Source organism: Equus przewalskii, chromosome 4 (assembly GCF_037783145.1).
Source record: "Equus przewalskii isolate Varuska chromosome 4, EquPr2, whole genome shotgun sequence".
NCBI lineage: Eukaryota > Metazoa > Chordata > Mammalia > Perissodactyla > Equidae > Equus > Equus przewalskii.
In genome coordinates, this window is record NC_091834.1 from 35,701,161 (window position 1) to 35,931,755 (window position 230,595).

The 230,595-nt window shown below is 36.3% G+C and overlaps 2 protein-coding genes across 23 annotated transcripts; one reads left to right on the forward strand and one right to left on the reverse strand.

Moving 5' to 3' along the window:
* Positions 1-42,934: 42,934 nt before the first annotated feature.
* On the forward strand, positions 42,935-203,092 carry AKAP9 (A-kinase anchoring protein 9). Of its 22 annotated transcripts, XM_070617468.1 has the most exons (53): positions 42,935-43,442; positions 70,956-71,213; positions 73,984-74,028; positions 79,800-79,853; positions 80,178-80,345; positions 81,323-81,478; positions 82,354-82,551; positions 88,477-90,864; positions 94,207-94,420; positions 96,317-96,396; positions 98,644-98,782; positions 99,517-99,602; positions 106,435-106,549; positions 107,010-107,208; positions 112,373-112,469; positions 113,718-113,810; positions 126,187-126,546; positions 128,408-128,632; positions 129,768-129,908; positions 130,398-130,501; positions 131,240-131,335; positions 132,959-133,164; positions 144,931-145,163; positions 159,752-159,914; positions 160,734-160,946; positions 162,157-162,195; positions 163,613-163,845; positions 165,356-165,475; positions 168,326-168,502; positions 169,147-169,251; positions 173,626-173,778; positions 174,142-174,321; positions 174,949-176,022; positions 177,172-177,312; positions 177,823-177,993; positions 178,102-178,320; positions 178,748-178,811; positions 178,901-179,022; positions 179,586-179,777; positions 180,042-180,230; positions 187,849-187,981; positions 188,762-188,981; positions 189,961-190,111; positions 191,225-191,893; positions 192,124-192,332; positions 192,649-192,754; positions 194,869-195,051; positions 196,037-196,234; positions 197,138-197,370; positions 199,315-199,400; positions 200,613-200,742; positions 201,298-201,437; positions 202,549-203,092. In XM_070617468.1, exons 1-53 carry the CDS (start codon positions 43,395-43,397, stop codon positions 202,581-202,583), a joined length of 11,751 nt encoding a protein of 3,916 aa, XP_070473569.1. In that variant the 5' UTR covers positions 42,935-43,394; the 3' UTR covers positions 202,584-203,092. The 22 variants fall into 22 exon arrangements, 9 of the variants coding, with proteins under 9 accessions (XP_070473569.1, XP_070473563.1, XP_070473565.1 ...); XR_011539500.1 differs by having other exon boundaries at positions 177,823-178,320; positions 200,592-200,742; positions 201,298-202,283; XR_011539501.1 differs by having other exon boundaries at positions 177,823-178,320; positions 201,298-202,283.
* A 2,163-nt stretch (positions 203,093-205,255) lies between these two features.
* CYP51A1 (cytochrome P450 family 51 subfamily A member 1) lies at positions 205,256-224,634 on the reverse strand. Its single transcript, XM_008517340.2, has 10 exons — positions 223,086-224,634; positions 221,008-221,106; positions 219,539-219,715; positions 218,213-218,339; positions 216,201-216,375; positions 214,229-214,348; positions 213,621-213,816; positions 211,783-211,878; positions 211,168-211,336; positions 205,256-206,238 (listed from the first exon to the last, which is right to left on the reverse strand). Exons 1-10 carry the CDS (start codon positions 223,257-223,259, stop codon positions 206,060-206,062), a joined length of 1,512 nt encoding a protein of 503 aa, XP_008515562.1. The 5' UTR covers positions 223,260-224,634; the 3' UTR covers positions 205,256-206,059.
* Positions 224,635-230,595: the final 5,961 nt, after the last annotated feature.

The window sequence follows — 230,595 nt, forward strand, 5'->3', positions numbered from 1 at the left end:
TAACTTTGTTTTGTTTCTTGGGATAAAGATTTACCTTTGGGACTTCAAATTACTAATAATCAGTCTATCTGGTAAGTGAAACCACTTACTGTGGTTCCCCCACGTAAAAAATAGTCCTGAAAAATTAGAAATGGTCTCTTTGTGTGATTTCTAAAATCTGTTTCTGCATGGAAGGAGCTCATAAATATATAAATTTACATACATAAACGTGTAAATATTTTATCTATAAACTGCTTTACAATCATAGTGTAAAACAACTGCCCGGCCCCATGGCCGAGTGGTTAAGTTCCTGCTTGGCAGCCCAGGGTTCCCTGGCTTTGGATCTTGGGCGCCGATATGGCACTGCTCATCAGGCCATGCTGAGGTGGCGTCCCATATAGCACAACCAGAGGCACTCACACCTAGAATATACAACTAGATTGGGGGAGCGGGCTGCTTTGGGGAGAAGAAGAAGAAGAAAAAAAAAAGATTGGCAACAGATGTTAGCGCAGGTGCCAATCTTTAAAAAAAAATGTAAAACAATAAAATCTTTTTTGGGAATCATTAAACTTCAGATTTTAAGACGACGTTTGAGATCATGGAGCCCAAATCCTTTCATTTTACAGATGAGACACTGAAACCCTTAGAGTAGGAGCCAGCAAAAGAATGCATGTCTTATACCTCCTTCACCGGTAAATCTTCTGTCATTTGTATCACATGCTTTGTTGTACTGACTAGATATCAAAGGTTATTTCTAACTGACTTGGGCAACATCACCTTCTTCGTGACATCTTGTAGGTAAAGGAGATTGGTTCTTTTGAAAATAAGTTCCATATTTTCTATCCAAAATTTTCTGATTACAAGTATATTTTAAATGCATATTATAAAACACAGAAAAGAATGACAACAAAAATATAATAATGGTTGGGTTAGGATGGTATATTATCAATTAGTTTTTTCCTTCTCATATTTCTGCAAAGAGGTTTAATCTTTGATGATTTGCAAAATGTTGTCATTACCTCCAATAAGACAAATGACTACTGCCTCATTGTCATTGGTGGTGTTACAGTGGAAGATATACATACCTTGCCTGTATTTTATTCATTGATTCAGTGAACATTTATTAAGCACCTATGTATTCCAGGCCCTGTTTTCAGGATGGGGGGATATAGTGGAAAACAACACAAAACCCCTGCCGTCCTGGACCTTATTTCCAGTGGTAGGTCTCACTCTCAGCCTGAATGTCTGCTCCTCTACATGCTTCCCCCTCATCTCCCCTCCCCAAGACCACAGTTGGCTCACACTCTACTAAATTGATGTCATTAAGAGAAAGTGTGGTTTGAAACACTTGGGGGCTGTGAGTGGAAGAAGAGCAGGGAGTAAGTGATGATGAAGGAACAAAGAGGAAAAGGGATGAGATGAAGCAGCTGCATCATGGTGGAGGGGAGATTTTCCTAGAAGCTGTTCTAAAGTTTTCATCTTTCTTGGTTTTTTATAAAGGCTAAAGTAATTCAATATTTAAGTCAAATTTGCATTGTCATATATCTCTTTTACAATTCTCTTTCTTTTCTGAAACCATTGGATGGTATATGTGTTTTTAAATGACCTTATTTAAGAAAAGAAAAAGTTGCAAAATCTGTATTGAAGCATCTCCTCACCCTGTTTTTAATGCAGAAATCTCTTGCAGGGGAGAACAGAGACTCTGGAGCCCTCGCTCTCCCAATTGGACTTAGACACTCAGGGGACAGGCTGAAAGTCAAGTCTGAATACAGTGCTATATTCAGAAGCACCTCTGCCCTCTTATAACTAAGGTTTTCTTACTGTGCCAAAAGTGCCTGCCTGACCCACTCTGCCTAGGAAGTGTCTTTAGTTTTTCATGTAAATGGACTTCTGGCAAACCACAGCCCGTCAGTTGACCTCTCATGTTTGAATCTCAGCAGACCCAATTAAAGTCAGAACGGAAGTGCCCCCCCTCCCCGTTCCCCCACCCTCCACCCAATGCAACAACACCCACAGACTCCTGGACTCAATAGACAAATGCAACTGCCACCCCACATCAACTTCCTAGGCAGACCTCAGCTTCCTACCAGTCTCACCTGAAGGCCCTCAGAGGAACATGAAGTCTCTTCTCCCATTCTCTTGTCTTCAGTCGTTTTGGTTGCAGGTGAAAACAGATGAAAAGGCTACAGATTGCTAAGGCCAAATAAAGGAGTTGATAAAGTTACACCAATAGTTACAGGCTAACATTCTTTTGTTTGCAAACAAACAAACTTTAAAAAGCTAGCTTAATTTCCCCCCTTTTCAAAACAATTGCTTTTTAACAACCTTAGATTTCTAAAGATTTTACTGCTGGCAACTTTCTTTCTCTGAGATGTGCCTAACCCGGATCTAGAGAGACGTCTTGAGTCAGCTTTCCCACTCCCACACTCATTACCACAAGGGTCTGTGGCAAGGAAATGGATACTTAGCCTAGCAAATTTGCTGATTCCAGACCTGATATGATCCTGGATTCCCATAGTAGTTGGATTGCCAGCATCAGCAGGACAGAGTTGGCAGAGAGAAACACAGTAATCATTTGAGACCCCATTCAGCCTCTATCCCATTCTGCCTGGTGGGTTTAAGTACTTTTTGGGTTGTTTGATCCTACAGCACTATGCCTTCAATTACCATGAAGCAATTCTTAATCACTAGTAGAAAACATTACCTTACCACAGAGCAGGGGAGCAAATATTCACAAGATGGAAAAAAATCTTCCTTGTCCCAAACGATCTCCCTTCCTGTTTACACTATGTCTTGAAATTCCACGTTTGCAGATTTATTCCTTGGTATTTGTAGCGTGGTGATTTTAATGGCAAACATATTTAAAAGGGGAAACAACACAACAGTCGGCAAACTTTTTCTATAAGGGGCCAGATAGTAAATATTTTAGGCTTTGTGGGCCACATAATGTCTGTGTTGCACGTTCTTTTTTCTTTCTTTTTTTACCACTCTTTAAAAATGTAAAAGACTGTCCTTAGGTCAAGGGCCACCTGGCCGCTGGCCATAGTCTGCTGACACCTGCGTTAAACTATAATCATATATACCTGTAACTTAGTTTGTTGAGTTAAAGGCATTCAAAGAACAGGAATTTTGAGAGAAAGAACATAGAGGAGAAAACTATTAATATATGACAACATTCATATAACACTATCTGCCAGGTACTATTCTGATCACTTTATCTATAGCAATTCGTTTAAGTCTATGATGGAAATAATATTATCTCCATTTTATAAATGAGAAAACTGAGATAAAGGCTAAGTAACTTGCCCAAGCTCACAGAGTTAATAAGTCATTGGAACCTAGGAAGTGCGGTTTCAGAGTCTATGATCATAATTGCAATGCTGTGCTCACACTCAGAGAGAAACAATATTTTAATTCACTATAGAAACTATAAAAATAGAAATATTTTTCTATATAAAAAGAGGGCAAAAAAATTCATCCATAATTCCATCACCTAGAAATAATCACTATTTGTATTTTATTTATGTCCTTTTGGCTATATCCCAGAATATTCCTATACATAAAATTTTTCCCTTATTCAACCTATGAGGGAGGTATCACAATTTTGCAGATGAGAAAACTGAGGCTTAGACAGATTAAGTGACTTTTTCAAGATCATAAGCTAATATGTGTTTGGAATCAGGATTTCAACCCAGGTTGTTGCTTCCAGAAACTGTGCTCCTCACCCCTGGCCTATACTGTATTTGAGTTTATACTTACTTGTCACACTTAAAAAGTCCTTTTCCATCTCAAGTTTGTAAAGAACAATTACCCATATTTTCTTTGAGTATTTTATTATTTTTCTTGTTTTTCCTTTAAATCTTTGAATCATCTGGATTTTATTTTGGAATAAGAAACAAGGTAGAGACTTGGTTCTATTTCTTTTCCAAATTGCCAGCCAATTGTTCCAATATCATTTAATGAATACTTTCTTTGCCCACTACTTTGGAATGCCACCTTTATCATATACTAAATTATGAAGTAATCTTATCATTTTTGAATGACTACATTCCATTTTTGGAAGATATTTCTTAAAGTTCTGTTGTGATGGTCTAACTTAAGGGTTGATATAAAGAAAGGAAAGTATGTTTCAGCCTGGTATTATGAGAATTTCCCTTTATAGATGATTTTCCCCTTAAAAAATAAAGGCTAAGGATTCAAATGAACATATTTTAGCTCAAATTCTACAGTTTTTATAGAAGTGTGAAAAATTCAAACTGAGCTTGAAAGAATATTAATGATTATCTTGACCAATCCCCTTATTTATAGATAAGGAAACTGAGGCCCCAAATGGTCAAAATTACATATCTAACAAATAATGTTGCTCTTTAGTGACTATATTACACTGAATTCTTTCAGTTGCAAGTGACAGAAACATAATTCAAACTAATTCAAGAAAAAAAATGGGTGGGGGGATTTTTGTCTCTTATAGAAAGGAGATGGGCAGAGACTTCCTCAGGCATGACTAAATCCAGGAATTGAATGAAGTCCACAGCTCTCTCTGCATCTTATCTCAGCTTCTCTCTGTACATGGGCCTCATTCTCTCAGGCTTTTCCATGGCACAAGATATATGGATGCAAGCATCTCTAAGGTTAAGTCCATTTAACTTGAAACTCAAGGGGAAAGAGAGAAATTCTAGCTCTTAGACTTGAACATACAATAGAAAATAAAGACTCCAATTGGCTTTCCTCGAGCCGTGTACTCACCCCCATCATTTCAAGGGAGGGGTGAAGGTGGCAGGCTATAGTGTGATTGGCAGTCCCAGCAAAACCATTTGGAGTTGGGGAGAAGCAGTTACTCAAAGGAAAAGAGATGTTACTATTATTAGAGTGAAGAAAGGGAAGTTGGACAGCCAAAACATCTCTGTCCACTACTACAGTTGGAGAGCCAGAATTAGAGTTGAGATCTTTGATCTTCCATTCCAATCCTCTTCTCATTCCTCCATTTATTCATTTAACACATATGTACTGAGCACTTTATCGGGATTGTGTTTAGCTGCAAGTAACAGAATCCCAATAAATAGTGGTTTATATAGCAAAAGGTCTAGAGACAGGACTTAACTGTTGGCATTTTCTAATACCACATAGTCTCACAAGTTTCAAAGGACGACATTGCACCTCCTTGCCTTTGATCCTTTGCTTGCTCCTCTGCTCTCCATCTCAACTTGTTAGTCACTATCTTAGTCCATTAGGGCTGTTATAATAGAAATACCGTAGGCTGGGTAGTTGAAACAACAAACATTTGTTTCTCACAGTTCTGAAGGCTGTGAAGTTCAAGATCAAGATGCTAGCAGATTCAGCATCTGGTGAAGACCCACTTCTTGGTAGATGGCCATCTTCTCATTGTGTATACACAGAGGAAAGGAGCAAGAGAGCTCTCTGTGGTCTCTTTTATAAAGCCACTAATCCCATTCATGAGAGTCTCACTCTCATAACCTAATCACTCCAAAGGCCCCACTGCCTAATCATTTCATTGGAGGTTAGGATTTCATATGAATTTTGAGGGGACACAAAAAATTCAGTCTACAATAATCACTTAACCCAGGGAGGGTGATGTCAGCTCTTTCTGAAGCCTTTCCAAACTCCCATTCAGAATAAATCTTTCCCACTTCTGTATTTCTGTAGCACTTTACTCAAACACTCTAACACTGAATTCATTCTACCTTGTGTTGAAATGAATTTGGTGCATACATATTGATCTCTGATGTTAGACAGCAATTCCTTGAGGGCACAGACGGAGTCTCATTTATCTTTGTGGAATCCAAGTGCCAACTATTCTTCCATCCTCTGGCTTTGCCAGCTACACATGCTCCCTGCTAGACCCAGAACCCCAGAACTCCAGAACCCAGAACCACTTTGAGTTCTGCTAAAGTAAACCATATTACCTGAAAACATTAGTGAGCAAAGTAGATTCTACTGCAGGTTTTGTCAAGGAGGTTACATACCACACCACACAGAAAAGCAACTTTCAGATCCCTCATTAGACTCACCCGCTCATATTTTCTTCCTTCTAAATGGTCCTTCAAACTCCTCTCCCTGTGATTTTGCCCGAATTCAACTATGCTCCAGCCCCATCTCCACACTGGCACATCCAATGCAGCATGAGGCTCAGTAAAATAAAGTCTCATCTAGGTCACAGGTCCTATTCTTCTTAGTAGTGAGGGATTCAAAATAGCAGTTGATATTAAATTGTGCTTATAATAGTTAACATGTATTGAGTATTTATAATGTGTAAAGTACCATTATCCCTGCAAGGCAGGTTTTATTATTCCCATTTTACAGTTAAGAAAAGGGAGGCATATCAAACAACCCAATCAAAAGATGGGCTGGAGACATGAACAGACATTTCTCCGAAGAAGATATATGGATGGCCAACAGACACATGAAAAGATGCTCATCATCGCTGATCATCAGGGAAATGCAAATCAAAACTACACTAACATATCACCTTATACACCCATTAGAATGACAAAAATATCTAAAACTAAAACTAGCAAATGTTGGAGAGGTTGTGGAGAAAAAGGAACCCTCATACACTGCTGGTGGGAGTGCAAACTGTTGCAGCCACTATAGAAAACAGTATGGAGATTCCTCAAAAAATTAAAAATAGAACTACCATACAACCCAGCTATCCCACTACTGGGTATCTACCCAAAGAGATTGAAGTCAGCAATTCCAAAAGACCTATGCACCCCAATGTTTATTGCAGCATTATTTACAATAACCAAGACATGGAAGCAACTGAAGTGTCCATCAACAGATGATTGGATAAAGAAGATGTAGTATATATATACAATGGAATACTACTCAGCCATAAAACAGAACAAAATCATCCCATTTGCAACAACATGGATGGACCTTGAGGGAATTATGTTAAGTGAAATAAGCCAGTTAGAGAAGGAGAATCTCTGTATGACTCCACTCATATGAGGAACTTAAAAATGTAGACAAAGAGAACAGATTAGTGGCTACCTGGGGAAAGGTGGGGTGGGGATGGGAACAAAGGGTGAAGTGGTGCACCTACAACACAACTGACAAACAATAATGTGCAACTGAAATTTCACAAGATTGTAACCTTTCATTAACTCAATAAAAAATAAATAAATAAATAAATAAATAAATAAATAAATAAATAAAAAAGAAAAAGGAGGCATGAATAGGTTAAATAAGTAGCTCCATATTTTTACTGCCTACAAACATAGGTCCTTTACCCACCACACAAGAGGGGCCAAATAAAAACTGGAACGCCAGGCTTATGGCAAGGAAAGAGTTTTTATTTTGGATGATATAAGCCAGGAGACAAGAGTGAGCCCTCAAATCTGTCTTGTTTCATCTCATCTCCCCAAAAGAGGGGAGGCGAGGGGTTTTAAAAGTTTATGAGAAATGTGGCTGCTTGTAGAGAGGCGGGGGGAGTCAGTGGCCTTGCTGGTCAGAGTTTTCCCACTAGCCTATGTTCAGCCTTGGGACATGGCTTGCAAGGAGGAGGAGGAGATGGTATGGAATCCAGGTGGTTGTCCTTGGCTGTGTCTGTCTCCATGGCAAATAATGGATTCTGGAGCCAGGGAGCCAGGGAGTAAGCAGGGAAAGAATGCTTTGGTTTTAACCCCATATATGCTGGGTTTAATGTAGAGGAACTGATATCAGGGCCAGTATCCATATCGCACAGCTAGGATGTAGGAAACAGAAATCAAACCCAGTCTATTTGAACCCAGAGCCTGGGCCCTTAGTAATTAAACTCCACTAATCTCTACAGCCCCTAATATAATGCCTTTCCTAGTAAATGCATCAAAATATTGTTTGGATTAAATTTATTTGCATTTCCTTTTTTTTTCTTTTTTTTTTTTTCGAGGAAGATTAGCCCTGAACTAACCACTGCCAGTCCTCCTCTTTTTTTGCTGAGGAAGCCTGGCCTTGAGCTAACATCCGTGCCCATCTTCCTCTACTTTATATATGGGACACCTACCACAGCATGGTGTGCCAAGCTGTGCCATGTCCACACCCGGGATCAGAACCGGTGGACCCCGGGCCGCTGAGAAGCAGAACGTGCGCACTTAACCTCTGCGCCACCGGGCTGGCCCCTACTTGCATTTCTGAGATCATCAGAAATACTCTAGCTTCTTATACTTTTCTTTCCAGCTGCAAAAATGTATTTTTTGTGTGAAATACCAAGATATCCATTATAGGAAAACACTACATTATCTTAAAGTAAAAATTATGAGTATATTGCAACTGTTTGCTAGTTTTATTTTTTCATCTTTATTGAAGTATAATTGGCAAATAAGTTATATATATTTAAGGTGTACAATGTGGTGATTTCATACCCCTATACATTGTGAAGTGATTATGACAATCAAGCTAATTAACACATCCATCATCTCACATAGTTACCGTGTGTGTGTGTGTGTGTGTGTGTGTGTGTGTGTGTGTGTGGCAAGAACACTTAAGATCTACTCTTGGCAAATTTCAAGTATACAATACAGTATTATTAACTATTGTCACTGTACTGTATATTCATTCTCATGGATACCTAAAGCTTTCTGTTTTTACTGGTATTAAGTAAATGAAGGAATGAATGAACTAATTTACTGACTGCAACTCAGCTGCTTCATCTGAAAATGCATTCATTCAGTTGTTCATTTAATATGTATGCATCCACCATGTGGGCACCAGAGAAACAATGAAGCACAAGGAACACTCCCCACCTTTGACAAGTCTAGTGGAGGTATTCACAGTCCAAAAGAAAAGTGTTAAATCAGATGATATCGAAGGTCCCTCCCAGCTCTAAAATTCTGTGATTCTGTTGAGTGGGAGGATTGCTCTCCTTGTACCAAGGTAGTAGATTTATGATCACAAGAAGATTGTTCATTCTTCCTCCCATCCTAAGTGCTCAAATCAGTGCAAAAAATGTAGATTCTGATCAATTTTAAATGAATGCTGCCCTTGGCTGGGAATTGAGAAGGAGAGACCAGTGATGCTTGTCAAATAACCACTGAGGAGGGTGTTTGGGGCCGCCCCAAAGCAGAATAACAAAGAGTGAGAAGCCTTGCCTTTCAGGCCTCCAGCCTTCCTCACTGAACTCCGAACTCCAGTATCTGCTAGATAGCTCGCATTTCCCTGCTTCTGTCTGAGTCCCCCAAATCCCACTCTGACACTAGGCAAGCCAGCTGAGCACGAAGTGTCCCCTACTTCAGAACCGCCTGTGGAGCTTCCCTCTGCACCTGCACCCGTGAGCTGAACACTTCACCTTTTCACCTCTGTATCCCTCATGTCCTGTGGCTGTGAATCCTAGCCGCACATCATCACCTGGGGAGATTTCTAAACATACTGAAGCTCAGCGCTGCACCTCCAGGGATTCTGATTTAGTTGGTTTGATATGAGGCCCAGACATTGGTCTGATTTGTTTTTGTTTTTGTAAATCCCCAGATGATTCTAATGTCCAGTCAGGACTGACAACTACTACACCTTTGAAACTGGAGTTGCTTGATTTTCACCTGCTGGTTAAAGTCCCACTCTGGATTCTGGGACCAATTCTGTTCCCAGACAGGAAGAATTCAAGGAGCCTTAGGCTAGCCACTCAGCAGCTCAACACTCAGAGCCTAATCCTACTGTGGCCTGAACTCCCAGTTCCAGTAATTACAGGCTATTGATTTTCTTTGTAATTAAGTTCCTGCCTCAAAGGCACATGGGGAGTAAAAGAAGGGTGACCAGTTGCTAGGCAGGTAAAATAGCAGGTGTTTGCTCTAAAGCCCTCTCACTTACTTCTGCCTCCCATCTTCTATTCAAACCATTGTAACAAAGTTGTCCTGAATAAACAGTGTCACTTGGTGATAGGCAAGGATAGGAAATTATCTGACCTAACATCTCTTTAGCCAGGCCTATGTGTGTCAAGCTGCCAGGTGCTTCTCTTTATTTCACTACATACACCTCTGTTAGTGATACCTTAATAACGTCTTTCCGAGAGACACCTCATCTTTTATCTCCTTCCCTTTCTTCTCCCTCTTTTACCTTGTACTTAATACCAGAATCTTCTACTCTCCCTTGATCCATTTTTACAAACCTCCCCACTATGACTGATCATGCCTAAGCATAAGACTAGTATCAATGGTGTATTTCAACCAGGGAAAAGGGAAGCGATATTTTTTAAAGTGAAATGATGTGAAAATAAAGAACAACCTCTAGAGTCTGCAAAAGTGCTAGTAAACCTCCTCAGAATTTCTTAAATAGTCTATATTCTCTTTATTCTCCTCTAATGAAACCTTTTCTTCAGAAACCGGCATTCAACATAAATGTTACTTTTAATCGTTTTGTTGTTTTCTGCTTTGATAGTTGTTTCACAACAGTTTTGTTTTTTACTATTTTTTCTACCACTATTTTTTACAATACTTCATTTTGTGGATTATTCTCAGACCATTGGCATCATCTATAACATTGTCTTAATTGGAAATTCTACTCTGAGTACCAAAGTTTTGGAATTCAACTCATCTGTAAATTGAGGACTGCTTGAATATATCTAGCACCATGCTGGGCCCTCCTTTAACTAATGCTTTTCCAGTGTCACAGGGGACAGTGCCTAAGGTTTGTCAAAGGAGAGGAATGAATATGAGGGCAGACTTTAATGACATCTGTTTGTGATAAAATTGACGACTTCCCAGCCATCAGTGAGATGGAGGAAGTTATTCTGTTCTTTGGCCCAGGAGAATATATGATTTTCCTAGTGCCAAGGGGAGTCTCAAGACACAGCACTCCTTGTACTCACTTAATTACTACGACAATCTGAAGAAGCAATCTCTGTTATACAATGTCTAGAATTATTCTCAGAAAAGTGCTTTTAAAATTTCAATACTTGTCTAAAGATAAGTGCTCTAAAATATGTTAGTTTTTCCAGACATTAAGAATAAACCTAAGCTTCATTCTGTTCTCTATTTTGACCAGGCGCTGTGATTTTCTGTAAACATTAGCAACAGATAAAAAAAGAGAGAGAGACAATTTTAAAATGTTTTAAAGCACATATAACCATTAACTTTTTCTCTGTTATGTAGTGAAGTATGTGTTCTGTATTGCCCTTGAGAATATCACAGTCATGATTTATGATGTGTATGTATTTTTAGTACATATTTAAATTAGTCATTGTGAATCACATATCCTAAGATCATTTAATTAATTACCTGCATTATCTAAACCACTACTTAAATTTCTTCTCTAGACATCTTACTCCTACAGACTAAATTATTCATCTCGCCGAACTCTCTAAACTGACAAAGCTGCTTGCCTTCTAGCTAAGGTGCTATTGTGAAAGCAAGTCTCAGCTCAACAAATTCTTTCTCTTTTATTAAAAGATAAGGGTAGAGAACCATCATGTCTAAAAATAGATACTTGGAGCTTAAAATCTGTCAGACCATATGTTGTACGACTCCAAGATCCAGGGAACAAAGACATTCTTCTCCTGGGGGTATGTATTATTATAGTTATTCTAGGGAATCAAGTGCCAGCCCCTCTATATGACTGTCCAGTCATTTAAACATCTTTAGCAGAGAAAAGAGATATGAATTCCTGGGGACGGTAAAGGGAAAACATTAATGAATTGGCACTGATCTGATCTGCATGCATTTGTGCCTGTGTTGTGAGAATGCGTATGACAATGTGAATTTTTTTCCAGTGTCCTTGAGATTTCTTATGAGGAAATTACTTTTCTTGTTTTTCATTGACAGTCATTAGAATGACCACAAAACATAGGATTTGGGCAGGCTTCACCTATAAGCCAGATAGCATTTTACAAAACATTTAAGGATCTTTGTAATACTTTTTCTGTACTGAAATTATAACATTTTTTTCTGGTGGATATGTTATGTCATTGTTCTAAAGTTTAAAACCTTCTTTTAAAACTTTGAAATAAGTTTTCAAACCTATTGCCAATAATCTCTAAATACAGTTTACATACATGGTACATATTTTATAGCATTTTACATATTTTATATGGTGCAAACTCAACATCTTCAGAGATTTCATTACAATATTATGCTAGAATATCGTTCTGAGACTGTGTACATAGTACATTGAAGTAATTTGGCAGTTACTTGGTTACAAACAATTCCAAGCCCCAAAGGGGATTCTTTTCTTCCTCTGCAACCATCGAATCTCAACTTCTCTGTAGATTGCAGAGACCAAGCTACACTGGCATATTTACAAAGCCAAACACTTTTAAAATGTCAAGGTTAAGAGGTCCAAGTCTCTAATTACTTGGCAATGATTGTGCAGGCTAGTTGTAAAGGTAGAAATGTCTGTTCTTTGTGAACTAGCAAAAGAACTTCAGTCCTCTTCAGGTGACGGAAGGGGAAGGAGGAAACGAAAAGTAATATCAGACCGTGTATTTCTTCTAGGACATGAGGCTGTATTTCTTTTAATTTAAAAAATTATATATGTGTGTGTACATACATGTGTTTGTATATGTCTGCGTAAGGAAAGGTTACATACACATGATACAAAGATACTAAAGCACATGCAATAAAAAGCCTCTCCTTTTCTTCAGTTACCCAGTTACCCTCTCTGAAAGCAAACACTCTACCCAGTTTCTCGGAGATTCTTCCAATGATAATCCATTCATTTGTCATCATACATGTATAAGTTCCCTCTCTCTCTTTCTCTCCTTTCACACAAAAGGTAGTATACTATTTACTCTGTTCAGTTCTTTGAGTTTTCACTCTTGAAGTTCCAAATCAGTACATATAAAAGTCATCATTCAAGCTACTGTCTGCATAGTAATCCACTGTATGAGTATACTATAATTCATCTAAACAGTCTCTTAATAATGAGCATTTACTAATGGTCCCCATCTGTTACTATTACAAATAGGCTGCAACAAATATTTCATTTGCACATATTTTGTGTTAACACATATACAAGTATCTATAGAATAAAAACCTAGGAGTTGAAATTATTGAGCCAAAGAGTATGAGCATTTTCAATTCTGACAAATAGAACCAAATTGCCCTGCATGAAAGTTGTACCAATTTTCACTCCCAACAGTGATGTATGAGAAGAAAGCAATGTTTTTGACCAGGACTCACTTCATATTTGTACTCCAAAACCATAAAAAATAATATATTCTTTTTACATATTATAAATGTCAGGAAATTGCATTTGAGAGATGGAAAATATGAAGTAAGAGAGAGAAAGCTGACAGTATACAGTAACCATTTCATAGTTTGTTGACAAGCAAGAAAACCATCATCATGTTACAAGAGAGAATTTTGAATTATATTTTTCAAAACCATGGAAACTGTTAAATCTTCCTATTTCTATTGATAATGCTATTATTAAAAGTAATAAAAATTATTGCCAATAATAATGATAACAATAGGGGCAATATTGTATAGGATATATAAAACTTTTATTATACGTAAACCAAGTAAATATATCATTGGACTGTGACTTTTTAAAATCTGTATTACAATAATAGCTATCATAATGTTATAATACTCTAAATTAGCCCCAAAATTTACTAATAGCTATTCTGAAAGTACATCTTAAAATTATTTTAGGAAAACAAGCCCTTGAAGATATATTTAATAGTACTATAAAAATTCTGACCAGAAGAACAGATACTATGTTATTCATAAAATGAAAAAAACTTTATAAACTTGTACAAATGGTACAGAAACATCTAAGCACATAGTTTTGCAGGTAAAAGCCCTAAGGAATATGAATGTAAAATCAGATAGTTCTTCCCTTGGTAAAGTCTCTATGGGTACCAGTTGATTATTCCATAAAAAGGAGAATAAGCTATGCATCGTCACCAGCTCAGATTGTCACTTCTAAACATTTGTGATGTAAATAGATAAAAATGTATTTTTATGAAGAATTGATGAATTCATATCAGTGACCTATAAAATTTCATAATGTGATATAAATTATAATTTTAAAAATTAGAAACAGAAATCAAGTTCCCTTTATTAGGAAAATAATTCTCAACCATCTTTTTGTCATCCAAAATTCATTTTGTCATTCAAAATTCATGCTCAACTGAAAGTCAATACCACTATGTGCATTTTTCTGATCATATTACAAAGATTGGACCAGATAGTTCAATGGGAAAACTCATTATTGAAACTCTTTGATTAGAAGTGGCTGAACAAGCAGTTTTAAAGACAAAGTCCCACACAGCTAATTATCACATTTAAGTTGTGTCTATAAAATACCGAAGAAAACAATGTGGTCAAACAACTACTAGTCAAGTCAGTGAAACACGAAATCAGTCAAACCAGTCTTTCGGCATTATATAAGGGATAAACTGTCACTTCACTGGATTTTTCATATTTCACGCAAATATTTATCATGCTATAATGCTGTTCTCAGATGACAGTGAAAAAGGCAGCACAAACACTTCTTTACAGTAGTCCTTTAAAATCAACCTAGTTGTGTAACTCTGTCACATATTTCATCACCACATATGGCTCAAAAAGGAGGACTACAACATAGGATGCACATCACAAAAATGAAATAGCACTGCTGTCTAATAAAAATGTGCAAGATATGTACTAAAATGATTGAGCTTTGTGTTTAACGCTAACATTAAATCTTCTGTTCTGATTCACTCACAATAATGTGTTCATCATCCTCATTACCATCACCATCACCACTTCTAGCATCAGTATCATATGTGATACCCAAACATCAAATAGTTTGCTTGTTTGTTCGTTTGCTGAGGGAGATTTACCCTGAGTTAACATCTGTTGCCAATCTTCATCTTTTTTTTTTTTTTTGCTTGAGGAAGATTCATCTTGAGCTAACATCTGTGCCAATCTTCCTCTAATTTGTATGTGGGTCGCCACCACAGCATGGCCACCAATGGGTTGTGTAGGTCTGCACCTGGGATCTGAACCTGGGCCACCGAAGTGGAGAGTGCAGAACTTAACCACTAGGCCACGAAGTTGGCCTCATCATTAAATAGTTTTAAGCACAAAGGGTCAATTCTTCATCCTATTCTTTTTGACACTGATTTCATTTCTGCACCTATTTGATATTGGTCATCTTTAAGATGTTCTCGAATTTTATACTCTAGTATCTTCTCTCTCAAGAAAATAACATTTCAGGAGCCAGCCCAGTGGCACAGCGGTTAAGTTCACACATTCCACTTCAGTAGCCTGGGGTTTGCCAGTTAAGATCCTGGATGTGGAGCTATGCACCACTTATCAAATCATGCTGTGGCAGGCATCCCACATATAAAATAGAGAAAGATGGGCACGGATGTTAGCTCAAAAAAAAAAAAAAGAAGATATTTCATACAATTCAGGAATATAAAGAGAATTGATTTGATATCACTCCAGATAAACAAGTCTCTTTGTACAAATGTAGGAGTCAACCTCTGGATTTCTAGAATAATATATTTTACATGTTCCCCAGATGCTGCTACCATGGTGACTAACTGGCAACATTCTGGACTGCTTTATTGTAACAGTTAGTTCCCTTATTTCTTAAAGCAAAACAAGATTTTAAAAAACAAACTGAAATGAAATGTTTCTCAAGTCATTGCCCCCTTTTCTGTGTATCTCTGATGCTGTCTCAGCTGAACACAAGATCTAGACTAAATTAATACCCCACAGACATTTCTCACGCACAGTTTCTGTTGTTTTCTTCGTCATGATGTTAGTCTTTTTAAGGCATTGGATTCATTAACAAACAGGACATTTTGCCACCCTGACAATCAATATCTGCACAATCAACCAAAAACCATCCATACAGCTTGATTGGATTCAGTTATTAAAATATCCAGAAAGAAAACATGGTAAAATATTTCTTTTTAAATAGATTATGTTTAGTTATTTTTGAAGCAAACATTACCAAATGAAGAAGTTAGCCAGACATCTAATTATCTTTCCTTCACACTTTGCAAAAAGATTCTAAGATAAGATCACAATGATTTATTTTCTATAAAAATAGCTATAGGTAATGAGTACTTTATATATATTAGCTCATTTAAGTCTTACAGTAACCCTGGAAATCAGAAATTATTATCCTTGCTTTACAGATGAGGAAATTGTGGCTCAGAAGAGTTAAATAACTTGTCTATAGTTATACAGCTAGTAAGGTTGTGGCAGAGCTGTACTTGCAACCACATCTATCAACTGCAAATACTATGCTCACTTGTTTATGAGTGAAAGCAAAAATGTTTCATAGATACTCATCTCCAGAGAATAGAGCCAGAGGAAATTAATTTGAATCATAATAGAAAGTATTGAAGTTAGCTGTAGAGAATGCTGTTTTAAGCAATGAGGATGGAATGCAGAAAGGAGCACCCAGGGAGTTACTACTATGGTGTTGGTAATGTTCCGGTTCTTAAATTGAGTGGTGGGTTGACTGGCACTCGTTATAACACCCTTTTATCCCTTTATGCATGTGTTACATTTTTACTATGTATTAAAATATTATGTAATAAAAATATTTTAAAAGAAATTTTAAAACAAATGAGTTATTGAGGGTTCTTGTGAAACCTTTGTCTAGGTATCTTAAAAAATAAAAACCAATATTTTCCCCGGGTAACCTCAATGTAATTAATGAGCAGGTTCCATGCAGCCCATCATGGCACACACAGAAGTCTTGACTGTATACTTATCTATCATTACTGTTTCTTTGCTGTTTCTGTGTCAGAACTCAAATGACTCCTCTGGGTATTAGAGAAAATCTGCTCCTAAAATAAGATTAGAGCAAACTCCCAAGAGGATTAATTCTTCCAAGAAGGTCATTTCGATTCAAGCAGACAATTCTGAATTTGAATTTCAGTGTTTGGGTAACTCCTAGTAAGCCAAGAGGCACCTGTCTTCGATTTTAAGGTACTAGATTGAATTTTTAGAATGACGAATCATTGTAACATGGTCACATTAAAGCACAAACATGTCCATTTCCTCAAAATAGTAGTTTCTGTTAGTGTATATATTCTGTCAAAGTGACCTCAATGAAAGCAAGCCAATTCACAATTATTTTTCAGTACTATCCCATTCTCACAGATGTCTGATGGGGCCAACTTGTATTGCGGTTTGGTCTTTTTACAAGTAATCATGCCTATGGTCATAAAAAGTTAGTCTCCAATCCCACTTTTCAGAGGTAACCATTATGTTTAATTCCTTTTATTACTTCTATAACTCAAATGACATTTCTACAATACTATTTCTTCATTTTACATGAACTTCTTAAATTTTAATTTTTACTTTCATCAAAATTGTATTTACATAACCTAAAAAGTCAAATAGTACTACAAAGCTTATAGTGAAGAATACGAGGCTGGGAGGGTCCTGTCTCTCTCAGTCTCTCACGCCCAGTCTCCAGAGCACTTCTTTCAACTCCTTTATCTCTTTCTTTAGCTATTTATATTAATAATACTAAAGAAGATGTTTATGCTATTATTTTTACTGTTCCATTTTAAATATTTTATTTTTTATTTTTCCTTTTTCTTCCCAAAGCCCCCCATACATAGTTGTGTACTTTTAGTTGTGGGTTCTTCTAGTTGTGGCATCTGGGACACTGCCTCAACGTGGCTTGATGAGCGGTGCCGTGTCCACGCCCAGGATCTGAACCAGCAAAACCCTGGGCCACCACAGCAGAGCGCACGAACTTAACCACTCGGCCACGGGGCTGGTCCTTTACTATTCCATTTTAGATGTTCATATAGCAACTTCTTACTACGAAAAATCTGGATTTGGCTCCTGTTCATAACTTCACCACATTCTGTTCTACCCACTTTACAATTTTTGCTCAACTCACTTGACTGTTGTTTTGCATTATTATTACTATGAAAATGTTGTTCACAGGGGCCGGCCGGGTGCGCAGCAGTTAAGTTCCCTCATTCCCGCTTCAGTGGCCCAGGGTTCGCTGGTTCTGATCCCAGGGGTGGACATGGCACCATTTGGCACGCCATGCTGTGGTAGGTGTCCCACATATAAAATAGAGGAAGATGGGCACGGATGTTAGCTGAGGGTCAGTCTTCCTCAAAAAAATATATATATATTGTTCATAACTAAGCCATGTAGTGTTGTTTAGTTTTCTCTTTATCTGTTACTAATTGTGTCATGAACTCTTGAACAGGACTGCAGAAGTCTTTTCCTTATGAATAAACATATGAGGTGAGCTATCAGTCATGGTTTTTTTTCTCAGAGGCATAGTTCCTGGAGTTCAGGTCCTTCTGCTTCTGTCTGGATTGATCAATCTCCAGACCTTCTGCATGGCAACAGTCTAGAATTTTACTAATTATTATCCTAAGTTTTCCCTTTGCCTCTCCATTTATGTTGAGGCTCTTGTTTCCTGAAACCTGTATCTTCCTAGTTCTTGGGGGGTTTCCCCCTCATTTTAGTAGAGTCTATCATCTGATAGCTTCCTAAGAAAGAGTTCATGAGAACAACATTTTTGAAATCTTGCAAATCTTAAAGCATCTTTAATTTACCCTAACAGTTTGCACTGGAATCCAGGAGGCTAGAGATCATTTCCCCTACATTTTTTATGGCATTGGTCTCTTGTCTTCCAGCTTTCAGTGTTGCTGTTGAGAAGCATGGTACCATTCTGATCCCTGAATCAGTTTTTTTCTCTATGGGAGCTTTTATAAAACATACATTCATTCATTCACAAATATTTGTTGAGCAGCCATTACTGTGCCAGATTTTGTTTTAGAGGCTAGGGATTATTTCATATATCCTTGCCTTTGTGGAGCTTACACTTCTAGTGGGGGGCACAAATAATAAGCAAAATAAGTAAAATATGTAGTATATTAGATAGTGATAAGTACTTGAGCAATAAAGGAGAATATGTAGTGTCAGGGGTGGAAATTTAGATAAGAAAAGCCTTACTTAGAAGGGTACTTTGAATGAAGACTTAAAGGAAGTGAGGGAGCAAGCCATGCCAAGATCCAGGGGATGATCGTTCCGGACAGAGAAAACACTAAGTACACAGGGCCTGAGTATCTGTTTTGTTTAAGGAACAATTAGGAAGCCAGCATTGTTGGAGCAAACTGAACAAGGTAAAAAGTATAAGGCAATGAGCTCAGAGAGGTAAGATGGAGACAGATCTTATATTGGCTTTTTATTCTAAAATAGATGAGATGCTACTGGAGAGGTTGTTTTTTTTTTTTTTTTTCAAGATTGGCCCTGAGCTATCTGTTGACAATCTTCCTCTTTTTTGTTTTTTTTCTTCTCCCCAAAGCCGCCAAGTACATAGTTGTGTATTCTAGTTGTAGGTCTTTCTAGTTCTGCTATGCGGGATGCCGTCTCAGCATGGCTTGATGAGTAGTGCTAGGTCCATGCCCAGGATCCCAACTGGTAAAACCCTGACACCACTGAAGCAGAGTGCACAAACTTAACCACTCCACCATGGGGCCAGCCCCAACTGGAGAGTTTTGAGCAGAAACATGGCTGCTCTGACTTTTAGTAGCTGGGTAAAGAATTGCCTGAGGGCAGACGTAGGGCAAGCACTTAGAATGCTACTGCAATAATTCAGGTGAGAAGCAACAAGGGTAGCTTGGACCAGAGTGATGATAGTGGAGATGTGAGAAATGGTCAAATTCTGGACAATCCTGAAGGGTACAGCTAACAGTATTTGCAGACTTACTGGATGTGGAATGCAAGAGAAAGAGAGGAACCAAGCATGGCTCCAAGGTTTTTGACCTGCAAAAATAGAAGAAAGGAGTTGCTCTTAACTGAGGTGGGGAAGCCTGTGGGAAGAACAGGTTGAAGTGTCTATATCAATAGCTCAGTTTTGTTCATACTAAATTTGAAATACCAAGTGGAGATATCAATTAGAGAGTCTACGGAGAGGTCCAAACTGAGATACAAATTTAAGAGCTATCAGAATACAGACGGTATTTGAAGTCACCTGCCTGGATGAGATCACCCACAGAGTGTGAGTAGATACAAAAGTCCGAGGACTGAGCCCTGAGAAACTCCAACAGTTAGAGGTTGAAGAGATGAAAAGGAATCAGTAGGGAAGATAGAAAAGGAGCAGTGAGAAAATTAAGAGGAGTCTAGGTAAATGCCATGTGTCCCTGTGGGTCAAGTAAAGAAGTATCTCAAGGAGGAGAGAGTGATCACCTGTGTCAAATCCTGCTGATAGATCAAGGAAGATGAGGCTTAACAGATGACCATAGATTGGCATCAAGGAGATCATCAGAGACTTTGGGTAGAGCAGTTTCAACAGCTTAATGGGGATGAAAAAATGATTAGAGTGGGTTTAAGAGAGAATGGGCAGAGAGAAACTGGAGATGTCTGGAGTGTTGCTGAAAAGGGAAGGAGAAAAATAGAGCAGTAGCTAGAGAAGCGAAGTTAAGAAAAGGTTGGTTTTATACAGAGAGAGAGAGAGACAACATATTTGCATTGCAGTGAAAAATTATTCTATGCAGAGAGCAAATTCAACGATTCAGGAGAGAAAGGCAAGAATTACTGGAGCAATCACCTTTAATAGACAAGAGGGGATGAAATCTAATGCACAAGTGGAGAAGTTGGCCTTTGTCATGAGAATTCATAAAAAATAACAGAAGGTAGAGCATGGGCCTCATGATGCAGGTGGGAGAATATTGTGGTGGTAGGAGTTTGTGGATGATCTTTTATTGATTCCAAACTTTTCTCAACAAAAGAAAGCAAAATTGTTAAGTGAAAGTGAGGATGCTGGCAGATGGTTGTAGTTTAATGAGAGAGGGGAAGGTATGAAGTAGTCACTAGGAGAGAGAATGGATCATGGAAATATGGCATGAGTAATGCAGCATGAAGGGCCCACTTAGGGTTAGTGTTATTAAAGTGAAACCAGTCAGCATGGTATTTTTGCAGTCTTATTGGTGGGGGTTGGGTACAGACAGAGAGTGAGCTTTGAGTTGGATTTAACCAGAGTTGTGGTTTCTCAAGCAAGGAGAAAGAATGAAGAGGGGCAAAGGAGATGAGGATACAAGATCTCTTTATCTGCAGAGTTCTATAATTTCTCAGTGATGGTTGCCTTGGTGTAGTACTTTCATTAATTATGCTAGGCCATCTGTGGGCTCTTTCAAAGTGGAATGTCTGCTCTTTAGTTCTGGGAAATTCTCTTGTATTATCTCTTTCATATTCATCCCCTCCATTTTCTCTGTTATCACTTTCTAGAACTCCTACAAGTTGGATGTTGGACTTCTTATTTTATCTTTTCTAATTTATTTCCTTCTCTGCCTTGTTTTGTTCTTCATTCTGGGAAATTTCCTGAAAGTTATCTTCCACTGAGTCTTTGATTTTTGTTTTCCAAGAGCTTGTTCTTGGTCACTGAATATTACTCTTTTTATAGCCTCCTGTTTTTGCCTCATGTACGCAATCAATATCCTCTCTTTATCTCTGAAGACATACATTATATGTACTTAAAAACTTTTTTTTCTTCACTCTCTACACTGTCTCTGTTTTCTCTAAGTTCTTTGTTATTTTGGCTCTCATTTTTCATGTTAAAATTTCCCTTCAAGAGTCTGGTCATTCTTGATTATCTGTTGTATTTCTATGTTTATGGGCAGGGCCTGGTGATGAGTGGGGTCCTTTCAGGGTGATTTGGCAGGGCTATTAAGTTAGAGGGCCACCAGTTAAAGACTTTCGCATCTTTTCTTGGATTGATCAATTTCCTCAGAGAGGATTCTAGCAGTATCCCATCTGGAAGGATATATCTAGCCTCCAAAGTTCTGGAAGCCAAGAAGGGAAACGGGGTCAGAGACCCTTACTAAATCCTCCTATATCAGTTTGACATCTCACCCCTGACCTCTGTTGTTACTGGTGTCTACAAGTCTAGAACCTCTCTGATTCAAAATTTCTAGATAGGACTTCTGGTTTCTAGTTCCACATGTAAGGAGCTTGGAAGTCTGTCCTAATAAATAAAAAGCTGGACAGACAGAAAAATCAACTACTCTTCTTGAATCCATAAAAGAGGGGAGGACACAGGGCAAAAGGCTGCCCCCAAGACTGGAGAGACAGGTGAATACAGGAAGTCGTACCTGTATTCACCAGGCTTACCAGAGCAGAGACTCACGAGTGCAAACAGCTGGGGGAACCAGTGCTCAGGTAGGAAACTTGAACAAATTGCTGGAGGCTCAGTGTGGACAAGTATGACACTTAGAAACTTGGATGTTTATATGAGCTACATAATTGAGGTTTACTACCAAACATATATCTATATAAGACTTATATAAGAAATTAAAAATAATTCAATAGAGAAACAGTTCTTTATTCCTGTCTCTTCCCATTTCCCTAACCCTGCAGAAAATGGATAGGAAATTATAAACGCTGTTTCTATTTTCTGAGAATGAAAGAGAATGAAACAGCAAAGCTTCATGACTTGACCAAGGAATATGTTAAAATATTTTTATGGGAATTTTCCAGATGCTTTAGGCAATTGGGTGGGGTAGGGGGAGATGCTAGTCTCTATTTCTATGATTTTACTAAGTGTTTTCTCAAAAAGCCTTTATTTTTTTCTTATTTGGAAGAAGGATTATTTAATCTTTTGAAACCACTTTATCACTGACTAGTTTTAATTAATATTTTTGCAATTGTGCTACTACTGTCTTTTAAAGATTACAAAGATGAAATTGCAAAACTGAAAATATTCTAGTTATCTTTAGAAAGTTGCACTGTAGATATTATACATCATTGTCTTTTGAATTCTTTGAGACTCTGTAATTATCTTCTTAGCAGACTGTAATTGATTATTATTCTACCATCTTATGCAAAGTTTTACCATCATTTAAATGTTAAGTGAGGACAGATTGTGGAATATGTCAAGCTACAGAATTGCAACGTGGTCTACAAGAACTATTGTTAATAGCCACAATATCTTTCTTTTGTTCAAATGAAGATTGTCTTTTAATTTTTACAAGGAAATCCAGTTTTTTAATTTACAGTTATAAGAACACCTTAATGAGGGCCAGAAAATTGTTAAGGTCTTTTTAATACACTTGTTAGGCAAAAAAATTAAAATTAAAAATTTTGCTTTAACCCAATAAAATTGTGATGCATTGTCCTGTGGTGGCAGGGAGAAAGTAAACATAGCCATGGGTGAAGGGTACTAACGTTTCCCATCTGAAAGACCAAAGATCAAGGCCTGCCTCCGCCTTTTATCAGTCCCTGGACCTTGGGAAAGTTGCTTAACCTCTCTGTAGCTCAACCTCCACATACCAAAATGAGATAATGCATTCTTCATAGAGTTGTTAGCATTACGTTGAGATAACGTACGTAAAGCATTTAGTACATGACTGATAGATATTTGGGAGGCACTCCCAAATGTTAGCTGTCACAATTACTTTTATGGTGGGAAATTTGAACTTTTTCAGTCTTCATAATTTCTTCCTATTTTAGCAAACTGTAGTTTTATTTCCTTTTAAGGACTGAAATTCTAAAACTAAAGAATGTTATGTAACATCTTGTTCCTTATTCTTATTTGTCCTCATTTATTTTAAAAGTCAATATAAAGTTTTATAAGAACATTCTAGTGTATCATTACTAATATTTAATCAATAATCAGGTAAATTTCCTTAATATGCATATTTTCCCATGTCAATGCTTCTATGTGATAAACCATTGGGGCCCTTGTGAAATCTCATTGGATCAGATGTGGAATGTAAACAAATCACATAATATGAAATCATTACATCATTCGGCTCATTCAAAAGTCCAAGTATTTGCTTAAGCCAACTATGGTAGCTGAAACAAATAGGAGTTTATTTTTATGACAGAAGTCTGGAGGTGAGCAATTATCATGGTGGTTCAGTGACTTAGCAATGTTAGGGCAAGTATCCCCGCAATTCTCCTGGTCTTTCTGCATAGACAAAATGACTGTGGCAGCTCCAGGAAGCGTGTTCAGGAAGAAAGGTGACGGCTAAAGGGCACATGAGCCACCTCTGGTGCTTTCTTTCTCTCCTTCTATTTTCTTTTTTAAAATTGTGGTATAATTTACATGTAGGAAAATGAACATATCTTAAACATACTAATCAATGAATGTTGATGAATGCATGCACTAGTGTGATCATCACATAAATCAACACAGAATACTACCATCACCCCTGAAAGTTCTCTTGTACTCCTTTTCAGCCAGTCACCTCATCTAACCTGGAAGACACTGTAGTTCTGATTTCTGTCAGTAAAGCTTAGTTTTGTCTTCTTGAATTTCATAGAAATGAAACCACACAATATGTACACTTGTCTGGAATTTTTCACTCAACATAATACTTTTGAGATTCTCCCATGTTATATATGTTAAGAGATTGGACTTTTCTATTGTCAAGTAGTATTCCATTGTTTGTTCCTTTTTTGTCACTATACCAAAAGCTTTCCCAGAAACCTTCCTAGTAAATGTCTACTTGAATCTCATGGGTCATATCTGGTCACATGGTCACTCCTTTCTGCAAAGGAGGCTAGGAAACTATTTGTCTTTCTTGCTTCTGTTATGGGAGATTACAGAGAAGAATCAGGTTAGGAATGGCTTTTGAGTAGCCAAACAACATCCATGAAAATATATTTCTCAATTTTAAATGTTATGATGAAACTTACATTTCATTCTTTTTACTAAAAACTGCTGGTTATCTTATTTACATGTTACTATTTGAAATGTACACTTGCATATTTCAAGGTAAATGTAAGTTGAAATTGGAAAGAAACCAGTACAAAATTTTAAATGGGAATCGTGAAGCTATTTGCTTCACAATTAAGAAAATAATCTTAAATTACAATAAAGAAATTTTTAAAAAAGAAAAACAGGAAAGTAAAGTCATGAAATGTGTAATTGGAATACTAAAAAATTATATTGTCCAAAACAGCACTGTAAAGTATAATAGCCACTAGCTACATGTGGCTGTTTAAATTAAAATTAAATAAAATAAAAATTCAGTCCCTCAGTTGCCCTAGCCACATTTGAAGTGCACAGAGACATGTGGCTAGTGGCTACCATATTAATGCAGATAGAGAGTATTTTTTCAGTCATCGTGGAAAGTTCTATAGGACAGCACTGCTCAAGAAAGAGGGGGAAAAGAACAAATAAGGATCATTCTTCATCATTAGAATAGAATTTTAATTGATGTGGGGAACTATCAAAGAGTGGTGGGTAGTTTCACTACATAAAGATTTAGTTAATATTATTATTATTATTTTTAAAGATTTTATTTTTTCCTTTTTCTCCCCAAAGCCCCTCGGTACATAGCTGTATATTCTTCGTTGTGGGTCCTTCTAGTTGTGGCATGTGAGACGCTGCCTCAGCGTGGTCTGATGAGCAGTGCCATGTCCGCGCCCAGGACTCGAACCAACGAAACACTGGGCCGCCTGCAACGGAGCGCGTGAACTTAACCACTCGGCCACGGGGCCAGCCCCCAAGATTTAGTTAATATTAAAGCAAGAGAGGGAGACAGAGAAAGAGAGAGAAAAGTAAAATATTCACTCATTCTTTCAATAAATATTTATTGAGAACGTGCCATGTGCCAGACTTTTGGGGTATAGCAATGAACAAAATAAGCAAAGTCAGTGATTTCAGGGCACTTCTGGCATGAGATGGGGGAGTGACATAAAATAAATGAATGATGTTAGGTAATGACAAGTGCTGTGAAAAAAATAAAGCCAGGCAAGGAATGGAGGTGGACGTTTTTACAGGCTGTTCAGGCTTTCCTGAACACCTTCTCTGCTAAGATGATAATTGTGCAGAGACATGAAGGGGATAAGGAAATGAGTTGTATGGCTATCTGGAGAAAGAACATTCCAGGCAATGGGAATATCAAGTGCAAGACCCTGAGTCAAGTACATGCTTGGCTTTTTGGAGAAAGACGAAGGAGACCAGTGTGACTTGATCAGAGTGAGTAAGGCAGACAGGGTAGATGAGATAGAGACGAGATCTGGTAGGCCTTATGAGGATTTTGGGTTTTACTCTGAATAATAAGGAATGGCATTAAAGAGTTTTGAGTAGAGGGATGGCATGATGTGACATATTTTACAAGGATCAGTCTGACTACTGTGTGGAGAATATATTATGAGGAGGCAAGGTTAGAAGCAGAAAGACCAGTTAGAACCTTAGCAAAAATCAAGGTGAGAGATGATGGTGGCTTGGAAGTGGGGTGGTATTTGTGGAAGTGGGAACAAGTGGCAGGATTGTGGATATATCTGAACACAATTTACTATTGGACTGAATATGGCTTATGAGAGAAAGAGAAGAAACAAGGGTGACTCCAAGATTATTGGACCAAGGAACTCCGTTTGCTGGGGTAGGGAAAACTATTGGAAGAGCAGGTTTTGGACATATTTTAAAAGTTTGGTTTTGGACATATTTAAGTACGTATTGTGCATTCAAAGAGAGTTGTCAAATAAGTAAGTAGATATATGAAGTTGGAGTTCAAGGGAACTTAAGTAGGCAGTATATAGGTGGTATTTTAAGCAATGGCACTAGGTGAGATCACCAAAGTAGTCAGTGAAGAGAGAGAAAAGATGAGGACTGACCTTGGGCACTGCAGCATTTAGAAGTCAAAGAAAATAAGGAACCAGACCTGAGCATTGGATTTGGTAATATGTTGGCCATAGGTGACCTTGACAAGAACAGTTTGGATAGAGTTGTGAGGATGAAAGCCTGCTCCCCACCTCTAGCCCCAGTGGCACAAAAGGTTTTGGAGAGGAACAACTCCCACCTAAGAGGACTGCAGAGAAAGCAGTGTGCTAGGGGAGAGCAAGTTTCAGCAGATCAAGATGTGAAGGAAAAGATCAGAAAAGAGGTTTCAGATATTTGAGATTTTGCGGACTACACTTGTGAGTTCTAAAAGGCATGTTGGAAAGATTTGACTTAAGATATGAAAGAGAAACAGAGGGAGGAAGCAAAAGATAGGGTTGTATCAGAACACGTGAAAAGTTCTCTTGAGTTTTAGTTAAAAAAAAAAAAGAAAGTGGAGAATTGAAGCCGTTAGCTGAATGATTCAGTTGTTTGTTCTGCTCAAGTTTTCTAGATGGTTGCATTAATTCTCCTGTTTAGGTTGTATTGTGCTGATATAACTTTCATAAATTACTGAAGATGAAACATATGAGATTAAAGAGAAGGAATCAAAACTATATACAGGTTCTGTGGATTCATTGTTTCCACTACTTTCTCCTCTCCAGTTCCTAGGGACAGCTACATGCATTAAAACACCTGGAACAGAAATTATCACAAGAAATTTATTGAAAACTAATTCATGTTTTTCTTTAACTGAACAGGTAAGTGGAAGAAAAGCAATCATGAAAAGTGCAGCAACACTGATAAGAGAGTGTGTGATCTGTTTCCAATTTTATGTCTTCGCACCTAAGCCTCTTTTTTTTTTTAATGAATCCCTTGGTCAGTTTATGTAGCATTGAACTTTACTGATATGCAAAGCCACATTCCCTGTTGTATAAGACTACAAAAATAATCAGATGTATATATCAGAAACAAGGACAAAGTTTTGTGAAATCATTACTCATACCAATACACAGAGTGTAACATGCTTAAAAAATACATTTATACAAATGAATTGTATATTTTATATTACTAGGTTTTTTTAGAGCTATTCAGGTCATGAGTATCTTATAGTAAAATGGAAATGAAATGTTGATTGGCAACATGCTCAACCAAAGACTTTACAACCAACAAATATCATTCTAAAAAATACTATTTTTACATAGGAGGGTTAGGAACTGGAAATGTTTGATGGTGATTTCCTCTAACAGACGAAATAAATGCCTTTTGAGTTATAAAATGTATTCTATGAATACCACCACCTTTATTAGTTTTTCACTGATAAGGACACGTGTTTTGCCAATCTAATATGTTTGAAATGGTTTCTGAGTATGGTTTTAATTTGCATTTGTCTTATTATGAGCTAGGTCCAGCATTTTTTCACACATTAAAGTACTATTTACATTTCTTTTTCTGTGAACTGTTAATATCTTTTGCCTGTTTTTCAAACGTAGATCACTTAAAGATGAGCTTCCCCATAAGAATAATATTACATAGACATTTCCCCGAATTTAAATTCTACAGCAAAACTATAATTAAACTGGTAAAAAAGAAATGATAATTTCATATCCATTTTGGTACATATTTGGCAAATCATTACTCATAGAATAGACGCTGTTAGTCTGTTTGGACTGCTATAACAGAATACCATAAACTAGGTGGTTTATAAATTTTATTTATAAAAATTTATTTCTCAGAGTACTGGAGGCTTGAAGTCTATCAGGGTGCCAGCTGGGTTCTGGTGAGAACTCTCTAAGGGGTTGCAGACTGCCAATTTCTCACTGTATCCTCACATGGCCAGAAACAGCAAGGGAGCTGCTGAAATCTCTTTTATAATGGCACTAATTCTATTCACGAGGGCTCCACCCTCAAGACCTAATCACCTACAAAAGGCCCTACCTTCTAATACCATCACATCAGAGGTTAGGATTCCCACATGTGAATCTAGGGGGACACAAACATACAGTACATTACACTAGCCTTTTCTCAGACCACCTGCATCACTGTCACACAGGCTGCTTGTTATATATGCAGTTTCCTTGGTCCCTTATGTGCTGCTCACACCTTCTGACCTAGGAAATTTACATTTCTAATAAACACTCCGTGTAATTCATATGCACATTAAAGTTTGAGAACCACTGTAGTAGAAGGTATGAAATCAAGAAATCAACAAGCATAATCTGGAGATTAACAAAATATAGGGGTTTTTTTAAAGCTACTATGGAAATGTTTAAAGATAAAAGTTAAAATCACTCAAGTAAAAGAAAACCAGCAAACTTTACAACTCTAAATCATAATTATCTGTAGACTTTGAGATTCTATATTTTAAAATAGTAGTTTAGGATATTTTCTTTCAAAAAGTGGTACTATGTCATATCTTAGTTTATTCGTCAATATAAATGTCAGAGTCAATTCCTTTGAACACAGCTCTTTCAAACCTTTAGGTAGCCTTCAGTAAATCACTGCTGCAGAGTTCTAAATGGTACTCCAGTCATTGAATTGGAAAAAGAAGTTTACGATGATTATTAGCTAACTTATTCCAAGAGGCTCTCTAGTAAGGTTTTGTATACTGCTACATACACACACACACACACACACACACACACACACACGAGTGTATAAACACATTCAGAATTACCTGACATACCTTCACAATGGTGAGTTCTACTCCTGGTGTCTTGAATAAAGGATTGGGGAATAGAAATTAAGGTGAAAATATATATTAATTCTGAGGATATAGAAAGAGTTCAAATATATTATTTTGCCCATTTTTTAAATGGCATGCAGTTTACGTAAGATTATTTGTTAGGCTCCTTAAAGATGCAAAGAAAAGTTATACTCAGATCATCTTTCGCAATAGAGGTGTTTGTTCAAGGACATATGGGATGTAAGGGAGCCCAGGACATTACCCTCTGAGTTACCAGTTACTCTAGGTACCTCCAGGACTGGCAAGTATAGCAGGCCAGGTCTCATGGAAAATTGGAATGATGCCTAAATTCTGTTAGTTTACAAGGCATCTTACTTTCCAAGAAGGAGAGAATGTAATTAGGTCCATACATCACCATTCAAAATGGAGTGCTGAAATTAGAATCTTATGCCACACTAACTCGCAGAAGGTCAGCCTCCTCTGCGTCCAGTCTTTACAGAGATCCACACATTTGTAGTCCAGGATAAACAAAGCTAGTTTCACTCAAATTCAGCCCAAGCCATAGCAACTCAGGGAAGTTTCCCTAAGAAGCGCACTGTAAGTGTAGTGGGTATTTAGCCTTTCACAGACTTTTGCCTGAAACAGAAGAGACACTGGAAGATTAATGAAATTTCCTTTCATGTTTAAACTAAATATATCTTGATTCTAAAAACTACATAAACTCTTGATACATCTCTTTTGGAAACTCATTTAGTTTATATTCTATGACTGGTGGTATGAAAATCCTTGGAGATCCCAAGTTAGTATATATTCTATTCAGTAATCAATTGCATTGTCAGGGATTACAGGTTTATAATTCCACTCCTCAATAATACTAACACCTTAGTTTTCTCTAACACTTCATTAGGTTCATTAGGCCACTTTGAATGAGTAATAGTTCCCTAAGTAATAAATTACCTTTTGAAAGCTAAAACTTTAATCAAAAAATGTCATTTTATTGAATACATTCTGTAAGCGTGTATTTGTTCCTGTTAAACCTGAGCACTGAGTTAGTTTAAAGAAGCAGATTAGCAAAACAATGTAAGTCTTCAATCAGGAGGTCTGGGACTAGGACCAGGTAGGACTTTTCCTACCCACCCATGGAAAGTTGGACAAGTCATTTAACCTCAGATGCCTTTAGTTTCTTCTTCTATGAAATGTGGAAGATTCATCACTATGCATCCTTCTATTTTTTTAATTTATATACCTTTCACCTCTATTAATAAGTAAAATAACCATTTTGGTTTTAGCATTTAATATCTCCTTTTTCTTCAGCTTAATCCTAATTACAAAGGGCAATAGTGAAATTTACAAAATAAGCTCAATTGTATGTCCCGTAAATATTTCTCTTGTGAAGACTATGACATTACGTCAGGATTTCTGGCATTGTGTAAAATGTGATTCAGCAATCAAAGCATGGAGAGCTCAGTGAGGACTGTCTGACTAGAATGGGGAGTGGGCGAGGGGGAGAAGTTGGACTTAGGACTACACAGTCGAACTGGAGCACATTATGGAGGGCTTTAAATGACAGATTTAGGAATTTGAAGTTCGTCTTATGGGCAATAGGAAGTCATTTTATAATGAAACGACTTAGTGAAAGTTACATCTTAGAAAGCTAACCTGTCAGAGTTTTGAGGACTGGAATGTCATGGGGAGGAATGGAGCCAAAATATCCACTGGGAGTCTCTAAATTTTCAAAACATGAGATAATGAGGATCTAGTCTATCCTGTTGGCAGTGGAAAAGGAAAAGCTAGGAGAGATTCAAGAGACTCTAGGAAAGAAAGCATAACGGGACATGTGCCTGATAGACATGATGGGTGAGGCAGAGATGATAAGACGTCTTCAAGATTTCGAGTTGAGAAGACTGGAAGAAGGTCATTAACTGAAATAGAGAAGTTTGGAAGTGTTGCTACTGGAGGGAAGAGCATAGTTTTGGGCAGTGTGCATGGCAAGTGATAGCGGGAAGTGTTCAGAGGAAATGGTGGCTGGCAATGTCTTCTAATTAAGGAAGCAAAGCCGTAAAGATGGACAAAATGGTGAAGCAACTGATTAGATAATTACTCTATCTGGTTTAGCAGAAAAGTCATAGATGAAAGTTTTCTCTGAATAATTTTGGTCCAGGATATAATAAGATAATTTTATTACCATAGGATCATGTATCTGGATTATCAGTTATTATTCTAGAGTTGGAAAAACTGTAGGAAGCAATCAGTAAAAGCCTTGTTATTTCAGTTTCACAATAAATATTTTTTAAAAAATTTTATTGAGGTCATAATAGTTTATAACATTGTAAAATTTCGGTTGTACATTATTATGTGTCAGTCATCATATAAATGTACTCCTTTACCCCTTATGCCCACCTGCCAACCCCATTCCCCTCTGATAACGACCAATCTGTTCTCTTTCTCCATGTGTTAGTTTATCTTCCACATATGACTGAAATCATACGGTGTCTGTCTTTGTCTGTCTGGCTTATTTTGCTTAACATGATACCCTGAGAGTCCATCCATATTGATGCAAATGGAACAATTTTGTATATACACCACATCTTCTTTATCCAATCATCAGTCATGGGCACTTGGGTTGCTTCCACTTCTTGGCTATTGTGAATAATGCTGCAGTGAACATAGGGGTGCATCAGTCTCTTTGAATCATTGATTTCAAGTTCTTTGGATAAATACCAGTAGTGGGATAGCTGGGTTTGTGGTGTTTCTATTTTTAATTTTTTGAGAAATATCCATACTGTTGTCCACAGTAGTTGCACTAGTTTGCATTCCCACCAGCAGTGTAAGAGGGTTCCCTTTTCTCTACACCCTCTCCAAAATTTATTTTTTGTCTTGATGATTATAGTCTTTCTAATGGGTGTAAGGTGATATCTTAGTGTAGTTTTGATTTGCAATTCCCTGATGATTAGTGATGTTGAACATCTTTTCATGTGCCTATTGGCCATCTGTATATCTTCTTTGGAAAAATGTCTGTTCATATCCTCTGCCCATTTTTTGATCAGCTTGTTTGTTTTTTGTTGTTGAGTTGTGTAAGTTCTTTATATATTTTGGAGATTAACCCCTTGTCAGATATATGATTTGCAAATATTTTTTCCCGATTGGTGGGTTGTCTTTTCATTTTGTTCATGGTTTCCTTTGCCTTACAGAAGCTCTTTAGTGTGATGAAGTCCCACTTGCTTATTTTTTCTTTTGTTTCCCTTCCCCAAGTAGACATGGTATTCAAAAAGATCCTTCTAAGACCAATGTCAAAGAGTGTACTGCCTATATTTCCTTCTAGGAGTTTTATAGTTTCAGGTCTTACCTTCAAGTATTTGGTCCATTTTGAGTTAATTTTTGTGTATGGCGAAAGCTAATGGTCTACTTTCATTCTTTTGCATGTGGCTGTACAGTTTTCCCAATACCATTTATTGAAGAGACATTGCTTTCTCCATTGTATGTTCTTAGTTCCTTTGTCAAAGATTAGCTGTCCATAGATGTGTGGTTTTATTTGTGGGTTTTCAATTCTGTTCCATTGATCTTTGTGCCTGTTTTTGTACCAGTACCATGCTAATTTGATCACTATAACTTTGTAGTATATTTTGAAGTCAGTGATTGTGATGCCTCCAGGTTTGTTCTTTTTTCTCAGGATTGCTTTACCTATTCAGGGTCTTTTGTTGCCCCATATGAATTTTAGGATTATTTGTTTTATTTCCATGAAGAATGGCATTGGGATTCTGATTGGGATTGCATTGAATCCATAGGTTGCTTTAGCTAGTATGGACATTTTAACTATATTTATTCTTCCAATCCATGTGCATGGAATATCTTTACATTTCTTTATGTCATCATTTATTTCGTTCAATAATGTCTTATAGTTTTTGTTGTATAGGTCTTTCAGCTCCTTGGTTAAATCTATTCCTAGATATTTTATTCTTTTGTTGTAATTGCAAATGGGATTTTAGTCCTTTTTTTGGTGAGAAAGATTGACCCTGAGCTAACATCTGTTTCCAATCTTCCTCTTTTTTTTTCTTCCCAAAGGCCTCCAGTACATAGTTGTATATCTAGTTGTAGGTCTTTCTAATTCTTCTGTGTGGGACACTGCCTCAGCATGGCTTGATGAATGGTGCTAAGTCTGTGCCCAGGATCCAAACTGGTGAACCCTGGGCTACCAAAGCAGAGTGCACAAACTTAACCACTTGCCCATGGGGCCAGCCCTGGGATTGTATTCTTGAGTTCTCTTTCTGTTAGTTCGTTATTAGGGTATAGAAATGCAACTTATTTTTGTAAGTTGATTTTGTACCTTGCAACTTTGCTGTAGTTATTGATTATTTCTAATAGTTTTCTGATGGATCCTTTAGGGTTTTCCATATATACAAAATCACATCTTCTGCAAACAGCAAGAGTTTCACTTCTTCATTGCCTATTTGGATTCCTTTTCTTTCTTTTTTTTGGCTAATTGCCCTGGGAAAAAACTTCCAGTACTATGTTGAATAAGAGTGGGCACCCTTGTCTTTTTATCTTTTTCCTGTTCTCAGAGGGATGGCTTTCAGTTTGTCCCCATTGACTATGATGTGGGCTGTGGGTTTGTCATATATGACCTTTATTATGTTGAGGTAATTTCTTTCTATACCCATTTTATTGAGAGTTTTTATCATAAATGGCTGTTGGATCTTGTCAAATGCTTTCTCTGCATCTATTGAGATGATCATGTAGTTTTTATTCTTCATTTTGTTAACATGGTGTAGCACATTGATTGCTTTACAGATTTTTTTTAAGGAAGATGAGCCCTGAACTAACATCTGCCGCCAATCCTCCTCTTTTTGCTGAGGAAAACTGGTCCAGAGTTAACATCCGTGCCCATCTTCCTCTATTTTATATGTGGGACGCCTACCACAGCATGGCTTGCCAAGTGGTGCCATGTCTACATCTGGGATCCAAACCAGTGAACCCTGGGCCGCTGAAGTGGAACATGCACACTTAACCACTGCACCACTGGGCTGGCCCCACTTTACGGATGTTGAACCATCCCTGCATCCTGGTATAAATCTCACTTGATCATGGTGAATGATCCTTTTAATATATTGCTGTATTCGGGTTGCCAATATTTTGTTAAGGATTTTTGCATCTATGTTCATCAGTGATATTAGCCTGTAATTTTCCTTCATGTTGTCCTTGTCTGGCTTTGGGATCATGTGATGTTGATCTCATAAAATGTGTTAGGAAGTGTTTTGTCTTCTTTAACTTTTTGAAATAGTTTGAGAAGGATAGGTATTAAATCTTCTTTGAATGTTTGGTAGAATTCTCCAGAGAAGCTATCTGGTCCTGGACTTTTATTTTTGGGGAGGTTTTTGATTACTGTTTCAGTCTCTTTACTTGTGATTGGTCTATTCAGATTCTCTGTTTCTTCTTGATTAAGTTTTGGAAGGTTGTATGAGTCTGAGAATTTATCCATTTCTTCCAGATTGTTCAATTTGTTGGCATGTAGTTTTTCATAGTATTCTCCTATAATCCCTTGTATTTCTGTGGCATCCATTGTAATTTCTCCTTTTTCACTTCTAATTTTATTTATTTGAGCCTTCTCTCTTTTTTCTTAGTAAGTATGTCTAAGAGCATGTCAATTTTGTTTATCTTCTCAAAGAACCAGCTCTTAGTTTCATTGATTCTTTCTACTTTTTTTTTTTAGGAAGATTAGTCCTGAGCTAACATCTGCTGCCAATCCTCCTCTTTTTGCTGAGGAAGGCTGGCACTGAGCTAACATCCATGCCCATCTTCCTCCACTTTATATGTGGGACGCCTGCCACAGAATGGCTTGACAAGAAGTGCCGTGTCCACACCCAGGATCCAAACCAGTGAACCCCAGACCATCGAAGTGGAATGTGCACACTTAACCACTGTGCCGGCCCCCTCTACTGTTTTTTGTTTGTTTGTTTTCAATTTCATTTATTTCTGCTCCAATTTTTACTATTTCCCTCCTCCTGCTGATGTTGGGCTTTGTTTGTTCTTCTTTTTCCAATTCTGTTAGGTGTAGTTTAAGACTGCTTATTTGAGACTTTTCTTGTTTGTTAAGGTGGGCCTTTATTGTTATGAATTTCCCTCTTAGGACTGCTTTTATTGCATCCTATATGAGTTGGTATGCTATATTTTCATTTATCTCCAGATATTTTTTGATTTCTTCAATGATCCATTGGTTATTCAGTAGCATGTTGTTTAGTCTCCACATATTTGTCACTTTCCCAGCTTTTTTCTTGTAACTTATTTCTCATTTCATAGCATTATGGTCAGAAAAGATGCTTGATATGATTTCAATCTTCTTAAATTTATTGAGGCTTGCCTTGTTTCCCAACATGTGGTCTATCCTTGAGAATGTTCCATGTGCACTTGAGAAGAATGTGTAGTCTGCTGTTTTGGGATCGAATGTTCTATATATGTATATCCATTAAGTCCATCTGTTCTAGTTTTTTGTTTAATTCCCCCATTTTCTTGTTTACTTTCTGTCTGGATGAGCTATCCATTGATGTAAATGGGGTGTTAAGGTCCCCTACTAACACTGTGTTGTTCTTAATGTCTCCTTTTAGGTGTGTTAATGCTTTATATACTTTGCTGCTCCTGTGTTGGTGCATACATAAATGTTATATCTTCTTGGTGGAGCGTCCCTTTTTATCATGATATACTGCCCCTCTTTGTCTCTCATTGACTGTTTTATCTTGAAGTCTACTTTGTCTGATATAAGCATGGCAACACCTGGTTTCTTTTGTTTGCCATTAGCTTGGAGCATTATCTTCCGTCCCTTCATTCTGAGTCTGTATTTGTCTTTAGAGCTGATATATGTTTCCTGGAGGCAGCATATTGTTGGATCTTGTTTTTTAATCCATCCCCCCACTCTGTGTCTTTTGATTGGAGAATTCAATCCATTTACATTTAGGGTGATTATTGACATATGAGGGCTTAATGCTGCCTTTTTTTTTTTTTTTGAGGAAGATTAGCCCCAAGCTAACATCTGCCAGCAATCCTCCTCAAAATGCTGAGGAACATTGACATCTGTGCCCATATTCCTCCAGTTTATATGTGGGATGCCTGCCACAGCATGGCTTGCTAAGTGGTGCCAAGGTCTGCGCCCAGGATCTGAACTGGCGAACCCTGGGCCACTGAAGTGGAGTACACAAACCTAACCACCACACCACCGGGCCAGGCCCAATGCTGTGATTTTATCACTTGTTTTCCAGTTGTTTTGTATTCCCCTCATTTCTCATCCCATATATTTCAGACTACCAATTCAGTTTGGGAGTTCTCTATGATGGTGTTCTCAGTTTTCTCCTTATATGTCATTTTTTTCTCTGTTGTGATTATTTGTTTAGTGGTTACCATGAGGTTTGTATAAAAAATCTCATAGATGAGATAGTCCATTTTCTGATAGCCTATTTCCCTAGTCTAAGCCAATTCCATCTCTTTCCTCTTCCCCATCTAAGTTATTGTTGTCACAACTTATTCCATCTTGTGTTGTGAGTTTGTGGTTAAAATGACAAGATTATAGATATTTTTATGTTTTCCTCCCCTTTATCTTTAATGTTATAATTAAGTGTTTGCTAACCTGTTCTGATTCAAAGCTGCAACTTTCCAATTTTGTCCATCTATTTATCTCCTTGCTCAAAGCTTTGTGAACCCTTTCTTTTTTTTCCAGGTATGAGAGCCTGCTTGATCATTTCATGTAGAGGGAGTCTTGTGGCAATAAACTCCCTCAGCTTTGGTTTATATGGGGAAGTTTTTATTTCTCCATCACATCTCAAAGATAGTTTTGCTTGATAGTGCCATCTTGGCTAAAAGTTTTTATCTGTCAGAATTTTGAATAGATAATTCCATTCTCTCCTAGCCTATAAAGTTTCTGCTGAGAAATCTGCTGAAAGCCTGATAGGGTCCCTTTGTAAGTTATTTTCTTCTGTCTTGCTGCCCATAATATTTTTCTTTGTCATTGATTTTTTCCAGTGTTACTACTATATGCCTTGGAGAAGGAATTTTTACATTGATATAATTAGGAGTTCTATTAGCTTCTTTTACTTGTATTTCCAGCTCCTTCCCCAGGTTTGGAAAGTTCTCAGCTATTATTTCTTTGAAGAAGCTTTCTGCTCCATTCTCCCTGTTTTTTTCCTCTGGAATACCTATAATCCTTATGTTGCATTTCCTAATTGAGTCAGATATTTCTCGGATAATTTCTTCATTTCTTTTTTATCTAATTTCCCTCTCCTCCTCCATCTGAAGCATTTCTATGTTTCTGTCCTCCAGATTGCTAATTCTGTCCTCTATAATATCAGGTCTGTTATTCAGGGAGTCTAGATTTTTCTTTATCTCAACTATTGTGTTTTTTCATCTCTAACATTTCTGATTGTTTTTTCTTTATAGTTTCAATCTCTTTTGTGAAGAATTCCCTCGTTCATTAATTCTGTTCCTGATTTCATTGAACTATCTTAATTTTCTTGTAACTCGTTGAGCTTTTTTCTGATAGCTATTTTGAATTCTCTGTCATTTCAATTATAAATTTCTGTGCCTTCAGGATTGATTTCTGGGTACCTGTCATTTTCCTCCTGGTCTGGAGTATTAATATATTTCTTTATACTGTTTCATGGCGTGGATTTGTGCCTTTGCATAGTGATAGTATCTGCTCACAAATTCCCCTGGGGGGGTGGTGTCAGGAGCTGTGTATTCTGAGCCTGCCATGATCCCTGAGGCCTGTGCCTGTCCTTTGGCATCTATGCCGATAGGGCCCGTCTGTGACTGCTGGCTTGCTCTCTCACAGCTGCTGCTTTTCTAACATATAGTGGGAACTCTGGCTGACTGGCTGAGCTTGAGTGCCTGGCAGGGAGAGTGGTGCTTTCTTTTGAATGCATGATCCCTGGGGCGTTCTCACTCTGCCCTTGCTATCTGCTCCCCTGGGGTGCTGGCTTGATGAAGACACCTCTGCAATAGCTTTGCCTCCTTTGTGTGGGGCTTTCCCATGGTCTGTGAGGGAACTTGGAAAGAGAAGGTGTTCTGTAAAGAGCTGCCCCTCCCCCTATTTTCTCAGAGCTGTCCATGGTTCTGTGCTCTGGGTCGCTACTTAGGAGGGAGAGGAGATCTCCTTACCTCCTTCTCCTTCATCCTGGAGTTCCAGCACCTCCACCTTCAGACATATGGCTACATGGATCTCTCACATGTCTTTTATGTTGTGTGAATGTCCTCTGTTGGCTTATGAACGTCCTTTTTGTTGTATCTTAGTGGATCGAGTCTAAAGGAAGAGCTCACTCCACCATGATGCTGATCTCATGACCCCAATAAATACTTTTGAACAATTAGTAAGATGGACACCTGTTTGTAAAGAATCATTGATGAGATAGTTGAGTGAATCTGATTCAGTTTAAACCTGACTAATTTTTAAATGGTTTGTATAACAAAATACAGAATTTACCAGTGGGTGAGATGTCTTAAGGAACTGGATTAAAATTCAAAATGCCTATGTAAATTTTAAAGATTTGTGGACAATGACATGATTGAATTACATATTGATAATTTACTCCAGTAAAAACTCTAGAAAGCCACATGTTAAAGAGAAAACAAAACTAGCTTTGTAAGGCTAAAACAGGTCTGCATTTAAATGAAAATGAGGTTAATAAGTCAATCATGTAGTATTTTCATTAAAATATGTGTGACCCATAAATAGGAATTAAGCACATAGGAAAACACAGGATAATTGTGTTATGGTGAGATATATAGTTCAAACATTTAATGAAAATCACTTGGTTAACTTAAATGCATTATATAGAATTTGGCAAAGGTCCAGAGAATGGTCACTAAAATGATCAAATATATTTACATAGATCATATGAGGAAAGGCTAGAGAAAAATTATTTAATCCACAAGAGAAAAGGCTAAAGACAAACTGTACTGTCTCTCCTCCTGAATTTAGTAAGTGTATTTTGTATTTTGTCCCAAACGATATAGAAGAGAAGAACCATCTTCTTTTTTTTTTTTTTTCCCACACTGAATCTAAGGAATTCTCTCAATTGCTGCTGCAGCTTTTTTGAGGTCAAGTTCTAGTGATATATACTGGCTATTAAAACAAAATCACAGATACGTTGGACCTGACCAGTTTGTGAAAGATCCAATAATATGGAAATGGCAACCACAATATACTGAGGGGAAGGACAGAGAAAACTTCTCAAGGTATGATTTAACTACAGTTAGAGCAATCTTGTTTGCTGATCACACTAGGTACCCTTCATATACTAGTTTCCTATCTTGCCAATAAGGAACTAGCACTATTTAAATGGAAAATATAACAAGTACCTCTAGAAACCTTGAATTTAATTCCTCTGGGGAAACAAGTGTAGTGCAGTATTCTCACTATTGGGAAGATGAGTGAGTTAACACTAAAAGAAGTGTAGATTAATTATGATTTTTAGAGATGTTATAAAAAGAGAATCACTAGAAGTAACTCCAATCAGAAATGACAGCTATCATTTCCCTTTTCAACTTTGGTCCATTGGGCTGACTTCCAGGGTCTCTTTGTGAGAAGGATACTGAGGCAGTGTTTGCACTCAGTAGGAAAGAGTTAATGATTGATTTACAATGACTTCCATAGAAGCCTCCAACAACTTTCACCTTGTTAAATTCAACGGTTATTTCTCAGTCCTCATTTCATTTAACTTATTAGCAGCAGTTGCCACCGTCCATCACACCCCCTTCCTTTACTTTCTTCACCTGGCTACTGGTTCCTGTAACCTAGCCAGTTGCTGTTCTCAGTCTCATTTTCTGATTCCTCTCACCTTCCCTCCCTCTTAGAGTTGGAGTTCTCCAAGACTCAGTCATTGCATCACTTTTCTATCTAAATTTACTCCTTAGAGCAACAAGATCCAATAGAAAAATCATGTGAGCCACAAATGCAAGCCACCTATGTAATTTGAAATTTTCTAGGAGTTACATTAAAAAAAAAAGTAAAAAGAAGCTGGTGAAATTCACATATATTTTATTTAAACCAATATACCCAAAATATTGGCATTTCAACATATAATTAATATAAAAATATTAATGAGACAGTTTAAGTTCTTTTAATACCAACTCTTCAAAACCCAACTTATAGCATATCTCAATTCAGACTAGCCATATTTCACATGCTGAATAGCCATTTGTAGTTAATGGCTGCTTTATGAGACAGGCTGGTCCTAGATGATCTCATTCAATTCCTTAACTTAAAATGCCATCTATATGCTGACTACTCTCAAATTTATATTTCTTGCTTGAACCTCTCTCCTGAACTCCAGACTCAGATATCTAAGGGTCTACTTGATATCACTTCTTGGACGCCTAACATGCATCTCTAGTTCATTATGTTCCAAACTGAACTTTTGGTCTCCTCTGAATTTGCTTTTCCCCATCTCAGTTATAGACAACTCCATCACTTCAGTCGCTCAGGCCAAAAATGTTGACGTCAACCCAGCTCTTCCCTTTCTCTCAAACCTCACATTGAATCTATAATTCATATGGCACTACTGGTTCCATGTTCAAGATATATCCAGAATCTGATCTCACATCATTATCTTCACTATCACTATGATGGTCCAAACTCCCATGATCTCTTGTCTAGATTATCACAATGGCATCCAAAGTGATCCCCCACAGTTCATTCTCCTCATAGCAGTTAGATGTTCTTTAATAAGCCAGATCATATTACTCACCTGCTCAAAATTCTCCAAAGCCTCCCCATCTCACTCAGAGTAACAGCTAAAGTCCTTACAATGACCTTAAGAACTGTACAGGATCTGGCCTCCTCTTACCTCTCTGGCCTCATCTCCTATTATTCTCCTCTTTGTTCACTCTACTCTAGCCACCCTTACCTTCTGCTTTTCCTTTAACACAACAGTCTTGTTTTTCCCTCAGGGCCTTTAGACTGGCTATACCTTCACTATCCCCATGGCTCACTCTCTCATCTCTTTAAGTCTTTGTTCAACTATCATCTTCTCAGGGAACGACTTGAATGAATGAATGACATGACATGACATGAATGAATAGTTGCCATAAGGAGGCATCAGCACCAGTGCCACATGCTTGCCCTTCTAACAGAAGTCAATACACAATTAAGTTTAAACATTTATTGAACACCCATTAAATATAAAACAGACATGTATGACTGGCTACTCTTATTGAAGGGAAGCATTGAAGTAATCTTTTTGTTTTAGAAGGTGTTCTTGAACATTTTTAGTACATACTGAAACAAATAGGTGGCTTCCTTAGTCACTGAGAAAGCAGTATCTATTAAAAAACAGGAAGATCTTGTCAGATATTCTAGGGCTTCTTCCTCCTAGGTAATCAGAATGTACAAACATAATCCCTCAATGCAGACAGTATTTGTCACTGCACTGTTAGAACACTTGATTCTAGTCCTTGCTCTATTCTTAGCTAGAAGGGTGACAATACATCTCTTCTCCTTTTATTGTCTCAGTTCTGTTATTCCTATGATAAAGTGTCTAATCTCACCCAGTTCCCAATTCAAGTTAAGATAACAGAACAATACATACTTGGGTGTTACAAGCTGGCACACTTATGTATGCATTGTGGAGCTGGAGGAAAAAAAGTTGATTTTTAAATGTAAGAATTTCTAAATCAGGGCTATTTAAAACTAGTCTTCAGTTTGTGGTAGACCTAAGGTCTTTAGTCTTTTTCTTTTTTAATCACATTTTCACTTAATACTACTTCTACGATTGAACTCATAGCTTATTTTAGTTCACACTTGCTAGTTTTTCAGTCCAACCTAGCTCAAAAGAAAGGGGAAACATGATTAACCTGAGTAATCAACCTGAAACTTTAAAATGTGTAGCTTACCCCAGGAATGGATTTGAGTGTAGGAGTGTGGGGAGAAGAAAGGAAGTATGTGAGGGAGAAGATGAAAAAAAGGAGAGTAATGCTCAATTTATTAAAATGGTTCAATTCAATTCAACGTGTTTATGGGTGCAAAGCACTGTGCTAGTCATTTTAGTAATGCCAATTTGAGCAAGACAGTCTCTGCCATCAAGGAGCTGGGAGTATAAGCTGAACTAAGAAGTGCACAAGTTATTAAAATATCATGCAGAGGACATAAAGGAAATACAAGGATAAATAGAACTGATATTAAATGAGGACATTTTCACACGCCAGGGGCAGTCACATATAGTAACACATATGTTAACAATCTTTCCAAAACTTCCGGATGAGCTCAGGGAGGACAGATAACTTGTTCAAAGTCATTCAGGCTAGAAAGTTAGTGCATACTGGCTTTGTCCCCAGCCCAGCTTCCCAGGCCCAGGATCCTTTCAGAGCACCATTGCTAAAGGTAAGCTCCAGGGAGGAGTGGGAGGGGAACAAGTTGACAGAATACTCCCAGCTGCCGTGGAGGGAACAAAAAGATCTGAAAAGCTATTCGAAGGGAGCGTGTGAGATGGGCCTTGAAGGATGAACCAGAGACTGGGCAGGCCAGTGAAGGGAAGAGGGAGAGACTTGCAGGCTAAGGAAATAATAAGAGCAACTGGACGTTTTCCCAATTCCTCGAGTGGAAGAATCAATCTAGGTTGAAAGACTGACGTCCCGTAGGTCCTCATCCACTCCCTGCCTCCCACCCCACCCCACGCCAATCTTTTCCTTTGGGGCTTTTTAGCGTTCATCAATTGCAACAGATATTTTGGTAATTTGAAAAATCTCATTGTTTTAAAAGCGACCACTGAATCCTTTGCACGGTGGGCGGGGATCCGACGGGGCGCCCGTGGCAGAGACTTTCCCTCCCACCCTCTCAGCCAGGCCGCCACCTAGGAAGCGTTCGTCCCCAGGGAAGGGCGCTCTACCCGCCAGCTTTGCGCCTGTGGAGCAGGGTCCGAGGCCTGCCCGGGGTCGCCCCCGCCGCGGCGCGCAGGGCCGGGCGGAGCCGCAGACGCACCTGCCCGGCGCGGCGGGGCTCGCGGCGCCTGCGCGGACCGACGCCCCCGTCCCCCCCGCCCGCCAACTCGTGCCCCGCCGTGTGTTTACGTGGAGACGAAGATGGCGGCGGCGGCGGTGACGGCGCTGCCCGTGTGGCCGAGGACGGTCAGCCAGTGAGCGCAGAGACTGGTTCCACTCCGCGCAGGGGGAGCGCCGGGCTCGGCCCTGCTCCTTGGGCCGCCGAGCCTGCAGTCTCACCTCCTTCTGAATCGACCTTTCCTTTCTACCCTCGACTCCCTCCCTGTCTTCCCTAGCCTTCTCCGCAGAGGCCATGGAGGACGAGGAGAGACAGAAGAAGCTGGAGGCCGGCAAAGCGAAGGTAAGGGCCGGAGGCTGCGGGCCCGCGGCGGGAGGCGGTGGCTGGGAAGGGGCGGGAGGGGGCCTGGAAGCGGAGACCGCAGCACTCCCGGGCGCTGCCTCGGAGGGAGGAGCTGCAGGGCTGCATTTTCCCGTCGCCCTCCTTTTTCCTTTTCCAGTTGAAAAAGCCTGGTGTTACTATCTAGCAGATGATACTTCCGTGATGATTGGGTGGTGTGGTTCTTTTCTCGTGAATGCCCAAACAAAACCCCTGTTTTATTGTTTTGCTATAAGCTGGTATTTATTGCTTTTAAGTCTCCAACCTTTCACTTATTAAGAGAGTTTTCTGGGTAGTGCAGGCATTGTGCTTTTCAGGGTGGGGATTTGGGGCTTTCCTTTCTTCGGTAGAGGATTTGTACGCTCATCAGCTTGGCTTTCTTAGGTGGCAAGCTGGCACTCTTGGGTGTGTGATTGGCCTGTGACAGCTGCTTCAGCTGTGGCACTGTGGCTTGAGTGTGCCACAAGTGCCAGCTGTGAACTTCGCTTTAGGGGCATTTTTAGAAGTGTGGTTTTGTATGTTTGTGTTCGGAGGTCTTTGTCATGGCATGCGCTTTTGTATTGTGTGGAATGTTGTTCAGTCTGTGAATGGAACCTCTGGGGGCGAAAGCTTCCCTGTTGCCAAGAAACACCTATAGAATTCGTGCTTTTAGTAATTCAATTGTTACATATGTCTCGGTGAGTCTTTATTTTATGTGTGTGTGTGTGTGAAAAAACCTGTAAAGCAAATGATAGGAAATTCTGCATTAGGTATTATTCACTGGGCTTCATGAAGAATTTGATATAGACGAAATATAAATTAAATAGCATATTTCTTTTAACAATTACATATTTGAGCATATCTTTTGGCTGGCCTCAAAGGCCCCTTCTTCCCTATAATGAAGTTACCTCTTATAGATTATAATCTGTCTTATTAGGGGTGGTTGTTAGCAATCGTACTTAGACAACAATTAAATTATAATATAGTTAACTGTTTTTTCTGTCTTCCTTTCCTTCCCTCCAAATAAACAAACAAACAAATAAGGAGACCGGGTTCGTGATTTCAGTAATCACTGAAGGACCATGCTGCAGTGATGCAGTAGTAGATGGTCAACACAAATTTCTTAAATGAGTACGTATGTAAACCAGCTTCAAGTTTATAAAATAGAGCTGGCTTTCCCATAAGCTCCTTTTATCTAAGGTCAAAGCTTAAGTGCTTGTATGTTACCAGGTAGATTATTACTTTAGAATCTATAAATGGAGAGAAGGGGAAATCAAGGCATCTTCAGAGCCCCAAAGTTGCTTGCATTTCTGCAAGCTGAGGGTCTGAGCAAGCTCTGTGAATCCAAGAAAGTGGAGGTAAAGTGCGCCTCCTTCCAAAAGCATTGAAGTTCTAATTAGACGTTTTGTTTGTCTGTTCCCTCAGGATTTTTACTGCCTGCCCCCAGAAACATCTTCTCTAGGTATATGTAAGACAGTCCTACAAAACATAGTTTACTTTGAATAAAAAATTTCATAATAGTTACAGAATTTATTTGAATTGCTTAGATTTGGCAGAAAAGAATCCTAGTGTTTTTTGTCTTTCAAAATTCTGCCTATGGAGTAAAAATCTTTTTCTTTTGACATTCACTTTTATTGTAGAAGATTATCTTTCAGAGTTGAGCCCAATTTTTCCAGTCAGAAATAAATCTGTGAGACTTGTAAGGTAAGGCATGTTTGCTGGAGCATTAGCTATACAATATAAAAACACTGGAAGCAACCTTCAAAGACAATATTAAGAGGATCATTTTCTAAACTATATCATATAAGTGTGATGGAATATTATGCAGCCATTAAAAATATGAAGACTGATAGGAACAGGGAAAATAGAGTGAAAACAGCATCAGCAAAAATAGTGTATACGTTATTTCATTTGTATAAACGTGTGCTTTTAGATTAGGACTTAAAAACTTTGGATTGTAAATGTAAAGTCATTCAGCAAACCTGTGTTGAACTCCTGTTTTACGCCAAGAGTTGGAAATATAGAGATGGTGACAGTCTCTGTTCTCTAGATGCTCACAGTTGAGTGAGAGAGAGAGACACTGAGAGAGGAGGTACAGTAAGATTTTGGGTGAATATTTTCATTTGTTAAAATATGTTAAATGCTGCTGCCTAATATTTAAGACTGTTTTACAAAGAAAGTTCTTGATATTAATGCAGCCTAGTATAATGCCTGTTCAGTAGTAGAAATTCAATAAATATTTGCTTAAGGAATGAATCAGCAGAATGACTATGGGTCATTAATGGTTGCTACTTTACTAGCATGTTGAATTTAATAACAGTAATCCAGAATTCTCTTAACTGGAATTCTCTTATCGCTGGCATCAGAAATCACTTAAAATGATCATTTCCAAACTTATACAGGTACATGGTTCTCTAAATGTCTTGTTTGTTCATTGGAGTTAAGTATTGTATTTGCTAATCTAGTTTTACAAACTACAATTTTTAAAATTTTTTCTTGGTGTTTGGTAATTGAAAAATTTCCTTTCTGTATCTAGACCTTATAAATGATCACTTTTTTGATGACTTGTCATGTATGCAGTATAATGTGCTTTATAAAATGTTTTATACCAACCAAACTGCAATGATAGGAGAATTTGTTGTTGTTAGTGCCCTCAAGTGGATTCCGACTCCTAGCAAGTCTGTGTATGGCAGAGTGGAACCCTGCCTAGTCTTTTTGCACCATCCTCTTATCTCCCAGTGCTATATCAGACAATGGTCTGCCGCTATTCATAGGGTTTTCATGGCCAATTTTTTTGAAAGTGGGTGGCCAGGTCCTTCTTCTTCATCTGTCTTAGTCTAGAAACTCCACTGAAACCTGTCCATTATGGATAACCGTGCTGGTTTTTGAAATACTGATGGCACTAGATTTCAGCATCACGGCAACAACACGCAGCCTCCACAGTATAACAGCCGACAGATGGGTGCTGTGTTCCCTGACCAGGAAACGAACCTGCGACTAGCCCAGGGCTGACTGATAGGAGAATAAATTTTGGTATATGTAGCCATTAAAATGATTCTACAAAGACTTTTGAGTTGAGAAAATGTCCACAGATAATGCCAGGTTAATAAAAATGTTGCCAAAAAATATACGTACATATTTATAGATGAAGACACCTGAAAAAAAACTGCACCAAGGTGTAAATGAAGATTGTCTCTGGGTGGTGGGTTATAGGTAGTTTTAATTTCCTTTACGTTTTCAGTATTTTCCAAATTATGTACGATATACTTCTCTTATGATCAGTAAAAAATGTTTCAATGCCGTTTTTAAAAACAATAAAAGTTTGTCAGATATAGTTTGAAGACGACATGTTATATTATATAATCATTATCCAGAACAAGAAAATGAGACACAGAGTAACTAGGTTTCCTAAGAGCCCTCACTTTAGTGAAGTCCTGGAACTGTGATTCTTATTCCAGTGCTGCTGGTATTATATCCTTGGGATTCTGTATTATTAGACCTTTATAGATATCCTTTCTGTTTCTGTAGTTCTTATCATTTTTCTTTGCTGCCAGCGCTCATTGCCATGGATGTGCTCATCTTGCCTTGCTCCTTCTCATCTTCCTCTTCTCCTAACTTGCTGTTTTGGATTTTGCTGTGACAAGAGAACCCAGTTACTGAGTTTGATAGAATGGTTTGTAAAAATCAAGGTCCCGTGGAGCCTGGTGAATGGGCTTTTTTTCTGCTACTTGTTGGTTTATTGGTTTGCTGTTGGGTGCTCAGCTACTTTCTCAGTGTTGATATAACAAGAAGCTTGACCCATGAAGATGTGAGACATGACTGCATTATTAAGTAAATATTTTCAGAGCTGGGCTAACCCCGTTTACAAGGTGCTGACAGGGATGGCACTACATAGATTGTCCTTGTATTGAACCAAACTATTCAAACTCTACTTTAAATGACTTCATTTTTTACCAAGTAAAATTATTTACAATATTATATAAAGAAAGTATTGTAATATTAGTGAACAAAATTAGAGGACATTTTGGACCAGCCTGATTGCGTAGTGGCTAAGTTTGTGTGCTCTGCTTCAGTGGCCTGGGGTTCACCAGTTTGGAGCCTGGATGTAGACCTACACACCACTTATCAGCCGTGCTGTGGCAGCATCCCACATGCAAAATAGGGGAAGATTGGCACAGATGTTAGCTCAGGGCTAATCTCCTCCCCCACCCGAAAAATATTAGAGGACAGTTGTGTATTTAGTATAAAATTATTACTCCTGTAAATTCACATTAGGTATACTTTTTAACATTCTACTAATGTAGCAGAATTCAGTAAAACCAAGGTTTTCCACCAACTATTCAGCATTTTATGTAATTGGCATTATTTGTTGAATAATTATTATACTTTTGTCTGTTGCATTCAGTAAATAGTAATTATGTGATTTTTAATTGTTTAATGAGCATTTTCAGTTTGAAAAATAGTGCCAATGGTATGCAAAAAGGACAGTGCTCTCTTCAAGCTGAATATTAAGGTATTGATAGCAGAGCTTTTCAATTGCCGTTTCCACTCTGATAGACGGTCATGGTGTAAAGTTGTTCTTTGCATATTTCAGATACACTGCTTCACCACTAAAACAGTTGCTCTCCATCCCTGTTTCTTTTAAACTTTCTAGTTTTTTATTCTTATAAGTCTCAAAACTTAGCTTTCCAAGTAGTTACAGCAGTTTGATACTTTCATGAACATTTATTGCAGTTGTGGTGCATTATCTGTGACATAAAACTAATTCATAACCTTCAGGCTTTGTTGAAAACAAAGCAAAACAAAACATGATTTTTAGATTATGAGTTTGAAGACTGCTACTGTGGAGGAAAGAATGGGCAGAACAGGCTTCTTGAAGTGTATAGTTTAAAAGGTTTCTAAGGTGATTAAAGAATGGCAGGAATAGGGATAGGAAGTCATAGGATAAAAGAGCCATAATATCCAGTGAAAGAAGGGGGTCTGAGCAGGGAGGTCTGTGGTGACCCAAACTGAAAGTTGAATGAGCACATGGAAAAAAGGAAGTGAAAAAGACAGGATATAGCCAAGTGACTGGAATATGACAAGATTGGGGCTAAAGTTATTTTCAAACAAAAACACTTCATTTTTATATATTATAAAGTTTCTACTAAGAGCTAAACTATGTCTGCGAAATATTTCTCTATTATAGGCTACTGATTATTGAAATGTAAGTGGATTTCATCTAATAGGGAAGCTAGGAAAAATTCTCCACGTAAGATGTTAGACATTAAATGATAAGGAACATTATTTATATTTATTTGTCAGTAGGATTCCAGTAAAATTGAAACCAGGCATCTTTTTTCATTGATTAGCATCTCTTTAAAAACTTTAATTTGGAAAAGCTTCAGAATTTTTAAAAGTTTATATATAAAGGTTTTTCGTATGTGGTGTGTGTCTATGAATTTGTAATACTGCTGTTTGGTGTACCAGAAAAGGCACTAGGACTTTGGAGACATTTGGCTTATCTGTTCAACTGACATTTTTGACTGCCTACGATTGCAGCTATGGACTTTTACTTAGCAAGCATTTATTTAAATTGTCACAAATTCTGAGGCCTTATTGTCTGTGGAAATAATATGTCACAATACATGAATCTCAAGAGATGTTTTGAAGAATAAGTGAGATAATGATTAAGAGCTTTTTAAGTTTTTCTGGTGCTAGACGTAAAACTGATTTTTTTTAATTGAGGAGAAGTTCACGTAACAGAGATTAACCGTCGTAAAATGAACAATTCACTGGCGTCTAGTACATACACATTGTTGTGCTACTACTGCTTCTATCTAGTTCCAAAACATTTTTATCATTCCAGAATAAAACCCTGTACCCCTTAAGCAGATAGATACTCTTCATTCCCTCCTCCGCCAAGCTTCTAGCAACCGCTGATCTGCTTTCTGTTTCTATGGGTTTACCTATTCCAGATATTTCATGTAAATGGAATCATATAATATTTGACCCTTAGTGTCTGATTTTTTTCACTTACTATAATGTTTATGAGGGTCATCCATGTTGTTGTATATATATATCAGTACTCCCTTCCCTTTTATGGCTAAATAATATTCTATTGTGTGTATATATATATATATATATGTATATATACACACCACATTTTGTTTATTGATTCATTGATGGGGATTTGAGATGTTTTCACCTTTTGGCTGTTGTGAATACTACTGCTATGAACATTTGTTTTTTTTTTTTTAAAGATTGGCACCTGAGCTAACATCTGTTGCCAATCTTCCATTTTTTCTTCTTCTTCTTCTCCCCAAAGTCCCCAAGTGCATAGTTGTATATTCTACTTATAGGTCCTTCTGTTTGTGCTGCTATGAGCGTTTGTATCCAAGTATTTGAGAACCTATTTTCATTTCTCTTGAGTATATATCTAGAAGGGGAATTACTGGATCGTATAGTAATTCTGTGTTTTTTGAGGAACTGCCAAACTGTTTTCCATAGTGGCTGTACCATTTTACATTCCCACTGGCAGTGTAGGAGGTTCCAGTTGCCCCATATCCTCACCAACACTTGTTGTTTACCCTTTTCTTTATTATAGCCATTCTAGTGGGCAGAAAGTGGTATCTCATTGTGGTTTTGATTTATAATTTCCTAATGACTAAGGATGTTGAGCATCTTTTCATGTACTTGTCCACCATTTGTGTCTCTTCTTTGGAGAAATGTCTATTCAACTCCTTTGCCTGTGTTTTAATTGGATTGCTATCAACTTCCTTTGTGCAATATTTTTATTATTATATTTACATAATATATATATTTTCTGTATACAGAAAGAGTGAGAACATGTGCGCTCAGGCAGGTGCAAGAAAGGGGCAGACAGAGAGACACACATCTCCAGTGAGATTATCTTTCCTCTTGGTTTTTTTAGGCCTTCTAGGTTTCTGCCAATATTTAGACTGTTGCTTCCTTTGGATAATAGATTCTTGGTGAGTTGATTAGAGCATGATGCTGAAGTTTGGTTTCTGTGTGGGCCAGTGAGTCATTCCATTCCATGGCCAACTGTTTTACAAGTACATGCAGTTGGTCTGAGAGGCACCTGTTGGGTTTTTGGCTTGATCATTACCAATCCATTTTCACTGTGAGAAGAAAATAACCTTGTCTTCTTCAGTAACAAAAAGGCCTGTCATTTTCACATGTGAACACAATAGATCTGTACAGGTATTTTACTAGTGTAAGATATTTTTGTTGTCATGTTGACTCCCCTTTTACTTTTGTGTTTTTGTGGTAGTGGTCAGCAAGATATAACTTAGGCTACTTAATGCTCATCTAGGTATGCTGCATAAAGCTTTGATTGATTTGCACGTGGATTTAATGCTATTCAAAAGCTTATCTTTGTTCTAGAAGTAGTTTTGCCTAGGTTATTTATTTAAATCTGTAGATACTTTTGTAACATAAAAAATTCCTGTATCCTTTTTGTTCATGCACAGTGTAGTGTTTGTTTTCAGTTGCCATCAGGGTTATGATTCTTATTGTGGTTTGCTATTCACTGAGATTTTTATGTGGTCTAAACATTTCTCTATAAGTCTGACATTTTCTTCCTTTTAAGAGATCATTTCTTTTTTTCTTTTCTTTTTTTTTTTTTTTTTGAGGAAGATTATCCCTGAGCTAACATCCGCCACCAATCCTCCTCTTTTTGCTGAGGAAGATTTACCCTGAGCTAACATCTGTGCCCGTCTTCCTCTACTTGATATGTGGGACGCCTGCCACAGTATGGCTTGATAAGTGATGCATAGATCTGCTCCTAGGAGCCAAGCAGATGAACCCCGGGCCACAGAAGCAGAGCACTTAACCACTATGCCACTGGGCCAGCCCCTAAGAGATCATTTTCTTAAAGTCCCTGAAGTTATTACTTTGATTAATAAGAACTGCACTAAATTTTACTTTTCAAAATCCTAATCTATAAAAATTTGAATTTATAAATTGTATTGATTAAGTAGGTTCTCTGGTTTACAAATCTCTGAAAACAAACAGTATATAAAGTCTAGAATCTCTTTCCTTCTATTTCTTGATACTGAACACACTACAAAATTCCTCGTTTACTAAGGATCATTCATTGTGAGCTCTGTGATTAGGCCATAGGTATTCCTCTAGTGCCTCACTTTTATTCAAATTGATAGTGCCTTATTGTTTCCCCAGAGAAGATAGGGATGGGGATCAGTTACAACTAAAAATATTCTCCATATTTATCAGTAATCAAATTTAATGCATGAAAGTGTATGAGGGAGATGCAGGAGATTGTGATGGGCATGGCACAGTGATCTCATTTATGGTCTGTTGACTGTATATATGTGTTGATTTCTTAAGTGAAATAAATAAGTAGATGCTCTAAAGGGCAAAGGTATTATAAATGTGTAAAAACTGCATTAGCAAATATCGCCTGGGAGTTTATATATGAAATAATGAGTTTTGGCTGAAAGTTATAGAAACTATTTTCTAGTCATAGACAACTTAAAAATATTTGAAATAATTTTCATGTAAAATTTTTTGTATTTGCCAAGCTAATGTTTAATTTTTATTTTGCATAAGTTCCTTTTGTAATGAAAATACAAGTTGGAGCATTTCTATTCTACTTCCCTTTAACAAGAGAACTCCCACTTTTCCACTTCAATAAATAGCAAGTTTTTATAATAGAGTTTGAGAAAAAGAGAAGATAATAATTAGAAATTTTGTTTAAATTGGTAACAATAATTATTTTTTAAAAATTAAAAGAATGAAATACAATATAAGTAAATTTAATAGGTCTCATGGTTTTAATCTTATGACAGAGGAGTCTATAGTCTTTCCCTCTAGAATTTGGATTTTAAATTTTTTAATATTCTGGTTTTCTCTTTTCTATCTCATGTGCCATCATATTTTTGAGGCCCAGTAGTTTCTACCTAATCAGAAACTGTCTAAGTTGAAAAGTAAAATCTTTTGGATTATTCTCTGATTATTTGCCTGTATCCTGCATACTTATAACCCAATCTTATTGTTTTTTTAATTCAAAACTTGTCTCACACTTAGCCTTTTCTTCCCATTCTAACACCAGTACCCAATAAAATGAGGCCCACATTACCTCACTCCCCTTTACCTTTCTGATCCAAGCAATCACCACATTCTGCTGATTGTACCTTCTAAATATTTCTTGATTTATCCCCACTTCTCTTTCTGCCTCATTGTCTCTCACTTGGACAATGGGAAGGTTGACAGTAAATGGAAGAAAGAAGAGTATGAATTCCATAATAATAATAGCTACCAGTTTTTCAGCACTTTCTTTTTTTTTTTAAGATTTTATTTTTCCTTTTTCTCCCCAAAGCCCCCCGGTACATAGTTGTATATTTTTTAGTTGTGAGTCCTTCTAGTTGTGGCATGGGGGATGCCTCCTCAGCAGGACTTGCTGAGCGGTGCCATGTCCACACCCAGGATCCGAACTGTCGAAACCCTGGGCTGCCAAAGCGGAGCGTGTGAACTTAACTACTTGGCCATGGGGCCGGCCCCTGAGCACTTTCTAATGCTAGGCATTATGCTAAGGGTTTTACATTTATTTTTTCTTTTAATCCTTATAACCATTCTGAAAACTGTGAATATTGTTGCTATCCCTATTTTATAGGTGAGAAAACTGAAGAGGTGAAGTAATTTGCACAAAATCATAATGGCAGACCAAGGATTCAGTCAAACCTAATCTGTGTGACCTAAGAGATTGTGTTCTTAACGTCAACCCTACACTGGCTCGTAGATCCTTGATCAGTGTTTAGGAGGTAGGTTTGAGAGGTCTTGGCAGTTGGTTGTAAAGGGTAAGAGAGATGCTATGGTCTCAATGTTTGTCTCCCCCCAAAATTTGTATGTTGAAATCCTGATCCCCAAGGTGATGGTATTAGGAGGTAGGGCCTTTGGGAGGTGATTAGATCTTGAGGGAAGGACCCTCATGAATGAGATTAGTGTCCTTATAAAAGAGAGCTCTTTTTCCCCTTCCACCATGTTAGGATTTATAGGGAAAAGATGGCCATCTGTGAACTAGAAAGTGAGTTCTCACCAGACACCACATCTGCTGGCACCCTGATCTTGGACTTCCAGCTTGCAGAACTGTGAGAAACAAATTGTGTTGTTTATACACCACCCAGTTTGTGGTATTTTGTTGCAACATCCCAAGCAGACTTAACAGATGACTCCAGTTTTCTGACTTGAGCAACTGAAAGGATACAGATGCTAGTATCTAAGATAGGGAATATGGACAAATTTGGGGGAAAAGGAGAGTTTGAGTGAAATGGGTCTTTGAGATAGGAAATGTGGGCATATTTAGAGGGAAATAAATATTTGACTAAGATGAAGATAAGTTTTATTTTGGATACATTGAGTCAGAGGTACCTATAGGACATCCTAGAGGGGTAGTCCCATGTAAAATTGACTATGAGTCTGGAGCTTAAGACAGAAGCCCATGCTAGAGATAAATATTTGGTTTAAAGATACTAGCTGACACTCTGGGAATGGGGAGTTCACTCATGAAGAAGACTGAGTGGAATGCAGACTGAGAGTTGAATCCTGTGGAAGCGCCCGTGTTTAAAAGGCAGGCAGACTATCTGCAGAGGAGACTGAAAGACAAACTCTTCACAAAGCTAGGAGATGCTGATGTCTTAGAAACTGAGGGGAGACAGAGTTTCAAGTGAGGAGGAGTGGCCAGTTGTCAAAACGAGAAATCAAGTGTGATGGAGACTTGAAAAGTGACCTTTAGCTTTAGCAATGGTTGGTCAGAAAGGGAAATGTAGAATCAGATTGCTCATGGAATGAAGAATGAATGGGTATCAGGAAAGGATGGTGAATGCTAACTACTTTTTCAAAGATTTTGTTGTGAAAAGCAGTGTAACTGTAGTGGTTATGAATTTGGACTAGACCAGACCATGTGATATTAAATCTTGGTTTTGCCACTTACTTATTAGCTTTGTGACTCTAAGCAAGCTACTTAACCTCCCTGTACCTCCCATTCCCCATCTGGAAAATGAGAACAATGTTAGTACCTGCCTTGGGGTTGTGAGGATTCAGCTAATACGTATAAAGCACTTAGAACATTGTCAGATTATAAAAAGTTTTCAAGAAGTGTTAGCCACCATCCTCCTCCTCCTCTTCATGCTGGAGCATAGAGAATTAAGTTGTATAGTAGAAAATTACATTAGAGAAAGAGGCTGGGATCAGCTGATGAGGAGCCATGTGTGTCATTTAAAGTAGTATGGATTTTATCCTAAAAGTAGCAGAAAACTCTTAAGAATATATATTTGGCATGTTTAACCTCTGAGGAGGGTCTTCGTTTCCAAAATATATTCTTTATTCAGGTAGGTATGCTGCCACCAGGTGGCAGTTATACGTTATTGCTGTACAGATGAAGCAATAAAATCCTGTGTTTTTTCTTTAAATATAAAATATTGACTTGATTAAAATAACTAAATGTAAACATCTTGATTTTAGAAGAGCTTTTTTACTCCCAAAACACTGAGATTAATTTAAGTGAAGGAGAGAAAATAGAGGGTTATCGTAAAGATAGATTTCAAAAGAAGGTAAGAGAAGTATAGTTGGGCCTCATGGGAAACTGATAAGCCATTTGGAACCAATGCCGTTCTCTCCGTCATCTCTTATCTCCCTTTCACAATATCTGATTCTCCTCTCTTTGCAGATCAGCTTCTTTTGCCTGTACATCAGTTTGCACATGACCAAAATTCATAGAATCAGTCCCCAAATGTGTTCTATTCAGTGGAGTTGTTTCCCATTATATACTCTTAAAAAATAAATAAAGGAGAGAGAAAAATTATTTCAACAGTGGAAGCAAATCTATTCATAGAGTAAGCATCTACCCTAGGGTTTCCTAAACTTTGCTGCGCATTAGAAACATCTGGGAAGCTTTAAACAATTTCAGAGCCTAGGTCACACTCCATCCCCAAATCAGAAAATCTGGAATGGAATCCAGGACTCACTGTTTTTTATAGGTCTTCAATGTATGGTAAAGTTTGGGACCCACTGACATAGCCATTTTGTGTGAGTCTGCAACACTGAGTGAGTGTTATGAACTCTTATAAGCCAGCTACTTTGCTTAGTGTGGAACTGAATAAGTAGGAGTGCTTTAATGTTAGAAGGAAAACTGGCTGTGTTGCATACAGAGAAAAGTATTTCAGTCTGCAACAGGACTAGTAGGTTGATCATGTAAATTGTATGTTATAGGTGACTTTAGGGATATTTGTAGGCTTATATGATTATTGTGTCATGTACTGATTTTAGAACCCTTCATATAAAATGCATCTCACCTCTGTTATCTTTCTGGACATCTTCCCTACCTCCTTGTTTTCTAATTCAAGAGAAGAATCTAAATAACTTGCCTCTTTTTTGGTCAAACTAGGGTGGAAGGAGAGATGGGGTGTCATGGATAATAGGAACTGTGAGCACTGGCCGATTTCCTTAGAAGGAGGTTCTGCATACTTAAAAAATACTTAACTATATTTCACCTACAAAACAATATGTATAAAATGTATAGGTAAGATAAATTATTTTAAAAACTACCTTTATACCTATCACCCAGCTTAAGAAATATACACATTTGGATCTTCACGGAGGCATGAGAGGATCCCTTTGTCTCTCTCCTTCAGTATTCAGCAAGTAAAACATCCATAACCCAACAAAGGCTATGTTGCCCAACACATCAGGATGCCAGAGAGATAACACACCAGTACGTACAAAAGTAGATGGATTGGAGCACATAGAAGAGGTGAAACAAGGGAACAGTGAAGGCAGTGCCCAGGACCCTGGACCCCTGGTTGTGGCAGCTGAGCCAGCCACCCCCAGCCCCAGAGAACCCAGTGGCCAGCAGCAGAGGCTCACAGGTGACTGTGTCCAGCCAGCCATGGCAGCACCTGTGACCATGGGAAGCAGAACAGCAGTGGAGGTAGAGCCCCATGATCCTGGGCCCCTGGCTGTAGCTCAGAGCCTAGTAGCAGCAGCAGAGCTGTACGCGCAACTCTGACATCTCAGCTGTAGCAATGCCTGCAGCCACAAGGTAACAGGCAACAGCAGAGGCAGTGCCCCGCAAACCTGGCTCCCTCCCTTTCTTTCCCTCCCCCTGCCACCATGGTGGCACTTTCAACCCAGGTGATTCTAGATGCAGTGGAGGTATTGACCATTCATCTACCCCTGGCAGCAAAGCCAGTGACTGCAGTGATACTGGCAACAGCAAGGCATCAGTGACCCCCAGAGGCACAGGCAACAACAACAAGGATACCAGTGACACCCCAAATAGAGGCAGTGGGGGAGTAGAAAGTGCTAAACATCAAATATAGTGAGAGGCTGCTCAGATAAGAGCAACCAAAAATTAGGACTGTAGCGCCACCTACTGAAAAGCAAAATAAAGGCCTCTAGGGGCCGGCCTGCTGGTGCAGCGGTTAAGTTCACACAGTGTGCTTCAGTGCTCCAGGGTTTGCCATTTCGGATCCTGGATGCAGACCTACACACAGCTTGTCAAGCCATGCTGTGGCAGCTGTCCCACTCATAAAGAAGAGGAAGATGGGCACAGATGTTACCTCAGGGCCAGTCTTCCTTAGCAAAAAGAGGAGGATTGGCAGCAGATGTTACCTCAGGGCTAATATTCCTCAAAAAAAAAAAAAGCCTCTAGTCTCCAAATGGTTGGAAAGGTCAAATCAAAACAAACAAAGCTATACCATGGGGCTGGCCCCATGGCTGAGTGGTTAAGTTCGCGTGCTCTGCTTCGGCGGCCCAGGGTTTCAGTGATTCAGATCCTGAGCGCAGACATGGCACCACTCATCAAGCCATGCTGAGGTGGCATCCCACATGCCACAACTAGAAGGACCCACAACTAAAAATATACAACTGTGTACCAGGGGTGCTTTGTGAAGAAAAAGGAAAAATAAAATCTTTAAACCCAAACAAACAAAGCTATACCAAAATAAGAAAAGTGTTTGCTACAACAAATGTACCACAGAGGAATAACTCAGCAAGGACCTCAGAAAGCCTTGGTAACACAGCATCACAAAAAGAAAATAGTTCTTTATAAACCAAACATAAAGTCATGGAAGATTATGATCTAACTGATAAAGAATTCAAAATAGCTTTCACGAAGAAACTCAAAGAGCTACAAGTGAACTCAGAAAGGCAAGTCAATGAGCTCAGGAATAAAATCAGTGAACAGAAGGACTACTTTATTGAAGAAACTGAAACTCTAAAAAAGAACCAAACAGAAATTCTGGAGCTGAAGAACTCAATAAATGAGGTGAAGAATGCATTAGAAAGCATTAGAGGCAGAGAGACCATATGGAAGAGAGAATTAATTGTAAACTTGAAGATAAAAACCTAGAAATGATGCAGGTAGAAGTGGAGAGAGAACTGAAATTTTTTAAAAATGTAGAAAATCTATGAGAATTATCTGACTCCATTAGAAAGGACAGCTTAAGATAATGAGTATCCCAGAATGAGAAGAGAGAGAGAGAAGGGAACAGAGAGCTTATTTAGAGAAATAGTAGCTGAGAGCTTCCCAGACTGGGGAAAGAACTGGATATACAAATCCATGAAGCTAGTAGAACACCCAATTATCTCAGTGTAAAAAGACCTTCTACAGGACACACTGGTAATAAAACTGTCCAGTCAATGACAAAGAAAGACTATTAAAGACAGCCAGGTGATGGGCTGGCCCCGTGGCTGAGTGGTTAAGTTCGCGCGCTCCGCTGCAGGCGGCCCAGTGTTTCGTTGGTTCAAATCCTGGGCACAGATATGGCACTGCTCATCAAACCACACTGAGGTGGCATCCCACATGCCACAACTAGTAGGACCCACAACGAAGAATATACAACTATGTACCGGGGGACTTCGGGGAGAAAAAGAAAAAAAAAATAAAAGTAAAATCTTAAAGACAGCCAGGGGAAAAAACCCCGGAAACCTACAAGGGAAACTTCATTAGGCTATCAGCAGATTTCTCATCAGAAATGGCCAGGAGTAGTGAAACGATATATTCAAAATATTGAAAGATAAAAATGTTCAGCCAAGAATACTCTGTCACTTTATCTAGCAAAGTTATCTTTCAAATATGAAGGAGAAAGAAAGGCTTTCCCAGGCAAACAAAAGCTGAAGGGGTTCATCATCACTAGACCTGACTTACAAGTAATGTTGAAAGGGGCTCTCCTGAAATGCAAAGGCAGAGGTATACAAAGCTTTGAGCAAGGTGATAAATAGATAGAATCAGAAAATTACAGCTCTTTATCAGAATTGGTAAACAATTATAAAGACTAAAGAGAAAGGAAGCCTTAAAAAAACTGTAACTACTTCAATTTTGTAATGAACTCAAAATGCAAAAAGAGATCATTTGTGAGAACAAAAACAGAAGGAGAAGAGGAAAAGGATGGAACTTACATAGGGAAATGAAGATAAGATGCTATCAGCAGAAAAACGACTGTCTTATCTATGAGACCTTTTATACAAACCTCCTGGTAACCTCAAAACAACAATTTAGAGCAGAGACATGGAACAAAAAAAGAGGAGAAACACATTGCAGAAAACCACCAAACTAAAATGGCAGACAGAAACACAAGGAAAAAGAAACTATGGAAATATGGAGCAACCAGAAAACAAAAGATAAAAATGGCGCTATTAAATCCTTATGTAAGTAATCACCCTAACTGTAAATGGATTGAATTCACCAATCAAAAGACACCAACTGGCTGGATAGATTAAAAAACAAGACCCAACAATATGTTCCCTCCAGGAAACCCATCTCAGCTCTGAAGACAAACATAGGCTCAAAGTGAAGGGATGGTAGTAAATGGCAACCAAAAGAAAGTAGGTGTAGCCATACTTATATCAGACAAAATAGAGCTCAAGCCAAAAAAGATTGACAAGAGACAAAGATGGTCATTAAATAGTGATAAAGGCAACAAACCATCATGAAGGCATAACATTTATTAATATATATACTCCTAAAGTAGGAGCACCAAAGTATACAAAGCAACTGTTAACAAACCTAAAGGAAGAAATTGACAGCAACGCAATAATAGTAGGGGAGTTTAATATCCTACTTACATCATTGAATAGATTATCCAGACAAGAAGTCAACAAGGAAACATCAGCCTTAAATGAAACATTGGACCAGATGGACTTAATAGATATATGCGGAACATTCCATCTCAAAGCAGCAGAATATACATTCTTCTGCAAGTGCACATAGAACATTCTCAAAGAAAGACTGTATCTTGGGAAACAAAACAAGTCTCAATAAATTTAAGAAGATTGAAATCATATCAGCCATGTTTTCTGACCACAGTGGTGTAAAACTAGAAATCAACTACAAGAAGAAATCAAGCAAAGTCACGAATATGTGGACACTAAACAACATGTTACTGAACACCTATTGGATCAATGGAGAAATAAAAAAAATACCTAGAGACAAATGGAAATGAAAACATAACATGCCAACATTTATGGGATGCAACAAAAACAGTACTCGGAGGGACGTTTATAGCAATAGAGCTCTACCTCAAGAAACAAGAAAAATCTCAAATAAACAACCTAATATTACACCTAAAGGGACTAGAAAAGGAACAGAGAAGCCCAAAGTCAGTAGAAGAAAAGAAATAATAAAAATCAGAGTGGAAATAAATGAAATGGAGACTAAAAAGACAATAGAAAAGAGCAGTGAAGCTGAGAGCTGGCTCTTTGAAAAGATAAGCAAAATTGACAAACTTTTAGCTGGACAGATTTACTAAAAAAAGAGAGAGAAAAGGCTCAGATAAATAAAATTAGACATGAAAGAGAAGAAATGACAGTGGATACCACAGAAATACAAAGGATTGTAAGAGAATACTGTGAAAAGCTATACACCAACAAATTGGATAAACTGGGAGAAATGGATAAATTCTTAGAATTGTCAACCTTCCAAAACTGAATCAAGAAGAAATAGAGAGGGGGCCGGCTCATTGGTGTAGTGGTTAAGTTCACATGCTCTGCTTCAGCGGCCGGGGCTTTGCAGGTTCGGATCCCAGGTGCAGACTTCCACACTGCTCATCAAGCCACACTGGGAGGCATCCCACATACAATATAGAGGAAGATTGGCACAGATGTTAGCTCGGAGCCAATCTTCCTCAAGCAAAAAGAGGACGATTGGCAACAGATGTTAGCTCAAGGCCAATCTTCCTCACATGGAAAAAAAAGAAAAAGAAGAAATAGAGAATCTGACTAAACTGATCACTAGTAAGGATATTGAAACAATAATCAAAAACCTCTCAAAAAACAAAAGTCCAGGACCAGATGGCTTCTCTGGTGAATTCTGTCAAACATTCAAAGAAGACTTAATACCTCTCCTTCTCAAACAGTTCCAAAATATTGACGAGGAGGGGATACTTGGTAACTCAGTCTGTCAGACAAACATAACCCTGATAGCAAAACCAGATAAGGACAACACAAAAGAAGAAAATTATAGACCAACATGGCTGATGAACGTACATGCAGAAATCGTCAACAAAATATTAGTGAATCAAATACAGCAATACATTAAATGGATCATATACCGCCATCACGTGGGATTTATTCCAGAGATATAAGGATGGTTCAGCATCCAGGAACAGTTATTGTGATATACCACATTAACAAAATGAAGAATAAAAATCACATGATCATCTCAATATTTGCAGAGAAAGCATTTGACCAGATTCAGCATCCAGTTACGATAAAGACTCAATAAAATGGGTATAGAAGGAAAGTGCCTCAATATAATAAAGGCCATATATTGACAAACCCACAGCTAACATTATGCTCAACAGTGAAAAACTGAAAACTGAAAGACAAGGATGGCCACTCTTGCCACTCTTATTCAGCATAGTATTGGAAGTCATAGACAGAGCGAATGGGTAAGAAAAAGAAATAAAAGTTATCCAATTGGAAAGGAAGAAGTAAAACTGTCACTATTTGTGGATGACCTGATGTTATATATAGAAAACCCTAAAGATTCCACAAAAGAACTATTAGAAAAAAATAAATGAATACAGTAAAGTTGCAGTGTACAAAATCAGCATAGAAAAGTCAGTTGCATTTCTATACATTAACAGTGAACTGACAGAAGGAGAAATCAAGAATACAATCCCAATGATAATCACAACAAAAAGAATAAAATATGAATAAATTTTCACCAAGGAGTTGGAAGACCTGTACACTGAAAAGTATAAGACGTTGTTAAAAGAAATCGATGACAACACAAAGAAACAGAAAGATATTCCATTCTCATGGATTAGAATAATTAACATAGTTAAAATGTCCATATTACCTAAAGCAGTCTACAGATTCAGTATAATCCCTGTCAAATTCCCAGTGACGTTTTTCATGAAAGTAGAACAAAGAGTCCTAAAATTTATATGGAACAACAAAAGACCCCAGATAGCCCAAGCAATCCTGAGAAAAAAGAAGAAATCTGGAGGTATCATACTCCCTGATTTCAAAGTATACTATAGAGCTATTGTAATCAAACAGCATGGTACTGGCACAAAAACAGACACACAGATGAGTGGAACAGCATTGAGAGCCTAGAAATAAATCCACACATTTATGGTCAGCTAATAGTCAACAAAGGAGCCAAGGACATAAAATGAAGGAAAAAAATTCTCCTAAATAAATGGTGATGGGAAAACTGGATAACCACATGTAGAAGAGTAAAAGTAGACCACTGTCTTACACCATACACAGACATTAACTCAAAATGGTTTACTTTTTTTTTTTTAAAGATTTTTATTATTTCCTTTTTCTCCCCAAAGCCCCCCGGTACATAGTTGTGTACTCTTCGTTGTGGGTTCTTCTAGTTGTGGCATGTGGGACGCTGCCTCAGCGTGGTCTGATGAGCAGTGCCATGTCCGTGCCCAGGATTCGAACCAACGAAACACTGGGCCGCCTGCAGCGGAGGGCGCGAACCCAACCGCTCGGCCACGGGGTCAGCCCCAAAATGGTTTACATTTTTAAATGTAAGAGCTGAAACCATAAAACTAGAAGACATAGGTAGTATGCTCCTTGACATCAATCTTAGCGATATCCTTTTGAATATGTCTCAGGCAAGGGAAACAAAAGAAAAAAATAAATAAATGGGACTACATCAAATTAAAAAGCTTCTGCACCACAAAGGAAATCATCAACAAAATGAAAAAACCCACACCAATTGGGAGAAGACACTGTAGATCGTATATCCAATAAGGGATTAATATCCACAATATATAAAGAAGTCACACAGCTCAACAACAACAAAAAAAATGGAACAACCCTATTGAAAAATGGGCAGAGGATCTGAATGGACATTTTTCCAAAGAACATATACAGATGGCCAATAGGCACATGAAAATATCTTCAGCATCACTAATTATTAGGGAAATGCAAATCTAAAGCACAATTAGCTATCATCTCATGCCCATCAGAATGGCTATTATTAAAAAGACAAGAAATAACAAGTGTTGGAGAGGATGTGGAGAGAAGGGAACTCTCATTCACTGCTGGTGGGAATGTATATTGGTGCAGCCACTTTGGAAAACAGTATGGAGAATTAAAATTGAAAATAGAAATCATATGACCCAGCTATTCCACTTCTGGGTATTTATCCAAAGAGTATGAAAACACTAATTCGAAAAGATACATGCATCTCTATATTCATTGCAGCATTATTTAGTATAGCCAAGACTTGGAAACAACTGAAGTGCCCATCAATGGATGAATGGATAAAGAAGATGTGGTATATTCAGTAGAGTACTACTCAGCCATAGAAAAGAATGAAATCGTGCCGTTTGTGACAACATAGATGGACTTAAGGGTATTATGCTAGGCTAAATAAGTTAGAGAAAGACAAATACTGTATGATTTTACTCATATATGGAAGATAAACAACAACGAACACATAGAACAGATTGGTGGTTATCAAAAGGGAAGGGGGTGGGGTGAAAGCAAAAGAGAGAAAGGGGGAATTTGTATCGTGACAGATGGAAACTAGACTTTCAGTGGTGAACACAGTGTAGTGTATACAGAACTCGAATCATAATGATATACACCTGAACTTTATATAATGCTATAAACCAGTGTTACCTACATCGAAAAAGAGATATACATGTTCAGATACATTTGAAACCTTTCCCAGTCTAATCCCATCCCCTCACCACCTCAGGTAACTGCAATTCTGAATTATCTTATCATCTTCTTATCTATTATTATTTTACCTATTATTATCTTATCTAATTATCTTATTATTCACATATTATCTTTCCTGTTTTTGGAATTAATAGTATCATGTTGTAAACAGTCTTTAGTGATTTGCTTTTTGTTCAAGATTAGGTATAAGATGTTTATACCTGCATAGTTTTCCATTATAGGGATTTACCTCAGTAGCCATTCTCATTATCAATGAACATTTGGGTTGTTTCCAGTTGTTTTTTTTTTTGTACTACTACAAACTGCTGCTGTGTTAACTTTTGTCCATCTTCTGATGCATAGCATGTGCCAAGGGTCTAGAGGTGTGCAAAGATTGTGATTCCATGGTTTCTCAGTCCTTGGGGAGTAGTGACCATGTTGGGGAATGGGATAGGAAGAGTAAGTGAAGCCAAAGCAAATATTTCTATGTTTATTATACATCTGGTTTCATTGCGTAAATGATCTCTGACAGATGTCCCTTGGAGATGTTGATGGTCACTAGATACTTGATAGGATGGGCCATTGAACTGACCAGATGTAGCTTCTCTTCCTTACCCTCCCCTCCCCTTCCCCTTCCTTCCCTCCCCCTCCCCTTTCCTTCTCTCTTTCTCTCTTTTTAAATGTACACATTCTCAGGGACAGTTTTTAGACTCCCAAGAGTGTGTGGGGTTTTGTTAGTGATTTTTTGTTTGTTTTTTTTGTTGTTGTTGTTGAGGAAGATTGGCCGTGAGCTAACGTCTGTTGCCAATCTTTGTCTTTTTTTTTTTCCCCTCCCCAAAGCCCCAGTACGTAGTTGTATATCTTAGTTGTAAGTCATGCTAGTTCTTCTCTGTAGGATGCCACAACAGCATGGCTGGATGAGTGGTGTGTAGGTCCACACCCAGGATCTTAACTGGCAAACCCCAGGCTGCTGAAGTGGAGCATACAAACTTGACCACTCAGCCATGGGACCGGCTCCATTTCTTTTATTTTTAAGTGAATATTTTGTGCAAAAACATATGTGTATCAGAGAGAATAATAGTCTGTATCCTGTGGCTTATCAATAAATAAGCTTCAGATGATAAATTGTCATGTATATATGCTGCTGAGAGAGAGAGAGCATCTCTTACACAGAGACCTTGTTTTACTGATTCTCCTTTATGTGAACTGTTCACTGCTATTTTTTATTTATTTAGTTTTAATGAGATTAAGCTTCATAATATGCAGAGACCAGATAAGATTGGGGCAAAGTGCTGTTCTTCTCACTGTTCATTGTTAGCAATAACTGAGGTGACAGTGAAATGAAGCAGAGGGAGGTGTGATGACTGTCGCTGTTGGCAGCTATGCCTATGGGGTGTGGGAAGATGTCAGGAGAGGCTGATGAAAGAGACCAGGCCCCAGGACAGCATGTTCCTGGGCTTCTGCCTTGTTTCTGTTTTTTGGGATGCAATTTCTCTTAGATGTATAGTTGCATTATATCCTTTTAAAAATAGTGATATTAACATATCAACCTGTGATAAATTTATTAGTGAATATTCTTTACAGATCTGTGGGAGAGGGAGGTGATGACGGTCTTTAAAGAAGAAAATGATCACCATAGTCTCATAACTCACAAGTAATCACTATTAATAGTTTGTTGATTCTTTGTTTCTATGCGTCAGTATATTTTTAAACAACTTGAGTCATACTCTGTATGCAATCTTGGCCTCTTTTTCCCCCAACTTTATGTTGAGAGCATTTTCCCATACAGGACAGGAGAAGTTCCCATACCACCTCCTTAGAGATATATAGGACTGTCAGGTTTACAAAATTGTACATTAACTTTTATCTTATTTATTTCTCACAACTCAATGAAGTAATCGATTGGCCTAGTTTTATATCTGTGAAGGAAATAACTTGGCATATGACAAGGTATTAAGTAGTTCATTTATTTAACGAACATTTACGGCCTGCCTATCATGTGTCCAGCCCTGTGCTAAAGGCAGGGCAGGTAGTGATGAATCAAACAGATAGAAACCCTACTCCTATGCAATGGAATCCAGGTAGGAAGAACAAGTTAAACAAATATAGAGAAACATAGGAATATATCATTTGTTTAATTTGTTCTTCCTACCTGGATTCCATTGCATAGGAGTAGGGTTTCTGTCTGATTCATCACTACCTGCCCTGCCTTTAGCACAGGGCTGGACACACGATAGGCATGTTGTAAACACTCAATGAACACTCAAGAAAAAAACAGATTTCAATTGGTAGTTTTTTTGAAGTGACATCATGAAAGCGTGGCATGTTTTTATATAGCATTTTAAAAATTCCTTGTTTTATTGAGACTAATGTTTATAAAGTTATAAATAATGAATTTAAGAAATAAACTATCAATCATTTCTGTTTAGTCATTTATTCATGTTCTTGTCAGGGTGAGGTATTTGCTTGAGATCTGAATCAGTATTGAAAAACAAGTGTTTGAGGACATAATATCTTTCCAGTAAATCTTGCAACTGTTTCTGTGTCTGCATATGTTAACATTTTTATAATTGGCCTCCAAATGGCAAACACAGATGGCTGTAGTATGAATTTCCAGCATATTTTGGAATAAATGTTTTCCTAGTAATTTAAAGTGTAGCATTTCAGTATCAGATGATTAGCTAATTTAGTAGAGTTTCTGATTTTTGCTTATCTGCTAGCTTGCCATTTTTTAAGATTTAAAATAAAAATAGCTTTGATAGCTATAAGAAGTTAGATTTATGTGATGATCTTGTTACCTCTCTCACATTTTTATAAAACAGAACTCTTGCTAAAAAGCCATTGTGGGTATTATTTTTGAGAATTAAATTTTGTGTTTTTTTTTTGGTCTGGTGGAGGAGAGGATTATGGTGAGAAGGATTATTTTGTGTTTTAAGATATTTAATTGCTAATTTTAATTCTGAGATGTTGGAACTTGTTTATATAGAGTTAGATATGCCTGTTATATCATCTTAATTCTCAGGTACTATGGAACCATGCTTAAAATGATTACTGAATGGTGACTTTTGTGTAAAAGATAAATTATCTTTTTTTCCACTCAACATGTATTTATTGAGTACTGTCCTAGACTTTGAATATATAGCAGTGAACAAAACAGAAGTCCTTACCCTCATGGGGTTTACCTTCTGGTTAATTGTTCTGAAAAAATAATATAACTTCCTATAATCAGTAACAGGCCTAAAACATTCTCTTGGTAATTTTATGTCCTTAGAAGTGGTTTGTTCTAAACACTGTAATAGGACCGTTCTACTTTTTATTCCATATTTATCTATTATTAACTTTTTCATTTTGGTTTGTTTAGTAATGGATACTGTTATCTCAGACAGAAGTGTTGTTAAAAAGTCAAACTTTTTATAATGCAGTTTTAGTTTTCTCCTTTGTGTTATGTATTTGTATATATAAGTAAATACTAAATATAAATTATGTATAACCCAACAGTTAGAATTTTAAGCAAAATCTTCATCTTTATCCTGGTATTTTCTTCTGTCTGAATATATTTTCTAATACATAATAACATGCAATTTAAAAAATTTCTGAAATTGAGCATAAATACCAAGAATGTCATTGTTAATATTTTTCTTGGTTTTCTATTCTCTCTGAGGAATCTTAAAAATAATGTGCCTAGACTTTTGATTTTGTTTACAGATGATATATATAATAGTGTTTATTTGGTTTATTTTTAAGAATGAATTTGCTATCCTCCAAAGTAGTTTAACTCCATTCCAGCAGCTTAATAATGAACAAATAGAAGCAACTGGTCTTGCATCTGTTCCGTAAGCAGACCATGGGGTAGAGTAACTAGCTAGTTGCTAAATAACTGAGAAAAAAATTTAAATGTGATATATTTTTATATTCTACAAGGGCTGTGACTAGCTATTTCTTACAAATGAATTAGACATCTTATTAAGTAAACACTACATATGTATATATTTCTCTTTATCTACAGCAAACTAAGTAAGTATAAATATGTTGTATGTTATTCTAGGTTCTGATGTTTGTCACATATTTTGATAGTTAATGATGTTAATATTGTTATTGATTGCTTTAATACTTTGTATCATAAGAAATTATTGGCTAGCTTTGTAATTGGTCTAATTAATGGTTATATAATTAATATATTGGTAGTATATTTTCTCTTTTTAGGACACAAGGGGCTTACCCCTGTTCTTATGCTTTTGTAGCTCTCCTCCCCAAATGGTCAGAGCACTCAAATTAAATTTAGGAATCAGTGGTTAGTAGTTGCTTCATAAAAAAATTTAGAAAATTTATTCCATAAAAAAGGCAATTTCAAATGAGCATAAGGAAAAATACCTGTAACCTCAAAACCAGAGGTAGACTGAAGTTATTATGGTTATATTCTTCCAGGATTTGTCCATGCCTATGTGTATAATGTTATTAAAATCTAAGCTAGTTAGAATTGTTGAAGACTGTGAGCCTGAGGCCTGCCTTGCCTTTGTTAAAAGAGGTGCACCTAATTTTCCTTTTATTAAAAAAGATTATGTTGCAATATTATTTTATACCTACTACTGTGTCATAAATATCTTTCTTATTAACAATGGTTTGCTTTAATATTATTTTAATTGAGCTAATCCATTATTGCCCAAAGTATGTAATGCATTCTTCTGATTTTAGGTGGTGACAAGATATTTTAGATGATATCCTTGATCCAATATTAAATAACATTGGATAGTATTGTAAGAAAGTTATTACCTTTCCAGGTTTCTTTTACGTCCACCTGCTTATGACAAACCAAAAGTCTGTGATGCTCATATGTCCTTAATATCCCTCCAACACTTGCCTATTTGTCTTATAACCTTCAGCAATAATATATAACTAAAATAGTAATAATGTAGTTTTATTTTTCATTGTATTCATTTTTTACTTTTATTGAGGTCATAATAGTTTATAACCTGAAATATCTGTTGTATAGTGTTATTTGTCAGTCACCATATAAATGTGCCCCTTCACCCCTTGTACCCACCCCCCAAAGCCCATTCACCTGGTAACTACTAAACTGTCTCTTTGTCCGTAAGTTTGTTTATTTTCCACAAATGAGTGAAATCATCTGGTGTTTGTCTTTCTCTGTCTGGCTCATTTTGCTTAACGTAATACCCTCAAGATCATCTATGTTGTTGCAAATGGGATGATTTTGTCTTTTTTTTTAATGTAGTATTTCATTGTATATATTCCATTGTATATACCACATCGTCCTTATCCATTCATCAGTTGATGGGCACTTAGGTTGCTTCCACATCTTGGCTATTGTGAATAATGGTGCAGTGAACATAGCGGGCATAAGTCTCTTTGTATTGTTGATTTCAAGTTCTCTGGATAGACAGCCGGTAGTAGGGTAGCTGGGTCGTGTGGTATTTCTATTTTTAATTTTTTGAGAACTCTCCATGCTGTTTTCCATAGTGGCTGCACCTGTTTGCATTCCCATCAGCAGTGTATGTGGTTTCTCTTTTCTCTACAACCTCTCCAACATTTATTTTTTTGTCTTGCTGATTATAGCCATTCTAATGGGCATAAGATGGTATCTAAGTGTAGTTTTGATTTGCGTTTCCCTGATGATTAGTGATGTTGAGCATCTTTTCATGTGCCTATTGGCTGTCTGTATATCTTCTATGGGAAAATGTCTCTTCATATCCTCTGCCCACTTTTTGATTGGATTGTTTATTTTTTTGTTGTTGAGTTGTGTGAGTTCTTTATATATTTTGGAGATTAACCCCTTGTTGAATATATGATTTGCAAATATTTTCTTAATTGGTGGGTTGTCTTTTCGTTTTGATCCTGGTTTCCTTTGCCTTCCAGAAACTCTTTAGTCTGATGAAGTCCCGCTTGTTTATTTTTTCTTTTGTATCTCTTGTCCAAGTAGACCTGGCATTCAAAAAGATCCTTTTAAGACTGATGTCAAAGAGTGTACTGCCTATATTTTCTTCCAGGAGTTTTATGGTTTCAGGTCTTACCTTCAAGTCTTTGGTCCATTTTGAGTCTATTTGTGTGTATGGAGAAAGTAATGGTCTACTTTCTTTTTTTTTTTGCATGTGGCTGTCCAGTTTTCCCAGCACCATTGATTGAAGAGGCTTTTCTTTCTCCATTGTATTTCTTGGCTCCTTTGTTGAAGATTAGCTGTCTGTAGATGTGTAGTTTTATTTCTGGGCTTTCAATTCTGTTCCATTGATCTGTGTGCCTGTTTTTGTACCAGTACTATGCTATTTTGATTACTGTAGCTTCGTAGTATATTTTGAAGTCAAGGATTTTGAAGCTTCCAACTTCATTCTTGTTTCTCAGGATTGCTTTGGCTGTTCGGGGTTCATTGTATTCATTTTTGTTTACTATTTTTTAAAAAGAAAATGTACCAGGGTTAGAATGTCTCCTTTTAAAATAAATTTAAATAAGAAAAGTACACTAGTTAAAACATACTAAGTAAATGATTTAGTCTAGGTGGCACTAGGAATGGAAAGATCTTGATGATGATATATAAATGATTAAGGGATGAGAAGCACTATTGTTTGATATTTAAATTATTTCTAATTTTTTACCATAATAAAAAGGCTGCAGTGACCATTTGTATAGCTAAGTCTTTTTTCATGGATTAATTACATTTAGTATAAACTAGTAGAAGTCCCAGAAATTCCACAAAGCAAATATATTTAGAACTCCTATATTTTCATATAATCTCACATCCAGAGATTACACTCTCATCAATTACACTCTCAGTGAATGAGAGTACTTGTTTTCCTTATGCTATCCAACTCTGGGCTAAGTTTTTGTCTTTAGACATGACATTTTCAGGTCTTAACGTCTCAATATTTGAATAGCATGCATTCAGAAATACCTAATTTCTTTGCAATTCAGCAGCTGTTCTGCTTTTTTATTTTTGAGGAAGATTAGCCCTGAGCTAACTGCTGCCAATCCTCCTCTTTTTGCTGAGGAAGACTGGCCCTGAGCTAACCTCCATGCCCATCTTCCTCTACTTTATATGTGGGATGCCTACCACAGCATGGCCTGACAAGTGGTGCCATGTCCGCACCCGGGATCCGAACCGGTGAACCCCAAGCCCCCGAAGCGAAACGTGCGCACTTAACCACTGTGCCACCAGGCGGGCCCCTCAACAGTTATTCTTATATTAAAGAATATAAGAATGTAACAATTGTCCTTTATTTTGTCCTCATTTCAGTGATGGTTTGTTCTTTTAAAGAAAGTGACTCTGAAAATGATTTTTTTTTTAGTGATTATAAAGAAAAATGATCTTTGATGATAATGACAATTTCTATTTTTCTGTAGCTTGCCCAGTTTCGACAAAGGAAAGCTCAATCTGATGGGCAGAATCCTTCTAAGAAGCAGGAAAAAAAGAGGAAAACTTCAAGCGGTAAACATGATGTGTCAGCATACCATGCTTTGAATATTGAGCAAGCACAGAATGATGAGATGTACATAAATAGTTCTCAGAAAGTAGGATCAGCTGTGACTCCTGAGTCCACAATAATGAGACCTCTACATGGTGGAGAAATAATCAAACATGACCAGGTTTTCTCTGTTGAAGTAAGTGTTCATCCAGATTTTTAAACATTAGAATTCTAAGTGGAAAGTTGTTGTATGACAACACTTATTAGCACCCTGTTCAATTTTTATGAGCTTGTTTCAACAAGGATTTATTGAGCAATTATAGTGCACCAAGGATTGAACACAAAGGGTACAACGGTTAATATGACAGTCTCTGCCGTTTCTTAAACTGAGTCTAGTGGGAAAGGCAGGTTTAAGATAGGTCATGTACTCTGATTAGAGCTATGCTAGCAACAATGTACATGGTACACTAGATTACCATGATTTGGAGGAATGCCCAAATCAGGCTTGTGTGTGTCATTTGGGAAAGTTTCCTGGAAGAGAAAATAGAACTGAGCCTTGGAGTGTAAGTTATAGTTAGCTTAGAGGCAAAGAAGTAGGAGAGGCAACCTCTATGCAGAAGAAACAGCATTTGAAAAGACATGATGTGATTTAGAAACCATAAGTAGTTTAGGTTTAAATGGATCACAAAGTGCTGAGGATGGGGTGGTGGTAATGGTGAGGGGCAGGAGATTGCACCTGGCCCATAGAAAGTTCTCAAGAAGTGCTAATTTTCTTCCCTTAAGGATGTAATTTTCCAGAAGAAGGAAATGAGGGAGAAGTTAAGAGTGGATTGGGTGGTAGGTGGGATAGTGGAGCCAACAACTAATACCAGGAGTAGAGAATGATGAGATGTTTACGAGTAAGAGTGTTGGACAAGGCAGATGATTGTTGTAATTTGGATTGTGCCCTGGCATATTTATGTGGAAACAGAAAGCTTTAGATATATAGGGATTTAAGCTTTATTCAAGAGGTCAGAGATGTTAGTAGAGATTTTGCTACTCATCATAAGAATAGATCTTTTTTGAGTTTTTCCTACTTGAATTTGTTGAGCATCTTGGATATGTAGATTAATGTTTTTCATCAAATTTGGGAGGTTTTTGAATATCTTCCAAGTATTTTTTCTGTCCCTTTCTCTCCTTCTGGGTCTCTCATTATGCATATGTTGGTATTGATGCTCTGTTCATTTTTCTTCATTACCTTCCTCAGACTGGATAATTTCAATTGAACTATATTGAAGTTTGCTGATTCTTTCTTTTTCCTCCTCAGATCTGCTAAGCCCCTCTATTGAATTTTTCATTTCAATTATTCTACCTTAACTCCAGAATTTCTCTTTGGTTCTTTTATAAGTTCTTTTTTTTATTATTATTTTCTGTTTGATGAGGGAGTATTATAATTTTCTTTAGTTTTTTAGATATTGTTTTCTTCACTTATTTGATTATATTTAAAATAGCTAGTTTTGGGGCCAGCCCCGTAGCCGAGTGGTTAAGTTCACGCGCTCTGCTTCGGCAGCCCAGGGTTGCACCAGTTCAGATTCTGGGCGCAGACATGGCACAGCTCATCAAGCCATGCTGAGGGGGCGTCCCACAAGCCTCAACTAGAAGGACCCACAACTGAAAAAATGTGTATATATGTATATAACTATGTACCAGGGGGCTTTGGGGAGAAAAAGGAAAAATAAAATCTTTGAAATAGCTAGTTTAAAGTCTTTGTCTATTAAAGTCCAATATCTGTGTTACCTCAGGGACAGTTTCTGCTGACTGATATTTTTCTTGTGTATTTGCCATACTTTCCTTTTTCTTTGTGTATTTTGCAATTTTTAAATTGGGACCTTTTGAATAATATAATATGGCAACTCTGATGCTTGATTTGGTTTGAAGATTTATTCGTTATCTTTTTCTGCATAGCAAATCAATGTCTAGGCTCTTTACTAGAGTTTTAGTATTTTGAGGGCAAAGAGTATCCTGTTCACCATTTTATCCTCAGTACCACAGTTTTAGTTCACAGTATGCATTTAATCAATAGCTGTTTAAAAGGCATAAGTGAATCAATTCTGAGGGCCTGTGTCATGAAAATATTTTAGATTTAAAGGAGGACCACATAAGTTAGGAACCACTGCTACAGACTTTTAGAATAGGGGTAAAGCTTATTTTCGTTACTGGCATCAGTTACTACATCATAGAGGAGGTGGACTTAGAACTTGGTCTTGTGTGATAAATAAAATTTCCATAAGTGTAAATGAGAAATGAGAACAGTGATGGTTCATATTTGTTGAGTGAAAAGGTGAAATCTGAGTCTGTTTCCTCACTTGTAAAATGAGATTCTTAGAGTAAATGAGAGGGTGAACGGTGAGATTTTAGATTTCCTCCCGGACTCTTCCTAGTACTTCTAAGCAGTGGGGTCCCAAATCCCAGGGATGTAAGGATGAAACAAGAATGTCTTTGAAAGTGCTTTGTAAGGTGTGAAGGAGTTAATAACAACAAAGGTTGTTATTTTTCTTCATGTTGTTACTACTTTTCTAGCATCAAGATTTGATGATTCTTCTTTTTGAAGAAATTAAACTTTTTTGACTAACATTTTAGGACTCTCTTGTATTTAAAAGAGATACAAGAGTTAAAGGGATGATATCTTATTTGGTGCTTTTGTCTTATAAATGATTTGTAGTGTATACAAGACCCTGTGTGAAAGTACCTCTTGATACTTTTATATTTAGAAAAATGCCTAGTGATAAATTTTAGATATGTTATTTAGCCATTGTGATTCATAATCAGAGTGAAATTTTTCAAGATTTGAATAATTTTTACTATTTTTTTAGTGATATTTATATGTGAGTTTTCTATCACGTTACTGTTAGTAATGGGTTAATAAAAAAGTGTAATATTTAGAGGGGAAAGGACCTTAATATAATTAGTTTTTACTTTTGTTTTAGCCGGAAAGTGAAATTTCAACCACAGCAGATGATTATAGTTCAGAGGTAAGAATAAATAATATTATGATTGACATTTTATATTGTTCTTGAAACTATTATTGATTATTGGTGCTTTATTTCTTGCAACTCACATGCTTCTATATTTTTCTAAATGTAATAAAACATGGCATAACATACTATAATGTAAATGACCTAGGAAACCTGAAGATTATGTTTTTCTGATATGTCTTTTTGTCAGATTATTAACTAGGGTCTTAAATCTCTTTGAATAGCCTGATGCTTCATTAGGTAGAGGCCTTGTTTTAGTTTCTGGGAAAGTGTTTGATATTGGGTTTCTAGAATACATGGTTGTTATAAGGTATTCATATTTAACATACCAAACATTTCATAATATGGGCTGTTTCGTTTTGAATAATACTTTTTGTAAATGCTTGAATTCTAATTATATAAATTTATTTATTGAAGTTAATGTGGCAATAGTGATTTTTAATTTAGGAGATAAAAGCTGATGTAGCATTGGCCACTTTAGGAAATAATCTTCTTTATTGTCAGTAATAAATGTTATTTTTGTTATCTTTTTCTTATTTTTTTAGATATGATTGTTATTTCTTTGGCCCAGAAATAGAAATAGAAATAGAAAGTTATTCCTTATTCTGAATGGTTCAACTCAGTGTATTCCTTATGTTTTGATTTATTGTAGGTTTCTAATAGAAAAGAAGTAACTTCATGTTCTTGAATAAACATATTACTGTTCTTGATTGCTAATGGGAGTTAAAAACTTTGACACTTCACAAGTTTAATGTGTATAAAAGCTGGGAGCATACTTGTTAGTAATCTGGTCAGGAAAACAATTAACTGGCATTAAGTAAATAAATTTGTGCCTGATTTTGGCTACATAAAGTTGCCTCTACGGGAAGTATCTTGATTTAAAATCACAGCTTGCAATTTTTTTTATAAGCCAGGTGGTTACAGGTCAGACTAGCTCACATATACCTATGAAATTTGGTTAAAATTTTATATAGCCATTTTCTCACATTGGGATAAGAGAGTAAAATTTAATTTTTATTAAGATAGATTTGAAAGCTAAAGACATCAAAATATTGTGATTTGCAAGTTTTTTAGTGAAAGTGTTAATAATAGAAATTCATGTTACACTGAGACATTTGTTGCCTCAATTTTTTAAATTAAAAAACTGGTGGCGGGCCAGCCCTGTGGCCTAGTAGTTTGGCGTGCTCCACATCGGCGGCCCAGGTTTGGTTCCTGGGTGTGGATCTACACCACTTGTCAGCAGTCATGCTGTGGTGGTGACCCACATACAAAATAGAAGAAGATTGGCACAGATCTCAGCTCAGGGTGAATCCTCCTCAGCACAAAAAAAAGTGGTAGGAATTATGAGGTCCAAAAAAATGTATTAAAACTACTTACCTATGATACCTAGTTAAATATATTGTCTTTCAAGGTGAAGTACAAGTAACTTAAAAATATAACTTCTACAGATAAAAGGACATGTTGACTATGGTTCAACAATAAGAAATACATTTTATGTATATGTATGAGTATCTGTAATTTTATAGATTTACATATATAGTTACATACGTATATAGTTATATATGTGAATAATTGTGTACATGAATAAATGTTTATATACACATATACATATGTAGTTTTTTCAAACAAAAATTTGAGGAAAGATATTTCCCTTTACTGTGTGATATGTCCTCTGATACTTTTTCTCTTTAATGCTGATCACAAAACTAAATTGATTAACTGACTTACCGTTTGAAAAAACAATGATTTAGAAGATTACATTGAAAAGAGATAATTATGAAATGATTTTTGGCCTGATGTCAATCAACCCTTGTAATATTGTACTCGTTGAGCCTGGTTTCACAATGGATTATACTTTGAGGAACATACATACTCACTGTGTCTATAGAAAACCATAGAAAAGTTGACAGTTTGTGAAATGTTTGATGTCATCTCATCAAGATTGCTAAGAGTGATACTGCTTGAATCTGTGTTGCCCTGGGCTAGTTTGAAGACTTTCCCTACTCCATTTAATGATGTTGGACTGGTTTGACTGAGCTAGAATTACAGGGGACTTATAAGCCATTATCACCCTGGCAGGAGGCAGAGGAATCATCAGTAGGGCAAATTTATAAACTAAGTATAAATCTCACATGGTGATACTCTTTATATTGAAACTCTTAAGAAATTATTTCTCAGTAACACCCCCAGAAATGAAATTCCTTTCTAGGCAACACATACATTATAACTTCACTACAAATGCCAGATTTGCAAAGTTTAGTAATCTTGGCTGCTCTGGTTTGTAGCCAAGATTGTAAAATTTCAAAATTACATCTTTTTAATCATAGGCCACATAATGATCTTGTATTTTGTCTAAACATTACTGTTATTTTTCTGGTATGTAGGGAAATAAGGTGATATAAAAGAGCAGGGGCTCTGGAGCCAGAAAGTTCTGTGTTCAAATTTCAACTTCGTCACCTCCAAGTTGTATGAACTTGGACACATCACTTAAACTCTGAAATACAGTTTCCTTACCTGTAAAATGGGGGAGTTACCTCACAGGGCAGTTTTGAAGATTATTTCATAATATTTAGTATGGCGTTTGATATATAAAAGATAATTACCTCACAGGGTGGTTTTGAGGATTATTTCGTAATATGTAGTATGGTGTTTGGTATATAAAAGATAATCAGCAAATCCTGGTTCTTTCCTACGCCTCAGTAGAAATATGCTTTTCTTCACACTAAGTTTATATGAAACAAGTGACGAACATTCTTTTAACAAATTATTCTCAGAGGAGTTTTAGATTCTGATTATATATTTAATTAGAACCTAGTTTGGAAATTTTATGTGTATAGATATGGTGTGTGCTTAATGTTCTTGACTTCTATGGCTAGTATACTCATTGGATTGAAAAATGGATTCAGGTCTAAAAGGAATTAGTCAGATAATTTTATTCTCTGCCCTACCTAAGATCTGTTCTGTATAAATATATGTCCAATTACATATACTAGAGAAATCAGACTAAATAAAAAATACCCCTCTTAAGAATTAAATTATACATAATATGTTCAGTCCTTGATGAAGGGACATTTCATATCCAGAATGCCATATACATGAAATATTTTTATTGCTACCCTTGAGAAGAGCTACTTGGAGAAAGTTGAGAACGCTACAGGCAATATAGAGACAAGACAGATAAATAAACGTACTTTACTATGTATAGAAAGATGAAATGAGAGTAGGGCACATACTCCCGTATTGGCTTTTATCTTATTATTCAGTACTTCTTAACCAAGTCACTTGTATGATTCATGACGTTTATGACATGACTGACTGGAGTTGGAGACATAGCCTATAAGCCATAAAGTAATATAAGTGTAGCCATTCAACTTTGACTTATTTTTTTTGTTTTTTTGTTTTTAATTTCACTTCATTTTCTTTTTCTCCTCCCCTGCTTCAGCTTTATTGAGGTATAATTGATGATTAAAAATTATATATATTTAAGGTATACAGTATGGTGCTTGGTGTTCAACTTTAACTTTGAATGAATGATTTTAACCTTGTTAGTTACTTGGCTCCACTTCTGTGAGTCAGCTAGGCACATTGAACTCCTGTAATTTTCATGAACTTTTATGAACCGTCAGATTCTTCTTATTTTTATTAAAACATTCATTATTAATATTTTTTAATATACATGCTGTGAAATTAAGTGTAATAAGGATAAGGAATTAATCATAAATAGTAAGGGTTTTTTTTAATGTTTTTAAACTAATGTCCACTATAAGGAAAAGTTTTTGTGTTAAGGCCATTTTATGATTATAAAATAAGAATGATCTTTCCTCTGATTCTTTCTGCATAGCGTTATTTTTATGAGATGATACTTACCTCTACAGAACATTTTAAAGTTTAAAATGTACCTTACTTGTACTTTCCCAAATCTTCAATTTGTCTGTACAGGTTGAGTAAATCTGTGAATGCAGAAAGAATATATTAGTACAGCCTGAAGGTTAAATAATTTTGACAAATGCCACAGTAAAAACGGACATGAAGAAAAGTTGAACTTTTTTTCACTTGAAGGAGTCTGTAGTAATCTAATCATCATGTTTCAAGTTATTAATTTATCTTTCATATTATGGTTTACCAAGTATAGTGTTAGAAGGCTAAGGTAAGAAGAAGAGATAAATACTTTACCCTTTAGGTATCAATAAAATAATTATCTACATTAAAAAATAGAGTAATTTATTGCTAAGTATTAATGACCCTAATATTCCATTCAGTATTTCTGTTATGTCTTTGGAATATAGTTTGTTTTAGTTTAGTTCTGATGAATAATCTTTTATTACCTATTTACATGATATTGTATTTTAAAAATTTATTAATATTAATAAGGTTTTTATATCCATTATAGTAACATATGATTAAATTTTGAAAACAGTCATATAGTATTTTAAGAAGCCAATACATATGAGTTGTTCAGGTGTTAAATTTGCTTAATTTAGAGAAAAATTAAGTTGACTGTTGGCTACATAATATGTTAAATATAATTAATTATTATAAATAGATAACCAGCATGTAATAGTGATATCATCACCACTTAAAGGATATATTGCTTATTATAATGTTTGAAGATATTCATAAAATCCATTCCATTACACTGTTACTCTAAAGTAAAAATTTTAATAGATGCTTATCAAAATACTTCATTTCAGAATCAAGAAAGTAATTGAAATTTGGACGAATTTAATTACAAATTTTATTACAAATGACTTGATATTAATAATAGAGTTAACACTTCTGTCTTTGATAGTTTTCAGAAATTGCAATATTGTGTTGCCGTAAAGTGAAAATTTTTTTTTCTTTAACTTTAGCTTTGTTTTTCAGAAATTATCCTTAGGAAAAAACAAAGGATTCAAACTCTAAACAATTCTTAATTAGAATCTTCACTTTTTAAAGTATTTTGGTTCATATGGATCTAAGCCTAATTCTAGGATATTTTGTCCTATGTATTTCAACGGTAAAAACTTCATCTTGGATTCTATTAACATGGAATTGTGAATAATTAAGATGTGGGCAGGAATGAAGTTCATTTGTGCACTGTTAGGGGGAAAGGCGGGACTGTTAAATAGATAATTGATCTGAAATTAATCTCCCACTAGATTGATCCTGGAGACATAGTCTGTCATCCTCCTTCCTCCTACCACAAAATGTCTGTGATAGAGACAGGCAGTAATACGTTATGGAAAATCTCCACATCGATCAGGGTTGGCATGGCTATCATAGTACTACCTCCAGGGATAAGTTCTTGGGGAAGCTTGTCTCACCTCTTCATCTCCTTCTACTCTTGACCTGCCTACCAACCTTCAATGAATTTGCACCAGTAAACAGTTTTACTTTAAAATGAATAAGGCTTAATCAAAAAAATTATTTGAATGATTTTAAGGCAGCGTTTTGTAGAAGAGGATCTGGTAACTTGAGGTTTTTAGTTATCCTCCTGAAGTCAAAGTAGAAACTGAACTTAGAACTTTAATTCATTTAAATGAAAATGTATAGTACAGTGTCTTTTGCATTGTAAGTACTCAAATGTTTGAGGAATCATTGGCATTTGAAATGGTCATAATGTCTTTTAGATGCTTAGATTAAATTTGATCACTGTATCTGTTTTTGCCAATGAGGCATTTTCCCTAGGCATAAAAGATACGTGAATACAGTTAGCAGAAATATCATGGTTAGCTTTAAATAAAATTCTATCTAAAATCATAATAAATCAGGAAATTGTTTTTATACAGGTAAATGGTTGCAGCTTTGTGGTGAGAGCAGAAAAACCTACAAATTTATTAAGGGTACAGTATTTAAAACTACTCATGATACTAATGTTTTATACTATTTAAAATCATCTGGCTTACTAACAGAGCTTTTTCCTGCATGTACTTCTTTCTGTGTGTGATTTCTAAATACTTTTAACGTATAACAAAACACAATTATCCATCTTTTCTTATAAAACTCAATTGTAACAGAATTTGCAGATACCTAGGTTGCCATATAGTAAACTCCCAGGTGATGAGTGATGTTTTAAAGTAGACTTTGCTATGGAATTCAATTTTTGAATCCCTCTTCCTGAGGAATGTTGCTAGTACTGAATTACTAAAAACCTGGGATTGATTTAGGAAGAAGAATTTTGTGTTGATGATTCTTCTTCTGAACATGGAGCACAGTTCAGTCACACCCACATGGAGATGGAACATGAATTGGCTGGGAAACAGCATGAGATTGAAGAGCTAAACAGGGAACTGGAAGAAATGAGGGCCACCTATGGGACTGAAGGACTGCAGCAGGTAGGCTTTTGGGTTGTTACTCACAAAAACAAAAATAGGAAATTTGAATGATCGTATGTATACATTCTTTAAAGATGGAGTTTTTAAATGGTAAGTTAAAGTCATCTTATAATGTATATCCTTATATATATCATGAACAACCTCACGTAAAACTAGGATTCCATTAATAGGACTTATGCTAACTCTTTTGTTTAGCTTTATGAGGTAGCTAAGGCTGAAATCACTTCAGTAGGATAGATGTTTTTGTAAGCAGCCTGAGAGAAAATTATGTTGCAAACTACATAAAATGTTTTGACTTAAACTCATTAAAAATGTCAGCAAGTCCTTCTGAATAACCTCTTGTGGTGAAAATGACATCTGTTGTTTGTGGTAGCCACTTATGAAAATAAGGTGAAATAGAACATTGATGAGGGTGACAGACATTCCAGTTTCATCTTGTCCAGCAACAATTGAGGCTTGAATGTGTCTGTGATGGTTATACCTATGAACAGATTGTGGCATCCCTAAATATAAAGGCAGCCTTCCTTCTAGAAATAGCTATATGGATAAGTCAGACCTAATGTATTTTGTTCCTCAGTTAGGTAATTTTTTAAAAAATAGATGTGGAAGTCGGGGCTGGCCCCGTGGCCGAGTGGTTAAATTTGCATACTCTGCTTTGGCGGCTCAGGGTTTCACCGGTTCAGATCCTGGGTGTGGACATGGCCAGGGGGATTTGGGGAGATGAAGCAGGAAAAAAAAAGATTGGCAACAGTTGTGAGTTCAGGTGCCAATCTTTATTAAAAAAAAAAATTGATGTGGAAGTAAAACTAATTCCTGAAAGCTTATAGCTTTCAAATATGGAAAAGATTGCTTACAAATTGTAATAATTCTGCCAATGCATTTTGAATATCATGTTTTTGAAGAACAGCTGCTTATAATAATATTCAATTTTGTTAAGAAAATGTCTAGCACTTACTATTTTCACTTATGTCTTTTAGTTACAAGAATTTGAAGCTGCCATTAAACAAAGAGATGGCATCATAACCCAGCTCACTGCTAATTTACAACAAGCAAGAAGAGAAAAGGATGAGACAATGAGAGAATTTTTAGAGTTGACAGAACAAAGTCAAAAATTACAGATTCAATTCCAGCATGTAAGTGTTAACTAATAGAACAAAATTTATTAGCTATTTAGTAATGAATTTTTAAAAATTTTTCGTACTTTCAAGAATGAATGTAAATTTTCTTAAAAGACATTATGTATTTAAAAGCTTATTATGTATCATGTTGGAAACACTAGTAAATACCTATTGTTAATCAAGAATTTAATTCAGACTTCTTGAGCGGCTTCTTGCTCTTATTTGCTTTCTATTTCTTCCTTGTCTGTGTTTTGAAATCCTACAAAAACTCATAAGTCTGATTGGGTGGATTTTTGCAGAAATTAACTTGTAGTCACGTCCTACCTTTGCCAACCCTGTTTTGATTTTATTTTAGTTAAATTCTAAAGTGGTAACTAGACTAAATATATTCCCCTTAACTTTAATTAGAGCCATAGGAATCTAATTATATTAATCAAGGTTTCTGATGGCAAGTAACAGAAAATAATTTGAGATGGTTTAAGCAAAAAGGAGGAATTTAATGTGAGGATACAAGCTTATCTTACAGGATTCCAGGCAGAAATACAACCACGCCTCTGAGAGGGATTGGAACCAGAAACTAGAAAGTCATCAGGAATTCAGAAAGTACTGTCTTTCAGGACCCATTTCCTTCTGGGTGTCTGCCTCAGTCTTACCTCTCACTAGACTACTTTTTCTGCTTTGTCATGGGAAAGATAATCTTACTGGTTCAGCTTGGATAGTATGCTCATACTTGTCTGATCAGCCATGGCAGCATGTTTGTTGAGGTCTCAAGCCTGTGAATCCAGCACAGTTCCCAGAGAGCAATTGTGGGCTGAGTAATACCTCAAAAGATGTCTGTTCCTTAGTGCAGTCACTTCGGAATTTAATACTTTGGGATTTCTATTTTCAAGTTACAGGCTAGTGAAACTCTGAGAAACAGCACTCATAGTAACACAGCTGCAGATTTACTACAAGCCAAACAACAGATCCTCACTCATCAGCAGCAACTGGAGCAACAAGACCATCTACTAGAAGATTATCAAAAAAAGAAAGAAGACTTCAAAATGCAAATTAGTTTCCTACAAGAGAAAATTAGGACATATGAAATGGTATGTTTATTTTAAGGAAGTCAGCCAACGTGCAGCAGCTTTACAATTTAAAGATTTTTATGGAAGTGTTTATGTTTTTATTATGCACATGAATCATAAAATTTCAGAATTAAGAAGAGCTCTGTAAGTATGTAAACTAATTTATTTCAAAAGCAGTTGGGAGTCTCACGGTAATAGTTTTTAAGATAATACTTATTACTGAGTTCCTTGAAAATGATCAGCCTCTGTTAAACTGAGTTCTCAGAAGAATCTAAATTTATAACCAGAATTTCTATCTTTTTTTCTTTTCATCTAAAGGTATTTCTTCTCATTTTAGCCATGGTTATGGAATTCTGAAAATATTTTCACAAGATGAAGTTTTATGGCTTTTAATTAGGAAAAAAAACAGTTGATTCTCTTTATTCATGTTAGTTAAGTTTTATAAAGTTGCCTGGAACACTTATTTAGCAAATAAGTGTCCTAAGGGGTATATAATATATATATACATACATACATACACACATATACATATCTCACGTAGATTATAATCTTAAATTCTAAAAACAACTTATCCTAGTAGATTGTATTTTGTTTATTTTTCAAAAGAGAAAATGAGGTTCAGAAATGTTAAGTGACTTGCTTGAGGCTGCCCTGCTAACAGTTGCTGCAGTTGGAATTCAGTCTCTATCCAGCTGGCTCAGAGCCAGAATTTCTTGCACTGCTCTGCTCCCTACCCTCTCCATCCTCTTCCTTTCCATCCATCTTCTCCACATGAGAACCCAAACAAGAAGGCAGGGTGTGGTTGACTTGTTTGACATCAGCTGGAAATGTGTGTCGAGCAACTCAAATTTTTTATCACTCTGTGCACTTCTGCAAGTGACTGTGAGTATTGATTTAAGGGTTACAAATAAATTTTAGCAAGTAGTTGAATTTGCAAATATGGAACTGTGAATAATGAGGATAGGCTATACATATAATACAGTACTTTTTATAAACCTAGAAAGTTCTTCTGCAAGAGGTTGAGAAATTACCAAGACAAGAATATTGTTTGGGTAATAATAAAAATATTAGCTAGTATTTATTTTTGTTTACTTGATACCAGGCAATATTCAAAGCATCTTACACACATTAACTCATTGAATCATCACAACAGCCTTATGAGGTTATCATTATCACCCCTATTTTATAGATGAGGACACCAAGGCAAAGCAAGATGAAGTAAATTAGCCAACTATATAGGTAATAAGTTGGTGGTAGACACAGATTTCAACTCTAAAGACTGTCTCTTAGGAAAATAGGATATGTACAAATGTAAGATATGGAAATTATGAAATGGACATGCCTTACAACCCAGGTAATTTAAAAATCATCACGTGGATGTTTACAGAACACCTGTGGTGTACCAGGCCCTTGCAAGAGGTAGTGACGCTTAAAATGGGGCTTTTTCTTCACTGGAACTCATGGTTTAGTAGGGCACGTGCACAAGACACCACAAAACAAGGACAAGTGTAGTAAAAAGTGTTTGGAAAATTCTGAGCAGGTCCAGTTTCATAAGGGAAGTGATTCAGGGTAGGCTTTAGACTGGAGGTAGGTCTGTAAGTTGAAACAATTCCTGTTTGTTTGTTTTGTATGTGTTTTTATTGAGTTCATAATAGTTTATGACATTGTGAGATTTCACTTGTACATTATTACTTGTCCATCACCATATAAGTGCTCCCCTTCACCCCCTGCTCACCCCCTAACCCCCTTCCCATGGTAACCACTGACCTATTCTCTTTGTCTGTGTGTTTATCTTCCACATATGAGTGAAATCATCTGGTGTTTGTCTTTCTCCGTCTGGCTTATTTTGCTTAACATAATACCCTCCAGGTCCATCCATGTTGTTGCCAATGGGATGATTTTGTCTTTTTTTATGACTGAGCGGTATTCCATTGTATGTATATACCACATCTTCTTTATCCAGTCATCGGTGAATGGGCACTTGGATTGCTTCCATGTCTTGGCTATTGTGAACAGTGCTGCAATGAACGTAGGGGTACATAAATCACTTTGAATCATTGATTTTAAGTTCTTTGGATAGATACCCAGTAGTGGGATAGCTGGGTCATGTGGTATTTTTATTTTTAGTTTTTTGAGAAATCTCCATACTGTTTTCCATAGTGGCTGCACCTGCTTGCATTCCCACCAGTAGTGTATGAGGGTTCCCTTTTGTCCACAACCTCTCCAACATTTGTTATTTTTTGTCTTAGTGATTACAGCCATTTTAACAGGTGTAAGATGATATCTTGCTGTAGTTTTGATTTGCATTTTCCTGTTGATTAGTGGTGTGGAACATTTTTTCATCTGGCTATTGGCCATCTGTATGTCTTTGGAAAAATGTCTGTTTATATCCTCTGCTCATTTTTTGACCAGGTTGTGTATTATTTTGTTGTTGAGTTGTGTGAGTTCTTTATATATTATGGAACAATTCCTTTTTTATTGTATTTTGTTCGCTTAGCAATTGGCATAATGCACGGCACACAGCAACTACCCATACTTACTTGGTAAATAAGTGAATAAATTATGAATCTGAACTGACAGAGATGAGGAGGACATTTTAGAATAATTATGAATAAATTATGAATCTGAACTGACAGATGGGGAGGACATTTTAGACTGAGGGTGGAGTGTGCTTAAAGACTCAGGCTAAAACATGTTGATAATGTATATAGGAAGCGAAAAATAATTTACTAGAAAACAGTGGTCTTTGAAAGGGAGTCTTTCTGGGAGGTAAGAGTAGAAAGACAGTCTAGGCCTAGGTTAGAAGAGCCTGGAAACTGGATTTTATTATAGTTACTGTATTATATTCAGTAGGCAATGTAATTTGAGAGTATTGAAATTCAACTAATTCATTTTCATAAGAGGAATAACATTTATTTGAATATTAATAAAATACTTTTATTATCAGTCTCTTTCATTACATGTATCTTTTTTTTTTTTTTTTGAGGAAGATTAGCCCTGAGCTAACTACTGCCAGTCCTCCTCTTTTTGCTGAGGAAGCCTGGCCCTGAGCTAACATCTGTGCCCATCTTCCTCTACTTTATATGTGGGATGCCTCCCACAGCATGGCTTAGCCAAGCAGTGCCATGTCCACACCTGGGATCCGAACCGGGGAACCCTGGGCTGCCGAGAAGTTAACCGCTGCGCCACCGGGCCGGCCCCTCATTACATGTATCTTTTAATTTCTCCTTTTTTTTTTCTTTGAATGAATCCCCCTGAGTAGTAATTCCATCAGAGAAGCTGAGGGACTAGGGCATTAAGGTGATAGTTGAAACTGTCTTGGTCCCTCCCGAACTGCTTGACAGTTCTGGGCTCATTCTTATTGTCCTAATCTTCTGAACTTCCCATCATGCAGTAGTCCCAGGCAGGAAGTATATTATTCCCCACTCTCTCAGTTCTGTTTCACAGGGCTGTCTTTTTTTGCAACACAAAATAAGTGGCTTAAAACCATATACTTTGAAATAAATGGTAGTAAGAAAAATGAACCATGAATTTGTGTTGTTTAAATGAAGAATTATTGTTGTTTGTTTGCAGTTATATCAGTGTTGGACAATTCTTAATTGAGGCTGTTTTATGAGGGTTTTTCCCCCATAGAAAATCAGGAAATAGAAATGTTATAGATTTTATAACAGCATTAACATTTTCAAGACTAATTACTTAACAATTTAACTGAAGTTGACCACTATGAATGATTTTACTTTCTTATAGGTTTCACACACCTTTTAGACTTTTTACTAGTACATAAATATGTTTGTATGTAGCACAGTGAAAATAAAATACCTTAATATATTTATTTTAACTTCAAGCATATTCTATGAGATAGAGGAAATAATATTATCTTTGTTTTACAGGTGAAAACACCAAGATTTAAAGAGTTTAATTGATTTAAATGTCATATTTTAGTACAGAAGTTTAAGAGGACTCAACACTTGATAATTACTTACGGTGACATTGGGTGGGATATGTGATACCAAGACAAAACTGACAGAATTTTGCTCAAGAGGCTACACAGAATAGTATTCATTACCTTGTTAATTTATGTAGTGCAGAATCTGGCCTTTGACTTATAGGGTCAACAATCTGGTTTAGTTTTTATTTTCTCTCAGCTGAGACTTGGGCTATCTCAGAGGTGAATTCAGATTTTCCAAGTTCAAGAGGCTAATGTTTAAACCTTGAATATAAGATTATTAATTTGCAATGAGAAATAATTATCACAGGGACCTGTATACTTCAAATTCATTGGGTTTTACTTTCTTTCCATGGGCAAATGAATTTGAAAAGCCAAATTATAACGATAGAAAGTTGTTTAGTGAGCATGAGATCAAGGGATGTTAGAGGAATAAAATGTTCACTAGCATTAGGCTGTGATAACCTGATATATCCATCTCACAGTAGGAATGGTCACACCTGTGGACTGAAATTCTTAAATTCTGTTTGCTACAACCCCGTACATTGCTTTCTACATTAGGTATGGTTTTCCCAGAGAGATAAGAATTCTCAGTTTCTTGGCACCTTGCTTCTCTTCCCTTCACTATACTTGAATGGGCACTGCCAACACTTGCCTCTGAGGCTTTTCTTTGTCTAGGCTTTGACATTCTTTCTTTAGATATGTTAATACAAGGTGCATTTAAGTCCTCTAGGCTAGAAGGACTACGGTCTCCTGAAGGTGATTTTACTGAAGTATATTCGGTTCCATTCTATGGATTTTAACTTCTTTCTTTGTCCTTGGGATTACTGCCCTTAACTATTTTGGCAGCTTCTGCTTGACTCTCTGGTACTATAACACTCCTGTGAATGAATGTGATTATGGATATGCTTTGGCATGTGTTCTGAGTTAGGCTTATCTACAATTCCAAAACAGAGTCCCAAATCAGAACTGAGAAAAAGTATTTCAAATTTCTATTTAAACCAAAAGTCCAGGACCAAGCTGATATGCCATAAATGATGTAGTTGTCTTGTATGTTACTTGAGATTCAACTACTTAAGCATTGCATATCCCTAAAGTTCTGATTCACTTAGCCCAGGAATGAAGTTAAGGCAGACCTATAGGAACCTCTTTTTGTTACTGCTTTTCTCTTTTCATAGCACTCGCTCATCAAACACCTTCAAGTCACTAGAACACATAGGAGGAACCTTGATTTAATTTTGGGACTCTCTTCTAGAACTATAAAGTACATAATACTCTAACTAGCTATAGAAAATACTGATGACTTAGAATGTTGAGCAGTTAATAAGAAAAATATAATGGTTTAGACACATTTAATCTGACTGAATTTTTTAATTAAAATTTAAAAAATTTCTTCTTCCTGAGAAGGCCAACACTGCTATAGTATTTGCTCACAAATAGTGTTGGGTACACAAGTCCTATGTCTCATTGACTTGGGAAAAATTGAGGGGCAGGCCCAGCAGTTACTTTTTATTTGTTGTTAATGCCTTTGAGTCAATTCCAACTCCTGGTGACCCTGTATACAGCAGAGTGAAGCCCTGCCTGGTCTTTTTCCAGTGTTCTGCTGCTACTCAAGGGATTTTCATGGCCAGTCTTTTCAAAAGTGGGTGGCCAAGTCCTTCTTCCTGGTCTGTTTAGTCTGGAAGCTCTCCTGAAACCTGTCCACCATAGGTGACTCTGCTGGGATTTGAAATACCAGTGGCACAGTTTTCAGCATCATAGCAACATGCAGCTGCCACGTTATGACAAACGACGAATAGGTGGTCTGGTTCCTTGACCGGGATACGAACCTGGGCTGTGGTAATCAGAGCACTGAATCTTAACCACTAAAGCGCTAGGGCTGGCTTTGCATCTTGTAGAATTATGTAAAAAGGAGGCTTCTGTCAGTCTTTTGGTAATGGGGTTAAGCAGTGTAAGTTGCCAGGAACTAAAAATGCCATTTTCATTTTTTCTTCCTAAAGGAACAAGATAAAAAGGTAGAAAGCTCAAATAAAGAAATACAGGAAAAGGAGGCAATCATTGAAGAATTAAGTACAAAAATAATAGAAGAAGAAAAGAAAACTCTTGAGCTAAAGGATAAAGTAACAGCTGCTGATAAATTACTAGAAGAATTACAAGAACATGTTCTACAAAAGAACCAAGAGTTAAAAAATGTGAAATTAGAGCTGACTAATTCCAAGCAAAAAGAAAGACAGTGTTCTGAGGAAGTAAAACAATTAATGGGAACAGTTGAAGAACTTCAGAAGAAAAATCATAAAGATAGCCAATTTGAAACTGATATTCTACAACGAATGGAACAAGAAACACAAAGAAAGTTAGAACAACTCCGGGCGGAGCTGGATGAGATGTATGGGCAGCAGATAGTGCAGATGAAACAAGAGTTAATAAAACAACACATGTTACAGATAGAAGAACTGAAAACACGACACAAGGGAGAAATGGAGAATGCTTTAAGATCGTATCCAAATATTACAGTTAATGAAGAGCAAATAAAGTTAATGAATATGGCAATAAATGAACTGAATATAAAATTGCAAGATACTAACTCTCAAAAGGAAAAACTCAAGGAAGAACTAGGAGTAATTTCAGGAGAAAAGTCTGCTCTACAGAGACAACTTAAAGACCTTTTTGAAGAATTGAGCTTTTCAAGGGACCAAATTCAGAGAGCTAGACAGACAATAGCTGAACAAGAAAGTAAACTCAATGAAGCATATAAGTCCCTTAGTACAGTTGAAGATTTGAAAGCTGAGATTGTTTCTGCATGTGAATCCAGGAAGGAACTAGAATTAAAACATGAAGCAGAAGTTACAAATTATAAGATAAAACTTGAAATGTTAGAAAGAGAAAAGAATGCTGTGTTAGACAGAATGGCTGAATCACAAGAAGCTGAATTAGAGAGGCTGAGGACACAGCTTCTGTTTAGTCATGAAGAAGAACTTTCCAAACTGAAGGAAGATTTAGAAATTGAACATCGAATAAATATTGAAAAACTTAAAGATAACTTAGGTATTCACTATAAACAGCAGATAGATGGCTTACAGAATGAAATGAGTCAAAAGATAGAAACCATGCAGTTTGAAAAAGACAATTTGATAACTAAGCAGAATCAATTAATTTTGGAAATTTCAAGGCTAAAAGATTTACAGCAGTCCCTTGTGAATTCAAAATCAGAAGAAATGACTCTTCAAATCAATGAACTTCAAAAAGAAATTGAAGTACTCAGACAAGAAGAAAAGGAAAAGGGTACACTTGAACAAGAAGTTCAAGAATTACAACTTAAAACTGAATTATTGGAGAAACAAATGAAAGAAAAAGAAGATGACCTTCAAGAAAAATTTGCACAACTTGAAGCAGAGAATAGCATTCTTAAAGATGAAAAGAAAGCCCTTGAAGACATGTTGAAAAAATATACTCCTGTTAACCAAGAAGAAAGATTAATTTTCATAGATTCCATTAAGTCCAAACCCAAAGACTGTAGCTGTCAAAAAGAAATAGAAATACTTACAGAGGAAAATGAGGACCTCAGAAAACAGTGTATTCAACTAACTGAAGAGATTGAAAAGCAAAGGAACACTTTTTCATTTGCTGAAAAAAATTTTGAAGTTAACTATCAGGAGTTACAGGAGGATTATGCTTGCCTTCTGAAGGTAAAAATGGATTTAGAAGAGAGTAAAAATAAACAAGAAGTAGAGTATAAAAGTAAGCTTAAAGCACTTAGTGAAGAGCTTCATCATTTGCAAAGAATAAATCCAACTATAGTGAAAATGAAAAGTTCAGTCATTGATGATGACAAAGCTTTTATAGCAGAACCATTGGAAATCGGTGAGGTTGTTGAGAAAGATACAACAGAACTTATGGAAAAACTTGAAGTAACCAAGAGAGAAAAATTAGAACTGTCAGAGAGACTCTCTGATCTTTCTGAACAATTAAAACAGAAACATGGTGAGATTAGTTTTCTAAGTGAAGAAGTTAAATCTTTAAAGCAAGAGAAAGAGCAAGTTTTATTGAGATGTAGGGAACTAGAAATCATAATTAACCATAATAAGACGGAAAATGTAAACGTCTGTGATGTTCAGTTAAAGTCTTTAAGAGAGAGAGTTGTGACTATGACAAGCGGGGAGTCTGGAGGGCCAATTTCTAAAATAAATAAAGATTTTGGTGAAGAATCAAAAATGATGAAGGAAGATAAAATTTCTTTTGAAAATATGACTATTGGAACAGAAAGCAAGCAAGAACAGTTAGTTTTGAGTCACTTGCCATCAGCAACGAACGAATCATTGCCTGAGACAACGGAACCGAGTGAGAAGGATAAACTTCAGCAGGAACTCAGTGTACTTAAGTCCGAACAGGTATGTTTATTTATTTATATATGCTAAAGCACAATGAAAATGTACATTTCATACTAAAAAAGTTTTCATGTTCATGAAACATAATTAACCTCGTTGCAAGAGGATAAAGGTGAACCCTGTGATGTAATTCTTATTTGAGCCTATCATTTATCATTTCTTTTGTCTGTTTTTTTTAAAACATTGTTGCCTTTCTTTTGGTTAATCTATGTTATACATTTTACTCAGTCAACAAAATGTAGTAATGATTTCACATTTTCCTGGAAAAGCAAGAGTTTAAGTAACTTTGTTGAGCATCTGAGCTTTAGAAAAGATATTTTGTTGCAATCAAAAAGATTGGTTTCAGAGTTTCATTTCATACTGGTATTTTCAAGGTTCCACAACTGAAAATTCACTCTTAAACTTTTTAGTACTTTATATAGTTGTTCAGTAGTTAGGAAACTATTTTCCTGAAAAAAAATCTTGATTTAAGTCCTAGAGTTTTCTCAGAGTATTGTTTTACCTAAAGGAGGGAAGAAAGTGTTATTCTAAATTCAGTTAAAGAATGCATGTAATGAGTAAAAATAGATCACTCCTGATGTTTCATATTTGCCAGATACTGATATTAGAAATAACAGGAACATTCCACTGGGTATCTTGCGTAATTATGCTAACTAAAGCTTTATGTTTCTTCATTTATCCATGTATTTATCGAATCTCTTGCCAAATATAGAAGTATAGTAGTGAACAAGAGAAAGAAGATTCCTGCTCTCGATGAGCATGTTATTCTAGTGAGGGAGGCAGTAAACAAGGAAATGAGTAGTTAAAAATAGTGATAAGTCCTATAAGGAAAATAAAATAGATAATGTGATAGAGACTGATGGGTATTGGTGGTGACAGTATTAAATAGGGGGGTCAGGAAAGGTCTCTTGGAGGAATTGATATTTGAACTGAGGTCTCAATGACAGGGAGGAGCTTACCACATGCAAATTAGAGCAATTAGAAGACATAGATGAGTTTGAGGAACAAAATAAAGTGTGTTTAGTTGAGTTTGAGAGAGGGAGAGTGGAAGAAAAAGAGTTTGAAGAAGAAGGAAAGTTTGGGCTTGCCCCATGGCCGAGTGGTTAAGTTTGCACATTCTGCTTCAGCGGCCCAGGGTTTCACCAATTCGGATCCTGGGCACGGACATGGCACTGCTCACCAGGCCATGCTGAGGTGGCATCCCACATCCCACATGCCACAACAAGGACCCACAACTGAAAATATACATCTATGTACTGGGGAGATTTGGGGAGAAAAAGAAAAAAAAAAAAGAAAGATTGACACCTGAGCTAACAACTGTTGCCCATCTTAAAAAAAAAACAAAAAAAAAGGAAAGTTTTTTTTTTTACTTCTAATATATTCACATTTATGATATATTAAATGTAAAGATATCTTACATTTTAATAAGCTAAATAGAGTGAAGAAATTAAAATTGCATAGCTGTTAATGTTTTGTTAAATATCTGGAATTGTTTTCAAAATCATAATGTGGGGGGCCAGCCTGGTGGCACAGCAGTTAAGTTCACACATTCTGCTTTGCCAGCCCAGGGTTCACTGGTTTGGATCATGGGTGTGGACCTATGCACCACTTATAAGCCATGCTGTGGTAGGTAGGTGTCCCACATATAAAATAGAGGAAGATGGACACAAATTTTAGCTCAGGGCCAATCTTCCTCAAGCAAACAGAGGAAGATTGGCAACGGATGTTAGTTCAGGGCCAATCTTCCTCACCAAAAAATGAAAACAATAATAATAATTATAATAATTTGGTAAAATCTAATACAGTTAATGTTCATTATCTGTGACCCAGCAATTATATATCTGGATAGTTTTCCATGTGGTCCCTAGCCAGCAGCATCAGCAGCACTTGGAAACAGGTTAAAATTCAAATTCTCAGGCCCCACACCCAACCTTCTGAGCTAGAAACTCTGGGGGAGAGGCCCAGCAATCTGTTTTAGTCAGCACTTCAGGTGATTCTGATGCGTGCTAAAGTTTGAGAACCACTACACTACACTAGAGAAACACTAACATACTTGTACAAGGGCATATGTATAAGAATTTATTGCATTTTTTGAGATATCAAAAAATTAGAGATAATGCAGTAAAACTCCAGAAAGGAAATGGACAAATTATGGTCTATTCTTATATACTATACCACATTTAAGATAAATTAATCTGTATCTACATGGATAGATCTCAGAAGCATATTGAATGAGAAGAGCAATTTGCAAAAGAACTACCATTTTGCACCATTTATGTAAATTCTTAACACAAAATATAGTGCATTGTTTATAGATATGTTGAGAAGTGATAGTATAAGAAATGGACTGGACTTGCCACAAATTTGCAAATAATGATTGCCTCTGGGGAAGGAAGAATGGGAACATAGTGGATTAAATTTTATCTGAGTTTTCTTTTGTTTTTTTCAAGATTTTATTTTTTCCTTTTTCTCCCCAAAGTCCCCCGGTACGTAGTTGTATATTCTTAGTTGTGGGCCCTTCTAGTTGTGGCATGTGGGATGCCGCCTCAGCATGGCTTGTGAACGGTGCCACGTCCGCGCCCAGGATTCAAACCAGCGAAACACTGGGCCACTGAAGCAGAACGTGCAAATTTAACCACTTGGCCATGCGGCCGGCCCCTGAGTTTTCTTTTCTTTTTTTTTTTTAAAGATTTTCTTTTTTCTTTTTCTTTTTCCTTTTTCTCTCCAAAGCCCCCCCTACATAGCTGTATATTCTTAGTTGTGGGTCCTTCTAGTTGTGGCATGTGGGACGCCGCCTCAGCATAGCTCGATGAGTGGTGCCATGTCCTCGCCTAGGATTCAAATGGACAAAACACTGGGCCACCTGCAGCAGAGCGCGTGAACTTAACCACTTGGCCATGGGGCCAGCCCCCCTGAGTTTTGTTTTTAAACCAAAGAAGTGGGTAGGGAGGAGAGAAATGAAAAAAAAAACGAAAATATTTGTGTTTGCTAATTTGGGGTGTGAGTATATCAGTGTTTATTACGTTGTTATTTTCTCTATATTTAAAATACTCTTTTTGAACAAAAATCAAAGATGAGGCCATACTAGCTATACCAAATCTCAAAATTTACCATAAACTTGAGATAATGAAAATATTGTGCTACTTTCCTTGAAAGAGACAATTAGATCAATGCAACAGAAAGAAAAGTGAGAAAAAAATTAGACTTCACTTCTCTTATTTGAAGTTTTGAACTATAATTTCATGTCTATACCCTCTTGTAGTTAGTATATGCAAAAAAATGGAAGTTGAATTATTTGATTTGTCGTTTTAAAACTTTCTAATGTGTATGTACATTCACTTTAAGAATGATTTAAGGCTGCAGATGGAAGCTCAACGTATATGCCTCTCTCTGGTTTATTCAACTCATGTGGATCAGATTCGTGAATTTATGGAAAATGAAAAAGGTAAAGCTCTTTGCAGTCTTAAAGAGGAGCTTATTTCTGCCCAAGAGGAAAAGATCAAGGAACTTGAGAAAAGGCACCAGCTAGAGCTACAGAATATAAAAACACAAGAAACAGGTAAATGGTTTCTAAGAAAATTCTAAGTACTGTGAAGCAAATAAGTATCACTTAGAGCCCACCATTCCATGATTCTGTCCTTGTCTTAGAACCCATAGAGGAAGATGACTATATATCCCAGTCCTGGATTGATTTCTTCATATAACCATTGAACATTCATTTAAGCGCTTGAGAAATGTAAAATCACTGAATCATTTTCACCCAGGAAGTGACAATCTGGTGGGAAAGCAATATAAAATAAACTCTTAGAAAACAATAGGTCAATTTCTATAATGAAAGAATGAATAGAAAGAATGGACAGAGAGAGGAGGAAGGTACTCATACTTCATAGAGGATGAGGAGAGTAAGACTGCAGGCAGGCGTAGGGAGGTTGGAATTTTTAGGGAAGTCTCTTGAGTCTTAAACACAGAGGTATGAAAGACTGCATCCATTTTGGAGAATTGAGAGTTCAAGGTATGTGAAAAAGTAGTGGAGGATAAAGCTTCAAAGATTGGAAGGAGCTTGATCAGAAAAAGCTTATATATCTTGACTGAAACCTGTTTAAGTTTTATGGTGTTGGTGATAAGACCTTCTGCAGGATTTTAAATAGTGGGAGTAACAGTAAGATTTTTATTTTAAGATGACACCATTGGGGCAAGTTGGGGGAGGTGATTAGTGATAGGATGACCGATTAAACAACTTTGACAGGAGTTCTGTTAACAATAAGATGTTGAACTAAAATGTCACTGAGGGTGGAAAGGAAAGAAAAGTTTAAGAGTTAAAGAGGTAGGCTGTAGTCTTCAGTTAACATTAGCAGTAAAAGGGAGAGGAACTGAGAATGAGCCTTAAGTTTCTAGCTTGGGTACACTGCATTGAGGGTGACTCCAGTCATGAAGAGGATGAGGAGCAGATTTGTGAGGAAAATAATTAATTCAGTTTGGAACATATTGATTTAAAAATGCCTGTTGACTTTGGAAAAGAGGTGTCTAATAGGCAGTTGAAAGTAGAAGTCTGAAAGGCAAGAGGGAAATTCAGGCTTGAGATAAAGATTTGGAAATAAAAAGATCATTTGAGGCCAAGAACAAGAATGAGATGTCTTGGGAGACTGTAGAGTGAGCCACAAGACTAACATGGCACTTATAGGGAGCAACAGCATGTAAGGAATCATAAATGGAAGACTCGTTGCAGTTAACTTTTATCTTTAATAATTATTTAACCACTTGATTAACTAGACAACTTCTGTTTAAGACATCTCCAGGCCTCCACTCATGACACATCTGCCTTTGGGAATGAGGTGGTTCATAAGTTTGTCCCATGGAATTGCTCTGTTGAACAGAGTAGAATTTAAAGAGTAGCTTGAATAAGAATACCATACTTTTTCACTTCAGGAGTTCTGTTTTTGGAATGTAATAAGGTTTTAAGTATGAAGTGTTTTTATGGCTATCCTCCTCAGATAGAATCTGTCCAGTGTTTTTCAAACTACAAATAAATTAATGGGTCCGTTAATGGGTGATGATCAGTTTGGTGAGTAATGCCCAGCACTTTTTTTTTAATAAATAAAAGAATAGAACAGAAAACCTTGCAGTGCATAGCGTGAATAAATACTGATTTGTGAAATTTTTGTTTCAGTTTTACATGGATGTATATAATAGGTTATGATTTGTGATGTATTTCTTGTTTTGGATTGTAATTAAAAAATTTGTAAGTTACTGCTTTATACCATTCCATAGGATATAAATAGAAAATCCTACAAATTATCTGAGACAGTTATATTGAGCAGTGGAAGATAACTTTGGAAGAAAGAAAGAATTTAAGACTAATCTTATTGCAGGGAAGCTTCCAGTTGACGTAGGTTTAATATGATATAGTACTTCAGTATGTAAATTGAATGTTTTAAAGCAGTATCTGTTCTATTAGGTGATGAAGTGAAGTCTTTGCAAGTGCTTGTTGGGAAACTTCGCAAGGCAGTGTCTGAAGAATGTTCTTATTTTGCACAGGTAAGATATTAGTTAAAAAGTACTTTTAAACAAGAAATGCTAAATTTTAAGTTACTGCTAATTTGATAAGCAGAATCATCCAACTTGGTTTTTCCTACTATCTTACTTCAAAGCTACATCAGAAAATATTTCTGAGTTTTTAAGTCTAAAATGAGCATTTAAATTTTTCCTGATAATCAGTTTGAAACAAAAAAAAAGTCAGGTAAATTGTCTCAGCAGTAGAACAGACAAAAGTTATACCTAATTAAAAACAACGGACCAATAGAGCCTCAAGCAGGTCTGTTTCCTGCCCCTGCCCACTTAGGTAGTTGAGTGAATCTGATGACATGTGGGGAGCTTGCACAAGACTGCTGAGATGTGATTTCAGACTGAAGATTGCCAAAAACTAAAAACTGTAATTATACCAAATATAATTGTATTTGTGAAAATGGAATGAAATTGCTCTTATACACTGCTGGCGGGACAGCAGTACCTTGAGAAGCAGATTGGCAAGGTATATTGTTGAAGATATGTACATCTCACAGCCCATGCATTTACTTCTAGAGAGGCTTACATATGTGTACAACCAGATATGTTCATTGCAAGAGTGTCTATATTAAGTTAAAAATTGGAAACAACTCAGATTTCCATCTGCAGGCAAATGAATAAACAAATTGTGGTATATCCATACAATGGAACACCCTATAGCACTGTTGATATCTGTACTAATACCAGTAAATCTCAAAAGAAAAAAGTATAAAAACATGCATGCTAGAGTAGTCACCTGGGTGGAGAGAGAGGCGAATGAAATGGGTAAGCAGTACTTAATACAGACAGTTTCTAATCTATATGTAATGTTTAATTTTTTAAAAAATATAGAGAATTTGACAAAATATTAGTATTTGTTAAAGCTAGGTAATAAACTATTTATTCTGCATATTTGAAATAGTTCACAATAAAATATATGCCTAGGCTTGTCCCTGATCTCCATCACAGTCTGTGTATTTATAAATTGCAGGAGGAGGAGGGTGGTATTAGTTGGTACAGATAAAGCTGCTTTACCAATTCTGATTACCGATAAAATGGTTCAAAAACATATTGCAAAAAAATCCAAGAAAAGTCAGAAATAACCACATTGAAGGCCTTTATTCATTTGGCATTCGTCAGCCTCTACTTCTGCTGAAGGGTTCAGGCATTGTCCTTTCATATCCATTGTTGACAGTAAATACGGAAAGAGGGCCCAAGTCACAAAAGTTCGTTTGTAAGCTGACTTTATACTTTCTTTTCTTCCACTGTTGTTTTTACTTGAGCCCTAATCTCAAGTTGAAATATGAAGCAACTTGTTGTAATGGAGGGGTCCTTTGGAATTCATTATGAAACCTGGTTTTGTCGTTAATCATTGATGTTGCCTAGGACTGGTTACTTCATCGTTCTGAGTCTGTTTCTTCATCTGTAGATTGGGTGATCCTTCAGGTTTCTACCAACTCTATGTTAAAATTCTGTCTTAGGGACAGTGCTGAAAATTTAGTTACTCAATTGTTAATTGACAGTATAGTTAACTTTTAAGCATATCTTAAGAAACAGCAGCAATAAACAATTTAGTTTTTAAGTTTTAAGTGTGAGGGGCAAAGGTAAAACTAATTTAGAGGGCTTATCAAACAGTTAGGAGACATATTGTTTTTAAATGATGACAGAATTGTCTTTTTCTCAGGAGAAAAACCAGAATAATGTGTCAAATATTTTTAACTTCTTGTGTATATAAACCACAGAATACTACTCTCATATGTTATAGAAAAGTATATGAGTGTGATCTCCTATTTCATATATTATAATTTCTCTAGAACTTTATAGACTACTTTCTAGTCATCGTTTTTGGACTTCTGTCCTTGTCTTCTGGTGTTTTTTCAAGGGTAGTTGACATTACAGAGATAACGTTAGAATAGGATCCAAGCTAGAAAGTGGTAGATTAAAGTACAAGATATTCTACTTTTCATTATTAGAAAGAAGCAGAAAAAATTATAGTTTTGTACAATGAAGATGACTATTTTCCTGATATAAGAAGAATTTCATGTCCTATATATAGAAAAAAAGATTTAGACTTGATTATTCATTTTGCAGATTGATTTGGTGTATGGAAGAGTGTTTTCTTATTGATTTTTCTGTGCCATTTTGACTGGCTTTTGCATATAGGAAAATAATGTTTAATGATCTGTAGAGGGAGAAATCAAAATTTTGGTTCTATAAAACACCTAATTTTGTTGTTAACAGACTTTTGGCAACGTACTTGGTGAACGTTATACTCCTGTTTTAAAATGTGAGGTAGATGGAGAAGAGAGAGAGAATTGTGATGTTCACACTTCTGAAAATCAAGAACTAGAATTGCAAGATTATAGATATGAAGTTCAAGGTAATAAAGCTTACCACGTTATTGAACAGTGATTTTCTTAATTGATGATAAACTTTTACATTTATTCATGATTTAATCACTCAGCCAGTTTGAGTTTATCATCTTAATATCTTGTCTTTGTTTCAGATTCATGAAATCTTATATTTAATATACATTTTTATTTTTATAATGCAATAATTGTGATGTAAAGAGAACCAAAGCCATCAAGTGTCTTTGTCTCTTTACCCTCTTTATCCCTATACTCTCATCTTTTTCCTCATAACTCTTTCCTTAATTTCATACCATAGATCCAAACTTTTAAAGGTTATTGTATTTGTTGAATAAGTTTATATCAGTGGTTTATTTTTTAAAAAAGAATAAGAAGACGTACAATTATCTTTCTTAATAGGATTCCCATATTAGTTTATTTTTCTAAATTGCAACTTCAATTAATTTTTCTGTGTTCCTTCACAGATAAAGTGTTTCCTACCCCTGTCCACTTGTATGAATAATGAACAAAATGTGTGCAAATTAATGAATTCTAAAAGAAATTAACATTTTAACATGAAATTGTCAAGCTATCTTTGTAGCAGATATTTCACATTAATGAGAATTAAATTTTTGGTTACTAAGTGTGTGAAGTTTACTTCTAGCAGGCAATTTTCTGAAGTGATGAGTAGATGAGTAATGCTTATTGAAAGAAGCAGACTTTTGCTGTGGCGTGAAATTATTATAATTGTTTGTTTATCATCTAGACTTTCAAGAAAATATGCAAACTCTTCTCAACAAAGTAACAGAGGAATACAACAAACTCTTGGTACTTCAGACACAATTAAGTAAGGTGTGTGAAATGGAAAATGTATTATAATGTTTGCATTTATTGTATTACCTGTTGTTTTGTAAGCTGCTTGATCAAGAATTTCTGAAATAAGTGCACATGAAAAACGAGATTAAGGAAAAGTGACGTATATTTATAGTATAGTGAGCTGAAGGAATCTTTGCAAGTTGAATACTGTTTACCCCTTTAGAGAGTTTTTGAAGTCATGGTAAAGTAAAAGATATATATAAAATGTCAAATTGTAAACTTTGTGAAACAGTTACATTGAATTTTACGTGCAACAGTTTTTAAAGCAATGGGTCTGTTTTAGAGAAAAACAGTAATTAGTTGTTTAGAACATAGCTGATTAGTTTCACACAGTGTTATATATGTCAGATTCCTTTAAAGCAGTTGTTTTAGAAATGTGTGCATAGAAAACTGGGTAAGAGTGTAGATGGCATAGTATAGTTTATTCACTGTATCAGAAAGGTAACAAACAGTATATATTTGCAAAGATAAGTGTTGTAATCTTCATGTTTTAGGAAAAAAATCCAACAAGAGTTCTATGTCTCTTTTTTGGATGTTATAAAAATGCTTGGACAGATGTGAAAGATTTAATTGACAGGCAGTGAAAGTTATATGGAGTATGAGGGATGGATGCTTTGGCTGAAATTCTCGTTCTTCCTGTTTCTCTTCTCCTCCTCCTTTCTGCTCTTCATTTTCCCCCTTTCTGCTTTCCCCTCTCCCTCTCTAGCTTTCTCTTTCACTTTCTGTGTAGTGTAGCACAGCTTTATCCAGCCTTTCCTAAAACCTGTAAACCTACCCCAGTATCTTATAGGTACCTCTGTAATAGGGCAGGTGGATAGATAAAAACCCTCCTTTAATTCTACATTTTCCTGCAATTATTACTTTTCTTTCTACTTCCCTTCATAGCCATAATGTTGAACCATATTCAGAATCATTGTACCATTTTCTTACCAATACCCTTAGCAGCCTAGATTTCTTGTTTTTCTGCTGCCTTTGTCTTGCCTCCAAGAACCCTTCTTCTCTACTCATACTGGTGTTTCTGAGGGCTGCTAAGAAAATCAGATGGCAATGTGGTTTGGTGACACTACATATTATGGTCTCTGGCCTCAGCTGGACCCTCAAGATCACTTGACATTTCTTTCTTTCTTTTTTTTTTAAACATTGGCACCTGAGCTAACATCTTTTTTTTTTCCTTCTTCTTCTTCTTCTCCCCAAAACCCCTCAGTACACAGTTGTGTATTCTAGTTGTAGGTCCTTCTGGTTGTGCTATGTGGGACATCACCTCAGCATGGCTTGACGGGCAGTGTGGTGTCCGTGCCCAGGATCTGAACAGACGAAACCCTGGGCCGCTAAAGCAGGGCATGCAAACTTAACGACTTAGCCACAGGGCCAGCTCCACTTGACAGTTCTTTTATGTGATCACTCATCCTCTCACAGTTCCCTCAGTAGATATTCCTCAATTTTACAACTTTCCTTGAGTCATATATTCTACTTTTCCTCCCCTTTTTTCTTTGCAGTTGGCCTTATCTCCTATTTCTTTGCAAGTATCAGAGCTATCAATTATAAATTGTTTATTTGCTACCTCTAGACCATTTGTATTTCTTTAAATCTGCAAAAGCCCTAGTTTATTTTCCTTCTGTCCTAGAAGTTATCACTTTTCATAACCAAGGTTATTTTATTTCCTATGCTTTTGTTAATATCCCCTTATACCTTCTCTAGGATTGAAAACCTGTTACTTCCCTCCCTTTTGTGTTTTCAGCTTCTTTGCCTTTATTCTTCTCTATTTATGTCCTTCCTTCCCCTTGTACTTCCCTTACAACTCTCCTATTTAGAATATAACCAATCCTCCCTCAATCCATCATCTCTCTTTGTCTCTGTTTCTCTTTTTTCTTCGCTGTCACATTCTTTGAAAGTAAGAATAGACTATAGCCAGAATTTCCCATCTCCTCTCCCCCTCCCTCTTTTACCCACTGTAAACAAGCTCCCAGCATACACTTCATTGAACTTTCTTTGGCAGAGGTCACCAGTGAATTCTTAATTATCATATTTACTTTCTGCTTTCTTACCTTCCTTCTTCATTTTCTTTCTTTTAAAAATGTTACTTTTCCATATGACAGTACATAATTGACACTATTACATAGTGTAGGAGGGCTTACCTAGTGTAGAAGTAATCCACAGTGATGTTTGTCATTTTGCCTGTTTCCTTTGAGCACAGTGAGGCAGGAACAGTTTGCTTTGATGAGAGACACACCTCCCTTCCCCAATACCAGAATGTGGGAGAGTTTTTAATGGAACACAAACACCCACACTAGCCTCTTTAGTTCTCCCCCACACACTTTTCTCTGTTTGTTTTGAGAAGAACTTTTGCCTGCCACCAGACTTTTAGCTGGCTGAGTCTGGATGAAGGTCTGTACTGTGATTAATTAAAGGTCAATGTATTTGTTTTCTGATCTGCTTCCTGCCGGTCATGAATCTCTCTCTGATTCTGGGGCCTTTCTAAGGTTCTGCTAGGCAAGTAAACTGTGTCCTGTAACTGCGGCGCTCTTCATGTGTGCTTTAGGCTGCTGCTTTATTCACCTTGAGACATCACTACTACTCCATGCCTTTCTGTTTTCCAGCAATTGCATGAAATCTCTCTTGGGCTCTTGTTTTCTTGTTTATAATGGATTAAAACCTTTTAGAGATTCTTCACTATCATCTTAATTGAGTCATGGGGAAGGAAGACGTGTGTGTCAGAGATCTCAATGTAATGCCTACATGAGCTTAGCTCATAAAATAAATGAAGACGGCCAAGTGAAAGCTGGAAAAATGAAACCTGGAGAAAGCATACCTTATCTAAAGGAGGGCAGAATCTGCTCAGCTTCACCCTGTTGTTGCCACCTGTAGGAGTGGGAACTCAGTGTTACTCATTCTTTCACTTTATCAATTTTATGTCAAGTCTTTTGCTTTTAAAAATGTTGAGAAGTGTTAAAAATAAAAAGATTCTTTTTAATTGGGAAACAATTAGAAGGAAACAAACAAGGAAAACTGGTCCCCAAAAGAGCACGTCTGTAGCCTGAATTTAAAGTCGAGCCTCTACTTTGCAACCTTAGGTATAAACGCCTGCTCAGTGTATCTCGAGCTAGTTTGCTTTTTAATTCTATTATTTTTTGACAGTGTAGTATTTGCTGCTTTCTTAGAATATTTCCATCTTTTAGCTTCTGTGATTTCAATTCTTTGGCTTTTTAAGCCTTCATTTTGGGCTTTGCCCAATCTGTTTATAGTCACCAAGGATCTGTACTTGATCCTTTTCTTATGCTGTATGCTGCTCACATGTACTTTCATGGCTTCCAGAGCTCCTTGTCTAGGTCAGTTCTTACTCCTGAGCTGCACTGATATATCTAATTGGATATCTGGACTCGAATATCCTTTACGTATGTCTCAATCATAATGAAATTTGCATTTATTAATTTTTTCCCCTTAAACCAGCTTCTCCTCTCTTCTCAGTTTTGAAGAATGACATTCAACCAGTAACTTGGGGATCATCCTAGGCAATTCTCTCCCCTAACTCTTGATCTTCCATCATACTGCAATATACTCTGAAGGGAGTACAAAAGAAATGTAAGATACACACCCACACACACCCCCCCCCCTTGTTTTCATTCAGTTATCCAGCCAGTATTTTTTATTTGCTAATTATATACTAGGTTGTTCTATGTACTGATAATAAAACAGTATACAAGATAAAGTCACTAGACTGAAGGAATTTATAAATCAATTAACTTAATAAACTAATTCAGGGAGTATGATCTACATATATAAAATAAGTCTCCAAGGCAACATTTTATTACGTGTTTAAAAGAGAAGTACTTTTGGAATTAAGCAAACAGGTAGATAAGTGTAAGTGCAAATAATTAAGATTTCCTGGAAGAACTGGGGCTCGAATTGGACCATGAAAGATGTGTAAGTTTAGATAAGGAAGAGAAGGGAGAATAGCATTCCAGATGGGAGAGGTGATGTGGTCAAAGTCTGGGAGGTGTGAGTGTGATATATTTGGGAAATATTACTGAGAGAATAATAGACTCTCAGATTACAAAGGATAGACTGTTTCACACTTTGAATGGTAGACTAGACTCTTGTAGACTTTAAAAAGCTGTTGGAAATTTGTCATCATCGGCTAGATATCATAAAGTTGAACTTTTAGGAAGATTAATTAGGGAGGTGGCAAAGGGAGACAGGAAAGAAGAAGGGACAATTTGTAAGATATTTTAAGGAAGAATCTAAAGAATTTGTTAGTCAGTTGATGTGGATGAAAAAGGAGAGAAACAAGGCCAAGATGACTTGTTTTTTTCATTCCCTGTATCAGTGAAACTTGTACCTTAGATGTCTATATAATGGGACACAGAGTATAGGCATGTTGAGAGTCCTCAAGACCACCCCAAGGTTTGGTGATTACCTAGAAGGACTCATAGGATTCAACATATAGTTGTACTCAAGGCTAGGACTTATAACAACAAAAGGATACAAAGCAAAATCAGCCTTGAAAAGGTTTGAAAAGATGCATGGGATGAAGTCTGGAGGAAAGCAGGCACAAACTTCTAAAATCCTCTCCTAATGGAGTCATAGGACTCACTCATTTCCTATAGCAGTAAGTTCTAACAGTATGTGCTAAGTATTGTCTACAAGGAAGCTCACCCAAGCCCAGGAATTCGTTTTTTTTTTAATCAGGTATTAGTCACATAGGCATCCTCTGCCTAGAACATACCAAAATCCAGACTTCCAGAAGGAAAGCATATGTTCAGTATTAGCCATATTGTTTGCATAGTCTAGACATGAGACACTCTTACCATTTAGGGAAAGTTTTGTATTAGTGTAGGGAACTGTTTACCAGGTAAATTCCCAGATGCTGGCCAAGGGCCAAACTTCGAAGTCGGCCTTTCTAAAGAGATAGGCAGTCGCACAACTGCTCTAACTCTTCTCTGCACAATGTGTAAAAAAGTGAATTTCACGTTTTAACCTGGTAAGTTAGCTACAACTACAGTGGCATCCCAAACGTTGGTTGGGGTCAGAGTCAGCACTATAGTGCATCACTGCCTAACCTGTTAGCCTCATCTTCGAATCCTCCTCCTTTTAGCTGTACTAAAATATTTTGTTTCCCAAATACACCCTGATCTTTCACACCCCTGGGTCTTTTTGCTTGCTGTTCTGTCTGTCTAACACTGCCCATCCCCCTTCAGTCTGCCCGATGTGTTCCTACTTGTTCTTTCAGTTGGTTCAAATGTTACTACTTTTGTGTCATCTTTACCTGTCTTTCTAAGGAAGACTTGAACATTTCTTCCTCTATGCTCTTAGCATCAGTACAAGCCTTTGCTTATTGCATTTATCTGATTCTGTTATTTTTGATATTTGATTACCCTCCTGTTTCTCTTTCTGTTCCCATAGCTCCTTGTACAAACTTGCGTTTGTATCACATTATTTTTCATGCTGTTATAATTATTTGTCTACTCTTCTGCCTTTTCCACTAGATTCTAAACCCTTCAGAATCAGTCTTTATTTTTGTTTCCTCTTCTTAGCACAGTGTTTTGTTTAGCACATAGTAAAGGCTTAACAAATGTTTGCTGAATGAATGAAGTGAAGATATAGAAAGGTTGAGCTGGCAACTGCAGAGTTTACCTGATGAGCTTTATTTTCTTTAGGAAGTGGGAGGCAAGGTCCTCTGTTGAAATGTGCTCAGGGGATAGGAGTGACGTAGAGGACTTGATAAAAGGAGTAACCAAGTGAAATGGCTTTCACGGGAAATGGCTTTTATCCTGTTGCTTGCCTGCTTCTGCAGGATCCTTTGTTCATCTAGTCTAGCAAGTCCAAACTCTTTCCTCTTGCTTTTAAGTTGCTGTGTAATCTACATTTGTCTTATTTATCTAGCATTATTTCCCCCATCCTTATCCAAATTAAACCCCTCTCAACAAGACCATTGTCTTCACTAATCCTAGCATTGGTCATTTTTTCACAAATGCTCTTAGTGTTTCTTCTTATAGCCCTTCCTAATCATTGCCCAAAATGTTTGAGGCCCAAGTCAAATTTGACTTCCTCCGTAGTTACTCAGACCCACATCAGTGTTCTCTGTTATTGCCCTTATGGTCAGACTTTATAGGTTAGCCCGTCTCTAATTGTTTAATTTTATTCCCTCAACTAGTTGATAAATTCTATGAGGACAGATATACCATATTTTTACTGATTTTTATATTCTTACTCCCTTGTCACAATGCTGACCACATAGTAGATGATGACTGAATATTTGATGAATGACTAAATTAAAACACATATGGATCTGATGTATTGCTGCCTAGTTTTAATAGTTAAGGAAATAAGCTGAAATTTATCTGTTTTTGTTATTTTCTTTCTTTTTGTATGAAGAGCAGCATACCATATGTCAGTTACTTGGTTGTACATAATTTATATCCAGAGATTAATAACAGTTATGTTATCAAAGGTTGATAATATAAAATTTACTATGTATGAGTTGAAATTTCAAAGACCAAGTAATATTATAAATGTGGTGAGCTTTGTACCAAAATTCTGTGCAGCTTCTGTTTTTGCAGTACAATGAACTTTCTTGTGGATATGAAAGAACATTATACTTTCTAATATGATTTCAGTCGTTTAAAGGGAATGGGATGTGAATTACTGTGTCAAAAGAAAGCCTGGAGTAACTTGGAAGGGAAAATATTTGTATCAGAGTGTCACAATTTTAGGTGATTTTGAAAAAAACATTTTAAATGTAAAGTTGCTAGTTTTAAAAATTTGAGGTCATGTATCTACGTCACTGCTTTTCTTCTGTTATTTTCAATAGCTTCAGGGACAGCAGACAGATGATGTGAAACTTGAATTTGCAGAAGAAAACCTACCAAATGAGGAAACAGAGTTTTTATCAACCCACTCTCAGATGACCAATTTGCAAGACATTGGTAAATTTTGATTATATACTGTAATGTGTTTCTATACCAAATATTCAGTAATTTGATCTTTTCCTTTAAAATTTGGGCCAACCTGGTCACTTAGGGCATTTCACTATAACCTCTCTGGTCTCAGTTTTCTCATCCTTAAAATGAAACGTTTGGACCACTTAGCTCTTTGATCCTTTCCCTCTTCTTACATTCTGTGATTCTAAATTGTTTTCAATTTAAAAACATAAAATGGGTAAATTTAGGGGTACTACAGCCATGAAGATAGAAGAAAGGATCTTGAATTCCTGTAATCATGTTTTCATCAGTCAAATGAGTTTAAATTGAAACCTGGGTTATTAGTACTAAAAAACGTTGTTTCAAAGAAGAATGAATATTCTCTGCACACACACAAAAATGATTGTGTTATTTCACTAAGAAACTTGTATTGAAATATATGTTTTTCTCTATTCATATAACTTAGATGTCAGTCATAAAAGCAAGTTATCTACTCTGCAAGATATGGAAAAAATTAAACAACTTGAAGGACAAGTTCAAGAATTAGAAAACCTCATATCCTCTTTGCAGCAGAAATTGAAAGAGACTGAGGAAAACTATGAGGCAGAGATCCATGGTTTGCAGGAAAGGCTTCAAGCTATGAGTGAGTCCACAATTCAGCCAAGGTAACTACCTACGTATAATTTCATTCAGTAGTACAGTAGTCCCCCTTATCCATGGGGGATGCATTCCAAGACCCCCAGTGGATTCCTGAAACTGTGGATAGTACCAGACCACATATATATACTATATTTTTTCCTATAGATACATACCTATGATTAAGTTTAATTTATAAATTAGGCACAGTAAGAGATTAACAACAACAATAATAAAATAGAACACTTATAACAATGTACTATAATAAAAGTTCTGTGAATGTGGTCTCTGTAAAAATATCTTATTTTAGTGTGCTCACCCTTCTTGTGATGATGTGAGGTGATACAATGCCTGCATGATGAGATGAAGTGAAGTGAATGACATAGGCGTTGTGAGGTGGTGTCCCGGGCTGGAGGGAGTGAGACAGCACCAGATTTCATCATGCTATTCAGAGTGGTGCACAGTTTAAAACTTATGAATTATTTCTTTCTGGAATTTTCCATTTAATATTTTTAGATCATGATTGACACTGGGTAACTGAAACCACAGAAGCTGAAACTGCAGATAAGAGGAGACTACTGTATTTGTAGCTTAGTAACAATCATAGTATGGTTGTTTTAAGAAACAAGTGTAACTAAGGCAGAGTTGCTTGAAATAGATGGGAGGTAGCATTATAAAGAAATAAGAGCAAGAGATAATTCTTTGTCTTTGAAATGTGTGAAATAAAAGTTGGTGTAAACCAAAGACATTTTATTATAGGAATTTTACTTACACCCTTATTTTATAAAGATACTGGTTATTATTAAGCTGTTGGATCAAATCAGGCAATGTGCATGTGTTTGTTGTTTATTGTATGCCTAGTCTTTGCTACTGTGATGTGTGGAATACACAGGAATGTAAGATATATTCATTCCAGTTATGGCTAGACTTCCTCCAGTTGGTTGTCTAATTCTTAGATTCACCATGTCCAAAATAGAGCTCTGAATCTTCCCCTCAAAATTGGCTCCTTCTGCAGCCATCTGTATCTGTGGTGGCTCCTCTTTCTCTCATATCTCACTTCCACTCTATCAAGAAATCCTGTTGTCTCCACCTCGAAAATACATCCAAACTGGCCCACTTCTCACCAGTCCCCTGGTCCCTGCCGTCATCATGTCTCACCTGGGTTACTGCAACACCTGATTTCCCTGCTTCCACCCTAACTCTTTCCTAAAGTCTGTTCTCAACACAGTTCCAGCTTTGCTTTTAAAATTTAAGACAGATCGTGTTATGCCAGTGCTCTTCTGTCCTTACAGTGCCTTACTAGGTCCACCATGATGGGTCCCTGTTACTTCTCTGACTTTATCTCCTGCTAACTTGCCTGTCACTAACTATTCTCAAGCCACGTGACCTCCTTGAGATCCTCACAGTGTCAGCATGCTGCTTCCTTAGAGACTTCTCACTGCCATTTCTTCTTAGAATGATCTTTCTCCAGATGTTTGTATGCCTGACACACTCATCTCCTTTGGATCTTTACTTAAATGTCATGTTCTCATGAGACTTATCCTGATCATCCTATTTAAATTAAAATCATGTGTGAGAACTCTGTGTACTAATTTCCTGCTTCATTTTTTCTATATTACTTGCTATTATCTGTTTTATATATATAAAATAAAAAACAAGTCTATATATTTAGAAGGGAGTTTATTTTTGTTTGTTTTGTTTATTGTCTGTCTCCTGTGGACTTCAAGCTTTGTAAGAGTAGGGATTTTTGTCTGTTTAAGTCACTGATGTCTTCCAAACCCTGTAATAATTCCCTATGCATAGTAGTTGTTCAATAAATATTTGTTAAATGAATGAACAGTTTCTAATGTAGTTGGGAAGTGTGTATAGTATTTAGCTCTATAAAACCCTCAGAGATTTGATCTAATTTTGGCTGGCTCTGCTATTCTAGGATTGATGTCTCCATAGGCACTTTTTAATGGAAGCTCAAGACAGTTTTTATTTTTGGAGACAGAATACTGAATGTCCACACTTCTTTGGAAGTGGTCTGTTTCTCTTTGTTTTATTCAAGATCTGTGTGAAGGCTTTAGAATTGTTCACCCAGCATTGGCACAACCTTATAAGTCTTCCATTTTATTTGAGATCAGTGGTTCCCAAACTTGACCATGCGTCAGAAACACTGGAGGTTTTTGAAATTTAATATTATTTTTTGAATACTTAAAATTACAGATTACTAGATTATACGTTTGGAGAATCAGACTCAATAGCTTTGAGATGGACCCTGGACATTTGTATTTGTAAAAGATAATTTTGATGCAGGCAGTCCATAGATTGACATTTGGAAACCACTACTCTAGGTTTTCTGATATAAAAGAAAATAGGTAGATAGCAAAACTCTCTTATAACCAGCTATAGTATTTCAAGTAGCATTCCTTTAATTAATGATGCTTTCTCTCCAAAGCATGAAGAAAAGGGAGTTTTCTGGAAGTGTAGACTTACTTTACTGTTACTGCATTTGTATTTTTGCCAACTTAGCACCCTTTCTCAGAGTTCTGTAATACTAAGTGGAAATGTGTTGGTAATACCTCAGTGAAAACCATTAGTTTTCTTGCCACCTCTCCCGCCCCCGCAAAAAAGAGGTTTACTGGCTGCCACGTTCACTCTTACTAACAGTAATTCGTCAGTTACTTCTTGTAAACGTCATCACATATTTGGACACAACTGTAACATTTTCAGATAAATAGTATACTGTTCTCCTAAATAGACATGAACTAGTTTAAGAAAAATAATAGAGTCATTCATTTAACAAATATTTGCTGATGTCATACTAGAAGCCTCTTAGGGATATAGTATGGCATTAGAACAACCACAGATTTTAGAGTCAGACAGACCTGCATTTGACTCCTGATTTAACCTTTTGCATGTTTTATGATCTTGAGCAGATTATTTAAACATGTCTAAGTCACATTAGGGGCAATAAAAACTACCCTTAAGACCGTGAGGATTAAATGAAATAGTGACTGGGAAGAGCCTTGGCTAGATGCCATGGAGGAAGCTTTAGATACACAGTCACGTGTCACTTAACGACAGGGATACGTTCTGAGAAATTCGTTGTTAGGTGATTTCGTCATTGTGCTCACATTAGAGAGTGTACTTGCATAAACCTAGATGATATATCCTACTACACACCTAATCTATATGGTATTAATCTTATGGGTCCACTCTCTTATATGTGGTCCATCCTTGACTGAAACGTTGTTATGAGCTGCATGACTATATATAAAGTGGCCCTTTCCCTCAAGCAACTTCAGTGTAATCACTGAAATAATACTTATTCACAAAATAATAACTTTTAAAAACCAGTGGTTGGGAAATACAACATGGTGGTACAGTCAAAATGCTGGACTTTAAACCCATGTTTGTGTGGCATTTTTCACTGCCCATTGCTGCACATTTCTGTAATATTGCCTTTTGGAGTGGCTCCAGGGGAAATGGAAATGAAGGAATAAATATGAGATATTGAGATGGAAGGAATGTTGGGAGCAAAGCAGAGGGGAAAATCAAAGATGACCCCTTGGTGTTTGACCTAGAGAATATGGAGAATAACAGTGCATTCATACAAGTAGAGAAAGCAGGCAAGTGGGGAGTAGGACCTCAATGTAAGAGGGGAGCAGTGAACTCAGTTTTAGCCAGGCTGTTTTTGTGAATTTGAGATGAACACTTTCAAATGTAATAAAGCTACAGAATGACATCATTGTGGACTAAGTAGCAATTTTTGGAGTTTAGGTCTTAATAGGAGGAAAAATAATCAGGAGGAATTTCTAGGCAATGAAAATAAGAATCAAGACATGAAGCCAAAGATCAGAATAGTATGTGCAAGAAGCAATGAGGAAACAGACAAAATGGTGAGAGAGAAGAACCAGGAAAGAGCAGAGAAGAAAGACAAGGAAAACAAGTTTTTACAGTTGTTTAACATGAACTTAGAACACATGAATAGTCATTTCACAGCAGAGGAAACTTACAAGGCCAGTAATATTTGAAAGAATGTGTAATCTCAAAAATATAGACGTACATGTTCTAACGAAGTTTTAAGATTGCTTACAACACTATATTGCTGAAGTTTTGAGAAAATACTTAAACGATACTGTTATGGGAATAAAATTATAATGTAACTTTTTGGAATATGGCATTATATTAAAATTTTAAATATGAAGCCTAACATTTATAAGATTTTATCATATAAAAAGATCCACAGATGTGTGCAAAGATATATTTATGAGCATTTATACTGTAGCATTATTTGAATAGTGAACATGTAGAAACAACCAAATGTTTATCACTAGGGGGTTAGTTATGTAATTTATGAACTGGGACAATGACAACTTGTATCTGGCCAATTTGGGGCAAAATGAAAGTTAGAAGAGCACAGGAAGAACTGGGCAAGAGGAGGGTAGAAATAAGAAGGCAACATGGGCGCACATGAAAATGGGCGTGAGAAATTGTATTAGCTAAAAAGAAAATTATAATTTACCCCTTTAATCTTTTTCCCTCGGTTCCTAAATATTAATCTTGTTTTTATGACCCCAATTAAGTATTTTAAGAAATTTCTTTTACAAAATAGTGAATGCTTATAAAGCAATACAGAATAAAGTCATGAATACCAAAAGATACAGGGGAATAGATTAAAAACAAAGAAATCCAGAAGTGACTAGGTATAAATTAAGAATCTTCCCTTCACTGTCACTGCTCCCCATTTCCACGAGAGGTAATCATTGTTACTTTTGATATATATTCTTCCAGACTTTTTTCTATGTGTATATATGTGTGTGTGAAAATAATTTTTTAATAAAAATGAGATTTTACAAACTTTTTTACTCAATAATATCAGATAACTTTTTAAAAATGTACCTATAAATAGCTCCATGTCATACATTTGTAGTAGACTATAAAATGGCATGAAATTGAATGGTGATCTGTTAAAATACTCTATTATTCAATTGTGTTACTTTACTTTTAAGTGTCACAATGATGATTAGTCAAAATTAGTCAAAAATTAGTTAAAAATATCATTTAAGTTACAATACCTATAACTCTTGACCTGTCCTTTTTATTTCCCCCGACCTAAAACACATTTTATGCATGCTATAAATTTGGTCTAACAGTAAAACTCACACACAACTCTAATTCTTTCATTCTCTTTTATTTATATTTTAGTTTCTCTGTTGACTCAATGACAATTACTGAATCTGACATACAGAAAACAGTATACCCTGGAAGTTGTCTAAAACAGAACATTGATGGTACAATAGAGGTATTATACCTTTAAACTGTTACGTACACTGATTTTTTTCTTACTATCATTTGATGTCTGTGGTTTAGTAATTATCCAATGAATAGTTGCTGAGAAGTAAGCATAATAAATATGAAGATAATACCTTATATAAAAGAACCAGAAGAGTATATAAGTAATTTAATGTATTTTCATAGCATAGGAGAAACACAGAGAAAGTTAAAATTGAGGGGTTTTCCTCCTAAACATATTCTGGTTTAAAATTTGTGCTGTTTTGTATAACATGGACTGTGTAACAAATTAGTTTCAGTGCCCTGGCCAACAGCTTGTCTTCCCACCAGGGGAGGCTGGACCAGACCATCTTTAGAATAGCATTTAGGAATCCCCAAAATTCAAGATGCTAGGGCTGGGACAGTGGATGACGTTTCTTTCAGCACATTTATATGATATATAAAAGCATCATTTATATGATATAGAAAAGCTCTTCATCTTTTACAGTATATGCCATCTAGCTAAATCACCTTCTGCTTTTCCTCAACATTGTATATATTCCCAATTTGTGGCCACTTTTCTCAAACTTATAACTGCGAACCCTGGTCTTTACTTAGTAGATTTTTCGTTCTTAAGTCCTGCAGAAAATAAAGAATGCCCTCTCTTACTCGGGATACAGAGGAGAGATGTTGGCCACATTCTTAACTCTTTCACACTCCTATATGGACTGCTGTTCAGATGACATTCAGATAATTGGTAAAGAAAGAAATACTTCCATACTGAGAACATGTTTGCATTCTAAAAAACCATTTATGGTTTTTTCTATTTATAAAAGTAATTTGTCTTTGTAGAAAATTGGATACTATTAATAAGTACCAAGAAGAAAAGAAAATTTGCTTATAATTAATAAGCAAAGAAAGATTCTGTTAACATTACTTAAAATCAAATACACACACATCTTATTAATTATATTGAAGAAGTATCTTTATCCCATCCTAGAACTATATGTTAATAGTTGTAAATATGTAAATATATTTCTCACTTTCTGTCTTTGTTAAGTTCACAGTAGTAAGTACAATTATTTAGTAGAATTATACAGTAGAATTATTCGCCAGAATTACTGTTTTTAATTAAGAGAACAGAACTGAAAAGTATTTACTGAAATTTCTCAGAAGTTTTCTAAGAAATAGTGATGATCTGAGGATATTTTAGAGTAGTAGTGTAAAAATAAGTAGTGTATAATTAGTGTAAATAAGTATGTCATATTTTGCTTTTTAGTTTTCTGGTGAATTTGGAGTGAAACAGGAAACAAATATGGTTACATTGCTGGAAAGGCAATACCAAGAACGATTAGAAGAAGAAGTAGCTAAGGTAAGTTTATAGTTTGTCCAAAAGATTATTGTGGTTTATATTCTCTTTGAGCATTCAAAAAACATAGATTTTACTGATAGTAATGCACTTTATTTTTTGTTAGAAATTTTATACATAGCTCATCTTTAAGTTGTCGATACTGTTATCAACAACAATTGCCTTTAAGTAGAATGTTCTGTGAATTTTTCTTTGAGAAAAGATTCTTGTGTTGATGTAGAATAGTAATTAGAAACTTCTCAGGATGCCAAAATAAGTCTTTATTAAGTTGTTACCTTATGAGTAGTACCTTACGAAGGAGTTTGGCCTTCCTTAAAGTTGGGCTATATGGTAGGAAATGAGAAAGAAAGTGGTTGGTCTTTTATATATTACCTTTGCTTACCTCCTCCCAGAGAAGTTACTGTAATCTGAGTGACTATAGATACTCTTAGCTGCTATGCCCAGAGCCATTCTTTTAAACTCTTGAATACCAAACATATCACCCAGTCTACCATTGCGATTCCATTTCTTTTGCCTTGTATTCTCTTTTAAAACGTGTGTACCTGATTGGGTTCTTATATTGGAACAGCTGAGTTTTCCTGCTTATTTTATAATGTTTCAAGTGTTCTAATATAACAATCCCAGTGGAGTATATGCATTTTAAAGATGGATGATAGGATATACAGGAAATGTATAAAGAATTAGGTTAAATGTAAATTAGATGAAGAGGTCAAGACCCAAGGAACTATATGTGCCATAAAGACTTATTCACTTATATACGTGAATTGAGTGTTTAGTTCTTGGAGAGTAAAGTAAACAGTGAGGCACTGACACTTTTATATAGCTATCATTGTCTAGTTCTTTAGAGAAATGCAGACTTTCTCTGGAACTTAGTTCTTACATAAATTTCTCAGGTAGAATGTTATAGCAGGGCATCATAGTATAGCAATTAAGAGCATGAGGTTTGGTATAGGATATACTATGCTCTAAACACTTAATTCTTCTGGTTTACCACGTTTATGATCTTAGGAAAGTTACTTACCTTCTGAGTCTCAGCTCCCTCATTGTTAAAAGAGGAGTATAATAGGAATAATAGTAATTCTTACAAGGATTCAGTGAACTGATACATATAAAGCACCTAGTAGATGATAAATGATATTTTTAAACTACTCTTTTTACTGTGATAGTGGTGATGATATAAATATGTTTTGTAAAGCATCATTCATCGAAGCCAATCGCAAAGCACCAAAGTGCAGATCAGTGAAAACTGTTTCAAAGGCAGCCCAGGTACTGTGGTCTAAGAGACATTGATGGCCTAGCTTGATCCTAGAATATATAGATTGTTGACATTAGTTACCAGTACTGATGGGATTATGCTCTTTCCTATACTCCTCACATTGAATCTATTAGCATAGAAATACGATGTGATATCTCTCATCTTGGAAAAAGATTGAGAACTGTTGTTTTAAAAGATTGAGCACCATTCGTTTTTTGTGACTGTTGTTTTGTTTTGTTTTTGTGAGGAAGATTGGCCCTAAGCTAACATCTGTTGCCAATCTTCCTCTATTTTATGTGGAATGCTGCCACAGCATGGCTTGACAAGTGGTGCTAGGTCTCTGCTGGGGATCTGAACCTGCAAACCCCAGGCCGCTGAAGTGGAGCACGTGAAGTTAAGTACTGGTTAAGTACACCACTGGGCTGGCCCCTGGTTTTGTTTTGTTTTGTTTTGTTTTTTGTGAGGAGGATTGGCCCTGAGTGAACATCGGTTGCCCATTGCCTCTTTTTTTTTTTTTGGCACCTGAGCTAACATCTGTTGCCAATCTTCTTTTTTTTCTTCTTCTCCCCAAAGTGGACCCAGGATGTAGTTGTATATTCTAGTTGTAGGTCCTTCTGGTTGTGCTGTGTGGGATGCCACTTCAGCATAGCTTAATGAGTGGTGCCAGGTCCGCATCCAGGATCTGGACCAGCAAAACCCTGGGCCACCAAAGTGAAGCACATGAACCCAACCACTCAGCCATGGGTCCAGCCCTCAATCTGCCTCTTTTTGCTTGAAGAAGATTGTCCGTGAGCTAACATCTCTGCCAATCTTCCTCTGTTTTGTATATTGGATGCCACAACAGCAGAGAACCATTCTTTTAAAACCACAAGGTATATAGAAGAAGCCCAATAAGGATGGTGATTCCCAGTATAGATCACATTAGATTCAGCCTGTGATTTGTGTACGTACTACTGAAAATTAGACATTCATTTACATTTCACTGCCAGGCATTGTTCCAAATGCTGGAGTATAGCAAAGTGAGAAAGAGAAAGAGATGAAATCTTTGTTCCCATAGACCTTACATTCTAGTTGGTGCAGATAGACAATACACAGATGGTGATAAGTACTTTGAAGAAAAAACAAACCTGGGTAATAGCACTGGGAAAATTCCATGAGGAGTGAGATGGTGTTATTTTATATAAGGATATCACAGAAGGCCTCACTTTTGAAGTGGTATTAGAGGAGAACTTTGAAGGAAGTGAGCGAGTAAATCATGAAGATGACAGATTGAATGCCTTTTAAGAAAGTGTGATGCAAGAGAAAGAGAAAAGTCAAGATTTAACGTATTCCAACAAGACGTCTCGGAGAGGTAGTCAAAGAAAATTGGCAAGAATGTGAAGGTCACTTGCCCAACTGCCAGCTCTGCTGAGTTCGAGGACGGTTTGATTCAGTCCTGCCACCCGCATATTCATGGGACCTGTTTGGTGAAATATTGTGAAATCCTGGCACATATTTATCCCCTCAGCAGATGTAACTGGTTACAGGCGGAAGAAATACAGAGAAAAGAAGCCAATGCCCTGCCCTTCAGGAAAAAATATTACTCCAGGTTTTTTGACCTAAGCAACTAGAAAATTGGAGTTTGCTATTTACTTAAGTGTCAGATATAGGAGGGAAAAGACTGCAAAGGAGTAGTTTTTGAAGAGGAATGGGAAACTTAAGAATTCAGCTTTTGACCCATGAAATGTAAAGCTCTTATTAAATGTCTAAATATAAATGTTGAAGAAGTGGTTGGATATATAAATCTAGAGTTCAGGAAATAGGATAAAACTAGATATGAAAATATGGTAGTTAGTATGTAGGGCAGTGTTTTTCAAACTGTAGATTGTAACTCATTTTTAAGACATGAAATCAATTTATTGGTTTGGGACCAGGATTTTAATATTAGTGGAAATTTTTAATTATATAAAGACACACAGGTACCTAGGTATGCTTTGGGTCACAATATAAAATCTTTTTTATTGTTATGTGTGTGTTTACCATGGTTGCTGTGAAAAAAATTGAAGAAAACTGATACAGTGAGCAGGTAGAGTACAGGTCTGGAGAATGCCAGTGTTTAGAGGTCAGAGAAATGAGGAAGAACAAGAGATGGAGAAAGCAGTAAATTAAATATGGGAAGAAAAAAATTGCCTTACAGAAGCTAAGTAATAAAAGTGTATCACGAAGAAAATTTATTAAACTGTGTGATATGTTTCTGATAAGAAAGATTAGAACTGCAAATCAATCATTGAATTTTACAATGTGAAATCATTGCTGACTTTCACAAGGACATATTTGCTGGGGTAGTGAAGACAAACTATGATTAGATTGGATTTGAGAGCGCGTGAAGGAGAAGAATGAAGAGAAACTGTTTTGAGATTTTACTTGAAAGAGGAGCAAAGAAATAGTGATAGCTAAAGGGTAGCTAACAGGTTGATGTAGGGAGTCAAGTGGTGAATTTTTGTTGTTGCTGTTTTGCTTTTGTTTAAGATGAGAGATGTCACTTCGTATTTCTACACTAATAGAAATGATCGATGAGAGAGGAACAGTTGCTGGAATAGTGTCCTTGAGTAGATCAGAGAAGATGTGATCCCCTGGAGGGTTACCGTTAGATAGGAGCGTGGCAGTTTAATCCATGATAATAGGAAGGAAGGCAGAGAATATTTGGTTCATGATTCAGGTACGTTTTCAGATCTGTTATTTGAAGCCTGTGGAAGTTCCTCTGCTGATGGCTTCTATTATTAAAATAAGAAGCTAGGTCAGCAGTTGAGAATGAGAAGGGAAGAGAAGACATGAGAGCTTTAAGGAGAGAGGAAAGGGCTGTCTAGGAGAAGGAATAAGAAATGGAAAAGACAAGGGAAATTGACTAGAATTGCTCTATATCATTAAGGGCCCATTTCAAGGGTGGTGGTGGTGAATTTAAAATGAAACCAGTCAGCTTGTTTGGATTTCTGTTTTTCTCCTCAGTTAAGTTCAGCTCCATAGGCACGGAGTGGGCAGAGTTCATCGTAACCACAGGTGGAGTTTGGTTAGATGATATAGTAAATGGTAAAGGAGGGAATACAGGGTAGCTGAGTCTGTTTTTTTAGTTTCCAAACTACACAGTTCTTTTAATTCTTGTTGTTACTCATTTCTAATCTAAATGCATATACAAAAGAAGGTGATTTTTATACCAATTTTTCTATGTTTCAAAAGCTTCCTTTCTAACTTAACATATGGTCAGATTTTTGTTGTTGGTAGTCATCTTTATTGAGGTATAATTTACATACAATGAAATTCAACAATTATAAGCACAAAACTTGGTGAGTTTTAACCAATGTTTATAGTTATGACACCAACACCACAATTGAAATATAAAACATTTCTATCACCTGCAAAGTTTCTTCATAACCTTTTGGAGACAGTCTCTTCCTTTTTATATTGCTGGATTCTATTTGCTTACATTTTGTCAAGGATATTTATGTCTATAAAATTATCCGTAGTTTTATTTTCTTGTAATGTCCTTGTTTGGTTTTGATATCAGCATAATGCTGGCCTCGTAAAATGTTGAAATATATTCCTTCTATTTTCTGGAAGAATTTATGTAAAATTGGCGTTATTTTATCCTTAAATATTTTGAAGAATTTGCTAGTGAATCAAGCTGAGCCTGAAATTTTACTTGTTGGAAAGTTTTTTTTTTCTGCTTTTTTTTTCCCCTCCCCAAATCCCCCAAGTTCATCATTGTATATTTTAGTTATTAGTCCTACTAGTTGTGGCATGTGGGATACCGCCTCAGCATGGCCTGACAAGTCCACATGCCATGTCCATGCCCAGGATCCGAACCAGCAAAACCCTGGGCCGCCAAAGCGGAACTAGCGAACTTCACTCAGCCACAGGGCCAGCCCCGGAAAGTTTTTTTAAACTATGAATCCAATTTCCTTAATAGCTTTGTTTTATTCAGTTATTTCTTTTAGACTGAGCTTTGGTAGTTTGTCTCTCTCAAGGATTTGGTTCATTTTTTCTAAGCTGCTGAATTTATATTGGTAATATTGTTCATAATATCCCTTTTCATTTAATGTCTGTGGGATCTATATATTTTTAAAAATTATTTTATTGAGGTCATATTGGTTTATAACATTGTGTAATTTGAAGTTATATTATTATGTATCAGTTACTGTATAGACTGCATCGTGCTCACCACCAAGACACTAGTTGTTATCCATCACTGTACTATGTGCCCTTTTACCCCTTTTTCCCTCCCCCCAACTCCCTTCCCTTCTGGTGCCCACTAATCTGTTCTCCTAGCCATGTGTTTATCTTCCAATAAGAGTGAAATCATGCAGTGTTTGTCTTTGTCTGGCTTATTTTGCTTAACATAATACCCTCAAGTTCCATCCATGTTGTTGCCAATGGGATGATTTTGTCTTTTCTTATGGCTAAGTAGTATTCCATTGTATATATACATACTGCATCTTCCTTATCCATTCATCAGTTGATGGGCTCTTGGGTTGCTTCCATGTCTTGGCTATTATTAATAATGCTGCAGTGAACATAGGGGTGCCTAGGTCTATTTATATTGTTGATTTCATGTTCTTTGGATAAATACTCGGTAGTGGGATAACTGGGTCATATGGTATTTCTATTTTTAATTTTTTGAGAAATCTCCGTACTGTTTTCCATTGTGGCTGCACCAGTTTGCATTCCCACCAGCAGTGTATGAGGGTTCCCTTTTCTCCACATCCTCTCCAACATTTGTTATTTTTTGTCTTGGTTATTCTAGCCATTCTAATGGGTGTAAGGTGATATCTTAGTGTAGTTTTGAGTTCTGTTTCCCTGATGATTAGTGATGTTGAACATCTTTTCATGTTCCTATTGGCCATCTTCTTTGGAAAAATGTCTGTTCATAGCCTCTGCCCGTTTTTTAGTCGGGATTTTTGTTGTTGTTATGTGAGTTCTTTATACATTTTGGAGATTAACCCCTTGTTGGATATATGATTTGCAAATATTTTCTCCCTGTTGGTGGATTGTCTTTTCATTTTGTTCATGGTTTTCTTTGCCTTGCAGAAGCCCTTTAGTCTGATTTAGTTCCACTTGTTAATTTTTTCTTGTGTTTCCCTTTCTGGAATAGACATGCTATTCAAAAAGATGCTTCTGAGACTGATGTCAAAGAGTGTACTGCCTATATTTTCTTCTAGGAGTTTCATGGTTTCAGGTCTTACCTTCAAGTCTTTAATCCATTTTGAGTTAATTTTTTGTGCGTCGTGTAAGATAATCATCTATTTTCATTCTTTTGTGTGTAGCTGTCCAGTTTTCCAAACACTGTTTATTGAAGAAACTTTGCTTTCTCCATTTTATGTTCTTGCCTCCTTTGCTGAAGATTAGCTCTCCATAGGTGTGTAGTTTTATTTCTCGGTTTTCAGTTCTGTTCCATTGATTTGTGTGTCTGTTTTTGTACCCGTACCATGCTGTTTTGATTACTATATCTTTGTGGTATATTTTGAAGTCAGGAACTGTGATGCCTACATCTGTTCTTTTTTCTCAGGATTGCTTTAGCTATTTGGGGTCTTTTGTTTTTCTATATGAATTTTAGGATTCTTTGTTGTATTTCCATGAAGAATGTTATTGGGATTCTAATTGGAAACTCATTGAATCTGTAGATTGCTTTGGGTAGTATGGACATTTTAACTGTTTATTCTTTCAATCCATGAGAATATCTTTCCATTTCTTTATGTCTTCCTGGATTTCTTTCAGTAATGTCTTATAGTTTTCACTGTATAGCTCTTTCACCTCCTTCGTTAATTTTATTCCTAGATAGTTTATTCTTTTTGTTGCAATTGTAAATGGGATTGTATTCTTGAGTTCTCTTTCTGTTAGTTCCTTATTAATGTGTAGAAATGCAACCAATATTCTTAAGTTGATTTTGTACCTTGCAATATTGCTGTAGTTGTTGATTATTTCTAAGTTTTCTAGTGGATTCTTTAGGGTTTTCCATATATATCATATCATCAGCAAACAGTGAGAATTTTACTTCTTAATTTCCAATTTGGATACCTTTTATTTCTTTTTCTTGCCTAATTGCTCTGGCCACAACCTCCAGTACTATGTTGAATAGGAGTGGTGAGAGTGAGTGCTCTGTCTTGTTCCTGTTCTCAGAGGGATGGCTTTCAGTTTTTCACCACTAAGTATGATGTTGGCTGTGAGTTTGTCATGTATGGCCTTTATTATATTGAGGTACTTTCCTTCTGTACTTATTTTGTTGAGAGTTTTAATGATAAATGGATGTTGGATCTTGTCAGATGCTTTCTCTGCATCTATTGAAATGATTGTGTGATTTTTATTCCTCATTTTGTCAGTGTGGTGTGTCACATCGATTGATTTGTGGATGCTGAACCATCCCTTTGTCCCTGCTATAAATCCCACTTGGTCATGGTGTATGATCCTTTTAATGTGTTGCTGTGTTTGGTTTGCCAATATATTGTTGAGGTCTTTTGCATCTATGTTCGTCAGTGATATTGGCCTGTAATTTTCCTTCTTTGTGTTGTCGTTGTCTGGTCTTGGTATCAGGGTAATGTTGCCCTCGTAGAATGAGCTAGGATGCATTCTGTCTTCTTCAATTTTTTGGGATAGTTTGAGAATAGGTATTAAATCTTCTTTGAATGTTTGGTAGAATTCTCCAGAGAAGCCATCTGGTTCTGGACTTTTGTTTTTTGGAAGGTTTTTGATTGCCGTTTCTGTCTCATTACTTGTGATTGGTCTGTTCAAATTCTCTATTTCTTGCTGATTGATTCAGTTTGGGGAAGTTGTATGAGTCTAAGAATTTGTTCATTTCTTCTAGATTATCCCATTTGTGGGCATATAGTTTTTCATAGTATTCTCTTATAATCCTTTTATTTTTGTGGTATCCATTGTAATTTCTCCTTTTTCATTTTTAATTTTATTTAGTTGCACCTTGTCTCTTTTTTCCTTAGTGAGTCTGGCTAACGGTTTGTCACTTTTGTTTATCTTCTTGAAGAATCAGCTCTTAGTTTCATTGATCCTTTTGTTGTTTTTTTTTCTTTATTACATGTGTTTCTGCTCTAATTTTTATTATTTCCTTCCTCTGACTTTGGTCTTTGTTCTTCATTTTCTAGTTCTGTTAGCTGTAGTTTGAGATTACTTATTTGAGATTTTTTTGTTTGTTGAGGTGGGCCTGTATTGCTGTAAATTTCCCTCTTAGTACTGCTTTTACTTCATCCCATAAGAGTTGATGTGTTGTGTTTTCATTTTCCTTTGTCTCCAGGTATTTTTTGATTCCTCCTTTGATTTCCTCATTGATCACTGGTTGTTCAATAGCATGTTGTTTAATCTCCACATATTTGTGCCTTTCTGTGGGATCCTTTGTCAGTCTCGCCAGAAGTTTATCAATTGTATTGATATTTTCAAGGATCCAGCTTTTGGGTTTTCTTATTTATTTTCATTGATTCCTGTTCTTATATTATTTACCTGTTTCTGCTTGCTTTGGTTTTAATTTGCTGCTCTTTTCTAGTTTCCTGAAAGACCTTTCTTCTTTTCTAATATATGCATTTAATGCTGAAAGTTTCCCTTTAAGCACTCCTTTATGGAGCATTCCACAAATCTTCATTCAAGTATTTTATTTCTCTTATGACCTCCTCTTTGATTCATGGGTTATTTAGAAACTTGTTGTTATCGACATTTTTGGGATTTTCACATATCTTCCAGTTGATTAATTTAATTAATATAATAATTTTTAATTTCTTTGTGGTCAGACATACCTTTTGTGATTTCACTTCAGTTAAATTTGTTGTCCAAAATATGTTCTGTCTGGTTGAATGCTCCATACTTGAATGTGTATTCTGCTGTTCGAACTTTAGGTTTCCCTCTGATGTTATTTCCTTTCAGCTTAAAAACCTTAACATTAACATTTCTGTTAGAGAAGACCTGCTGACAATAAATTTGACATACAACAAATTGTATGTCGTCTAATTTTGAATTATATATTGAACATTTTGAATATTGTCTTGTGTAGACTCTTATAATCCTCTGGAGAATGTTAATTTCTTTTTTTTTTAAATAGACAGCCAGGTTAGTTTCAGACCACAAGTTGTGTTTCACTTTCCCCATACAGATCTCTTCTCCAAGTTTTGATTCCCTCTGCTGTTTGCTTGCTTTTGTTTAATTTTCAGAGTTCTCAGGTAGTTGTTTTTGTATTTTGTTCAGAGATTTTAGTTGTAATCAGTGGAAGAGAGAGGCTGTAATGGGCTGACTTTATGCTCACCACAATTACAAGTCTCTGTCTTGTGTATTTTTATTCTACAATTTAGATACAATTATTGCTTTATACCCATCACTGTTTAGATTTATCCATGTATTTACAAAAAAAATTTTAATGCTCTAATCCTTTTTGCATCTTAAGCCGTTCTTCCAGGATCATTTTTCTGCTTTTTGAGAGACATCCTTTAGAAGTTCTTTTACTGGTGATCTATTGGGCATAAACTCTGTTTTTATTTGTCTATTTTATGTCTTTATTTTGCTTTTATTCATGAAAGATGGTTATTTTAACCGTTGGAATTGACAGTTATTTTTATGTCAGAACTTTAAAGATAACATTCATTGTTTTCTGACTTCCCGTGTTTGTGCTGAGAAAGTCCTTTTCATTTTCGTTGTTGTTTCCTCATAGGTAATACATCTCTGTTCTCTGTTCTCTGGAAACTTTAAGATCTTTCTATTTGTCCTTCTATGATTCATTGGTCTTCTTGACTCTTAGGAGTGGTATTTTCTATATTCTCACCCATTAGCTGAGCTCATGAAATATTTTCGTGAAATAGCTCATGCAGTATTTCCTTTCCACTGTTTCCTCCTGGAACTCTGATTAGATGTTGGTTGAACTTCTCACTCTGTCCTTCATATCTCTTTGCCTCTCTTTTGTATTATTACTCTTTTTGTCTTTCCACATTGCATTCTTAGTATTGAGAGACAAAGGGACAAGCAGATCCGATTCAAGACAGGAAATTAAAGTAAAAGCCACAGCCAGCGCAGTGGTGCAGCAGTTAAGTGCTCATGTTCCACTTCAGCGGCCTGGGGTTTGCCAGTTCGGATCCTGGGTGCAGACACGGCACCACTTGGCAAGCCATACTGTGGTAGATGTCCCACATATAAAGTAGAGGAAGGTGGGCACTGATGTTACCTCAGGGTCAGTCTTCCTCAGCAAAAACAGGAGAATTGGCGGAAGATGTTAGCTCAGGGCTAATCTTCCTCAAAAAATAAAATAAAATAAAGTAAAAGCCAGTCTTAAAGTCTTGATCACTAGTTAGAGAGGACTGAAGTATGTTTTGCTAAGCTCTATTGCCTGGCCCACTAATTCTTTCATCTTTCTCTTTGCTATAATGGGCATATTTTCCAGATGACATTGTCTGGAACATCATTACCAAACCCTGGATCTGTCTGAGCTAGCATGGGCATTCAGGAGGTCCAGTTTGTTAGGTGAGATGTTATAGTGAGGTTGTCTGGGCAGAAACAGTATAATATATGTAGTGTTTAAGATGCTTGAGTTCTATAGTTAGCCACATTTTGATTCAAATCTCTGCTCTAACATTTATTTGATGTATGATCTTTGACATGGCTCCTAATCTTGCTACACTAAGTCTCTCAGCATTGACTCTTGCTATGATAATTATTCCTCCAAAGTCAGTTTTAGCATTGTACTTCTAGGTAGATTTTTCAGATGTGGAAGTAATAGTATAATGTTACACTTTAGAAAATAAGCTTAGGTAAGACTGCAAGATTTCAAACCCCAGCTTCCACCATTTATTTGCTTTGGGGTCAAATTACTTAATATCTCTTCTTCATTTCCTTATTTATTACATTGGGGTAATAACAGTACCTAGATTGTAAGATTAAATGAAAATAATACAAGGTTTAATAATGATTGCTGCTGCTTTTATTGTTTTGTACTACTTATCATCAGTATTATTTCATTGAAGCAGGACTTCATTCAACAGCTAGAGGACATAACATCAGGGAAGAAGGAGGCTAGCAGGACCCAGGTGGCAGTCAGGACCCAAGATAGGCAAATCAGTTTCCAGAAATGACATTAAGGCGATAGTCCAATTATACAGCCTGGACCAACAGGGAAAACAGAGAAAGTTGAAGGTCAATGGGCACAAAAGTTTTGAATCCCAGGCATGCTTTCTTAGTTTATGCCAAAGCTTCCCCCATTGCAAATTATCTTTGGAGATGAGACTTGGAATAAAGTTATTGATGCAGTTGGTTCTCAAAGACTTGCACTTGTCAGAGCCAAGGCTGCTGGTGAGAATTTCTAAGTACTGGGTGGGACTGAAATAAGCATATTCAGGATCATAGTTGTAGTGGAAAGTCACATTGGATTAGATTGAATTGTATAATCTTACTTACCAATCACACAAACCTAGTGTTCCATTTCTGAGAATTTACTATAAGGAAATCAGAAAGGATGCACAATGATAGACTTACAAAGATTTCATCACAGTGGTGTTTAACATAGTGTTAGTAGAATGGAATGAATTTAAATGTCAAACACAGAGAATTAATTAAAAAAATCTGTAATACATCTATATAAGGTGAAACTTTAAACCCATTGAAAATTACAGAGAAATGTATTTCTTGACTTGTAAAGATATTTACTATAGTTAAGCTATTAAAACGTATTACAGTATTCGAATATGACTACTTTTTTATGAGAAAAATGCATATCTGTATCTATTCATATCCACATCTGTGTATAAAGAAGAAGAGGAAGAAGATTTGGACTGTATTTACTAAAGTGTTATTAGTGATTTTTCTTGGAAAAGAGAAATATAAGGGCTGTTATGTCCTTCTTTCTAATTTATGTACTGAAGATTAATTGCTGTTGTAGTAAGAAAAGTTTTTTAGTTTTTTTTAATTTAAAGAGGCGAGCTGTAAAATACTTTGGCATTTGATTCACTATAAAAGAGAGAATCTTTATCTCTGTATCATTTTTGCATAGAATTTCTTAGTTTAAAACCATAAGGCCATACTTTTTTTCTAATTCATATAATTTTGAGTGGTAGCTTGCTTTTTTAATTCCTGCTGGTGTTTATAAATCTAATCCTTTTTTGTTTATTTCCATAGGTCATTGTGTCAATGAGCATAGCATTTGCCCAACAAACTGAACTAACTAGAATATCTGGGGAAAAGGAAGATACTACATCATCAAAACAAGCACAGGCTCTCTGTCAGCAAGAAGAAGAACGTTGTTTAAATGAAATGAAATTATCACAGGGTCAGCTTGGTTTTCAGACTTTCAAGGCAGCAGACATGAAATTTAAAGAAGAATTTAAACCACTTAGTAAAGAGTTAGGAGAAGATGGAAAGGAAGTTCTCTTATCAAATAATGATAATCTGGACGATATACTAGAATTGAAGGACCATGAACTGACTATTTCAGAAGAAATATTCTCCAAAGATAAAACATTTATAGCCAGAGAATCTGTAAGTATGCTTCCTTGAATAGAAAGACTTATAAAAAATTGTGACTTCCTTCATTATAAAAATATTAGCAGTAATGTTGCTTGATGAAGAAGGAAAGTGCAGTCCTCCCTCAGCATCTGCAGGGCATTGGTTCCAGGACCCCCTGTGGATACCAAAATCCACAGATGCTCAAGTTCCGTATATAAAATGATGTAGTATTTGCATATAATCTATTCACATCCTTCTGTATACTTTGTCATCTTCAGATTACTTATAATGCCTAATACAATATAAATGCTATGTAGATAGTTGTTACAGTATATTGGTTAGGGAATAATGACAAGAAAAAAAGTCTGTACATTTTCAGTAGAGACACAGTCATCACAGACTTTTCCATCTGCAGTTGTTGAATCTGTGGATGTGAAACCTGCAGATATGGAAGGCCAGCTGTATCAAATCTAGTCTTGACTTAAGTTTCATATTATGAATGTATTTTATTACTTGTAAAGGTATGTGAATAAATAATTTAATATTATTAAATAAAACAAGTCTGGTTCATAGTATTCTCGATTGTCTTATACACATTGTGCATGGTAAAATATCATTGTAAGTTATATTGACATTAATTTTATTTCAGTCAATTCAAGATTAATTATACTACAATTTGGCAATATGTATAAATAAAGGATTTGTTTAATTTAATATGATAACAACACAAGGAAATACCTAACTATTTAGGAAGACAATTTAAAGCATTCTACTCTGTATGCTAATTCTCTGTCTCTTTACTTATTCATTAATGGAGGATCTGTGTCTGTACCGCAACTCTTTGTGCTTTTAACAGAAAGTAATAAATCCTACTTCTTTTAAATTTATCTAAATGCAAATTTCTGATTAATGTTCAGGATAGGTTATGTCTTGTTTAGAGGCATGTTCAAAAAGTTTTCATCTCTTTATGAAGTGCAGAACTTGTGAGATATTCATGAAAACCTTTTTGATTTACCAACAACTGTTCAAGGCAGGATGATTCATTTGAGTAGTAGCTCTTCAGGAATTGAAGTCGTAGAAATCCATTAAGGAGTTGACTCCTTATCAATATGAGCTCTTATTTCCAAATAAAAATTATTGAAGATTGTCTCTTATCAAGCAGTTCTCTGTATTACCTTGATGACCACTGCATAATGTAGATAAAATAGGTAAAATTTATTGTTTTATGTTTGATTTTAAAATATAAGTATTCCATTTATATTATTTCCCCATCATAAATGTTAAGAGGAATAGTGGAGTTAGAGCTTCATTAAGAGTGGAAGAAATCTTGAGTATCTTTCTTTATTCTTCTCTCTTAGAATTAGATTACCTCTAAACCAACTGATAAAAAGCTATTTTTGCTTTTGGAGAATAACATATATAATGGTAATTAACTTCATGTTGATTTGGAATTATAATTACAACAAATATCTTTTAAATTACTTATGTTTTAGTTTAATAATGAGAATTAAAAATCAGATTCTTTAGGGGCTGGCCCAGTGGCATAGCAGTTCAGTTTGTGTGCTCCGCTTCGGCTTCCTGGGGCTCACTGGTTCAGATCTCGGGCGCAGACCTACACACCACTTATCAAGCCATGCTGTGATAGGTGTCCCACCTATAAAATAGAGGAAGATGGGCGCAGATGTTTTCTCAGAGCCAATCTTACTCAGCAAAAAGAGGAGGATTGGCGGTAGATGTTAGCTCAGGGCTAATTTCCTCAAAAAAAAAAAAGAAAACTAAAAATTAGATGCTTTATGGGGTTAATAGTATAATTACTTTCATATTTGTTTAAAACACTGATGCTGACAGATTTCCACAAAATGTTTTATGGTTTTTTTTTTTTTAACTGTTATAGATCCATGAGGAGATTTTGGTATCAAGCATGGATGCTTCTAGACAGCTAATGTTAAATGAAGAACAGTTGGAAGATATGAGGCAGGAACTTGTACGACAATACCAAGAACATCAACAGGCAACAGAACTGTTAAGGCAGGCACACATGCGCCAGATGGAGAGACAACGGGAAGACCAGGAACAACTACAAGAAGAGATTAAGAGACTGAATAAACAGTTAGCCCAGGTATGGGACCTAGAGTCCCTTTTCTCCCCAATTAAAATAGCAGTATTCTTTATACAGCCTTTTTTAAAAAGTCAAAATTATTGCCAAGGTCTGAATAAATACAAATATTTAACATCAGGAACAGACTCCACCAGCATGACAGCTTACATCTTGTTAGGGACACCTAACTCAACTTTGGAGTGCATTGTCACTTTGGAGTGCATTTTATTTATCTGCCTTTGCTGGCGCTGAAAAAGTGGCTACAAGATTGGTTTTGTTTTTTGTTTTTTTTAATCATTCCATTGACCACACATGGCAAAAGCACTTTGACAATTTTGGAAATTCTTTCTGCTGAGGTGCGGTTGATATTCATTTTTATCATATTCATTTATAGTTTTGTGAGTCCAACAATTAGCATCTCCAAGATTTACCTTTATCTGTCTTTAATCTATCTTTTTTAATCGTGAATGGAAATCTGAAGTAGTATGTTTCTGGAACTTTCTCCAGGGAAACATCTCTTCTTGATTTGAGAAATGCAAATTTATATAACGTTCTCATCCCTTTCTTGACTAAATTTACGTACTCCTTGGTATTTGGGAGCTGGATTCTTATCAATTGCTGTATATAATATACTCACAAAATCATTGTAGAAAAGCAAGAAATATTAATGTAAAAGTTCTTATAAAAACAAATTTATTCAATTTAATTTTGGAAACTTAAGCTAAAACTAGAGATAAGAAATAGAGAATTGTTGAAATATGTTCTTTCAAATATAGAATGCTAGGAAATACAGAAATATTAGGAATATAAAACATAGAAATTTAGAATAATAGGAAAAGAAAGCATATCATTTGGAAAAATTAATTTTGCTTTTCTTCATCGCATTTTGTGAATTTAAACTTCTGAATTTTCAATGCAAAATTGGCATACAAAAATAATATTAATTGAGCTGCACAGTTTCCTTAATTAGCTTTTTTTAAGTTTCAAATTTTGCATTGAACTTGATATATGCTTTTAACCCTTTATCGTGGAATATGAACCATAGATAGAACCAGGGCCTGCTGGTCCTAGGGGGTTAAAAGAAATCTGCTTAATATTTCTGCTTTTTTCTTCTATCGCAAACAATATTCTCTCATGACCTTTTTTTCTTATTTAGAGATCCTCAATAGATAATGAAAACCTGGTTTCAGAGAGAGAGAGGGTGCTTTTAGAGGAGCTGGAAGCGCTAAAGCAGCTGTCTCTAGCTGGAAGAGAGAAGCTGTGTTGTGAGCTGCGCAACAGCAGTACTCAAACACAGGTAGTATGGACTTTGGCCCACCTAGGAGCCGTGGATCAACAATGCAGTAGGATCTGTTTGTCTTTGTTCTTGGTGTGAAATGTATTTTTTATAGGTATTGAGCTTAACTTATTTGTAATTGCTTACATGTAAGGTAGGTGGAGTCAAGATGCCTTACATACCATTTAAGGTAATTTGAATCTGACATTGCTATAGTAGCAACTGCTGTTTCGCCAAGGAGCAACCTAACAAACTTTATTGTTGTACTGTAGCATGCCTTAGCTTAAACCCATTAAAAAGTTGTCTCTTTGTTCACTAGAGTGTTTTATCTTTTGTGATAATGCTAATCTCTTGATAAAATATAGTTAAATATTATTTCAAACAGTGTCTATTTTGCGAGCAGAGGTTTCTGTTTCATCTCATAACAATATAGAAGAATGACATGCTTTTTCCAAGATGACTGGTTTTCTTTCTGTCTTGTCCTCTCTACCTTTACACAAACTTAAACAGAATGGGAATGAAAACCAAGGGGAAGTTGAGGAGCAGACCTTTAAAGAAAAGGAATTAGACAGAAAACCTGAAGATGTGCCTCCTGATATTCTGTCTAATGAAAGGTATAGAGAATGTGTATTTTTTCAATACTAAGGGAATTGAAATAGTTTTTTCAATGTTATAAACATTATTTGTCCTTGTTTTCATCTTGTACATTTGTTTGTACATTGTACTCTGTATGTAAAGAATTACCAATTTTTCATCATTAAATAGACAAAACTTTAAAAATCTTTTGTATGTAAAGTAATTTTTTTACTGGATGTTCATCATATACCTAACTCAGTAAATGTTAAGGTATTATGTGGTTATTGAACCTTTCTCAATTAATTTTATTCTGCTCATGTGCCATTTTTTGTCCTAAAAAACACAGTCATACTTGTGAGTTTATTCTTTTACTGCGTGGACATGCAGTCAGTATAAGCTATGCCCTCGTTTGTTTATGATGAGAAAAAATATTGTGTGATAGTCTACATTTAGTTTCTTTCATTTTCTGCTAACCAGATGAGAACTTTTAATCCGTATCCCAGTTTTATAGAGGAATTAATTAATGATCCACTGTTAACAAAACTTTCCTTTAACTTTGATTGTGTAGAGGTTAATATAAAAATGTAAAATATTAAATAAGAATAGTTACCCCACATTAATATTAAAGACTGTAAGCAGAGTATTTTAAAATGTTTGTTCAAATGAAAATAATTTCTTTAGTTTTAAATTAAAACTAATATCTACTAACTTAATTTCCTCCTTTTCCAATCTCTGTGACTGTCCACCCTCTGTGTCCTCCTAACCTCCTTCCTCAGCTTGCATGGAGGAATTTGGCCCCTAAGATTTTGGCTTCCCCATTGGATCATCAGTATGGAGCACAGTCAGTATGGAACTCAAACAAGAAAGACAGTGTATGAAAATTAGAGTTACCATAGCAATATAAAATAAACATTTTGTTTATTTTATATTATTTACCTCTAATTGGTATATTCTTTAAATTATGCAGTGTTTAATTTTTAGGAATTTTTGTAGTGAGTGCTGATAAAATGAGTATTCATATTTATTTATTTTTACCATCATATTAATTTTGATAATTGCTCTTACTTAGAAATAATTTCCAATTATCCTAGTCTAGGGTGTTTGGGACTGAACAAAACCTCAGAAAAAGTTAAAGAAAACTCTTGACTGACTTTCTACTAATTAAATTATTTACAGTTTTATTTTTACTATTTGTGATCTTGTAAGCAGAGAACTTGATCTAGGTACAAAAATAGAACTCTTTCACTTGGCAGATACTAAAGGGAAACTTTTCCATTTATTACCTTGTCTTAAAATAGTTATGTCATGTGCCTGTGAAAACAGATATCTTCTAACCTGATTGTTGATGATCTCCCGCCAAGTAAAGTTGAGAGAAAAAACTGTCTTGAGGCAGAGGTCCTTTACCATGAAAGTCTCTTATTTTGTCTCCATGTATTAAATAAAAAGTTTGCTGCTGTAGTACCTTTGTTGAATTAAGCTGAACTAAACAAAAAAGTTGTTTAGTTATTCAGATTAATCAGATAATCTTCTGAATCACCATTTATGGAAATATATTTCTTGACTTGGAAAGAGGTTTATGTTAAGCAAAAAAGAAAGCTTACAAAAACACTTTGTCCAGGATAATCACATTTTTGTTTCTACAATGTCTATATATTTATGAGAGACAGGGAAAAACGTCTAGAACGACAGGCATTGAAATAACAATGATTATCTCTGAGTGCTCAGATATTTTGGTAGGTGGATAGCAGTATTTTCTGATTTTTGGAGAATAAGAATGTATGACTTGTATTTTAAAAAAGAGAGACACACCATTAATTCCATTTGGTTGAAAATAGGTACCTTCTGCTGGCTGAAGTGGGATGTATGTAACTTGAGAAGTTTCTGTCTCTGGAATAGATAGAATGAAAAACGATCTCTGATATTTCCTCTGATGTTGGCAGACTGTAGAATTGTACAATAGACCTTTTTAAAAACAAGTCTGCCTGTTTTTGTAATTTAATCATCTAGATCATCACCATGAAGTTACAGAAATACTAACACATTTTTTCTATTGGAATTTGACACAAAAAAGATTAAATGCAAAACATATGAATAACCATAAATGGTTAATAACTTGCATATACATGGGTACCACCACACTTTTTAAAACTTCACTGTTGCATCTTCTTACAATTTTCTTCTAATCTGGAAGTTCTGCTAGCTTAAAACTTTAGTGATTTGATTTCTTTCAGGTCAATAAAATGCTGCACATTTTAAAAAATGTTATAGTTCACTGACTGACCAAAATTATCCCGAAGAAAACAACTTTTATATTATACTTATGAAATAAATCAAAAACAAAAATTACTTAATTTAGGTGCTATTGCATATTGTTTGAGTAGAGAGGATCATGTGATATTTTATTGTTCAAGCCAAGTATAGTGCGTTTTTTGTGGGACATAAGCAAAGTGTTTGCTTTAAAAATATTAAATTTTAACAAATGTTTCTTTATACAGGTATGCACTCCAGAAAGCTAATAACAGACTTCTAAAGATCCTCTTGGAAGTTGTAAAGACGACAGCAGCTGTTGAAGAAACAATTGGTCGCCATGTCCTTGGAATTCTAGATAGATCTAGTAAAGGCCAGTCATCTGCCAGCTTGATTTGGAGGTCGGAAGCAGAGACACCTCTAAAGTCTTGTGTCCATGAGGAACACACAGGAGGTACTAGTTTTATATGCTGTTGAAACCGTCATCATTACCTTCAATAAATTTTGCTGAGTTCAAGACACTTTGCTATGTGTTGAAAATACAGAAGAGAAAATATTAAAATATTTCCCCAAAAAAAGACCTCCAAACACAAATACATTAGAGTATTTGTCAAATACTCTCAAAACACCATTATTGTATAGCATCTGCAAGAGTGTGTCATAGAGTTGTCATTATGCGTACTCAGGGTGACTACTGTGCTACATAAGCTAGAGGCTGTTTAATTTCTCCACAAATAAAAGAAACATTCCACATCACCACTCAGGACTCTTAGCAATATCTATGAGGTGTGGGTGATATCCTGAAACCACCCTATAAATTAAAGAAAGGTTAGAAATAAAGAGCTTTTGAGAACCAAATATCTTACCTGTTGAGATGGTTAGAAGAAAGTGTATAAGAAACTCAAGGCTTAATCTTATCTTTGGACTTATCCTCTTCTGAGTCCTTTTTTCCTTTTGGAAAAGTGGTTTGAAGTAAGAGAGAATGTGTGTGGATCCAGAGGTTAGGTCCTGACAGGATGTAGCCATCTTCCTAACTCTGCCTTCTTCCAGCTATAGGGGCTGGGCTCTTTGAATTTCTTACTTTCACATTGCTGACCTCCAGTCTCTCCTGTTTTTTCAACTCCTTGCTGGAGAAGGAATCAGAAAATCAAAAGGGGGGAAAGTCTTTGTCAGATGGAGAAAGATAGGGTCTGGACTCTTGGATCAGAAGATCAAGCCTGTACTTCACTACCATTCCACACCCAAGCACTTCTCCTCAGTTAGAGGCCAATGTTCTAAAAATGCCTGTTTATGCAATTTTGGGGAGCATTCTGTTTGTTTCATGTGGAGAATGAGAAGAAATTATCCCACTTACAGAAGGTTTACTAATTACAGGTTGGCTGCTAGCATGTTTCTGAGTGCAGAGGAAAGCACTGATTTGAAATTTTAAGTAAAATTTATTTTAAAACTCCTCAGTCGAGTTCAAAGATAATTTTAAAAACTGCTTTTACTAAAATAAGAGCTGAAATAATACTGTATTTTTAAACTTCCTTTCAAATTCATTCTTTTCAAACTTAGTAGAAGTATTTTTCAAATTAATTTCGCTCTTGGTTAAGCTCTTAAGAGTGATTTTATTTCAGTATGTGAATCTTGATGTGTAGAAAAGAATTAGGTAATGTTTTCTTGGTCTTGTAAAAGTATTTATCAAATGATGCTTTTTTAAAAACAATTATTTCATAAATTATTTCCCTGGTTTCAGGGAGGGATTGTGCTGTTGTACTGTTAAGACCTAAACCATATTCAAAAGACACTCGGAGCCATGTTCTGTAGATTACAAAAATATTTTGTGCTCTTTTTGTTAGCAGTTCTCTTAGACATTTCTCAAAGTGTTTGCTAAAGTGTTCAGCAAACAACATATCTTAAAAGACAGCAAACTTGCTTCTAAAGCAGGGTTCCTGTAGTTATAAAAAGGAATAAATTGGTAATTTAACTCAAGCACACAGGATTATATTTATCTTCCTTTTCTATGAGAAAGCAGACTTAAAAGGACATCTGATCTACTAGCCTGCTTTCTTGCAAGGTTATGTCTACATCTAATCTCAGTATGGATTAAATATGTCTATGTTGTCGACTTCTTTTCCTTTTTTTTTTTTTGAGGAAGATTAGCCCTGAGCTAACATCTGCCGCCAATCCTCCTCTTTTTGCTGAGTAAGGCTGGCCCTGAGCTAACATCTTCCTCTGCTTTACATGTGGGACGCCTACCAAAGCATGGCTTGACAAGTGGTGCCATGTCTGTACCTGGGATCCGAACCAGCGAACCCTGGGCCACCGAAGCAGAACATGCGCACTAAACCTCTGTGCCATCGGGCCAGCCCTGTCTATGTCTTCTTTTAAGATATCCGATAATGAGTAGTTTTTCAGTTATAAGCAATTTTGTCAGTTCAATTCTACAAACATTTATTGAGCAATTTCTCTATGCTCTTTGCTAATTTATAGCTATTCAGTCTAATGAAAGAGGCACTGAGAATCCTATTCAAGGCAAGATAAAGTCATAGTATTTAATATTTTACTTGAACCCACTTTATATGTATTTGAATCAGTTAGGCCTTTTAAAAATTTAACTATTCAACTGTTAGCTGATTCTGAAAGAATATTAAGATACAAGAAGAAAAATCCACAGTTAAGAAATATAGTGTACAGAATATTATAGCAGAGATAAGAATTTTGCTGGTATTAGCATCATTGGTTATAATGTGCACTTTTCCATTTGATTGCTCAGTCTACGTTTTTGTGTTTGGCAATGATATGCTGGTCTTACCAGTATCATTTGGGGACACTTATCAGATCCATTTTGCATGTTGAAGAAAATGTTGAATTAATAGAATTTATAATTTAAAACTTTGAATTTTCTCATAAACTTTGAAGAAAATACTTTAAAATGTTCATGCTCTTTAATCTGATTTGAAGCAACTTTTGCTTTTCAGTTTTTGTATATGACTTTTTGTTGTAGGTAGCACTTGTGATCTATTTTCAGCCCTCAAGCCTGAACTTGTTTAGATTTTAAACATGTATGGACTTGTTAACTCTAAAAAACATAAATAATTGATTTGCTAATGTTTGCTTCCTCATAAGAGTAACCTAGTTTGCGAAATTGAAGAGAAATTTTGAGTCAATGTGAACTCACTTGAACTTGAGTCAATATTAGACTGGTTCATAAAAATGAGTTCCCCCAGGAGGTGTTGAAAGAAAATTTCCTTGAGGCATGTGCTGTGATGGTTTCGCAGTAGAATACTTACCTGTCTCTTAGGAGGCCAGAGGCTGAATCTCATTTGGTGCAGCTTCCTTTTGGAGCAGTGTGATGTTATAGGCAGAATGCTGGATTAGTAATGAGGAGGCCCTTGATTCTTGTTCCCGCTCACTGTGACCTTGGGCAGATGTCTCAGTCTCCCAGAGCTTCAGTTCAGTTTACGTATCTGTCAGGGACTAGAGTCTGTGGTTTCTAGTTGGAGCCGTAGAGATTTTCAGAAGGCCATTGGGGTAAGGGAATGCACTGCTGTATATCACCTGCTTTAACCTGAGAAACATTGCTGTCTATATGGAATGAACATGGAATAATCCAAAGCAAATGACCAAAGAACTTTGAATAAACATCATCTGCTGTGTTTAAGACATAGATCTGAGTGGTTTACCAATCTGAAATCATAATTCTGTTCACCAAACTGGCCATTCTGAAATTTCTATTGGCATGTTATGAAATTGCCCTGCCAACTTAGGTTTTTCTCTGGTACCCCCTAAAGACTAGTTATCCTAAATACAGTGTAAGCTTGATGTCTTTCTCATTCCTTTATTTCACTGAAATAAAAAAAGTTCTGTTTCTTCATTGGAACATATTCAAATTTGTTTTTGTTTGTCTGGTTATATCTTTAAAATGTTATCAACAAAATACATTAAGCTAGTTGACATCTTCTTTTCTAGATACTTTAATGTCTGTTTTTTTCATTAGCTATCTAAAAAAATTAATAGTGGCACTTTTCATAATTAATTTTTTATTGAGGTAGCAGTTTATAACATATATAAATTTCAGATGTACATCATTATATATTGCCTTTCTGGGTAGACTACATCATGGTCACCACCCAAAGTGTAGTTGACTTCTGTCACCGTACAAATGTGCCCTTTTACCTCTTGGCCCTCCCTCCTCCCCCCTTCCCCTCTGGTCACCACCAGTCTGTTCTCTGTGTGTGTTTGTTGTTGTGTTTTTGTATCTTCCACATATGAGTGAAATCATATGGTATTTGTCTTTCTCCATCTGACTTAATTTTGCTTTGCATAGTACCTTCAAGGTTCATCCGTGTTGTTGCAAATGGCAAGATTTCATCTTTTTTTTTATGACTAAGTAATATTCCATTGTTTATATATACCACATCTTTATCTGTTCATCTGTCAGTGGATACTTAGATTGTGTCCAAGTCGTGGCTATTGTAAATAATGCTACAGTGAACATAGGGGTGCAGAAATCTTTTTGAGTTAGTGTTTTCCTGTTCTTTGGATAAATACCCAGAAGTGGAATAGCTAGATCATATAGTAGTTCTATTTTTACTTTTTATTTTTTAAGATTTTGTTTTTTTCCTTTTTCTCCCCAAAGCCCCCTGGTACATAGTTGTATATTCTTAATTGTGGGTCCTTCTAGTTGTGGCGTGTGGAATGCTGCCTCAGCGTGGCTTGATGAGCAGTGCCATGTACGCGCCCAGGATTTGAACAGACATAATACTGGGCCACCTACAGCAGAGTGCACGAACTTAACCACTCAGCCACGGGGCCAGCCCCCCTTTTTTTATTTTTTGAGGAATCTCTATACTGTTTTCCATGGTGACTGCACCAGTTTACATTCCCACCAGCAGTGTGTGAGGGTTCCCTTTTCTCCACATCCTTTCCACCACTCGTTATTTCTTGTCATTTTAATAATAGCCATTCTGATGGGTGTGAGATGACATCTCATTGTGATTTTGATTTGTATTTCCCTAATAATTAGTGATATTGAACATCTATTCATGTGCTTCTTGGCCATCTGTATATCTTCTTTGGAAAAATGTTCAGATCCTCTACTCAGTTTTTGATGAGGTTGTTCATTTTCTTGTTGTTGAGTTGTATGAATTCTTTATATATTTTGGATATTAACCCCTTATCAGATGTATGATTTGCAAATATCTTCTCCAACTTGGTAGGTTGTCTTTTCATTTTGTTGATGGTTTCTTTTGCCATGCAGAAACTTTGTAATTTGATGTAGTCCCAATTGTTTATTTTTTCTTTTGTTTCCCTCACCTGAGGAGACATATTCAAAAAGATACTGCTAAGATGTCAGAGTGTCCTGCCAATGTTTTCTTCCAGAAGTTTTATGGTTTCAGGTCTTTTATTCAAGTCTTTAATCCATTTTGAGTTAATTTTTGTGTATAGTGTAAGATAGTGGTATAGTTTCACTTTTTTTGCTTGGGGCTGTCCAGTTTTCCCAACACCATTTATTGAAGAGACTTTCCTTTCTCTATTATATGTTCTTGGCTCCTTTCTCAAAAATTAGCTGTCCACAAATGTGTGGATTTATTTCTGGGCTCTAAGTTCTGTTCCATTAATCTGTGTGTCTGTTTTTCTGCCAGTACCATGCTGTTTTGATTACTGCCACTTTGTAGTATACTTTGAAATTAGGAGTGTGATACCTTCAGCTTTGTTCTTTTTTCTCAGGATCGCTTTGGCTATTCAGGATTTTTTGTTCTATACAAATTTTAGGATTCTTTGTTGTAATTCCGTGAGGAATGTCATTGGGATTCTGATTGGGATTGCATTGATTCTGTAGATTGCTTTAGGTAATATGGACATTTTAACTGTTAATTCTTCTAGTCCATGAGCACAGAATATTTTTCCATTTCTCTGTGTCATCTTCGATTTCTTTCACTGTTTTATAATTTTCAGTGTAAAGGTCTTTCACCTCCTTGGTGAAATTTATTCCTAGGTATTATTTTGTTTTGATTGTAAATGGGAATGTATTTTTGATTTCTCTTTCTGCTGTTTTGTTGTTAGTGTATAGAAACAACTGATGTTTTCTATGTTGATTTTATACCTTGCAACTTGACTGTATTCATTTATTATTTTTAATAGTTTTTTTTTTGGTGGATTTTTAGGGTTTTCTGTATATAAAGTCATATCATCTGCAAATAGTGACAGTTTCACTTCTTTCTTTCCAATTTGGATCCTTTTTATTTCTTTTTCTTGCCTAATTGCTCTGGCTAGGATTTTTAGCATGCAGTTGAGTAAGAGTGGTGAAAGTGAGCATCCTCATTTTATTCCTTTTCTCAGAGGGATAGCTTTCAGTTTTTCACTGTTGAGTATGATGTTAGCTGTGGGTTTGTCTTACATGGTCTTTATTATGTTAAGGTACTTTCCTTCTATACCCATTTTATTGAGAATTTTTATTATGATTGAATGCTTTCTCTGCATCTATTGAGATGATCATGTGATTTTTATTCTTCATTTTGTTAATGTGATGTATCACTGATTGATTTGTGTGTGTTGAACCATCCCTGTATCCCTGGAGTAAATCCAACTTGATCATAGTGTATGATATTTTTAAAGTATTGCATTTGATTTGCTAATATTTTTTTGAGGATTTTTCCATCTATATTCATCAGTGATGTTGGCCTATAATTTTCTTTTTTTTTGTGTTGTCTTTGTCTAGTTTTGGTATCAGGATAATGTTGACCTTGTAGAATGAGTTAGGAAGCGTCCCCTCCTCTTCAATTTTTGGAAAAGTTTGAGAAGGATAGGTATTAAATCTTCTTTGAATGTTTGACAGAATTCACCAGGGAAGCCATCTTGTCCTGGACTTCTGTTCTTTCAAAGGCTTTTGATTACTGTTTTCCCATCTCCTTACTAGTGATTGGTCTGTTCAGATTCTCTAATTCTTCTTGATTCAGTTTTGGAATGTTGTATGATTCTGAGAATTTATCCATTTCTTCTAGATCATCCAATTTGTTGGTGTATTGCTTTTCAAGTATTCTTTTATAATCCTTTATATTTCTGTGGGATCAGTTGTAATGTGTCCTCTTTTGTTTCTGATTTTATTTATTTCGGCCTTCTCTTTTTTTTTTGAGGTAGGTTAGCCCTGAGCTAACATCTGCCACCAGTCCTCCTCTTTTTGCTGAGGAAGGCTGGCCCTGAGCTAACATCTGTGCCCATCTTCCTCTACTTTATATGTGGGACGCCTACCACAGCATGGCTTGCCAAGTGGTGCCATGTCCACACCTGGGATCCAAACCAGCGGACCCTGGGCCACCAAAGCAGAGCATGTGCACTAACTGCTGTGTCACTGGGCCAGCCCCTAGCCTTCTCTTTTTTCTTAGTGAAGCCTAGCTAAAGATTTGTCAATTTGGTTTCTCTTTTCAAAGAACCAACTCTTAGTTTCATTGCTCTTTTCTATTGTTTTTTTTTCTGTCTATTTCATTCATTTCTGCTCTTTTATTCTTTCTTTCCTTCTACTGACTTTGGACTTCATTTGTTTTTCTTTTTCTAGTTCCTTTAGGTGTAATGTTAGATTGTTTATTTGAGATTTTTTTTGTGTCTTAAAGTAGGCTTGTATTGCTATAAATTTCCCTCTTAGTACTGCTTTTGCTCTATCCCGTAGATTTTGCTATGTTGAATTTTCATTTTCATTTGTCTCAAGGTATTTGTGATTTCTCCTTTGATTGTTTTCATTGACCAAGCCAGCCAAGCCACTTGTCAGTAGCTTTTTTAAGCTATTTTGTTTTATAATATCCTCTGTATTTTGTGCTTGCCATTTGCTCCCATGTAGTTATACACCATCTTCAGTCTTTTTGTCACAATTGATTCCTTCTCTATACTCCAAAATATGCCGATAGCTTCATAATAACAACAAAAAAATAGTGTGTTGGTTTTTCTCAACTTTTCTTCCCCTCAGGGTAACCTTGATAAGCTCTAGAGATGAGACTGCCTCCTACTTCCTTCTACCAGCTTTGGTTTCTGTTCCTACAGTACCAAGCTACTCTCTCAAAGGACAACAGTGACATCCCAGTTGTCAAATTCAATAGAATCTTCTCAGTCCTTGTCCTATTTGACTTTCTAGACAGCTAAGATTATTGAAGTTTACCTTTTTGAGATGTTTTCTCGTCTTTCTCTGATTTTTTTTCTTACACAGGTTCTTTTGTGAGCTCATTATGTACAGAGACTCCAGCTTTGTCCTCCTTCTCTCATTAAATACTACTCCTAAAACAAATGTATCCATTTTCAAGGTTTTGACTCTCACCTTTCTACAAATGCCTCCTAAGTTTCTGCAGGCCCAAACTTCCAAAAGTTGACTCATTTCCTCCACATAGCCCATTAACATTTTAGACTCATCATTTACATGCCTGCTGTGTATGTTTTCTCCTAATTTTTTAATAGATTCTCTTAATGACTCTTCTGTCATCTAGAATTATCTAAGCTGGAAACCCAGAGTCATCTTTTACTGCTTTTTTTCTCCCTTATCTTACACATTGTCTTCTCCAACCTGTGCCCAACCCCCTTGTATCTGATTTCATGTCTTCAGCACTTCTCAACTGGACAGTTGGAAGTAGCCTTCTAACCAGCCTCTTCTTCTCCAGCCATTCTTCTGCATTGCTTCAATTTGCTTCCTGATCCATAGATTGGATACTGTCTTCCTGCTAACAAAATGATTTACTTGCCCATTTTTATAGCAAAAACTCCATGTTTCCTATAAAATTTAAGATCATTCACAACTCGGTTCCAGCCTACTTTCCAGCTGCCTTCCTTCAGCTCTCTGCCCTACCTCATCCTCACTTCTCCACATTCTTTGACTCCATAAAGCCTTCACTTCCCGTCATATCAGACTATTCTCTTTTCTCAGATTTGTCGAACTCTCTGTCTCCATTGTAAAGAAATGTCACTAGAATGCACTTAATTCCTCAGATAAAAATGCTATATAGCACAGATATTTTTAGTCTTTTTAAACACCAATTATAAAGTATTGCTATATCCTGCTTCCGTAGCAGTCTTTAAAAATACCATTTATTTTCTAGACTACATTAATTTTATTTGGTAACTGTAATATACATTGTACTGTACTTTATCTGAATTCATTTTGAGTTCTGAGATCATTTTGAACTCATGAATATTTATAATGTATTAATACCTGTTATCAAGACATTGTTTTGAATATATGTACTAATATAAGTAAATACCAGTCGAGTTGTCTGTTTTTAATTTTGAGAATAAAAATACGCAGTGAAAATTCTCTTAGCTACTACACTAAGAATTAGATAAACCTATGTAATAGCAAACATTTAAAATCATTTCCTAGAATGTAGTTTTGGATTCTTCAGCCAGTGACTTATACAGAGGAGATGCTTAGTGAATATTGAATTCTGCTAAATTCAAATCCTGTATCTGAAACTGCATCTGATATCATTACTACGTTAGATTGAGAGAACTCCACGTGGCACCAGCTACTTTAGCCAGACGTTTTAATCAGTAGCTCTATTCTCCCAGGTGACTGTATCAAACTGAATGTTTATTCAAAGTACTTTGGAAATTAAAGTTTCTTCTGCTTTTGTTAACTTTATACAGTTACTGATAGGAGATATGTATTACATGTATTAAAGGAATAGGTAATTCCTCTTCAGGAAATTTCATTGTTGGGTCGTATCATGCTGCCACAGATGAATACTGTATTCCATGGCAGTGATGAATAACCTGTAATGAATAACCTAAACTTATTCCAGCTTAGAGAAAACACTTCCAAAGTTTATCTTCTGCCCATGTAAACTCAGTTTTCTTTAGATAAGAAATAAGAACACTGTGGATACATGACTCTGTAGTTAAATTAGAACTCCTCATCAGTCTAACTTCTTTCCAGTATACCTCTTACAAAAGCAGCAAGCCGCAAAATGACCTTAGTCCCTTGTACTATCTAGCCAGAGTAGGTGATGTTGCCCAGTGTAGTGCTCAGAAATCAAAAGATCTGTGTCAGACAAAATTAAGCACTTCTATTCTTATTTTTTTTCATTAATTTTATTTTTTATTGCAGTAACATTGGTTTATAACATTATAAATTTCAAGTGTACGTCATTATATTTTGATTTCTGTGTAGATTACACCATGTTCTCCACCCAAAGACTAATTACAATCCATCACCACACACGTGTGCCTAATCACCCCTTTCACTCTCCTCCCTGCCCCCTTCCCCTCTGGTAACCACCAATCCAATCTCTGTCTCTATGTGATTGTTTGTTGTTGTTGTTTATCTTCTATTTATGAGTGAGATCATAAATAGGTGGTATTTGACTTTCTCCTTCTGACTTATTTCACTTAGCATAATACCCTCAAGATCCATCCATGTTGTCACAAATGGTCAGATTTCATTGTTTTTTTTTATGACTGAGTAGTATTCCATTGTGTATATATACCATATCTTCTTTATCCATTTGTCCCTTGATGGGCACTAGGTTGCTTCCAAGTCTTGACTATTGTGACTTATGCTGCAGTGAACATAGGGGTGCATCTGTCTTTATGCATTTGTATTTTCATGTTCTTTGGATAATATGCAGCAGTGGAATAGCTGGATCTTATGGTAGTTCTATTCTTAATCTTTTGAGGAATCTCCATAGTGTTTTCCATAATGGCTGCACCAGTTTACATTCCCACTAGCCATGTATGGCAGTTCCCTTTTCTCCACATCTTCTCCAACACTTGTTATTTCCTGTCCCTTTAATTATAGCCATTCTGATGGGCATGAGGTGATATCTCATTGTAGTTTTGATTTTATTTCCCTGATAATTAGTGATGTTGAACATCTTTTCATGTGCCTGTTAGCTCTTTGGAGAAATATCTCTTCAGATCTTTTGCCCATTTTTTAATTGGGTTGTTAGTGTTTTTGTTGTTGATATGTATGAATTCTTTTTGTATTTTGGATATTAAGCCCTTATCAGGTTTGAAAATATCTTCTCCCAATTCTTAGGTTGTTTTTTTGTTTTGTTGATGGTTTCCTTTGCTGTGCAGAAGCTTTTTAGTTTGATGTAGTCCCATTTATTTTTTCTGTTTCCCTTCCCCAGTCAGACATGGTACTTGAAAATATGCTGCTAAGACCAGTCTCAAAGAGTGTACTGCCTGTGTTTTCTTCTAGAAGTTTCATGGTTTCAGGTCTTACATTCAAGTCTTTAACCCATTTTGAGTTAATTTTTGTGTAGGGTATAAGATGATGGTCAACTTTTATTCTTTTGCATGTGGCTGTCCAGTTTTCCCAACACCATTTATTGAAGAGACTCTCTCCCTTCTCCATTGTTTATTCCTGGCTCCCTTGTCAAAAATTAGCTGTCCATAGATGTATGGGTTTATTTCTGGGCTTTTGGTTCTGTTCCATTTATCTGTATGTCTGTTTCTGTGCCAGTACCATGCTGTTTTGATTGGCATCACTTTGTAGTTTATTTTGATCTCAGGGAATGTGATACCTCCAGCTTTGTCTTTTTTCTCAGGATTCTTTTGGCTATTCAGGGTCTTTTGTTGTTCCATAAAAATTTTAAGATTCTTTGTTGTATTTCTGTGAAAAATGCCCTGGGAACTTTGATAGGGATTTCGTTGAATCTGTAGATTGCCTTAGAAAGTATGGACTTTTTAACAATGTTAATTCTTCCAATCCAAGAGCATGGAATAGCTTTCCATTTCTTTGTGTCTTCTTCAATTTCTTTCAACAACGTTTTATAGTTTTCAGTGTACTTCTGTTCTTCCATACACCTGGAGCATCCCACTGCGAAGTGTTTGTCTTTTCCTGTTGTTGTTGACGTATGTATTTTCTCATTATGCTGTATGTAAAATCCTTGAGGATAGGAAACAGATCTTGCCACCTGTATGTCTCCATTACTTAAACCCTACATAGTGGGCACTTGGTAAGTTTCTCTTGGAAGTTGTTTTTAAAAATTTTATCAAAGAAAAAATAGTAAATAACCGAAATATTTTCTGCAAAGCTTTGTTAACATAGCATCATTCTTATTCTTACACCTGCTTGGTTATCAAATAATATTACATTCTGTATTTGCTTATTTCATTTGTTTTGTTGCAGTGTTGTTATTAAAAGATGTAGTTTCAATGATTTGAAGTTTTAATTTGATATTATTTTATAACCTCTTTTTACTATAATTATTAATTATAATTGATTTATGCCTTTAAAATACTATTGTTCTAGTTACAGACGAATCTATACCCTCCTATTCTGGAAGTGATATGCCCAGAAATGACAGTAGCATGTGGTCAAAAGTAACTGAGGAAGGAACGGAGCTATCACAACGGCTTGTGAGGAGTGGTTTTGCTGGAACTGAAATAGACCCTGAAAATGAAGAACTTATGCTGAATATTAGCTCTCGACTACAAGCAGCAGTTGAAAAACTCCTAGAAGCCATAAGTGAAACTAGTAGTCAGGTAACCTCCTTATATTGCTCATATACTGCACTGTGTTGGAGGTAGATTTTCTTTTAAGCTGGGGAACAACTAAATGTTTTCTCCCTACACTCCCACAGAAATTTAGTTAGGCTCCCCTTTAATAATTGTTTGCCTTTGTGACAGCCAATACTGTTATCAGTAGTCTTTTTTTCAGGTGGTAAGGGTTAATGTAATGTGCTAGTGGACTCTTCAAGTTCTTAAATTCAATGTTGTTTTAATTTTCAGATTTTATAGACTCTCACACGTAACTTTTTTTGATACCAGAAAAGATTTTAACTTCACCATTGTATGAAATATGCCATTATAATATATAATTATTTGAAGGAATAGTATAAGGGATTTCTAAAACCATAGGCTCTAGTATGTCATGATACATTGCTATTACAATACGATAGATCAAACCTACAGTTCCTTCATGTGACTTTTACATCTTTTTCACAAATATGAATAGATTACCTCACTTTACTATCTCTTTGTATGAAATTAGAGTGAGGGACAGTTTCTACATTTGAGTACTATTTTTATGCAAATTTTAAAGGGATATAACCATTGTCTTTATAACTTAAATTGCTATTTTCTTTGTCTATAAAATTTTTGCACCGTGTTTGTTAATTGTCTCCTAAGTTACTATATGCAGAATTTTTAAAAGTGTTTTCTGCTTTAAAATGAAGTAAATTATTTATTTAAAAAATGTTTAACTTAAAACTAGAGACTCATAACTGTTGTGTTAATCAAATGAGTGCTTCATTGTCATAAGCTATAGGGCCAGTATTATTAACATTTTCATTGATGTCTTTGTTCAGAGTATCCTAGATCCATGTATATTTCAAACCGAAGTTGAAAGAGTGCTGTTGATCTCTTGTTGTTTCTGATGTCTGGCTTTCACTGGAGCCTCTTTTTTCCTCTAAGAAATTATTCTGTATAGTATATTTCTCCAATAGCAGTGAATATTGGATGTAGCAAATCTGACAAATATTTTTACCTATTTTGTGTTTTAATACCTGGTTCACTTACACTTAGGTTAAGTTAGTGATTATAGACCATTTCTTGAGTCATCTCTTAGTTAGTGACCCTTGGAATAATTTGTTAACCACCTACTATTTGGTTAACTTAGCATCAAGCCATTATTTTTTTTTTTCTCTTGTTAACTTGCTATTGGCTTTCAATGAAGAAGGCATTATCAAAATAACATATATTCAGTGAAATATTTGTCCTCTGAATAGTCTTCAGATATGACACTTAACCAGATTTTTCCCCAGGTTCATTCTTCATTGTTGGGAGACAGTCTAAATTCTCTTAGAATATGGACTGTATCTTTAAAAAGCAAAAGAACCCTGAAATTACCACACATTGCAGTGAGAATTCTCTAATTGGCCAGGGAAATATATTGTCATATATCTACTCTTAAACTTCTGGATTGACTGGCCAAACTAAGGTGTTCATATGCAGTTTAAGTAGGTCTCAGGAATGTTTCCATAGATAAATTCTGAAGGTGTAATGTAATATATAGTTATATAATAGAAGAAATTGCTATCTTTGGGCAATTCTTGGTTTTCGGAAGCTGTCTTTCACAGCAGGTACAAAACGGTCGAAAAGCTTTTGCTTCAGTAACTCAGAAACTTCGTTGAGCGTCACAAAGAATTAAAAGAAGTCTAGTATTCTTGGTAACTAAAATCTTTGTGTATTTGCTAATACACAATAGAAAGGATGTCTGTTTACGCAAACAACAATAGTGGTCCCATCTTTCACTAAAACCACCATGAGGTATTTTTTATTGCCAACATCCTAAGTGCTAGTAAGGAAATGGCACCAATAAAAACCTTCGTTTGTTATTATTTTAATAAGACATTAAATTGTACCCTTGGATCAAAGAATTTTAATATTCACTGTATTTTTCTTTAGCCTCTGGTTCAGTAGACTTTACTTAAGCTCAAAGATTGAAATTATGAATGTTATGTCATAATATGAAATTCTGTAGCTACTATAAGAAAATAGATATTTTCTACTAAGGTTTACTATTTTTTACAGTCTTTACTTTTCTAATTAACATAAGCCCTGGATTGGCTTTTAGAATGCTTAATGCATAAGCCGCTAAAAATAAGCTACTCAGCTGAGCCAATTCAGGCATTTTCCGTTGTTGCTTTTTAGCATTTTTGTTTTGTTTTGTTTTGTTTAAAGATTTTATTTTTTCCTTTTTCTCCCCAAAGCGCCCCCGGTACATAGTTGTGTATTCTTTGTTGTGGGTTCTTCTAGTTGTGGCATGTGGGACCCTGCCTCAGCGTGGTCTGATGAGCAGTGCCATGTCCGCGCCCAGGATTCGAACTAACGAAACACTGGGCCGCCTGCAGCGGAGCGCGCGAACTTAACCACTTGGCCACGGGGCCAGCCCCGCTTTTTAGCATTTTTAAAGCTTGAGTGCATACGCATCAAAGTATCCCTTTTTATGTTGAATGATATAGATGATTCTATACTGAATTTCTACATGATCCTGCTTTTTTTTCTTATTTCAGCCGTATTAATGGCTGAATTTAATTTTAATTTCTATGATTTGTACTCTTTCATACCATGAAAACAACTGTTAATACTTTTCCTTTCTTGACCACAATTAAATACTTTGACCTGGATCTTGAGCACTGTTAATACTGTTGCTACTACTTGATACCAATGTAAATTATAGACAGTCTAGTTAATGCAATATAATATTTGTCTTTTGACAAGCACCATGGAAAATGGTAAATAAATCAAAAGTAATCAGTGTTGGACTCGTTCCTACAAGCTACTAAAGAGAAACCTTCCCTGGATTATGATCCATTAATACTGCCAATAGACAAGTGTTTGGGATTAACCTGACACACTCAGTTTCCCATGCCAAGTCACAGCTCATCACATCTGCTTATGTGACCAGATAGTGAGGTACAGTAGGAGCCTCACCGTGGCATTTTCCAGGTTATTCTCAATTTGTTAAATATTAAAGCAACAGTATGTTATTTAACTTTTACCGTATTGCCTTAGTTTAAATATCACTGAACAGATCGGAAAAACTTTGCCTAGAGTAGTAAGTAGTTCTCAAAGTGTAGTCTCTAAACCAGCAACATCAGCATCAGTCAGGCCTTGTTACAAACGTAAATTCTCAGTCCCTACCCCAGACCCACTGAATGATGAGGCCCAGCAACTTGTGTTTGAACAAGTCCTTTGGGTGATTCTGATACACACCAAAGTTTGAGAACCACTGATCTGGACATTAATAGTACAATGTTTACCTTACTCTAGCTGAATTTTGGAGTGTTCTTCCAGTGTTTAGTATATAAAAGGTTGAAATATTTGTTGACATTTGGTATAAAAATCAGATATTTCTTAGTGTATTATATTTTTAAGGCAATAGGAATAGGAGCTTTTAAAAACTTTATTTTAAACTAAATTTAGTTCAGTTACTACTCTTCCGTGGGTAGTTGTTTAAAGCCATTGACGTCTTCAGAATATTCTCATTAATCACTAAAATTATTTTGCACTTGAATATTTTTCATAGTCACTTAGATTGATGCAAAATTATGTGTAATCATCTTTGTGTAATTCTGTTTTCCTTTTAATGTGTCATTATTTGGTTCATCTTCATAATGGAGTATTTCCCTTTGCCTTATTTTTTACTTGTTATGAAAAAATCTAAAACAGAACTGAGAGAGACTGCTGTAATATCTTTGTGCTTACAGTGAAAGAAATTTGAGTAAATAGCTCTGTACAGGATACCTTGAGACTAGAAAAGATCAGTATCTGACAGTTTTGCTAAGGTGGGACCAAGTAAAGCTTATTGGAGGACTTGATGCTTGAGATGAGTCATTCATCCATCAAATTTATTCAATGCCTACAATATAACTATTGCTCTCTAGATACTGGACCTACAGCAAAGAACAAAATGGGCAAAGTCCCTGTTCTCATAGAACTTAGAATTTAATGGTGGAGACCAACAATAAACAAACATATAGTATAACAGATGGTGATATCTGCTGTGAAGAGGAAAATAAAATAGAGGGAGATAGAGCAGGATGGGGGAAGGGAACATTTTATATAGGAAAATTAAGGAGAGCTTCTCTGATAAAGTGATATTCAAGCATATTCCTTAAGGAAGTGTGGGAGACAGCCATGTAAGTAAGTAGAGGAAGAATGTTTCAAGCAAAGGAATAGCAAGTAGGAAGGTAGTCATGGGCTTGCACCTTTTGTGGCTGACAAAGAAGCCAGTATGACTGGGGCAAGGAGAGTGGGGAAAGTGTGAGAGATGAGGTGAGAGCCGTACCTGGGAACAAGATCACATGGAGCTTGGGATTTAATTCTTAATGGGACATGGAGTCATTGGGTACAACTTTTTAGCTTTTTAAATTTGAAATAATTCTAGACTTACAGAAAAGTTGCAAAAATGGTACAGAACTCCTATAACCCCCTTCACTCAACTTCTGCTAATATTATCTTGCATAATCATACTATAATTATCAAAACTTATTAATTAAAACTAGTACAATTCTATTAACTAGACTACAGACCATTTGGCTTTTACCAGTTTTTCCACTAGTGTCCTTTTTTGGTTTAGGATCTGTTCCAGGATCTCACGTGCATTTAGTTGTCGTGTCTTCGTCTTCTCCAGTCTCTGGCAGTTAGTTCCAGAGTCTTTCTTTGTCTTTCATAACCTTGACACTTGAAAAGGACTGGCAAGTAATTTTGTAGAACGTCCCTCAATTTGGATTTTTCAGATGTTTTCTCCTGATGACATGAAGCTTATACGTTTTTACCAGAATACCAAAGAAGTGAGGTGCCCTTCTCAGTGTGTCATATCAGAGAGTACATGATGTCAATATGTCTTATTACTGATGATGTTAATCTTGACTGCTTGTAGTATCTTCTGGGTTTCTCCACTGTGCTGTTACTATTTTTTCCTTTTAATTAATAAATATCATGGGGGAGAGACTGAGACTATGCAAATATCCTACTACTACTTAAACTTCCACCCACAGATTTTAGTGTCCATTGGTAGATCTTGCCTCCACAATTACTACTGTGGTGTTCTAATGGTGATTTTCTATTTTCCTCATTCCTTCATTTATTATTTGGAATTATTCTGTAAGAGTTGTCTCTTCACTCACATTTAATTAATTAATTAATTAGGATCCATATGGACTCATGGCTGTTTTTTCCAGTGGGTTATAATCTAATACTATAATAGTTTTTTTTTACTCCAGCTTTGGCATTGAGAACTCTTTCAAATTGGTTCTTGTGCCTTTTCTAAGTGCTTGCTTTTTCAAGCATTCACGCTATCAGAGTCTGCAGGCCCATCTTGTATTTTCTCTACCCCAACCCTAGAATCAACCACTTCTCCAAGGAATTCAGATTCCTTTTACTGAAGAATGATATTTAGAAACCAAGATCTGTGTGCTAGATGTGCTCATTGTTACTAAGGTGTCATGACTTCTAGGTCCTCTCAGTAGACAGTTTGAAAATATATGTACCATATAAACCTGTGAATCTGTATTTATTTCTTATATATCTGTATAAATAGTAAAAAACATAAGTTCATACTGATACCTCCAGTTCCCATCTACTACCAAAGCATTCATTCTACCCTTGCCTGCTTTCCTGTGTAGCTTTGTTCTCCAACAGTGAGAAACCAGACTCTCATTATCTACAGTATTTTTACTTATTTTTACTTATTTGTTCAGCCGTATATACCCATAAAGTAATTTCATGATTGCTAATCTATACCTTTGTGAAAAACAAATTTATTAACTAGAGTACGATATTTATGTACAGTACTTTTTGTCTATAGCCTTATAGTATGCAGTCAAAATACTGTATTTCAAAGTATCTTAGGTTAACTCTTTCTCTCCCACCCCTTCACTGTGGTTTTGTTATTCATTTTTAAAACAGAATGATTTGTTCTAGTTTTTATTCCATTTTGGGCTCCGCCACATTCTGGTTAATTTTTTTTATTTACTTGTGGTAAATTTTCACTGTGTGGACCATCCTTTCAGTTGTGACAGATGCATAAAGTTGTGTATCTACCATCACAAGCATGATACAAAATAGTTCCATTACCCCAAAATTCCCTGGTACTTCTCTTTTTTAGTCAGCCCCTTCTCCATCCCCTGCTCTTGGCAGCCACTGGTTACTTTTCATCCCTGTAGTTTTGTCTTTGCACTAGTGTCATAAATAAAATCATACGTTGTATGTTCTTTTGGGTCTGGTTTCATTGTCTTCCCAAAGTGCATATAAAATTTATGTATGTTGTTATGTGTATTAATAGTTTGTTCCTTCTCACAGCTGAGGAGTCTTCCATCGTATGGATGCACACAGTTGGTTTATACATTTACTGTTTAGAGGACACATAGATTGTTTCCAGCTTTGGGTTGTTGAAATATTTTTGGCAAGAAAATAATATCGAAATTGTGTTTTAGAGAGATTCTTCAGGTAATAATGTAATGGGTGGATGGGCAGGCAGAATGCAGAGAGACAGGAGATTCTTAGAACATTCCAAGTGAAAAGTGATAGAGATCAAGTTAAGGCACCAGGGAAGTGATTTTAAAACTTGCAGGAAGTTGAATTTGATAGAAGTTGATATGACTGATTATATGTAGGGGATAAGGAAGAGGGGAGGAAACCAGGCATAAATCCTTGACCAACCAGGTTGTTGGTATATTTCGTTTGCTGAGATAGGAGATGCAAAAGAAGTGAATAGTGATTTCAGTTTTAGACGAGGAGGCATCAAGTAAAGACATTCACTAGAGTCTAGAGTTTGGGGAGAGCTAGATTGGAAGTTGTCATCACTTAAAGACATTTGAAGCCATGATTTTAGAGAGTATACAGAGCTGATTTTTTGTGCTGGTAGAATGCCGACATTTAAAAGAGAATAAATGTAGGTAAGTCTACAAAGGAGATGGAGAATGAGAGTAAGAGGAAAATCAAGAGAAGAGTGTCATGAAAGCCAGATGAGTAGTGATTTTCCAAAAATGTCATACCAGAGAGCGGTTATGGATGCTGAGGATTTAGTGTCCGTTGGATATTTCATTATGGGTGTCATCAATGACCTTGGTAGAGGAGGAATCCAAAACTCAGAGTTAAAAGAAATACAGTTGGAGAAATAGAGATAGCAGTTTCATGACACCTAGCTGTGAAGAAAACAAGAGAGCACTAGCTTGAGAAGGAGAAAGTGCTTTTTCTAAGGTAGGAATACTTAATGTTGAGTGGCAGTGGAGAAGTTGAAGAAGCAGAACACAGGGGATGGACTTTGTGGAGCCAGGTCTTTGGGGTAGATGAGGATGAAATCCAGAGCACCAGTAGAAGTTCTGGCCTTTGGATCAGACAGACCTTTGCCTCTGCTAAGATTGGAGAGAGGGATTATTTTTTTTAACTGAAGTATAATTGACATACAATATTATATTGATTTCAGGTGAACAGCATAGTGATTTGACGTTTATATACATTATGAAATGATCACCACAATAAGTCTAGTTACCGTCTGTCACCATACAAAGTTGATACAATATTATTGTCTATATTCTCCATGCTGTACACATCCCCATGACTTATTTATTTTAATATCTGGAAGTTTGTAACTCTTTATGCCCTTCACCTGTTTTTCATCCCCCCCTCCCCTTCCCCCAACACCACTCTCTTTTGGCAAGCATCAGTTTTGGAGAAAGGAATTTTTGCAAGTGATTATGGGCTTATGTTTGGGGTGGAGGAGGAGTTGCATTGAAAGGTCCCGTAAGTAAATATTGTCACATATTCAAAATTTTTTTTCTTTTTTAATGGTTTGGTTTTTATATGTTGTGTAGTTTTAGTGGAGGATACATGATTAGTTTTAAAGTTTTTAGGTGCTTTAGGTTCCATAGGTATATCCTGCTTTAACAAAAGAGCTATTAAGCATTTTCTTTACTAAAGTATCAAGGTGTCTGCCTTATAGACTGATTTCATAATATCTGTTATTGGAATATTTTACTTTATATTGTATTTGATTGACAAGTGATTTGCCTAATGATATGTCCACATCCATATAATAATACATGTATTATGGTGGATTTTACTTCTCTTTTGCCCAGACTGCCATAAAATCAGGCTTATATTCGGCTTATTGCAGTTTCCTATTGGTTGGGATAGCTTTCATTATAATATGAGGAAAAGTGCCTAGAGACTACCCTCAGGCCCTTAGAATGGTCATCTCTGTAACATAATCTTTATTCAGTAGTCTCTTTGTGGCTCTGCTTAAAAGTTATCTTTGAGAGTATGGTTTCAGGTTCTTGATTCTTGGATCAGGTAGAAATAGAAATTAATCTGTTCTGTGGGAATAGTCTTTCAGCAACTAAAGTTTTCCAGAATCCAGAGGTACTATTTAGAGCCATAGGAGATTATTTACCAATGGATTCCTTTAGGCGTTGGAAGAAATTAATGAATAAGGAATTTACTCCCACAGAATGATTTTTATTATAATCAATTCTCATGAGTTTATTAATTATCATTTTTCAGAATAATGGAACCTAAGCTACTTGTTTCTATACTTTCTCAAAAAAGGAGACTTTTCCTGAAGATGAAACAGTGGTATAAGTTAAGATTTTGTTTATCATTGTTGTGTTTTAAATACAGCTGTAATCAAATTGTTAAAATGCATTTTGCCGTTAGGTGTTGCCCCCATTGTGCTTTTATTAGCATTGGTCAGGAGTCTGTCAGGGATTTGTACCCAGGATTCAGTCCCTGTATTAAATAACTTAGAGAAATAAGTAAAAAAATCCGAAAGAGAGCAACATAAGTGTTTTACAATTTGAAGGAAATATTAATGGAAAAAAGGTTAAATAGCTTGACATTGTACAATTAAAGTAAAGCCATTTAGTTTGGGAAACATGATGCTATACCACAATTTAATAACCTTCAAATATATATTAAAATCTTGATTCTATGAAACCTGGAGATAGTGAACTAGTCTGGATAATTAAAAGGGTGTCTTCCTAAAAATTGAAGTCATTTTATTTTAACTTTTTGATTGCAAAAAGATTTATATGCTTTCTAAAATTTAAAAACATGCGTAATTTGAGTTATTCTAATTAGAGTAATCTGTCTGAACATCAGTTAATGTAGTAGACCGTTCGTTAATATACTTTTGTTAGGAGAGCTGTTTGCCCCTATCCTAAAGCATCTTTACTGCTGTTTTGAGTCTCTCCCCGACACCACCTAATTTTACTCTATTTTTCTTTGTGGTTAGTTTCTTAACCTTGACCTATATTCCTGGTTATAAGAGGAGTATCCCCTTACTTAGAGATTTTTGTTTTACATGGATGGAAACAAGTTTTACATGCTTTCAAAAATGGAATATAATTTGAATTATTTTAATTCAGGGTCACCTTTCTGAACATGAATTAATATGCCACCCATTAATTATTGTTGTTAATGAGGGCTATTTGCCCCATTCCAAATCATGTTAATCTATTGCTTTTTGAGTCTTTTTTTTCTCCCTGGCTTTTCTCTCTTTTCTTTGCAGTTAGTTCTTACCTTGACCTAAAGATTTCTATTAAAGGAATACTTCTTAACAGGATTTGGTTTTTGCTTCAAATAAGAAAAATTGGACACTAGATTATCGAAATAAACTGTAATTTTCAGAGAGGGCAGGGAGAGAGTACTTCGAGAGCTATTTGGTATGCTAAGCATCAGTCCCCGCAGTTAAGCATCAGTCCCCCTAGTTCATAAAGCTAAGCCTCTGGGATATTGATAGTTTTATATCTGCTGAAGCCCCAGTAAAGTTAAATTTACCTGCACCAGTAATAGGGCTAGGCCTCCGTCTTGTACAGATGTCAAGACATCTTCACAGACTAACTGGAGGGCTCACATAAGAAACCATAATAAACAGAAATTTGTCATTGCCCTGTCCAGCATTGTAAGAGGCAGCTTCCCGTCTCCTGCCTCAAGCCATTTCCCTGTAGATTCTGGATCTTCTGCAGAAAGTCTCATTTTCTTTGCCATAATTATTAGCCTACTTTGCAGGGTTTGAGTATTGGCTTCTCTGAACAACTTTGTGTAGTGAAAGTGGCTATAAAATACATTTTTGTTGCTATTACCTGCTTGCTTTAGTATGGGTTTTTCCATAGTAAAAAGGTTTTGTGGGTTTAGGATATTCAGTTACTGGGTAGAGAAAACGCACCAAAATGAAAGCTTTTTCATTTATTTAAAACAAGTTTCACTTTTGAGGATCTTTTAATATTAAAGAGTAAGTTGTTCATCTTTTAAAATTCTGAATGACTGGTTTATTCACTATTACCCAGGTTTCTGGAGCTACCAAAAGGCTAACTATTATATGCAACTTGATCTTTTAAATTTTAGTCAGAGTTCATAGGATACCTTAAGTTGTCTAATTACCAGCTATTATATACAATGCAGCTTTAAAGAGAGAGGTTATTTTTCCTTCACATTCATTCTATAAACAATTAATTCAATGTGGAAATAGGTTAGAACTATTTGTATTTAGTTCTAGTGATTGCTCAAAAGAATAAGTATTATTTCTAAGGAGATATCAAAAGGGAGTGCTAATTTAGTTTTCCAGAAATAATTATGATTATTTGATATACTGGAAGAACTAATTGGTAATGTGGACTCAAACCTACTTGATTTCATATTTTTAAATTAAAACATTTTTATAATGGAATGGAAAAACACTAGCTTGTCTTAGAAGCATTATAAACTTCTCTAAATACTCTTTTCAAAGCTCTGACGTGGAACTTGGATCCTGTTAGGCAGGCTTTTTTGTGGGCGTATTAATTCACAGTCCACCTGTCACTGTACCTATAGGTTAAGACATTAAACCACACCCTCTGTTCTGACCTGTGCTTCGGCGACAGACTGGAATCCTTTGGCTCAGCACAAGAGGCTATTTGAATAACTCAGTTCAGAAGAGCTTTTGCTTTTCACTTGCGTGAAGCAGCAAGAACAAGGGGAATAATGTTGCAGCTACATTTCTCAAGACTGCTACTATGGTGATTTAAAACTTGACCTTCCCTGCCAGATTGTGCTTGGAAGGCTTACTTATTTCCACAGACGTGTTTGATACCTAATGAAAGCAGTTTTATTGCTCAGCTAATTAGATATTTATATTTTCATTCTTCCATTCTTCAAGGATTTAATTATTCTAGTTTAAAAGGTGTTTGCTTGCTTGTATTTTTGGGTTTTTGTTTTTGTTCTGTTTTGTTGATGAAGCCTAAGGGAAATCGTTTTTTTTAGATTTGTGGGATTTTTTTCTGTTGTTCAGTTGTGTGAATTAATTCTATAATGTTTACTTGATAGTGCTAAAAAGAAAATTTGCTACTGCTATGGTATATCTTGATAAACTAAAAAGAACTTTTTAATGTAGTGGAAAACTGATAAAGCAAATGAGGAAAATTGGCAGCTGCATCTTCTAGAATGGATTCTTATAGGACCTATTTGTCAACTCTCAAACTCAGTGGCCCATGGTTGGAAGAACAAGATGAAGACATTTATGAGGTTGAATCTCGCGTGCCTTTACCACATCCTTTTCCTCTCTGTGAACATTTGGATGAAAATAACTCAGTAATTATTAATACTTCTATTTTTCATTTTATTCATAAAAGAAATGGGCACATATTAAAGCTTATTTCTAAAATTTCACTGCCTACCCCTCCTTATTCAGTAAGTATAAAAAATATGGTTTTTTATGCTTGTAGTTTTTTATACATTTAGTTAAACTATGTTTGATGAGAAATCAACTTTAAATGTCTTTAGTAAGGGTAAATGGAATAGAACCTTGTTTTGTTGTTGTGTTACTACTCATTCATCCTGGATATATTGAAGGACTAAATTTGGTCTACGCCCGAGCTTGGCTGTTTTTAATTTCAGAAAGCAGAGTGAGATGATATTGCCGTTCTTCCATGCCAGGCAACTGTATTACAAGATCCTGCTTATTCTTAAGAATCTTGCTTTTGTATGTTTATGATGCCAATCCTGAGTAGGCATGGAATGACTATATTTAAGAGACTAGGCACTGTGATACCTAAAACAGCTAAATGAATTGTCATTGAGCCATTTAGGAAATGTTTACAATCATATGGCATATTGGTTGTAGTTCCAGACAAGGAAATAAGAAACTTGTATTCTAATTTTAATTTTAATTTTCTTACTGACTCCCTAAAGAACTTATTCTCAGTGTTTTTAATATGCCTACTACTCCTGTGAGGAAATACCTTTTTCTGCTTTTTATTTGGAATGTATTTTTAAAACGTTGTTAAGGGTTAAGTATGCTGCATACTTAGTATTTCAGGTTCATCTGACACTTAAGTATGTTGTGAATGATTCACTACAAGTTATTCAGCATTTTTTATGACTTTTATAGCTTTAACTATAATATGCTAGCTAATATTTAACAAGCCAGATGGTTTTCAGAATAGTTTTGTTACCTGCCCTGGAACTTTTATATTAAAGTGATAGGATATTTACTGATGCGTTACACATACTTTAAGGATGTTTCTTAAATTATTTGAAAATATTAAATATTAAATTTTTATATATTTCATATTATTAGGTATTAGATGTGGGTATTAGAAATAAATCATACCTTTACTGGATGGGAGAGATTTTTTAAGTTTAGAGTATTTAGATGAGCATTTGAAAGGAGTCTCGTATCAATAAAGTGTGGATGCCGTCTACTATAATAAATGAAATATGTTTGCTAGATTTATTGTATTTGATTTTTCCAACTTTTTGTTATGTTTTATAAAAGTGAGATATTTCTTATGGTAAATATTTAAATGCGCTTTAAGGCTGGTTTAGATCTTGTAAAGAAGTAGAATCTAGAAACAAAGACTTACTTAATTTTCTTAGCTAAAGCAAGTATTTGTTTTGTTGTAAACGCTTTGTTGTATTTGTACACTAAATTTGGAAAAGGAAAAATAACTCATATCCTTTTTAGTTAGAGCTTTGAACTTGTTTAGAGATTTCATGTATTTACCAAGCAACTGTTTTATAATGTCCAGAAAAAAATTACCTACATACGTATAGAAGCAATCGACATATTTTTAAAATACAGACTCTGTAAATTCAGGAGAGTAGATGTGTATGAATTAGTTTCTACTTTGTGGTCATGTTTCTTTATAATAAAAATTAATGTATGTTAGTTATCTACATTTAAAGGAAAATACTCTTTTTGCCAGTCAGAAGTAAAAAGTATGTATAAAATTTTATCTTTTTTGATGTAACAACGTATTATTACAGATATTTTATGAACTGTTTTATGATTTAAAATGTATGCTTAACTTTCTATTAGTCTAAAATGTGTATTCATATTATTTTCAAATAATAAGTTGTGAGTGATATTTAAAACATCCTATTAAAACAAGAATAATTGCATACGAGATACTTTGGAAATTGATTTAAAGTGACCATAAAAAACCTTAGTAACTCTAAAATCTATTTGCTATGATAAATACCACTCAGATGTGAAGAGCAGACATCTTTAAGAATAAAAGCTTCTTAAATATTATCATAATTTTATAACACATTACTAATATATGACTATAAATTAGAAACCACTACATTTGATTCCTATTTTAAGCTTAAAACACAGCAATAGTATTTTTCTAACATACTAAGTACTTTGTGTATAAATTTACAAATTTTTACCACATTGTTGTGAGCCTGTTAGTAATGTATATGATCGTTGCTTTAAAAAAATTTTTTAATAGTGTTAATGATCTAGGACTAAGTACAAGAAACATTTGAGCTTAATTTTTTTCCCATGTAGTTGGTTCAGTAAAAGTAAATAAGCAGGTGCTGACTATCAGAAACTCGGAAAATAAGGCAGAGACAGTGCTTTTCTGCAGTTTCATGCAGCTGGTAACAATCAATGATCACTGTTTCTTGAGAGCTTTGGCCTCGAGTCTGCACTTGACTATCATCTTAAAAATTGTTTAAGAATGTAGTCAGTGTGCCAGTGACAGCATTTTCAGGAGGCTGTGTTTATTATGGTTAATATCTCTGTATTCTAAGGTTTTGAAAATAAACTGAATATTCATATAGTCTTGTAGATGTTTCACAAATGGACAGAAATATAAAGCTTTTAGTTGAAATGTACTATTTTATTAATCTTATATTATTGGTTCCCCACAGTGTACAGCAGGAGTCACAATCAATACATGTTAAATATAAAAGAAATAAAGTTTACCATAGAGTACTTGGTTACATAAAATTCTTTAGCAAATATAGAAAGAGCTTATGCCATCGTTAGCTTGGTATCTCCCGTTATACAATAGAATACAGATCTAGTGATGTAAAGTGGTTTGTTTCCAAAAGAAGCATTTTTTTTCTTCAATAAAATGAGAATACATCTCCTGTGGAAAATTGTACACAGCTGATGTACCTGTCTACTGTAACTTATTCTGCCTACTAATGTTAGCATGCACTAGAAATATTAAATGACTACAATTCAATAGTATATCTATTTCAAATCCATTTCTTTTGAGCTTTAGTGGGGAATGACCTGGTTTTCCCAACACTTTAATTATCTTCCTTCTTGTATACTTTCCTTCCTTGTCCAGCTTGAACATGCTAAAGTTACACAGACAGAGTTGATGCGTGAGTCATTTAGACAGAAACAAGAAGCGACAGAGTCCCTTAAGTGCCAAGAAGAACTGCGAGAGCGCCTTCATGAGGAGTCCAGGGCCAGAGAACAACTGGCAGTGGAGCTCAGTAAGGCTGAGGGTGAGCACCTTGCCGTTGGCAACTGATGATGGAGAAATTTCAAGTCTAAAAGTAGCGATTTTGACACAAGCTAGATTTGGAAACCACCAGTCTACTCTAATTTAGAGTGACCGTTGAAAAGTAGTTGTAGTTTGTCTTCCAGGTTCCTCCGAGCAATTTTTTAAACTACATATACTTTTAATTATAAAAGTACTTAGTAGAATTACGGTAAATGTTTAAAAATTTTGAAAATACAGAAATGGATGATGGTGAGCTATTACCATAATCCCACCATCCTCAAACAACTCTTGTAATTTAAAGATGAGGAAACCGAAGCTAAGAGATGTTGATAAATTGTTCAAGGTCACCATTGAATGGTGATGCCAGGGTTAAAGCTTCTAAAGCCCCAGGCTCTTTATATTCTACCATGCTGTTGTAGAGGATGTTAGCCTTCTAGAATCACTTAATATATAAACTTTCTGTAGCGTATTTAAAATGTGATTCAGTTCACAGGCATCTGATTTGTATTAAGCTGTCCAGGAACCTATCTATTTATGTCTGTTTAATAAAGTGGGTTACCCCTATATGATGTGATATATTAGTGTAGCAAAATAATAGAAAGTTCAGAGGAATTTCATGTTTACACACAATGGTTAACAAGAAAAAGGCTATTTTGAACATACCATAATTGCTACTATCATCAACAGCAAATTCATTTAAGACTTAATGGGTTGGAATGATTAAAGATTTTGCTAACAGTACACCTTTTGTTGCTTATATTAAAACCTTATGGTAAAATTTGAAATAAGTAATAATCCCATTCCTTGTTGATTTTTATAGGTGTCATTGATGGCTACGCAGATGAAAAAACTCTTTTTGAAAGGCAAATTCAGGAAAAAACTGAAATAATAGATCGTCTTGAGCAGGAATTGTTATGTGCAGGTAGTAGATTACAAGAATTGGAAGCAGAGCAACAGCAGATCCAAGAAGAAAGAGAGTTATTATCCAGGCAGAAGGAGGCTATGAAAGCAGAGGCAGGCCCCGTTGAACAGCGTATGTATTTTTGGACTTTGTGTGAAACATTCCTTAAAAGTTCAAGGTGTTTTTTCCCCTTTCAGTGCCACTATTCATGTATTTTATATAGGGTTTGAAAAATTATAAGAAAATCTACCTTACTAGTAAATATCTTATCATCTAACCATGTGGAATAAAGAGTTTTTTCCCTTTGGCAGATGTTAACAAGAAAAGATAATTCTTCATTTATCCTCAAGCCTCTGGCTCAAGAGAAAGCTGAATATAATGAGGCAGGATATTTTTTAAATTATGTAAGGCTTAGTTCTTTTAATACCAGAGGGGCAACAAAAATGTATACTTGAGTTAAATAACTAAGTCCACTGATCTGGCACTAGTAGTGAGCAGGAGGGGGTGGATTTTGGCCTGTGAGAGAATAGATTGAAAAGGTCAGTGACTGTTAGAAGCAGGCTGACATCTAGTTTAATCTAAGTAATAGTTCAAAGAATATATAAATTTACAAATAATCTTTAATAATTCCTTAAATAAGAAATTAGGTAACATCTTGAAGTAAAGTTTGTTTAGTGGTAAAAAACAGTCTTCGTAATGATGAAACTTTGAATACTTTTTATCTTCTCTTTTCACTTATGTTACACATGCAGTTAGAATTAAAAATATATAATTTTACTAATTTAATTTGATCAATTTAGAAGTACAACATACATTTTTGTAATATGGTAAAGTTCTTTCTGGGTGGTCAGATTTGTTTAACACAGGTTTAGGAATTTTTCTTTTCTTTCTTTAAAGATTGGCACCTGACCTAACATATGTTGCCAATCTTCCTTTTTTCTTCTTCTTCTCCTCCCCAAAGCCACCCACTACATAGCTGTATATTCTGGTTATGCTATGCAGGACGCCACCTCAGCATGGCCTGATGAGTGGTGCCATGTCTGCACCCAGGATCCAAACCTGGGAAACCCTGGGCCGCAGAAGTGGAGCGTGCGAACTTAACCACTTGGCCACAGGGCCGGCTGCAGTTGAGAAATTTTTATTGTGGAAAGTATATTATACATGTAAAATATTCAAGAAGTACTGGAACATCTCAAAATGTTACCAGTGATAATAATCGATAGTTTCAACTTTCACTTCTAATTCTTTTGTGTGTGTGTATGTGTTATCCTATTTTACAAAATAGAAAATGTGAATTATCATATTTTTGTTCTGTGTATGTTTCTTTTTTCTATTCTTATAGGACTAGTAGATGCTGCAGTCGATGCAGCACCTGGAGCAGGTGTGTTTATGCAGTTGCATGGCCAATCTTTGGCAAACTTACAACTCCCAAAGTTGGGTGACTCTTGGATTTTCAACCAACTAACATAGCTCTAGTTTTACAGTTTTGCTGTTGTGTTTCTACTTACAGTTTTTCTCTTTAACAAGAAAAAACTTTTCTTAGAATAAAAATGCATATTTATATTTGAAATTAACAAATGAGATTCATAGTGACCATCATCTTCCTATTCTACAGAGCTTAAGACCATTTTGATTTTTTTAAGGAAACATTGGTTTATTAAAGCATTTTTTCTTTAACAAATATGTTAAGCTCTTACAGCCTATGACTTTTCAGAGTGCTTTTTCTAAATCAGGAAGTATGTAAGATGATGGTATCAATAGGATCAATGAAATTTAGTAAGATAAAGAGACTTTCTGATGGATTTATATTAACATCTAAATCAGTATTGTTTTAAAAGGAAAGCTATTTTCTGTAAATTCCTAGTTCTGAGTACTGTGTTGTCAAACCAATTTGTATAAAGACTCTAGGGTTATGTTCCTTCCATGTTCCTCATTGGAGGATTGTTTTACTTTACTATATATACTTTATTATTGTATTATTAATATTGATAATAATTGCCAATACTCACATAGTGCTCGCCGTGTCCTACACCCTAGTCTTTACATGTATTGACTCACTTGAGCCCACAATGACTGTAAGAGATCTGTGGTATTCCTATCCCCAGTTCACATATAAGGAAACTGAAGGACATCATATTTAGTGTCACATAGGATGTAAGTGGCAGAGCTAGGATTTAAACCCACAGTCTCTGATCTTACACAACGCAGCACACTGCCTCTCTTACTTGTCAGTGTTCCCTCAGTACGTGTACATGTGAGCATGCAAGACTAACTCAGGAACATGGGTCTAATAAGGAGTAAGACTAACAGGAAATTCTGATTGCAGTTGTAGTCTTTTTCTGTAACTCTTACTTACCTTGGTTAAAGATTTACAGTATTTGATCTTCATGTGTATTGTGTATGTGCGTAAAAGTGACTTTATGGGTTTGGAATGAATTGATTTTTGCCTGAGGTGAATTTTCAGTGTTTGAATTTAATTAGATTTTGTTCTTTTCCTTATAGTGAAATGGATTTTTTTTTTTTTTGTCATTTGCTATTCTGTTTTCACAAAAATATAGTTTTTAGTGACAGGACATATTCTTTTTGTTAATTCTGTATAATTTTATTGATATTAATCTGCTTTCTTATATAAGAATATGTTATTTTGATATTTTCATAAGAATATTTTCCCTTTTTTATCTGTATTTAATCTCAGATCATTTATTTCATGAAGGTAAAATTTGAACATATAGGTGATTTCACTATTATAACATCATTAGTTATGATTTAACCAAGTATATTTTTGCATTTATACACAGAATTATTACAGGAAACAGAAAAACTAATGAAGGAAAAGCTAGAAGTACAGTGTCAAGCTGAAAAAGTACGTGATGACCTTCAAAAACAAGTGAAAGCTCTGGAAATTGATGTTGAGGAACAAGTCAGTAGGTTTATAGAGCTGGAACAAGAAAAAAATGCTGAACTAATGGATTTAAGACAGCAAAACCAAGCACTGGAAAAGCAGTTAGAAAAAATGAGAAAATTTTTAGATGTAAGTATTCTCAACTGGAATATTGATTTTCTCAGTGGAGTGCTACTTGCTGCTATTCTAATTTATGAATTTTAAATTATGAAGAAACTGTCGAATTCTAATATTTCATCTATATGTGTATTCTACCAGTTAATTAAAAAGTACTGTGCCAGGGGCTGGCCCGATGGCCAAGTGGTTAAGTTCATGCACTCTGCTTCTGCGGCCCAGGGTTCTGCTGGTTCATCAGGCCGGGCTAAGGTGGTGTGCCACATGCCACAACTAGAAGGACCCACCACTAAAAAAATATATATATATATATACACAACTATATACGGGGGTGATTTGGGGAGAAAAAGCAGAAAAAAAAAAGAAAGAAAAGACGATTGGCAACAGTTGTTAGCTCAGGTGCCAATCTAAGGGGGAAAAAACAGTACTCGGGGCCGGCTCCGTGGCCGAGTGGTTAAAAGTTCTCACAATCCACTGCGGCAGCCCAGGGTTCGGATCCTGGGCGCGGACATGGCACCACTTGTCAGGCCACGTTGACGCAGCGTCCCACATCCCACAACTAGAAGGACCTGCAACTAAGATATACAACTATGTACAGGGGGGGTTTGGGGAGGTAAAGCAGAAAAAAAAAAAGATTGGCAACAGTTGTTAGCCCAGGTGTCAATCCTTAAAAAAAAAAAAAAGGAAGATTGGCAACAGTTGTTAGCCTAGGTGCCAGTCTTTAAAAAAAAAAAAAAGTGCTATTCCAGTTAAAAATTCCAATAATTTTTATTGTGCAGCTCTTGGAATTAAAGGCAGTATAGGCAGATAATGAATAAGTCCTATCAGTTAGCCTTTCCAAATTCAGAGTTAAGAAGCTTGTCCTAGTCTTTCCTGTAACCAACAACCAAAGCACGTGAGGATACTGAGCTAATTCGCCACCACTGTTTCACCTGCTAAAGATAAGCAGGTAACAGTGTGCCCTTGGAAACACGGGACTGGAGCAGTTGTCTTTTCTCTCCTCCATAAAGATGTTAAATCTTGAATTTCACATGGATTTGTTTTTCTTTGGGGTTTCACTTAAGCCTCATGTTTTCTTCACAGATCAAAGAGTCAGATTCGTATATATTTTATAATTTTAGGTATAAAACCTAGCTTAGGATGAAAGAAATGGATTTACCAAACAATTTGTTCTACTTAGTTTAATGACTAAATTAATGGTGGAATTCCTCCTTTGTTCCAAAAAAGTAAATTCATGTTAAGGAGAATATTCTTATTTCATTTTGTGTTAAACATTACTTAAAGAAAAAAAAGAAATGCTTCAAGTAGTATTTAAATTCTTAAATTTTTGTCAAAGAGCTCAAATAAGCTATGTGCTATACAAAAAATGTTATCTTTTTATTCCTTTTTGGTTTGGGATCTTCTGTGGTCATCAGCTGCTTTTCTTCAAACAAAATTATACCTATAACTAAAGGAAAGTAAGGAAAATAATAACTTCAGGTATATTGTTTCTTCAGTTACTTGTATTATTATTATTAAACTTCAGGAGCAAGCCATTGATAGAGAACATGAGAGAGATGTATTCCAACAGGAAATACAGAAACTAGAACAGCAGCTTAAGGTTGTACCTCGATTCCAGCCTATCAATGAACACCAAACCAGAGAGGTAAGAACTTTACTGATATTGTCTGCCTGACAGTAATGTGTATATTGTGTGTAAAATAAGATACATATTGTAAAAAGTTGTAAAGGAATTCTTTCTATTGCATAAAAATCTTCAAAATCATAAAGTTAAATATTACTTCAACATGAGAAGGTTCTTAAAACCCTAAAAATTGTTTCTATTGAAATTTGGAATCATTCCCACTTGCATTTATATTCTTGTATTGCCCAATTAAATAAACTTTACTGCTCATTTTTCTTTTCCTAACAAAATTGATCAATAGGGTTATCTATATTCACTCTTTACTTCCCCATCTCCCATTCTCTTCTCAGTCCGCTCCAGTGACGTTTCTAACCCCCCTGTGTCGATGGGGTTTCATATCCTCTACTCTGTTGAAGCTATTCTTGTGCAAGTTATCTACACCCTCATGGCTGTGTCCAGTAATAGCCTCTCTGTCTTCATCATACTTGACCATTCATAGGATTCGTTTACAGCCTTCTTCCTGAAACACTTCCTTCTCTCAGCTTCTGTGACACTCATACTTCTTCAGTCTCTTTCTCCTCTACCCAAAATAAATGATGGAGTACCCCAAGACTTAGTCTCGGGCCCTCTTGTCTTCCCTGTTTATATTCTCTTTCCAGGCAGTTATATATAAATGACTCACACTTGTGTCTCCAGCTCTGGCATCTCTGGTTGACCTCCAGACTTGAGTGTTCAGCTGCCCACTCTGTATTTCCATGTAGATGTCTCAAAATTAACATGTTCAAAGGAGAGCTAGCCCCCACCAAAGAAAGACAAGAATAAAATATGTCCCTTCTTTATTTCAGTAAATTCTATACCATTTCCACCTTCCTCATTGCTAAGACGTAGAATTTGCCCTTGATTCCACTCTTTCTCAACTTCTACTTCAACCCCTTGGTGAGTCAGGTTGCACCGCATCTTCCTATTCTTTCTACTTTCATTCACTCCCCAAATCCTAGCTGTCGTCATTATTTGCCAGGATGATTATGGTAGCCTCCTTCCCACTCTCCCTGCTTCTACTTTTTCACCCAACCTGTCCATTTTCCTCATGTAGACCTAGTCAGAACTGCCTATTTACCAAATGAATGCTATATGAATAAGGGAAGATTCATTGTATAAATTCCTGAAGGTGGCTTGTCATGGTTGCAAAGAGATCATGCTAGAGGTTAAACCATTCCAGTTTAAATCGTGTTTATATATATTAGGTGTGTGACAATGGCTAAGTCACTTTCTAAAACTTGTTTACTAATTTCTAAAATAGATTATAATAGAACCCACCTCATAAGAGTATTGGCCTGGTACATAGTGAATACTTAAATTTAACTATTATTATTTCTGAAAATGCTTTTTATTTTTAAAAATTTTTGTAGTGTATAATTTCTATGCAGTGTACTGGATTTCATTTCTCTTAAAAGAATTCCAAAGTATAAAATACCTGTAAACTTATTATAGTAAAATGTTATCTACATTCTCTTTGAATAGAAGTGATCTGTTGCGGAACAGCCTTATCTACTAGAGCAGTAGAAAAGTTTTCAGTCCCCAGAGTTTGTACTTATTGACCTTACTGCTAACAAACGTATTTTCAGCTTTTGAAAACTAGCCATGTTTTTTGATACTCAAAAGAATATTTAAGCTCTAGAATTTGTCATTTCCTATTATTTGTTTTCTTATATTTGAAAAGTGTGACCTGCCTCATTCATGAAACTGCAAGAAACTAACAAGGATGTGTATATTTGACTTTCTCCCAGAACACTGTGATCCATTTGTTCTCCCCTAACCTTTCCAGATCTGATTCCCCAGCTTCTGATTTTCTCAAGATCAAAAAACCCTAACTGTAAAAGCATATTGTGTAACTTTACTATACCTGCTTTGTTGTCTTTTTCCCTTGACCTTACTCCAAATCTTAGTCCAGCCATTATAGTTAAAATGTCTCCCCTTTGGCTTTGTTACTGTCATCCTTCAACCTGTAATTATAGGTAAGCTTACATTTCTTTTACTATTTTGAGAAATAATTATCACCTTTTTTTTTAGGTAATTTCATCAAACTGTCTCACTGAAATAAGATAGAATTCCTTTTTGTTTTCTACCGTCACATTTCTTTTCTTAGTAGGCTTTCTCTCTTCGCTTGATCAGAACTCATTTCATAAGCTATCTTATTAGTCCTTCCTGAATTCTTCCCTCACAAAGCCATTCACGTGAATGGACCTGCATATCAGAATCACTTAGGGAAACTTTCAAGGTGCACAGATCCCTTTCACCAGCCCGCATTCTCGTCTCTCTTCTGGGCTGGTGGAGTGTGTAGGCTGGAAAAGCTTTCCAAGTGACTGTATTAAAGCTCCCCGGCCCTCCCATCCCTGAGGTATTTACAGTCATTAATTTACAGTCATGTGTTGTTATTACATGTATCAATTATTATTTCTGGAAAGAAAAGTATAATCCATGAAAGATTTTTTTTTAGGTCATCTTATCTCACATAAAAGTAGAAGTCAGTACTCAGCAAACTCATCCTCTTTATTAATAAGACTTTAGTGCGATTGTACCATTAGTGCTTGCAATTCAACATTATTCAAGTATAATTTTTTTCTCCTCCTAGCTAAAGAAAGTCTTAGTCTTAAGAGAAAGAACTTTTTCTAAAGGCTTGGTGAAAGCAATATTATTTCTCTTTTGCTAGTGCTACTTAGTTTTATCAATTCAGAAAATATCACCTTAGTTGGAGATAGTAGTTACTATCCCTATCAAAAATTAGCACTTTTTGAAATGAGGATAGATATGATGTTATTAGCTTGCCGAAATTTTTTTAAATTACTGTTTTTACTTAATATATATTTCCAGGTTGAACAGTTAACAAATCATCTGAAAGAAAAAACAGACAAGTGCAGTGAGCTTTTGCTCTCTAAAGAGCAGCTTCAGAGGGATGTACAAGAACGGAATGAAGAAATTGAGAAACTGGAGTTCAGAGTAAGGGAACTGGAGCAAGCCTTACTTGTTAGTGCAGACACTTTTCAAAAGGTGTGACATTTTCTTTGGGTTAATTTTATCAAGTGTTTTAATGCAGATTAATTACTCGAACATCAGTTCTTTTAAACAAAAAATTGCTGTTGATTTTTTGTTGATCTTATTACGTAACGTATATATCTTTTGTTTTCATTGACATCATAACCATTTCTGTTTATACTTATTTCCAAATGCTGCTTGCATACCTTAGTCCTGCAAAAGGGAAGATTAGTTAAACCAAAAAAATTAATTACCCTTTTAACCATCAATAAAATCATGATTCTAAAATAATAGCCAAGTGAAAAAGCTCTGGACACCAGTTTAGGCTGATGCTTTTCCCAGACTTAGAAGTAATGAAATCTATTGCCATTATACTGCAGAAAGCAAAAATGAATAAAAGAAGAGCGGGATAAGGAAGGGGGGTGGCAGAGGAGGAGATAATCTTCATTTTATCTGAGAAATGAATTATACAAGTGTCAAACGCTGCTGTTTGAATTTATATAAAATATATTCAAGACTGAATATCTGTAACTTTTGATTATTCACCAGTATAGATTATTTACTTCTAGAGTGGAAAAAGAGATTTGGTACTTCTCCAATTAAAATAGATAATCAGGATTAAAGTCTGAAATTTTGAGAAAATTCTTATGTATTTTAAGGTAGAGGACCAAAAACAGTTTGGAAGTATAGACGCTAAAGCAGAATTGTCTCTGGAAGTACAGTTGCAGGCTGAGCGAGATGCCATAGACAGAAAGGAAAAAGAGGTAAGGAGTTTATTTTTACTGATAAAATGTGATTTGAATTGTTTTAAATAAGCCACCTTGCAAATACCGTTTGAAGAGAATGGAGTTTATGGTCTAAACCCAAAGTTTAGTCTGTTTCTTAGCTCATTGCCTAATTTGACCTTGAAGACAATAAACATGTGAACAAATAAGCTGGTGTGAAAAAGCGTGTTCTGCTTAAAGGGGACAAGTGTAAAGGCCTTGATGTGGGAAGTTTTGATGACAAAAAGAAGATAAGGTAATAGTTGACTGAAGAGGAGAGTGCAGAGAGATAGCAGTGTTAGGTCAAAAGGCCTGACCTTACCCTGGGCTTTGAATTGTTGCTGCTTTACTGTGCGTGGTTTAAGTTTTATTGCCCGGGGAGGTTACAGTGCTGTTCTACAGTATACTGAACATATTCTTAAAACAAAAGGTTAGTAATAAAGTAATTATGTAAAATTCTCCTATGTTTTTCTACTCCCTCCCTCCCCCCCCAAAAAAAACTCCACCTTTAAAACGGTAGTAATTTTCAATTCCTAATGTAATTATAACTTATTTAAACTTTTGTCTACTAAGTTTTTCTAAAACATATCATACTCTACATTGTCTAGCTCTATCACATCATTTAAAATGTTTAAAGTTTTTTGTTTATTTGTTTTTTAAAGATTTTTTATTTTTCCTTTTTCTCCCAAAGCCGCCAGGTACATAGTTGTGTATTTTTAGTTGTGGGTCCTTCTAGTTGTGGCATGTGGGACGCCACCTCAGCATGGCTCGACAAGTGGTGCCATGTCCGTGCCCAGGATTCGAACTGGTGAAACCCTGGGCCGCTGAAGCAGAGGGTGTGAACTTAACCACTTGGTCATGGGGTTGGCCCTTAAAGTTTTTTAAATTACGTTTTTATGTCTTTCCATAAAACTTTTATAGGACATTCAATATATGTTAACACATATTTGTTGGACTTAAATAGCATAGAATTGCTAATAAGTGCTTTGAAAAATACAGGAATGATTTAGACGTCAGCTAAAACTGCAGCTCAGAGAACTTGGAGTTTAGAGAAGAAAAGAGCCATCTATATAAATGACTATAATAATGATCATTTCCACAAGAAGGGTTATTTTCTCACTGTCACATAATACCAACTAATGTTCATCTAAGAGGCTCTTGTTTATTTTGTTTTTTGGTTCTTCCAAGAGATGGGGGAAGCACTTTTGTTGATAGGTAACCAGTTCTTTGTGTTTGGAAAAGAATTAACATTTAGAGATTTACCTTACACTAAATAATCAAAGAAATTGTCTGCTCCCTGAAGAGATGGACCTTCAAAACTGGACCCAAAAGCTTCCAAACTACAGGAGGCCTTAGAGAGCATCTGTGAACCAACTCCCAGTTTTTACGAATGAGACGGAGCCAGATGTTGAATGAGTAACGAGTTCAATCACAGCTGACTCTGATCTACTTGTAGTATTTAATAATAGTGACAAGTACCCTGTCAGAACCCTCTCACCTGTAATTGGAGACTGAAAGACAAGAATGTAGAGTTGAAACATATCTTTTATGAAAATAACTTCTTAAGCATTCTCTCCTACACTAGGCAAATGTTTTCAAACATCTGATGGAGTATAAACACAAGATGTGTATGTGTCATTATATTTGAGATACTTCCTACTACTCTCATTGCTTAAATTTGTGTAAAACATTTTCTTAAAGTTTATTATAATGTTTAGAAATGCAGAATGAGTAGAAAGAGAAGAAAACTTTAAGAGGTAGGAGTTTCAGGATGCTAAGAGAAGGAAAATATTGTGGAGAGAAATGAAGGAGGAATTTCCTTAAAAAAAAAAAAACCTTCACCAATGAGATCTAGTTTACAGATGGCAATAGTAAGTAATAATAGTTAACTTTGTTGAGGTCTGTACTACAAAGTGCTAAGTATTGTAAATGCCTTATGTTATTAATCCTTACACTCTCCCTCAGGAAAGGGTCTATTGTTATCTCCATTTTACAAATGAGTAAGCCAAGTCTTAAGACAAGTTAAGTAACTTACTCATGGTCACATAGTAAGTGGTTGAGCAAGAGTTCCTCCCAGATTTCTCTGATTCTGGAGTATCTCTGTGCTGTACTGCCAAAGCCTTGAGGTGTGTTTTGCCTTGGTGAGAAGTATTAAAGACTGTCATTCAGCATTTATTGAGCTCTTGCCAAATGTAGACCACCACTGTTCCATCGTAAAATCAGCACTGGACGTCAAGGAATCTGCTGTGTAACTAAGGAGACATACACATTTAAAAGAGATAAAAGCACTTAAAAAGAAAACACAAATAGGTACAAGTTAATGTAATCCAAACAGTTTAGATATCATTTGGTAGCTAAATTAAACAAGGTTAAAACAAATAGCTACCAGTCTATTTTTACACCTTACTAATACTCTTCTGATTTTTGGTTGTTACAGACTCAGTAATAAGACAGCCTGGGACTGAAACTAGAGTCTGGCTGAATAAGAGGAAAGAATGCCCTATAGTGTCTTTTTTGGGCATTGAAGGCTCTGTTGTGATGCCTCAAGTCAGCTACTTATAATAGGAATGTTAGTGCATTAGATCAGTGCTTCTCAAACTTTAATGTGCATATGAAGCCCCTGGGGATCTTGTTAAAATGTAGATTGTGATTCAGTAGGTCCGGGTTGGGGCTTGAGAATCTGCACATCTAACTCCTTCCCACCTGTTCTCCTGCTCCAGGGACCACACTTTGAATAACAGGGCTTTAGATCACAAAGCTAAGAATTTGACTGTAAACTGTTGTATCAAAAAAGAAGTAAATATTGTATGAAGTAGGGCAGCAATTTTGAACTTAAATATCTCTGTATGTGTTGATTTTAAAATAATACCTTGTCATCAAAAGTAGTAGTTGTAGAAGATAGGGATAGGTATAAATACTATTATATTAGATAACTTTGAAGAAGATATAATCATAACAATTTCCCCTGATAATTATATATGCACAACTACTAAATGTACTTAAGGTTTGTCTTCTGAATTTAATACCACTGTTACAGAAAAGAAATTTAAATGTAAGTCTCAGACATTAGTTATTAGAAGCAGGATAAATGATAGTTAGGAGTGGTAAGGCTCCAGAGGTAAACTCCCCAGAGTCAAAAGCTGGCTTCACCACATACTAGCCGTGTGACCTCAGGGCAAGGTAAGATACTCCCCTCTCAGTGATGCTCTTCCTCATCTCTGAAATGAGGATTATCCTAGTCCCGATCTCACAAGGTTGTTACAGGGTTTTAAAATTATATATATATAAAGCACCTTATGCAGTGCCTAGCAGTAAATTGTCTATAATCGATGGCTATTATTACTCATATTGATACTTTTTCTGTTAAGGAAATACTAGGCTAAATGATTTTTAAGGTCTTTGCCTTACCAGTGCTAACTCATGGTTCTGATTACATGTCAGCATGTAATCAGCATATGGTCCCTTTCAAGTTCTAAGGAACAATAATGATTTCTCTGCTGCTGTCTGAGCCAGCTGCCACTAAATGCTGCTCCTGCATCTTAGGTTGCTTTTAATGTAGCAATTTTGATCATGTGGTAAATACAGATTTGGAAATCTGTTCATTAAATGTTTATTAAGTAGCTACAAAGCAGGGAGCTGTTCCTGTCCTCAAAGTTCCAGTTAAATTTTAAAATACTAACTAGCCTTTAATATTTGTCATTGGTTTCAGTCTCTAACCATCAAAGAACAATTACTTTACCATTAATGATCTGTGCATAGAAATGAGCTAAATTTCTATTGTCCTGCATATAGGAAGTCTGTAATTTTCTCCTAAAATTGTATTAGTAAACTCTTAAGCTTCTGTATTTCAGACCTAAGAATCTCACGGTTTTAGTGTCTGCCTCGCCATCCTTCTGCTTAAACAAGGCACATGGCAGCCAGACCTTTCATTGGGTTAACTCAGTCTTAATATATAGATTAAATTGAACTAGTCTCACTTGGTGGCTAAAATAACTGACTTAATTCTCTAGCTCTTTTGAGCCTTTTGATAATAACTAAACTAAGATTTAAAATGTGGATTCTTTCCCTTCTTCCCATGACTCTTCTCTGCTTTATCAGAAGATATTTTAGGTAGGAAACGGCTGCTTATATCCTTTCTCTGAAGATCTCCTCCTTGCTTTGGGCACAGTGGTTTAAGGCTGTTCAGTTTGAACATGTCTAGAAACCACACAGGGTCACCTGGCTTAGAGAAACCCCTTTCCGTTATTCTCATGGCTCACATGTTTTAAGCATACATGCTTCATAGAGCTAACACAGCACTCTTCATTCTCTCTGAACAAATAAACATTTGTATAAATTTTTTTCTCTTTCCTTTTGATAATTTTGGTACTAAAGATCACAAACTTAGAAGAGCAGTTAGAGCAGTTCAGAGAAGAACTGGAAAACAAGAATGAAGAAGTTCAGCAACTACATATGCAATTAGAAATACAGAAAAAGGAATCTACTACCCGCCTACAAGAACTTGAACAAGAAAACAAATTATTTAAGGTAATTAGTTAAGAAAAACTTTTAAATAATTCATAGTTTTCATCCTGTGTAGCCTTAGCATTGTTAATCATTTGCTAAATCCAGCTGCTAAACAATACTTAACATGGGAACGTTAGCTGCAAATGGATTTGCATGGTATTTTCAACTCAACATAAACATTTGAATTCATCATAAATGAAAATTTTTTGAGAATTTTTATCAAAATATTTTAAGAATTATTGATATACAATAACTATATGATATCTCTAATTTTTTCATTTGTACGTTTTTGGCACTATATCTTTTGTAAGAGTTAATCGAAAGAATGTTTGGAAAATCACATGTAATGATCTGTACAACTGAGATGGTTGTTTTTGTCCCTAGGATGAAATGAAGAAACTGGGATTTGCCATAAAGGAATTTGATGCTGTCTCTACTCAGGACCAACATGTACTGTTTGGGAAATTTGCTCAAATAATGCAGGAAAAAGAGGTAGAAATTAACCGATTGAATGAGCAAATTACAAAACTTCAGCATCAACTTAAAATTGCAACAGATAACAAGGTACGCTAATTCAAAATTGATTGTTACATGAAATTAAGCTAGAATTTTAAAGGGCAAAATGGTAATTTTTTCAGTTTCTCTTTGAACTTAAAAAACAAACCTTAATTCTCTCTTAGCCATTAATTTTAATTTGTTAAGACACATTGACTTAACAAGCTAATCTTTGTCCCCTTCTAATATCATCAAAGAATTATGATGTTTTTCAGGAAGTTTCTGGTGACTCAGATTTCATCATGTCATTTTAACCAAATCTATTACAAATTCTTCTATTTAGTATGAGTTAAGTAAGATAATGACCTTTGGACATCATCTTCTATAGACTTTTTATTTCAATACTTCATCCTTTTCACTTGGAACATATTGACTGTTTTACTTCTAGGAAATCGGCTACTAAAAGTGTAAATCATTTTATATTTAACAAAACTTTCCGAACACAGTTCTGAATGAGGTCCTTGTTTGATATGATGGGGCTGTTGGTCTATGTTAAAGTAATGTAGCATGTCTGAGAAGTGTATTGTTTTTGTGTGTGTGATCAGCACTTTAAGATCCTGCCCTAAAATAAAATGAAATTCCTAAAATGTAACGGTGTATTTATTGTGTATGTTACCTTTTTTTGTTAACTAATAGGTTATTGAAGAAAAAAATGAACTAATAAGGAATCTTGAAACCCAGATAGAATGTTTAATGAGTGATCAAGAGCGTGGGAAGAAAAATAAAGAAGAAGAAATAGAGCAGCTCAATGAAGTGATTGAGAAGCTTCAACAGGAATTGGCACATATTGAACAGAAGACATCAGTGGATGCCAGTTCTCTCCCAGAAGAAGCGGATAGTTTAAAACATCAGTTGGATATGGTAATAGCTGAAAAACTGGCTTTGGAACAGCGAGTAGAAACCACTAATAAAGAAATGGCCTTTACGAAAAATGTACTTAAAGAAACCAATTTTAAAATGAACCAGCTAACACAAGAATTATGCAGCTTAAAGAGAGAACGTGAAAATATGGAAAAAATCCAGACTGTACCAGAAAAAAATATTGACATGGCTATAGATCTGAGCAAACACAAACCTGAGCTAGAAGTAGTCCTTCCTGATGATGCTCTTAAACCCCTGGTAAATCAGACTTACGTCAAATCTTTTGAAGAAAACAGCAAAGTTTCCATAAGCAGTTTGGAAACAAAGGTGCTACAGCTTGAGAGCATTATTAGCGCAAAGGACTTGGAACTTACCCAGTGTTATAAACAAATAAAGGACGTACAAGAAAAAGGCCAGTCTGAAACAGAAATGCTTAAAAAGAAGATTGTAACCCTGCAGAATCTACTTGAGGAAAAGGTTGCTGCTGCTCTTGTGAGTCAGGTCCAACTTGAAGCAGTTAAGGAATATGCAAAATACTGTCAAGACAAACAAGCAATTTCATTAGAACCCGAAAGAGCACATATACAGAATTTGAATCAACTCACAGAAAATGAGATGGAGTCAAATGTGTTAGCATTAACCTTGAGAATATCAGAATTAGAAAGCCAGGTGGTTGAAATGCAGGCTAGTTTGATTTTAGAAAAAGAACAAGTAGAAATTGCAGAGAACAATGCTTTGGAGAAAGAAAAGAAGCTACTAGAATTACAGAAGTTATTGGAGGACAATGAGAAAAAACAGGGAGGGAAAGAAAGGAGAAGAAGCCCTCAAGGAGATTTTGAAGTTCTCAGGGTTAGTTTGTATTTGATTTTTTTTCATTTGAATACCCTAAAAAACTCTCGTTTCCTTTGTTGCTTAAGCTGATTGCTAATTTACTAAATTAAACACGGTGTTCTTACATCGCATGATTAATATATAAAACGTTTTCATAAAAATACTTCTATTCTGTACAGTCTTATTATTATTACTAGAATAATGTAAACTGTATTTTGTGGTCTTCAAATCATGATATTTATTTCACTAGCATACTCATTAAGTAGTGCAGTCAGAAGCAACTTAGAAAGATGAAGTTTAGCAGATGTCCTCTAGAACTTGTGTAGGTTTTTTTTCCTTTCCCCCTAATATGCATGTCATGTGATCATCCCTTTTAAGTAATGAAAATATCAAAATATATTAGTATTCTGCTGAATGAAGGCATGAGTGATGAGTCATTAGCTTTTGCAAATTTTATACTTGGTAGATTTCATCCTTTTCTAGGAAAAATTTGTATTTCACCTTTGTAAGTCTGGTTGTGTAAGGATCTGAAATTGCAGGTATTTCTTTGCATGGAACAGATATGAGAGGACTTTAATTTTCATGTTCTCACTTTATGTATTTACAATTTTGAATAGTAAATGTGCAGTCTTATCTCAATACCAGGAGATTAACTGATATATCAGGATTCCATAAATATTTAATATATTTCACAAAGGATAATAATTCTTTCCATTTACCTAGGCTTTTTCCTCCTAGCTCACTGGACCCATAAATGGTAGTAATGTTAAAATAGTAATATGACTTTCCATATATATAAAACTTCTAAGAAATATCTTAGTACACCTGGTTATCTTTTGAGGAAAGTGATATAAACATGAAAGTTTTTTGAAGGTTACAAAAAATATTTTTACTAATAATTCATAAATTTTTAGGATATAAACTAATGACCTGATTTACCTTTTATTCCCAGAAAACCATTCTTTTTTTTTTTTTTACTATCTCAAGAATATAAAATAATAGTTCTGAAGAAGTTTTCCTATTTGTTGAAAAAACACATATCATTTCAACTCCTTTTATCTTATAGGCAGTCGTTCCTAGAAAGCATCATTAGACTATGTAAGTGCCTTGAAATCAGCCATAATTTTTGAAAATTACGTGTTTCTTATGTTTTCCACTGCCATTCAGACAACTACTAAGCTAACTCATACCAATGAAGAAAGTGGATTTTTTGGTCAACTTGAGGCTCTTAGAGCTGAGTCAGCAGCTACCAAAGAAGAACTTGCCACGTACAGAGAGAAGGCAGAAAAGCTTCAAGAAGAGCTTTTGGTAAGATAAGTAACATGACTCCTAATGGACTTATTTCTACTAATCTTAATTTCATTTCCAAGTATATTCTCTTCTGTAAAAACAAACCCAGATCCATAACTTAAAAGCTAGAGAAAAATCAAGTCTTTTGTGAACTTGATGGAAAGTTCCATTATCATAAATTTGTCTACTAGCATCTTCTTGCTTGGTTTTCCTTGGAATCTTTGTTAGGAGGATGCCTTTAATGTCCAGACTGTTAATAAAGGAGGAGAAAGAAAGATGAGAACTGTATATCCCATGAGAACCCAAAGTACAGACTGATGAAATGATTTCGTTTCTGTGGTGATTTATGACAATATGGTAATCTATATACAAATATATATGGAAACTGGGTGTTTCTGAAATTTTTTTTATTATTACTATTCTGAGAAAAATAAACACATTACCATGAATTATACTTTCCCTCTACCTAAGTTCTACATTCAGTATTTTAAACCTGCATATTCTACTGTTCTATTCATTATGTTTTAGGTAAAAGAAACAAATATAGCATTTCTCCAGAAAGATTTACTCCAAGTTAGAGATCAACTGACAGAGGCAGAAGAGAAATTATCCTGCTTCTCAGAAAAAGAAGATAAGACCTCGGTCTTACATGAACATGAAAACAGAAAGGTCCGCATATTAGAGCCACTTCCTATTAAAGTGGGTAAAAGCTCTGCATCCCAGACTGAGGGGACTGTCAAAGTTAATAATAGCAATCAGACTCCACAAATTCTTGTTAGAAACGCAGGAATCCAAATTGATTTACAGAATGAATGTTCATCAGAAGAAGTCACTGAAATAATCAGTCAGTTTACTGAAAAAATAGAGCAGATGCAGGAACTACATGCTGCTGAAATTTTGGATATGGAATCCAGACATATTTCAGAAACGGAAACCTTGAAGAGGGAACACTATGTTACTGTTCAGTTACTGACAGAGGAATGTGGTGCCCTGAAGGCAGTGATACAGTGTCTGAGATCTAAAGAGGTATTGGTTTTCCTAATAATGTTTTTTCAACATTCTATGATTTTTTTCCCAAAATCCTCAGCTTTTAAGAAAAAGAAATTTGAGGCAATCTCTTCCTTATGGTAAAATTACAATTTTAAATCTTTCCATTATGTAGAGTCAGATAATAACTTAGCACAAAGTTCCTGTGCAGATTTGGAACCTGATGTTATCGTTCCTTAATTCATGAATGTCTCTTATTATTATAGTAATATCCATGAAGAAAAACATTAAAGACTTCTTGTAAACCATGGATAGTTTCATTTATTATGAAAGGTGTGATAGATTTGATTGAGGGTTTTTTTGTTTTTGTTTTTTTGACAGCGTTGCAAAAGAACACTGCTATTCATTGGACCCTATTTTTATTAAGTCAAAAAACGATATGTGTTTTTTTGTTTTCTCTAATTAGGGATCCTCAGTTCCTGAATTAATACATTCTGATGCTTACCAAACTAGAGAAATATGTTCCAGTGGTAAGTTATATAAATTTCTGGAATTTTCATTGTGCTTATTTAAAAAGTGTTTGTTTCTTTTCAGTAGTCATTGGTTTTCTTTATTTTAGATTCTGGATCAGACTGGGGTCAGGGAATTTATCTTACACAAAGTCAGGGATTTGACACAGCATCAGAAGGCCAAGGAGAAGAAGGTGAAAATTCAACGGATTTATTTCCGAAGAAAATAAAGGTACTAAAATACAGGTAGCTTTTAGTAAAACTTAGCCAATGTGGTTTCTATATTGAACACAGTAGTTTATTAGTAGTTATATAGGAAGATCCACTCTGAAGAGAGAATTGTATAGCTAAAATGAACTTTGGGAAGCTGTTTACTTGTATTTCCATATTTTGCAGATAATAAACTACAATATATTTAATAGTTATTTGTATAAAGGTCTTTTGAGAATAATTTTTATGCCTGATGTTTTCATTTGCCAAAATTATTAAAGCAGTCTCAAGGACTAGAAGTTAGTTATCTCCTACATATTTCTTTTGGTCAAATTAGTGGCTAATCGATAAATCCAAGAACCACACATTAAATAAATAGAAGGAACTTAGAGATGAGAGCCACGCAAAGTCACAGAGCATAGGAAGAAGGCATTCACTGTTGGTGAGCTGTGTTTCCTGTCTGCAGTGGCTTTTCTGAATAGATCTAACTAGATAAACTGTCTTGCTTCAAATGTAGTCTGAAGCAAGACTTTGCAATCTCTGAAGAAGTTGTTATAATTCTGGCTTTGGGGTTTTGGTTTCTAGGGATTACTGAGAGCTGTCCATAATGAAGGCATGCAGGTACTCTCTCTCACTGAGTCTCCCTACAGTGATGGAGAGGACCATTCTGTTCAGCAAGTTTCAGAATTTTGGCTAGAAGAGAGAAGAGCTTACCTCAGTACGATCTCATCTCTTAAGGATTTAATTACCAAAATGCAAGAACAAAGAGAAGCCGAGGTACTCAAAGAATATTATGCATCTAAATAGTTTTATATTATTTTTATCGATAATAAGGCACTCAACAACTTAAATTATCTTTTATGGTGCTTTTTTACATGAATTACTATATATTGTTTGAATACCCCAAAACACACTTGAAAATAAATTTATATGCTCTTAAACTTTTAGTATTTATTTTGGTTAGTGGATTAATATCCTTTTTAGAATGTTTTTAAAACATGCTTATTTGAAAACTAACTTTTGTTTTTTATACTCTGCTAGGTGTTTGATAGTTCTCAACCTCACAAGAGCTTCTCAGACTGGCGAGGTGAACTTCTGCTTGCCCTTCAGCAAGTTTTCTTAAAGGAGCGCAGTGTTTTAATAGCCGCATTTCAGACTGAGCTAACAGCTCTAGGTACTAGAGATGCAGTTGGATTATTAAACTGTTTGGAAAAGAGAATACAAGAACAGGTATAAAAATGAAATTTTAAACAATACACTAGAACAAAGAATGCTTTTTAATAATAATTAGAGAGTTATTGACTAGAGTAAGTCTGAAGGTTAAAATTTTAACACAGCCACCAAGAATATTTAGAAGAAAACTTATTTGTTCTTAAGTGCTGTCAAGTCGGCTCCAACTCCTGGCGACCCTATGAATGAATGATGTTCACAACGTCCTGTCCTCAGCAGCCCTACTCAGCTTCCATAGACTCGTGCCTATGGATTTCTTTATGCAGCCAGTCCATCTCGCATTTGCTCTTCCTCTTTTCCTGCTGCCTTCTACTTTTCCCAGAATTATTGTCTTTTCCCTTGAATCCTGCCTTCTCACGATGTGCCCAAAGTAGGACAGCCTCAGTTTTACCATTTTTGCCTCAAGCAATAGTTCAGGCTTGATTTGCTCTAGGAGCCACTCGTTCGTCTTTCTGGCAGTCCAGTGTATCTGTAGAGCCCTCCTCCAACACCATGTTTCAAATGAGTCAGATTTTTTTCCTATCAGCCTTCTTCCCTGTCCAGCCTTCGCACCTGTGCATAGTAATTGGGAATACAAGGATGTGGATACTCTTGGCCTTAGTCTCTTCCTTACACTTGATGATCTTTCCTAGTTCTTTCAGTGCTGCCCCTCCGAGTTTCTGTCTTCTCTTGATTTCTTGACTACAGTCTCCATTTAAATTGATGACTGAACCAAGGTAAACAAAATCTTTAACAATTTCAGTGTCTTCATTGTCTACTTTAAAGTTTTGTAATTCTTCTTAGTCATAATTTTTGTCTTTTTTATGTTCAAATGCAGTCCTACTTTGGTACTTTGTTTTTGTCAGAAGTTGTTTCAAGTCCTTGCTACTTTCTGGCAATAGTATAGTGTCATCTGCATACCTTAGATTGTTGATATTTCTTCTACCAATTTCCACTCCTTCATCTGAGTCTAGCCCAGTTTTTCTTTTTTCGTTTTGTTTTTAAAGACTATCCAAGACCAGTCTTAGACCTGCCACATCCTTCTACCAGATCTAGAATTTCCTGTTGGTATTCCGTTTTTTTAAAGGTATGCTTTTTGGTGAAGAATATTGGCCCTGAGCTAACATCTATTGCCAATCTTTTTTTTTTTCCCTCTCCCCAAAGTCCCAGTACATAGTTGTATATCCTAGTTGTATGTCCTTCTAGTTTTTCTACGTGGGATGCCACCACGGCATGGCTTGATGAGCAGTGTGTAGGTCCGCACCCAGAATCCAAACGAGTGAACCTCGGGCCGCCAAAGCAGAGCATGTGAACTTAACCACTACATCACTGGGCTGGCCCCCTAGCCCTGTTTTTCATATGACATCTTCTGCATACAGCTTAGATAGATAGGGAGATAAAATGTACCCTTGTCTGACACCTTAGCCTATAGGAAACCATTCTTTCTCTCCACATTCTGTCCTGACAGTGGCTTCTCAATACAGGTTACTCATCAGGACAATCAAGTGCTGAGGCATGCACATTTCTTATAGAGCAGCCCATAGCTTTTCATGATCCACGCAGTCAAAGGCTTTACTGTAGTCTATAAAACATAGATTAACCTTCTGAAATTCTTAGGAGCACTCCAGTAGCCAATGAATCATCACAATTAGATCTCACGTATTTTTCCGTTTTTGAAATTCAGCTTGAACATTAGGCATTTCTTGCTCCATATAAGGCAAGAACCTTTGTTGCAGCACCCTGAGCATCACTTTTCTTGCATGGGAAGTTAGAGCAATGGTCCTATAGTCACTGCACTCCCTGGCATTTCCTTTCTTGGGGATTGGGATATATAGTGAGCGTTTCCAGTCTATAGGCCTTTGTTTTGTTTTCCATTTTTGTTGGTATATTCGTGTTAGGATTTTGACAGATTCAGTCTCTGTGGCTTGAATTAATTCTATTGATATTCCATCTACCCCTGGTGACCTATTTCTTCCCACTGCTTTCAGGGCAGCTTCCACTTCACTTTCTAGGATTACTGGTTCTTCCTCATAGGAATCTGCTTCAAAGGAATCTGTCATCCTTTCGTCTCTTCTGTCTAGATCTTCAGTTTACTGTTTCCACTTTCCGTTCGTTTTCTCCTGAACAGATAGTTTGCTTCCCTGTTGGTCGTTCAGCATTCCTAATCTAGGTTTAAATTTCCCTTTGATTTCTTGGATCTTATGGAAGAGACCCCTTCTTCCTTTTCTGTTGTTCTCTTCTGTCTCTTTGCATTGGCCATTTTAGGAGTTCTCTTTATCTCTAGGTGACAGTCGCTGAAAAGCTGCGTTCAGGATTCTAATCCTGCTTTTGTCACCTTTTACTTTTGCTTCTCACCTGTCCTTAACAAGTTTTGGTGTTTCTTCTGTCATCCATCTCGATTTTGCTTTTCTTTTTACTTCAGGCATTGTCTTTTTGCCTTCCTTCTTAATATTTTTAGATTCAGTCCATGGTTCTTCTGCTTCTTGGTCAATTAGGTTTAACAGTGCAAATCTGTTTTTCATATGGACTTTAAATTCATCGGGAATGTTGTTTATGTTATATTTTGGCACTACAATTCTTTTAGTGCTCTTCTTCAACTTTACTGTGATATTGGATATGAACACTTCACGGTCAGCACCACATTCCGCACCTGGTCTTGTTTTGGCAGGGAGAATACAGCTTCTCCATCTCCTACTTCCAATTGCATAGTCTGTTTGACTTTCACATTGGCCATCTGGTGATGTTCACGTATACAGTCGTCTGTTTCGTTGCTTGAAGCGTGTGTTTATGACAGACAGATTGTTGGCTTCGCAGAAATTCTCGAGCAACTACCATGCTTCGTTTCCGACCCCTAGTCCAAATTTTCCGATGATGTTTGATTCTTCTTTATTTTCCACTTTTGCATTCTAGTCACTTATAACTCTCAGCATGTCTTGTTTTGATGTATGGTCATTTTTTCTTGGATACTTGCATAAAAATTTATTACCTTAAATGTTTTATCTTGCATTAGAAAATTAAAAAGACTGAATATTAATGAGCTAATCATCCCATTTAGGAAGTTAAAAGAGCAATGGAATAATCCCAAAGAAACTAGAAGGAATAAGATAACAGTCACTTCTCATTATATGTAATAGTTAGAGTCTCTAAAGTTGCTTTAAATGCTGAGCCATTGCTACTAGGGGCAATACATGGGTAGGTTCCTGTGAGCCCCTAGTCACAACATTTTTGTCAACCAATCAATAGATGACCTTGTTTTATGTGTGTTTCTGATTGACGCCTTATTTATTAAATATTGCTGATTCATTAATGTTGAACTCATGGCCAATAGCTCTCTAACTCATGCCTAAGCAGTGCTCATCTAACACCTGTATTTTCTCCATAAAAAACATGACAGCTGGTGCTGGCCCAAAGGCATAGTGGTTGGGTTCGCATGCTCCACTTCAGTGGCCTGAGGTTCACAGATTCAGATCCTAGGCGTGGACCTACACACCATTCATCAAGCCATGCTGTGGCAGCATCCCACATACAAAATAGAGGAAGGTTAGCAGAGATGTTGGCTCAAGGACAATCTTCCTCAAGCAAAAAGAGGAAGATTGACAACAGATGTTAGCTCAGGGTGAATCTTCCTCAGCAAAAAAAAAAAAAAAAAAAAAAAGGAATGAAAATGGGATCATAACTAAATATATAGTTGAGATATAAAAATAGAATATTATGAATAATTTTATGTAAATTAAAAACTTGGGTGAAATGGATAGACTTTCTGGAAAAATATTATTTATCAAAATTCATTCAGGAAGAAATACCCTGAAAAGACCTATAACTAGTAAAGGAATCAAATCAGTAGTTAAAAATCTTCTTGTAGCACTTAGCACCAAGATCTTGATTTTTCACTACATTCTCCATTAGAAGTAAATAAGACTCCTTGGAGAAATGGCACATTCCGGGGCTGGAACAAGGAAGTACAAGATGAACCTGGAATATCTTGTTTTGCTGACAAATAAGGAATTGTTCAAAGAATGAAGAAGATACGTCAAAAGGTCACAGAACACAGCCTGAAGGAATTCCAACTAGCCAAATTTAGGACAATTTGAACATCAAATTAAGTAAGATAGTGACAGATTATAAACCAAAGAGTAAAATAAGAATTCATAAATTCATACTAATATAAATAAATGAATAAAAATTCTTTCTTACAGTAGAATGCCAACCAGTGTGTAGAAGAAATGATAGAATTAGTAAATCACTAATTCATTAAACACTATGGTAATAATCGACCAAATAAAGTGAGTATGAAAAAGTTTGATCAGGAAAGTGTATTTACATAGTCTCAAAGTAAGTCTCCAGAAAATCCTTTTTAATTACAAAAGGAAAAGTAATAACTTTATAGTAGAGAAACCCTGCTTAACCAAGTGATCAGAGTTGATATCACCAGTAAGGGAACACGCTGACATTGAGTACTTCCTGATATAAAGGTTGTAACATCACTTTTGTGGTACTTCTGTTAAATGCATAACCAAAATCTACTCATAGGGAAATATTGGACATAAACAAATTGAGGGCACTACACATCTCTCAAAATGGCCAAAATAAAAATTAGTGACAGCACAAAGTGCTGAGAGGATACAGAGAAATTGCATCTCATACATTGCTGAAAGGAATGTAAAATGGGAGAGCCACTCTGCAAAATGACCTGGCAGTTTCTTATAAAGTTAAATATATATTTACCATACAACCTGGAAGTCACACTCATAGGCATTTAATCAGATATGAATACTTATGTCTCCATAAAAACTATGTATCAGTATTCATAGCAGTCTTATTTATAATAGCCAGAAACTGGAAACAACCCAAATGTCCTTTGATAGGTGAATGGATGAGTAAACTAGGACATCCATACAATGAAATACTACTTGGCAATTAAAAAGGAACAAACTGTTGCAAGACTTTTGTGTGTTATATAACCCTCTTGAAATGACAAAATTATAGTGATAGAGAACGGATCAGTGATTATCAGGGCTTAGGAGTGGGGAGAGGATGAAACAGTTCTATATCTTGATTGTGGTGGTGGTTACATGAACCTATATACATATATACATATGATAAAATTTCCTGGTACTGTATACCAAGAAAAAGAATGAATGCATGTAAAAACTAATGAAATCTGAATAAACCCTATAATTTAAGTAGTATTGCACCAATTTCAGTTTCCTGGGTTTGGTAATGTACTATAGTTATGTAAGATGTTATCAGGAAAGCTGGCTAAAAGGGTACACAGGGACTTTGTCTCACATTATTTCAAAATAAAAAGTTTTTAAAAATTGAGGGACATGCTACAAAATAACTAGGTCACAAAAGAAAAAGGGTCATCACTTTTTTCCCCCTTTTGCTATTAAGGACATTTGGCAAAATTTGAATGAACTTTGTTCATTAGATGGCAGTATTGTTTTCATGTTAATTTCCGCATTTGATAATGGTACTGTGGTTTGTAAAAGAATGTTCTTGTTTTTAGGAAATATACACTGTGGTTTTTAGAGGTAAAGGGGCATCTGTCTGCAACGTGTCTTCACACATTTTGAGAAAGAAAAATAATCATATGTGCATGTATTTGTGTAGATATACACACACAGGTATATAAAGAGAGAGAGTGTGTGAGAGAGAGAATGATAAAAATGGTTAACATTTAGGGAATTTGGATGAGGGTATGCGGGAATCCTTGCGCAATTTTTGGAGCTTTTCTGTAAGTCTGAAATTGTCAAAATATAAAATTAAAAACAATTTTTAAAAAATCTCTCCATAAGAATTACACCAAGCCCAAATGGTTTTACAGGTAAAATCTACCAAATATTCAAAGAATAGCAAATTCCAGTTTTATATACATGCTCTCCATTTTTGGATGAGTGGGGAAATGCCCTATCTTTTTGTCAGGAAGTTAGTATAACCCTGTTACCAAAATCAGACAAAGATAATACAAGAAAGAATAATAATAGGCCTATTCTATTCATGAACATAGATGCAGAAATCCTAAACAAAATACTAACAAACCAAATCCACCAATGTATATTCTTTAAAGACACGACCACCTTACACTTAGCCAGGGATACCAAGGTAGCATACATACCATTAAAAATAATTCATGTAATTCATTACTTTAACAAGTTAAAGGGGAAAGGGAAAAGAAAAATCATCTCAAGAGAGACAACAAATAAGCAAAATGAAGAAATTCATACTTGAAAATACTTTAAAAGAAATAAACAAAAAATAAAAAGGAATTTCTTAAACTAAATAAAAGGTTTATCTAACACAAACCTACGACAAGCATGATACCTGATAGTTAAATGATAGAAACATTTCTTTTTTTTTTTTTAAAGATTGGCACCTGAGCTAACATCTGTTGCCAATCTCTTTTTTTTCTTCTTCTTCTCCCCAAAGCCCCTCAGTACATAGTTGTATATTCTAGTTGTAGGTCCTTCTGGTTGTGGCATGTGGGACGCCACCTCAGTGTGGCCTACCTAGTGGTGCCAGGTCCACCCCAGGATCCAAACCCTGGGCTGCCAAAGCAAAGTGCACAAACTTAACCACTCGGCCACAGGGCTGGCCCCAATAAAAACATTTCTTAATAAAGGGTTCAGTAATCTGTTCAGCCTTATCCTAAAGATCTAGCTAGCACAGCAAAGCAAGAAAAATAAATGAAATAAATAAGGATTGGGGCTGGGGGAGACCCCCCATGTACTTACATAGAAAACCAAAAAGAATCTACACAGAGACGTAGAATTTATAAGAAAGTTTGGTAATGCTGCTGGAAGTAAGATCAAGAGGTAAGTAAAAATCTGATTTCTCAACAACAAACAAAATGTAATTTTAAAAATAAATATTTGCAATAGTATTAAATGGAAAAATTCCTAAAAGTACACAGACTACCAAAAGTAACTCATGAAAAATAGAAAATCTGAACAGGCTTTTAATAAAGAGTTAAATTAGTAATTTTAAAACTTCTCAAAGAAAAGCTAAGGATCAAGTGGCTTCACTGGCAAATTCTACCAAATGTTTAAAGAAGAATTAATACCAATCCTTCACAGACTCTTCCCAAAAAAAGAAGAGACGGGAACACTTCCCAACCCATTCTCTAAGGCCAGCATTGCTGTGATTCCAAAACTAGACAGACATCACAAGAAAAGAAACCTACAAACCCCAAATAGCCAATGAGAATAAAACAACCAATGAAAAAATGGACAAATGATACAAACGAAGGACAATAAAGAGGATCCAATAAATATAAGATGCTCAAAATGTAATGTATTATTCATACTGTGGAGTACTATAGAACATTGAAAATAAGTGAAATAGAGTGACGTGTGTCAACTTGGGTGGTTCACCAACATGTTAAGTGAAAAAGGCATATGACACTAAGATAAATACAATATGGTGCTATTTATATAAACTTTTAAAATATTTTGAATTCTTCAAAAATAAATGTAAAGATTAATAACTAAAAAGTAAATCCTAATGAGCAGGAAGAGAAAATTAATATCTTTCAAAATTTTACTATGTGTGTTCCATTCATTCTTCTTCAGACTTCCTAGTTCTTAATTTTATTGTCTTTACAACTCTTTCACTTGGATTTTTACCTTGATTGTTACAGGGTGTTGAGTATCGCGCAGCTATGGAATGTCTCCAGAAAGCAGACAGAAGGAGTTTATTATCTGAAATTCAAGCACTGCGTGCTCAAATGAATGGTAGGAAAAGAGAACAAGAAAATGATCAACCAAGCCAAGGTGTGTTTTATGACGAGCTTATATGGTGACACAATACATGAATAATATTTCACTGTTTCATTTCTTCCTGTTATTATTCAGTTGAAACACATTTCCTCTTAGTCACACCTTCTTCTCGTTCTTATAACATCAAGGAGATAATCTACATTAATTACTCTAGGGATTAAGGGATTATCTGATTGGTATTCAACTCCTGTGTTTAATGTAAAAGGATCCTTGCCTTGATCTGGTTGTTTAGCCCATTAAGTTCATTATCTTTGTTTTTAAGCTCTATATGAGAATACTCACCTAAAAGAAAAAGAAATCCATAATGAGAGTAACTTTCTTTTTTAATCCTTTTTTTATTGTGAATTGTAGCATACATACAGAAAAGTGCCAAACACAAAAATACACAGTATAACAAATTATTAAGTGCATATCTGGAAACATCACCTATACCAAGTATCCCAGAAGCTCCCTTCCCAAACACATGCTTCTCCTATTTATAGTATTGTGTGAACATTTAAAGGGTTTTTTTTTATTTCAAATCTTGTATCCATTAATATGTTCTGTTAAACTTTTCTCATCCTTATATATTTACAGTTCTGATATATTGACCGTTATCACTGTGAGGAAAAGTATATTTATATAAATTGCTAAATTGCTAGCTTTTTAGGACTATAATCTTTTCACATTTGCTTTGTAGTATCTCCTAAATTACAAATCAGTACTTATCAACAAAATATAAACCCAATATGAGTGGCTAGATCATACTTTAAATATTATTACTTTTCCATTTAGAACTCTTGGAATATAATATGCAGCAGAAGCAGTCTCAGATCCTGGAGATGCAAGTGGAGCTGAGTAGTGTGAAAGACAAAGCAACAGAATTACAAGAACAGCTGAGTTCTGAGAAAATGGTGGTTGCCGAACTGAAGAGTGAACTTGCACAAACAAAATTGGAACTAGAAACAACACTCAAAGCACAGCATAAGCACCTAAAGGAATTAGAGGCATTTAGGTGTGCCAAGCTTTCTTATATAAACCTGTATTAGTAAAGAAATTCAAGTAATTATGTCATAGACATTGCACAGATCCTACAAAAACATAACATTGTACATGATGTTTAAATAGCATGAAACTGTTATTTATGGGGAAAACTACAGTGGATAGGAAAAATGCCAAATGATAAACTCATGAGTAGATATTGCCATATTCTTTACTGTAACTTCAGTTCTACTTCAGGCTTCTTGTTGTATGAGATATATAATTTTGAGGGGCTGGCCCCATGGCCGAGTGGTTGAAGTTCCACATTCCACACTGGTGGCCTGGGGCCTGGGGTTCACAGGTTGAGATCCCAGGTGAGGACCTATTCCACTCATCAGCCATGCTGTGGAGACATCTCACGTACAAAGTAGAGGAAGATTGGCACAGATGTTAGCTCGGGGCGACTCTTCCTCACAGAAAAAAAAAAAAAAGATACATAATTTTGACCTTTATTTTACCACCAAGTAATTTGAAGTGATTTTTATGATCTCAACAGGATTCATGGTTCAGTTAGCTAAAATATGCAAAATGTTTTAAAAGATAATGCTTGTAAACACAATAAATTTGTTAGTGTAAATACAGAGATACTCTGCTTGCCAAGAACACATTATAGATACAGTCATTCTTTATTTTGAATATTGGTTTCACACACACAAACATACATGGCAATTCCCATGTTCAGTAAAAGAGAAAAGAAAATGTTTAGTATTAATATTCTTTTGTAGCAATAAATTGTTTGCAATGGTAAATAAAGACTAATAGTTGTACTACTAGAAACAGTTTGAAATGAGCCACAGTCAAGAATCTTTAATCTTTACATCGTTTATATTTCCCTATCAGCTAATTTATAATATGCCTCTGGTTTTCAGTGGAAATTGTTCTTTTCTCTTTCTCTCTCGATATGTACTTGGGCAAAATAGTTTTATGAAAGTTCATTTGTCTGTCTGATTTAGGTTGGAAGTTAAAGATAAAACAGATGAAGTCCATTTGCTTAATGACACATTAGCAAGTGAACAGAAAAAGTCGCGAGAGCTCCAGTGGGCTTTGGAGAAAGAGAAAGCCAAACTGGGACGCAGTGAAGAGCGGGATAAAGAAGAACTTGAGGTATTGTTAACTTTGTCTTTAAGTGTCTGTGGAAAACCCAAAACAATAGAAGAGAGAGAGTCTGGAGACTTTGCTCTTTCTAAAGGTGACGTAACTCTAAGTTGTTAACTGTGTGTTGAATAGTATTATGTTATCTAAACTGTATTATCAGGAAATGCTAATGTTGTGATGATTTATTTTTTGTTTTACTACATCCAAGGATATGTACAGACTGTTCTGCTACAGCATGTGTTTTTGGAATTCAGATTAGTGCACATACAATTTGATAAATAGGGCAGTCGGGTCAGTTTAATGCAGAAGTAGTTCTGGTTCCTGTTTTCTCCTGGGGGAGGGTGATACTTCTCTGGCAGCAGGGCTCCTTGCTGCTCTATTTTAAGAAAATTTAAGATGAGTCCCTCCACTCTAGGCTCTCTCCCAGAGAGGCACACCCAGCCTTGCGCAGCTCTCAGCTCAAGAGAGTAGTGCCCACTTTAACTGTAGCCTCACTGGCTCAGAGCTCTGTTGTTAATCCACATAATCTCGGTACCTGCTACCTCTATGCTAAAAAATTGTGTAGCCAGCATCTCTTCCCTATTACTTTGGCGTTTTTGTGTGTTTTTTTTTTATATCCACCATGGCAGCTTCCAGGCATAGTAAGCTCTCTACTCGGCAGAAACATGTTATCTCCTCAGATACTAACTACTATTTTTTATCATTGCAAATTTTATAAGTTTGCATAGTTTGTCCCTGAGCCCTATTATTTTTAGTGTGATATTGTAGAACTTGAGGTTTTTCAGAAATTCAAATTACATTATATCAGAAATACTTATATTTTTAAAAATTATTATTCCTAGGAGAAATGCACCCTGTTTCATATTCTCTAACCAGTTATGATTAAAGTTTGGGGAGAAAGTATTATTAAGCTTAGCAATCTTTTGTTTATATTCTTTGATGAAAACCAACTGGCTGTCCAAATAATTATTTTCTAACCACTGAAAATTTAATAAACTGGATAATTAATTCTATTACCAAATACTACCTACTTAGTATTAATAAAGGCACAATTGTATACTTATAAAGTGTTTTTAGTAATATTAAAATAACAAGTTCTTAAACTCAACTTTCTCCTACAAGGATCTGAAATTTTCACTTGAGGGTCAGAAACAAAGAAATATTCAGCTAAATCTACTTTTGGAACAACAGAAACAACTACTAAACGAATCACAGCAGAAAATAGAATCACAAAGAGTGCTACATGATGCCCAGTTATCAGAAGAACGAGGTCGAAACTTAGAGCTTCAAGTCCTTCTTGAATCCGAAAAAGTTCGAATTCAGGAAATGAGCAGTACCCTGGATAGGGAGCGGGAATTGCGTGCACAGCTGCAGAGCAAGGATGATAGTGGGCAGCCTCGTCCCTCCTTATCCTCTGAGGACCTCCTTAAGGAGCTACAGAAACAGCTAGAGGAGAAACACAGTCGCATAGTAGAATTGTTAAATGAGACTGAGAAATATAAACTGGATTCTTTGCAAACAAGACAGCAAATGGAAAAGGATAGGCAGGTTCACAGGAAGACACTGCAGACAGAACAAGAGGCCAACACTGAGGGCCAGAAAAAAATGCACGAGCTCCAGTCCAAAGTGGAAGATCTTCAGCGTCAGCTGGAAGAGAAAAGGCAACAAGTTTATAAGTTAGACCTTGAAGGAAAGCGACTGCAAGGAATTATGCAGGAATTCCAGAAGCAAGAACTAGAACGGGAAGAAAAACGAGAAAGTAAAAGAATTCTGTGTCAGAATCTTAATGAGGTAAATTGACACTTTGTTTTAAAATATTTTTTAAAAGAATACTGCAGCTCTTTGATCATATGATTTTGACATTGGATTAAATTATTTAAATAACTGTGTAAAAGTCATTTGAAAATGAAATCTATAGAAGTTTATTTGAAATACAAACAATAATTGTATTCCCTTAATAAAGAACATGATTTGCTGTTCATTTAATTATTGCTTTTCCTTTTTCTCTCCAAAATTGCCAGCCAACCACATGGAGTTTAACCAGTGATCGAACTAGAAATTGGGTTCTTCAACAGAAAATAGAAGGAGAGACAAAGGAATCAGGCTTTCCTAAACTGATTGAAATGAAGGGAAGAGGAACTGTCTGTAATCAGGAATTAGAAATGATCAGACAAAAGCTTCAATATGTGGCTTCAAAACTACAGCATCTAGCCCAGAAAGCCTCCGACAGGTTAGACTTTTCTGCCTGACCTTTGGAAATGCATTCTTAGACAAGCTGGACAGAATCTGTCACTCACTAATAGGTAGCTAAGGGTGGGGAATTGAAATTTTAAAGTTAATGCATGTTTCCATTAGGAGATGATATTTGTGACAAAATTCATGCACCTAAAAACAAATATCTTAACACCTTAACCCAGGGAAATAGAGCACTTTACGTAAGAGAAAAGTGATAGGTGAAGCAGAGTGTCGCCTGATCCTTAATGTTTGTGCCACTCAGCATCACTAATTGAGAAGATATGTTTTGACTTTTTGTCTTTTTCTTGAAGACTACAGTTTGAAACAGCAGATGATGAAGATTTCATTTGGGTTCAGGAAAATATTGATGGGATTATTTTACAAGTACAGAAATTAACTGGCCAGCCAGGTGAAGAGGTAAGACTGTAAGACTTTGTAAAGTATCAAAAAGCAAAGATTTAATGGAAACTATATGAATCATTTGAAACTGGCACCATACTCTAGTCTCCCCTTTTCTGCGGGGGATACGTTCCAAGACCCCCAAGGGGATGCCTGAAACTGCAGATAGTACCAAACCCTATATATACTATGTTTTTTCCTATACATACATACCTGTGATAAAGTTTAATTTATAAATTAGGCACAATAAGAGATTAACAACAATAACAATAAAATAGAATAATTAATATACTATAATAAAAGTGATTTCAAAATATCTTAGTGTACTCATCCTTCTTCTTGTGGTGATGTGAGATAATGCACTGCCTGCATGATGAGATGAAGTGAGATGAATGACGTAGGCATTGTGACATAGTATTAGGCTACTACTGAACTACTGACAGTAGGTCAGAAGGAGGATCATCGATCTATGATGATGTCTGTGGTTGGATGTTAGGAGCAGATGGTGTGGGTGGTTGGGGAGCCAACAAAGGGATGATTCACGTCGTAGGTGGGACAGAGCAGGAAGGCATGAGATCATCATCATCTCAGAATGGCATGTGATTTAAAACTTATGAGTTGTTTATTTCTGGAATTTTCCATTTAATATTTTCAGACCACAGTTGACTGCAAGTAACTGAAACTGTGGAAAGTGAAACCACATATAAGGGGAGACTACTAAAGAATTTTATCTTCTCATTTATTTTAAACATTAGTGATAATGTTTGCCTTCTCCCAATAAAAGGTAGTGAAAGTTTGAGGGAAAATTAACTTGCATTATCATTACTGAATAGTTACGTTATCCTCTTATTGTATAATGATAACCAAGTTTCTTGAAAGAGTTGTCTGGCTGTCTACCCTCACCACTCCGTGAAACTACCTTCAGAATGCTACTAGTGTCTTCACAATTATCTAACTTGGTGAATCTTTTCAGTCCCTGTCTGTCTTTTTTTTTGTAGCATTTGACACTTTTGACCTCTTCTACCTTAAGAACCCTCTTTTTCCTTATCTTTTGTGTCAGCAGTCTCTCATTTCTTCCATTTCGTTCATCATTCACCTTTATGAGTTCCTCTTCCTCCTGTATCTTCATCCATTTGTTTCCCCAACTATAGGTATGAAAGCTCATTCATTCCCACAGCCTGAGTCCTCAGTAGACTTATTCATTGAACAAATACTTATATCGGGCACCTATGTTCCAGGTACTGTACTGGGTTCTGGGGATACAATGAACAAATCTGATAAAAATCTCACCCTTTTGGAGCTTATCTCCTAGTGGACTGTGGTTCTAGTCTAGACTTTAGTCCTGTAGTCCAGGTTTATATTTTCAGTTAGTTACTAGACATCTTTCCTTGGGGAAATGTACCCCATAGTGACCCCTCAAGAACCTCACAAGCACATTCCAAACTGAGCATCATCTGCCTTTTCTCCTTTCTGTCCAAAACCCACATTTCTGGTCATGATATAACCAAGTTTAGAAAGCTGAAAGTCACCATAGTCCTCCGTCCTTCACTCTTACTTGCACGTCCAAGCAGTCACTAAGTCATGTGCCTTCTACCTCCTGAATATCTATCCCATGTGCCCATAGTGACTGCCTTCATTCAGGCCTTCAGCATTTCTCGTTTGGACTGTTGCAGTAACGTCCTAACATGTCTGTCTGACTCCAGGATTTATCTTCCCTGATTTACTCTACTTTGTACACTGCTACCAAAGGAATCTTTCTAACATGTGAATTTTGTTTGTGGCGTGCTCCAGCCTAAAGCCTTATCATGGCTCTCCACTGCTTACATTTAGGTCTACTATCCATAAAGTGAAGGCAACCTTTACTTTCTAGCCTTAACCAAGCAACTTATAGTTCCCTAAAAGCAACACACTCTTGCTCAAGCCTCTGTGCCTTTATACATGCTCTTCCTTCTGCTTAAGGTACCCTTCCCTGTCTTCTTTCCTGCCTGGTAAATTTGTACTTATTGTTTAAGACTCAACTCAAGCATCACTTCTTCATGAAATCTGTTGTTCTCAGTGCCTGTCCACATTTTTATATGCATTATTCACAAACATTTATGTGTATGTGACCTTATGCCATTTTGTCTTTCTAGTCTAGCTTAGTGTCCCCAAGTACTTCTTCTGGCTCATTGACTGAAAGACTACTGAGACAAAATGCTGAGTTGACAAGACATATCAGCCAACTGACCGAAGAAAAGAATGATTTAAGAAATACGGTTATGAAGCTGGAAGAGCAGATCAAGTGGTATCAACAGACAGGAGCCGGCAGAGATTACGTACGTCTATTTTTAGCATGGCCACATATTATAAGTAGTGCAGAGTTATAATTTCTGCTATTTAGTTTCAATTTTTAATCTTGATAATGTAAAAATATTAGGTAGCTGATTCTTAGATCATTGGAAAATTTTATAGGGATGGCAATAATAATAATAGCTATTATTTATTGGGAGCCTTCTCTGTGCCATATTCTGAGTTATATACCTTCAGAATCTCTAATCCACACCCAGCCTTGCACAGGAGAAAACTGAAGTTCGTAGTCAAACCAAGATCTACTTATGTCCAAAGCCAGTTACTTTGCTCTCTATGGACCAACATCAGACATGTGTAAAGAAATGTGCAAATGTAAATTCTGACTATTCCCATCAGTTATTTATCAGTTATTGTATTCATAACTTAAGTGAAAGATGCCATTAAACTATGTCTTTCAGTCTAATAAACTACTCTGGGAATTTATTTAAAATTTTTTCACGTAAAAACTACAAAATAAATTGCTAGCTTCTATAATCACCCTATATAAAGATAGGGAAGACCTATAAGACAACTGTGCAGTCAAATACATGATAACACATCCAGACAGCTTCTGTAGGGATCCACTTCCCTATGTACATGCTGGGTGGCTTTTTCCCTGCTTCTCCAGTGCAGTCTTTCAGGGACGGGCTCAGCATTTAGACCCAGATGGTCCATCTATTAAGTCTAGATTTTTTTAGTTCAAAGCTCCACTAAATCTAAACACCTTCTCTGGGGCCAGGCTTTCACAAGGCTTTTTAGTTGTAAAGTTAATCTACTCAGCAAAGGACCATATACTTAAAGTTAGTGTATGTTCTTTAACGTCAGTTGACATTGGCTTAGCACTTTCCCTGTCTGAGTTTGGAAAGCTGAGACTTCTATATCTCCCATAGGGAACTTTTAATTTGTTTAATTCAGATTTTTTCCCGAAGACTTATTCTTAAAAATCTTTCAAGTAGGCTCTGGTCTCTGCAGTCTTCTAGGTTTTCATTCAGTGGTGGCGCCAACATTGGAGCCATCATTGCTTCTGAAAAAGAAGTCTGGAACAGAGAAAAGTTGACTCTCCAAAAATCCTTGAAAAGGGCAGAAGCTGAAGTCTACAAACTGAAAGCTGAACTAAGAAATGAAGCTTTACTTCAGAATCTGAGCCCTGATTCTGAAGCCACTATAAAGGTAGGAAACATCTTCCATCTAAATATAAACTGAAGCTGGTCCTTGCTTTTGCCTTGGTTCATCTCTCACTAACCGTAATAGAACAGGCTAAAGAAATTTAGGTGGTGCTCAGCCCGTGTCTCTAGGTCTCTCTATTCAGTCCACGTCATGAATGAAGGTCTCTAGCTGGTCACAAAAATTTGTGGCAAGGCATACCCCAGGTCTTGGACCAGATTAAGCCCTATTAATGGTCACAGTGGCAGCACCCTGAACTCATGGTCCCACTTCCCACAGCCTCATTCTTAGTAGACCAACAGAAAGTTATCTTTTCAACCCCAACAAAAGCTCTGCTGTTGTCAATATTAGAGCATCGTGCTCTCTAAGATGGTGAGCCCTCTGAATAGCCTCTCTGATGACTAATGATGAATACTGTAGTAAAACTACCTTAATCAGTTAACATAAAACAAAAAAAGAGAAATGGCTGAAATGTTCATTCCAGCTATGGAGTAAACATAAATTTATGACTCTTAAGGTGACAGAAAACATTAACATTGAAAAAGTTAAATAGATTAGTGACCATAATAATAAAAGTAGCTCTATACAATTTAAAAAACTCAGATGATAATGGAATGACAAAATATTTGCAATAAATATGATTAAGGCTAAAATCCACCATAAACAAAAAGCATAACTATAAGGTTAGTATACAGATTCCATTGACTAAAAAAAGGCAGAAGTATAAAGGTTAAGGTTAATTATCTTTACTTTCAACTTTGCTAATAAAGTAGAAACCAGTGATAAGGTACCTGCCATTTTTCTACTACTGCTACTACTTTTTTTAAACAAAATCTAGATTGTCTTCCCATAGAGAACAATTTGAATAGCGTCTTAATGTCTTTATATGTTTCCTCTTTTTAAACATAGAGAATTTATGGTAAATACCTGAGGGCAGAAAGTTTTCGGAAAGCTCTCATTTATCAGAAGAAATACCTGCTGCTGTTACTGGGTGGATTCCAGGAGTGTGAGGATGCCACCCTGGCTCTGCTTGCCCGGATGGGGGGCCAGCCAGCCTTCACGGATCTAGAGGTGATCACCAACCGTCCAAAGGGCTTCACCAGGTTTCGGTCTGCTGTCAGAGTGTCCATGGCAATTTCGAGGTAAAGTGCTTGAAAGAAAATGCATTTTAATAGACTCTAAAAGGATTAGCCAGCCCTGGTGGTCTAGTGGTAAAATTTGGCACTCTCACCACCACAGCCAGGATTTATTTTCCGGTCAGGGAACCACACCACTCGTCTGTCAGTTGTCATGCTGCGGCTGTGTGTTGCTGTGATGCTGAAAGCTATGCCACCAGTATTTCAAATACCAGCAGGGTCACCTATGGTGGACAGGTCTCAGCGGAGCTTCCAGGCTGAGACAGACGAGGAAGAAGGACCTGGCCACCCACTTCCAAACAATTTGGCCATGAAAACCGTAAGAAGAACAGCAGAGCATTGTCTGATATAGTGCTGGAAGGTGAGAGGACGGGGCAAAAAGACCTGGCAGGGTTTTGCTCTGCTGTACACGGGGTTACTAGGGTCAGAAGCAACTCAACAGCACTGACAGCTAAAGGGATTAGTTATTTTTAATCCTCTCTCTTTTCTCTGCCTGTTGTACTCTGTATTCCTATAGTAGGTGACGTCTGCCATTACCAAAACATGCCTGCTGCTTCCTAGGTCTTCATCCTTTTGGCAGGGATACCTGATGTTGTACTATAGCACCTAGGAAAGGGGCCTTCCCAGGTGCAGGCAGCTAGTGATGACTCAGAGCTGGTACATACATTCTGCATTGTCTCTATCTTTTTTTTTTTTTTCAATATGAATAAGCCTGTGAACTAGCTGAGATATATAAATAAAAGAAATCGTAAGAGAGGAAAAAAGTGTTTTTGAAAAATTACTTAGTCTGACATACTTTCATTTACTTTATTACTAAAATAACCAGAATTACTAATAGTCCAAAATGTCACTTCACAGATGAGGAAACTGAGGCAGAGAGAGGTTGCAAAACCAGTAATGACAGAGCTAAGACAACCAGCCAGGGTTCCCAGTCTCATCCATGCTGGCTTTCTAAGGGAGCTCACATTTTATCTTATTGATGGTCTCAGACCCTCCTCACCTCTACTGCTCCACATTGTCGTCTCCTGGTTCCAGGTCCTCTTCCCTCATCTTTCATTCCCTGCATCACCTAGTACACCTTCTACAGGGTTAAGTGCTAGGAGATGCATTAATGAAGAAAAAGACATATCCTGCCACAGGTAATCGCTGCCCAAATCCCTAAGGGTGGCTCACTTTCTAGTAGGGAAGACCAATATGCATGTAACTTAGAAAACACTAAATGAGAGGTCACAGGAGTGAGCAGTTCATTTTCATTGGAGGAATTTGGGAAGGCTCCATGAAAGCCATTTGTCTCTGTCTCTGCCTTCCTCTTTTTCTTGTCCTGTTATATGTTCGTTATATTTTGACCTTCAAACAACCTTGAAAACTGATTGGAATTAAGAAACCCAAACTGATGCTCCAAAAAGCTCTTTGAGCCAGGACAGGGCAGGCAGCAACTCACTACAGCTGGTTTGTGACACTGCTGCCCCTGTTCCTCTTGAAGCCAGTGTTGCTTTCATTCCTGATTATGTGACCTCACTCCTCTTCCAGCTTTCCCAGCTCACTCTTAGTGCCAATTGAAGGATCTTTTCATTCTCTTTCCATTTCATCTGCCCTTTTAGTCTCCGTTCTTTTCTCCTGTTTTCATTACTCCTCACCCTTTCTTTGCCCATCCCCTTTCCTCTTTTCTACTTCTGCTCTCCATTTCTTTGTGTACCATGTACCTCTAAAGCCAGAACCTGGTGCTGGCAAAAGAAGAGACCTCTGGTGCCTCTAGGGAAGCCCTGTTCTAGTTAATTTTACCACAAACCAGGGGACATTTGCATAGTTTTAGATGAGGTAATCGTCATTATATTGAAATTTGTTCTGTGTTCATATTTAAATGTATGACTTGATTTTTAGGGGAAGTGTATATTTATACTCATTACATTATAGGTGTGCTGTGAAATTTTTTCTTTGGATCTTTTTTAGAATGAAATTTTTGGTTCGACGATGGCATCGAGTCACAAGTTCTGGTTCCATCAACATTAACAGGGATGGCTTTGGACTGAGTCCAGGTGAAGTCAAAATAGAATTTTTTCTTGTGTTTATGATTCTCTAAAATTACTGCATGTGTAATACCTTCCAAATAATGTGTTCTAGAACCTGTGTTGTCCAAAGACAGAGCCCTTATAGCTAACAAAGCTGGGGACCTTGCTGTTTTAAAATTAATAAGAATTGTTTTTTATAGAGCACTGAGTCTGCACTAAGCCCTGCTTTTTCCATTTATTTTCCAAGTTCTATGATATGTTTTACTGTTATTATCACTTTACAGATGAAAAACTGAGGCATGGAAAGCATTTGTCATTTGCCCTGGATTACCCAGTAAGAAGAGATGGAGCCAGCATTGAACCCTGGCATTCTGGCTCCAGAGCACACTCCCCTTACATCTACATTTAAGGCTCTGGGTCAAGACAGGATGGCTGTTAATCTTGTGAAAATTATGGCTTGAAGTTTTCACAATTTAGCAATATTCAGACAAGCTTCTGAGTATACCAATAGGTTGTATAATAATGGTAACAGTTAAAATTCCTTCTCTCTACACCTGGAAGTGGAAACAGACATAAGGGCTTCAACATTTCAGACATAGGATGAGCTCAGAAGCTGGGGAACACACAGAGTTACAGACACACAGCATAACCATACTGTGTATTGGTGTTAAACCACCTTTACATATTCTACCAGTAGCTGAGCAGCAGAGGAAGAGTGAATATATTTAGTATCCTAAACAAAGTGTTTTGAAAGCTGCACCCTTACACTGCCACATCTGAAATGTGTACCATGACAAGTTCTGTTTTGTAAGTTAGCAAATCTTGATTTCAGGTTTTTGCTAATAAACGTCAGTAGAATGGAGTGATAAAAGAACTTGTTTACATTAGTCTGATATTTTTTACCCCCATATTTTCCTCCCAAACCACACACACAGACACCCCTCACCTCACCACTAGTTATAACTAAAAAGAGGTCTTTTAAAAAGAAAATACTCTAATTAAACAGTTTATTTTCTGTGAAGTATAGTTCCAAATTATCGGAAATACTCATTTTCAAAAGTAAACAACATGGTGCTGCTGTTTCTCTCCTGTAGCAAGAATAATTGAAAATGACTATATAGAGGAGAGAGTGTAACATAGTACAGCATAGCAGTCTTGTGAGCCCTTTTCTGTTTTGTAGAAATTTTTCAAGGGCTTGGTATTTTTTTTCTTTACAAGGTGCATTTTGGATTACTTTAGGTGCTGAAAGGACTGAGCCGTTTTATCGTCCTTCCGGTGGGCTGGAGCTGTACGGAGAACCGCGACACTCTACCTATCGCTCAGGATCAGACCTGGACTGTCCCAGGTCGCCTCTGCCTTTTCACAATAGGCAAGAATTTGATAAACTCTGCCTAGAGTAGTTAAGTGTACTAATACTTAACAGAGAAGGGACAGTGTTAGGGCTTTGACTTCTTTGCACTGAAATAGCTAGATGTATCTTTAGTCATATAGGATTTACATACCTAAGGCTCAGAATCAAATAGTTTTTGAATTTGTACCAGGTTTCCAAGAGTACAGGAAGCAGTTGATCAAGTCTTACTTAGTATCTATGCTGTGGTTAAACATTGGGGAAAAGTATTAACTAAAATTGATAGAGACTGGACAGTATGAAAAAACTAGAGTCTGCGTGACAAGATGCATTTATACATATGCAACATTTATTGAGCACCTCTGCAACAGGCATTGTACTGGACATTCTTATGATCACTTAGTAGCAGCTTTGAATTTGTTTTCCCTTATACATTGCCCACTCAGAAGTACAGGGGATATAGACTGGCAGTGTACAAGTGGTCTACCTTTTGAGGGCAGGGTGGAGACAGGTTGGTAAGTTACTTGCACTGTTTCTGGCTAATTTAGATTCATGTTCATGTTTTTAATCTCATAGGTACCCAGGCCCTCTAGCTGATTTAAATCCTGGTTCCTTAGCATGTTCTCAGCTTCAGAATTATGATCCTGACAGAGCCCTGACAGATTATATCACTCGGCTAGAGGCACTGCAAAGACGACTTGGAACCGTACAGTCAGGTACTCTCAGCTTAACCAAGTATTGGCAGCACCATACAGAGGGTTGGATAGACCCAGAGCTCTCCTTTCTCTTTCTGAAACTCCTTGACCTTCCTCATCAGGATAATCAAATCTTACAGTTCAGTGCATGAGTTACCAGGACTCAGGAATTTCAGTCAAGATGTGATTTATCACCCTGAATCCCACTCCCCCAAAAATGGATTCTTTGCCGTCTTCATTCAGCAGATTGATTAGACAAAATGCGCAATGAGCATCAATGTGCAAAGTACTCGGAGGGTTACATGGAGAACATGTTCCTAAGTAATACATGTTGAGGCCTGCAAATAAGGGTGGGGAGATGAGAGGAGGAAGCAAGTACTTTCTGCACTTAATGCAGCCATTATCCCTGCTAGAACCTTGTGCTTTCATGGATGACCCAAGAAACCCATCCCATTCTAAAGACTTTATAAGAATGATCTTTTTTCTCCGCTCAAAAACACTGTAATACTTAAGTGGATTCCCTGTTCATTGTGGAAAACCCCTTTTCCCTGTCTCCCTTCAATTCACTCCTCATTCAAAGGTTTTGAATCATTTTAATTTAATGTGCTTTAAGTCAAGTTTTATATTTTGCTTTTACTTTTTTAAAGACCCTTTTTTCTGCTATTCCCACAAACTAGATATGGCTAATAGCAGGTTAAGTTAGTAGTATCTCTCTTCCTGTAAGAAATCACCTAACGTAAGCAACTTGCAGTCATAGGAAACTTAATGATCTCAGCTGGAATTGGTTTGGTTTGTGTTTTGTTTTGAGCATCCAGATTTCACAAGACCTAGATTTTGAAGACCAAAAGATTTCTGAAGAAGCAGAAGGTATAGAACCTTTAACCTGCAGGGCACTTTAAAGAGAATCTTAACATTAGTTTCACTTACATTGCTAGAGAGCCAGCTATAGTGACTCTAAATTTATATTCAAAATCTTTAAAAATCACTTCAAGTATGAATAAGATTTTAGAAAAATAAAAAGCATTTTTTTTAAATGGAGGGTAATAATCTTCTGCCCTTCATGAACTAGTTAGTCTGGTATAAATGGCAATGTAATTTGAAATAATTTCAATATCCTGTATTTTTCTCATAGGTTCAACTCAGTTTCATGCTGGCATGAGAAGATAATCCTTTGAAACATCATGAATCGAAGTGATTTTAAACAAATTCCCTTTTATAAATCAGTGGTTCTTTTGTGCTTTTGTATTGTGAATATTCAATGGGACCAGTACAAACACAGCTTATGATTGTATACCAATCCCTTGCCAGCACATTAAAACAAACTGGAATTTGTACATATAAGCATTGTGTATGTATTCATGCACAGTAATCATTAAATTACATGTATATTTGTGGAATGCTAATTTAAATGATTAAATTATAAACTTTGTGTATTTATCGGATGGGTGAAAAGATTAAACTTTTGCGTATTATGATACTGCTGAATGTGTAGCTTGAGATGTCCAGCACTTTTCTTATAAGGCTACTGAAGTTACATGTTTCTGCCTAATATATTTGCTACTGGTGATGAAGACAGATATCACTTGTAGAGACCTATTTTTGTATAATGGTAGAAGTTTTGAATTTTATGGGGTATTTTGTCAAGTACTGAAATAAAAATGACTTCACCATTTTAACCACACTGTATTTGAACCTTCTTCATTTTTAACTGAGCCATAATTCTTGGCGTCTCAGTCTGTTCAGGCTGCTATAACAAAATACCTAAGACTGGGTAGCTTATACAAAACAGAAATTTATTTCTCAGAGTTCTGGAGGCGAGGAAGTAGTCCAAGATCAAGGTACCAGCAGAACTGGTGTCTGGTGAGGTCCTGCTTGCTGGTTCATAGACTGCCGCCTTCTTGCTGTCTCTTCATATGAGGTCCGTGAGGTCTCTAAGGGCACTAATTCATGAGAGCTCTGCCCCTGAGACTCAGTCACCTCCCAAAGGTCCCCACTTCCAACTACCAACAAATTGAGGGTTAGGCTTCAATATACAAATTTGAGGGGGCTAGAGTCTACGGCAGTGCATGCCATCTCATTACTTATCTCAAATATGTAGGATTTAGAGATTCAGAAACTTGTCCTAATCTTAGAATTAGATACTATTGGGATTTTTCTTTCGCTCCATTGAGGAACTTTTCCATATCCCTTTTATCAACTTTACATCTACACAGTGCTTTCTGAAAGCTGCATTGCCATTTTCATGATTGATCCATATTTGCCCTATTATATTTAGTGTTCCTTTGTCCACAGATGTGTCCTCACAAAGCCATGCCCACTAAGATGATGCAGAAATCATTTAATTCAAAGAATCTTAAATTTTATTAACCAGAATGCAGCAGAATTAAGCAGTGTTCCTGCTGTCCAAGCCAAATTCAGATTGGGAAGCTCTCACAAATATAAATCTCAGTGCTCTCTCTTAACTCGAGTCCTCCCTGATAACGTGGCAGCTCACTAAAACAGCAAGAGTAGTATTTGATGCTTATATCTAGAGGATATTGTCTTGCCATTGGGTTAGTCCTATGATTTATACCAACACAAAAAGGCTATGGTAGCAAGTTCTACATTCTTAGAGATTTCAAATTACCTGAATTTTCCATATTCGTAGCTACATTCCAGTAAGAATAGTTCTAGAAATAACAAATGTATTCTAAAGCAGTTAGTTGAAGGGGAGGATTGTGGATAAAACCATTTTTAGCTAGCATAGCCAGTCTGCTGTGAGAGAGAGTGGAGAAAGGAGCAATGGACAAGTGCTCCGATCAATCTCATTTGACCCCCAATGTCTGACCATCAGCCCTCCTCATGACATTGGGTCTCTGCAGTCAGATTTGTTAATGCTTCTCAATAATTAGTCTGTGATTAAAAACTACATCTAAGTCTAAAACAAACTATTCACTAAACAAAGACTAGCCTTAACCTTGGGGTTTTGAACCTCTCTAGCAGTCTTGTGAAACTATGGCTCCCTTCTCAGAATACTTTTGAAGAGATAAAATATATAGGGATGCAAATGAACCCAGTTACATAGAAACAGTCAAACTTTTAAAAATTTTTGTGATATAATATAAAGATTAAAGAAATAAGATCTATCAGTAGATCTAATAACTACCATAATTTCAAAGTAGTGATGAGAGTAAAAGGTATTTCAAGAGATCTATAACATCTATAATGTGATATGAAACTATCTGTGATTTCTGTTCACAATATTTTGGGTACTGCTAATACTAGTGTGGTTTGTTGCATAAATTCATAAAGAAAATATTCAATTACACTTTGAAATTAGTACAAATAAAGATGGAATTTTTCCCCCATCCAGGTTCCTCAATTCCTAAATTTTGCTCACTGAAGCACACACACTTTATAATTTGTGAATACAGATTGTATTATTCTCAAAGATAATTTTAATGTGAATAACAGCAGAGATTTTGCCTTCACAAATATGAGTTTAACATGAGTCCTCCAGCCTCTTAAACAGAACTGTAATATAAGGGAAAATATGTTGGCCTCATCTAGTAACAAACTGTGTGCTCAAATTAGAGACACATGAGAGTCAGGTCTCCAGTTATAATTTAAGTTGATTCTTCAAGACAGGCTTCACAGAATTTGACCCATGACAGTACTCCCAAGATCCTGCTTCACATTACCCTTATCTTAAAGCCAGAGTTCCCTGATCAAAGATCATTTTGGTTTTTTTTTAAAAAGCCCTTTAACCTAGTTTTAATAAAACAGAACTAGTAACAGAAACATCCCTAATTAGATTCTGGAGAGGAAGTAGGGAACCACCTTGAGCCAGAGAACAAAAATTATCCCTTAAGGACTTTATTTTGGACTTCTCATACAGAGTGATCATGTGGAAGAAGTAGATAAATATGTAATATTTAGTAATTTGATCAAGTTACATGAGCAGTCTTTAGTATTAATAATTACACTACTTTTTAGGAAATATAAGTGTCATTGTCATAGCTCTCTCTCAATTTCCTATAGGTAGTGCTTCCAATTAAAATTTCAAAAAACGTATTTTTCGACAGTATAGCTCCATCATTGCCAAGTGTCATCATACTAAAACAATTAATAGGATTCTCTTTTATCTAAGGCTTTTTAAATGTGAGTTCATTCCCTGCCCACCCACCCTCACTTACACAAACATTACCCAATAAATGGATAAATAACCTAAGGCTTCCAAGTATCTCAGTGGGCTTTTATACTTGCAGATCTAATCCAAGATTTGAATACTCTGACCTACTTGCCCAGAGCTATGTATGCTCTTAAAATTAATACCTGGAAATTGTGTTATTTAGGATCTGCCAATTACCAAGATCCCCCTAAGTAATTTTTTACTAATCAGCTTGATTTCCTTAAATAAAGCATATGGAGTAAATATCCATCATAAAACTATTAGGAAATGTCTGAAATGCTGTTAGATTCGATGGAACCATTCAGTTAAGAAAATAAAAAAACAAATTAAGCGGGCTGTCTTAAAATTACACACTCAAAAAAAAAAGTACACTGGGAATGAACCGTTTTGTAAATTTCATTCTCTCCAAATACTTTTGTAGTTTACAGTGATGTTTGACTGTTGATGTTGTATTAGTTCCTTGAAGCCTTCTTCATTTTGATCTTCGTTTGTATCGAATGACGGGGTTTTCAGGGGTGTGAATCATGGTTGTATAATTCACAGTGGGAAAATATCCATCAATGAGATCAAATTCATATAAACGAAGCATAGTGGACCAAATTGTCTTAATTTGAACATACGCAAAATTCTCCCCAATACAACGATGACGCCCTGTTAAAAAAGAAAGAAGTTTTCATAAGAATCAATTGAAATTCTTTCTCACTTCTTTTAGCCTGGAGTAATAAAACTTGTTTATCTACAGTTTAGGTGAACAGCAGATATACAGATATTTGTAGTAAAAAGATGACATTCTTTTCACATAAAAGAAGAATGTAAATAGTTAATAAAAATCCCAGGAGATTTTCAATGTCTGTTTTTAGGGGAAAGAGCACTTGGGTAATTCTGTAATGACTTTTCTAATTACTTTTTTCTTTCTTTTTTTAAGCTTGGCCCTGAGCTAACATCTGTTGCCAATCTTCCTCTTTTTTTTTCCTTTTTTCTCCCCAAAGCCCCCAGTACATGGTTGTACATCCTAGTTGTAAGTCATTCTAGCTCCTCTATGTGGGATGCTGCCGCGGCATGGCTTGATGAGCAGTGTATAGGTCCACACCCAGGATCTGAACTGGCAAACCCCAGGCAGCCAAAGTGGAGCACGCAAACTTAACCACTTAGCCACTGGGCCAGCCCCCTCCAATTACTTTTTTTGAATTTGGTATCTACCTACCTTAAATATATGTAAGGTTCAAAACAAATGAGAGTAATCTAGTTTAGGAATACACTATTTTTAGCCTCCATGCCAAGAGAACCCTAGTTAAAAATCAATATGAAACTTCCAATCAAAACTTTAATGCCATTACAAAGATAATAAAAAGGGATTTAATAAACCTAAAATAGCAACACATACTGAGATCAAAATTTAAAAGCTCATATACACAAGCTGATTCTAACATGCATATAGAAATACAAAGGACCTAGGATATCGAAAGCAATCTTGAAAAAGAACTAAGTTGTAGGACTTAAACCGACTTCAAATCTGACTTTAGTACTAACGGTACAGCAAATTTGTGATAGTGTGATTTGTAGTAAGAAATATATATTTGGTCTTCCTCCCACTCTTGGCACAGAGCTCAACCTGTGGTATTTCTTAATCCTTAACCCTTGGTATTTCTTAAGTGAAAAGAGCAATAAAGGTGAAAGAAGCAAGGAGCCTTTTGTTATTCATAACAAGCTCCTTTCAACCACACTTGAGGTTGTTAATGAGGTGACTTTTGGAAAGCCCCCTCATAATGGGAGCTGGTTACCAAGGGAACCAACCATATGATTAGGAGGTTGAAACTTTCAGCCCCACCCCCGGACCTCCATCAGGGAGAGGGGCTGGAGGTTGAATTAACCACCAACGACCAATGATTTAGTCAATCATGACTACGTAATGAAGCCTCCACAAAAATCCCTAAAGTACTGGGAAAGGGAGGGCCAGTGATCAGAGAGCTTCCAGGCTGGTGCACACGTGGAGGAGCTCAGACAGTGGCATACCCAGAGACAGCTGCATCCATTCCCCCATATGCATCTCTCTTCAATCAAGCTTTTCCTAAATTGTATCCTTTTATAATAAAGCAGTAATCCAGTAAGTAGTAATCTGGTTTTGGAGTTGTGTGAGCCATTCTAACAAATCTGAGAACCCCAAAAATGGGATCAAGAGAACTTCCAATTTATAGCCCGTTGTAACAGGCGACAACCAGGACTTGGCAGTTGGTGTCAGAAGTGGCAGGGGAACAGTCTCATGGGACTAAACCTTTAACCAATAAATGGGGTCTGCACTAACCCAGATGTCAGAATTCAGTTGGTGGCTGCAGAGAATTGGTATGGGAAAAATAACCCCACATTTGGTGATCGGAAATGTCAAAACTGTTCTGAGTGAGGGTATAGAGTAGAGAAGAAAGTTTGTTCCTTTCACAGCAGCCAAGACAGTGTGGTACTGCATAAGGATCAACAAATAGATCAATGGAACAGGGCTCTTCAAACATACTTTTATGGTTAGTTATCAACAAAGGCGCTAAATAAAATAAGCCAATGAAGAAAAGAAAGTCTTTTCAACACATGGTGATGGAATAACTGGATATCTTTTTGGGAAAAAAACAAAATTCAATTTCTAGCTCACACTATACTCAAAAACTAATTGAAGATAGATCGTAGACCTAAACATAAATGCTAAAATCATCAAATTTTAACAGAGAAGAACAGGAGGATATCTTCACGACTTAGGGGTAGGCAAAGGGTTTCAGACAGGATCAGAAAGCAATAACCATTTAAAAAACTGATAAATTAGATATGACAGGTTATTGATTTGTCAAAACTCAATGTTGACTTAAGATTTGAGCATTTCATTATAAAATTTTGCATGAAAACTAAACAAATACTGAACTTAATTATATGCTTGTGAAAAATTTAGAAGTATTCTGATGTGTGCAATTTACTTTGAAATGCATCTAAAAAGTAAATGGATTGATGGATAGATGGATACGTGATAAAACAAGTAAAGTAAATGTTAATGGCAGAATCTCAAAATGGGTATATGAGTAAAATTCTTGTGACTTTGCTTTGAAATTTTCCTTATTAAATGGGAGAAATTTAGTAATAGAGAATATAGAAAACAATTGTTTTTTAAAAAGGTCATATATAAAACCTAGAAAGAGAGACAAACTTCATAAAAAATGGTATCAAAAATATTTAAGCCAGAACTAACACCATCCAACCTCTCCTGCCTACTAAAAGCCCACTGAGTAGTAAGCTCAATAACAAAAGATGACTTTTCAGGGAACAGAAAAAGAACAGGCCAAATTATTGGAATTGAAAAAAACCCCACTAAGCCTTGGTTTTCATTTCTGAAAAGTGAATAAAACGGCCCCTTCCTCATAGTGTGGCTGTGGGGATTAAATGGAGAAAAAATTAACATAAAATGCTTAGCACAGTGCTTGCATTGCCAATAACTGCACTAACTTCTGGAAGCCACATTTAAGAGGGGCATTTACACACTGTTCCATATTCTAATACAACAACTAAGGAGAGGCTTGGTTTACTTACAGGAAGATTTGTCAAAAGGTTATTTTTAATAGCAACAAACTAGAAGGATCCTAACTATGAATCAACAGAAGAATGGATAATATTATATTTTGTGAGCCATCAGAATTTATGAAAATGAATAAACTACGTGCTGTATGCACCAACACAGAAACAGCACAATTACAAAGTACAAGAATGATTGAAGAAATTGGAGTTATTTAATATGTTTGTATAGGGTAGAAGAATATCCCCCCAAAATTCATGTCCACCTAGAATTTCAGAATGTAACCTGATTTGGAAATAAGTCTTTGCAGATATAATTAATTAAAATAAGGTCATACTGGGTTGGGGTGAGCCCTAAATCCAATGACTGGTATGCTTAAAAGAAAGCCATGTGAAGACCCAGAGACACCCACAGGGAAGAAGGCCATGCGAAGATGGAGGCAGTGACTGGAGTGAGGCAGCTACGGGCCCGGAATGCCAAAGATTGCCAAGAGTCACCGGAAGCTAGGAAGAGGGAAGAAGACCCTGCCAAAACCTTGATTCTTCAGACTTCCAGCCTCCAGAACTGAGAATAAATGTCTATTGTTTTAAGTCACCCGGGCTGTGGTAGTTACAGCAGCCCTAGGAAACTAACACAACAACAAAAGAAAGATTTGAGGGAACATTTACATTCAAATGGCTCAGAGGTATATAATACAGCTCAGAGACCGCAATTAGGGCTAACTGTAAATGGGATGTTAAAAGGCAATAGATTGAAGCTTTAATGTTTCTAAAAATGAGAGCTGTCCAAAAATGAAATAAGCTGCCACAGAAGCTAACTGAGCACCTCATTACCTGAAAAGTTCAAGTGGAAGCCAGATAATGACCAATTTAGAAATGATTCCTCTTTTGGGCAGAATCTGGGCTACAGTCCCCACCAACTGTTTGAACAATCCAGGACTTTTACATGTTATGTTATATCATATAAAATATTACTAAATTTGTTTATTAAATAAAGTTATTAAGATCAGAAGTTCCCAAAGGACTTTACACTTTCCTTTATATGTGGGAAAAGAGTGACCAATGACAAAAAAGTCAGGTCACTTAAATGATCTCTTGGGAAAGACTAAATAAGAAGTTACAGAATATAGTTTAATCTGTACAGAATACCAATGAATAGAGAAATTATTCAAGGAACAAGGCGGGCCGGCCCCGTGGCTCAGTGGTTAAGTTGGCACGCTCCACTTTCGCAGCCCAGGGCTTTGCCGGTTTGGATCCTGGGCACGGACATGGCACTGCTCGGACATGGCACCCCTCATTAGGTCATGCTGAGGTGGCATCCCACATGTCACAACTAGAAGGACCCACAACTAAAAAAAGATATATACAACTGTGTACTGGGAGGATTCGGGGGCGGGGAGCGGTGGACGAGAGAAGAAGATTGGCAACAGTTGTTAGCTCAGGTGCCAATCTTTAGAAAAAATAAATAAAGGAACAAGGGTCTGCCAACATTACTTTAGGATCTTAATTGAAATGCATAGATTTACAAACCTATGCACAAACTGCCCAAATTTAAAGACTATTTTATAATAAGGATATAGAGAACCAAAAAGTTGACTATAATCCAGAAAAGCTTCATTTTAAAAAGCATGCCTCTGTTCTTTTCTGAAATGCTGATAATCTGTTCATAATCTGTTATATTTAGCCTGAAATAATTACCTGAATGGTGTACTAACTCCAGTCGTTCTTTAAAACAGAATTCACAGAGAGCTTTAAATAATATTATAAGGGAAAACAGGGTAGACTATAAAAATTTGATCTGATAAAACTAGATAGGTTAAAAGGTAACAGGATTACAAAAGGATTTACAGAACTACTTCCTTTAGTACAAATGAAGTATTTTTTCCAACTTGCAAAGATTATACTCCTACAAATGTCTGCAGGAATATCCCTCTGAAGAAAGGAAAAGATATTTGAAAATAAAATTCACGTTGATTATTTTGACAGGCACAACCATGTTATCAGAACAAACATTTCAAATGTAAAATCTAATCTCACCAGCTCCAAATGGCACATAGGCAAACTTCTCTCCTGATGCTGGATTGTCCTGTAAGTAGCGATCAGGATTAAAGTCCAGACGTTCTACCCATGAGTCTCTAAGTCTTTGATTGACAGTGGGAGAAACACACACCTGATGTCCTGGAGGAATGGTATACCCAGCCACAGTCTACAAATGAAAGCAACACATTTCATGACATAATACAAAAAATATTCTACCGAATTGTCAGTTCATTGTGTAATAAAGCATTAATATACATGAGGTATACATACATTTATAAAATAGCTAGATGATAGGCCAACTAAAAGTACACTTCCATACTGGTAGAATTTTTTACAACAAAACATATGTATTTTTAAAACCAAGAAAAAAACATACTTTCATTTAAAAAGCCCTAATTGTTAAATAAAAATGCAGGGAACAGATTAGTATGTATACTGTCTGCAATTATGTAAAAATATTTACATATTTTGAATATGTAAAATTGAAAATTATGTAGAAGTGACTATTATTCTGCTTTTTTAATTTAAAAAATTCTCTTTGATGTTATAATATTTATTTTTGATTAATAAAAACTGGGGGCATAAAAGTGGAGATCTAGCCAAAAGACTTACTTGAGGCGTTTTGGCCAGTCTCATCATGGTCATTATAGGAGGTCGAAGTCTTAATGTTTCTTTTATACAGCGATCAAGTAAACTTAGATCCTTGAGCTAAATAAGAGAAAACATTTCCTGAGTTTTTACAAATATTTAACATACTTCAACAGTATACAAAATTATTTTAACTTCTGGGTTATTACAAAATAGCTTATATTCTGGGTAGAAGTACAGGGGTAACTGGTTCAGGGTAGCTGGGATTATCTTGTTTTATTACTGTCCGTGGTCAACAAAGGAAAAGAGGGCAAGATAACAGTCATACTGGCAACCACCCTGAAGAATGGTTTGGTAAAGACCTGCAAAAAATTCACTCATCTAAAAAATGAAAACATTAGCAAAAATCATCAATGTCAATTTTTTCAAAACCTTTACACAAATGTTTAGAGCAGCATTATTCATCATAGCCAAAAGAGAGAGTGAACCCAAACATCCATGAACTGATGAATGGATAAACAAATGTGGTATATCCATATCATGGAATATTACTTGGCAATAAAAAAAGACTGAAGTACTGATACATGCCACAGCATGGACTAACCTTGAAAGCATGCTAAGTGAAAGAAGCCAGTCACAAAAGACCACATATTGTATGATTCCATTCATATGAAATGTCCAGAATAGACAAATCCATAAAGACAAAAAGATCAGTGGTTGCCAGGGGCAAGGGGCAGGTGAAGTGGAGCGTGACTGCTAATGGGTACTGGCTCTCTTTTGAAAGTGATATAAATGTTCTAAAATTAAACTGTAATGATGGTTTCACAACTCTGAATATGTTAAAAAACCAGTAAATTATACACTTTAAATGGATGGATTTTATAGTATGTGAATTATACATCAATTAAGCTATTACATAAAAAGTTTCTAAAATCAAGAATGGAGAGACATCACTACTGACCTTACAAAAGTAAAAAGGATTATTAAGAGAATACTATAACAATTGTATGCCAACAAATTAGGAAGCCTGGATGAAATGGACAAATTCCTAGAAAGGTACTACCAAAACTGACTCAAGAAGAAATAGCACCATGAATAGACCTATTAACAAGTAAAGAGCCTGAATTAGTAATCAAAAAAACTTCCCACATAGAAAAGCACAGACCTGGACTATAATTAGTTTTCGGGTGGTGAACATGATGTAATCTACACAGAATTCAAAATATATTATGATGTACATCCGAAAATAAATAAGTGAAGGAAAAAAAAAAGCACAGACCTGTCTTTACTAGTGAATTCTACCACACATATAAGAAAGAATTAACACCAATCCTTTAAAAGCTCTTCCAAAAAAATAAGAGGAGAGAACATTTCCAAACTCATTCCATGAGATCAGCATTACAGTCATGTAACACATAATTATGTTCTGGTCAAGGATGGTCCCCTAAGAGGAGTACCATACAGCCTAAGTGTGTAGTAAGCTATACCATCTGGTTTGTTAACTACACTCTATGATGTTCGCACAAAGATGAAACCACCTAACAATGTATTTCTCAGAACATACCTCCATTGTTAAGCAATGTGTGACTTTACTTGGATACCAAAACCTGTCAAATACATCACAATAAAACTACAGACCATTACCCTTTATGTATATAGATGCAAAAATCCTCAAGAAAATACTAGCAAAACAAATCCAGCATTAAAGACATTTCAGGGAGGGCTATAGGGAATTTTCTAAAAATAAAGAAGCTAATCAATTTAATCTGTAGTATACAGAAAATCTCAAATTGTCCCCTTTAAAAATTAGCCACAGATACTCAAAGTCATAAGGCAGCAATGAAACCGAAAATCCAACAAACCTGATCATAAGTTAAAGGAGGCAGATCCTCTCCACAGACTGTTTTCTGTTCTAAATAACATTTTTCTTGAAGTGTTTTGTCTCTGGCCAAAAAGAAGCCCATCCAGGCACTGGTAGTGGAGGATGTGTGCTGCCCTGCCAAAAGCAGCCCAATAAGCATGCCTGCTACTTCATCATCTGTCAAAGGACGCCCATCCCTACGAATGAACCACACACACAAATGTAACATTCGGCAGACACATTTCATGCCTCAATTTTTAAATAAAGGGTCACGATGAATAAATTTTTCAGGTATAACAGTCTCTTGCATTTGCCCATCACAAGTCAGAAATTTTTTCTCCATTAGGGAAAAGGGACCAAGAGAAAATATGATTTTGATTACAAAAGACTTCACTGCAGTTTATTATCAAACTTTTCACCAGGCGCAGTCCCTGGGATTCTAGTAAGGCACAGGATCCCAATAATTTATGTCTCATCCATTTAAAAAGTCCAAAGGTCATAGCTACTAATTTTGCCAGCATCATTACTTTTTAACTGGACATATTTCATAACTATGTTTTAATGTGTGATTTCCTGCTCCAGCTTAATACAGATCTGAACAGCTCTTACTTGTAAGTGGACTCTAGTAAAGTTTGAAGAATGTCATTCATTTTTTCTTCTGACTGTCGGCGGTTCTGGATTGCCTTATAGAAAATATTCTTGATTTCTCGATGAGCCCTGTCTCTGCGTCTGTAATCCAAGGTGAAAATAACTTGAAAAAATAAAGCAGTACTTTCTGGCATCAAATTAATTTTGAAAATAACCAGAACATAGCTTAAAGCAACCTTATTTAACTAACTTTAATGACTCTAAAATAACTGACAAAACTCAGAACCAAGAGAAAAAAAGCCACATAAATCTTATATTGTTAGGAATTTCTAGGATCCTTAAGGGCAAGAAAAGTGTTCTAACATATATATCCCTGATTCTTAACACACTACTTGTGTTCTAACTAAGGGTCTAAAACAAGACTCAAATGATTATTCCTTTAGAATCATTTTCCAGTTTAACAGAAAGTAGAATACTGTTTTAAATTAACATGACATTCTGATTTTAACCAAATTAATTCTTGAAGCAGACAAAAAGTTACTCTGGTTCTTCTACAGGATTTAGGATTTGAATAAACCTAGGATTTATTTAGGATTATCTAAATCTAGGATTTAGAATATGACTATAGCATATAGAATTTGATTCTACTTATCATTTTCTAAGACAACATAATTTTATAGGGGGTAAAAATATTAGTAGAGTCAGCAAACGAATTTCAACTCTCAAAATTTCACCTTTAAAAGTAGTGTGATCACCAGGTAACAGGGACCGTAAGTGTTTTACATGAATTACCCGCTTTGACCTCCTGTGAGGTCGATACTATTATCCTCAATTTACAGGTAACTGTGAGATCACATAGCCAGTGAGCAGTGGAGCTGAAATTTAAAACCAAGCAATCTGATTACCTAGCCCCCTCTTAATCAAGACTTCTAATAAAAACTGCTGCCCTGCTTCATTTTTAAGACTGTTACTTAGGATCAACCTAGATAACGTGGGCAGAAAGGAAGATGTTGAAGTCTAACAGTATGAACACCACAGAGCCAGGAAAACATAAGGCCTGTTTAAGAAAGTGAATGGAATAATTTGATTAAATCAGTTGATTCAGGTAAGACAGAGAAAGACTGGGCAAGAGTGTGAAAGGCCTATCATACCAAGCTCAGAAATTTCTGACTTCATCCAGGAGAAAGGGAAGGTGGAAATAGGCCCAATGCCAATTTACAGAGAATCCACTATAGGCCAAGGGCTGTACTGGATGCTCTAATGTTATGATGGAAAGCATTCTGAAAACTGCAAAGCTCCTTACAAATATAAGGTACTATGAGTTCCAAAGACTCCAGAGAACCTCTCTTGCCTTTTGCTTTTACTCCCACCCCTCTTTATTCTCTAACTAGACAGAAGTGGCAGAAATGGAAGGAAAAAGGAGTACCAATTTAACTCCTCCCCATCTCTCACCTGAACAGAAATGAATCAACAAAGGTACAGAAAGCCTACTGACATGCTATACGTCAAGTCCTTTAGGCAATATTTCCTTGTATCACAGATAAGTCCCTGTCTGTAAGGAAATCACAGTACAGTTGTCAAGGAGACAAAAGAAAAAACTGAAGAAAGGCACTAATACTTCAAAACAGAAATTCCACAATATACTACAAAGCAGTCAAATACTTTCAAACAAGTGCTGAGAGGGCTCTATCACTTTTAGGTAGAGTTCAGAGACTTTCCTGAGTACAAAGAATAGGAGATAAATAGGTTTTAAACTATTAGAGCAGATAACAAATTACATTTTTAATAGACTGAAACTTACCTTAAATGACTTCACTATATAAAGAAAACCTGTCTTGAATTCTTAGAGAAGAATGGCAGCTCATAATCTCCCCAAATTTGTTTGTTATATGTTTAACTTTTATCTTTGTTAACATAAAGCATACCAACTCTACCAACCAACACTCGAAATTTGACTGAGTTAAATAACCAAGTGTAGTTTCTTTATGCATACCTGAAACTAGGCAAAGGGAGCCAACCTGGCAACAGCCAGGCTGCGTGGCTAAAACCTCCATCCAAATCTGCATACAGTTGTGCCACCTTCTCATTGAGTTGACTTCTGATTTCCTTTCCATGTAAACAATGGCTAGCTGTTAAAATTATGAGCTCAGAAAGAGCTTCAAACAAATCTAGAAGGAAAAAGTTCATTCCCATTACTATTGCCAAAACTTCTTTTGAAATGTTGTTTTCTTAGAGATATAAAAGTATTGTGATGGAAAACTGAGAATAAAAATTTAACTCAAGAACCAACAAGATCCTATCCATACCATCCAAAAAAAGCCTATAGACAGACATGTGGCTAGAACAGAGAGAAGCAAGAAACCAAATGACAGGAAGCACCCCACCCCTCCGGACAGCCAAAATAGATGCCATAAAAGCATCTCTAAAGCTCATGCACGAGCCCTTCATCTTGAAAAGATAAAATGAAGATAAAATGGATGTGGTTGTCTGAGGTCCAGGTCACAGTATAACAAAAGCAGCAAAAAGGTTATTTAGTGTATATGAGGACAACAATGAGGTGCTTCCCAAGGAACAGCGGTCCAGAGACTGAAGGATGGATTATTGCCCAGGTCAAAGTGGGAAGGTCAGGACTGAAATTGAAGTCTTGACCATATATAAAAGAAAACTGTAACTAATCACCAATTGCTATATCTCAACACTGGAGACAGAAGCATCAGGCAAGCACATTTGTATCACACGTAAAAGTCATAAAAATTATCCAATCAATGCCCTGTTCTTTAATTCCATGTTTACCAAATGAACTTCCAATTATCATTGGCTTTCCAATGAGATTTACCAATAAAAAAGTTCAGCAAATATTCTGGTGTTCTTGGTGCTATAATTATGTCTCACTTGTATTTATTAAGTTGGCAATCTAGTTTATACATCAGCTTCTTGTATGGTTAGAAACATATCACATCAACTTTAGCTGTATTAAAAATAAAGTCAAGTTTCTGGACCTTTTATAGAAGCTAAAGACCAGACGCAGAACATGGTGACCTACAGAGGTCTTCCTGCCCTGGAGGTAGATGTTGCTTCCTGCTAGTGGTAGGGCAAGTGCCTCTCAAGACAACACATACTACAGTCCAAGAGAAAGAGTGGATTCACAGCAATATCCAAGAAGATCAAATTACATTCAATATACTCTCTATATAATGCAAGAAAGCATATAATATGTTTTAAGAGATTTCTATTGGAAATAGCTAAAATCAAACTTTTGGTGGTGGAGTAAGCTTATCTATTTAAATTTACTTTGTTCATGGAATAAATCATTCCCATACAATATTAGATAAATAAGGTATTACATATAAAATTATATTGTTTAGACTCTTACTTGCCCATTGGGGGTAAAAAAATAAATTATTTATTATCTTTTATTCTTGTTTTTTTTTTTAAGATTGGCACCTGAGCTAACATCTGTTGCCAATCTCTTTTTTTTCTTCTTCTTCTCCCCAAAGCCCCCCAGTACATAGTTGTATATTCTAGTTGTGAGTGCCTCGGGTTGTGTCATGTGGGACGCCGCCTCAGCATGGCTTGAGCGGTGCCGTGTCTGTGCCCAGGACCCAAACCAGTGAAACCCCGGGCCACTGAAGCAGAGTGTGCAAATTCAACCACTCAGCCACGGGGCCGGCTCCTATTTTATTATCTTAAAATGACCTTGCAAAAGTTTTACATTCAGTTTATTTCAAAATTTAATCATGAATCATTTTTATATTATTTGTACAAATGAGCTAAATATTATGCATGTTAATTAACCCACTTTAAAGTTTTGCTAAGTGAGCAGAAATAATCACTTCCTCTCAGGTCTTTTTAACTCCATGTAATCATAATATGTTCCTTCCATTAACCCAAGATGTTCTTATATATGCTGTAGTTTTTTATATACACTCACACATATTCTTAGATTTCAAGTCTTAGAAAAGTAGAAATATTAGGACAAATGCAAACCCAAAACATTTTGCTTACTTTTTTCTCCACCTTCTCCCCAACTTTGAAAGTACTCCTTTGTTTCTTTTTCAATTATAGAAACATGCTGTCTAAAGTTGGCTATGTTAAGGCCACTTTTTAATATTTTCTTCTGCTCCAAGAAAACCTTCAAAAAATTAAGGGTATACAGCATTAAAACACAATTTTGTTTTATCACAAGATCCACTCGGGTTAATATAACTCTAATACTCAAAGAAAACAACTTCTGAAAAATTGAAAATAAAAATAGTAAAAGCATTTTTTTAAACTATACCATATATAGAAACTTAGAGCATTTATGTATATGTGTAGAAGACACCTGCTCTGCTGGCCCTAGACAAATGAGAAATTAGAAATCGTACCTCCTGCCTTCCTTCCTATACACGCTTTTCCCACTCCTGACTTCAGGGCTCCCTTTTCCTATTTTGGTTATCTCCTAGTCTTCCAACCCAACCCAGAGGCCAATACAATCTCCAAAGGTCCACTATGCTTTGATGATATCCTCCTCCACATATGCTCCTATTCTCAAAACAAGTATCATTCCTCAGTGACACCATCTTCCAGAAGTTTAATTAGAATATAATATAATCTGAATAAAATAAATTCACACTAAGACAACTGATAGTTTTAACCCTTTAAGGCATTTCTATTTTAAGAATCTGATAAGCTGTGTGAAAAAAACATCTATCTCATTAAAAGAATTTCCCAGGACTCTTGTTTTTGGCCTTGAGGAGAGCCGTTCATTCCCACACAGCTCCCCCATCCCCAGAAACAACACAATGTCAACTCTTTAACTGCTATACTAGGACACCAGGTACTGTATGTACATGCACAGCCAGAGCCCATGCCAAGCAGTTTGGCCAATTATCTGATTTGTGTTTTACATCAACTTGCAGCACTTCAATATTTGACTTCAGAGAAAAAGAGATCACATAAACTTCTAAAGCCGGCAATCTCTAGCTCAAAAGAGCTGTTATGCTAGAATTTTAGGCAGAAGGGGGAAGGCAGGAGGCCATTCCAATAAAATAATGGGATTTTTCCTGTTACCCATGCAAATCAAATTCCAGTAAGTTAAGGTATCATTGGTTCTATTTGTGTACAGGAAGCCCTTTAAAGTTGCTAAGCCCATGCCAGCAACTTATGAAACAAAATACCCATTCTTTGTCCTTCACCAATGGCTTTTCTTCTTTTAAATGTGTCATGATTCTTCAGATTTTTGAACCAAGGAATAAATTATTTCCACATTTTAAATGTATAATATTACACAACTAGCTATAACTATTATAGCATAGATTTGTCTTTCTTCAAGATAACAGTGTCACCTACCGGATTAGGTACATCATATGCAACTCCCTTCCCAAACACAGGTGTTGTCAGACGACTGTAGACATCTTCTGCATTCAGGTCTTCATTTTTACTATTAAAAAGCAGTGCAGCTGCATCACTCCCCAGAAGGTAAGTAAATGTCTTGCCCACCATGGTAAAACTAAATACAGGTCCATACTAAAGAGAAAAAAGGACCCATAGTTTTGTTACCAAAAAATATGTAGCATTAAGACACTAATTTATTAAATCACAAAACATTATTGAAAATTAAAACATTCATAAGCTTCAATGCAATTCTTAGTCATTGTGAGTGGGAAAGTAAGCCAACCACAGGAACATGAAAGGATTGTTAAACAGTGGTTTAAAGTTCATTTAAGGTAGGCAGTCAGGAAATTAGGAAGGAACCAGTGTGGTATAAGGAAGGAGAAAATGACTAACATGCTCCCTCCAAGGCTGGGGTTTCACCAGGTAAGAACGATGAAGATCAGGGGGCAAGGAAATTTAAGGTATTGGCAAGAGTGTAACTGAAATGATAGACCATGATCCCAAAGTGGAAAAGGAAGGAAAGTAAAGAAAGAAGGCTGATAGATCAGGAGAAAGTAAATGGATAGTAGACTGGAACATCTAATGAGGTCAAAGAATGGCTATAAATGGAAGGAGGCACATAGGCAAACCAGGAGAAGTAGTTGTGGTCAAAAAATACAGTGTCTAAATTAATAAAGAGGTGAAACAGTTAAGGGTGACAAGTCCAAAGTGGGACTGTGGAGTAAATGGCTGAATTGCATGGGAAAGCTCATTGGAGAGGAGAGGGGCAAAGATCTGAGTGGCCACAGGGTCAGGTAGATCATCCAAGTGGAAGTGAAGTCAAATGTGTACAGCAAGTTAGAAAATTCCACAGATAAAAGGTTAAGAAAAAGAAGGGTCAATTAGTATCAATTTTAACTACGATCAGTGAATACAAAATTTAGGCCAGTGGTTTTTGGTTTTTTTGTTTTTTTCTTTTAAAGATTTTATTTTTCTTTTTTCTCCCCAAGGCCCCCCACTACATAGTTGTATATTTTTAGATATGGGTCCTTCTAGTCGTGGCATGTGGGACGCAGCCTCAACATGGCCTGATGAGCGGTGCCAGGTCTGCACCCAGGATCTGAAGCAGCAAAACCCTGGGCCACCGAAGCGGAGCACGCCAACTTAACTACTCGGCCACGGGGCCAGCCCAGGCCAGTGGTTTTTAAACCACACTTGCCAGAACTACAGGTTTCCTCAGTGGTATCTCAGAGATCACTCCATGGCATGGGAGAAGATTTAAGAGGGCCTCCAAGGCCTCTCCAGCTCTTAAACCTGAGCAGCTCTAATGTTATGTTTCCTATACTGGGATAAGCATAAGATTACAATTGTTTTTAATGTTCTGCCATTTAAAAGAAGTCTGAAAAGCACTGATTTCTTTTCCTCCAATCATTTGGAAGACTTACCTTGTCATATGCATTTTCGAGGAATTCAACTGGACTTTTCCCAAATGCTATGGCATGTCCAAGGAATGGAACTGGAGAGGAAATATATGGCGGACTTTTCTGCAAGAGAAAACAAAATAACTTTCAGTTCGCATTTCATTTTATGAAAGAAAACCAGTTTGGTTTCATAACCAAACAAATGAAATTTGCCATTTGCCATTTTGGTAACTAAAAAGTTACCATAGTAAAAAGAATAGAAACTCAAAACATCATAAGATAAATGATTAGACAAACACAAAGACATTTTTAATGGGAACACTGTCCAGAATACGTCCAGTATTTTTGATGGCTCTAGACAACTTTCCTAACCGAGTAGCCAAAAAACAGAGGAAAGTCAAACTATAGTTCCTTCACCACTTACTTCTACTACCACCCACAATTTTAGCCCCAGAATCTTACCTAAAGAAGGTACAGAAAAAAGACAAAAAGTAACTTGAAGTATAGAAAGACAGGAAATGTTTAAGAAGCTACAATTCATCAGTAAACAGAACACATCCCATGCTTCTTCACTGCAAATGAACGTTATTGTTGTCAGTACCCTTGAGTGCTTTATGACTCCTAGTGACCCTGTGCACAGTGGAGTGGAGCCCTGCCCGGTCTTTTTGTGCCATCCTCTCACCTTCCGGCGCTGTATCAGACAATGCTCTGCTGCTATTCTGAGGCTTTTCACGGCCAATTTTTCAGAAGTGGTTGACCAGATCCTTCTTCCTAATCTGTCTTAGTCTGGAAGCTCTGCTGAAACCTGTCCACCATGGGTGACCCTGCTGGTGTTTGAAATACCAGTGGCATAGCTTTCAGCACCACAGCCACCACAGTATATATAACAACCGACAGAGGGCACGAGTGGTGTGTTCCCTGACAGGGAAAGGAAGCCGGGCGCACCCTGGGCGCAGCAACGAGAGCACTGAATCTTTACCACTAGACCACCAGGGCTAGCTGCAAATGAATGAGATTCACTGATTTTAAAGAGAGTAGATCTGCTCTAGCAGAAACTCTAGCAAGCCATAAAAAGTACTTTAGATGCCCCAAAATGAGACTGGCAGATTGCAACATTTAGTCTCCTGGAAATCAAACTGCAATGATGAAAAAGGATAACACTCCTCTAATCTTGGCGGTCTCAAATAGTAAGAACCATTACAAACTCACTCTTCAGATAATAGTTAAGTACAATAATAAATACTAAAGCTAGCTGCGTCTTTCCAAAGACAAATATCACTTCCTCAAAAATCCCGTGTGTAGGAAAAATAACTGCCTCGTGCCTGTTATGGTTCAAACAAAAATAATTTTTAAAACTACTTGGTCAATAGTTTGTACATTCCATGGTCAGTAAAAGGATAGTGCATAGTTTTAGAAGCTACTTGGTGTGGATGGTTAAGGATGCATTCACCAAATATACTAGGGAAATATGAAGCTAGTGGTCAATAAAGACACTAAACTAGAGAAACTGATATTTTATTAGCACCATAGGAAGGTCCCTACAACACTCCAGTTCTCTCCCACTCCACCAAACTGAACACATCCCCCTTCATACTGATCTAAATAGCCATGAGGGACAATGCCACAGCCCACAGGACACTGAACCACACAATGGCCACTAGGATGACGGCCACGAGGGCTGCAGCTGCCAACAGCATCGCCACCAGGGGCCCCACCACGCCGGAAACACCCCTATGGCTACGAGTACGCCACCAGGGCGTTTAGGGCCACAGCCAGGGCCAAAGTTGCCCCTCCGGCCACGGCCTTTAGGGCCACCAGTGCCGCGGCCAACTCAGCCATCACTACGACCACCGGCAAGCACGACCCCGGCCAGGACCAGACACGCGGCCACCATCAGAATCGAGATCGCCATCAGAGGCCCCTGCACCAACGCCAGCAAGACCAAGGCAATCGTAACCGCCAGCGCCACCAGTAGCTGTGTCGCGCTCACCCCTCACCCCAGTCGCCGGTGCACCCGCCGCCTCCCCAGTAGCGGTCCTCGCTAGCCCTCCGGCCGCCTAGTTCGCCGCGTCCTCCGCCGGGAGCCCCAGGGGTGCACGTACCGTATCGGCGGGCAGCGGGGCCAAGTGGCCGACGGCGAGGCGGAACAGGTAGACCAGGCAGAGCGTGAAGGCGCAGGCGATCAGCAGCAAGGACAGGAGGCTGCCGCCAGTCACCTGCTCCATCGCCTGTACCAGCACCGACCCGCTCGCCTGCAGTAAGCCCAGCAACACCATCCTAGCCGCCACTTCAGTTCGCCGGAGACGCTGGAGGTCGAGGTGGCCGCCGCTCCTCCGAACCGATGAAGCGAGAGAAACCGGCAGATGGGCGTCGGGAGGCGACCCTGGCCTCCAGGTCTACTACTAAACCCAGCCCCACCCCCTGCTCCCTGCTCCCTCGCGCTCCACCCAGTGCGTCACAGAAGGGGTGGGGCCTGCCGCTGGCCACGCCCCCTACCGGGACATGCTAACGCCGAGGTCTCCTTTCGCCGGGGAGAGAGAAGCAGCAGCTGCAGCTGTGGCCCAGGTGGTCCAGAGATGGAAGAGAACGTGGCTGAGGAGATCACGCCCTGAGAGTCGCGGGAACCCCGGGCCTGTGTGCCCCAGGGGCGGGGTACCCCGCCGCGGCATCGGGAAGGGCAGAGCGGAGGGATCTCAGGGGCAGGGTTGCGGCGCGACTGGCGGCGGCGGCGGCGCGCTCTGATTGCACCGCGCGCGTGAGGTGATGTCGGCTTATAGCGCGTCAGGCGAGTGGTGGTTGGAGCGCCGCCCCTGCCACGGCGCGCGCCCTGCTGCGCCGGACCTTGCTCTAACCCCAGAGTCGCGGGAAGGGGGATGGTGAAAGTCGCCCTCTGCACCCTGAAGGGTGGAAGGGTGAGGTCAGTCCCATCCCACCCCAATTAAAACCAGTTGGACAAGTATTAATATACGGCCATAAAGGTAACAAATCTTAGTTGTTAGGTATGCTGGATTACAGGAAACAGGTTTTCCGATAAATTTACATATTATAGGCCATGGAGACCTATTTGAGGCCACATTCCCCAAGAAGGCCACTTATTCTGGCCCATTAGCGACCCGAAAGATTTTAAAGTGGGGGTTCAGTCCTACAGCTGCAGTCAGCCTGAGCTCATCCGCGCCTGTGGTTTCAAATAAGCATGTAGATAAACTGACTACCAAATTTAATCCTCTCCTAGATCGCTGTCGCGAGCTCCTGACCACATGCATTCATTTATTCAACCAACATTAAGAGCTAGGTATTGGGCTAGGCGTGGGGGTACAGCACGCCTGAGAAACCCGCAAGGCCCCGGGGAAAGAGCAGGAATATCCAACTGCTGCTGACTCCCCTCCCTAGAGCTGTGACGTTCATCTCACGGTCAGTAAGTCTAAGACTAAACTCGTTATCTCCTCCCACCCCTCTGCCACCCTGCCGCTCCTGTCATGCCTGAGTAGGAAGGGCACCACTATCCACCCCATTGCCCTCCTCCTTCCTGCCTCACGTCTAATCAGTCACCAAATCCTCTAATCCCACCACCTTAAAAGTTTCTCCATTCTTATTGCCAGTACCTTGGTGCAGGCCCTCATCATTGCCACAGCGGTATCCTACCTGATCTCTGCTTCCTTGCTTGTCTTCATGTCCCCTCCACACTGCTGCCTTTTCTTGCATCAATAAAGCTGTGTTGTAATCACCTCCATAGGTTTCTTCTATTAAAGTGCGCTTGAGAATAGGGATCATGTCTTAATTGTTTTTATAATCTGTGTTTATCCTGATAGCTACACAGCAGTTCTCAAAGTATAGTCCATCGTCCTGTGAGGATCCCCAGAACTCTTTCAGGGTGTCTGCAAAGTCAAAGCTTTTTGTAATAATACTGGCATTTGCTTTTTACTGCTAGAATTTGCACTGATGGTGTAAAAATCAATAGTAAATTAAACTTGTGGTGCCTTAGAACAAATCAAAGGCAGCGGCACCAAACTCCAGTAGTCATTATTCTTCACTGCCATGCACTTGCAGTAGAAAAAAATTCCGTTTCACTTAAGAATGTCTTTGATGAAATTGCGAACATTAATTTTATTAAAGTTCAACCTTGCATACATGTATTTTTAACTAGCTGCTTTTTCACAGAATAGCACGTTTGCTTGAAAGAACAAGTAACAAATTTTGGTCATTCAGATTTGGGTACAGTCATGTGCCGCATAATGATGTTTCGGTCAACAATGAACCATGTATACAATGGTGGTCCCATAAGATTAGTCCTGGATCACCTAGGTGTGTAGTAGGCTATACTGTCTGGGTTTGTGTAAGTACTGTTGGGGAGGAAGAAGTTTTCCTCTGTCCTTCTAGGTTCTTCTGGCTGGTCTAAGGATTAAATTGACATGAGACAGAGTAACAGGAGAAAAACAAACAAAAGTTTAGTAACGTATACATGAGAGAAACCGGGAAAACCGAGTAACTCACCAAAATGGCCCAAGTCCTCACTTTAAATATCGTCCTCAGCTAAAGACAAAAGAAGATGTTGGGGTGGGGAGAGTCAAGGACTTACTTCAAAGGAAAGGAAGGCAATTCACAGGTAGGTGAAAAGGAGCAAACCTTTGGAAAACAAGTGTTTTCCACAGAGAACAGAAGAACACAAAGGGGAGCCCAACAAACAGGCTTTTCTAGGTTTCTCCCTGTCTTCCACCTACGTGGTGTTATGATAAGGTGATTGCTCAATTCCTGAGACACATTTTTTAATCTGAATTTCTTTTAGGCAGTTATGGGGGAGGTAACAGGAAAAACTTTCTGAGTCTTTTGTTTCTTAAAAATAGTCAGCCTAAAATAATCTTCAAAGAGACACATTTTGGGATGGCAAATTTTGTTCCCTTTCAGTATACTCTATAATGTTTGCAAGATGATGAAATTGCTTAGCAATTCATTTCTCAAAATGTATCCCTATCTTTAAGCAATGCATGACTGTATTTGAGAGATATTTTCTTGAAAATGAAATCAGATGCATGGGTAAAACATCCATTCAAAGTCCAAGTTAGACCAGTAGATTTTCATGTAACAGAGTACAAAAAGTTCATTGATACAGTGTCAGATTCTATATTGCAACTAACTTTTGATACTACCACTGTGAAGAAGAATATCTATAATTATCTGAAAAAGTTGTTAAAATATTCCTCCCTTTTCAAACCATACATCTGTGTGAAGCCAGGTTTTCTTAATATGCTTCAACCAAAATAATATAGATAGCTTAATAAATTGAATGTAGAAGCACATATGAGAATTCAATCGTCTTCCATTAAGCCAGGGATTAAAGAGATTTGCCAAAAATCTAAAATAATGCCAACTTTCTCACTAATTTTTTTGTTTTTGAAAATATAATTATGTTCATAAAAATGAGTAACATGTTAACCGGATTATTTTTACAAAGTAATAAACATTTTCATTTCTCAAATATAATTTGTATTACTGTAAATATTTATAGATATAACCCACTTTTTAAAAAAGTTCTTTAGGGTTGTTAATAATTTATAAGATTATGAAAGAGTCCTGAGACCAAAAAATTTGGAAACTCTGAGCTAGAATATGATTTGTGGGGGTTTCAACTTTTGTTCTCTGTACAACCACATTCCGTGCCACCAGTACTGCCTTCCTGTAAAATTGTTTTAAAGCAAGACCTTTGATTCATTAAAACTTCAAGGTAGTTCCCATTATTATGTAACCATAGCTTTTGTTATTTTAATATGTTTTCCAAAATGATGTTTCAGAAGTACATCATAAAATGAAAAGGGAGATTATTGATCACTAAGACTAAAAACAGCAAATGTTGGAGAGGGTGTGGAGAAAAGGGAACCCTCATACACTGCTGGTGGGAATGCAAACTGGTGCAGCCACTATGGAAAACAATATGGAGATTCCTCAAAAAACTAAGAACAGAAATGCCATATGACCCAGCAATCCCACTACTGGGTATCTACCCAAACAACTTGAAATCAACAATCCAAAGTAGCTTATACACCCCTGTGTTCGCTGCAGCACTATTCACAATAGCCAAGACATGGAAGCAATCCAAGTGCCCATCAACTGATGATTGGATAAAGAAGATGTAGTATATATATACAATGAAATACTACTCAGCCATTAAGAAAAAAAAAAGATAAATTCATCCCATTTGCAGTAACATGGAAGGACCTGGAAGGAATTACGCTTATCAAATAAGGCAGACTGAGAAAGACAAACACCAGATTATTTCACTCATATGTAGAATATAAACAAATACATGGACAAAGAAAACAGTTCAGTGGTTACCAGGGGAAGGGGCTGGGGGGTGGGCACAGGGTGAAGAGGAAAAAAACAAGGAGATTATTGATTCACCATGGATTGGGCCCAACTATTACCTTATTATTTGAGTATGGTAATTCAACTTTTTCTGCACTGCCCATTATTTTAACATTATTGAAATTAAACTTAATTCCTTATTGTGAACTGAGAATGCACTGAAATGCTGGATGATTGCCAACAAATCATCTGTGATCAAAGCCAAAGTTTCTTTGTTTAAATAGTTTTTAATGTTTATTTAAACTATAAGATGCTTGACTGAAAATTAACTAGGGTAATTTCTTTATAAATTTTTTTCCTTTCTATAATCTATTTGGGAGAAGGAGGATTATATTAAATTGACTCCTGAATCAGTACAAATTGCAGCCATTCCTCCAAAGAGTTTTTCCCTCTCAGCTTGGCCTTGAGGCTCTACTCACATTCCCATAATTCCTCAGGAAGATGCTCTCTGACAGAGAGGGTGATTCTCTTAAAATCCCCAAAGCCACGCTATCAACATATGGCCTTATCTTTACAACTCTACTGAAGGATTGTACACAAGAAAATAAAATTTTAGAACCCAAGAGAAAAACTTAAACCAGATGCTAAATATGACTATTTCTAAAGTCAAAGGAAAAGAACAGAACATTAAACATTTCGTGGGGACTAGGAGTTTCCTTCATGGGCACAGAACAGTATCTGGTTGTCTCATCTAAAATTTGCTTCTCTGCTGCTCCTTAGTGAAGGGACTTTCTTTAATCCCTACTGTAAAAAGTCTCCATTTAGGAGAACTCTGACCCCTACCCAGAGTGATTGATTTCATCCTAGGATTCACAGCCCACCCAGACTCAAACCGCAGCCCCACTCCTCCCAGCAGGGCAGTTCACAGGACACAATTATACAAAACATTTCCCTGAATCTGAGTTTTTAGGTAAGAGGCAGTTAAGCAAAACTATCCCATTTGATTGGCCTGGTGGTGCACAGAGGTTAAGTTCGCACGTTCCACTGTGGCGGCCCAGGGTTCGCCAGTTAGGACCCCGGGTGCGGACCTACGCACCACTTGTCAAGCCATGCTGTAGCAGGTGCCCCACCTATAAAGTAGAGGAAGATGGGCACAGATGTTAGCTCAGGGCCAGTCTTCCTCAGAAAAATGAGGAGGATTGGTAGGAGATGTTAGCTCAGGGCTAATCTTCCTCAAAAAAGAAAAAACTGTCCCATTTGACACCAAGTTTAGGCCCCTCAAGCCTCTACACCAGTGTGAAATGAAGTGTATATTTTCATTTTTCCTGTTTTCTGGTAATATATTGGACCAAACACGTACACACACACATACTCCAAAACAGCTAAATTCTCAGATTTCTCTGCATTTTTTTTAAAGATTTTATTTTTTTCCTTTTTATCCCCAAAGACCCCAGTACATAATTGAATACTCTTCGTTGTGGGTCCTTCTAGTTGTGGCATGTGAGATGCTGCCTCAGCATGGTTTGATGAGCAGTGCCATGTCCACGCCCAGGATTCGAACCAACGAAACACTGGGCCGCCTGCAGCGGAGCGCGTGAACTTAACCACTCGGCCACGGGGCCAGCCCCAGATTTCTGTGCTTTTAACAGAGACGATACCGTACGTGATTATGCAGAGAATAGTAGTTTTCCATTGTGCATCCTGTGGGTTTGAGTGATGCCAACTAGAGCATTCGAAACAATAGGACTACTTATTGCTGATAAGTATTTTGCAGTGACACGAAAGATCTGGCAATAGCTTGAAATTATATCTTTGCAATAATGAGTCACAGCAGGCTATCACTATATTTTTTCGTTGTTGCTGGTACTTTGGTGTCATATCTAAGAAATTATTGCCTAACCCAAGGTCATGAAGATTTATGCCTATGTTTTCTTCTAAGAGTTTTATAGTTCTACCTCTTATATTTAGGACTTTGACGCATTTTGACTTAATTTTTATATATAATGTGAGATAGGGGTCCAAATTCATTCTCTTGTGTATAGATATTCAGTTGTCTCAGCACCATTTATGGAAAAGACTGTTCTTTCCCCATTGAATCATCTGGGAACTCTTGTCAAAAATCAATTGACTGTCTATATTAGGGTTTATTTCTGGACTCAATTCTATTCCATTGATCTGTATGTCTATCCTTATTCTAGTTCTACATCATCTTTTTTTTTTAGTAATGTATACACACATGCATACGTAGATGTTTAGAGTAATTGCTTTTGATGATTGACTTCTAATCAACGTGTGATAAATTCCTTTACGTGTACATACGATACAAAGCCTGAGGATTTGACTAAATGACTTTTAGACTTTTCTGTATTAGGTAAAATGTGTATGACTCTAACAATTCCATTTATGTTTCTAGGTTAACAGGATACCATCTGCCACTGTCAGTAACAAGTATCAAATCTGTGTTCTCACGACACTTGACAAGTGGTTTTGCATTAGTGCTCATCAGTTTAAAGTATATTGTGATGGTAATATAAAAAGACCATCGCCCAGTTTAATGTAGTCAAACCAAAATTCTCCAAGGTGGAAATGAAAGAAGAATCATCAGGAAGGACGTTATAGTTCATCCTCTTATCTCAAATCTTGCCCTGAGATTCATCGTATTAGTCATTAATATATAATCAAATGCTAGAATTAGTGGGCTTTAATGTTGTATCACAGTGCACCTACACATAGGTTTCCTAAGAAGATTTCCCTTTAATCTTCTTAATCTAATAGGGTTAGAGATTAACAAAAGGAAATTACATGTGAGAATAACAGGAGAGGAGGCCTGACTTGAGATTCAGGCCTCACAGACTCCACTCTTTTCTCCTCTGTGCTCTGCCTCTCTGCCAAAAAATAAACTAGTACTCTGTCTTCTTTGCAAGTTAGATTCAAGAGAAAAAATTCTATTAAGAGACAAGAGTTGACATCCTCTATTCTAAACCGCCTTTCAGTCCCACACATCTGTAGTCCCTTTAACCACAAAGAGGAAAACTTAAAAAGCTCTTGAAACTGAAAGTTTTTATCTGGAAATTTGGTACAAACTTATTTGGGGTCAAAACCTGACCTGTACTAATTAGAGGACATTTATAATCTTCTTTGTCCCACATAGTGCAGTGTAAGGCTGAAAGCCCACCTGGGCTAGGACGGCAGGATTTCGTGCCGAGAGACCAAAGAAATGACCTGGAGACTGCAAACGAGACATACAGGTTTATTGGGATTTACTTACAGGGAGAGTGTCCAGTGGCCACTGGCTGGTCAGAAGTGTGCACCCGC

Excerpts from the sequence above, each read along its gene's own strand:
- CYP51A1 (XM_008517340.2), bottom strand. The coding sequence starts at position 223,259 with ATGGTGTTGCTGGGCTTACTGCAGGCGAGCGGGTCGGTGCTGGTACAG. Across the intron at positions 218,340-219,538 it reads CATATGATGTACCTAATCCG|GTTTTCTTGGAGCAGAAGAA; the intron begins GTAGGTGACACT and ends AATTTTTTGAAG. Across the intron at positions 211,879-213,620 it reads CTCCTTTAACTTATGATCAG|CTCAAGGATCTAAGTTTACT; the intron begins GTTTGTTGGATT and ends TCTCTTATTTAG.
- AKAP9 (XM_070617462.1), top strand. The coding sequence starts at position 43,395 with ATGGAGGACGAGGAGAGACAGAAGAAGCTGGAGGCCGGCAAAGCGAAG. Across the intron at positions 90,865-94,206 it reads GTGTACTTAAGTCCGAACAG|AATGATTTAAGGCTGCAGAT; the intron begins GTATGTTTATTT and ends ATTCACTTTAAG. Across the intron at positions 176,023-177,171 it reads GAGATTTTGAAGTTCTCAGG|ACAACTACTAAGCTAACTCA; the intron begins GTTAGTTTGTAT and ends ACTGCCATTCAG.